The 285,925-nt window shown below is 46.5% G+C and overlaps 2 protein-coding genes across 4 annotated transcripts; both read right to left on the reverse strand.

Annotated features, from left to right (window-relative positions):
• Nucleotides 1-12,886: 12,886 nt before the first annotated feature.
• DOCK11 (dedicator of cytokinesis 11) lies at nucleotides 12,887-182,609 on the reverse strand. 3 transcript variants are annotated; one of them, XM_081846724.1, is made up of 54 exons: nucleotides 182,422-182,609; nucleotides 164,394-164,510; nucleotides 163,249-163,338; nucleotides 161,804-161,886; nucleotides 159,588-159,657; nucleotides 156,693-156,788; nucleotides 153,509-153,643; nucleotides 152,566-152,743; nucleotides 150,433-150,512; nucleotides 149,122-149,205; nucleotides 148,525-148,665; nucleotides 146,342-146,542; nucleotides 145,418-145,540; nucleotides 145,195-145,277; nucleotides 139,007-139,129; nucleotides 136,894-136,970; nucleotides 128,160-128,350; nucleotides 126,425-126,490; nucleotides 126,008-126,100; nucleotides 79,250-79,373; nucleotides 78,290-78,411; nucleotides 76,360-76,443; nucleotides 75,175-75,264; nucleotides 74,548-74,666; nucleotides 74,110-74,179; nucleotides 73,651-73,776; nucleotides 72,971-73,042; nucleotides 71,178-71,324; nucleotides 69,366-69,449; nucleotides 69,149-69,260; nucleotides 65,535-65,713; nucleotides 59,819-59,935; nucleotides 57,461-57,536; nucleotides 56,971-57,083; nucleotides 55,466-55,577; nucleotides 54,049-54,115; nucleotides 51,026-51,073; nucleotides 50,144-50,286; nucleotides 49,507-49,622; nucleotides 47,848-47,985; nucleotides 46,901-47,083; nucleotides 45,750-45,863; nucleotides 42,076-42,291; nucleotides 41,924-41,981; nucleotides 36,096-36,202; nucleotides 35,507-35,629; nucleotides 32,767-32,880; nucleotides 31,804-31,950; nucleotides 30,511-30,721; nucleotides 29,813-30,003; nucleotides 22,171-22,271; nucleotides 19,779-19,917; nucleotides 13,239-13,251; nucleotides 13,019-13,125 (listed from the first exon to the last, which is right to left on the reverse strand). In XM_081846724.1, the coding sequence occupies exons 1-53, from the start codon at nucleotides 182,521-182,523 to the stop codon at nucleotides 13,246-13,248; spliced, it is 6,102 nt and encodes a 2,033-aa protein (XP_081702850.1). In that variant the 5' UTR covers nucleotides 182,524-182,609; the 3' UTR covers nucleotides 13,019-13,125; nucleotides 13,239-13,245. The 3 variants fall into 3 exon arrangements, with proteins under 3 accessions (XP_081702849.1, XP_081702851.1, XP_081702850.1); XM_081846723.1 differs by lacking the exon at nucleotides 13,239-13,251 and having other exon boundaries at nucleotides 12,887-13,125; nucleotides 182,422-182,606; XM_081846725.1 differs by lacking the exons at nucleotides 13,239-13,251; nucleotides 182,422-182,609 and adding an exon at nucleotides 171,892-171,936 and having other exon boundaries at nucleotides 12,887-13,125.
• A 16,544-nt stretch (nucleotides 182,610-199,153) lies between these two features.
• On the reverse strand, nucleotides 199,154-250,440 carry WDR44 (WD repeat domain 44). The gene is made up of 20 exons (XM_081846858.1): nucleotides 250,309-250,440; nucleotides 235,982-236,015; nucleotides 231,575-231,649; nucleotides 229,859-230,513; nucleotides 229,523-229,653; nucleotides 226,963-227,058; nucleotides 224,943-225,079; nucleotides 221,926-222,009; nucleotides 221,544-221,650; nucleotides 217,143-217,294; nucleotides 214,714-214,852; nucleotides 214,547-214,611; nucleotides 213,261-213,374; nucleotides 211,942-212,064; nucleotides 209,803-209,994; nucleotides 209,431-209,532; nucleotides 203,814-203,929; nucleotides 203,123-203,250; nucleotides 201,508-201,639; nucleotides 199,154-200,295 (listed from the first exon to the last, which is right to left on the reverse strand). The coding sequence occupies exons 1-20, from the start codon at nucleotides 250,386-250,388 to the stop codon at nucleotides 200,201-200,203; spliced, it is 2,757 nt and encodes a 918-aa protein (XP_081702984.1). The 5' UTR covers nucleotides 250,389-250,440; the 3' UTR covers nucleotides 199,154-200,200.
• Between the last annotated feature and the right edge of the window lie 35,485 nt (nucleotides 250,441-285,925).

Consider the following 285,925-nt stretch of genomic DNA (forward strand, 5'->3'; position numbering starts at 1 on the left):
CCCACACCAGAGGAGTTTGAGGACCGCCTCCGCACCGTTCTGCACCGTTTCCAGACAGCGGGTCTCAAGGTGAAGCGGGAAAAATGTCTAGTAGGAGTGCCTCAGGTGGACTTTCTGGGATTTATGGTGGACGCAGAAGGGGTCCACCCAACTGGGGACAAGGTACGGGCCATTTGTGATGCCCCAGCACCCAAGAGCAAGACTGAACTTCAGGCCTTCTTGGGACTATTGAACTTTTACCATTCCTTCCTTCCCCACAAAGCGGCGGTAGCGGAGCCCCTACACAGACTCCTGGACAAGCGGGCCCCTTGGGTGTGGGGCCAGCGCCAGGAGGCTGCATTCCAGGCAGTCAAGGACCTGCTTGTCTCAAACTCGGTCTTGGCACACTTCGACGAGAGGCTGCCGGTGGTGCTAGCATGCGACGCCTCGCCCTATGGCATTGGCGCTGTCCTGGGACACCAACTCCCGGATGGGAGAGAGGTACCGGTAGCATACTTTTCCCAGACACTCAACGCAACTGAGCGGAACTACTCGCAAATAGACAAGGAGGGGCTCGCAATCGTGAAGGGAGTAAAAAAAATTCCATGATTTCTTGTACGGGCGGCCCTTCACCGTAGTGACTGACCACAAGCCGTTGCTTGGCTTGTTTGCTCCCGAAAAGCAGACCCCCCAAGTGCTGTCTCCTCGTGTCCTCAGGTGGTCAATTTTCCTTGCCAGCTACCAGTATGCACTGGTTCACCGCCCTGGGAAGGCGATGGGCCATGCAGACGCCCTCAGCAGGCTACCACTACCGGAAACAGGCCCCGACCCAGCACCTGCACAAGAGGTTATGAGCCTGGAGCTGCTTCCTGACCGCCCCATTCAGGCACAAGAAGTTGCACACCATTCCAAGAAAGATAGGGTCATCTCCCGGGTCCTGGACTGGGTGTGGAGGGGATGGCCCAGCAGCAGTCCTGGGCCAGAATTCGCTGGCTACACAACCCGCAAACATGAACTGTCGGCCCACAAGGGGTGCCTGTTATGGGGAAGCAGGGTTGTTGTTCCCCAGCCCCTCCGCAAAAGGGTCCTCACAGCCCTACACGAGACACACCCAGGGGTAGTAAGAATGAAGGCCCTGGCCAGGAGTTATGTGTGGTGGCCAGGGATCGACGGAGAGATAGAGGCCTGGGTCAAACACTGCCAGGCCTGCCAAGAATCCTGCCCAGATCCCCCAAGGGCCCCAGTCCAGTCCTGGGAGTCCGCCCGAGCACCATGGTCACGCCTGCATGTGGACTTCGCTGGCCCCTTTCAGGGGAAAACATTCTTCATAGTGGTGGACTCCTACACCAAATGGCTGGAAGTCGCACTGGTACCGTCCACTTCTACATCCGCAGCCATCCAGGTACTACGCAGGCTCTTTGCAACCCACGGGCTCCCTGACACTCTCGTCTCAGACAACGGGACTGCATTTACATCAGGAGAATTCCAGACCTTCACAGCGCAGAACGCCATCCATCACATCCGCTCGGAGCCATTCCACCCTGCCACCAATGGCCAAGCAGAACGCATGGTGCGGACCACCAAGGACACCCTTCGCCGCATGACGCAAGGGGATTGGGAGTACCGCCTTGCCACATTCCTCCTAGCACAGCACAGCACCCCCAGCTCAACAACTGGCCGGAGCCCCGCTGAACTACTAATGGGTCGGCGCCTTGCAATCAGATTGGACCGCCTTCACCCCGATAGAGCTCAGGATGAGGTAGTGGTGGGGGAAGGCAGGAACCCCCGGACCTTCAAGGCCCAGGACCCAGTGTACGCAAAGAATTTTGGGGCAGGCCCAGCATGGGTACCTGCCACAGTCACCAGGGTCACTGGCCCCGTGTCGTATGAGGTGCTAACGGATGGGGGGCAATGCTGGCGCCGCCACTGCGACCAGATACGGCGACGATTCCCGGGAGAAAACCAGGAGGAGGAAAGGTCAGAGAAGTCCCAAGGGAACAGCAGGGCAGTGAGGCCCATAGAGCAGGAGGGGGCAGCAGGAGAGGCAGAATCAGTAAATACAGAGAGGACCTGCGAGGCCGAAAGGACACCGGAGCCAGAACCATGACTGAGCGAGCCGGTTGCGCCAGACCAAACAGGCCCATCACAGCCAGCATCCTTGGAACACGAGCCAGAACCTGAACCCTGGACCAGGGAACACCCCAGGCCGCAACGCACACGTAGGCTGCCGGCGTACCTCCAGGACTATGAATGCGACCTCCCGGGCAGGACTGGAACTTAGAGGGGAGGGGTGTTATGTACTGAGTTGAATAGGATCCAAACTGCAGCAGTCTGATTAGTCCTAGAACAATAGGATCCAAAAGGCAGCAGTCTGATTGGTCCTAGAACAATAGGATTCAGAATGCAGCAGTCTGATTGGTCCTAGAACAATGCAGCAATATGATTGGTTGGCAGGAACCACCCAATCATGCTCCAGATATAAGTGAATCCACAACCTGATTGGCTTACAGTAGAATTCCAGAATTAGCCAATCATGTGCAGCCCATTGTGTAAATAATGTATATAAAGCAGATACTTTGAGGGGACATTGATTCATCCCTCCTCACCACTATGAGCTGAATAAAGAGCATGAAATCACTTTGCGACTCTGAGTATATTTCAGTTACACTGCATTTTATCACACCAATGCGTAATAAAAGGACTCCATCTCCCAACAAAATAATTACCCACTTGCCTCCTGTCAACCTAGCAGTTTGAAAGCATGCAACTGCAGCGGGAAGGTAAATGGCGTTTCCATGCGCTCTGGCACTTGTCAAGGTCCTCCATGCTCCAGTAGTGGTTTAGTTCTGCTGGCCACATGACCCAGAAAGCTGTCTGCGGACAAACACTGGCTCCCTCAGCCTGAAAGCGAGAGGAGCACCGCAACCCCAGAGTCGCCTTAGACTGGCCTTAACCGTCCAGGGGTCCTTTACCTTTTTACCTTACTCTTATGACCCCTGGGCTCTCACCTGTGGGGTGCCTCAGGGTTCTGTCCTCTCCCCCATGCTTTTCAACATCTACATGCAGCCGCTGGGAGAGATCATCAGGAGGTTTGGGCTGGGTGTTCATCAGTATGCGGATGATACCCAGCTCTACCTCTCTTTCAAATCAGAACCAGTGAAGGCGGTGAAGGTCCTGTATGAGTGTCTGGAGGCAATTCGAGGATGGATGGCGGCTAACAGATTGAGGTTGAATCCTGACAAGACAGAAGTACTGTTTTGGGGGGACAGGAGACGAGCGGGTGTGGAGGACTCCCTGGTCATGAATGGGGTAACTGTGCCCCTGAAGGACCAGGTGCGCAGCCTGGGAGTCATTCTGGACTCCCAGCTGTCCATGGAGGCACAAGTCAATTCTGTGCCCAGGGCAGCTGTTTATCAGCTCTATCTGGTACGCAGGATGAGACCCTTCCTGCCTGCAGACTGTCTTGCCAGAGTGGTGCATGCTCTGGTTATCTCTTGCTTGGACTACTGCAATGCGCTCTATGTGGGACTACCTTTGAAGGTGACCCAGAATCTACAACTAATCCAGAATGCAGCAGCTAGACTGGTGACTGGGAGCGGCTGCTGAGACCATATAACACCGGTCTTGAAAGACCTACACTGGCTCCCAGTACGTTTCTGAGCACAATTCAAAGTGTTGGTACTGACCTTTAAAGCCCTAAAGGGCCTCAGTCCAGTATACCTGAAGGAGCGTCTCCACCTCCATTGTTCTGCACGGACACTGAGGTGCAGCGCCAAGGGCCTTCTGGCGGCCCTCTCGGTAGTGGCACCTGCCCTGTGGAACGCCCTCCCATCAGATGTCAAAGAGAAAAATAACTACCAAACTTTTAAAAGACATCTGAAGGCAGCCCTGTTTAGGGAAGCTTTTAATGTTTAATAGGTTATTGTATTTTAGTGTTTTGTTGGAAGCCGCCCAGAGTGGCTGGGGAAGCCCAGCCAGATGGGCGGGGTATAAATAACATATTATTATTATTATTATTATTATTATTATTATTATTATTATTAGTCAGTTTTAGCATTTGAACATTTCCCCACAAGCTTGTAATCCTGTTGGAGCAACAGCAACAATTTTATTATTTATACCCTGCCCATTTGGCTGGGTTTCCCCAGCCACTCAGAGTGGTTTACAGAATAATAATAACAGAGAGATAATAAAGCTTTATTACTTAAATTGAAACAGTTGTTGCCAACTATATGTGTTATTTTTGTGAGGTTCCTGGTGTCCCCACCACTATTCTACCACTACTACACCACTTACTTACTTCAGTAAATAAAGTTCCCCACCAGAAAGATTGTATTTCTGGAAGGGGCACAAGGAGACCCAAGGCCAGGGAGATGGCCACTCAACTTTATAGTCCTTGTTTTATAGACCAACTAGCAATGGTTGTAAAGTTGTGCTAGCCAGCAGATTCTGTGCATCTTTACTTAGAAACAAATCCCACTGAATTCAAAGTAAGTGTGCATCGTATTCCAGCATTATTTGCTATTTAGGTTTGCAGCTTTCCTTTACACGTATTATAACGACATTGGGGTTGGACTAAATGGGTTTTTGGGGTCCCCCCCCCAAGTCTAGAAAAAGCGACTGCTGAAGAGGTTAAGCATGGTGGGCAAATTTCGCTTGGTAGATTCCTTGTTTTAACAAACCTTTGCATAACTAACTAGATGGCCAAGTACATGTGATGTGTTGTCACAGAAACTAAGTAACTGGAGATCCTGCTAGAAGGGGCATGTCTTTCACCTCATCCACCTAATGATCACAGTTCTCACCAGCTTATGATAGCTGCATTCACAAGTGGCATGAAGCCAAGCCATGGTTTAGCATGAACACATGGGCTCCCAAGGAGATCACAGTTGCTTTGCTTCTCCTTGGTCCTTTTAGCTCAGTGTAATAACTAAGTAAAGGTTTGGCTGAGCATATGCTGTTAACACCCTGGCTCATGGATATCTCTCTCCCTAGTTGGAGCCAAGGCTTGTTCTTGGCTGCAGCTGGCGGTTAAGGAGAAGAGAATCTCCGTTGGGAGAACGACAGATGTGAGATCCTCTCCAGGAGCTGGCATGTTCACACTGTCCCAGAAAGCCTGGCTCACTGTGTTATGCAAACCAAACCCCTATATTTAAAATACAAAAAGAAAAGAAAAAGATAGAAGTTACTACGGTAGGGGGTGAGGTGTATATAGGTTTCTGCTTGTTCATGTGAGTTCATATGCTACTGGATCTCCTGGCATGGGTACAGGCAGGATTTATGTTGTCTGGGGGCAGGACACCCACCTGTCATCATCCTCTGGCTCTAGCAGATTGAGAATGAAATGTCTCAACAACAGTTGTTTTAAATTACTTTCTTTTGACTTTCAGAAAAATCTGTCAAAATCTTCGGTCCTTTGAAAACTAGGAAATAAAGTAGAAATTAACATCATGTGGTTAACGAGTATATTTTGCAAAAATTTCAAAGAACAAGCCTTTTCCATTTTATTATAAAAAAATCTAAACTCAAGTTTTCTTGGATTTGCTGAAAAGCTTTTCAGTGCTTCCTTTTCAAATTCCTCCTCTTTTCCATTGCAGCTCAGTAAGCATAGCTAAAATGGATGGGAATGGGCGAATTCAGTTCGGATGACCATCATATCTACTACTGTGAGCAAGAATCCCGTAAAAGAAATGGAGTGGCCCTCATAGTCAACAAAAGAGTGGCGAAAGCTGTACTGGGATGCAATCTCAAAAATGATAGAATGATCTCGATATGAATCCAAGGCAGACCTCTTAACATCACAGTAATCCAAGTTTATGCACCAACTACTGGTGCTGAAGAAACTGAAATTGACCTATTCTATGAAGAGGCATTTTTCCTGCATTCCCTTGCCATAGATATATTACGGTATATGATATTTTGGTGAGCCTAATAAAGATATGGCCCTAATATGGACTGTGGGAGGGCTTTTTCAGGGGGAACTCACAGGAACTCAGTTCTGGCAGCTCTGGTGGATGTCATTTCCATTCTAAGAGAACGAAGGAGGTGTTCATGATGAGTTCTGGTACCTCTTTTTCTAAAAAAATAGCCGTGAATGTGGGATTAGTCATCCTCAAAGTACAGCCATCCAAATGCGTGGATATGGCTAACTTAGGTCCAAACCACAGATTCTCTATATTTAATGATCATTTATTTTTCAGTGTTAGATGAAAGTGGAGTTTATTTTGTATTTTAGATATTGGGGGGGGGTGGCTTATCATCAGGAATCGCTTCAGGTAATATAGTTAGAAAGAGAGTACAATGATTTTGTTTTTCTTTAAGTCAGTAAATTAGCATTGTTGCAGTACACTTGAAACCAATGAGCCTTCACCGCTGTGTATCAGTGTGCCTAGAACTCTGACTCTAGCCTTACTAACATTCACAAGTGCTATTATTTTAATGGAGCCACTGGACAATGGTAACAAGTTTTCTAATATTCTTTTGTTTTTGTTCCTATCCCCCTCACTCTTAGAGTGTTGCCCTTTTGAGCCCACTTCATTGTTCATGATTAACATCTTTTACAGACTCTGTGGTGTGTTGGTGGTTGTGATAATATCTGGAGAGCCTACTAATTTCCACGTAAATGTGGGTTAGCGGGTAGCTTCTTCGCAGTATCTAATCTCTAGGTGGGTCTCTTTTTAGAACTTAGGTAAGAGTCTAACCACATCAATGGGTTCAGCCAAAAATCCAGATACCCTTAACACCACCAAAATTACCCCATCTTTGCATGCTTTTAAAAGGGTGTTTTGTACGTTTTTTTGTTGCTCTAAAAGCCAACTTTGGGGGGAGAAAAAGGAACTGATTCATTTCTAGCAGGAAGTGCAGTTATTCCCCACCTTTATTTGAATAATCACCATTGGAACAAAAAGAAAGAAAAAAGAGTCACAAGCAACCTTTATACAAAGCTCAGGGCATTTGCATAAAGGCACCTTGCTGACCTTTCTATGAAAAAAGTACCTATTTAATCTACCCTGAGAAAATGATTATAAAGACGGACTAAAAACGAAGCCTGGTGGCCATGCATCCTACTTTACAGAGGACAGGCCTCTGTTTGGAGCGGGTAGTCTGACCTAAATTCAGTTTAAGAATAAGGAAGCCTAAGACCTGAGAGCTGGGGAAGCCTTGGCTGGTGAAATAAAAAAATTAAGGTCTTATATATATAATAAATGTTCATAAATGTACCAGACAAACACGTACATAAATATATAAACCACATGTCTGAAGCAGCACAGGAAAACAGCCCTGAAACCATTTTGTCTCCCAAACTGACCAAATGATTTCTCTGCAAGGTCAAGGAAAATGGAAAAGCCCCCCCCCCCATTGTCTTTTCATTCACAAATCCTGTCTGAAGGGTATGTCTGTGTATGAATAGGGTGAGCCTGTGACCTGGCTCAGGAAATAAGTATTTATCATTGCAAAAGACTGGCCAGGCTCCCCAGGCTCCCCAATCAAGTAAGTATTAACAGGTAACCTGCCAGACAGGAGGTAAACAATGCACTCAGATTTCTGTTGTAGACCGTCCTTTCTGTTATGTAGGTATGATGTGTCTGGGGGGTGGTCTTGAGCTACACCCATTCTGTGATGTATGTATGATGTTTCTGGGAGTGGTCTTCGACTCCAGGGCAGGCAATTTAAAATGTCTATATAAGGGCGGGCACATCTTGGTTCAGAGTCCTCCTCCTTCTCCGGTGTGTGAAGGGGACATCCTGTTGCAACAGTTCAATAAAGATCAGGCTTACTAGCTGCTTTGCTTCTCAATATTCTCTGGTTGGCCTCTCTTATTTTCTTTGACCGATGGAGAACCTGCAAAGGACTCTATAAGGGCTCTTGTGTCCCCCATAAGGGAATAAGGGCAGATTTTCATTTATTACACTGGATTTAGGACTCAGCTAGAACGGTAAAGAAAAAGCAATTTATATGCTTCTAGCGTTTCAGTTTAAAGTGTTGTAAATTTAAACAGGGAAAACAGGTAGAGAAAAATGGGACTGCACGTCGCCAGCTGGTGGCACAATGTTATATCACACATACAACACATACAAATCACTTTTTCTTTACCGGTCTAGCTGAGTCTGGTCCATCAACAGCTGGCACCTGAACAGCAGGTGAACTTAGGGCACAAGTCACCTGTGAATAATCTTCTGTGTCTAGACTGTAGCTCTGTTTAAGTTGGGGATGGCAAACCTGTGACCTCAGGATGATCCCTGGCTATTGGGCATTCTGGCAGGAACTGGTTGGAGCAGGAGTAATATCTTTTTGGGGGGGCGGGAGGTGAAAGGGTGTACCCCATGTGAATGATTTATTATATTGGCCTGAATATAAGTCTCACTTTCCCCCAAAGGTCCGACCATGAAAAGTTAAAGTGTGGCTTATATTCGCCACCTTATGGTTTGTAGCCAGGAGCATGGGGCAAACAGTGGCAGGAGCACAGCAAAGCGATGCCCACCTCCCTCTTCCCCCCCCCCCAGGCCGAGAAGGGAGAGAGTGAGGAAGCGGAAAGGCCACCGGCAACACAGCGCCCCTCCCCCCAGCAGCAAGAAATGGAGCAGCTTATATTTGGGTCTTTTTTCTCCCCCCCTCCAATTTTAAAGGTGCGGCTTATATTCGGGCCAATACAGTAAAATGCTTAAAGCAAAGGTGTGTGTGAGGTTTTGATTTTTTCAGGTAGTCTCTGCATATATAATAAGCTATGTGAAATGTAGCAAATCATTACAAGAATCATCACCATTCTTTCGCATGACTACATCCACTGCTTTTTTTCTGGGGCTATGCAGGAGTACGTATACCCCTAAACATTTTGTGAATCTTTGTACTTTTGTCCATTTACTCTAATTATTTTTCCTGATTTGAACTATAAAATGGTGATTTTCTTGAGTCAAAAAGAGAGTACCCCTAAACATTTTTTTAGAAAAAAAGCACCGACTACATCCCTGTGTTGGGACAGGAGAGGAGGGTTGCCCGAGCCTGCTTCTGCAACATTTAAGAAAGATGGAAACAGAAAGATCAGATGAGTAGTGCTGCCTGCCAGTTTTGCATATTTTCCCATAACATTGCAAAAGCAGCTTGTGCCAGCCTGCTTTGGGAGAGAGCTATGCAAGCTCATTCTTGGGGAACATTCTCTCTCCCTCTCTCTCCTACACACACACACACACACACACACACACTGCTTCCAGTTAACCTGTTTATTAAGCATTCATCCTGATTCGCTCACAAAGTGATCAGGGAGGTTAGGCATTAGCCATCTATTGAGCATTCATTTTGTTTGATCTCTTTGTGGGGAGGTTAGATGATATTGCATCAAGCAAATGTCATCCCCCACCTTCTGTATTGTGAAAAATATGTTCTTCTTTGGAACAGGTTTGTTGAGCAAGAGCACCAAGTCAACTTCAATTGTGCAACCTGAGTTTGCTTGTACTGTATACAATTAAATCCCACCCAAAAATGGAGAGAGTCTGGAACAGGCTAGAATCCTGTCAGATTTCAGAAAGCAGTTTCTATCCCTTCTAGCACCTGATGGTGTCATAATAGGGCTGCTTACCTTCCATGCCCAAACCTCTTACTTCAGTGATGGGTGTCTTCTGGGGTGACTAATTTAGTTGGGCAATGATCTATTGGCACATGGATGATGATGTAAGTAAAGGCATTGGGTGGGGTTGTAACTGTTGCAGGTGGACAAGGATGTGCAATTTATGGCAAAACAATAAAAATAAATTCCTCTGTGGCAATTGTTGGGGTGGGTGAATTGTCAGTTGTAAGCTTTCTGTTTACAAGATTGCAGGTTCAACCCCCAGTATCTCCAGGAAAAACCTATTCCTGAAGCCTTAGAGAATCACCGTCAGTCAGAGCAGACTGGGCAAGATGGCTAGCAATCTGTCTTAAAATACGGCAGCTTCATTTTACTTTTGGTTTAAAATTCCAGTTCATTTGGTAAATTCAGGCCATGTTCACTTGAAGTCAGATTAAGTTTCCATATAGGGTTGTTGTTATGAAAAATTGTGGGCATGGGCAGAGAACCAATTACACCCCCTGAGCAACTTGGTGGAAAGGATATTTATTTATTATTTTCAATACTGCCCTTCACTCGAGGATCACAGTATAAAAACAATAATAGGGTCCTTCACCTTTACCTATCATTTAAACTGATAGCTCAGTTCATAGAGCATGAGACTTAATCTCAGGGTTGTGGGTTCGAGCCCCAGATTAGGCAAAATATTCCTGCGGGTTGGACTAGATTATCATTGTGGCCACTTTCAACTCTACACTTCTATGATTCTATGTACTCTAGTTAAAGGGTCACTCTGCAGCAACAAGACTGACAAGACCTTTATCTGCCTGATGCCTTAGAGAGCAAGTGCCCATGCGACTAGGATGCACTGGGATGTGCTTTGGTGCAAGATAAGGCAACTTCATTTATTCATACAGTGAACTAGAAAGTCATATTTTTGTCCCCTGCCCTCAAGTTTCAAGCTGTTCATAAGCAGGAGTACTGGTATGTCCTCTGCAAAGCATTGCTCATGTAAGGAGAAGGAAGCTTTGCTAAAAGCTGAAGTACAAATGATCTGGCTGTGGTGGGATGTTGGCATTGCTGAAACAATTGACAGCTTTTCTGGAGATCTTATATGTGTCTGCTGTGTCTTAATCCTCACTCAATATAGCTTAAGTAAAACAAAGAACTTGTTCCTTCCTTTCTTTCCATGTTCTCTCCCACTTTCTCCCCCTGAAGATGTGACACCTTATCATGCCTATGTTAAACAGGAACTCCTCCATGCTCACAAGAAGAAATTCTCAGGCCCACATGCCCAGTCAAAGGAGAAAAGGGGCAGGATCCCCTCAGCACTTCCCTCTCTGTCACACTGTTGTGCCTGTCACACTGTTGTGCAAGAATGCGTAAAGCTTGCGTGAGTCAGCTCCCAGTAAACATGACAAAATGACTAAAGCCTTTCCAAAGCCAGGGAAAACTAAAGATACAGGGTTTGACTATAGGGCTTTTCGTTTTTGGCCTGGGTTTAAATAATTCAAAGGGAACAGAGGAGAGAGTAGGCGGCAGCCTATGTTACTTAGGGAGTTCTAAATACAGGTCAACCCCATTCTCCAGCAGTTGCAGGGTAAGTTGAGTCAGTGCACTGGTTATTTCTTTGTCATTCCTCCACAGCCAGCAGAAGTCAAACAGTGCAGAATGAGTAAAAGCAAGCAAATCTGAGAATCTTAAATGAGACTTTTTTACCTTTCTTGAGGGAGTATGAGATGGAGTACCTTAAGGGAGGGGTAGTACCTCTGATGGGGGACATTTCCTTCTGGGGTTGTTTGTCACCTTTGGTCCCCACTCTGAACTCAGCTCTCACCTGTGGCTCCTAAAAGTTGCCAGGATGTGGCCACCCACCATAAATGGCTTCGACTGGCCAGCTAAACTAGGCAAGGGTAGCCAACGGATCTCAAACCCTCTGTGAGTTATGAACTTCCCCTGCATGTGAAGACAGGCTCCGGTGTATTAAATGCACAAGATCAATTGTGGGTCCAATGGTCAAGAAGGTGGCTTCTGCACATGCTGTAGAGGGAAGTGAGGTGCTGATGGAGCTCATCAGCCTGGGAAGTAGCTCATCTAGAAGAAGGAAAATTCTGATCCTAAATCTCTATTGCCTTGTGGGATATCTTCAGGAGAAGAAATGGCTAAGGAGTGAACTCTACAATCCAGAGTGGAGTTCCTTCAGTAGTTGGATGGTGCCTGGCATGCCTCCTTCCAGCAACTCCTGCAGCCAAGTGGGTGCCAAACTAATTACTCTGCTTTGTTTTGGACTACATCCAAAAGATGAGCCCAGGACCTCCATGCACACTGCCTAGGCTTGTACCCCAGGGCACTGGTGGAGGAAGAGGAGTGTGGGGGGAGCACACCACCAGCAGCAGCGTGATCCCGGTGGGGTGCCATCACGGCTGCCTCCCCACTCACACTGGGTGCCACGCCCCTGCAGGCAGCGCACCATGCCCCCAGGACACGCGCCAGCCCCGCCCCCGCCTGCTCTCTGCCACCCCCCCCCCGGTGCCGGAGCATGAAGCTCTGCCACTGCCCCAGGGAGGTCACTTTGGTGCTGCTAGGGCAGCATTTTGATTCCACACCCAGAGGCACACTCCATTGTCTCTCGGCAGAAGAATGCCAACAACCTGAGGTCCAAATGCAGCCCAGGTCATGGAACTCCATGTGGGCCAACCCCATCTTCAGTCACGCCTCATCACTGTCCCTGCTTCATATCTTACTTCACTGTCTTTGCTTGGCTAGATGGCACTTTGAACTCTCATTGCTGACTCTGGCTCACCTGGGTTTTGGATAGAAAAACAGGGGAGAGAATTTATTGTAGAACCTGGCCCGCTGTGCAAAGGAAAAATATACATTAATTAATTTAGTCTCTTTCAACCTCTGGCTCTGCCCCCCCCCCCAAATGGGTGCCCAGAAGGGGATGTGACCCTCAGGCTGAAAAAGGTTCCTCAACCTTGCACTCTCTCTCTCTGTAAAATACCTGTATTTTGGCATAGAGGCCGCAGGGCATTCTTTCTGGCTTCTGCTTTTTATATTGAGCACAAAAGACATGTTCACACAACTACCTTATTTACAAAGCAGTTTTACATTTTATTATATTCCATTGTACAACTTTACATGGTACCGTATTCAAGTTCTTTTCAGTACAAGGTGATTTGATAAATGCCTTTTGGTGTATTCCATAGATTTTAAGAATGCAACGACAACAACAACAACAAAAGATACAAGGAGGAAAGCATATCATAGAGGCACTTTCACAGTCTCTGAATTAAGCAAGTACAGTCTCTGAATTAAGCAAGTACAGTCTCTGAATTAAGCAAGCCAGTTGATTCTGCTTAAACAAAGAAAAATATTGAGACCATTTTGTTCACGTGTCTGGAGGTTAATATCTTTCAGGCAACAGTCCCAAGTATTCCTGAGAAAGATCTGTAGAATGTCAAGAGTCACTCCCAAGTTTCTTTTTAAACGTTGAACGTAGATCTAAGTGAGCCATAGCCATTGCCTGAAGTTCCACTTATTGCACAGAACACATGTAAGGTGTTGTGCATCCATGAGGACTGAATGGTATCTTCTTGGTACATCTAAAAAAACCCCAAAGCTGAGTTAGCAAATTAAGCAAAAACCTTATCTGTTCCTAACAGCAACAAAATTGTTTCAACAACACAAAAGGAAATGTAGAATGGTGTTACCCAACCTGGTCTTCAAAGCTGTTATTGCAAAGGCAGCATTAAAAGAAAACAAAAGAGAATAGGAAAGAGAAGTTATTTAGCAATGATGTCTACTATGCTCTCAAAATAACCCCAGAGCTAGAGGGGGTTCAGAAGATCATCTAATCAAATACTTGTAAGATTAAGACATTATTAATTGTCCTGAAAGCTTCCAACAAAGAAAATCCCATAAGTGCTCTAAATAGCTTGTTCCACTTCTAGTTCTCAAAATTAGAAGGAGTTTCCTAATAATTAGGTTTGGGTTCTTGCTGAATTCTACCTTAGAATTGTACAGGGTCACAACTAAAGGGTCAGTGGAGCATTCCAGAACCAAGAGATTGCTCTGGAAGTGGTAAAAACCACTTTCTTTTATTTAGTAACAAAGGAATTCCCTTCTACTGAGACAGACCATTGATTCATCAGCTCAGAAGTGTCTGCATTGCATGCAAGTGGCTCTCCAAGGTTTCAGACAGGAGTCTCTTCCTGTTTCAGCAGGAGACACCGGAGGCTGAACCAAGAACTTTCTGCTTGCATTGTTTCCAATGAGGTTCTGTGTAGGAAGACACTCCACCACCAAATTGGATAATGCTCAGTGCCTTTATTCTTCACAAGTTTCTATCGCACCCTGTTTCAAAGATTCATGGCAGGCTTGATCATCTCTGGGAGCCATTTTGGAATGCCTTATCCAAGCGTGGCACTTGGACTCCTGGTTAAAAGCATAGAGGTCTGCAGGGCAGATCAAAGCAAACACAAACCCAGTACTGACACCCACACTCAGCCCCCTGAAATATTCCCTTGTCAGACTGCTGAGTTTGGCATCCATGCATGGGCATAGCCACAGGTAGGAATGGCATGGAAACAGAAAATGTCTACTCGTGTCTACAAAGTCACTAATTCCTTTTCTGTCTGTCAGGAGTAGCTATGTATAAGATAGTTCATAGCCCCAGGGGCACATAATCTGTGGCACTCCAGATGTTGCTGAAATAAAACTCCCACCATTTCTGACCATTAGCCATGTGGACTGATGGGAGTTTGGAGTTTAACAACATCTGAAAGACCACATGTTCCCCACCCAGTCTTAACCAAGCACCTCCTGTCTTACTAGTGTTCAAGATGGTATAGGGGAGGTAGAAGGAGCCGACCTCCTCCTGGCCAATTTTTGCTATTGGCCTCCAAAAAAAAAAAAGTCATTTAAGGGGGTCTCTCTGCCCCCCCCCGTAGGGCAAGCACTGTGTGTCCCTACTAACCCTTACAACTAGCAGAGGAAGAGAAGTGAAATTTTGGTCTTTTAGAATAACAGATACATGAAGAACAGAAGTTAGAAGGAACCTTCTAATATTAACAACCTGATGGAAGAGAAGAAAAGGCAAATAAAATATATCGTTTTTTGATTTAAATTATCTTCCCCCTCTGTAGTGGGTGTAACAAATTATTCACATCTTGAATTAACTAATTAAAAACTGGGATACCTTTTTTAAAGTGGGGCATATCCAGCTATTTGCTGTTTTCAGGTGGAAATGAATAATACATGGTGAATTCTAATCACACAGTTATAGTACATTGAGAGGTCTTGCAGACTTTCTGCAATAAGGAAAGTGGGGAGCAGGGGAAATGCACTAGACATAAATGTCATCTAACTTCTCTGCAAACACAGAATGAATGCTCAGTAAATAATCAACGTTGTCTGATCTCCCTTCAAACAAATCAGGACAAATGCTTAATAAACAGGTCAACTGGGATAAGTGGAGCTTACTCTTTAAGTTACCTGGGTGTTAATATTGTGAGCCATTAACTTTCCTGTTCAACACACTTCCATTAATCAAAAATACCAGAAAGATTCTTTAGTGCTCTGGTTCATGTCAAGATTTGCTGTAGTTGAGGAAAAGAACAGTCTGGCATTTCTTTACATAGTACAGAAGCAGTGCAACCAGAGATTAAGGAAGCTAGACTTTCTGGTAGAGAGTTATATTTCCACTGGAGATGCTACCAGTGCTGCTGTTGTTGTGATATTTATCATTTCTTTATGGTTCTCCCTCATCTTTCCTCAAAGGACAGAGCAAAGTACATGGCTCCCCCTCTGCCCAGTTTTGGCCTCACAGCAACCATGCATGGTGGGCTGGGCTGGAAGATTATGACTGGCCCAAGCTCACCCTGTGAGCTTTGTGGCCAAATAAGAGATCTGACCCTGGGTCTCCCTCGTCCTAGTCCAACATGCTCGCCCATCTCTCTCCATCCTGGTGCCTTTCAAATGCTTTGAACTGCAACTCTGATCATCATAATCCCTGACTGTGGGCCATGCTGGCTGGGGCAGATGGGCATTGTAGTCTAAAGCATCAGGAGGACACCAGGTTGGGGAAAGCTGCTCTATCTGCCGCACTCCTGCTGGCTTCTGGTGACAACGTTCCAGATATGCTGAGACGTGTTATACAAAAGAACACTAGTCCAAAGTTCAGAGCAGTAAAAGAGCAACCGGCCCCACACCACACCAGCAGTGGTGAGGGCAAATGGTGGACTCCCTGCTTTTCTTCAGAATGCCACATCTTTCAAGTTGAGACACAGTGTGGTCACCCATCTGCTGGGCTTGATTGCCAAATCAAGGAACCTGTCCAAAACGGTGCAAGACTTGTACCCCAGACCTAGTCATTGTGTTTTTGCCAGTAGGTGACCTCTTGAGGGGTTTTCCCCACCCTACTAATAATTTTTAAAACCAAGTATAGTTTTAAGAAACTTCGGGGTAAGTAACAGCCACCCAACTGACTGAATTTTTAAAGCCCAAAACCTTTATTTCTGGTAAGTCCTTGTGTGGCTTTTTCTATAACCCTGTCTTGGAGTCACAGCCTGCTCCAAGAATGTGCAGCCCCACTTCCTGTTTTGCAAGTGTGGTTCAAGAGTTCTCCTAAATGACAACAGATGCTCAAATCTGGGCTTTGCAGGATTTGGGTTTTTTGTTTTAAATCAAAGTAAGACCTGAGTGGGGTTTGGGAAATGAGTGGGGTTTGAGTGGATGATTTGTATTAAGGGAACAGAACGAGAGAGGCTTATAGGGTATAAATGAGAAGACTGTGGCCTTCAGAGATGGTGGGTCTTTCAACTCTCATGAACCCTACAATATCTGGAGGGACACCAACTCCCCATCAACTCTAGGAGGGTAGGTGATCTTCCATGCTGAATGTTTCACAGTCTGTGAATGCTGGAACCAAGAAAATCCAGCACTTTTGGTTTGGAGCTTGAAGCAGACACTGCTCACACGATTTCCAAACTTTTCAAATCCAGGAGGAGGAATAGAAATATACTTGCTTTTTTAAAGTTCGTTTGGTATCTTGCGTTGGATCTGTACAGGGGATATGTCAGACTAACCTGATCTCGTTTTTTGACAGAATTACAAGCCTGGTAGATGAAGGGAACGCAGTGGATGTAGCCTACCTTGATTTCAGCAAGGCATTTGACAAGGTGCCCCATGATATTCTTGTAAAGAAGCTGGTAAAATGCGGACTTGACTATGCTACCACTCAGTGGATTTGTAACTGGCTGACTGACCGAACCCAAAGGGTGCTCATCAATGGTTCCTCTTCATCCTGGAGAAGAGTGACTAGTGGGGTGCCACAGGGTTCTGTCTTGGGCCCGGTCTTATTCAACATCTTTATCAACGACTTGGATGATGGACTCAAGGGCATCCTGATCAAATTTGCAGATGACACCAAACTGGGAGGGGTGGCTAACACTCCAGAGGACAGGATCACACTTTAAAACGACCTTGACGGATTAGAGAACTGGGCCAAAACAAACAAGATGAATTTTAACAGGGAGAAATGTAAAGTATTGCACTTGGGCAAAAAAAATGAGAGGCACAAATACAAGATGGGTGACACCTGGCTTGAGAGCAGTACATGTGAAAAGGATCTAGGAGTCTTGGTTGACCACGAACTTGACATGAGCCAACAGTGTGACGCGGCAGCTAAAAAAGCCAATGCAATTCTGGGCTGCATCAATAGGAGTATAGCATCTAGATCAAGGGAAGTAATAGTGCCACTGTACTCTGCTCTGGTCAGACCTCACCTGGAGTACTGTGTCCAGTTCTGGGCACCACAGTTCAAGAAGGACATGGACAAACTGGAACGTGTCCAGAGGAGGGCAACCAAAATGGTCAAAGGCCTGGAAACGATGCCTTATGAGGAACGGCTAAGGGAGCTGGGCCTGTTTAGCCTGGAGAAGAGGAGGTTAAGGGGTGATATGATAGCCATGTTCAAATATATAAAAGGATGTCACATAGAGGAGGGAGAAAGGTGGTTTTCTGCTGCTCCAGAGAAGCGGACACGGAGCAATGGATCCAAACTACAAGAAAGAAGATTCCACCTAAACATTAGGAAGAACTTCCTAACAGTAAGAGCTGTTCAGCAGTGGAATTTGCTGCCAAGGAGTGTGGTGGAGTCTCCTTCTTTGGTGGTCTTTAAGCAGAGGCTTGACAACCATATGTCAGGAGTGCTCTGATGGTGTTTCCTGCTTGGCAGGGGGTTGGACTCAATGGCCCTTGTGGACTCTTCCAACTCTATGATTCTATGATACTATATGCCCTGTACAGCACCCACCACATTTTTAAGACTTAAAACTGCAATTGGCTATTTGCCCAAATGCTGTTAGCTTTTTCAGTTTCTCTAATGTTGTTCCTTAGTGTTCAAAAGAACTCTGTGGATCTTTGAAGCTTCTTGAGCATCCTCTTTAAGTATGTAACTAGTAGGATAGGCTGCATCAGATCATCTGCAGTTTCCCCCCCTCCCCCCACCAAACACCCAAGACAGGCAAACTATGGGAAGCTTTTTTGAATAACAATCTGGAGTGCATCAAAAATGACAGCCTGTTCCAAACTGACTCCTAATGACCCCATTACTTGAGAGATCTTTCTTAGAAGTTTGTTTTCCCTATTTGAATATTAACGGAATGCTGAAGCCGTTCTGTCATCCACATGCAAATAAAACAGCAGAAAACTGGGAGGGAATTGTGGGTTCGTTATCACAGTATGTCTCTGGGGATATGTTCAACCTCTAAACACTTTCAGTACTGAGAAGCCAATTTGCATTGTTTTAATTTTGTTTATAATGTGCCCAGGAGGCTATGTACAGAAGGGCAGGGTTATAGATTCCCAGGCAGGCAGGCCGGCCCTCTTCAGTGATTTCAGGGGAGGGGGAAGGGGAAAGTGAAAGCTGACTGTCAGTCAAGCAGGCCAGAAGAAAGGCCAGGGCCCCAAATTGACAGTGGCTGGTGTTCACATGCCAAACATGTGCCCCAGTTCTGCACTCCTGTCCAGCCTCCAGCTATTTACTGAATGTGGCTGCCCGTTTTTCATTTTGTTTTGCTGTTATTCCTATCATATCCAAAGTTGAGCCAAAATTCAGCAAGGAGGTACACTATGTGCGCAGTTGTCCTAAAATCACCCTCTGAGCATACCTTTTTCTCATTGTCATTTTGCATTTCACTTGGCTGGTGATGTCTGTAACCCCCCCCCCCCCAATAAAGGCACTACATGATGATGAGGTGCTGTTCCTAGACCCCCATATTTCATCCCCGCAGCATAATACCTCCTGTGAATGTGGGGAGTGAAACTGGAGAGGCCAAAGGCAGGGGGAGACATTTCAGCCCAGCCCTAACAACTGCCTCAACAGGGCATGTTGGAGGTCACATCATCATAACCTTCAGTCACTGTTTGTGTGCACTGTTTTATTCTAACTGCAGATTCTAGATTACCACATTGCAGAGTATGGAGGGTGATGATGATTGCTGTGCTGCTCTGATCCTGAAAGGATATCCAATTTACACAATCACACCCCATTAAAAAATCAGCCTAGTGTTGGCATCACAACTGCTCAGTGTTGGCATCAGCACCGGCCAGCTGTCAGGAACATCACACTTTGCCAGGGTCCATGGCTTAGGACTCTCCTGTGGTTTCTTTTCTTTTCAAAGGCCTGGTCCTGCACTATGAGCAGTGCCAGGTATCTGGATCAAGCTGTCATTTAAAGTTTCCCACAACGCTGATGTGGCATCAACATTCTAGGGGATTATGGTAATTTAAAATGATGGCTAGAGCCATCGGCTGGACTCCTGCCCACTGACCAGGGCCCACTGACATAAGGAGGGGCAGCAACAGAGATTAGGGTGCCCAGGACTCGCTCAAACCTGGTATTGACTTTTGCTACACAATGACAATCCAAGGAACCTTTGACCCTTTCCCTAGATTACAGCTTTAACCAAGCTTAATAAACTTGTGTAAATTGCATTTTCTCACATTCTCGTTCCTCTTTTTTCTCCCTCTGTTGTTTCCCAACTGTATATTTCATATATTAATTTTGTGGAACAGGGACTTGTTAATGTTGCCAAGGTGCCAAGGAGACTGATAGTATAAGTATAAGGATTCTTGTTAATCATCAGCGTAATAATCATCATAATAATGAAAATCAATAGCCACATATCTTGATGCCTTGGCTGGGAGAGGCTCTGTGTACATTTACTTTCAGAGCAGCCTGCCTGGACTCTACCTGTTCATGGATGATGTCTGAAAGCTCTTTCACCATGTCCCTGAAGTTGGACTTCAGCTCTTCATGGTATTCTGCCTGGTCCTCCTTTATTAGGCGCTCGTTGAGCTCAAGGGCAATTCCACAGGCCTGAATAAACTTCCTGTTGAGAGAAAACAGAATTTATGGGACCCCGGCTGACTCATGTAGGCAGTGAAGCTGCAAAACAAATAGGCGTGTGCATTGACTTTGGCACTTGCGATACTGAGACGACCTAGTGCACTTGGATTCTGGCAGCTAGCAACCTTTTCTAGTACTGTATCTTTGTCTAGGCAAAGGAATATGGGTCATATTCTTAAAACATTTATATCCTGTCTTTTGTAATGCCCCACAAGGAGACATCTAATGCTAAAATAAAATAGCATACATGATAAACCTGGCACCATTGTTGTCAGTCTTTAAGTGGGTAGGATTTGCCCTTATTATTTTATAAAAATATTTATATATTGCTATTTATATAAAAAAGTGGTTTGCCACAATTATAATATAAAACCACACAATAAAAACCATGTAAAAAGTTAAAATCAGTAATCAGCTCTTAATATGGTTTTGGATGAGCATTTTATGTATTTTGTATTGTCCACTGCTTAATTTTTTTCTGTTTTTAAATTGCTACTATTTATTGTATTTTATTTTGTTAGGTGGCTTTGAGACTTTTTCTTTCATTTAGAGCGACTTACAAATGTAACTATTATTATTATTAAATTATAATGATAATAATTCTGAGTTGTGTGACTGAAATGTCTCACCATTTTTAATTCAGGGAGAAAGACTGCTTCCCCACAGCTCTCAGGTAAACTGCCTTGGAGCCAGTTATGTAAATCTAGCCCAGGGGTCGGCAAACTAAGGCCAGCGGGCTGGATGAGGCCCACCAGGCTGGTAAATCTGGCCCGCGGACCCTGCCGCCCACTCAGTCAGTGCCCGGACTGAGCTAAAGCGGCGCAGCGCAGCATTTCCTTGAAAAGAAGCCTCAGATGCCTCACCACCTGGGGACTGACTTCCGTGATGATGGCACGGCTTGGGTTTGGCTGTAGGAAGCTCCTGCAGTCAATCCGAAGCCGCAGACGCCTCTGGGCAGGCGACGACGCTGGCAAGGCTTCCGATTGGCAATCCGAAGCCTCGCTGACTGTGCGAGGACAGAGAGGCATTGTGAGAGGTGCATCGCGGGGCTTCAGCTGGAGCTTGTCGCGCCTGGAGCCCGGCTTGTCGCTGCTGCTGGTGGCGCATGCAGCAGCCACACTGGGGCAGCTGGAGGGTGAGTTGTGCTCCACCTGCCCGGCACTCGGCATGTGCGGCCTGCCTGCCAACCTGGCCTCGGACGACGGGCCACAGTGTGTGGTGCACGCCGCCTGGGAGCTCTGCAGGGATGGGCAGGTGGATTGGCTGCTTCTCGTCAGCAATGCTGGTGAGAGGGCAGTGCTGAGATGCACTCCTGAGCGTGTGCAGAGTGTGTTCCTCCTCCAGGTCCAGAGGCAGCTGTGGGACTGGCTTGCAAGGTATTTATATTTTTCAAAATATAGTCCAGCCCCCCACAAGGTCTGAGGGACAGTGGACCAACCCCCCTGATGAAAATGTTTGCTGACCCCAGATCTAGCCTCTTATATTGTAGCCTGTAATACTGTTCAAAGTCAGCCTCTCCAAACCTGGTGCGCTCTGGATGTTTTTTGGTTTTTTTAAAAATCACCTCCCTTTTTTGTTTTCCTGTGGATGTTGTTGTTTTTTTTACTATGGATGCATTGGCTGGGGCTAATGGGGATTATACTCCAAAACGTATGGAGGGCACCAGGTTGACAAATAAGCAGTGAAATAAGCATTGATATGCAGGGCAGTGTGTCTCAATGGTGCTGACATTTGGACAAATTCCACATTCTGAGAATCTTTGCATTGTTGTTATATTTTACAAAACTAATTACACATTCCATAATGTGTAAAGATTAGCCTCGGATCCTAGGAAGCCCAGGAGGTTAAGGGGAGGTTCCGGGGGGGGGGGGGATTTGGAACACCACTTTCCTCTACACCCTTCTCCACAAAAAAAAATAGAAGAGACAAGTACATGTTCCTGCATTTGATTTGGTTCTGTTTTGTGTGTGCAGAGTACAGAAGGCCCTTGGCATGTTGGGATTATGCCTACTTCCCCGCAGCGTAGTGGGAAGGACTCTGTCCCCTGCAGTTTCATAGAAAGTCTGTTAGGTGGGCACCCAAAGTATCATTTGAAGGCACATGGGACAGTCACCTCACTCTAACTATGTGGGTCTGGACAGTGCTTGGATGGGAGTGTGTTTGAGATCCCTCCTACGCCTTGGGTCCCATCACAGATGAGAAATAAACATAATAGATTAAAATAAAACATAACTACCTGAACATTTCTTTCAGTTCGTTCACCTTCTTGCTGGGATATTTGCTGGAGTGCTTGTCATCTAGGAAAGCCCGTGCATAGGCTAGTGGGCCAGCATTGACCTAAGAAAAGTTAAAACACAGAATTAAATTCCTACAGATTTCAGACAAAAATCAGAAATTTCAGAGAAAAAGCAGAGAAGATTCTAGGAGGACCCCTTCTGCGTAGAAAAGTTCTTCTGGTCCAGCCTTCCTTCCTCCCACAGTGACCAGCAACAGCCATTTCCTCCTTCTGTCACTGTTATTCAGAGGTTCCATTTTGCCATCACCACTAATAAATAAAGCCCCCCTCCTCTTCCTCCATATTTGTCTACTTCCCCTTTTAAAGTAATCTAAGAGAGGTCATCAACACATCTTGTAACACTGCTTTCCATAAATTATTACACATTATTATTATTTTTAGATTTCAGCTCGGCATTTAATACCATTCTACCACAACGTCTGATGTCTAAACTGGAAGATCTGGGCCTTCCGTTATCACTTTGTGGGTGGATATTGGACTTTCTGTCGGACCGCCCCCAGAGGGTTCGGTTGGGCCCTTATACCTCTAATACGCTTAAGACTAACACAGGAACACCACAGGGATGCGTACTCAGTCCGCTCCTTTATATTCTCTACACGTACAATTGTGTTGCTGCTCACCCTAGTAATAGGGTTGTCAAATTTGCAGATGACACAACCGTGATTGGGCTCATCTCTGAAAGGGAGGGTGAAACGGACTATAGAGATGAGGGGGAGCGGCTGACAGAGTGGTGCAGAGCTAACAACTTGCTCACAAATACAAGGAAGACAAAGGAGCTTGTGGTGGACTTCAGGAGACAGAAGAGCAATGTCCAGCCACTTTTGATTGATGGGGTCTGTGTGGAGAGGGTAACAACATTCAGATTTTTGGGTATTGAATTACAAGAGGATCTGTCCTGGAGTGTCAACACAAGGGGGCTTGTGAAGAAGGCGCAGCAGAGACTGTACTTTTTGAGAGTCCTAAGGAAAAACCATCTTCCGCAGAAACTGCTGTTTGCCTTCTATCACTGTGCCATTGAGAGCGTGGTCACTTATGGCTTATGTGTGTGGTACGGAAGCTGTACTACCCAGGACAGGATGGGGTTGTGCAGAGTTGTGAAGGCAGCAGAGAGCATTGTTGGCTGCCCACTTTCCACCTTAGAGCAGATTTATGCCACAAGGTGCCAGAAAAAGGCACTGGAAATAGTAAAAGATCCATCGCATCCTGGTCACTGTCTCTTCGAGCTCCTGCCGTCGGGACGGAGATACAGGACGATGAAGACAAGAACGAGCCGTCTCAAGAACAGCTTCTTCTCCAGAGCGATCTCGGCCCTGAATGGGAAACCTGGACTTTGAAAGTCATCTAATCTTCCTTGCTGTATTATACTGTATTGTTTTAATTAGTGTTTTTATAGTTGTTCTGATTTTGAGTGGAGTGCCCTACCTGGGTGGATGGAGCAGCCAAGTAATTTCGTTGTCCCCGAGAGGGGGCAATGACAATAAAGATAATAATAATAATAATAATAATAATAATAATAATAATAATATGTAAACAAGTACCGTCTTTTATCTATCCTCCTCCATCTGTCAATCAGAATACTTAAGAATTCCAGTGATGATTGTGGGAGGGTATGAGAGAAATGCCCTCCACCCCATGCATGTTAAAAGCATGGAATGCTTCACCAATTGATTCCCAAACTTTCATGGCCTCTTGTTCTGATTCACATATGCCAAGTACAATCACTCATGCATGTATCCTTGGTGCCTGGGCTGATTCCATCCAGAAAAGCATTTGTACTTACTGTAAGGCAATACAAGGGAACATGGAAGTTCTATCCATGCTACTAGATCTGCAACAGGTTATTCACCCACAGAAGGGAACATCATCCCTGGATGCTATTATGTCCAGTTCTGTGCACCACAATTTAAGAAGGATATTGACAAGCTGGAACGTGTGCAGAGGAGGGCGACCAAGATGATCAAGGGTCAGGAAACCAAGACTTATGGAGAACGATTGAGGGAGCTGGGTCTATTTAGCCTGGAAAAGAGAAGACTAAGAGGAGATATGAGAGCCATCTTCAGTGATCTCAAGGGCTGTCCTATGCAAGATGGAGCAAGCTTTTCTCCTGCTCCAGAAAGTGGGACTTAGAATCATAGAATCATAGAATCATAGAATCATAGAGTTGGAAGAGACCACAAGGGCCATCAAGTCCAACCCCCTGCCAAGCAGGAAACACCATCAGAGCACTCCTGACATATGGTTGTCAAGCCTCTGCTTAAAGACCTCCAAAGAAGGAGACTCCACCACACTCCTTGGCAGCAAATTCCACTGTCAAACAGCTCTTACTGTCAGGAAGTTCTTCCTAATGTTTAGGTGGAATCTTCTTTCTTGTAGTTTGGAACCATTGCTCCGTGTCCGCTTCTCTGGAGCAGCAGAAAACAACCTTTCTCCCTCCTCTATGTGACATCCTTTTATATATTTGAACATGGCTATCGTATAACCCCTTAACCTCCTCTTCTCCAGGCTAAACATGCCCAGCTCCCTTAGCCGTTCCTCATAAGGCATCGTTTCCAGGCCTTTGACCATTTTGGTTGCCCTCCTCTGGACACGTTCCAGTTTGTCCGTGTCCTTCTTGAACTGTGGTGCCCAGAACTGGACACAGTACTCCAGGTGAGGTCTGACCAGAGCAGAATACAGTGGCACTATTACTTCCCTTGATCTAGATGCTATACTCCTATTGATGCAGCCCAGAATTGCATTGGCTTTTTTAGCTGCCGCGTCACACTGTTGACTCATGTCAAGTTTGTGGTCAACCAAGACTCTTAGATCCTTTTCACATGTACTGCTCTCAAGCCAGGTGTCACCCATCTCGTATTTGTGCCTCTCATTTTTTTTGCCCAAGTGCAATACTTTACATTTCTCCCTGTTAAAATTCATCTTGTTTGTTTTGGCCCAGTTCTCTAATCTGTCAAGGTCGTTTTGAAGTGTGATCTTGTCCTCTGGGGTGTTAGCCACCCCTCCCAGTTTGGTGTCATCTGCAAATTTGATCAGGATGCCCTTGAGTCCATCATCCAAGTCGTTGATAAAGATGTTGAATAAGACCGGGCCCAAGACAGAACCCTGTGGCACCCCACTTGAACCAATGGCTTCAAGTTACAAGAAAGGAGATTCTGGTTAAACATCAGAAAGAACTTTCTGACAATAAGAACTGCTTGGCAGTGGAACAGACTCCCTTGTGGACTCTCCTTCCTTGGAGGTTTTTCAGCAGAGGTTGGATGGCCACCTGTCATGGATACTTTGGTTGAGATTCTTGCACTGCAGGGGGCTGACCTTGATTATTCTTGGGGGCTGTGCCTGTATCAACCAGCCATTGGTGCCTGGCACCTAGGGATGTTGGAAGGCAGAAAAGGGAGCAGAAATTGCCAATGTTTGCTCATATGCTGCATGTCTGGGACAGAAATTAATCCAGTGAATATGATTAGTATTCACTGCTGTTGTTGCTTTTAGCTTGGAAATGATATGCAATTGATTATATTACCAATGCTCTTTGCCTTGCTTCTCCTTTGCATTCAAATGAACGGGGTAGAGTACACAATTTCCCTGCAGCAGACGGCAAGATTGTAGTTTTGGGTGGAAAATGAATTGCAGTGGAACGGAAAAAGGGCTGCATATGACAAATCCAGGGTGGAATGGAAAACAATGCATCCCAGCTAGCAGCTGAATACATGAACTGGCATCATCAAAAAGTAATTTGGGAACACGCACTTGTGTGAAGGCACCCCCAGCAGAGGAAGACAAGAAATGCAAGAATTCCAAACTACAGAGACTCAAGTCTGGATGGGAGTAAGGAGATCACAGAGCCTAACCCTCTTGCTCTGAGGCATGGACACCCGCTTATTGTCAGCCCCTCTCTTAGATCAAGTGATGAAAACCAGACCAGTTTGACAGATGAAAATAAGAGGTGAGTGCTGTATAATAAATGCAAAATCTACAAGGTACAAAGATTTTTTTGTGGGGTGTATGGGGTATTAAGGGATGGGGTAGTACCTCTGGTGGAGGACATGTCATACTCCTTGGGAAGTTTGCCCAGCTTTGGTCCCCAGCCTGCACTCAGCTCTCACCTGTGGCTCACAGAAGCTGTCAGCATGAGACAGCGACCACACCCTGGGAAATGGCTTTGACTGGCTGGCTAAACCAAGTGAGGGTAGCAAGGGGTCTCAAACCCCCAGTGAATTAGGAATTTCCCATGCATGTGAAGACAGGGAGGTATCCCATCTAGGAGAAGGAAAACTCTGATCCTAAACCTCTATTGCCCTGCAGGATATCTTCAGGAGAATAAATAGCTAAGACGTGAACCCTACACAAACCCAGAGTGGAGTCCCTAAGAGGGTTGGATGGCGCCTTGTAAACCTCCTTCTGGCAACTCCTGCAGCCAAGCTGGTGCCAAACGTATTGCTCTGCTTCCCTTTGGACCATATCAGTGAGGCTGAGAGGGAGGGGTCTTGCCATCTGGGCAGACTAGGACCTTCACATGCACTGCACAGGCTTGCATCCTGGGGAGGTCACTTTGGTGTTGCTAATACAGTGGTTTGACTTCACCCCTGGAGGTGCCCTCCATTGTCTCTTGAGACAGACGGATGCCAACAACAAAGATGTGGAACACAAGATTGTCAGGTCTAGCCAGCTGAGCCTTGGAATTCCACTGTTCAGGTATGGCTTGGAGTCATAGACTCATAGTGGAGGAAGGGACCCTCCCCTTGAAGCTTTGGTTGGAATCAACATAGAATCAACTGAGAACCTATCTTTTCTGCCAGGCTGTTTACAATAATAAGCGACACTTGGACTAAAGAAATTTTATACACTGGATAGAGGCCCATTTTTATTGAGGCTGGGTGGGATCCAACATTGTCTGCTAGTGCAAGGCCTCTTGAGCTAGTGGACGATTGAGTTTTAATATTACACAACTGTTGTGCTAGTGGAATCTTGTTGCTCAGTATTTCTGTCACTCCCATTGCAGTGTCCATCCTTACCATCCCTAAAGAACATACATAACAGCTTCACTCCTTTTGTACCTCTTAAGTTAAATGTCCATGTTTCCAAGCCACTAATGGTAGTCAAACACAAACAGTGCATAAATGCTCACAGCCCCAATCATGCCAAAGTGGCTGGGTGCCTTGTCTATTACCAGGAAAACCATTATTTATGTGGTGCCATTATGGTGCACAGCACCTTATCGAGCAACATTTGCCAGGAAAACTGGTTGTTGTCTCATGCAGTTTAGAAAGAAAATTGCACTAGTGGGAAAGAAGAACCCAGGAAAACAAGGGAAGCGCCATTTATTTATTTAATATGTTTGTTAGCCACTCTTTGTCGCTAGAGTCCAGGGCAACATACAAAGGTGTGAATAATGCTTAATTCGCACCATGATAACTGTAATTTAAAAACAGTAAAAAGGGACCCTTTGGTAAGAAAGCGGGAGAGGGCCTTCTCGGTGGCTGCTCCCAGACTTTGGAAAGTCCTCCCTAGAGAAGTTAGACTGGCTCCCTCCTTGTTGTCCTTCCACTGGCTTTTGGGAACTGTCTGGTTTTAATGAAAGGGTTGGTGCCATGCTGTTTTTATTGCAATTATCTGTATGTTTTTAATAGCTCTTTTATTTTTATATATAGATCTTTTAATAGATCTTTTTATATAGTTTTAATTCTATTAATGTTTAACTGTTTTTTAATGATTCCCCTCCCCAATATGTTTTTAGCTGTTCTTATTTTATCTGTAAGCTGCCTTGAGTCCCTGTCAGGGAAAAAGGCAGGGTATAAATAAATATGCAATAATGATGATAATGATAATGATGATAAATGATTATAATGAGAAAGCAGACAAAACAAATTAAAACTGAAAACAATGGAGCAGCAAACTAGAAAAAGATAAATAATCTTAAAGTCTAAAATGCCTGGGCAGACAAGGTGCTCTTTGTCTGGCAGCAACAAGCTGTCAGTGACAGGTGAGCCTCTTTGGCATCACAGCAGGAAAGGCCTGTTTGTTGTAGGAAAATAGTGCACTAAGGAAACTTCAGAGGCTGCAGCTAGTGCAGAATGTGGCATCTAGGCTGGAGAGAGGACCACATGTCATGAATCTTGAGAGCACGGCACTGGCTGCCAGTGAGCTACTGGGATCAATCCACCACGTTAGTACAAAGCCCTAAGCAGCCTAGCACCCAAATACCCAAAAGATTGCCTCCCACAGTATCAACCTTCTCCGGTTCTACAACTGGCACAGAAGGCCCAGGGCTGCAAACAGATACCTAAGTTGAAACAAACGGAAAAGCAAAAGCATTCTGATTGTGAAACAAGGTTTAGAATACTTTATGGGCCCTAGCTTTAATTATGGAAACCTGGCAGACTTGTCAAGAAGGAATATAAGCATTGTTGGGTTGGAGCTCCCCCGAGATCTGCTTTTTAGCACCAAAGATTATCAAGAAGATCGGCAGAAGGGAAATGAAGAAGAGTTAAGAGCCTCGGATATCAGATCTCCAGGTTGATGGACGCTGGGAGGTTGATGGAACTGACGGCAGGGGCCGGGACCGGGGAGGGGAGACGGAGGAAAGAAATTGGGAATTTAAAGTGTATATAAGGAGACTTTTTAAAAAATATATATTAATGAGAAATGGAAAAATCGTGGAATGAAATTTTTATGACCCTAGGGGAAATGTCTTAAGAGATTAAGTTCAATATATTAGTTTTAATGAGAAAAAGATTAAATAAAGTAAAAATGGATGATTAATTGGTGAAAGAAGAGAATGTTAAATTACAGTATATTAAGATAAATTATTAGGATAAAAACAAAGATGAAGGATTTGCTGAAATATCTAACTGAACCAGAATACAAAGGGGGGAGGTGTGAGGAGGTCAAGGAAATAAGTTAAAGAAGGAAAGTCATGTAAAGGTTTGATTTGTTCTTTTCTTTTTCTTTTCTTGATTCTATGCATCTTTTTTTGTTTGTTTTTTGTCTGTTTTCCATTTTTTATCTTTTTTCTTTGATGTGACTTGTTTTTATGTATTGCTTTTTTGTTTTGTTTAATTGGGTGTTTTTCTGTTGTTATCTTTTTTATTACTTATGTAACCTTTAAAATTTTAATAAAAATCTTTTTTTTTAAAAAAAGCAAAAGCATTCTGAAACAGATCAAGACATTCTTAAAACAATTGCAATTTACAAACCTGTAAATGCCATCACAGTTAAAAACATTCTAAAAACAATTGCAATTCAAAAACCTTCCATCCGATGATCTCGAGGTTGCTGGGAACTGATGTCGTTGACGGTTTCTGAAAAGGCAAACTGGCCTCTAGCCAGCACACTGTTTCTATCAAGGGCATGAGGGTTCCAGTCTCATTTTAAATGAATTTGCTGGGGTTTCTTTTATGTGTGTGTTTAACTATTTTATTATTAAATTTATCAGCCACTCCCCCCTCCCCCCGGCAAAAAGCAATTCAGAATGACTTACAACAGTCATGTGGCAAAGCAACCCCTGATGTGATAGTTGTTTGAAGGTGATGAATAAATTGATGATGATGGTGTGGGGGGGTGATTTATAGTGTGCCCAGCCACCAACCTGCACTGAAACGGAGCCTTGAAGCTTCAGCTGCAGTTGGATCATGTCAGCATCTGCTGAAGTACACAATTGCTGCAGCTCAGCCGTCTTTGCCTTGATTTCATCAGTTGCCACATCGATCGGCTTCAGATTGACTTGGTGCTCATGACTGACGGGAATCCTCTTTTTGACATAGGGGAAGGAGTTGGATGCTAGAAGGGGAGAGTAAACAAAAATGGTGGCATGTGCACAAGAAGTCCTGTGTGGGTAGAGCCACATACCCAAACTTGTGACATTAACTTTAGATAAACACTCCTTGCATGAATGGCCCCACAAGGTTCTAATTAATTAGATTCTTTTCAAAACCTCTTTTATCTATCTAAAACATTTTTTTTTCTGCTCTTGTGCAAAACAAACAAACAAACAAAAAACCCAGGCTCCCAGGGCAACTCACAAATGCACTGGTAAGGCAGTCCCTGCCCTCATGCTTGTGATCTATAAACACATGGCATGAAAGGAAAATGGATTAAGAAGGAGGAGGGAAATAGCAAACTCAGATGGGTGTTATCTTTTGATCCCACATTCCTTCTCATGATGGGGAATTAAAAGCAGCTGACTGCATAAATCACCATCAAAACACGTTTTGTTGACATACATAGCATGGCCCTCTCTCCCTGCTGCCTGTACCCTTTCCCAGCATCTTAGAAGACGAATCTCACTGGTAAGGATCGTCCGCCTCTTGCACTGCTCTTCCACACTCCCATGTTTTTTCCCAGACAAAGTATATGGTGTCTCGAACACAAATCGGTTGATGTTGTGGTTCCTTTCAAAATCTGTCTTCCTCTCTGAGAGCTCTTTCTCATCAAAGTAGGGCTTCAGGTAAGTCACTTGAATGTGCGCATACTTGGAGTCCAGGTCTTTGGCATTCACCTGAAGAAAGCGAGAAAACGAGTAAGGAAAGAGGCCCAGCCTAGCTCTGCACCACAATCAGGGATCGTGGACCAAGAATCTAAGAACCACATGACCTGCTGCTCTCCTGCTGCTTTTCTTCCAGTGGCAGAAAATGAGTACTAAATCCTATATCCCACTATATCCCACTTTGTTCTAGAAGTGACTTATGTCATGTGAAAGCTTAAACATGTGGAACTTAACCATTTGGGAAATGTCATGGAAAGGGAATAAACTCTCATGTGAATGCTGCCTTCAAGTATATTTCTGGAAGTGGCTTTTATGTCATGTGAAATCTGAATTATAATGCTGACAGAAGTCAACTGTTGGGGAAATGTGCAAACAGAATAAATTGTCATATGAATGTACCCAATCTTAGGAGGTTTATTCTTGCATCGCTATTGGATGACATCCCTGGCTAAAATTGGCTTTTCCTAGCCCAGCCTTCCAATCGGCCAAGAACTGTATAGAAATGCTTCCAAGGCAGCCAGCAAGGCAAGAGCTGCCTACCTCAAGCTCTCTGATTAGTTTTCCATGGGCAGACCCTTTCCCTGACAAAAATGGATCACGGTTTGTGATCTCCCTCGATCACAAGTGAGAGGCAGATCTCAGAACAACATCTCTATCCCTTTCTGCAATGCCTGCTCCTACATTGGTAGCGGGTGGCGCTGTGGTCTAAACCACAGAGCCTAGGGCTTGCTGATCGGAAGGTCAGCAGTTTGAATCCCCGCGATGGGGTGAGCTCCCGTTGCTCGGTCCCTGCTCCTGCCCACCTAGCAGTTCGAAAGCACGTCAAAGTGCAAGTAGATAAATAGGTACCGCTCCGGCGGGAAGGTAAACGGCATTTCCGTGCGCTGCTCTGGTTCGCCAGAAGCGGCTTAGCCATGCTGGCCACATGACCCAGAAGCTGTATGCCTGCTCCCTCAGCCAATAAAGCGAGATGAGCGCCGCAATCCCAGAGTCGTCTGCGACTGGACCTAATGGTCAGGGGTACCTTTACTTTTACATTGTCTGAGGGTGGGCGCTGCCAAGAGAGGGGAGGACTGCAAGCATTTCTGTGTCACCTTATTTGAGTCTTGGATGATTTTGACATTCTCTGCTCCAAATTTGTCCCCATAAAGTTTCAGCAGGCGGAAGGAGATCTCTGATAGACCTGTTAGCTTAGGCTCTTTGTAGATGTATTCCTTGCCATCCTCTTCTTCAAAGAAAGCCTTTGTTGATCAGAAATGCACAACAAACAACATGATTGGAAGGAATTTAAAAATGGTTGCAGTGACTACAAATCAAACATCTACCCTATGCTCAGAATTGGATCCCATGGGAGTGCATAGCAAGTGATGAATGTAGTGCTGGGTGCAGAATTTAGCTTTCCTAGATTCTCCTTTCCTAAAATAAGTTCCTAGTCCTCATGGCTGTAAAGATATGCTTGAGAGTGCGTGGCCAATGCCTACTGGAATAACAGATGTTAAAGGAGTAGATTAGTAAGAGTGAGTGGGAAAATAGAGAGGATTTAGCTCCCTTTCCCATCTTATCACTAGACAAAACCAGAATAAATTATGCAAAGCAGCAAGCAAAAGAGTGCAAAAGTGGTCAAATTTCCCCAACCCGCATGATTTATAAAGGTTATATAAAGCAGCTTGTCCAGATGTAAATGTTGCATTCTGAACACAGGTTTTAATTTCCTTTGCCAAGCATAGCTACATCACTCACTTGTGCCTGTGGACAGCAAGGTAATTTCTAAAAATAATTTTTGCGATTTCTAATGCAGAGGGGAAAAAGACTAGTTTGCAAAGGCCACTCAAGATCAAGGCTTTTGGTGCTGATCACGTCAGCTGTCAGTCTGGGGAACATAGGAGGCAGCTGCTTTATACCAGTCAGACCAAGGGTCCATCTCTGCATTGACAGGCAGCAGCAATCCAGCAGCAAGCCCTCTGTGGAGATGTGGGTGGGGACTGGACCTGGGACCTTCTGCACCCAAAGCAGATGCTCTGCCACTGAGCGACTCCCCAAGCGACTGAGACACTTACCTGTCCATAAAAAGCAACTCGGAAATAAGTGCCCAGCAGCCTTTTTTTAGTCTGCATCACTTCCAGGATTTTAGTGTAAGCGCCGTGAAGTGTTCTGTACACTTGCGTAAGTTTCTGGAGATGAAGCAAAAACAGAATTGGCCAAATGGTTCAAGCCCTGCTGAAGCTCAAAGCCTGCTTATCACCATCTGCAAACTTTGTTGTGGGGCTGAGTTGAGGGTGGCTGTGCACCACTGGCTCAGAGTTGGGGCTGTTTCTGCATCATGAGCAGAGCTCGGGATTTGACCTTTCTCCCAGTTGTTTAACAAATGGGGAAGAATGAGTAAGTGTGAACACACACACACACCGCACAAACCCTGAAGCAATTGCTCAGCTGTTTACCCCTGAACACCCTCACCCACTCCTGGTCTTCAGCGTTTGGTCTCCAGCACTGATTTTATCATTCTTGGACACTGGGGACTGCCCGGTTGGCACTGATCCATGACAGGGCCTTTTCTGTGGTGGTTCCACAGTTGTGGAATGCCCTCCCTAGTGAGGTGCACCTGTCACCATCATTAGTAACTTTCAGGAGGATTTTGAATACATCCCTGTTTACTTAGATATGTGGAGGCTGAATAATAACATACATGGCAACCCTAAGATCATTGGATGGAAGAATGTTTTTAACTTCAACAGCTTCTAGGATCTTTTAAGCTTGAATTGGTTTGAGATGTTTTAATTATAATTGTTTTTAGAATGTCTGGATTTGTTTGCTGAATTTGTTTTGTGACAACAGGGAATAGCCCTTTCCCCAGATTTTCATTGCCCTTTATGGACAGGTATTATACTTAAACATTTTGACCTATAAATTAAATTTCATAAATTATCTCTGCGGGCCTTCCATATTGCTGTTTCTACATCTTCTCCATGATTGTTTGGGACTTTCCTTTTTTTGTGCATCCCCAAGCAGCACTGGAATTAAATTTATAGTCGAGTTATGTTATATGTGTCTTGGTTGTTGTTGTTGTTAACCTAAAATATATATCAAGAAAAGTCATTTATTTATTTTTATTTTTTTAAGGAAAAGAACCATCTTTCACTGCTGATTCTTTTCGTGTTGTTGCTATAGCTTCTCATTTTTGTCTCTGAATTGATATTAAAAACACAGAGAGGTTCATTTAAAAAAACCACCCAAATAAAGGTAGCAAGCAGTTGAATATTACTAAGCAGTTGAATATTGCAAAGGAAAGCCTTCACACAGCTGCCACAGGAGGCAGGGATGGCTACCCATTGGGATGGCTATAAAAGAGGACCAGACAGATTCATAGAGGAATAGGCTATCAGCAGCTACTAGCCTTGGTGGCTAAGCTCTCCCTTCACTGTCAGAGGCCTTTGTGCCTCTGAGTATCAGATGCTCTTGCACTCGGGTCCGGCTTGCTGGTTTCCCACAGGGATCTGGCTGGCCACTGTGAGAACAGGATGCTGGACTAGATATGCCATGGTCTGATCCAGAAGGGCTCTTCTCCTGCACTCTTCAATGTAAAGGCAAGCCTAAAAGCTGCCAAAATTTTGAACTTCTTTGTTCCTCCCTCCTTAGCTCAGATTTCACCTCTGCCATGAACTCATCAGGTAGCCTTGGGCATGCTGCCCTTCCTTACACTCAATCTCCCACAACTTTGCTTTGCAATAGAGGGGATACTACCACTTACAGCAGGCTTCCTCAACCTCGGCCCTCCAGATGTTTTTGGCCTACAACTCCCATGATCCCAAGCTAGCAGGACCAGTGGTCAGGGATGATAGGAATTGTAGTTTCAAAACATCTGGAGGGCCGAGGTTGAGGAAGCCTGACACAGGGTTGTTCTGAGGATTACAAGATATTGCATTTGAAGTGCTTTTTGCACTTGGAAGCACAACACAAATGTTAAGTGTTGTTATTACTGAGCCTGAAGATCAGGTCTTGAAGACCTGAAAGCTTGCTCAGTACAAGCTCAGTATAAAAGGTAAGGGACCTTTTTATTTTCAAGCAGAGTGGACGAAATTTAACTCTTTCCTTATTTCTGCTTCTGCTTCAAGTGGAGAGGATGTTTTTGCGTGCCTGTAAGGTTTCTTGCATCTAAACATTTTTCCTAAGAACCACTTTTTATCTTTTTAATGAACTTTTAAATCTTAATTTAAAACCTCGGAGTCTCCTTTAACATACCATGCTATGTCTAGTGCCAAGTTCTGTACTTCCTTGAGAGATGTCAGGAGGCACTAAGGGAATTTTTAGGCTATTTGATGAAAGGCAGCTGGGATAAAATATCTATTTCACCTGGTGACTGCAGCAGGGTCTAAATGTGGGCATGGGGTACACTCTGCTTGGCCAGGAACTCTCCTCCCCACATGGCACAGGTTCCAGGGTGCAGCAGGGATGCTGTCACATGTTAAGCTTCTCAGTCCCCATGAAGTTAGCTATGAGCCTTAAGTCACAGTTTTGGTGGCCATCCCCTGTATGGAGGGCTGCTATAATGAAAGGCTGATTTGGATTCCATGCCTTCCCTCCTGATGCTGTCCAGATGTTCCAAGGGGACAACTCCCTCCAACCCCAGCCAACAGCCTCTGTGGCCAGTGGCCAGAGCAAATGGGAACTGCAGCCCATCAAACATCTGGTGGGCACCTGATTGGTGAAGGCTGTCCGCTGACCTGAGGCAAATTTCTGCTGAACTTAATGGAGCTTACTTCTCAACAGATGTGCATATAGGATTGTGTTGTGAGCCAGTACCTCAAACTCGCGTCGTTTCTCATAGATTGGAATGATCAGCTTGGAAATCTCCGAGATGGTTTCATAACGCTCTGCTTTCCACAAGCCATCAACACACTGCTCCAATAGCTCTACCAGGACCTCCTGAAGGAAGAATTTTATTTTATTTTTTTTTAAAAAAAAGATTAAACAAGGGGAAAGTTGCTGGGATCATCGTGCTTTTTCTGAAGGGACAGAAATCAACACAGCAGAAAATGCAGAACAAGATCAGATGACTGTTTGGAACGGTTCCATCCTAAGAGCACAACCAGATGTTATTCGAATAGTGCGATCACCACCCAGCACATCCAGTTGTTGTTTTTTACTATTAAAAAAATAGCAGGCAGATAATGACAATTTTCACTGAGACCACAGTAAATGTGTGGTGTGTTTGTAAACCTTAACCTTAACCCAATAACAGCCTCCCTCCAATCTTACAATTATCATCGGAGGCGGGGGCGGGACAGGGGGTCTCTCACTAGGACAAATATAAATCTCCCACCCTGCATGCTGGAGTCTTCATGAAAACTGCACACACACTCTGCTGTCAGTGTACAATAGCCTGCCTTACTTCACTATAATGAACGTCCATCATCCCCGCGTCTTCTTTCATCGCCCCCTCTTCATCAATATTGGGTGTAATTTTCTTGAAAGATGAGCATCCAGCTGGAAATAGTTCTACAGTCAGAAGGAGAAAGATCAGTGGGAAGGGAACAAACCACATGGAGATTATGCATCTCACATTTTACCTGCCCCTGGCGTCACTAGCATTGACTGCTGTCTGTGTGTTTGCATTGCAGGGCATGGAATCTAGCTGTCTCGTGCATGATTTGCTCATTGTTTCATTTATTTACTTTGATAAATATGCCCACCGCTTTTCAAGAAAAAATGCCTCTTAAAGCAGCTTACAAGCCAGGAACAATGAAGTACAATTTACAACCATATGAAATCCTGCAAAAATCTCTTTTCTACATTTCAAAATAAACATTTTACAAACTTTAAAATATCCAATGACTTCCCTTCTTCTCCTTCCATGATTCATATTACATATCATACATTCCTGCATATTTTACTACTGTATAGCCATTCAAATCAATTCCCCACTTTTACATCAATCCAATATTGTTTACTCTGTTGAATTTATCTTAATGGTGCCAGAGTTTTCAGCTGTGTACAATAATTTTCCATATATTCAATAAATATTTACCTCTCTCCTTTAAATATAGTTCCAGTTACAGATAGGTAGCCGTGTTGGTCTGCCATGGTCAAAACAAAATAAAAAAATTCCTTCCAGTAGCACCTTAAAGACCAACTGAGTTAGTTCTAGGTATGAGCTTTTGTGTGCATGCACACTTCTTCAGATACACTGAAACAGAAGTCACCGGACCTTTCTATATAGTGAGAAGGTGGGGAGGGGTATTACTCAGAAGGGTGGTGGGAATGGGTGATTGGCAGATAGCTGCGATGAGCCTGTTGACGACTCTTAACGACTGCAATAGGTCTGACAGGAAAAAGCAAGGGGTGAGAAGGTGAAAAATGGCTTTGTCATGTATAATGAGATAAGAATCCAATGTCTTTGTTCAAACCAGGTCTCTCCATAGTTTTAAGTTTGGTGATAAGTTGCAATTCAGCAGCTTCTCTTTCCAGTCTATTTCAGAAATAGACTGGAAAGAGAAGCTGCTGAATTGCAACTTATCACCAAACTTAAAACTATGGAGAGACCTGGTTTGAACAAAGACATTGGATTCTTATCTCATTATACATGACAAAGCCATTTTTCACCTTCTCACCCCTTGCTTTTTCCTGTCAGACCTATTGCAGTCGTTAAGAGTCGTCAACAGGCTCATCGCAGCTATCTGCCAATCACCCATTCCCACCACCCTTCTGAGTAATACCCCTCCCCACCTTCTCACTATATAGAAAGGTCCGGTGACTTCTGTTTCAGTGTATCTGAAGAAGTGTGCATGCACACGAAAGCTCATACCTAGAACTAACTCAGTTGGTCTTTAAGGTGCTACTGGAAGGAATTTTTTTATTTTGCTTTAAATATAGGTTATTCTTGCTCTCTTATTCTGTGTGTTAAGCCTGCAAGTTCTGAATATTCTAACATCTTAAATTGCCAGTCCTCTTGACAAGGGACCTTGCTCACTTTCCATTTTGGGGCTAACAGAACATGGGCTGTTGTTGTTGCATACATAAATAAACTTTTCTGGCACCTGGGGATTTCTCTCTGGGTTATTCCCAACAAAAAGGACTCTTGTTTTTTTTTTGGGGGGGAGGTAAATTTAAACATTTTTCCCCACCAAGGAGTGTCGCAACAACAGCTCCTCCCCTAACACCACCCTCTGTCCCCAACCAGAAAGGAAAGAGCGCAGCCATTGTAAGACTGTGTCCTGAATCCCCATGTCGGCAAGGTGGTGGTCCAAAAGTTCGTGATTGACCATGTTGAAGGCTCCTGACAAGTCTAAAAGGATTAGCAGCCCCGACCCGCCTCACTCCAACTGCCTACGGAGATCATCTGTTAGAGGCTGAGGGACCCTGATAGATTCCATCAGGCCTTGTGGGACCCTGCTCCCCCTGGCGGCTCATTGGGTGAGCTTGTTGAGGGCTGGAATACCAGGCTCTTGGCAGCCATCAATGAGATCGCACCTAGACGCCAGAAACTGGGGCCCCTGGTTCACCAAGGAGCTCCGGAAAATGAAGCAGGACCTCAGACGGCTAGAGTGAGTACGGCAGGGAGCCTGTGACAGAGTGTCAAGAACATCATATAGGACGCTTATGAAAGCCTATGAGATGGCTATGAAAGCTGCTAAGAAATCTTACTTTGCAGCTTCCATTGCATCCGCTAGCTCTTGCCCGGCACAACCTTTTAGTATAATTGGGTCTCTAGTATAATTGGGTATCTGGAAGGCCAGATTTAAATATGAATCTGACACACAGCTGTGAGGCATTTGCGAGCTTTTCACGGAGAAAGTTTTGTTGCTCCTCCGTGACCTCCCTGCCAATTTGGATACAATAACAGAACTGGATGGAGGCCCCTCGACTGTTTCGGAGCCAGTATTGGACCACGTCCACATCGGATACTCCCAGCCAATGTGGACAGACTCCTCCGAGCTGGAAAGCCCACCACCTGTCCTCTTGACCTGTGCCCATCCTGGCTGATTAGAGCGTGTCCAGATGAGGTGCAGGCCCCCCTGGGTGACATCATTAATTTGTCCCTTGGCATGGGGACATTCCCAGGGGAGCTGAAGGAGGCAGTGGTGCGTCCGCTCTTAAAGAAAACATCATTAGATCCTTTAGATCTATCCAATTACCGCCCAGTTTCGAATCTTCCATATCTGGATAAGGTGATTGAGAAAGTGGATGCAGAACAGCTTGGTGGATTTCTGGATGAAAAATCGGCCTTGGATCCATTCCAGTCCGGCTTCCGTGCTGGTCATGGGACCAAGACAGCTTTGGTCGCCCTAACAGATGATCTCTGTTGGCAGTTGGTTTGAGGCGGGTCGGGGCTGCTGATCCTTTTAGACTTGTCAGCAGCCTTTGACATGGTTGATCACGAACTCCTGGACCACCGCCTTGCTGACGTGGGGATTCAGGGCACAGTCTTATAATGGCTGCACTCTTTCCTTTCTGGTCGGGGACAGAGGGTGGTGTTAGGGGAGGAGCTGTTGCTGCACCACTCCTTGGTGTGTGGAGTCCCGCAGGGTGCAATTCTCTCCCTGATGCTTTTTAATATCTTTATGAACCCCCTCGCCCAGCTTGTCCAGAGCTTTGGTCTGGGCTGCCATCAGTATGCTGATGACACCCAACTCTATCTGTTGATGGACGGCCGACCTGACTCGGCCCCAGACACACTGGTCAGATGTCTGGAAGCTGTGGCTAGATGGTTGCATGCGAGCCGGTTGAAGCTAAATCCTTCGAAGACAGAGGTCCTTTGGCTGGGTTGGGACAATATGGGGTTGGGGGGCCAACTCCATCTCTTGCAGGGACACAATTAGTGCCAGCATCTTTTGTCAAGAGTTTGGGTGTAATCCTCGACGCCTCCCTTTCCATGGAGGTGCAGGTTGCAGCCACAACAAAGGCGGCATTTTTCCATCTCCGCCGTGCTAAGCAGTTGGTCCCTTACCTCTTAAACCCTGATCTCACCACTGTGATCCATGTGATGGTCACCTCCAGGCTTGATTACTGTAACTCACTGTATGTGGAGCTGCCTTGAAGCTGACCCAGAAACTCCGGCAGGTGCAGAATGCCACGGCGAGACTCCTTTCGGCGTCTTCGCCGTGGGCTCACATTCATCCAGTGCTATACCAGCTGCCCTGGCTCCCGGTGGAGTACAGGGTCAGGTTTAAGGTGCTGGTTTGACCTTTAAAGCCCTATACGGCCTAGGACCCTCGTACCTATGGGACCGCTTCTCCTGGTATGTCCCATGGAGGACATTACGGTCTACAAATAATAACACCTTGAAGATCCCAGGGCTCAGAGAGATTAGGCTGGCCTCAACCAGGGCCAGGGGCTTTTCGGCCTTGGCCCTGGCCTGGTGGAACGCTCTGCCACAAGAGATCAGGGCCCTGTGGGATTTGACATCTTTCTGCAGGGCCTGCAAGATGGGGTTGTTCCGCCTGGCCTTTGGTCAGGCTCAGCCTGACTCCCCTTTTCTTTTTTTATAAGAACTAATATGAAAGGGGCCTCCCAGCATTCTCACAGGCCCATATAAGACCAGCGTAAACAGTTGGGCCAATGAGCACTTACTGTTCCCAACCCTAACCCTGTGGAAAGCCATCTAATTCGACTTTAATTTGATTTTGACCTGTCATTTAAATATTGTTTGATTTTATACTAATGTTATATATTTGATGTTAACTGCCCTGAGCCTGACTGCGGCCGGGGAGGGCGGGATATAAATAAAAGTTGTTGTTTTTTTAATGATGATGATGATGATGATGATGATGCCTGTACAAGCCCCTTTCTCCCTCCTCACGCCCTGGACTAAAGAGTCAGGTTCGGTTTTGCAGAAACCATTGTTTGCCTTCTATGAAGTACTACAGTCATGAATTTAATTTCTGACATTGTGAGGTGGAATGGTCCCTGGAAAGTCCATTTTAATCCAGTGCAGCAATGAACCGCAAACCACATGCGCTTGTTCCTTATTCTATTCCAAATCCACAACAAGGTTGGCAAGGGTCCCACTTCTCTTTTTAACAATAAATAAATGGCACATACTTATGCATTTCTCCAATACAAGTGTGTGTGAGGACAGAGAACTGTATTCACAAAGTGAAGGCATCAGGTGATAACAGAAATGTCATGTACATTTTCCAAAAAATACTGGGTCTTAGTCAACTCACTTTCCTTCATTGTAGACCCATTGCAATTAATGAACCTAACTTCATTAATTTCAGTGGGTCTATTCTGAGGAAAACCTAACTCAGTACCACCCACTATGTTGCTGAACAACTCCAAGCATGCCTGGAGAATGCGAACCATTTGGATACCTTCCAATCAGGATTCAGGCCTCATCATGGGACTGAAATAATAATAAAAATATAATAATAATAATAATAATAATAATAATAATAATAATAATAATAATTTGTACCCCGCCAATCTGGCTGGGTTTCCCCAGCCCCTCTGGGCGGCTTCCAACAGAACACTAAAATACAATAACCTATTAAACATTAAAAGCTTCCCTAAAGAGGGCTGCCTTCAGATGTCTTCTAAATGTCAGGTAGTTGTTCATCTCTTTGACATCTGATGGGAGGGCATTCCACAGGGCGGGCGCCACTATCGAGAAGGCCCTCTGCCTGGTTCCCTCCCTGTAAGAAGCGAAGTTACAATTTAGCAGTTGCTAAATTGCTGAATTTCTAACTGCTGAGGGGCTGGTGCTGCAGCCCTATAAGGTTAGGGGTGGAGGATAGAAGAATATAATTGTAGAGTTGGAAGGGACACACCTAGTCCAACCCCCTGCCATGCAGGAATCAAACAATCCCTGATGGATGGCTACCCAGGCTATAAGACTATGTAGCTACAGTGTCATAACCTCACCCACCCAAGGTTCAGCTCAGCCTCTGCTGCCACTTTGCTCCCTCCCTCAGGCAGGTCCAGATCCCCCTGGGCTCTAACTTCCTCCATTGTGGGAATGACTCTGGCTCGAAGCCAGCAGAATCCAAAAGCAATCCATTACAAAACAAAGAAAACACGGGATGGTGTGCCAGCTTCAAGATGATGCAAGAACTGCAGAAACGAGCCCACACTCCACAACGCAACTGCAATTGCCCTGCAGCACGAAACAAACCTTCCGAAAACAGAGCCCACACTCCACAACGCAACTGCAATTGCCCTGCAGCACGAAACAAACCTTCCAAAGTTCTGCACACTTGAAACTTCTTCAAAATCACTTACTTTTTCGATGAAGGAACTCTGCCACCAAAGCTGCAATGTGAATGTAACACATGGCTGCCTGTAAAACAAGGGCAGAGTTTAGTGCCATGAGTAACCCCCAGCCCCACATGTCTCATCCAGGGAGCCCAGGGCCAGGCAAAGCAATGAATTACCTCGGAGAAATCTCCGTTCTTGAAGTGGATCTTGGCCATGCTGTCCAGCCAGGTCTTCCTTAGCTCTGGTGTGCTGGCGTAGGACTTGGCCAAACTGTATTGCAGGTCAACCAGCATCTCAGGGTCCTTCTCATGCTCCTTCATCTGAGCTGTGGCCATCAGCACTGTCCGGATCCTCTTGGTGAGGTCTTTCACTTCAGACGGAAAAGACGTCGACTGACATGAAAAAGCCAAGAGTCAGGGTGAAGGCAGATGTGAAGCGGGGGGCTGGGGGTGCCTCTTTACTGTGTTTGTGGGATTCAAGCACATTCTGGAACTTCCTGTTGGCCACTGTGAAAATTAGATGCTGGACTAGATTGGCCAATGGCCAGGCACAGCAGAGGCTCTTATTAACTTTTGTTTGTGCATTTGAAATGGATGAATGGCTCCCGAGCACAACACTCTCACTTAAAAAACCCCAAAACACAGAGACATTTTGCAGTTTGGAAAGTGATGGGGAAATACAAAGAGCAGTCTCCTTTGTGCAGCTGTGGATTCTCCTTCCTTGGAGGTTTCTAAGCAGAGGCTGGATGGCCATCTGTCATGGATGCTTTAGCTGAGATTCCTGCATTGCAGGGGGTTAAACTACAGGACCCTCGGAGTCTTCTCCAACTCTACAATTCTATGATATAAAAGCTTGAGCTAAATTAATTCCTAACAGGAAGATGTGTAAACTCCTCACAAGCAGATCAGGATGAATGCACAATGAATACTTGTGGTCATAATCGCCCCATAAACCATTAAGAATTAGTGCTCAATAAAGTGCATGGTTTAAGAATACAGGAAGCTGCTTCATGCTGAATCAGACCCTGGATCCAGCTAGCTCAGTATCGTCTGCACAGACTGGCAGCATCAGTCCTGGGTTTCAGGCAGAAGTCTCTCACATCCCTACCTGGAGATCATAGAATCATAGAGTTGGAAGAGACCACAAGGGCCATCGAGTCCAACCCCCTGCCAAGCAGGAAACACCATCAGAGCACTCCTGACATATGGTTGTCAAGCCTCTGCTTAAAGACCTCCAAAGAAGGAGACTCCACCACACTCCTTGGCAGCAAATTCCACTGTCAAACAGCTCTTACTGTCAGGAAGTTCTTCCTAATGTTTAGGTGGAATCTTCTTTCTGGTAGTTTGGATCCATTGCTCCGTGTCCGCTTCTCTGGAGCAGCAGAAAACAACCTTTCTCCCTCCTCTATGTGACATCCTTTTATATATTTGAACATGGCTATCATATCACCCCTTAACCTCCTCTTCTCCAGGCTAAACATGCCCAGCTCCCTTAGCCGTTCCTCATAAGGCATCGTTTCCAGGCCTTTGACCATTTTGGCCGCTCTCCTCTGGACACGTTCCAGTTTGTCAGTGTCCTTCTTGAACTGAATTCCAGGATTGAACCTGGAATCTTCTGCATGCAAAGCAGGTGCTCTAACACAGAGGTACGGCACCCCTCCCTAATCAGCTGCTGCATAAGCTTTGCACAAGCGAATCAGGGTAATTGAACTCTAAATAGGTTGTCTGGAGAAGCCTCTAGGGTCAGATAAGAACATAAGAAGAGCCTGCTGGATCAGGCCAATGGCAGGATTCAAGCACAAATGCCTTCTCCCCTTCTGCTGTTTTCAGCGGCTGGTATTTGGAAGTATTGCTGCCCCAAACAAGAGATCTCCCAGCTTCCAGAAGAGTTTATCTCAATGTAAAAGCAGCAGTGCCACACCCCCCCCGCCGCTTCATACCAGATCTGCGTAACAGGAAAATGTTTACCCCTCTTTGCAGTTTCCTCATCTAAACCGCACCCCTCCTCCCAAGCTGGTATTAGTCTACCTACTTGCACCCCCACCCCCCATTATGTGGAACTAACAGCAGAGTTTTTTGCAGGGGAGGGAGAGGTGACCACAGGGCTGAGGAATATTAACCAGTCCCATCAAAATGGGAAGCCCCCGCACCTGTTCTTCAAAAGGTGATGGCTCCCCGGTTGTGAAATGCCACCCTAGTGAGGTGTGCCTGCCTCCACTGTTATCAAACTTCAAAGCACTTCATGGCTGAAGAACACTTTTCCTAGCAACCTCAAAATCACTGGATGGAAGAATGCTTTTAATTGTAATTGCTTTTAGCATGCTTTTAAAGGTAACTGCTTTTGGATGTTTTAAATTATACACGTTTTCAGGGATGAGCCAAAAGCACCCCACCCCCCTGCCAGTTTCACTACCTGTGTGCAGGGTGCAAAGCTAGGAGGCTGTTTTGGCAACCTGGGGAGGCATAAACAGGGGTGAATTGTGGGGTGAACTTACTTGCAGTTGATATGCTGCTGGTGGTTGGTAATTAGTGTCATTCTTGCCCACCACCCCAGACTGAAAACCTTAGCCCTCACTCTGATTTGGCTTCATGACTAAACAGAATTGTCACAAGGCCAACTCAGAGTGAAGGCAGTGCTTTCCACCCCCACTCTAGAGTTTTGTGTGGTGTTGGTGGCAATGAAGAAAATGATGTCTGTCAGCAACTAGGGACACCTCCCCTCCCCAACAAAATAAGATGACTGATGTCATCAATTGGTGTGGGAATGAACAAGGTGAGGTGTGGTTGTAGGTTTCATGAATCTGTCCATACCCCCACCCCTGAGCCACAACTTTCCCAAAAAATTTTTTCAAAAAATTATGGCTCAGTTTTAGATGAGATCCAGATGTGACATTTTGCAGTGCCATTAAAAATAAGTCCAGAGAAAGGAGAACTTGAGAAAGTATCCGCAGGATGTTTGGTTGCAGAGGCAAATGCATGTAAAGCTGTCAGTCAGGGGGTTGAGTTTCCTGTGCCACTGTTACCCCCTCACCTATTACAACCCTGTCCCATCCTTTGCTGGACTTGTACTCCTGGATCTGTTCCTTCACGCCATGGACTTCAGCTGAGGTTCTTTCCAACCATTCAAAAGCAGTATAAATATGCTTCTGCTTTGCATGCCGAAGGTCCCCAATGCATTCCAAGGTGGGGTTGGGAATGTCCCCTGCCTGAAACCCTGGAGAGTGGCTGCCAGTCAGGGTATGGAACTTGATAGGCCACTTGTCTGACTTGGCATATAGATTTTTATGTTCCTATTGGCCTGGCCTCTCTCTTCTTTTTGATTCGTTGAATAATAATAATAATAATAATAAATTTTATTTATATCCCGCCCTCCCCAGCCGAAGCCGGGCTCAGGGCGGCTAACAATAATCAAATAATCAAATAATCACACATTCAAAATATTCATTATAAAAATTAAAATCAAATTAAATTAGTGGCAACCAATTAAGCAATATTCTGTGCAGGTTGCCAGAGGAGGGAGTCAGGCTGCGCCCTGACCAAAGGCCTGGTGGAACAACTCTGTCTTGCAGGCCCTGCGGAAGGATGTCAGGTCCCGCAGGGCCCTAGTCTCTTGTGACAGAGCGTTCCACCAGATTGGAGCCGCAGCCGAAAAGGCCCTGGCTCTAGTTGAGGCCAGCCTAACCTCTCTGAGGCCTGGGACCTTGAGGATGTTATTATTTGCAGACCGTAGGTTTCTCTGTGGGGCATACCAGGAGAGGCGGTCCCGTAGGTACGAGGGTCCTAGGCCGTATAGGGCTTTAAAGGTTAAAACCAGCACCTTAAACCTGATCCTGTACTCCACTCAAACTTACCTTCACTGGCCGGTCACTGTTGGCAAAGTTATTGATAATTGAGAGTGATTCTTGGAACCTCGACCCTCCGCTAAGTGCCACATCAGCTATCAGCTGGCTTACAGCAATAATGATCTATTGAAGAAGCAGAAGGCTTTGTTTTCAGACTTATACAGGCTGGAAAACCCACATCAGTCAACTGGAAATCAAAGGAATGCCAATTTTGCACACACACAAACCAGTTTCCCCCAGGATGGTAGTCCCTAAACTGAACATTGCAAGAAAATGACCACTTAAATGAGAACCTCCCGTGAGCAAACTGGCTGCTCACATAGGGGAGGGTGCCCGCTGCAGCTCTGCACAGGATGATGCTCTGAGACAAGCTCCTTCCAATTTGTGCCTGGTAGGGGCAGATGGTTCCACTGGGTTTCTGTTTCAGGCATGAATAATTCCAGATGGGGGGAGGGGGCACATCTGCTCTTGGAGAAGGCTGCTTGCTATTACCTCTGGATCTATCATCGTTTTAGACTGGCCTCCTTCTGATCAAGGGACATTGCAAAAATGGTGCCTTGTGCAGCTGGGAGCCAGTGTGATTTACTGGCTAGAGTTCTGGATTAGCGGGGAGAAGACCTGGCCTCAAATCCCCACTCAGGCATGAAGGTTGTGGGTGGGCTTGTGCCATCATTCTCTCTCAGCCTTCCTGGCAGTGTTTCTGTGAGCATCAAAGGTGGGAGGGGCCTGTCAAATGATGTACGTTGCTCAGAATTCCTCGGAGGGGATGGAATAATAAATAAATGTGCCCACTCCCAGAACACCCTTCTAGCACATTCACAACTTTTTACTCTGGAGATTTAATTTACAAGAACAGCAGAATGATTCATGTGTTTGAACTGCATTAAAATATTTCACATGAACCTATTCCATACCCTGCCTTTTCGTTTTTTGAAGAACTCACCACACACAGGGGAAATATATATGAAACCTCCATGTGCCTCTGTGGGAGCGAAACAGTTAACATAAAAGTCGCGTAAACAAACCTGGAAGGGAGCTGAGCTCTTTGCATGCAATGCTGGCCCCGTGTGCCAGATCCTGCATTCAGCTCAGCTCGCCTGCCTTCGCCCCCTCAACACCCCCTCCACCCACGCCCTGCCAAGACTTCCCCTTTCACTAACCTGGAGGTGGGTTCTTAGAAAAGTTTTCCGCTTAGTGAACTCAAAGTTATTTCTCATGAGGAGGTAGAGGAGGGCAGAGGCCTCATTACGGGTTGAGCTGAGCTTGGATGTGCAGCACTTGAGGACCTCGTAGCAGAAGGCGGCACACATGTTGACTCTCCCCTTGAAGAAGGCCGAGGGGAACTGGATGGGGTGGAAGGTCAGGCAGAGGTTAAAGGCAGGGCAAACGTGGGGGCAGCAAGAAGAACAACGTTCCCTTCTTAAAAAGCATGACAAGTTTCAGCTAATCATGTGCCCATCATGGTGGAAGTGGTTATAAGATATTGTTAATGAATTAGACTGATCAATCACTTTTTATTTTTAGACAAAAGTAGCTCAAAGCAGCTTAACAACAGTAAATGAACAGCACTAAAACCATCATAAAGAAATACCCCAAACTTGTTCATAGTTTTAAAGGGCAGGACTAAAATATCCCACTCACTGATGGAAGCCACAGGCAGCTAAAAGCCAATAGCCTGGTGGAAAATAAACAGGGTTTTTTGCCTGGCGCCTAAATATATGCAAAGATGTTGCCAGGTAAGCCTCCTTGGGGAGAGCATTCCAGAAATGGGAAGTCCCTGCAGAAAAGGCCCTGTTGCCACCCTCTGAGCCTCTTGTGGAGCAGGCACACAAAGAAGGGCCTCAGATGATGATCACAGGGTCTGGGGAGTTCATATGGGGAGAGGTGGTCCTTGAGGTATTTCAGTCCTGAGCTGTTTAAGGCTTTATAGGTCAAAACTTCTCAATGTGGGAGTAAAATAGGAACCCCTCCACAAAGCTGGTGAATCAGCTGTGGTAAAAGAAGGCTAGTTCACATCTATCTAGTGAATTGCTTCAGGATATCTCTTGGGAAGCAGTCCATAAATAAAATAAATAACAATCATCAAGAATCACTCTCCTTCACCTACCTTGTTGATGAAAGCTCTCAGAGAGGCAAAGACGTGCTTAAGGGCTGCTTCTGACTGCCCGTTTTTGAGGAAGGCAATATGAATATCGAACACCTTTTTCATCAGTGGGTTGTGCCCATCATTGTTTAAGAGCTGGTTCTGGAAAAAATGGGTGAGGGTTCATTTTGGTGGGCTGGCACAGCAAGCACATGTTTCCAGAAAACAGCTTATTGGCACTTGCCCCAGACTGAGCAGGCAATTAACACACCTCTGAATGCCTGCACCAAATTAGTGCTGGACAAGTACACAAGAGTAGGGGCCACAAATGGTAACAGAAAATGTAATCTGGTGTGGTTTTTTTTTGGGGGGGGCAGCATTTTCTGGAACCAAGGTGGTACTGCTACATCACAAAAATGTAACTTAAAATCTGAACAGCAGCATAAGCATACTAGACCAGCCACTTTTAGAAGGCTGGCAAGGGTTTTGTTAGAGGACCCAGAGCAGTGGACTCCATGGGTTTCTAATAGGTCAGAAGAAAGCTGTGAAGATGCCACTTGTAACAATTTGGAAAGAAAGTCGCTGGACCTCAAAAAAGATACTGGAGAACTAGAGAAGGCTGAGAAAATGGGCAACCAAAATGATTAAGGAATGGCTTTGTTGTCTGGAGAAATGGCTAGTAAGACTGGTGAGTGGGGGACATGATCCAGGTGCATAAAATGGGGAAAGTGGATAGAGAGAGGTTTTTTCTCCCCCTCTCGTTACGCAGAACTCATGGACATCCAAATAAGCTGAATGCTGGAAGATTTGGGATAGATGAAAGAAATACCTTCTTTGCATGTATGGAATTCATTCTCACCAAATGTAATGATAGCCACCAACTTGAATGGCTTTAAAAGAGGGTTGCACAAATCCATAGAAGATAAGACTATCAGTAGCTATTAGCCCTGATGGCCATGCTCTGCCTCCATGGTTGGTGGCAGTAGTGCTTATTGAGCAGCAGTTGCCGGAAGCTGCAAGAGGGGAGAGTCCTGCTCTTGCTCTCAGGTCCTGCTTGTGGGCCTTTGTGGCCACTGTGAGAAGAGGAGGCTGGGCTGGACAGAGCCCCTTTGGCGCTCTTGACCTGCCCTGAACAAGGAACACAAGACCCTTGCCACTTGCCCTCCAGTAAGTCATCTCTAGTGCACAAATTAAATCTTCCTCTCTTGTTTTATCCATTTTTATAAGGGCATTAGACTCCTTGGCTAACTGCAAAGGAATGCCAGACAAGCACCGCCTGTTCTTCTCCTCAATAAAAAACACATTAAAAACAAAAACACAAAGGGAAATATTAAACACCCCGGGTGGGAGGGGATGCTCCAGTTGCACAGGGCACCGTTGGCTGGCAAGCCCACTTTCTCTGCTATAGAAGGCAATCAGACACTGTTCTATCACCACAGGAAGCCTCAGTGAGGGCAGGAAGTCTTTCTGACAGCATGGTCCCTGTGCATCATGCTAAAAGATAGTAACACAGGAGGATGGAAGACAAGACATCCCTGTGCTAACAGAGTGATGGCAAGATGTGCCCCTCTTTGGCTGCATCCAAGAGACAGGCTCTTCCTAAAACATCACCAGAAGCCTGCCAAGCAGCAAGAGTAGGGGTGGCCAGCAAAGGAAACTCTTTGCACAGAGCCCAACGCTTACCTTGAAGCAATGGGAGAAGAATGAAATGGTGTCCAGGACAGTGAGAGCAACCTCTGTCGCTGTGTTGCCCTCCAGCAAAGCCTGGTGCACAATGTCCGCCTCTGATGTGCCAGCACCTGCGAAGAAGGAAAAGCAGGATGCTGCAAGTGGCATTGACAGGTGTTGCTCTCCGGCCTTTTTTCATTGTAGAAGACAGCAGAAATGGATTTGCAGGCAGGGTTTAAATCTAGGCTTTCTGGAGAGCTTTAGCAAGGGCTATTGGTGGTTTGAAAGGAGAATGTCTTGTAGCTACTATATGTGGGAACTGGGTTCAAGTCCCAGCACATCCACAGATGAATCAAGGTCCTGACTTGGGCTCCCAACTGTAACATGGAAGTCAGAGGCTGGAGGCGGAGTCTCCTAGGTGCATTTGCCCTGTTGTTGTTTCTCAAACACACAAATAGTCTAAGGCAGTGGTCTTTGTTAAGGGTTTTGGGAACTGTAGCTCAGCTAAGATGCTGCCAAACATGTGGTGGAAATTCAGGGCCCCCTCTTTCCTATGATTCACATAGCAGCCACAGAAGCTCCCAGGATGATGCTGCAGTCCAGCTAGTGGCCACACTGCTTGCCCCTCAGCATCTTCTCAACCAACACCTACTGTGGTTAAGGGTGAAGGAGCTGTCCAGGCTGCTCAAGTGCTGGAGACGGGTTTGCATGGCCCCAGCTCTGCTGCGGAGGGCTGGCATCGTCTGGGATTTCCGGTCAGTGCCCATGTGCTTTGACAGCCAAGCATCGTTGACCCTGAAAAAGGAGAGAGGGATTTTTGCTGCGTCATGTCATGCCTACCTGGTGCCAAACAGAGTCCCCAGAGGACAAACCAGGCATGCCCTTGAGTAGCAGGCAGTGATTGAACCCTGGGAGGCAAGCACATGGGGAGAGACCTGCTGGACAACCCTTGGAGCTGTCAGAGGAGCAGGTGGTGCCACCACCACCCAGTCCTTGAGAATGCCAGTACCAAAAGGTCCTGGCCGAAATGCAATGGAGCAGCATTTGCTTATGGACCCAGAGTCAATATGTAGCTTCTGTGTAAGCAATCAGTGGAGCTCCTTTATGACTAGCATTTGGGGCTAGTCATAGGGGGCGCTCTAAGGGGCTGCAGTATATGAGGTCTCCCTCTTGAGCCTTCCAGTTGCTCAATAGCCACCGGCTCCTTGTTCCTTGCATCTGGTTCTGGTTCCCCCTCCATGCCGTGTTTGTGCCTTGCCTGTGCTTTTGGCCTTGAGCTGTTGCTTGACCCAGCCTCCGGGTCACATTTTGGACCCAGTCCAGTTCCCTGAGGAGGACCTTGGCTTGTTGAGACCATGCCACATCTTGCATCCTGCTCTATGGGGCAAGTCTTTTGCTGAGACAATTCTAGGATTTTAGTATTTTAATGTTGCTTTTCCAGTTTGCTTTATCCATTACAAAGGAAGGAAGGAAGGAAGGAAGGGAGAGAAATGGTTCACTTCCCCAACTCTGCAGATCATCACTCAAATCATACCTTGCAATGTTTCTTTTCCCCACATATCTGAAGTGAAATAAACACACTCTAAAGAGAGGAGAAAAAAAGCCATGTAAATGTCATGTGCAAGAAGCAAACGTAAAGGAAGGATGATCTGCTTGCTCCCCACCCGCTCTGAGTCAGATCATTGATCTATTTGCCTTGGTATCACCTACTGGCAGCAGCACTCCAGGATCTCCCCAGCCCTGTCTGGAGGGAATTGAAACAGGAAAATTGTACATGCAAAGCAGATGGGTCTACCACTGAGCTATACATACATACATATATATATATATATATATATATATATATATATATATATACGAAAGCAAATATATATATATATATATATATATATGAGCTTTTTTTGTAAAGAGGTTAAAGTACTTTATTCTGGTTGATGAGGACACTCTTCTATTTCCTCCATTCGTTCTCTTTTAATTTTCATTTATTAGGATTAGGAATGGACAATTCTGTCAATCTTTGTTTTCTCAGTACCCATTTTTCCCAGTCTTAAGTTCAGTTCCCCATATTTTCACAACAGTTTATGATTTTTTTAAAAAGGCCCGCATAAAAATTCATCATCATTTTAGTGCTGATCACTCTTAACATATGCATTTAGTGCAATTTCCCCTAATATAATGCAATTTAATATATGCAGTTTTATGCACATTTTACCCCAGTAGGTGCATTTTTGTACACATTATTTGGCTGGAGAACTACATTGCAAACATTGGAGAAGTGCAGATTTCAAAAGACAGCTGCATTTCTGTTTGCATGTATTGTTTCAGAAAGCAGAAATTAAGTAAATTTGCTTTTAAATGTGAACTGAATCGAATTTCTCCCACTTCCTTAACCAGGACACTTTCCTTCTTTTCGCACCCATTAGGCACCACTAAAGGATATCCAGGAGGCTACCTGAGCAGTTTCCCAGGTGATGGAAAGCTGAAACCTACCTGCCTATTAATTTATTGTTGTATGTAACATACTTACAACCTGCTTTTTAAGAAAGGTATTTTTACAACACTGCTTATAAAAATGCGTAGCAAAACACAAGGAAATATAGTTTTAAACCATTTAAAATATCAATTCCATACTACTGTTGTTGCTTTTTTAAAAAAGAAACACAGCACAAGAACAGGAGAAGCTAACCACACACAGAGCCAGATTGCAGCACGTTTCCGCAGCCCAATTTACATTGACCTCTGAAGGCCACAGAAAAGGACCAGGTTTAGATGAATGCATCCAGGAATGAAGCTTGCCTAAATGAAGTTGCAAACAATACATAGGCCCTGCATCACTTCCCCTAAGGTCAAGAAAAGAAGAAGCTGGCAGGTGGATTTTGAGCAGGCAAAGAGCAGGGAGAGGTTGTCAGCAGTTCCTTCCTCCCTTCCCCCTTGCTGTGCCTCTGCTAAATTGGTAGCCTCCCACAACTGCTTTACAGTGCTGCTATTTTTAAAAAAGAAAAAGAAAAAAAATATTTAACAAAATTTATAAACCACTTGACTGTAAAAACAACCACCTTGACATGGTTTACAATAGTATAAAATAAAACGTTGAAATTATCAATAAAAAGCTGTTGAAAAACAAGTATGAAAAATATTCAAAAGATTATTAGAATCAATGGTAGCTAAAAAGAAATAAGGCAGGTGTAACTACTAGATGTCTGGACAGCCTTGCTTAAACAAGTGTTTCAAGAGGTGTAGGGCGAAGGCGGCTGCCTGATGTCAACAGTGGGTGCTGCCACTCTGAAAGATTGATTTCTTACCAGAGCAGAACTAGTATTATGTGGCTCCTGTAGTGGTGCCAGTTCTGCAGATTGAAGCAGTCGAGTGGGCACATGTGTGGGTAAAGCAGTCCCACAGGTAAACTAATCCAAAGCCATTAAGGGCTTTACATACTAGTAGTGACATGATGAACTTGGCCTGGTAGCCAATTAGCAGCCCGTGCAGAGCTCTGAGCAGAGGTGTTATGTATTGACAGGTCCTGCTGGCAACCCTGCTGCAGAATTCTGCACGAATTGCCATTTCCGGGTCAAGTGCAAGGGAAGATCCACCCAGTGTCAGAACAAACGGTGGTTAAGCTCTACCACGCTCCTGGTCACTGAGGCTACCAGCGTCTCCAGCACAATACTGAATAAAGGAACACCCCCAATCTGTGTGGCTTTCCCTCAGGAAGAGTGCAATCCTGTCCAGGGCAGGCAACTGACCAACTTCCTGGACACAGAAACCACTCACCCACAGCACCTCTGTACTGCCAGGATTCAAGCTCAGATTACTTTCTTTCATCCATCCCACTACTCAGTCCAGGCCCTGCACAGCCTCTCCTCATTCAAACGTTATGGAGAAATAGAGCTGAGTGTCTCCAACACTTATAACAGCCTCTCCCAGTGGCTTCATGTAGATATTAAATAGCAGTGAGGATAAAATAGCGCCCTGAGGCACCCCACAACAAAACCGTCATGGGGCCAAAAAGTCCTCTCCCAATGCTACTCTGTGGACTTGGTCCTGTAGGAAGGGCTTGAACCACTGTATCACAATTGCACCAGCTTTCATTCAGTGGAGCTCTCCAGGAGGATACAATGGCCAATGGTATCAAAAGCAACAGAAAAGCAGGAGCAAAGTCCCTCTCGCCCTGTAAAGGACATCTATCCAAGGTCAACTCAGTCCTGGGCACAGGCCTAAGCTCAGATGGGAGCAGATCTCAATAGTTTGTGTCATCTAAATATGCCTGCAGCTGCCCCACCACAGCCCTCCCCCTCCTCCTTTCCCAATAAGGTGGTATTAGAGTCTGATCCATCGTTATTCCTGTTATCGGTTGATGCCTCCTCCCATGTGAACTGTTGAACTTAGACCTCTGATTTCCAGACTGGGAATGACACAAGTCATTGATTTCCCAGTGGAATCCCAGAGATTTGTAGTGGAATTCTTCCACTTGGAAATATCAACTTTCTCGTACCCAACAACTTTTCCTTTCCCTTTTTAAGATGAAGACTCTCAAACAATGAATAAATAAAAACTTACTCAAGAAGAACAAGGACGTTCATCAGTTCCTGGGGGGATATTTTGTTCCAGTAAGATAACAAGGTATCTGAAATAGAAAGGAAACACAGCTCAAGGCATCTGGTGCCCTCCCTCAAGCCCAGAGTACCAATTACTGGGAGCCCTCCATGAAACGGAAATTATCATGAGTGGTGGAGGGGTGTGACCACCCCTGCATGAGCCAGAGGAGTAAGGCCTTCAAACATGGAAATACTCATGAGCCCCATGGGGACATCTTAGGGAGGCTAGTTGGATTAGGACGAGGCATGGGAGGAGCTCAAGCCGAATTATCTGGGGGAGGGAATGAGCAGGGTGGGGACAGAATGCGTCTGGTCTGTTGGACCTCTGAGCTTCCTTGAAAGGATGCCACAAGCATTGACTTGGACCCTGGAGAGGAACCCAGCGAGGTGTCTGAAGAGAAGCCTGGTCCAATGTTGCCTCATGTTCCTTTCTTGCCTCTATAACTCCCCTCCCCCCCTGCTGGGTGCTCCTCTCAGTGAGTCTCCATCTGCAGAGGGCAAGTCAGAAGACAAGACAGACTTTGAGCAGGTGCTGTTTCCCTCCCCGCTGTCCAGGATGTGGAGACACCAGTGCAGGCCCAGGCCCAACACACTAGAAGGCGATCTGATCCCAGGCCCAACACACTAGAAGGCGATCTGATCTGCTTGGCTAATGCAAAGGCGCTTCTCACTTGCTTGCTACACCAATGCTGTGCTTGCCCTGCTCCTTTACGACAGGAATTCTGGGGGGAGGTCAACTGTTGGAGGAGCATCTTAGCCTGCTTAGCTTGTTGTGACTTTAACTGCTTTGAGCTTTATTAAATTTTCTGGCCAAAACTGCAATCTGAGTTGAAGTTCTTTGCCTAGCGACAACCAGGAGTCACCTTCAATGTTACTTTCCAGCCAACTCACATATCAGAGCCCTGTAATGACTCTAAACGCTAATGAGCAAATGTATGGATCCCAAGAAAGTAGATCATGGTCACTTTGGTCTTCTTCCTGTCATGCTGCTGGTGCGCTGAGTTAACTCATGGTTTGGCTTAGAGGAGGGGTTCACAAACCGTGATCCATGGACTACCAGTGATCAATGAGATTCATTCATGTAGTCTGCAGTGTCTCTGCATTAAATATTCTTACTGATTTTTAAATTGCATTTTAAGTGCTTTTTAAATTTCACTGTGTTTTATCGCATCATCGCTTGAATTTTATGGAATTCAAGCTGAAATGCAATAAAATACAATGTAATAAATAAAAGAAGCAATTGAATACAATTAAAAACCACCCAGCACAACATATTATATTTGCTGCAATAGGCAGAAAAATCACTAAGTGGCCCACCCGTGTTGCAGTGACGTGGGAAAGGCCACGATACCCTTCTTGGACACAGCAAAGCAACTGACCTTCAGAAACCATTTTAATGATGTAAAGGTAGCAGATCAGGAGGCTCCGGATCTCGTACTGGTCCAGCCGCCCGAACTGGGAGATGCTGCTGCGTGTAGAACTTCTCCGCATCTGTTTTAATCATCACATGCCAAAATTGGAACAAGAAAGACAGAAAGAAAGAAAAGAAAAAAGGTTGTTAGTAATGAAGTCCCAGAAGACTAGCCACACGGATCTGTCACATTGTTTAGATTTTAGGGCTTGAAATGGACTCAAGGGCTGAGGCAGAGTCCTAGTCTAGTGAACTACTTGGGGTGGTGTGCATTCAAGGCTCAAACCCCTTTTTCAGGCACGGAAGGCGGTAAGCATGGCAACATGGGCCCCTGTTATTGTTTGGAGGACAATATGGAGCCAGTGGACTGGCCAGGCCTGGTATAAATACAAGGGGCCTGTCCTTCTACAGAGAGGGCCCTTTGGTGTGCCTAGGCTCCCCTCAGGTTCCCACCTGGGGCCTTTCATCTCTGGCTCAAGCTCCACCAAGTGGCCTCAGAGACACTCCCATGGAGAACATTCCCTCCAGCTCTCAATTCAGGCCCCAGCCAGTCCTGATAAGGGCTGACCCTGACACTGCTCTGGTGATGCCTAGCTGAGCGGGAAAGGAGGGATAAGCCCCTCTCATCCCCTCATGACATGCTTCCCCTTCAAGCTTCAGACTCAGCAGCTGTGTTGCACAAAAGGAAAACAGAAGAATTGCAGCTCAACATGGAGCTCTGCTCCAGAGCAACATCTGGAGGGTAGGAAGCAGTGTTGTTTACAAATCTCAAGAGCCACTGCAGAAGAAGAAGCAGCCACTGTCTGCATTCTCTACAGCTTTGGTGGCTGGTCCCCAATTGGGCCTGGAGGGGTGAAGGGCAGAGCAGAGAACAGTAGGTGGAACCAAGGTTCACAACAGATGTAACCCAGTGACTCAGAGCAGGGGGAGTGTGGCCGGCCCTGTTCTGCAGAACAGCATTCTTCCTGAGATACAACAGACATCCACTACCTGCACTTTATGGGAGCAACTGAAGGTGGTTCTGTTCTGACAGGCTTTCCGAGATGGATAACGGAGTCGTTGCCACGAGTATCCACTTGTTAGGGTTTTAGCCTTGTTTTAAATGTACTTGCTGCTTTTGTGTTTTTATCTGTTTCTAATCATCATGTGTAAATCATCTTGATAATGGTGGTTTAGAAGGTGATTAATTAATAAATAGATGGTGATGAATCATAGAATTATAGAGTTGGAAGTAATAATAATAATAATAATAATAATAATAATAATAATAATGGGAGACAGCTCTAGATGGAGACACTTCTCCCTGCACCCCCACTCCCACATTTTCTACTGGTCCCCCTCCTGCACCTTTAACAGCATGCAGAAATTAAGCAGGTGAAGCTATTCACAGCATAGCTCTATCAATGCTGGGAAAAGCCTGCCGCCTGAGCTCCTGTGTGTTTACTTAAAATAGTTCTGGAATATTGGCATTACATTTTCACTGGTGCTGCATTGCTCCGGAGAGCCAGCTGCCCCTTCACTGCTGAGGGATCCTTTGGAGTCTTCCCTCTTCAGGGCAAGCCCATTCTGGAGAGCCGTGCCATAAACTGTAAAGAGAGGAGAAGGTGGTTGCAAGTCAGTTTGCAGGACAGTGCTTCATCCCAGCTCAGTCCAGAAATGAAACAAGATTCTTTCTGAGTTGGAAAAAGTCCACATTACACATCTGTGAAGTGGCCCATTCTCTGGGCACATGGTCAATCCCCTTGCAAGCACTCAGTATTCTGTGGCCACTGACCAAGCATGGCCGAGTACTTAAGCTGTTCAAGACCATTCACTGGATGTACAGCATAAGTGGGATTTGACATCTGGAAGCCAATGCTCGTATCTATAGCAATGTACACCAGTCCCTTTTCCCAAAGGGCAGACAAAAATGTAATTCTATATCCCCAGGATGACTGCCACAGACCGGTACTCTCTTGCTTACGTGAATCTTTGTCGACGATTAGGCTTGACCTGTTGGAAGGCAATGTGAAATTGCACATAAACTCATCTCTGGATGCCTGGTGGGGAAATGAAAAGATGGAAAGGTTTTGGAGGAGGAGATGTTGGCTCATGTTCAAGTCCAAAGCATGAAGAGAGTCAAAAGAAAACCCGCCACCCCATCAATCTTGGGTTATTAGTCATAACAGAGAAATGGAAACCCCACAGACTGACTGGATTGCTGAGTGATAAGAGCAGAAGAAGGCTTTTGCCTCTGCCTTTAACCTTCCCAAAGGGAACTAGGTCACTGCAGCATGATGGGCCAGATGGCCAGCAAAGCTCTTCTGATGTTCTGCCTCCCTTCCAATTACCGTATTTTTCGCACCATAACACGCACCCGACCATAACACGCACATAGTTTTTAGAGGAGGAAAACAAGAAAAAAAATATTCTAAACGAAACAGTGGATGTATGATTTTTGTGGTTCATGCTGTGGCCACAGACATGTGATCTGACGGTGAATTTGGGGTAGCCCAATGCAAAAATCTTGAGGATCCATGTGGATACGTGCTTTGTAACCACGTTTTTGCACCACTGCGGCCCCAGGCAACAGTGGGTGTGTGATTTTTTTGGTGCAAGCTGTAGCCATGGACATGCTATGTGATCTGATGGTGAATTTGGGGTGACCCAGTGCAAAAATCCTGAGGATCCATGTGGATCCGTGCTTTGTAACCACGTTTTAAGTGGGGAGGGAAGGAAAAGCACTCAAGGGACAAGGTGCACGCGTGGGGTGGGTGGAGAAGGATGCTGTTAATAATGCAGAAGAGGGGTATAAGAGAAGGCTCCTCTCCTCTTCCGCTTTGCTCCTTTAAAGGCTCTGCTTCTCTCCCTCTTCCCCAGCTCGCTGAAAAACTTTGCTGCTATTTAGCCCGCTGAGTGGGGAGGAGAAGGGACAGAGAGCCTGCTTGCGAAAAAATTTGCTGCTATTTAGCGAGCTATTCTCTCCCTCCTCCCCAGCTCGCTGAAAAAAACAGCTCCCTCCTCCCGGCTCGCTGAAAAACTTTGCTACTATTTAGCCAGCTGAGTGGGGAGGAGAAGGGACAGAGAGCCTGCTTGCGAAAAAATTTGCTGCTATTTAGCGAGCTGTTCTCTCCCTCCTCCCTGGCTCACTGAAAAAAACAGCTCCGGACTCGTGTAAGCGGCTCCTCTCCTCTCCCGCTTTGCTCCTTTGCAGAAGCAGGCTCTCTGTCCCTCTCTCCTCCCCACTCAGCGGCTCTTCTCCCGCTTTGCTGTTTCAAAGCGAGCCACGGAGGAGGGAAGGAAGGGGAACCATGGATCCTCTGCTGACTGCAGCAGATCCCCCCGCCATCCGTAGGCATTCGCTCCATAACACGCACAGACATTTCCCATTACTTTCTAGGCGGAAAAAAGTGAGTGTTATGGTGCGAAAAATACGGTAATGTGCACACTTCCCACATTGCTGGTGCTGGAAGATGATAAAGTGAACTCTTCCTATGTTGTTTTGACAACAACTACAACTTTTAACCCAAGAGCTTTTTGGGCTGCTTCTATTTCTCTTGTAAATTGGCAGAGCTGGAGTGCATAGCCCCAGGCAATTCTGAATAACACAGCTGTTGTTAGTGTAATAGCTCCACTCTGAGCCCAGTTTCTTGCTCACGCTGCTCTGGATGACATTTGCTTGGCTCTCAAGCCCTGTTCAGAAGTTGTGCCTGAAGACAGAAGGGCCACATGAGTACAGGGGCAAGAGTCACATGCAACTGCCACTCCTCCACTATCCCCAGGAACGTCGGCTACAACCGCTCCACCCTCTGACCTTCCATGTTGAATAGGAAAGGTCTGAACGGGGTTTCTAGACACCTCCTTGCCAGTGGGAACCCTGATAACACAGCCTAGCACTGAGTCAGACCATTGGTCTACGCTGACTGGCAGTGGCTCTCCTGGGTTTCAGGCAGGGGACAAACACCAGCCCTGCTTGGGAAATGCCAGCCTGGGACCTTCTGCCAGCAAAGCCACTGAACCCTAGCCCTTCTGTAATGAGACCCCCAGATGAGACTCAAAGAGACCCCCAGATGCACTTAGAAATAACTTGCAGAACTTTGCACTCAGCAGGAGCATGAAGGGTGGCTGCAGCCCCGCCAGACCCACGAGCACTCCCACCATGGATGTGCAACCTCTAGAGGGGAAGGTCATTCAAGGAGGTTCTTGCAGGAAAGCATGTTCACCACTTGTCTTCTCATGAACCTTTACAAAGCAACTGTACTCTTTGTAAACAGAGCTAAAAACAGACATTCTCCATTAGCTTGAGGGAAATGCAAGTCATTTTTACTACAAAATTACTCACAGAATTTGACATGGTGCTGCCAGAGTAGAGGGTGTCCCGGCCGGCCAGCCGCTGGATGTTCTCCAGAAGAAGTCCAGCCAAGGGCAAGTACAGCAGAGCTATTTTGGCCTGCTGGTTCTGCAAGAGAGAAACGATAACTAAGGGCCAAGCTAGCTGTGACGTATATTTCCTTGTTTTATTTATTTATAACATTTGTTAGTCACTTTATTGATGGAGCCAAGCCATGAGCAGCTTCACCTGTTTAACTTCTGCATGCCATTGTTGCTGTTAAAGATACAGGAGTGGGACCACAGAATCATAGAATAAGAGAGCTGGAAGGGACTGCAAGGGTCATCTAATCCAATCCTTGCAAATGCAATAATATTTTTGTCCAATATGGGGCATGGATCCAGGACCCTGAGATTAAGAGTCTCATGCTCTACTGACTAAGCTACCCGGCTGCTGGGAGTGGAGGTTTGGGGAGAAGTGTCTCCACCTGTAGTTGTATTCATTTATTTATTTTATCCCTTCACCATCATTAGCTGTGATTCTTGCACTGCAAGGGGGTTGGACTAGATGGCCCTTGGGGGTACTTTCCAGGTCCACATTCCTTTGATTCTATGATCTTGCCCAGCGAAACCCAAAGCGACTTACAACCAGGCAGAAAACACCCCTCCCCACCACAGAGACATTAAAACCAAGGGGTGGGGGAGGAAGAAATACATCATAAACATCACACACACTAAAAGGCCACAGATAGTTGAGAGCCAAAGGGCTGCTTATACAGGACTGTTTTTGCCTGGTGTTTCAATGGGTCTTGTCATCTGACATGCAGGCTTTAAAAAATGTATCAGCAAGGTAGGGTGGAGAATTGAAATGCGGGAGACGTCCAATTCAGCTCACATCCAAAGGCAGATCTACTAAAGCTGCACTTCTCAAAACAATATGCAAATTGAAGTATGGCTGTCCTTCAGAATTTGCACTTATTTGAGGACTTCCGGGTTGGCGCCTCCGGCAATGGCGGAGTTCCTCCGATTGGGAGGAATTTGCTCCGTAGGAATCAGGGTCTGACCGCCATGGCGAAGGCGGAGACCCACTAAAATCACAGGCGGGAGAAGCTTGTGAATGTGGGATTTGGCTGGCACCCTTTGCGCCTCCCCTGCTCGTGGGGAAACCCAGTTTTGGGGATCCGGAGCGACGTGGGGTGAGTGGCGCGGTGCTTCGAATTGATTGCTTTTTTCACGGAGTGAAGCCACATTGCTGTTGCCGGAGAGTGCTGACTTTTTCCTGTGGACAATTTGACTTCAAACAACTACCCGTGAGTAGAACGGAAAATTGGATTTACAAACGTCTTAATTTGGTACTGAAACGGGAAGGTTTCAAACAGGAAGTCCGCCTTCCCCTTTGTAAATAGATTGAAGCAAAGAAGCTGCAAGCTAAGGTCTTGGAAAGCCTTATGTAAAGGATTAAACTTCCATCGATTGAAATCATTAAATCCCCCTTGGAAGCAGGAGAAGAGGGGGGAAATTTTGGATTGTGTAGCCTGCAGGAGAGAGTGATAAAAATTAAATTACCACTGCTCTGAACCTAGAAACGGGCTGTCAGTAGATTGACGTTTTGGGAGAGTTCATTGACAGTGAAGAGAACGTATGTTGACAGTTAGTTAAATAAGAGAAATATATTGTTTCCATTGTCCTCTTCTGCGTTTAAAAAGGAGTAAAAGTAACTGAAAATTGAAACTAACTTTACTTTTTGAACTGTGCTTGAAAGGATTGATACAAGTGGAGACTGTTTCCCTCTAGAGGGAGCTTTTGAAACTGTTACAAGAGTGGAACTGTGAGAATCAGGGATTGACCTTGGACCATTTAAGAATGTTGACAGGAGAAGCCTTAGAGACTGCATTACGTAAGATAAGCTACTCGTTGGAACAACTTCACAAGAAGACGGATGTTTTGACTACTAAAATTGATAACTTGGGACAAAAAGTTATTAATTTGGGACAAAAAGTGAGCACCAATACAGAAATTATTCAGGATTTGGTACAGGAATTTACTTTAGCAGGACAAACTGTGGAAAAGGAGAAGGAGAAAGTTGTTGTTGTTGAACCTAAAGTAATACAAGTGGGAGCCTCAGCCTTACAGAGGCAAATTGAGGACTATAAGTTGAGGCCTTTTATGATTGAAACTAGAAAAAGTCAGATTTTGAGGATCGGAGCCTGACCTGGACTGGAAAAGGAAAGTTGGAAAGATCCCTCCATGCAGGGATTAACTGACTTTTGGGACATGGACTTGGGTCAGGAGGAGATTGGAGTTCTGGGGGCCTTTGGATTTGGAGGAATCTTGAAACATGCCCTGAAATACTTTATGGATCTTAGCTTTAACTATGGAAATTTGGCTGACCTGTCGAGAAGGAATAAAAGCATCGTTAGGTCAGAGTTTCCCCAAGATCTGCTCTTTAGCATCAAAGAATATGAAGAAGACCTGCAGAAGGGACGTGGAAAAGAGTTAAGAGCCTCGGACATAAGATCTCCAGGTTGATGGACTGTATGGAGTTGATGGAAGTGACTAGCAGAGTCCGGGACAGGGGAGAGGAGATGGTGGAAGAAGATTGGAAAATTTAAAGTTTATATATAGAAATATTGTAAAATTAATGAGTGATAGAAAAATGTTGAAATGAAATTTTATGGCCTTAGTGGAAATGTTTTAAGGAGTTAAGCTTAAATAAGTATATTAGTTTTAATGGAAAATAAGATTAAAAATATGTTAAGACATTTATATGACAGAAAATAGAGAAAGAGGGAAAGGAATTGCTGAGACAACTAATAGAAGTGGAATACAAAAAGGGAGGTGAGAGGAGGTCGATGAAACAAGGGAATGAAAGATAGAATATGGAAAAGGTATGATGTATGCTTTTAAATTGTTTTTGTATTGTTTAGTTTAGTTTATTGTGTTAGTTTAATGTGTTAAAGTTGTGTTTTGTATAGTTTATATATTGTATTGTATTGTTTTTCTCTTTTTTGTTTTTTTTGTTGTTTTTTCTTTTCTTTTGTCTTCTTTCTTCTTTTTCTTTTTTGTAAGTTTTAAAAGTAATAAATATTATTTAAAAAGAAAAAAACAGAATTTGCACTTATTTGAATTTCTCAATGTGGTTTCCCAATCAAGCAGAGTTTACAAAAATGCATAATTAGGGGAAATTGTGTATAAAGATGAATATATTAGTGAGAACACTGAATTACCTTTTATTAGGGAAACTGTGTTCTTAAGTGGAAACTCAATACAAAAATGTATGTAAAGAAAGAAAGAAAGAAAGAGAAAGAAAGAAAGAAAGAAAAAACCGCTTTGGGGGTGTTTGCATTTTCCAATACTAACTCTGCAACTGCAAGACCTGGGAATAAGCTTTTTTCTTGAAGGAAAATAAAAGCAGGTTCCCATGAGCCCAACTTCTAAAAGGAAACCAGAAAAAGGTTTCCCACGAGTCCAATTTCTATGCAGGACACTGAATTTGGTACGTGCAGAACTGGAGGAAGCCAGACAGCCCTCAAGGGAAATCATGACAGCAGCGACTGAGGGTTTGATGATGGACAGTCCTGGCAGCCATTGCTTCTGAAGCTGGAACCAGGGAGAAGATAAACATGCTCCAAGTGGTCAAGAAGCAGCTCTAGATACCCCTGGACTCTAGAGTAGGAAGGGGTTAAGCTCCCCAGATACTCAAGGCTGCAAATCTTCTTGCAAAGACCATCTTGGGTAGTTTGCCATGGTCGGCTTTCTCTACAGAACAGACAGCAGCGCCTGAAAGATTTTCAACCCTAACACATTGCTAGCATGGGAAGTGTGATTCCCCACCCCCAAGGTTTCCCCCATTCCCTGGAAATTTCCTACCACTACCATGCCTTCCTGGGACTCAGTGTGGGAAGCCAGTCCTATGCCTGGTCCCACATTTGCCAGCAACATGGGCTACCAGTGGGTGAAGCCCCAGCTGGTGAGGACTGGAAAAGCTGAAAGTGACACTGTCAGCACTTGCAATGAAAGCTGCTGGGTCCTGTCTAGAGAGAAAACATAAGCCCAAGAGCCTTATGAAACAATAAGAAGTTCATATCTGGGAGTGCAATCAAGTGGGCAATTTGAGCACGCTTGACAACTCTAGTCAATTCCACAAGGATTGTAAAGAGGCTTCTCCTGGCTTAGCACCATCAAGCGGGCAGGGGGGCAGCACTGATCACCTCATACTGCATAACATCAGGTGATTCAAACTTCAAAAGAGAAATCTGTTTTTCCTTTGCAGACCTGCCCTGAATTTAAGCTGGGACTGCAAAGGAAGGATTTTTTTTTTTTTTTTGCAGTTGTGGTTGAACTGAAAATTCCTGCCAAAAGTAGGACCCCACTTGGTGCTGAATTTAAATTCAGGGCTGACCACATGCCCCACTTTGTAAAGAAATAAGCAAGGGTTGACTTTGGGCTCTCAAATTTCAGTGGCACTCTGTGTGATGCTAAAATTCAGTGCCCACCAGTCTCTTACACCCCTGTAGGGGGGCACCCAGCCCAACCACACTGGTTGTGCTACCCCAAAACTGCCTGGGAGTTCCTGAGTAGAGCTGATTTTCAGTCAGGGTTGCAGTTGGGGACAAACTTTAATTCAGTGCTGACCCCAAGTCCATTTTCACCAGGGACTGACTGCTCAACTGGGCATCTGAGCCATGGGGGACCATTAACAGTGACTCCCCCAAAAGCCTCAGGCAGGGATATTATGAATCAAGCAGTCCTTGAAGCATCCTGGACCCAGACTGTCAAGGACTTGTAAATTAATAAAAGAACCTTAAGCCTGGCCTGGTAGCTAGTGGTAACTTTTGAGTACAGGAGTTATGCTCTGGTGACAGGCGGCCTCCATCAGACCTTGTTTTTCCCCAGCGATGGAACCTGGGACACCTAGAGCAGGGGTCGGCAACCTAAGGCCCGTTGGCCGGGGGTCATTTAACCGGCCCATGAGCCACCCCTGAACCAAGTTGCCCACTCAGCAAGTCCCCGTGCGCTGTGCTAAACTGGCGAAGTGCGGTGCAGGGACTCACTTCCGCGGCGTCGGAAATCACATCTGCGTGGATGCAGATGTCAGAAATCACGCATGTGCGTGATCTGGCCCACAGAGGGATCTCTGCTGCAATGAACTGGCCCAGACAAGGTAAACCTTGCTGACCCCTGACCTAGAGGCAGGGAAAGTGGATATGATGCCTGATAGTGGAAGCCAGGACAGGTCTCTGCCTCCCAAGAAAACTCCTCCTTTCCTCTTCCCTTCACACAAATGCGACCAAGAACCTGGTTATGCACTAAAATGGGTTCAGAGGCAGCTTCTGCAGCGGACAAAATAGAGCTGGCTTCACCAGGCATGGGGATCCTTTTTTGGCCCTAGGATCACATTCCCTTCCTGGAAACCTTCCAAGGGCCACATGCTAGGAGTGGGCAGAAACCAAAAGCCAAAGTGGGCACAGCCACAGAGGCAAATGTTTCCTTTGTGCCAGTGGCTAGTTTCTAAACACACACGCTCACACACCCCTTCATTCAGGCAAGCAAGAGACATAATCGTAGCCCATGGACACTTCCCAGCCTGGCAAAAACACTCAAGGAGCATGAGAAGCAGCACCAGTGAGGAGTGTAGCCTGGAGAGAGTTTTGAGGGCTGGAGAGAGAAGCCTTGAGGGCCTGAGTTTTCCCACCACTGGAATACACCATCACTCAATATCACTATACCTTATGCTGGTATCTGTTGTCAAAAGCATGTTTTATCAGAAGGCTCTTCAAGATGCTGATGGCCATGGATCTGATGTCGTAGTTGTCATGCAGAGCCATAGACGTCTCCCTCAGGAGCAAGCCCACTAAGTAGTGGTGGCGGCAATATTCATCAGACAAGCTGTATTCAAGGTTTGCATCTGCCGTGGAAATGAAAAACAAGGGCCATGTTTCACTTTTTGTGACTGCAGTGCATTAAGGGCATGGGTGGCAGCGATGGCAATGCAGCCTCTCAAGGCAACGGGCTGAGCTGCCATGTGGGTCACACAGGGGAATAAGGCAAGCAGGAGGGACTCTGGCTGTTGTTGGCTAGTTTGTGCGGATCTCGTTATGACAGGCAGAAAGGCCCAAGGAAAGATGAAGGGGCCTAGGAAGTTAGCAAGTCAAGTGAAGGTGAGTGGGTGATGGAGACAGCATCATGAGTTGGCATGGTAGGAACATGAGAACTTAAAAAATTAAGAAGAGCCTGCTCAATCAGGATAATAACCCATCAAGTCCAGCATCCTATTCTCACAGTGGTCAAATGTTGTAATCCGCCCTGGGAGCTTGAGTTGAAGGGCAGTAGGTAAGTAAGTAAGTAAATAGTAATTAACAACAACCGTGTTCTCATAGTGGCCAACCAGGTGCCCCAGTGGGAAAACCTGCAAAAAGGATTCGAGCACAAGAACAGCTTCTGTGGTTTCCAGCAACTGGTCTTCAGAAGCATCATTGCCTCCCAGTGTGGAGGCAGAGCATAGACATCATGGCTATTAACCATCAATAGCCTTGTCTTCCATGAATTGTCTAATTCCCTTTTAATGACATCCCTGCCTCCTGTGGGAGGTCTTGAAGATCATCTGAGGAGATCCTACTAGTTGTTTCATGACAAGTGGATTTCAGTGAATTATCTGGAAGCCGGCCTTCTTGAAGAGAGCAGCCGGCATCAGGAATGCCCTCCCTTGGGCCATTAGAAAAGCAGCAACATTAATAACCATTAAGAGCCTCTTAAGAACATATGTTTATCCTAGCTTTCCTCTTTTAGTTTTATTTCTCTACTGCTCAGGTTTATTTGTGCCTGGTGGCAATGATTAGGGCTGGACGATATACTGTCCAAAACCAGTTTGAAGTCCATATTACAATATTGGTTTCACAGTACTTGACCTGGCAATATACTGTGAATCATTATGTGCGTGTGCACGTGTGCCAAACTATAGTGGGCCCTGGGGGTCCAAGCACCTGCCAAAACTTTTTTGTAGGTGCTCAGCACCCACACTGCAGGGCCCCCAGTGCAACTTCTGGTGCCTCGCAAGACCTCGGAACCTGACTTCCAGTGCCAGAAACACCACTACTGAGACAATGTCCTTCCCCGTCATGTTGAATCTGCCTTATGCTAAGTGCACCTAGCTCGTTATTTTCTCTCTAGGGTTTGGTGCAGGGTTTCCCTCAAACCTCTGCAAGTTGCTCCCTTTAATGCTGGGGACTGAACCTGGGACCTTCTAGATTAGGGGTAGGCAACCTAAGGCCCGTGGGCCGGATGCGGCCCAATCGCCTTCTCAGTCCGGCCCACGGATGGTCCAGGAATCCACGTGTTTTTACATGAGTGGAATGTGTGTTTTTATTTAAAATGCATCTCTGGGTTATTTGTGGGGCATAGGAATTCATTCATACGCCCGCCCCCCCAAATATAGTGTGGCCCACCACATGGTCTGAGGGACGATGGACCAGCCCACAGCTGGAAAAGGTTGCTGACCCCTGTTCTAGATGCAAAGCACATGCTCTAGTAGTGGGGTACAAACCCTCCCACAACCACCAGCAGCAATTATATTGTCCTTAATGGGTTGAAAAATGTGCACTCTATTTGATGGCTTGGCCTACGTTCAGTCCATTCCTTCTTCCTGAATACTTCTCGGTAGTGGCGCCCGCCCTGTGGAATGCCCTCCCATCATATGTCAAAGAAATAAACAACTATATGACATTTAGAAGTCATCTGAAGGCAGCCCTGTTCAGGGAAGTTTTTAATGACTGATGTTTTAATGTATTTTTAATCTTTTGTTAGAAGCCACCCAGAGTGGGCAGGGTATAAATAATTAATTAAATAATTTATTAATTTATTAAATAAATAATTTACTAAATAAATAATTTACTAAATAAATAAACAAATAAATAAATTATTATTATTATTAATCATTATCTCCTGAGCAAGAGCGAACTGGAGCATACAACCCTGTGTCTAATCCAACCTCTATGGCCAAGGCCTGAGGTCAAGGATAAAAGTTGCATGGTGATCCATGAGCAGTTTGGATGTTTATGGCAACTCTTTTGGAACACAGAAGTTAGTCCACGAAAAGTTAATGTTGCTATCCGTTCTGTGCTTTTGTTAAGAGTCACCCGACAGTGACCTAGATATGCACCCTCATAACCCTGAAATCCTGAAGCTCTACAGGGTGCCGTTTAAAGAGAGGGGAAGCTTGCTGCCCCAGATGGGCCAGCTCAGCATTATCTCGGATTCAGCAAAAGCAGAAAGCAGTTGTCAGAAACTGAGTTAGTTGGCTTAAGAATCAATCCTGCATGCTTTTAACTGAAATGCATTGGGTGCGAAAAACAAGCTGATCAGTTTAAGAAGCATTGGCTGCATGGCAGTGTTTGTCAAAAAATTTACTGGGTACAGAATGTACCAGCTGATTTGAAGTTGCAGTTGATTTGTCATGAAGCTTCCCAGCAGGGATCTCCCAAACCCAGCCCTACCCCAGACGTACCTACTGAAGTGAACCATTCCAGAACCATGGAAAAGAAATCTAATTAATGTGTAAAAGGGAAACAAAAAGGAATCAATAATATATATAGTCAGTTTTCAATTAACACGGTACATATACCGTGCGACACAAACGGACACAGGAGGTTTTTGAAGTAAGCTGAATCCCAAAGGACCTTGAAGAAGCAACCTCAAAATGAGATCTACAGGCCTGTGGATCAGTTCAGGTGCCTCAGAGCTTTCTGGTGAAAAACAGGCAGGCAATGCCTTGTGTTTCTGTAAAGGTAAAGGACCCCTGGATGGTTAAGCCCGTCAAAGGCGACTGTGGGGTTGTGGCACTCATCTCGCTTTTCAGGCCGAGGGACCTGGCATTTCTCCAGACAGCTTTCCGGGTCATGTGGCCAGCATGACTGGACCGCTTCTGATGCACTGAGGACCATGTTTCTGTACATTGCAATGAAGGAAACTTTTGCAAATGAGTTGAGTGTGCAAGTGTCTATACATTCTAAACTCTTTAGGAATGTGAGGTGCGGCAAAGGGTTTTAGTGGGTTTCAAAAGGTTAGTTGGTATTAGGGTTAGTAAGACTGTGTTTTGGAGTTAATTCCATGCTTTGCTTTTGACGAAGAGGACTGTAGCCCACAGATGCTCATGCTGTAATAATTGTGTTAGTCTTTTAAAGAACCACAGTATTATTTTTAGTGTTTGAAGCCTTCCTGTGATGGAAGTGTTAAAATGATGTCTGCCCCCTCCCTGAGTGCTTAGGAGTTGCAGAATGCACAAAAGTTATGATGGATCAATAATAACTAAATATCAGCCTTTTAAGCCACTCAGCTGAGGACTTACCTTGGCCTCTCTGAAGTTTCGGTTTGGCAAAGGTCATTGGCAAATTTAATGGAATGTAGTGCTCGTGGTTACAGATTGTCTGCAGGAATTCAAACTTGTATTCCAGCAACAGCTAGATGTGGAGGAGGAAAAAAACAAAAACCACAAACATAGTATTAATGCACACTAATCTGTGACACTAATCATCTTCTTGCCTCCACAAGTCTGGCCATGTTACCTTTGGGTCTTTGGGGCTGAATCCAGAAATGTAGTCATTGATCAAGTTGAAAATAAATCCCCGGTCCATGAATGTCAAGCATCGCTGCAGAAGATAAAAAGAAAAGAAAAGAAAAGAATGTGCTCTGTCACAGTCTTCAGGAAAATGGCTTCCAACCTATTTCACAGCACACCCTGAAAAAAGCTCCCTGGAGCATCTTGGAACTTCTATCTGCGGGGCTTAAATCTTGGGAGTGAGGATAATGAGCTGCTAGATTCAAACAGGCGAATCTACTAGCTGCCCATAGGCCCTTTACCTGCACCCTTCAAGGACAGAGGAAGCAGGGGCCCTGGCTTTTCCTGCCCTACAGGACCACCTTTGGAAGTGGTTGGGAAGATGGCTATCCTATTGCCTCTCTGTCTTTTCTTCACCAAGCTAAACATCCCCAACTCCCTTAAAAATTCTTCATAAGGCTTGGCTTCCAGACCCTTTATCATATTGTCGTCCTATGCAGCTTCTCAGTATCCTTTGCAAATGTTTTGCAAAGCAACACACAGTTGCTTTCTTCTGCCTGCCCTGACCACCCCCACACTCAACATTAAGTGTTGCTGCATGACTCGAGTTCTAGTATAATGAGAGAGGAAATTTTCACCCTATCTGCAGGTCCAGCAATGTCCATAATCAGAGCCATCGCTAGGCGATCTTGCACCCCTGGCAGAACCGTCCAGACTGCGCCCCCCAGCCACAGACAAATTGGCTCTTCTTTCTGCCTCTCCTCCAACACCCCCCCCCCGCACCCACTCAATTCACCCATTTAAAAACTTTCTTATGAGGCAATAATCAATAATCGATATGGAGATATTTTTAGCCAATTTTGGCCGCCCCCCCCCGCATTGCCTGAACCCCTGGCGGGGGTCCACCTCACCACCCCCTTGCTACAGCCCTGGCCATAATTTAATACACATCTGTCACACATACCCTGGCTATTAAGGAAAGGCTACACTGTGGAACTCTAAACGAGCTATTGCTTCAGCAGTTATTCCATTCAGATATGTGAGATCTAGAGGATCCACCCCTTCCTGGGCCTTCAGCTGGGCTCAGGAGGTTATTACATGTGCTTCCTCTCCTTCCAACTAGACTCATGTGAGGCTAGTTTTGCATGCCCTGAAGACCCTGCTTGGCACACAGTCTCTCTCGAGTCCCTGGAGTGAGTGGGTGGGTGGGTGGGTGGGTGTGGTGCTCAACAGCAAGCCAAGGACCCAGGGAACTGGTGCAGAGACCAGTTGCTGGAATGGGGGTCCTTCTGACGACTACTCAGGGGTTGCTGGTGTTGTGGGCCTCTGTTACGTGGTCCTGCTCCCTCGGCTCCTCCTCTAAAAAGACCCCAGATTCCAAGCCTGGGCAAAGCTGATCCCTGACTCCTTCATGAATTGCTCCCCACAAACTAAAACCCCCAAGGCGTAGAGTTTCTCTCCATAAGGAACCTGTTTGAACCCTTTCATCAGTTTGGGTTGCCCTTTTTCTGCACCTTTTCCAATTCAAAAATTTCTGGTTCGTATCCAACAATAATTACTGCAGACCCATTGAAACTAATGACCATAACTAACTTAGGCTGATTAATTTCAATGAGTCTTCACTTGAGTAGAATTTAGTCTGCTACAACCATTTTCTTTTTTATGAGCAGGGATGCCCAAAAGTTGAACACAGTATTCCAGATTTGATTGCACCTCAGACATGGTCAAATATGTTATTCTTAGTTCTTGTTTTCATAGTGTGTGTGTGTGTGTGTGTATGGATTTGAGGGGGACAGAAAGAGCAAAAGAAACTACCAACCTTCAGGAAGTTGGCCAAGCTGAAATTGACATTTCTGGACTCCTCTGTAATCTCACTGTAGCGAATGTTCACGTGAGGGATGATGGCGAGGAGCAGAGAGTGCAAGGCATGGTTGTAGGACTCTGGGAACCGCTGGACCCTGGGGAGCTGAAGCGGCACAATGTGAATGTGAACAAGGAAAAGATTGGGGAAAGGCTGGGAGCACCATTTTATCATTTGCAGGATAAGATGCATTACCTACTGCATTTATCCCCCCCCCCTTTCCTCCAAAGAGCTCAAGGCAGCATACACAGTTCTCCTCCTCCCCATTTCTTCCTCACAACAGCCCTGTGAGGTAGGTTAGGTTGGGAGCGAGTGATTGGCCCAAGGTCAGCCAATTAACTTAATGTCTGAGTTAGGGATTTGACCCCTGGTCTCCCAGGTCCCAGCCCAATGCTCTAACCAATACACCACTACTGACTCTCACCAATAGTATCCACTTTTTCAAAATTGGTTCTTTTGTGTTTTTGGTTTTCCCAGGCTGCTTTGTTTTTAAGTTTGTTTGTAAAATATATTGAAATTTTAATTAGTACTCCCCTCCTTTTTACCATGGTGTAATATTGGGGCAATCCTGAACAAATATAATAACCATGAGCTGTACCCGTCAATAAAGTGGACCAAATCAATTTTTGTAAGGCAGGGTGAGGAGCCTGTGGCCCTCAGGATATTGCTGGACTGCCGTTCTGATTATCCCTAACCACTGGAGATGCTGGTAGGGGCTAATGGGACTGGAGTCCAGCAACATCTGAAGGGCAACGGGTTGCTCAGCTCTGGCATATAGGTTAAAACAGTAGTCCTGAAGCAGTAAGAATCCTTCCTTCAATGCTGCAGGGATACGTCTTAGCAGCTTTTGCCTTAGAAGGCATTAGAGTAACTGCTTTGCATACAGAGGGTTCCAGGCTCAACCTCCTTCCTCTTCAGGTACGGCTGCCAGTCAGTGTGGGCAATACTGAGCAAGATGGAGCCATGATCTGACTCAGTGTGCATGACACTTCCCACAGAATGACTTCCATTTAAATATACTTGGTTTTATATATATCTGTATTTATATCTATCTATCTATCTATCTATCTATCTATCTATCTATCTATCTATCTGTTGTGTATTGAGTCAAAGGATTTTATATCTGTATTATTACTGTCTGTATTTGCATTAGGGTAAAGTAACTGCCTTTTGGTTCCAGAGGGTACAGCTACTATTGGTTCATTTAAGCTGCTGTATTTGGATCCTCTGTCTTATTGGTTTCCTCCAAAAGGCAGGACTGTGATTGCCTGATATTGTTCCCTCCAAAATGTATCCTTTCTAGCTAGTTCCCTGTCCCTATAAATGTAGCTCTCCCCTCCTCAGGTCTCAGTCTTGTTGCTCTCTAGAAGTGTTACTAGAGAACTGTCTCCAGCATATTATGTCGAGAGCTGAAATCACAAACCCCACGTCACAACACTATCTATCTATCTATCTATCTATCTATCTATCTATCTATCTATCTATCTATCTATCATCTATCTATCTATATCTATCAAGTGGGAGACACCTTTCTAGTTGATCCAAAGCATTAACTGATTAATCTACCTGATTTAAAGATGAGATGCTGCAGCCCTAAAAATAATGAAACTAAAGTCGCACCTCTCCCCAATATTTCTAGTTGTCATTTATGTTGGGAGGAAGATTTGTGATGTGGAGCCAGAGGAAGCATAATTGCACTACGTTTGCTGAGCACCTCCTGCTAGCCCTGAAGCGGCTGCTTTTGTCTTTACCTTAATCTTGTTCTCATCCAGGAGGTACATAGCCATTGACTTGGCCAGAGCTTCAAAGAAAAACCACGAATACTGGAATAAACCAGGAGAAACACAGAGATACATTCACTAAGCAAGAGCAAATCACAGTGATTCTCAGCCTGGAAGAATCTGGATTGGCAATGGCCACACAATGAGTGCTGGGATGCATCTTTCATGATCAAGCCCAGCACCCTTGGCCAGACTGGCCTTAGCTGTTACACGGGCAGGATGTGCCCATTGGAGCTGGCAAGGTGGAAGGCAGGGAGGCCAACAGTAGGTGGCGCCAAAGCCAGTGAAAAGCAGAGCTAACCCATTCTGATTTTGCCATTCTCCTCCTCCACTTCCTCTCTGCACCTTGGCGGCCTTTGAGCTCTCAAATCTCAGCAGAGCCCTGTGCAATGCCAAAATTCAGTGCTCTCCCACCTCTCATGCTCCCTTCTATAGCAATGTTTTGGCACGCCTGCAGTGTGACCACACCAGTTGCGCCACCGTAAAACTGCCTCTGCTCTGCAGAGTTCTACAGTGGCAACACTAAGGGAGAGGGAGCTAACAGCCAGTGCCCCCTCAGGCTGAGGTTAGTGGGGCAATGCCCCATTCACATTAATGAACCAGCTTCCACTGAGTGGGTGCAAATAAAATCCTGCCTTGTCTTGTCTCACCTTCAGCATCTTATTGATGGCCAAGAAATCTGCCGACTGCTTCAAAATTGTTGCCATCGCGACAGCCAAGATTTCGTGTGTAGTCTTTGAGTGAGGCACAACAGGCTTCTCGGGCCGAAAGCAATACTGAAAAAGAGTGTGTGTCACACATCATCAGAGAGGGCTCCCCAGTCACAAAGGAGAGGGTGATGGGGCAGAACACACAGACCTAAGAATGGACTGCATTCCAACCAGTCCAGCATCCTATTCTCACAGTGACCACCCAGATGCCCCAATGGGAAACCCAAAAGCAGAACTTGAGCACAAGAGCCCTCTCTGCTCCTGTGTCTTCCAGAAACTGCCATTCAGAAGCACTACTGCTCCCAACTGTGGAGGCAGAGAGCAGTCATTGATGGTGCTCTCCTCCACAAATTTCTTTAATCCTCTTATAAGAACCTAAGAACCGCAGCCAGCACTTACCTTTATGAAAGCCCTCAAGTAATGGTCAAGGCCTTCCTCATGGCATCTGGACACAATATGGAGGAGAACCCTGAGGAAGAACAGCAAGTTTGAATGTGAGACAGGATCTGCGAAGGAGGGCCGCTTCTGCATGTTCCTTGTGGAAAAGCAGCTCCACCTACTTATTGGGTAAGTACACTCCCAAGTTCTCTCCTGGGGGAGAGGTGAGGCAGCAAGACCACCTCCATCAGCCAAGATGCCTTTTTGGCTCCTCCCACCCCCACCACAAAAATGTCCCCATCAGTTGCCAATCCATGGGGTTGCATTCAAGGGAGACGTGAAAGGCAGCAAGCCCCCCCATTGACTCTGCTGCAGACTCTAACAATGTGGGTTTCTCAAAGCTTGGGATTATGGCTTCACTGATCTATGACAAACAGTATACTATCACCAAAAACTTACATGGTACAGTTGACAGCAATTTCTTCCTCTTGTGTCCGGGTGGTGAGGACTCTAAAGAGTTGTGTAAGGACCACAGGCAGAAACTGTATCATCACTTGGATATCCATGGCATGTAGGCACTGAAACACACACGTTTATTTTAAAAGCATTTGTAAATTGTAAAATTTGTATTTTAAATCCTCTAGGCAGTATACAAAGACACAACATGAAAGCCAGTGTCATACACACAGGTTCACAACATTAATAAACCAGTAAAACTAGTATTATGAAAACAGATAAAAACAGAAATTCAGCAGTGGCAGAGTACAGTAATAAGGGGCCAGGAAAAGCCTGGGCAAATGAATATAATAAAATAGATACTTTATTTTTATTTCACAAAAGTTATGTACCACTTGACAGTGAACAAGCAAGCAAGCAAGCAAACAAACAAACAAACCACAAAGCGGTATATGGAAAAAAAATGAAACTGCCAGGAAAAAAGAACTGGACTATTAAAAAAATTCAAAAATAATTAAAATCAACGATAAGCTAGAACCCAGATTGAAGCGCACATCCACATTCTGCAGGAGGGGGACCCCGTTAGTGTTGGGTGCTCATGGACGGGCCAGAGGAACCGTTCCAGCTCACCTTGAGATATTTAACAAGTTCTCCTGGGACTTCTTTGGCACCTGCTTGAATCATCTGGCAATACTGGAAGAATTTATGGAGGTGGAGATCCTGAAAGGAACAGAGAAGCTCAGTTCACAGCCTTCTCTTGTGCCTTATTCATCCCACTGATTTTCACCCAAGACCAGCAACCTTCAGACATGGCAGATGGTTCTTGACAGAGCCTACGGGGCACACAGTGGCATCCCCCATGCCACCTCAAAGTGGCAATTGCCCAAGGGAAGGGCCGTGGCTCAGTAGTAGAGCATCCGCCTTGCATGCCAAAGGTACCGGGTTCAATCCCCAGTGACATCTCTAGGTAGGGCTGAGAATGTCCCCTGCCTGAAACTCTGAAAAGCCACTGCCAGCCAGTGTGGATGGCACAGATCTAGATGGGCGAATCTTGTGACTCAGTATAAGGGAGCTTCCTGTGTTCCTCTGCAGAGGAAGGGCCATAGTTCAGTGGTAGAGCATGTGCTTTGCCTGTAGAAGGCCTCTGGGTTTAATCACCTGTGGCATCTCCAGGGAGGACTGGGAATGTCCCCTGCCTGAAACTCTAGGAAGCCACTGCCAGTCAGAGTAGACAGCATTGAGCTAGATAGACCAGTGACTCAGCTTCCTATGTTCCTATGCTTTGAAGGAAACATCTCAGAACATCTTGGCCAGCCAAGATGTCTATGGGAAACCCACAAGTACCCTGCCCCCCTGTGATTCCCAGCAACTGGTGCACAGAAGCATGACTGCCTCCAACCGACTACAGTGTACTTGGCATTTTATTGGTCTACAGAAATGGACTAATATGATTAAACCACCCTGAAGGAATGCAGAGAAGGCTTTTCAGATGGAATGCAGTCCAGCCTCACAAAGGTTTGGAGGCTCCTAAGCACACAAGATGGCATACATCTCTCTAGGCAGGCAGGCAAGAGGAACTATTGTTGTCGTTCCTGCCAAGGCTGAGGGAAGGGGAGGAGGCCTATGGAGGAGAGGTGGCTTGTGGAGCTGTGGCCTTCAGAGCACTCCAAGGGCCAAATGTGGAATTTTCCCACCCAAGCCTTATAAGATGGAAAAAATGCGACTTCATTTTCAATAGTTACCCTTAGAATGGTTATGGGTCCTTCATTTTTTTTAAAAAAAGAACCCATCAAGCAAAGGCTGAGTTGCACTTACTTGGGTGTAAATGGTTGACTCCAAATGGAGCTTGATCTTGAAGAGAGCCTTTGCCCCATCAACCCATTTAACATCAATACTTGGCTGCAAGAAAAGTGAGGGCGGGAGAGAGAAGAGGAGAAAGTGTCACGTTTGAATTTGGCTAAAGAGGTTCAGTTCACCTCGCAAGGCAGCTTTGCTCAGCCCGGCATGAAAAAGTATAAAAAAGTCACCTTCATGCATAAAATTCAGAAAGATTGAAAGAAAGTGTTGGTGGCAGGGAGAATTTGACGCAATCCTCAAACTGTAGTTTGGTATCTCAATCTTTTTCAGTAGATTTTGGATCCAAAAATCTGTGGGTAGTCCATGGGGTACAGAACTACTGCCTTCACTCTTCAGGCTGGAGGGCTGGCCTTTTCAGAGATTGCAGTTTCCCACAAAAAGGGTAGGACCTAGGGGAGCTGAGACGAGCCTCCTGTTTGCTTGTATCCACCCATCTCTGCCTGTTAGTGCTAGCAGATGGGCAAGTTTTAATACTATGCAACAGTGGACTTCAATGTAACTGCTGCACTTGTTGCATGACAGATTCTGCTGTCTATTGCACCACGAAGTTATTAGCAACCTGCTCATGCATTCTCTTGCGAAATTATTGTCAGCGGGCACCAGCTGTGCCAGCTAGGGAGGGCTGAAGCACTCCCCCCCCCCCCCGCCACCCGACGTTCCTAGGAGGGCGCCAGGCCCCGTCAATATTGAGCGGCGATGTGGCATACCACATCAGTGTGTTGCACAACATGATGTGTGCTACATCAGTGCGTTCTGTGATGCATGACATCAGATGTCAGCCCCCTCAATAGTGGGGGCAAGCCAGTTCTCCTGGCTGGCGCAAAGCATTTTGCCAGTGGATTGAGTATACTGCTAAGTGAGTACCGTATTTTTCGCCCTATAGGACACACTGTCCCATAAGGCACACCTAGTTTTTTTGGGGGGAAATAAAGGGGAAAAAATTATTTTCCCCCCAGGTGCAGGGCTGGGGAAGCCCGAGCTTCCCCTGACCCCAGCCCCCAGAACAGGCAGCTCTCCGCAAGCCGTGGGAGCCTGGCGCCGGGCTCCCGCAGCTTGCGGAGAGCTGCGCGAAGCCTGGACGCGCTGAGCTCAGCGCGCCGAGGCTTCAGCATGCAGGCAACTCTCCGCAAGCCGTGGGAGCCGGGCTCCCATGGCTTGCGTAGAGGTGTGCGAAGCCTGGAGAGCGAGAGGGGTCGGTGCGTCCCGACCCCTCTCGCTCTCCAGGCTTCAGCAAAAGCCTGCATTCAACCCATAGGATGCACACACATTTCCCCTTCATTTTTGGAGGGGAAAAAGTGCGTCCTATAGGGCGAAAAATACGGTAACTTGGCACTACAATATTATCCATACTACTACTACTACTACTACTACTACTACTACTATAAGTTTAGGGTCCCGGTTGTTGCAATGACTGAACCTCCCAGTGAGCTCCTCCACTGCAGATCCATTCACAAAGGCAGACATCAAATTGTATTAATGATTGAGGTGCCCCTGACTTGGACCATCATGTTATAACGTGCATTTTGAACAACAACAAAAACCCAGCACCCCTAATCCTGCAGTTAAGAAGTCTGAATGATTTCTGGTCAGAATAATTATGCAAATTAAGTTTTTGCCTTGGCTTTACCTAATGCATTCTGCTTGCGCAAATTGTCAGTTGATTGGGGGGGGGGAGTGTCTGAGGGGATGGGATCCTAATGAGCAGGACACAGAGAGTTTGAATCTTGCTTTAAAAAGGAATGGTGATGTCCTCAGATGATGAATTGCACACCGCATCATTTGCAAGCTCATTTGGTGTACCTTCTTAGGTGGCATGGAAGACGCACAGCATATCAGCACAGGTAAAATACAGTCCACGCCCTCAGATTCACTTATTAGGTCTCCCTACCTTTCGAGCCTCAGAATCCCCGACACTCAGGTAGCCTGCTGGCAGATTGGCTGAAACAGGCAAGTGCTGCTCAGAGGTGATGATCCGGCCATCCTTCAGCAAAGGCAGCCAAGTAAACCCAACTGCAGAGACAGCAATGCACACAGCTGTGTAAGCATCCTTTTTAGCATGTAGGTAGAATCATGATCATGAACTTGCTTTGGGAATCACTTATATGTTACTGGAAACAAACCCATTTTTTCCCTTCTTTTAATTTGCTAAAATGGAATTGCATTTGCCCTTTCATCACCCATTCATTTAGATTGGAGAGGGTCCTTTTTGAGCTCCTTGAGATCTCTGTTTGTTTTAACCACCCTCAACAACTGGGTGACATCAGCAAACTTGGTTACCTCACTGTTCACCTCTAACTGGATCATTTATGAATGCTTGGAAAGTATCTGTCTGTGGGGGGACTCCACTTTCTACATGAACTATCCACTAATTCCCCCTCTCTGCTTGCTGTTTCGTGATCGGTTCCTGATACACAGGACGACCTCTCCTCTTATCCCATGACTGCTATGCTTACACAGTTTTTGGTGAGACACTCTGTCAAAAAATGTCATCTTGTAAGGTGAGGGGAGGCAATAATAGGGTAACTAACACATTTTTGCTTGGCAAGACACAGCTATTTCTAAGAATCATTTCACATTTTGCTTTTCCCAACACCTAAAATACATGGCCCAGTTTTAAGCTAACCACCTGCACACTAGAAAGACAGGTGAGGAACAGGAGGGCAGGTATCCAGTCTTGTAGTGTGTGAAACTGAAACAAAGAGACGGGCACTTGACCATGGTGGTGGTGGTCCATGGAATGGATAGGACAACTCCTTTCTGATACAGCTCATGCTTCCTTCTAACAAACAAAGACTGCTTGGGTGGGAGGTGGGGAGAACAAAGGCGCGGGTTCAAGTTGTGAGCCTACCTGTTGTCTCCACGGCATCCTGCTTTTTTGCTGTCCCCTTTGTGTTAATTTCGCAGCTGACATGATAGAAGGTGAAAAGCAGGTGATGCTTTTGATGGAGGTGGATTGGGAGTTCAATTTTAATCTAAAATGACATAATGAGAGCGATGCTGCATTCGTGAGTGCTGAGATGCAGTTTAAACTACTCTTTAAGAAACAAGGAAAAAATGGGGGGAGGGGGAAGGACCAACATGGCATTGAATCCTAGAATCCTAGAATCCTAGAATCATAGAGTTGGAAGAGACCACAAGGGCCATCGAGTCCAACCCCCTGCCAAGCAGGAAACACCATCAGAGCACTCCTGACATATGGTTGTCAAGCCTCTGCTTAAAGACCTCCAAAGAAGGAGACTCCACCACACTCCTTGGCAGCAAATTCCACTGTCAAACAGCTCTCACTGTCAGGAAGTTCTTCCTAATGTTTAGGTGGAATCTTCTTTCTTGTAGTTTGGAGCCATTGCTCCGTGTCCGCTTCTCTGGAGCAGCAGAAAACAACCTTTCTCCCTCCTCTATGTGACATCCTTTTATATATTTGAACACGGCTATCATATCACCCCTTAACCTCCTCTTCTCCAGGCTAAACATGCCCAGCTCCCTTAGCCGTTCCTCATAAGGCATCGTTTCCAGGCCTTTGACCATTTTGGTTGCCCTCGTCTGGACACGTTCCAGTTTGTCAGTGAACTTCTTGAACTGTGGTGCCCAGAACTGGACACAGTACTCCAGGTGAGGTCTGACCAGAGCAGAATACAGTGGCACTATTACTTTCCTTGATCTAGATGCTATACTCCTATTGATGCAGCCCAGAATTGCATTGGCTTTTTAAGCTGCCACGTCACATTGTTGGCTCATGTCAAGTTTGTGGTCATCATCTCTCTTGTTAATCTGGAAATCCCTCCTAAACTGACTTCCTGCCCAAATTTCTTACCCTGCAAAGCCTTCAATGGTCTTCCCATCATTAGAAGTGTCATGCTGGACAAGGTCAAAGGACCGATCTTGTCCAGCATCTTGTTCTCACAGTGACGAACCAGGCTGCCATTGTTGTTGTTAAAATCTGTATACAGCCCTATACCTGCAAGGTCTCAGGGTAGTTACAACACAAACCCAAAATATAAAAACCCAAAATAAAGCAACCCAATAAACCCACCCTCCCCAAACAAATTTTAAAAGGGCATTGGATATCAATCAGCCAAAGATCTGGTTAAAGAGGAACATTTTTGCCCATGCAATCATGATCATTGACTTCCTTCCCCCCACACTTCCGTGGTTCTATATATTTACCCACTATGGCTGCATATTCTGATTATAGGTTTTGTTCTCCTCCCTCCTCATCATATCTTTATATACTTTAAACTGCTGAATTTACTCCAACCCTGCTAATGTTTTAACCTGTTTAACAAGATTCTTCAGCTATATTCAGATATTGTTTAAAGTATCACACCTTTCCTAAAACTCTAAAACCTGTAGCACAGATATCGAAGGCAAAGATGAGAGAAAGTCTCCTAATAGACATGAAGGGGAAACAGACAGATGCAGGGGAGAAGGGAGGAAAGAGACTTAAATAACAGGACAACAGTTTAATTCTTTTAACTCAAAAGCAGCATCCCAGAACCCTTGCTCCCTGCTCCCAAAGACGGATATGGATAAAATGACCGGACTTTGGTAATTTTAACAAGGCCACAGTTTGGCACCCTCAAATGAATATTTTCAATTCTTCTCAATTTTGCTCTACCTCAGCTCAGCACCCTGTGAAGGAAAGCTGTTAACACACTGGCTGTGGGACGGAAGCTTCCTGGCTCTGGAAGGGTCCTAGAGCCCTTCACTCCTTCCCAAAGCTGGACAGTGCCAGGGCTCCGGCGTCATCCCAGACCCCTTGCACCCCCCATTCATTTTCTGTTATGGATCTTCTCAATTTTATGTCACCTCGGGTAATGTCCGGGCAACTGCTATAACTTAGAGGTCTAAATCATATAAATTCTTACTTATCTACAAAATATTGTTAAGAGTTTTATTATATACAGATGATTTTTAAATTAGCATGCTTTCTCTAAAACAAAACCTGTAGAAGTAATTGGTTGAATAGATATCAAAGGTCAGGGAATAAATAGACATGAGGGAGATGCAGTGTAGGCACAGGGTTTGTTTTTATTTTTTAACTCAGAGGTTAAAAAAATAAATCCTAGTATATTTTTTCCACTAGCTGCACTTCCAAGCAAGTTTCAGCTGGGGGCAGCAGGACTTCCTGCTTTTGTGTTGCCAGGAGGGAGGGGAGTAAATAAATAAATGGAGAGCAGAGGAAACCCACTTTCCATTTTTTAATTCCTCCCACCTCCACCCCACACGTGTGCAAACATGCAATTGCATAAGGTTTCTTCTTCTTCTTTGATGATCACTCTTAGTAAAATTGTCTTCCATGAACATGATCTGTCCGTAGGTGACTGTGGAGGCCAATTCTGGATCCACAAGAAGCAATGATTCTTCAACATCAGCTTCGTTGGACTGGTCATGTTGTTCGGATGCCTGATTATTGTCTTCCAAAGCGAATACTATATTCTGAACTTGAACATGGAAAGCGTAATGCTGGTGGTCAACAAAAGAGGTTTAAAGACTTTCTCAAGGCAAATTGAAAAAAAATGTAGTATAAGCATTGTAGCCTTATTGGAGTTCACCGATTGGGTCTGCATTGCTCCGGGACAGGAGGAAGGAAGTCAAATGACACTGAGTTGGTTCAAAGAAAGAGTTTATTCTGCTCTCCGGATAGCAGAAGGCACTTGCGTGATCAAGTCCACAGCAACTCCAAAGAAATGACAAGTTTCATGCAGTATATATATCCTCCAGGCACCTGTCCCCCTTCCCCAGGCATGTCAGCTTGTACACGCAGGTTGACATCACAGATGTTCCTGCTCCGGCACTCTTAACCATGAAAGGGATTTCCTTCCTGCACTCCTGACCATAAAAGGATATTCCTGTTCTTACACTTATATTGGAGGCAGAGGTCACCATTTCCGAGAACACACTCTGGCGTTATTCCCAGATGTGGGTCTGTGCGTCTTTGTGGTCAGCACATAAGATAAGGCACACACACATCATCCCTGCTGTACTGGAACTTGGCAAGGTCACTCTTTGCCGCCACAGACTGATAAGGGAGAGAGCTTTGTTCTTGTTATGGATTTGCTCAAGGCTCAAGTTTATGCATTTTAGCTAAGGAAAAATAGGGATTTTGGTGCAGTTTAAAACTGCTTGCACAGTCAGTTTTTGGGTTTTGGGAAACCCATTCCTTCAGCATAAGGTTTACCTGGTGTAGGGAAGGCGGTGCTAAGGCTCTGACAGCCTCACATAGCGCACCCTCACAAAGCCAGGAGGAGGAAAGGGCTCTAGGACCCTGGGCACAAGGGTTTATGTAGGATGCTCATTGCAGTTCATCCATCTCCATGTCTTTTGAAACAGCAGAACCTCATATATGATAGAATACAGGGCCTGTAGGACATGTTTTTCTTCTAAGGTACATTCCTCCTGAGGTACCTAATGTTGTTCCCAATCCATTTTTCCTATTCTCATTGTAATAGTGCAATGCTATTCACAAATACAAAAATCTGAAGTGCTGCAAAACTGAGATGATCCACATGGGGGCACCAAACATCGAACTAGCACCTGGTGCCATTTTGTGAAAGATTACAAACTGTGTCCATTTTGTGTGGCTTTTGGAGGGCGGGCTCTGGAATTATGCCAGAGCCCAGGCCCCACCTTCCTTAAGCTGGGAGTCTAGCAAGTGCTTGTCCAGTTTTGGGAAGGCGGGAAGGGCTCTAGGACCCTGCCAGAGCCAGGGAGCTTCCTTCCCACAGCCAAAGTGGTGCTGCGCAGTTTTCCTACTCAGGGCACTGGGCACTGCAGTGGCACAAAACTGAGAAGGTCCATGAATGAGAAGATTCATTTGGTGGACGCAAACCAAAGTCTGTCCATTTTGTCTGCTATCCTAAAGCCAGGTTAACCTTATGTCATTACATCTTTGTGCAGGTGTCTGTATTTATGTTTGGGGGGGGGGATAAATAAATGGAGACTTTGTTTCCTTTGCTCTCCATTTATTTATTTACACACACTCCTCCATGGGCGAAGGGAAGCCTCCCCCTCAAGTAAATAAATACAAATACTTAACTAACTGACCAACTGCATCGCAGATAACTCAGTTGCCCCTCCAACATAAAACTTGACCACTATAAAATAAAACCTGGCTACACCCATGTCCTCCTCTGTGTCACATGCCAAGCTGACTATGCTGGAACTTGCTTGAAAGAACAGTTACTGGAAAAATGAAGTGAGGTTATTTGCTTCTGAGTTAAATAATAATAATAATAATAATAATAATAATAATTTAAAAATTGCCCTGCTGTTTAAGCCTCTTTCCTCCCTTCTCCCCTTCTGTCTGCCTGTGTCTTGTTATGAAGGGAGCCATCTCTCACCTTACCTTTGGCATCTATGTTACTAATTACTTCTACAGGCTGAATTCTAGAGAAAACATGCTAATTTTAAAATTATTTGTATATAAAATAACAGCGTAATAATACATTCAGTATATATAATAATGTATATGCTTTCAACCCCTAAGCCGTAGTAGTTGCAGACATATTCCATTTGCCTCTACATTGTTCCATCCTTATTTCAGACATGGTGTTATATCAGTATATTGCAATGTTTAGCTGGAAACATATCACGATGTCGGAAGCCAGACATCGCCCAGCCCTAGTTGCAGCTTGATGAGTTTTGGACCTTTGTTTATGTAGGATGCTCATCTCCATGCCTGTTCAATTAGAAGAACCTCATTATATAATACATGGTCAGAAGGACCTGCATTTATTGTAGGGTGTATTCCTTCTGAGGTACTTAACACTGTTTCCAGTCTATTATTGCAGTTCTCATGGTTATATAGGCAATGCCATTTCACACATCCAAAAATCTGAGGTGTTGCAAAACTAAGAAGGTCCACCTGAGGGCACCAAACATTGCACTAGTACCTGGCGCCATGTTGTGAAATATTACAAATGCCCTACATTTTGTGTGGCTTTTGGAGGGCGGGCTCTAGGATGCTACCAGAGCCCTGGCACCAGAGTCTAGTTTTCCTCCGCAGGGCACCGAGCAAATCCACAATTGAGATTTGTTTAGGAGCCCCAAATATTAATCTTGTTAAGATTACAAACATCAAAGTGCTTCCCCATTTCTCCATTTTTTGGGTGGTTGAAGAGCTCTGGGATGCAGCCGGAGCTGTGGCACACCTGCCCAAAGACAGAAGGCTACAGGACGCTGCGCAGGAGGGCTCAAGGCCCCTGCCAGAGCCCTGTAGCTTCCCTAGAGCCAGGGTATATTAAGATCACCACAGTCTCTTGATTTCATAGGAGGGCAGCATGAGGGCTCTGGGAGCAGGTGCGTTTGTGCATGGGATAAATGAACAGAGGATGGGTTTCCTCTGCTCTCCACTTATTTATTTATTTCACACCTCCAAGCACTGCAAGAGCAGGATATCCATTTCAACTTGCATCCTGAAGACCCCAAACCCTCCTTCTGAAGGGCTGCTGCCTGTTGTGTATATATATATATAAAGAATGATTTTTGATGATACACAATGTCCAAAATCTTTTTGTTAACCCCCCCCAACTTTACTTTCATAAACATGTAATTCAGAAGTTTATCCCTATTAATCTTTAGGGGTCTCACTTCACGGATAACACTTCAGACAGATCACACCGAGGAGTCTCTCTCAGCAGCAGCTAAAAACATCAGTTGAATTGAATCACAGTCACAACAGGATCTGAAATACCTCTCTCATGTGGCTCACAGTCAGCCACCCATATATGTGCTATTGCCAAAGGAAAAACCCCATGCTAAAAATACACAGCCATTCAACATAAACAAACATTCCCATGTCAGATCATCATACCATCATCCTTAACACTGCCCCCAGGTGAGGATTGCTTGGAGGTGCAGCTAGGGGAAATATGAACATGGATCAGTTACTTCTGAGTTAATAAAAATAAATGTTGCCCTGCAGTTTAAGCTTATTTTCTCCCTCTGTGTCTCACTCATGTCTGTAAGAGAACATTATCTCACCTAACCTTTGATGTCTATGCTATTAATTACTTAAACAGGTTTAATTTTAGAAAAAGGGTGCTTTTTCTAAAATTTATTTATTTACTTCCTTTCCCACCTAACACTGCAAGAGCTGGAAGCTCTTTTCGTCTCACCTCCCAAAACTTCCCATGTTGCTGCCCAGCCCATAAAAATTGTGTAAGCCACTTTTCTCCCTTCTCCCCTTTTGTGTGCTCTTTTCATTTCTGACCTGTGTTTATGGAGGATGCTCATTTCAGTCTGTCCCTTTCCACGCCTGTTCAAGTAGCAGAACCTCATACATGATATAATACATGGCCTGTAGTGAAGGAACGGGTTTCTGTGCAGTAAGTTTAAAACTGACTCAAGCCCCCCCTTCCTTCCTTCCTTCCTTCCTTCCTTCCTTCCTTCCTTCCTTCCTTTCTTTCTCCAAGAGAGCACTCTAAAATGCGTAAAACTTGAGCTGTCGTGCAAAGACATAACAAGAACACAGCTGCATAAACAAGGCACTCTCCTTTATCAGCTTGTGAAGATAAGAGTGGCCTTGTCCACTCTAAAGTGGAACAGAGATGACACTCTAGGTCTTATCTTACCACAACCCTGCCGCATGACCTCTCCCCCCCAAGATAAGAGTAGGAAGAGGAAGATCCTTTTATAGTCAGAAGTACAGGAAGGAAGATCCTTTTATGGTTGAGAGTGCCGGAGCAGGAACATATGTGATGTCAACCTGCGCACATAGGCTAACATGGTCGGATTTATATGGGAAGGAGGGAGAGGGTGCCTGGAGGATATATATACTGCATGAAACTTGTCATTTCTTTGGACTTGCTGTGGACTTGATCACGCAAGTGCCTTCTGCTATCCGGAGAGCAGAATAAACTCTTTCTTCTTTGAATCTTTGAATCAACCTCAGTGTCATTTGGCTTCCTTCCTCCTGTCCTGTAGCAACGCAGACCCAATCAGTGAACTCCAATAAGGCTACATTTCTTGGTGTATTGGCTGGGAATCCGCGTTCTCCTGCCCGGAGAACATAGGACCTATGATTCTTGTAGGGTATATTTCTCCTGAGGTACTCAATGCCATTTCCAGTCCATTATTCCTGCTCTCATTGTTACTTAGTGCAATGCTATCAAAAAATCTGAGTTGCTGCAAGATTCAGAAGATCCACCTGAGGGCGCCAAACTTTGCACTAGTACCCAGGCGCCATGTTGTGAAATACTACAAATGCCCTACATTTTGTGTGGCTTTTGGAGGACGGGCTCTAGGATGCTGCCAGAGCCATGACACCAGAGTCTAGTTTTCCTCCGCAAGGCACCGAGCAAATCCACAATTGAGAAGATTCATTTAGGAGCCCTAAATAATAAACATTGCACTAGTACCCCGGCGCCATGTTGTGAAATACTACAAATGCCCTCCATTTTCTGTGGCTTTTGGATGCTTTTGGATCTCTGGGATGCTGCCAGAGCCCAGGCTGAAGCCCGAAGCCACTGGCACTTTTTCTGCATGGGGCCCTGAGCCAATTCGGTAAAAACTTCAGAAGGTCCATAACTAAGAAGATTCTTTTGGGCACCTCAAATATTGGAGTTGTTAAGATTAGCAAAGACCAAGGTCGTCTGTGTTCTCCATTTTTGGGAGGCCAGTGTGAAGGCTCTGGGATGCTACTGGAGCCCTCACAACACCTTCCCTAAGTCAGGTAAACACTATACCAAGAAAGGAAGTCCATTTCCACTTGCATAAAAAAATACCAAATTTCTGCTTAGCCCTTCTATTTGAATGGCTGCTGCCTCCAGGTGGAGTTTGCTTGGAAGTGCAGCTAGTGGAAAAATAAACTGGTTATTTACTTCTGGGTAAGAAAAAAAATAATGAACGTTGTGTAAGCCTCTTTCCTTCCTTGTCCGCTTTGTCTCTCTTGTGTCTATAAGGGAACATCCTTGCCTTTTCTTTGATACCTATGCTGCTAATTATTACTACAGATTTAATTTCAGAGAAAGCATGCTAATTTAAAAATCATCCATATAGAAAACAACACTTGTAACAATAAGTTAAAGATATTTGTCCTGAGGTACTTCCAGTTCATTATTCCAGTTCTGATGGTAACATAGTGCAATACTATTTCAGACATCAAAAATCTGAGGGGGTGCAAAACTGAGAAGATCCGCATGAGGGTGCCAAACACTGGACTTGAACAAGGCGCCATTTTGTGCAAAAGTCCTAAAGACAACATCCATTTTGTGTGGCTTTTGCCGGGCAGAGGGAGGGCTCTGGGATGGAGCCAGAGCCCTGGCACCACCTTCCCAAAGCTGGATTGTAAGCCTCCTTGTTTCCTCTGTGGAGTGTTTGTATGTCCATCTGTGTCTCGCTCCTGTCTATTTGGAAACGTTGCTCTCTGAGAATATTCATTTGGGGGCCCAAAATATTGGCTTGCCAGGGCCCTGGAACTGCTTTCCCACTTTCGAGCAAGTGTAAGGGGGGGGGATGGAGAAAGCCCCCCCCAGTCGCAGGCTCCCCAGCTCTTCCCTTTGAACAGATGCTGCCCCCAGATGCAATTTTAAATTGATGTTATGATATGTTAAAGATATCCAATTTAATATGTTTTAGACCTGCAAGTAGTAACAGTTCTGCAAACATTCTGTTTGTCTCTACGTCGTTTCAAAATTATTTCAGACATTGTATTATATCGGTATATCACAATGTTTAGCTGGTGACTTATCACAATGTTGAAATGGTGGGAAAGTGATCCACTTGGGGGCGCCAAACATTGGACTCACACAGGGCACCATTTTATGAAAGATTAGAAAACGGCGTCCATTTTGTGTGGCTTTTGGAGGGCACCTCCTTCCCTAAAGCCAGAATCCTAGAAAGTGCTTGCTAGCAGTTTTCCTAAACTGGGTGTTGAGCTGAGGTGGCACAAAATTGAGAAGGTACACAATTGACAAAATCTATTTGGGGCCCAAATATAAAAATTCCATCTTAAGCCCATCCCATTTCTCCACCTTTGGGAGGGCAGTGTAAAGGCTCCGGGATGCTGCCAGAGCCCTGGCACCGCCTACCTGAAGCCAGAATCCTAATGTAGCCTTATTGGAGTTCACCAATTGGGTCTGCGTTGCTCCGGGACAGGAGGAAGGAAGTCAAATGACACCGAGTTGGTTCAAAGAAAGAGTTTATTCTGCTCTCCGGATAGCAGAAGGCACTTACGTGATCAAGTCCACAGCAAGTCCAAAGAAATGACAAGTTTCATGCAGTATATATATCCTCCAGGCACCCTCTCCCTCCTTCCCATATAAATCCAACCATGTTAGCCTATGTGCTCAGGTTGACATCACATATGTTCCTGCTCCGGCACTCTCAACCATAAAAGGATCTTCCTTCCTGTACTTCTGACCATAAAAGGATCTTCCTCTTCCTACTCTTATCTGGGAAGAGGTTAGGATTCTCCGGGAACACGCTTTTGGCAGTTTTCCCGGACATTGGTTACCATGCATTTTGTGGTCAGCACATAAGATAAGGCACACACGCATCATCCCTGCTCTACTCGAACTTAGCAAGGTCACTCATTGCTGCCACGGACTGATAAGGGAGAGAGCTTTGAGCACAGCCGTGTTTTTGTTTATGCATTGACTCAGAGCTCAAGTTAATGGATTTTAGCTAAGGAAAAATACGGATTTTGGTGCAGTTTTCAAACTGCCTGCACAGTCAGTTTTGGGTTTTGGAAACCCATTCCTTCACTAGTAAATGCTTGCCCAACTTTGGGAAGGAGGAAAGGGCTCTAGGAACCTGCCCGAGCCCAGGAGCTTCCTCCCCCGCTGTGAGAAAGTGGTGCCAGCACAGGGGACTGAGCAGAAGTGGTGCCAATTGAGAGGGTCCATGATTGAGAAGATTCATTGGCGTGCCCAAAATATTGCCTGCCATAAGATTAGCAAGGATTAACTCTGGGGTGTTTCCAAGTCCCGTTAGGTAAACCTTATGTGATTGCATCTCTGCGTGGGCGTTACCCCATAACAGCAGGGAGTGCTTCTCGACTCACGCCCCTCAGCCCCCCCTGCAAAACTGAGAAGATCCACCTAGGGGCGACAAACATTGGACTCGCACAGGCACCATTTTATAAAAGATTACAACCGGCGTCCATTTTGTGTGGCTTTTGGAGGGTGGTGCAAGGGCTGTAAGATGCTGTCAGAGCCCTGGCACCTTGAAGCCTAAAGCCTTGTAAGTACTTGCCCAATTTTGGAAATGTGGGAAGGGCTCTAGGACCCTACCAGAGCCATATAGGTTCCCTATTGCAGCTAGAGTGCTGTGAACAATTTCGCCACACAGCTAGTAGTTTTATCTATACTACTAATTACTTCTCCAGATTTAATTTTAGAAAAAGCATGTTAATAAAAAAATCTGTATATAAAATAAGAGTTGTAACAATATGTTAAAGGTAAGTAAAGTTTTACATGCTTTTAGACCCATCAGTATTAAAAAATTGTGCAGGCATAATTCAGTTCACCTCTGCATAGTTCCAGTCACCTTTGACTGGACTTAACTGTCCAGGGATCCTATACCTTTTACTGTATTCCTCCTGAGGTACTTAAAGCTCTTACCACCCCATTATTCCTGCTTTCATTATTACACAGTGCAATGCTATTTCACACACCCAAAAAGTTTTACACCTCGGGCATCCCTTTCCATAACAATTATCAGTGTTTTTTTTCTTTAAAAATATTTATGGGTACTCTCATTTTGGCTGTTCCCCCCTCATCCTCTTCCTCCCCCCCAACCCCAACTGCAGAGGCAGTTGGCATGTCGGTTGGTTGGGGCAACACAAAATGTTTAGGAGTATGCGTACCCCTTCGTCCGCCCATAAAAAAGCACCGACAATTACCAAAGTATGTCCATTTTCTCTGGCTTTGCGAGGGTGGTGTAAGGGCTCTGGGGTGCTTCCTTCCCAAAACCGGGTAAACCTCAGTGGATTGCAACTTTGTGCAGGTGAGTGGGGGGATAAATCAATGGAGAGTTGGCTCTGTGTGGATTTATTTACTTCCCCACCCCCTGACACCTCAAGAGCTGGAAGCTATTTCCACCTCACCTCCAAAAGCCCTTCATTTTGAAAGGCTGCTCTACCGAGCTGGGTCTTGCTTGAAAGCGCAGCTAGTGGAAAATAAACTGGGCTTATTGTTACTTTAAAAAATAGAAATGAATGTCCTGTTGTTTAAGCCTCTTTCCTCCCTTGCCACTTTTGTGTGTGCATGTGTGTATGTCTGAGTCTCCCTGCTACTACAGTAAATACTTCTACAGGTTTATTTTTGGAGAAAGCATGCTAGTCTAAAATTTATCTTTACACAAAATTATAGTTGTAACAATATGTTAAAGATAAGTAAAAAATCATATCTTTCAGATGCCTAACTAGTAGAAGTTGTGCAGACATCATTCTGTTTGCCTCTACATAGTTCGATCCTTATTCCAGACATTGTGTTATATTGGTATATCACAATGTTTAGCTGATGACATAAGTTGTTGTCAAAAACCAGACATTGTCAACCCAATTTTGTACCTATGTTTATGGAAGATGCTCATTTTGGTCTGTCCATCTCCATATCTTTTCAAGTAGCAAAACTTCATATATAACAACAACAACAACAACAATAATAATAAAAATACAACAACAATAACAATAATTTATTATTTGTACCCTGCCCATAGAATATATGATCTGTTGAATTTCTTCAAATCCCCATGATGGGGTGAGCTCCCGTGAGCGCCACACCCCTATATAGCCTTTGACTGGACTTAACTGTCCAGGGATCCTATACTTTTACTGTATTCCTCCTGAGGTACTTAAAGCTCTTACCACCCCATTATTCCTGCTTTCATTGTTACACAGTGCAATGCTATTTCACACACCCAAAAAGTTTTACATGCTTTTAGACCCATCAGTATTAAAAAATTGTGCAGACATAATTCAGTTCACCTCTGCATAGTTCCAGTGCTTTTTTTCTTTAAAAAAAAAATGTTTAGGGGTTCCGTTAATTTGGACTCAAGAAAATCACCATTTTATAGTTCAGATTGGGGAAAATAAATACAGTAAATGGACAAAAGTACAAAGAACATGCAAATTGTTTAGGGGTAGGCATACCCCTGCATCCCCCCCCCCAAAAAAGGACTGCAGAGTTCCAACCTTATTTCAGACATGGAGCCACAACAGTATATCACGATGTTGGGCTGGTGACATATCACAATGTTGGAAGCCGGACATCACCCAGCCCTCTTGGTTGCAGCTCTAATCATTTCAGACCTTTGTTTATGTAGGTTGTCCTTTCTGTCTGTCCATCTCCACGCCTTTTCAAGTAGCAGAACCTCACATATGAAAGAACACATGGCCAGTAGAAAGTGTTATTTCTTGTAAGGTAAAAATCTCAGGTGCTGTAAAACGGAGAAGATCCACGTGGGGGCATCTAACACTGACTTGCACAGGCGCCATTTTGTGAAAGATTACAAACGGGCATCCATTTTGTATGGCTTTTGGAGGGCGGGTTTTGGAATGCAGCCAAAGCCCCCCTCAATGTGGAAACGTAGTCAGTGCTTGCTGCTCCATGCAGTTTTCCTGCACTAGCGGCATGAAATTGAGACGATTCATAACTGATAAAACAATTTGGGGACTCAGACATGGCATTATATCAGTATATTGCAATGTTTAGTTGGTGACATAGCACAATGTTGGAAACCAGACATCACCAGCCCTCCTAGTTCCAGCCCTTTTCATTTCTGATCTGTGTTTATGTAGGATGCACGTTTCAGCCTGACCTTCTCCATGTCTGTTCCCTCCTGTTCTCATTGTTACTTAGTGTGAGGCTATTTCACACATCCCAAAATCTGAGGTGGTGCAAAACTGAGAAAAGCCACTTGGGGGGCGCCAAACATTGACTCACACAGGCACCAATTTATGAAGGACTACAAACACCCTCCATCTTGTGTGGCTTTTGGAGGGTGGGCTCTGGGATGCAGGCACAGCCCAGGCACCGCCTTCCTGAAGCCAGAATACCAGTATGCAAATATTTGCCCAAATTTGGGGAGGCGGGAAGGGCTCTAGGACCCTGCCAAAGCCCGGGAGATTCCTTCCCACCGCCAGAGTGGTGCATGCAGTTTTCCAGCACGGCACTGAACAGAGGTGACACAAAATTGAAAAGATGAATTTTTTCAATTATGGAACTTGGGGGTGCAAACCAAAGTCCTTCCATTTTGTCTGGTTTTGGGAGGGCAGCGCAAGGGTTGGGAGATGCTACCAGAACCCTGGCACATTTTTTCCGAAGCCTAGTAAGTGCTTGCCCAGCTTTGAGAAGGTAGGAAGGGCTCTAGGACCCTGGGCACAGGGGCTCTGGGGTGCCGCAATAGCCCTAGCACCTTTGTGCTTGTTGGTGCAGGCACTTTTCCTGCACAGGGTGCAAAATTGAGAACATGATTTTGAAGATTCATTGGGGGCCCAGAATATTGGCCTCTTTAAGATTAGCAAAGGCCAAAAATTGTCCATTTTATCCATTTTTGGGAGGGCAACCTGAGGGCTTTCACATGCTTCCAGAACCCTGGCATCACCATCCCGAAGATGTCACCCATGTGAAACCACAAGAGCAGGAAGCCCCTTTCAACTCCCCCCATGTTGCTGCCCAGCATAGGCATTGAGTGGAGGGGGGACACAGCCCCCCAATATTTCTGATGAATGGACCCCACCCCGGAAAAAGATTAGCACATGTCAGAACACCCCAGGACAAGTGGGGCAAGACGACAGCCCTGCTGTCCATCGCTTGCTTTTGAATGCTTGCTGTCCCCAGCTGGATCTTGCTTGGACAATATAGGGGGATTATTGCTAGTTTTAAAATAAAAATGAACAATGCCCTGTTGTTTAACCCTCTTTCCTCCCTTGTCTCCTCTATGCATCCATTAGGGAACAATCTCTCATGTTACATTTGATTTCTAAGCTAATAATCATCTCTACAGGTTAGATTTTTGGGGAAATGTGCCAATTTAAAATAGATCTGCATTTAAAATAGCAGTTGTAACAATACATTAAAGATAAGAAGACATTAATATGTTTTGGATGCCTAGGTAGTAGTAGTTGCACAGATGTTATTCCGTTCACCTCTACATAGTTCCGTCATTATTTCCAACCTTGTTTCATCTCCGTGTATCGCAATGTTTAGCAGCTGACATATCACGATGTCAGACATCGCCCAGCAAAACTGGACCTGCACAGGCGCCATTTTGTGAAAGATTACAAACAGCATCCATTTTGTGTGGCTTTTGGAAAGCGGGTGCTGGGATGCTGCCAAAACCTGGCACCGCCTTCCCAAAGCCTGAAGCCTGGAAAGCGGTTGCCTTGCCAGCAGTTTTGCTACACGGGGCACTGAGCAGAGAGGTGGTACAAAAATGAGACAAGCCGTCATCTGAAAGATCCATTTGAGAGCCCCAAATATTAAGATTTCCGAACTCAGTTTGTTTTATGCATCATTTGCAGGGCAGCATGAAAGCACCGCCTTCCCCGAAGCTGCAAGCTTAGGGCTCTAGGACCCCGCCAGAGCCTGGGAGCTTGACTTTGTCCAGCTTTGGGAGGGCGGCATGAGAACTCCAGCATGCTGGCAGACTCCTGGCCCTGCTTTCCCACTTTCCTTTATGCAATTGCTTCTTTGAACAGCTGGGCGGGAATATTGCCATGGTGGAGGAGAGTGTGTTTGCTCTCCTTTCATTTATTTGCTCCCCACTTTTTGTCTCCTAAAGCCCCCCTTCCTCATGATGCTGCTCAGCTCTTCCTTTGGAGCAGTTGCTGCCCCCACCTGGGATGTGCTTGGAAGCGCAGTTAGTAGAAAAAGAAAGGGGGTTATTTACTTCTGAATTAAAATCAAAAACAAAATTAACGTTGCTCTGTTGTGTAAGCATCTCTCCTCCCTTGTCTCCTCTGTGCGTGTTTGTGTGTTGGTTTCTCCCTCGCGTCTATACACAAACACTCTCTCACTTTTCGTTTAATATAGATGCTACTGATTACTTCTATGAGTTTAATTTCAGAGGAAGCATGGGAATTTGAACATCATCTGTACAGAAAATTGCACTTGTAACAAAATGTTAAATATATATTGAAAAATTACATATTTTACAGCCCTAAGTAGAACCAGTTGCCAGGACATCACCCTGTTTGCCTCTGCAGAGTTCCATCCTTATTGCAAGGTTCAGCTAGTGACATATAGCCTGATGCTGGAAACCAGACACTGCCCAGTTGTAGATGCAGCCCTTTTCGTTTCTGACCTGTGTATATGCAGGATACTCATTTCGGTCTGTTCATCTCCATTTCTTTGAAGTAGAAAAATATCAAATATGATATTATACAGAGTCAGTAGCACCTGCTTTTCTTGTAGGGAATATTCCTTCTGATAGGTGTTTCTAGACCATTATTCCTGTTCCTGTTGTTACATAGTTCGATGCCATTTCAGAACTCCAAATATCCGGTAAAAGATAAAGGTAAAGGACCCCTGATAGTTAAGTCCAGTCACAGATGACTCTGGGTTTGTGGCATTCATCTTGCTTTACAGGCTGAAGGAGCCTGTGTTTGCCCTCAGTTTTTCCTGGTCATGTGGCCAGCATGACTAATTTACTTCTGGCACAACAGAACACTGAAACCAGAGCAGCACATGAAAACACCGTTTACCTTTCCGCCATAGCAGTACCTATTTATCTACTTGCACTTTGACGTGCTTTCGAACTGCTAGGTTGGCAGGAGCAGGGACCAAGCAACGGGAGCTTACCCCGTCACAGGGATTCAAACCGCCAACCTTCTGATTGGCAAGCCCAAGAGCCTCAGTGGTTTAGAACACAGCAACCAAATATCAGAGCTGGTGCAAAACTGAGAAGATCAACTTGGGGTCACCAAACACTGGACTTGCACGGCGCCATTTTTTAAAAGATTACAAACGCCCTCCAATTTGTGTGGCTTTTGGAGAAAGGGCTCTGGGATGATGCCACACCCCTGTCACCTCCTTCCCAAACCCAGAAGCCAAGTAAATGCCCAACTTTGGGAAGGAGGATGGGCTCTAGGACCTTCACAGAGCCTGTGAGCTTCCTTCGGTAGCCAAAGTGATGCCCAAAGTTTTCCTACACAGGGTGCTGAGCCGAAGAGGCATAAAACCGAGGTCCATGATTTTTAAGATTCATTTGGGGTCCCAAGATAATGGACGTATTAATATTCGCAAAGACCAAATTCTGTCCATTTTATCCATTTTTGGGAAGGCAGCCTGAGAGCTTTGGAATGCTTCCAGAGCTTTGGCATCACTTCCGAAAAATTCACCCTTGTGAAACCACAAGAGCAGGAAGCCCCTTCCAACTCCACTCCAAAGCCCCCCATGATACTGCTCAGCATAGGCATTGAGTGGGGATGGGTACAGCCCTAAACATTTTTGGTTAAAGGCCTCCCCCCTGATTCTGAGGCTGCAAAGAGGGACATGATGGTTCGGCAGGAGAACTCAGCAAGCCTCAGGACCTGAGAGGGTAAGACAGCATTTCTGGTATCCTGCCTTCATTTCACATGGCTGCATGGATGCACAGCTAGTGGAAAAATAAACTGAGGTTAGTCCTACTTTAAACATTTTAAATGAATATCTGGTTTAAGCCTTTAAACCCTTGTCCTTTGTGTTTCTGTGTCTCATTTGTTTCTATTATGTTATACCCTCTCACCTTACCTTTATATCTATGTTCCTAATCACTTCTACACGTTAAATTTTTGGGAAAGCATAATAAACGATCTGTATGTAAAATAACAGTTGTAACAACATGTTAAAGGTAAGTTAAAATTTGCATGTTTCAGACCTGCAAGAAGTAGCAGTTGCCAGGACATTACCTGTTCTCCTCTACCTGGCGTTATGTCAGTATATTCCAATGTTTGGTTGGTGACTTATTACACTGTCAGAAGCCAGACATCACCAGCCCTCCTACTTGCAGCACTTTTTGTTTCTCACCTATATTTATGTAAGATTTCAGTCTGTCCTTCTCCATGCATGTTCAAGTAGCAGAACTTCAAATATAATGCATGGCCTGTAGGACCCGCTTTTCTTGTAGAGTGTATTCCTCCTGAGGTATTTAACGCTGTTTCCAGCCTATTCTTGCTTTTATCGTTACATGGTATGATAGGATTTCACACATCCAAAAATCTGAGGTGCTGTAAAACTGAGAAGATCCACTTGGGAGTGCTAAACAATGAACCGTGATATAAAAAACTGAGAAGATCCACTTGGGGGTGCCAAACACTGAATCGTGATGTAAAACTGAGAAGATCCACTTGGGGGCGCCAAACACTGAACCGTGATGTAAAACTGAGAAGATCCACTTGGGGGCGCAGAACACTGGACCATGATGTAAAACTGAGAAGATCCACTTGGGGGTGCCACTGGCCCGGGCGCCATTTTATGAAAAATTACAAATGGCGTCCATTTTGTGTGGCTTTTGGAGGACGGACACTGGGTTTTTTGTCAAAGCCCTGGGACTGCCTTCCTGAAGCCGGAAGTCTAGCTTTCACCCTAGCATGGCTTTGCCCTCCAAAAGCCACACAAAATGGAGACCGTTTTTAATCTTTCACAAAATGGCGCCCGTGCAAATCAATGTTTGGCGCCCCCAAGTGGATCTTCTCAGTTTTACATTACGTCATCATGACTTGGCAGAATCCCTGAGCAGCCTTTCTTGCTGGGCAAGCCTTTACAATGCTTCCAGCTTTGGGAAGGCGGTGCTAAGGCTCTGGCCCTTCCTCCTTAGCTAAGAGTTGCCCATGACAGCCACCAACATGCGAGGTCTCCCCCCTCGCTGCTCAGTCAAGGTTGCTTTCCTACCCTTTGAGGACTCTTAGGGGCCGCCACTCCCATGAGAAGTGGGGGGGAGGGGAGTACACATGTTTGCCTTATCATTGTGTGTGTGTGTGTGTGTGTGTATGTGAGTGAGTGAGTGAGTGAATGAGAGGCAGTGGGGTTAGGATGTGGTTGCTGCGGCAGTGAAAGCGAGTGAGCGAGAGGGCAGAGGGGGCAGTGGAAGGGGCAGATGATTTTGCGCCCCGCATCTGTGACCCTGGTGGGGGCCTTCCTCACCCCCTCCTAGCTACGGCCCCTAGCTACGGCCACCTTCATTCAGCACCCTGTGCAGGAAAAGTGCCTGCACCAACAAGCACAAAGGTGCTAGGGCTATTGCGGCACCCTAGAGCCCCTGTGCCCAGGGTCCTAGAGCCCTTCCTACCTTCTCAAAGCTGGGCAAGCACTTACTAGGCTTCGGAAAGATGTGCCAGGGTTCTGGTAGCATCTCCCAACCCTTGCGCTGCCCTCCCAAAACCAGACAAAATGGAAGGACTTTGGTTTGCACCCCCAAGTTCCATAATTGAAAAAATTCATCTTTTCAATTTTGTGTCACCTCTGTTCAGTGCCGTGCTGGAAAACTGCATGCACCACTCTGGCGGTGGGAAGGAATCTCCCGGGCTTTGGCAGGGTCCTAGAGCCCTTCCCGCCTCCCCAAATTTGGGCAAATATTTGCATACTGGTATTCTGGCTTCAGGAAGGCGGTGCCTGGGCTGTGCCTGCATCCCAGAGCCCACCCTCCAAAAGCCACACAAGATGGAGGGTGTTTGTAGTCCTTCATAAATTGGTGCCTGTGTGAGTCAATGTTTGGCGCCCCCCAAGTGGCTTTTCTCAGTTTTGCACCACCTCAGATTTTGGGATGTGTGAAATAGCCTCACACTAAGTAACAATGAGAACAGGAGGGAACAGACATGGAGAAGGTCAGGCTGAAACGTGCATCCTACATAAACACAGATCAGAAATGAAAAGGGCTGGAACTAGGAGGGCTGGTGATGTCTGGTTTCCAACATTGTGCTATGTCACCAACTAAACATTGCAATATACTGATATAATGCCATGTCTGAGTCCCCAAATTGTTTTATCAGTTATGAATCGTCTCAATTTCATGCCGCTAGTGCAGGAAAACTGCATGGAGCAGCAAGCACTGACTACGTTTCCACATTGAGGGGGGCTTTGGCTGCATTCCAAAACCCGCCCTCCAAAAGCCATACAAAATGGATGCCCGTTTGTAATCTTTCACAAAATGGCGCCTGTGCAAGTCAATGTTAGATGCCCCCACGTGGATCTTCTCCGTTTTACAGCACCTGAGATTTTTACCTTACAAGAAATAACACTTTCTACTGGCCATGTGTTCTTTCATATGTGAGGTTCTGCTACTTGAAAAGGCGTGGAGATGGACAGACAGAAAGGACAACCTACATAAACAAAGGTCTGAAATGATTAGAGCTGCAACCAAGAGGGCTGGGTGATGTCCGGCTTCCAACATTGTGATATGTCACCAGCCCAACATCGTGATATACTGTTGTGGCTCCATGTCTGAAATAAGGTTGGAACTCTGCAGTCCTTTTTTTTGGGGGGGGGATGCAGGGGTATGCCTACCCCTAAACAATTTGCATGTTCTTTGTACTTTTGTCCATTTACTGTATTTATTTTCCCCAATCTGAACTATAAAATGGTGATTTTCTTGAGTCCAAATTAACGGAACCCCTAAACATTTTTTTTTTTTAAGAAAAAAAGCACTGGAACTATGCAGAGGTGAACTGAATTATGTCTGCACAATTTTTTAATACTGATGGGTCTAAAAGCATGTAAAACTTTTTGGGTGTTTGAAATAGCATTGCACTGTGTAACAATGAAAGCAGGAATAATGGGGTGGTAAGAGCTTTAAGTACCTCAGGAGGAATACAGTAAAAGTATAGGATCCCTGGACAGTTAAGTCCAGTCAAAGGCTATATAGGGGTGTGGCGCTCACGGGAGCTCACCCCATCATGGGGATTTGAAGAAATTCAACAGATCATATATTCTATGGGCAGGGTACAAATAATAAATTATTGTTATTGTTGTTGTATTTTTATTATTATTGTTGTTGTTGTTGTTGTTATATATGAAGTTTTGCTACTTGAAAAGATATGGAGATGGACAGACCAAAATGAGCATCTTCCATAAACATAGGTACAAAATTGGGTTGACAATGTCTGGTTTTTGACAACAACTTATGTCATCAGCTAAACATTGTGATATACCAATATAACACAATGTCTGGAATAAGGATCGAACTATGCAGAGGCAAACAGAATGATGTCTGCACAACTTCTACTAGTTAGGCATCTGAAAGATATGATTTTTTACTTATCTTTAACATATTGTTACAACTATAATTTTGTGTAAAGATAAATTTTAGACTAGCATGCTTTCTCCAAAAATAAACCTGTAGAAGTATTTACTGTAGTAGCAGGGAGACTCAGACATACACACATGCACACACAAAAGTGGCAAGGGAGGAAAGAGGCTTAAACAACAGGACATTCATTTCTATTTTTTAAAGTAACAATAAGCCCAGTTTATTTTCCACTAGCTGCGCTTTCAAGCAAGACCCAGCTCGGTAGAGCAGCCTTTCAAAATGAAGGGCTTTTGGAGGTGAGGTGGAAATAGCTTCCAGCTCTTGAGGTGTCAGGGGGTGGGGAAGTAAATAAATCCACACAGAGCCAACTCTCCATTGATTTATCCCCCCACTCACCTGCACAAAGTTGCAATCCACTGAGGTTTACCCGGTTTTGGGAAGGAAGCACCCCAGAGCCCTTACACCACCCTCGCAAAGCCAGAGAAAATGGACATACTTTGGTAATTGTCGGTGCTTTTTTATGGGCGGACGAAGGGGTACGCATACTCCTAAACATTTTGTGTTGCCCCAACCAACCGACATGCCAACTGCCTCTGCAGTTGGGGTTGGGGGGGAGGAAGAGGATGAGGGGGGAACAGCCAAAATGAGAGTACCCATAAATATTTTTAAAGAAAAAAAACACTGATAATTGTTATGGAAAAGGGATGCCCGAGGTTCCTTTCTTCCACTGTCAAAGTGACAGCAGCTGAGCCTGAGCACTGCGCTCAGCGGTGGTTCTCAGCAAAGGCTTTGCTGCATAGGTAAAAGAAGACAGGTACACCATGCATTGTCCACGTTTTCCCACCATAAGAAATGGCCAGAAGCAGGACTCCAGAGCCATTACAAGGGAAAGAGACTTCAGCCGGCCCCATTCTCTCCTACTAAACAACAGCTGACCAATCAGAGGCTGCTCTTTTTGACAGCTAGCCAATTGCATTCAAGATCTACACTGGAAAACAGCGACCCCTGCTGGAGAAAAATAACATTAGCAGCCTCTGCAACCATTGCATCTAGCAAACCTCAGCTAATTGACTCCCTGCTGAGCTGATAATGGGAGCCTTGTGCCTTTAAAGATTCCATTAACAGTTTCTCCCTGTGTTGCCATCCTGTTAGCCTAGGCCAGCTTCTGTGCTGGGGGTGAGGGAGGAGGAGGAGAGGAGGGGTCGTGCGTACTGTCCAAAGCCTGCGGAACCAGGGCCTGGTGAGCATCAAGGGGTTGAGCAGGCATTGCTTTTGATGTGCCAGGGCCTCCCACCAGTCTCTTTTTCCTACTTGGGAGTAAGCCGCCTTGAGTTCAGCAGGGCTTAACTCCCAGGTCAGTAAGCATATACAGTGGTACCTCTGGTTATGAACTTAATTTGTTCCTAACCTGAAACCATTCTTAACCTGAGGTACCATTTTAGCTAATGGGGTCTCCAGTTGCCGCCACACCGTCAGCGCACAATTTCTGTTCTCATCCTGAGGTAAAGTTCTTAACCCGAGGTACTACTTCTAGGTTAGCGGAGTCTGTAACCCAAAGTGTTTGTAACCCGAGGTGTTTGTAACTCAAGGTACCACTGTAAATACGGCAACCTAAGAAGGGGCTGCTGGGTTTACATGTTCACTGGGCTTTCCTGTGGAAGCCAACAGAGAAATTCATTCCATGGAGGCTGCGATCAAATGGCAGCTGAAGAAACGGCAAATAATAATAATAACAATAATAATAGTAATAATAACAACAACAACAACAACAACAACCACCACCACCCATCTGGCTGGATAGATATATAGATATGCACACAATCATTATTATCTCATATTAAAAATTGGGAGAGAGTGGCTCTTAGTACAGCCCTCTAGTGCACACTAGTGGTGAAAATTGTGGAACTTTCTGGAAAAAAATGTATTTCAGAGGTTTGATGGCTCATAACATCACTTTGTTTTGGTGTAATACCAATGTTTTTTTCCTGTGAGGACACAGGGAGATGCATACCCCTAAACATTTTGTGACTTTAATGGAAGAAGAAATTCACTGTATTTATTTTTCCGATTTGGACTGTATTTTTCCACTGTGATGATTTTCTTGAGTCAAAATGAGAGTATCCCTAAACATTTTTTTAAGAAAAAAAGTACTGAGTTATACCATAAAATTATATATCAATGGAAAGATAATTTAATGAAGAATGTAATGCAATAACTTTTATGATGGATTATTTATTATAACAGTAGTCATAAAGAAGAAATGTGAAACACACAGAAAAAATGAGATATACAGGTTAAATTGCCGTGTTGGCACTTTGCAATAAGTAAGTGGGTTTTGGGTTGCAGTTTGGGCACTTGGTTTCTAAAAGGTTCACCATCACCTCTAGAAGGTTCACCTAGGCAGAAGTTTTCAACCTTTTTGAGTCCACGGCTTCCTTGACGGACTACCTTCTTTCTGCAGCACCCCTGTGGGGCTCAGGAGCTCAGCAATGTCTCCCCTTGCCTGCAGAGCTGGCAGTCCCTCACCCCTTTTTGAACACCCTCCCTTGTGGAGTGTTCCCTCAGCCGCCTCTCCTTTCCACTCTAGCAGCAGCCCCTGGTCACTGAACTGCACCTCCCAGAGGCACCATTTGCCTGAGGAGCTTATAGCCAGGGCTGCTGCAACAAACAGCTGGGCAAGCCTTTGGGAGGCAGAGATGAGAGAGGGCATCAGAGGAGGGAGGGAAGAGAGACAGAGGCCAGGGTTGTCCTGACTCCTGACCATCATTCAAGGCACCCCAGCATGCCAAGGCACCCTGCTTGAAAACCACTGGCCTATGGGAAAACTCAACAAATTGACTAATAATCAGCCGTTTAATCTATTATCTTTGTTCAAAGGGTGTTTTGCTCCTCTTGGAGAAGGGGAGGGGAGGAGAGAGGAACCACAATGCAGGCAACCCTCAGTCTGTCATAATCCTTCAGACCAGTCATTGTGTATTCAAGGTACCCCTCCTAGCTGTCAAACCAGGTGTTACCAGTCCTAACAAAGGGGCCAGGTAGGGTGGAGAAGTTGTTATGAGGATCACAAAACTCCAGAAGGGAAAACCCATTTCCTGAGTGGAATGCAGCCAAACCTGAACAAAGCCATGTTTTCATGACAATGGGATATATACAGTGGTATCTCAGGTTAAGTACTTAATTTGTTCTGGAGGTCCGTACTTAACCTGAAACTGTTCTTAACCTGAAGTACCACTTTAGCTAATGGGGCCTCCTGCTGCTGCTGTGCCGCCGGAACATGATTTCTGTTCTCATCCTGAAGCAAAGTTCTTAACCTGAGGTACAATTTCTGGGTTAGCGGAGTCTGTAACCTGAAGCGTATGTAACCTGAAGCGTATGTAACCCAAGGTACCACTGTACTTCCTTTAGTCTGTGTGAGAGAGGTGGGAAGATAAGATGTGATTGACAAGAGAATGGATCTTAGACTTAAGCCTGACACACCTCCTTTTCTGTGACAAATCTGTGATGTTTTGGATGACACTGTGGGAAACGTATTATGGGGAAATGTGAGAATTTTGTAAACTCAGATAACCTTTGTTCCAAGCTTTTTCTTTGCTTTCTTAGAGGTTGGAACCTTTGTTGCAACAAATAAAGATCAGGTCTGTCAGCTGTTAATTTGCTTCTTCAATGCTAGACTTGAGTCTCTCATTTCCTGACCTATCTGCAGGGCTAGACTTAAGTTGAGAAATGCTTCAAGAAGTGTACCCCAAGTTTTTGTCCTTTTCAGTAATCTTAATATTTGTGGCCCCCAAAGTGGATCTTTTCAATTATGGATCTTCTCAATTTTATGTCAACTCGTCTCAGCACCCAGTGCAGGAAAACTGCAATCACTTACTAGGCTTCCAACTTCAGGAAGGTGGAGGCAGGACTCTGGCAGGATCCCAGAGCCCTCATGCCACCCTCCCCGAGAGAAAATCAAATAGACACAAGGTGGGAGACACAGACAGAGGAGCACAGCACACAGAGAAGGCGAGAATAGAGTAGACTTAAACAGCAGGGCAACATGTATTTTTTTTTTTAACTAAGAAGTAAATAACCCCAGTTTATTTTCCCACCAGCTGAGCTGGTGCCCCCAGTTGGGAGCAGCAGCCATTCAAAAGGGAAGGGGAGTAAATAAATAAATGGAGATCAGAGGAAACCCCATTGATTTATACCCCCCTACATCTACACACACACACACACACACACACACACAAACCTGCACAAAGTTGTAATCCCATAAGGTTTACCTGATTTCGGAAAGGCTTAGCTAGGGCTCTGCCCTTGCGCCCCCTACCAAAGAAGGATTTTCCTGCACCACTCTGGCTGTGGGAGGAAAGCTGCAAGGCTCTGGCGGGTCCTAGAGCCCTTCTCTCCAAAAGCCACACAAAATGGATGCCTTTTGAAATCTTTCACAAAATGGTGCCCGTGTGAGTCCAGTGTTTGGCGCCCCCAAGTGGATCTTCTCAATTTTGCTGGGCGATGTCTGACATCGTGATATGTCACCTGCTGAACATCGCAATCCACCAAGATAAAACAAAGTCTGAAATAATGATGGAACTATGTAGAGGCAAACAGAATAACATCTGCATAACCGCTACTACTTAGGCATCTAAAATATATTAATTTCTACTTATATTTAACATATTGCTATTTTATATACGGATCATTTTTAAATTAGCATGCTTTCTATAAAAATAAGCTTTTAGAACTAATTAGTAGCAAATATACCAAAGGTAATATGAGAGAATATTCCCTAATAAGACATGTTTTTGGAGGCAAGGCGAAAAGGGCTTCTTGCTCTTGTGGTGTCAGGTGGGGGGGTTAAATAAGAAAATGAAGAGCAGAGAACACCCACTCTTCATTTATTTACTTCCCTTTCCCCACCCACCTGCACAAAGATCTCACGCCCAGGGTCCTAGAGCTCTTCGCAAAGTTCGGCAAGCACTTGCAAGGCTTCACAAAGGAGGTGAGGAGAACTGCTGGTACTGGCAAACACCTGCTAGGTTTCTGGCTTCAGGAAGGTGGTACCAGGGCTCTGACATCCCAGAGCCCTGGCACCACCCTTCCAAAAGCCACACAAAATGGACCCCATCTGTAATCTTTCACAAAATGGCGCCGTGTGTAAGTCCCATGTTTGGTGCCCCCAAGTGGATCTTCTGGATCTTAACCCCCTCAGATTTTAGATGTGTGAAATATCATTGCGCTATATAATAATGAGAACAGGTATAATGGAACAGCATTAAGTATCTCAGGAGGAATATACCTTACAAGAAATGCAAGTCCTACAGGCCATGTATTATATCATATATGAGGTTCTGCTACTTCAAAAGGCATGGAGTTGACAGGCTGAAATGTTCAACCTGCATAAACATAGGTCAAAAACGAAAAGGGTTCCAACCAGGGCAGGGTGATGTCTGGCTTCCAACTTATGCCTGTCACCAGCAAAGCTTCACAGTATACAGTGGTACCTCTGCTTATATACTTAATTCATTCCGGAGGTCCGTTCTTAACCTGAAACTGTTCTTAACCTGAAGCACCACTTTAGCAAATGGGGCCTCCTGCTGCTGCTGTGCTGCCGGAGCATGATTTCTGTTCTCATCCTGAAGCAAAGTTCTTAACCCAAGGTAATATTTCTGGGTTAGTGGAGCCTGTAACTTGAAGTGTATGTAACCTGAAGCGTATGTAACCCGAGGTACCACTGTATACCAATATAAGAAAATGCCTGAAATAAGGATGGAACTATTTAGAGGTGAATGGAATAATGTCTGCACAATGGCTACAACTTTGGGATATAAAACGTATAATTTTTTACGTGTCTTTTAAATATTGTTACAACTGGTATATACAGATAATTTTTATATTAGCATGTTTTCAACTAAAATTAAACTTGTAGATGTTGTTAGTAGCATAGTAATTAAAAGTTAGATGAGACAATGTTCCCTTAGACATGAGGGAGAAAGAGAGCACACCAACAAACAAAATGGGAGAAGGGAGGAAAGAGGTTTAAACAGAGCAATTTTTTAAACTCAGAAATTAAAAAAAATCCCAGTATATTTTTTCCACTAGCTGTACTTCCAAGCAAGACCCAGCTGGGGGCAGTAGCGGCTCAAAAGGAAGGGCTGGAGAGCAACTGGGGGGGGGGGAGGCGAGATGGAAAGTGCTTCCTGCTCATTAGGAGGTACAGAGGAAGTAAATAAATGGAGAGCAGAGGAGTCCCCACTCTCCATTTATTTATTGCCCTCTCCCACAGCTGGGCAAATCTGCAATCCCATAAGGTTTGCTAGGCTTTGGAAAGGCAGTGGTTCTAGAACCCTCCCAAAGACGGACTCCTAATATTTGGCACCCCCAAATGAATCTTCTTAACTGTGAATCTTCTCAATTTGGCACCACCACAGCTCAACACCCAGTGCATAAAAACTGCATGAAAACTGTGGCACTAGCAAACACTTATTAGGCTTCCAGCTTTAGGAAGGTAGTGCGAGGACTCTGATGGAATCTCACAGCCCCTGTGCTGCCCTCCCCAAACCAGACAAAATGTGTTGTCTCCCTGAAATGAATCCTTTCAATTATGGATCTTCTAGCTACGGGAAGGAAGCTCCTGGGTCCTAGAGCCCTTCTCTTCTTCCCAAAGCTGGGTAAGCATTTACTAGGATTCTGGCTTCACGGAGCCCACCATCCAAAAGCCACACAAAATGGACACCGTTTTTTAATCTTTCATGAAATGGCACCCTGTGCGAGTCCAATGTCTGCCACCCCAAGTGGTTTTGCACCAACTCAAATTGTTAGATGTCTGAAATAGCATAATGATATGTAAGAATGGGAACAGAAAAACGGACTTGCTCTTGTGGTACTATGAGGTACAGAGGAAGCAGATAAATAAATGGAGAGCAGAGGAAACCCACCCACCCCCATTTATTTATTCCCCTCCATCCTCCACACACCTACACAAAGCTATAGTCCTGTAAGGTTTACCTGGCTTCCAGAAGGCAGTGCCAGGGCTTTAACAATATCCCAGAGCCCTTGCACCCAGGCATAAACACACAAAGGCTGGGAACCTCAATGGTGCTGCTTCGGAAAATTCACCCAGGATAGACTTGGCTAGCCCCCCTTCCCACCCAACTATGGCTCTGCCTTGCACCAGCCTCCCAAAGCTGAATAGGGATAAAACTGAAAGACTGTTGTAAACTTAACCCAACCGATATTTGGCACCCCCAAATGCATGAGCTCAGTGCCCTCAATGTGCAGGAAAACTACAAGCTGGGCTCAGTGCCTCAGCAGCAAAAATTGTCTGCACCAGACTCGCAGGGTCCTAGAGCTCACCCTTCTTCCCAAAGTTGGGCAAGCCTTTACTTGGCTTCCGGCTTCGGGGGAAGGCAGTGCCAGGGCTCTGACGTCCTAGAGCCTGCCCTTCAAAAGCCACACAAAATGAAGGGCTTTTGTAATCTTTCACAATATGGCGCCCTGCGCGAGTCTAATGTTTGGTGCCCTCAAGTGGATCTTCTCTGTTTTGCACCAACTCTGATATTTTGATGTATCGCATTATGTAACAACAGGAACAGGAATAATGGTCTAGAAACATATATAAGTACATCAGAAGGAATGTTCCCTACAAGAAAAGCAGGCCCTGTATTATATCATATTTGATGTTCTGTTACCATGGAGATAGACAGACCGAAAGGAGTATCCTGCATATACATAGATCAGAAACGAAAAGGGCTACAACTACAACTGGGCAGTGTCTGGTTTCCAGCATCAGGCTATATGTCACTAGCTGAACCTTGCAATAAGGATGGAACTCTGCAGAGGCGAACAGGGTGATGTTCTGGCAACTGCTTCTATATATTTAACTTCTATATATATTTAACATTTTGTTACAAGTGCAATTTTCTGTACAGATAATGTTCAAATTCCCATGCTTCCTCTGAAATTAAACTCATAGAAGTAATCAGTAGCATCTATATTAAACGAAAAGTGAGAGAGTGTTTGTGTATAGACGCGAGGGAGAAACCAACACACAAACACGCACAGAGGAGACAAGGGAGGAGAGATGCTTACACAACAGAGCAACGTTAATTTTGTTTTTGATTTCAATTCAGAAGTAAATAACCCCCTTTCTTTTTCTACTAACTGCGCTTCCAAGCACATCCCAGGTGGGGGCAGCAACTGCTCCAAAGGAAGAGCTGAGCAGCATCATGAGGAAGGGGGGCTTTAGGAGACAAAAAGTGGGGAGCAAATAAATGAAAGGAGAGCAAACACACTCTCCTCCACCATGGCAATATTCCCGCCCAGCTGTTCAAAGAAGCAATTGCATAAAGGAAAGTGGGAAAGCAGGGCCAGGAGTCTGCCAGCATGCTGGAGTTCTCATGCCGCCCTCCCAAAGCTGGACAAAGTCAAGCTCCCAGGCTCTGGCGGGGTCCTAGAGCCCTAAGCTTGCAGCTTCGGGGAAGGCGGTGCTTTCATGCTGCCCTGCAAATGATGCATAAAACAAACTGAGTTCGGAAATCTTAATATTTGGGGCTCTCAAATGGATCTTTCAGATGACGGCTTGTCTCATTTTTGTACCACCTCTCTGCTCAGTGCCCCGTGTAGCAAAACTGCTGGCAAGGCAACCGCTTTCCAGGCTTCAGGCTTTGGGAAGGCGGTGCCAGGTTTTGGCAGCATCCCAGCACCCGCTTTCCAAAAGCCACACAAAATGGATGCTGTTTGTAATCTTTCACAAAATGGCGCCTGTGCAGGTCCAGTTTTGCTGGGCGATGTCTGACATCGTGATATGTCAGCTGCTAAACATTGCGATACACGGAGATGAAACAAGGTTGGAAATAATGACGGAACTATGTAGAGGTGAACGGAATAACATCTGTGCAACTACTACTACCTAGGCATCCAAAACATATTAATGTCTTCTTATCTTTAATGTATTGTTACAACTGCTATTTTAAATGCAGATCTATTTTAAATTGGCACATTTCCCCAAAAATCTAACCTGTAGAGATGATTATTAGCTTAGAAATCAAATGTAACATGAGAGATTGTTCCCTAATGGATGCATAGAGGAGACAAGGGAGGAAAGAGGGTTAAACAACAGGGCATTGTTCATTTTTATTTTAAAACTAGCAATAATCCCCCTATATTGTCCAAGCAAGATCCAGCTGGGGACAGCAAGCATTCAAAAGCAAGCGATGGACAGCAGGGCTGTCGTCTTGCCCCACTTGTCCTGGGGTGTTCTGACATGTGCTAATCTTTTTCCGGGGTGGGGTCCATTCATCAGAAATATTGGGGGGCTGTGTCCCCCCTCCACTCAATGCCTATGCTGGGCAGCAACATGGGGGGAGTTGAAAGGGGCTTCCTGCTCTTGTGGTTTCACATGGGTGACATCTTCGGGATGGTGATGCCAGGGTTCTGGAAGCATGTGAAAGCCCTCAGGTTGCCCTCCCAAAAATGGATAAAATGGACAATTTTTGGCCTTTGCTAATCTTAAAGAGGCCAATATTCTGGGCCCCCAATGAATCTTCAAAATCATGTTCTCAATTTTGCACCACTTTGGTTGTGTGCCTATTGCTGGCACCACTTTGGCTGTGGGAAGCCCTCCAAAATCTGCACAGACAAACGCAAAACAGACAGATGCACCAGGTGAATGAAGAAAGGAGGCTTAAAGAATAGGGCAACCTTTATTTTTATTTCATCAACCCAGCAGTAAATACCCTCAGCTGTGAGAAACAGCCATCTGAAAGGGTGGGATGGGCAGAAACATGGGGGGCTTTAGGAGGCTAGACATAAAGGTGTTCTTGCTCCTGGGTGTTAGGACATACATAGGAAGTAAATAAATAAATGGAGAGCAGAGGAAACTCATTTTCCATTTATTTATTTCACCCAGCTACACCTGCACAAAGTTGCAATCCTGTAAGAATAGGAGCCATAGCTGATGTGGTAAAGTTGGGCAAGTGCTTACGAGGCCTCCGGATTTGGGAAGGCGGTGCCTAGGCATCCCAGAGCCCGCCCTCCAAAAGCCACACAAAATGGAGGGCTTTGTAAACTTTCATAAAATTGTGCCTTGCAAGTCCAATGTTTGGTGCCCTCAGGTGGAGCTTCTGAATTTTGCAACAGCTGATATTCTAGGATGTGTGAAATATCATTGCACTAAGTAGCAATGAGAGTAGAAATAATGGATTGTGAATAGCATTAAGTATTGCAGGAGGAATATTCCCTACAAGAAGAGCATGTCCTACAGGTGATGTATTCTATCACATATGAGGTTCTGCTACTCAAACAGGCATGGAGATGAACATTGTGATATATCACTAGCTAAACATCATGATATATCGATAAAACACAATGTCTGAATAAGATATAAGGAAGATATATATTCAATGTCTGAAATAAGGATGGAAGTTTATAGAGGGGAAGTCCAGGCAATTGCTGCTACTTAGGGGTGTGCAACATATACTTTTTAAATGTATCTTTAACATATCTATGATTTCTATGATTTTCTTGATCTTGTTACAACTGTTACTTTATATACAGATCATTTCTAAATCAGCACCCTTTCTCTGAAATCAAGCCTTTGGGGGAGAAACTGACACACACACACACACACACACACACACACACACACTCACAGAACGGAAGAAAGGAGGAAAGGAACTGAAATAAAAAAAATTAAGGTCTTATATGTTTATATAAAAGAAAAATGTTCATAACTGCATATATAAACCACATGTCTGAAACCCCACAGAAAAAGTCCTGAAACCATTTTGTCCCTCCAAAATTGACCTCAAGTATTTCTCTGCAAGGTCGAAGGAAAATGGAAAAGCCTCCCCCGCCATTGTCTTTTCATTCACAAATCCTGTCTGAAGGGTATGTCTGTGTATGAATAGGGTGAGCCTGTGACCTGGCTCAGGAAATAAGTATTTATCATTGCAAAAGACTGACCAGGCTCCCCAGGGTATCCAATCAAGTGACCATTAGCAGGTAACCTGCCAGACAGGAGATAAACAACGCACTCAGATTTCTGTTGTATATCGCCTTTTCTGTGATGTATGTATGATATTTCTGGGAGTGATCTTGGACTGCAGGGCGAGCAATTTAAAATGTCTATATAAGGGCAGGTACACTTTGGTTCTGGGTCCTCCTCCTTTTTTGTGTGTGAGGGGAGCACCCTGTTGCGACAGTTCAGGCTTACGAGCTGCTTTGTTTCTCAATATTCTCTGGTTGACCTGTTATTTTCTCCGACTGATGGAGAACCTACAAAGGACTCTAGAAGGGCTCTTGTGTTCCCCATAAGGGAATAAGGGCAGATTTTTGTTTATTACAGGACTTAAACAACAGGGCAACATTCATTTTAATCTTTTAAACTCATAAGTCAATAGCAGCAAGACCTGGGTGAGAGCAACAACCATTCAAAAGGAAAGGGTTGGGCAGCAATGTGGGGAGGCTGGGTGGAAAAGGGTTTCCTGAGGAAGGAAATCTATTAATGGAGAGCAGAGGAAACTCATTCTCTGTTAGGTGTGCAGAAACTGTGGGCCAGGCCCATGCTGTATGCATGCCCTGAATCTCTGCCTCAGTCATGATTGAACCTCCACACACTTCATTCTCCATTTATTTATTCCCCGCTACCACCCGTGCCAAGATCAATCACATAAGGTTTATTTTTGTTTGGGGAAGGTGGTGCCGGGGCTCTGCAGAACTAGGTAGGGGCTGGTGGTGCAGGATAGGGCAGGAGGAGAAGACCACAGACTCCCTCATCGAATGCACACCCCACAAGTGTCCCTTGTGCCTCTCCTCGCTTTCTGCCTGGAGTTCCTGCAGTAAAACAGCTAAGGCACTGGCTGGACAAATAAAAAGCATGGGAAGAAATGTTTTCTGCTCCTGGGAGGGGAAGTAGGTGGCAGGCAGGAGACGCTGGCGTCCTGCACTGAACGATCTCCCCCCCTGATCCTGCAGGCTCTTCTCAAGGTCTTCTGTTCACACTCCCATTTCCACAGCAGCTTGAATGAATGAATGAGAAGCCATTCACTAACCTAATGAAACTCATGGGACAGTCCTGCCTGTCTTCAGTTGAAATCCATTTCTGAAACAGCAAGCACATTTGCTTTTGCTGTTTGTTTGTTTTAAAGAAACCTAACCGTAGCAAATCCTTAGGGCTGCTATACGCCGGTGCTTTGTTGACATATTGCTACAACTGTTGAATACAGATCGTTTTTTAATTAGCATGCTTTCTCTGAAATCAAACCCGTAGAAGTAATTAGTAGCATAGATATGGTGAGAGAAGGTTCCCTAGTAGACATGAGGGAGCGGCTACACCCTTTCACAAATATACAGTCACTTAAGGCAGACCTGATTTTGGGAAGGTGGTGCCAGGGCTCTGGCTCATCCCAGAGCCCTCATTCTCACTCCCAAAGACAAGCACACACACGTGCACACACACAAACACAAGAGACAAGGAGGAGGGGAATAGAGTAGGGCTGTTGGATTTCAAAGGCGGGGGGGGGGATTTCCGAAAGGCGGCACTTTGTCCTGGATCCTAGGCAAGTCAATCAAAAAATTCTTTTGTAAAAAAAAAAAAAAGGCTCCACACCTTTTGGGTTGGCAACCCTACTTAAGCATAAATCTATGGAAAGAAAGAAAATGTTGCATGGCTAGCAGTCAAAACTTTGCTGCTTTCCTTCCTCATCCCCACCATAGCGCATAGAATGGCATGGTCCAAGGCAGAGGGAAAGGGTGTTAGCCTCTGCATGCCCCTTCCATGCTCAGCCCTCCAAGTCCCTCCCAGTGCCATCAGCTGGCCCTGGGCTACATGGAGTGACTTGCACACACAGTAGGTCCAGACCCTCCAAGTGCCCCCATTTTCCAAGGATGTCCCTGATTTAGAGAAGCCGTTCTTGTTTCTGATTTGATCCCAGAATGTCCTGCTTTTCCTTAGGACGGCCCTGTTTTCATTGGAGAAATGTTGGAGGGTATGGAGTTATCCAACTCCAAAGCTGTCTGAAGGCAATCCTGCATAGGGAAGTTTTCTTAACGTTTTCTTATGTTTTTATTTATGTTGGAAGCCGCCCAGAGTTGCTGGGGCAACCCAGGAAAATGTGTGGGGAATAAATGGTAAAATTATCATTACAGAATGGGATGTCCCTATTTTCATCAGAGAAATGTTGGAGGGTATATAGGTCCCTCCTTGAGCCAAGAAGACTGAGGGAAGGAAAGGTCAGCAGATTGCAGGTACAGGCTATTGTCCCCAAGATTTTGTTTCTGTGGACGAGTGACTTCCTTTCCTGAGTAGATCTTGCCCTGTGTGAGGGCAGGGGATGAGGGGAAAGCCATTTCCGACCCTGGGGAGGAGAGGGGGTTGCGGTCTAGCCCCTCCCCCCCAGGCGCGGGGGCTGTCCTTGGCCCCCCGCGAGAACTGGGGGAATCCCTGGGCGTGCCCGCGACCCTGGCCGCCTATCGGCAGGCCAGGGGGAGGCGTGGCTTTATGTATTTTAAGCCGGGCATGCCCAGGGTCCGCCCTCTTCACTCCCGACCAGCTGAGAGGTTTTGCAGATTATTTAGTAGCGAATTTCCCTTGCAAAGTAGCGAACAGTAGCGAATTTCCCTTGCAAAGCCCGGGTGCACCGGCACAAGCAGCAGAATAACCTTAGCAATGAAGGTACAAAGTAGCAGCCCCCAGTCACAGAAAAACTTCGCCTGCACAGGGGAATTTATTGAGCGTGCGTGCAGCTGCTGAATAGAGGGTTAACAAAGTTGCGAGTTACTAAGCAGTCTGAGTTTTTTGTCGGACTGTGCCAACAAAAGGAGCAGTTTAGCTAGACACCACTTGCACAGCGAAGAGACAGCTTAACATTCAGAGGAAGGTTCTATATTTAAAGCACTTAACCTCACAGAGGGCAAATGCCTCACCTAAGATGGCGGGCACCTCCACAAGCCACGTGGTTAAGACAAAATGGCGGCCGCTAGCTGCGGTAACCTAGGTAACCGGTAAACACTTTCACTCCACAGCTAGAAAAGCCCCGTGATCGCGCGCCCTCAAAGAAGCAGCTGCTTATCCACCCTTTATTTTATTTCTTTGTTTACTTATTTATTTTAGGCAGAAATAAGAGGCGCAGGCTGCAAGAATTATTTATTCTAGGAAGAAATAATGTGCATTTGCAAACGCTACAGCTTGCATAGTATTCAGCGCTGCTCTAAAAAAGTTAATCTAAGGTGCCGGTAGCTTGCAAAATTAATTGAGGCAATTTGCAAACGCTACAGCTTGCATAGTATTCAGCGCTGCTCTTAAAAAGTTAATTGGTTTAATTGGCAGACCCTGCAGCTTGCATATTACTTAATAATAATAATAATAATAATAAAATTATTTGGTGCAACTAGCAAACACTGCAACTTGCATATTATTTAGCGCTGCTCTTAAAATTATTTGGTGCAATTAATAAACGCTGCAGCTTGCATATTATTTAGCGCTGCCTTACACTTAATTGGTGCAATTAGCATAAGCTACAGCTGGCATATTATTTGGCACTGCTTCTATAAATTATTTGGTTCAATTGGCAGACGCTAGTAATAAGATAAATAAATAAATAAATAAATAAAAATAATAATAATAATAATAAAATAAAAATAAATAAATAAATAAATAAATAAATAAATAAATAATTTTTTTAAAAAAATCAAAAAATAAATAAATAACAAATTAGAATTATTAAAAGTCGGATTAAACAGTAAGCAAGCAACACCCCCTTTCACGGGTGGTTGGAACGGCGGCCAGTGTAGAGAGTACTGAACTTGGCCGACTCCCTTGCAGGAGTTTTATAGAGTTGCTCAAGCATTTTAAATTTGCTCAGCAGTCATGGCCTCTGGGGGAAACCAGCAGTCCTCCACTGCCAGCAACCAGCCGGCACCCTCCACAAGTGATGGTAGTGCTCAAACATTGGTCATACCTTGTGATCCTCAAACTTTTGATCAGTTCTTCAGGGTGTTTGAAACTATTTATAGGAAGTGTAGACCTGGGTCTTCGGCGCTGCCTGCGCCAGAGCCATCGCAAGACGTAATTCCGGATACTCCCCCCTCCAATCAAGGGATGTCAGATTCCCCGGCTGCAGCGACTGCTACTGCCCAGTCGGTGGCGTCGGCCGCCGGTGCCCAGGCGTCCACATCGGCAGCTGGTGCCCAATCCAATGCCACAACAGGTGGCCGCCCCAGTAAGCGAGCGCAGTCTGCCCGTCCTAAAAAAGCTATGCAAGCTCCCAGTGAAGGCAAGGCCCCAGCAAAGGGCAAGGGTAAGGGAAAGGCACCCAAAAAGGGGGGCAGCGGTAACACCATATCACAAGCTATAGGTATGCCAAGTCCCTTTCAGGAGCAGCAGACTATCCATAGCTCCACTGACGACAGCGCGAGTTCTGGTTCGGAGGAAGAATCCGGCGAGAACCAGCCACCTCAGCCAGCGGTCGACACCTCTGCCAGCCGGCAGCAAGGGGGTAAGAGGAAGTCCAAGAAGAAGCACACATCGGCCAAGAAGAAGAGGAGCAGGCACTCAGAGACTGAGGAGGAATCAGGTACGTCCTCTTCAGATTCCGATTCTGAGGGGCCAATGGATGGCTATTGGGGTATCGGGGAGTCCAATCATGGGATCCCTCTCTGGGCGCACGAAAGGAGGGCTAATTCCCACCGCAAGACTTTTAATGGGGTGCTAGATTGGAAGGACGGGGCATTGGTAGAGGACGTTAAGGTTACTACCAGTCAGCCCACAGACTTCATCCTGGGAAACCACTTGTCCCACAGGAAGAGGAGTAAGATCCTTAACGGGGAGTACGTGGATATGTTTACTCTACTCCCCCCAACAAAAATAACTGGGAGAGGTGAGAAGAGACGCTCTTATGGTAGGAGGAGGTATAGAACGCCCCGGGCAGAGCGCACCTTTGAGAACTGGTTAGACGGGTACCAGGTTTTCATGGGCGTGGTTTGCGCAGCTTATCCCCGCCGCGCCATGGATTTAGTTGCCTACCAGGCTCATGTGAGGCGTGCTCGAGCTCTGGCAGGCGAAAACGCCGCATTAACGTATGATGAGGACTTCCGAAGGAATGCTTCTCTGCACCCCTCCACCCGATGGGACCTTACAGATCCTAACTTCTGGGGCGAGGATGTAAACCCCTACATCGAGAAGAAGAGTCAGGAGGCATCAAAAGTGGGTAAGATTGAACCAAAGAGACGTCGACAATGCTGGGAGTTTAACAGGGGCGTATGCTCTCGCCCTTCTTGTAAGTATCTTCACGAATGCGAGCGGTGCTGGGGGAATCACCCCGCTTCCGCGTGCTTCAAGAATAAGCCGCAGCCCTTTCGGGGGGGCAGGGGGTACTTCCACAACAATCCCAGAGGTGCTCCCGGCTCATCCTATCAAGGTCCCGGCAATCGCCAGTAACATCGACCTAGGACTAGCATTTTCCCCCATTCGTCTGCAGCCCCTCAAAGACCTGTTGGAACAATACCCGGACAAAAACGCGGCAAAATACCTCTGGGAGGGGTTTTCAACGGGATTTAGGATCCCGGTGGCCACCCCACCCAACTCCAGGGACGCGGATAACCAAAAATCAGTTAGGGAACGGCCAGACATAGCCAGAAAGAAAATTGAGAAAGAGATCAGGGCAGGCAGGGTGGCTGGTCCTTTCCTCGAACCGCCTTTTGAGGGTCTTCACCTCTCCCCGCTGGGCATTGTGCCTAAAAAGGCCCCGGGGGAATTCCGCATGATTCACAACCTCTCTTACCCAAGAGGGGGTTCAGTCAATGATGCAATTCCTCAGGAGCTTTGTACAGTGAAATACGCTTCCTTCGATCAGGCTGTAAAAATGATCCGGAGGTTCGGTCAGGGGGCGTTTCTTGCAAAATGCGACATTGAGTCGGCCTTCCGCCTTCTTCCAGTTCACCCGGACGACTTTAAATGGTTGGGCTTTAAATTTGACGGCGCGTATTTCATTGACAAGGCTATGCCCATGGGCTGCTCTGTTGCATGCGCAGCCTTTGAATCTTTCAGCACATTCCTAGACTGGGCCCTACGCAGCAGAACAGGGTCCTCAGGCGTATCGCACTATCTTGATGATTTTATTTTGGCCGCAGACAGTAAGCCACGCTGCACCACTCTCCTAGAGGCTTTTACATCCCTAGCTGGCGAACTAGGGGTACCCCTAGCCGCCGACAAGACAGAGGGACCAGCCACCTCCTTAGTCTATTTGGGTATCGAGCTGGACACCGTGGCCCAGACTTCCCGCTTACCCGTGGAAAAATTGGGGGCCCTCAAGACAGTCATACAACAACTCTTGCCTCTAAAGAAAATAACATTGAGACAGATCCAATCCCTGCTGGGTCATTTGAATTTCGCTTGCAGGGTTGTTGCCCCAGGTCGGCCGTTTTGCCGCCGTCTGGCTAGATTGGCGGCAGGGCTCAAAGCTCCGCAACATAGGGTGCGCCTCTCAAAAGACGTAAAAGCGGACCTGAGGGTTTGGTTACAATTCCTAGAAAAATACAACGGAATCTCCTTATGGCAGGATACCCTGCAACTTAATGCCGATCTCCAAGTTCAATCAGATGCAGCTGGGTCTGTAGGTTTCGGTGTCTATTTCCGCGGCCAGTGGTGTGCCAAAAAGTGGCCCTTGGAGTGGCAAGGTCAGCCCATTACCCGAGACCTTACCTTCTTGGAGTTCTTCCCTATTGTCGTAGCTGTCCACTTGTGGGCGGATCAATTTCGCAATCACAGGGTTTGTTTCAACACCGACAACCAAGCAGTCGTTGCGGTCCTCACTAGACAGTCTGCACGGTCCAGCAGAGTGGGTAATCTATTGCGTGCTTTTGTCCTTCTGTGTTTAGAACAGAATATTTACTTTTCGGCCAAGTTCGTCCCTGGCATTAATAATGATATCGCGGACGCTCTATCTCGTTTTCAGATGGAGCGCTTCCGCTCGTTAGCGCCAGAGGCGGACCAATCATCGATGCCTTTCCCGGAACATCTCTGGAGGATTGGGAGCGAGATATAATGAAGGGAGTATTTGGTGCAGTGGCCCCGTCCACAATGAGATCGTACAAGAAGGCGTGGGCCAATTTTTTAAGATTTCGCGCACGCTTCCCTGGCTCGGGTTACCACACCATTCCCTCAACCAGAGAGGTCCTCCGTTATTTGGCACACATGAAGGAGTTAGGCAGGGCTCCTAAGACGCTCAATATCCACTCAGCAGGGATCTCGTACTTCTGTAAAACATTCTTCGAAAGGGACCCCTGCGCAGCCTTCATTGTGCGCAAAACTCTGCAGGGATGGCGCAGGCAGCACCCCCCTTGCGTTGACAGGAGACGGCCCGTAACATATGAAATTCTGTTTAGGATTCACAAAGCTCTGCGAAAGATTTGCTGGTCAAAGCACGAAGCGCGCTTATTTTCTGCCGCGTTCTCTATTGCCTTCTTTGGCGCCCTACGCGTAGGTGAGGTAGTATGCGAAGGGGATGCCACCCACTCTCAGAGGGGAATTTTGATGAGCGACCTGACCCTTTCTGAAAACGATCTCATAGTGCGGGTTCGGAACTCAAAGACAGATCAGCAAGGCAAGGGGGCCCTGCTCCAGCTGCCGGCTGCTCACGGGAAGGGCCCTTGTCCGGTCCGGGACACGAGGCGTTTTCTTTACCTTAGGCCTAGCGGCCCTGGTCCGCTTCTGATACACGCGGATGGATCCCGCCTCACTAGACACCAGTTCACGAGGGTTATGCGGTCAGCATTGTCGGCGTGCGGTTTCCCGGCATCTGAATTTGCTGCTCACTCATTCCGCATTGGCGCAGCTACTACTGCAGTACACATGGGGCTCCCCGCCGAGAGAATAAAGGAGTTGGGGAGGTGGAAATCGAACGCGTACAAAGCCTATGTGAGAAGCAATTTGTGACTGTGTGATATACCCCTGACCTGCGTCCACTTGTCTATTTGCTTTCCAGAATCCACGAGACTGCGCATTTGGTTGGTGGGCCACAGTATCATGCACTGGGCCAAGTGTCATGCCTTGAGAACCGGGCTGGGCGGCAACCTGAGTTTACATCCGAGGGTGGAATTGGTTTGGATAGCGCGAAGAGGGATGCGCTGGAGTGAATTCAAACCAGTGGTGATGGCAAGGGCTGCGGCTGAGGGTCCGCCTGATGCCCTAGTGATTCAATTGGGAGAAAATGATCTGGCATACCGCAAGGCGATCGATCTGAGGTGGCACATTTTCGACGATCTGACCGAGCTGATAATTGCATACCCACAAGTTACGATAATTTGGTCCTCGTTGCTTGAGAGGAGGACATGGAGAGATTGCGTGAGCCCAGTGGGAGTTAACAAGGCGAGAAAGGTTTTAGAATGAGCGGTGGAGCGTAGAGTGGCAGCTCTGGGCGGGTTTGTCATCAGACACCCGGGCATCCAGTTCAGCAACGAGGCCCTCTACAGAAGGGATGGCGTGCATCTGTCCGATGCAGGGAACAACTTATGGTTGAGTGATATCATCGCAGGGATTAGGTCCTGGGTTCAGGGGTTTCCATAGTAGGAGCTAGGTGTTGGTTACAGGTTTGAAGGTATTGGCGGCGAGCTTTGCTCGAGTGGCGGTTAGGCATTGGCTGGGGTTCTATTGTTATGCAAATGGATGGGGGGGAAGGAACGCCATCACCTTCCCCCAGGAAATGGGGTAGTCCGGTAGAGGACTCCGAGGGGCGTTGTCTTGTCCGAAACCTAGCTTGGTAAGGGCCCCCGGCACGCCCCAAGCGGTGACACCCGTGGGATCCTAGTTGGCGTACTTCAACAGGCTCTCCCACGGTTCGTGTTAACCCTTCCCGGTCATCATCCCGGGTAGCTGATAGGAGCCAATGCCTAGGGCCAATACCTTCAATCCTCTAATCAATAAAGTTGTGGCCATTTCATGCCCATTAAAACTTAAACATCGTGTCCTGTGTCTTTCTTTCTGGTGGGAGGGGTTTTGACACGCAAAGCCATTTCCGACCCTGGGGAGGAGAGGGGGTTGCGGTCTAGCCCCTCCCCCCCAGGCGCGGGGGCTGTCCTTGGCCCCCCGCGAGAACTGGGGGAATCCCTGGGCGTGCCCGCGACCCTGGCCGCCTATCGGCAGGCCAGGGGGAGGCGTGGCTTTATGTATTTTAAGCCGGGCATGCCCAGGGTCCGCCCTCTTCACTCCCGACCAGCTGAGAGGTTTTTTGCCCATCCCACCCACCCTTAGATACTTAGGCAGCCGTAGGTCGTCATGACCTTGCTATGGACTTCGGTTGGTCGCCGCAAGGGGCCTGGTAGGAATTTTTCCAAGTTGGCAATCTTTCTGCCATTTGGTTTTTTCGCCTACCTCATAGCAAACGTCACAACTTTCCCCGTATTGGCGGTTAGGCATTGGCTGGGGTTCTATTGTTATGCAAATGGATGGGGGGCAAGGAACGCCATCACCTTCCCCCAGGAAATGGGGTAGTCCGGTAGAGGACTCCGAGGGGCGTTGTCTTGTCCGAAACCTAGCTTGGTAAGGGCCCCCGGCACGCCCCAAGCGGTGACACCCGTGGGATCCTAGTTGGCGTACTTCAACAGGCTCTCCCACGGTTCGTGTTAACCCTTCCCGGTCATCATCCCGGGTAGCTGATAGGAGCCAATGCCTAGGGCCAATACCTTCAATCCTCTAATCAATAAAGTTGTGGCCATTTCATGCCCATTAAAACTTAAACATCGTGTCCTGTGTCTTTCTTTCTGGTGGGAGGGGTTTTGACACGCAACAGATGTTTTGGTGGTTGTTGTTAATGTGCAAAACTGCCTTGTACCAAGTCAGGTTATTTCCTCATCTGTCCTAGTATTGTCTGCTCCAGGGTGTAATGCAATGCTCCCCCCCAATTCGGGCCACCCCCCACCCCTCCTAGTTAAACTTATTTGGTATAGTCCGATCTCTAGATAATGAAGGTAGATGTATTAGGATAGGTCTGCCTCCAGCCAGGGCAAAGCAGGAAGGAACTGAAACTCCGATGCAGGAGAGGATCTTCCCCAGTTAATTCACACTGCCTCTTTTTATAATGAAGGCAATACTTTCACCACGTATCTCAATCAGAGATTAAGATTTTTAATAGAGCACAAAACTGCTCCTCCCCAACTGTCTTCACTAAAAATGATTTAGAAAAGAACTGTTGGCCGTGGGCTGCCAATCCTGGCAAATTCCCAATTCCTAGCTATGGGTGGTAGGATTCTCTTTTTGCCTGAGTTCATTGGGACATTCTGTGTAATAAATCATTTAAATATGCACGAAATGTTTTGCACATGTATATATCCACATTGTTATGGATTGGTGTTGAATTTTATTTGCTGAATTTTATTTACGAGGAAATAGGCAAGTGAAATAAATGGGGGGAAGTTTATTTATTGTCTATTTAATTTTTGAGGGACACGGGTGGCGCTGTGGGACTAGCGCCTAGGACTTGCCGATCGCATGGTTGGCGGTTCGAATCCCCACGGCGGGGTGCGCTCCCGTCGTTTGGTCCCAGCGCCTGCCCACCTAGCAGTTCGAAAGCACCTCCGGGTGCAAGTAGATAAATAGGGACCGCTTACCAGCGGGAAGGTAAACGCCGTCCCGTGTGCTACGCTGGCTCGCCAGATGCAGCTCGTCACGCTGGCCACGTGACCCGGAAGTGTCTGTGGACAGCGCTGGCTCCCGGCCTATAGAGTGAGATGAGCGCACAACCCTAGAGTCCGGCAAGACTGGCCCGTACGGGCAGGGGTACCTTTACCTTTATTTAATTCTTTGGGTGTTTCCACTTTCAGCTGGTGACTTTTCTAAAAGTGGAGGTGAAGACTTGGCCAGAATATATTAGGGATATGTGCAGTACATTGACTTATTTATTTATGAATTGTTTTATCCCAGCCTTTAGTTGGGTTGCCATATTTCAAAAAGTGGAAGTCTGGACACAAAAGTTGAGTTTTTTTGGCAAAGTTATTTAACTTTTTTTTTGTTTTGGGCTAAATAAATAAAGTTTTTGAGCTATTTTAAAGGAAATTCGGCAAAATATACACTTCCAGCATGGACGTATGGGAGCCAAAGGGCTTCCAAAACAGTTTTACAGATCAATGAAAAAAAAATCTGAAAGACAGGACATAAAAGGAAAAGGGAATGAGGAGGAAGGAGGAAAGCAATAGGCTCAGGCACTAGTTCTTAAGGTTATAATGACCAGTTGGAGTGAAAAAAGTGCAGGGAGCTTGATGGAACGACTGCTGCTAGGTGACAGATGCGGGAAACCCAAAAGCAGCTCTGAGGAGCAGTGATAGAATAACCCTGCTTCCTTTCTCTCTCTTTCTATTCTGCAGCCTGGGAGAATATTGGCATTTACTCAGTACCAATGGACATCTATTTCCAGCATGGCCTACTTTCAAAATATTTCAATCTAAGCCCTGATGCTTCACCCATTGTGCCATTTTAAGTCACACTGTGTTGTGCACATTCAAACAGCATTCTTATACAAGCACATTTCTCTCATTGTTTATCTGCATTCCGCCTGAAAATGCAAGAGAACCATATTAGGGACACAGCCAACACTTGGCTATGTGTATATTCTGGACAAAATGGCCACCTGGAGTTCCCAGTGTGGCACCATGGCAACCTCATGCAACTCCTAGGTGCATGCCCAGACCATTTGCCCTCCCATTTTTAATGTTTTTGGGGGTTTTTTTAATTGCTGAGTAACTGGAAAGGACATGCAGACACCCAATGAGTTTTCCCATAATGTCTCTGGATAGGGAAGGAAGAGAAGGCAGGCAAGCTAGAGGCCACCAGCAACCCTCTTCCACCCCAAACTTTTGAAAGCAGCTTATTTTAATGCTCCTGTCTGTGCTCCAGGGGGCGGTCTCCAAGAAAAGTTTATGGCCAGATCCCCATAGGCTCTGTTCACCCTCCGTGAGGGCTCCATGAGCGCCCTCCCAGCGTGCGTCTCCACTCCAAGTTCCCCGTCCACAAGGAGGGCACAAACACTTGTTCCACCCCAGTTGCGAGAAACCCATGCTACATCACTGGTTACAACTGTTACTTTAGATACAGATAAATTTAAAATTAGCATGAATTCTCTAAAATTAGACCTGTAGAAGTAATTAGTAGCATAGTTATCAGAGGCAAGGTGAGAGAATGTTCCCTAACAGACACATGGGAGAAACAGACACTGAGAGAAAGAAGGGGAGAAGGGAGGAAAAAGGCTTAAACAACAGGGCATGGTTGTTGTTGTTGTTAACTCAGAAGTAAATAACTGGTTCAGACCGGTGCCTCCCTCAACCACATACCAGCCTGGAGTCTACGCTTAAAACAAGAAGCCCATGGTATCTATTTTGCTGAGGAAAGTTCTTGGATAGGCTGTTTCCTTCAGCTCTAGCTCTTGTGTTTCGCTACCCCCTGCAGAAGTGAGGGAAAGGCTGAGAGTCACAGGGGCGGCAGGAATCACGAGAGAAGTGAGGACCAGCCTCATGGTTTTTCCCACATCTAGACTTTTTACATAGAGCATACATATCATGATTCACGATATATCGCGACATCAAATATGAAACTGTTGCCACGATGTGGACTTCAAACCAGTTTTGGATGAGCAATACATTGCCTGGCCCTAGGTGTCACATTTGTCAACAATAGCTTTAGTCTCCAAAAGCAACAGTGGAGGCACCCGAGGACATGAGAGAGGCAGAAAGTAGGTGGCACCCAGGAGCTGATGGTCTCAGGCACTGAGCAGCAGCCTTGGACACAGTCTTTGGTCCCTGCCCACCTGGGCCAGGTAGAAGTGACCAGCCTACCAGGCAGAGTACAGGTCCGGCAAGACTCATAGCTGATGGTCTTAGGCCACTAAACTTGACAGAACACAGCAAAGCAACCAAACTCCAACTGATGGTCATGTCTCTAGACATCCTTAAAGTCTTTGATTGTCTTGAATGGAAATACTTAATAGAAGTATTAACCAGCTTGAAATTCGGCCATAACTTCCTACAAATCCTTTAACAAATTTACTCTAAGGCTTCAGTGAAAATCAGAATCAACAATCTGGATACCAACAACGTAGAAATTCGAAGAGGCACAAAACAAAGATGTTCATTGTCCCTCTTTTTATTCATATTGACCCTTGAACCCTAAGCAATCCAAATCTGAACAGCCCCTGATATCAAGGGGGTGGAAAAAAAGGCAAAACCTACAAACTCGGGCTCTTTGCAGATGACCTGTTGGTCACAACCCCAGACCCCATAAACACACCAACCACATTAACCAAAGATATTGACACCTCCGCAATGATATCAGGTCTACAGGAGAACTTCACAAAATCTGAGGCTATGCACTTCAACATAGCCTGAAAGAATTTACTAACATCACAAAAATAACACTCTGCCACACCAAATTTAGATACCGTAGGGTACAAATAACTAGAAACTTCAACAAACTATACCCTCAAAGCAATCAATCTCTGAAAGAAAATCAACAAAGGCATGAAGAGATGGAGTAAAACCAACTTTACCCTCCCAGATAAAATAGTCATGATTAAAATGAAAACCCTCCTGAAGCTAAGCTACCTTTTCCAAACCCTTCCAATCTGGATTCCTCCAACCCAAGTCTGTAATTAGCAGAAAAACTACACCCATTTATCTTCTCACACAAGAAGCCATGAACAAACTCCAAATCTCTGCACCTCCCCTCCTCAGAAGGAGGATGGTGAATCCCCAACACAGAATTATACCACATCACTTACCAAGTGCAACATATAATCCCATACTTCCTAGAGGGTAAAACAAAACAATGGGTGCACATGGAGATAGAAACAACAAAAAACGGCCTCCACTGCAGAGTATCCATTCCTGCAAAACAAATGAAGGAAAATTCCCACAACACTAAACAGGTTCACACTGTCTATGTTTGAAGCAGGCAAGGAGAAAGCAGGAAAACTGGCCCCATTCCCACCCCCACTAATTACCCAGGCCCATTGCCTACTCTTGCACCAGGCATCCCAAAGCATCCAAATAAAGACCTGGCAAGCTAGAGGCTTATACTGCCTAACCAATTTTTACAAAAATGACAACCCCATATCAACATGGGGAATACAAGGCAAACTAAGGGATACTTTAATACTCCGGCTGACCCATCACCAACTACACACCTTCTTGAACAACCCAGCAACGGAAGCAGCAGCCACCAGGCAGCTGACTAACTTTGAAAAACTCTTCCTAAGAACAGAAGGTAACAGCAAAAGGGTGGCATCTGCAATATATAAAATACTACTCCAAGACACTACAAACCCCTTCACCACAATAAAAGATCAATGGGAGCATGACATAGGATATGAAATAAACTCCACCCAATGGTCAAAAATGTGGTCTAAACCACCATTTAAATCCATCTCAGGCAAAAGAAGAGAACTCGCTGTACAGATGATACCTAACACCACAGAAGCTGGTGCCAATACACTCGGGAACCTCATCTGAATGCTACAGAGGCTGCACCTCCACACGCTTCATGCTTCCACATGTGGTGGGAATGCCAGAAAATTCAATCCTTTTTTATATCATTGGTGCAGGAAATCTGCAAAATAACAAAACAAGTAATAGAAGCAACTCCAGAATCTTCCCTGTTAAATATATTCCAAGACAACAATGCACATTCACATAACAAGTCACTTACTCTCAGCAGCTAGAAACATCATAACTAGACACTGGACGCTGGTACCAAAACGTATGGGAAACTGCCCTATTAGAAAAGTTGACCAACAAACTTAAACCAGCACAGGGACAAGCAAAGGAGGACACCTTCACCCAGGTGTGTCTCCTTTTTATCATACATACGGCACAATACAGTGATCTATCCCCCCAAACAGCATACAAATCAATATGACTAATCTGACCCAACAATCCATATGCACCCTTCACACAAGTAATTTTGCATTTCCAGACACACCGCTTGGCTGCAGGTGTGCACTGCAAAATTCAGAGCAGTGGGGAGCTAGGACAGTGGCTGCATTTCAGCCCTTGTATTCTCTTGGAAAGTGCAACTTCAGTAAGCCAAATTTCAACAGCTAACTGAATCGAATTTATCTTCTGGAAGAGACCCAATGATCCTAATGCCATTAACCTAGACCCAGTGATTTTAATGGGTCACCTCTGAACACATTTTAGATGCAATCTGCTATTATACTGTCTCTACTGTAACCCAATCTGGGATTTGTTTTTAAACAAAGAGCAGGTTATACATTTATCTAACACATAAAGAATTCACATATAAGCATTTGAAAGTTGACCCAACTTAGAATGCAAACCGTGAATGTCGACTCCCTAGCGAATACCACATTTTGTTATGACTTCCCTGCGCTTCCAGAAAACTCTGCCAAGTCACTCAAGCCCCTTTTCTCATGCTTAAATTCCTCAGAGAAGATGTGTTGGGTTTTTCTCTTACCTCATCATAGAACTCTGGATTCTGGTTATGATGCAACACACAAGTGTAGGTGCTTGATGTCAGGAGGGGCCCCCCAGGCTTGCCATAGAAGCACTGCAAGAGATAATAGAAATATAGGGGTGGTAAGAGGAACACACCTAAAAGGGCATTGTTTGGTCATGCAATGAATTGGCCACAAAGGTAACTTCATACATGTTTAGCAGTGATGTAACGGCATGGCCAAAGTTTGCAATCTAGGTTTGCCAACCTCACTGCCCCTCACATGCTCTGAGCATAAGCATGTAAAAAGAGCCTGGCTGGTGGATCAGGCCAAAGGAGCCCCATCTAGTCCAGCATCCTGTTCTCACAGGGGCCAACCAGGGGCACCAATGGGAAGACCACAAGCAGGACATGAGTGAAGAGCAACTGGAAATTTACCTTTAAAGCTCTGGCGTCCCCTTCATCAGAGTCTTTGAATTCCATGCGGACAGCAATGTTCCTTGCCTACATGTAGTTGGGAGAATGGTTGGATTCTGAGAAAATGTTTTCTTGCACAGATCCATCTTTCCCTACCCTTCCCCCAAACCAAAACTGATTTTATGATTGTGTGCACACACTCAAACACATACATATACATTTCTGCTCCACAAGATTCTAGCTCCACTATTGCAAATTTAACAGGCTGAACCCATTTTTAAATTATTTGTTTAATAATAGATTTTGTAAAATCTGCTAATCCTGTCTCTGCTTCCAAGGGTTTATGACAACCACCCCCAAACCTGGTACCCTCCTGGTGTTGCTGGACTACAGTTCCCATCAACCCTGACCATTGGTCATGCCAGCTGGGGCTGGTGGTTTTTTGAATTTTTTTAATGATTTTTTTTTTGTGCCTTTATGATGTCAATAAGCAGGGAGTTCCAAAGTGTGGGTGCTGCCATTCAAAAATATTGATTTGTGGCACTTGTAACAGTGCCAGTTTTGCAGATTGATTGGCTGAGTGAGCATATTTGGAGTAGGGTGATTATCTTACAGGAGCAAGCCAGAAGGAAACTACACAGAGCAAGCTGGAGTTAACTGTTTCTTAGCAAAAACATGATCTGCAAAGGAGTGTCAGGTCTGAGCCCAGCAACCCATATCTGCTGGTCTTGACCCCATGCAGCAGTTGCTGAGACTGAAGGTCCCCACCTTCCAACAGGTGTCTAAGTCCCTTTCTCTCCAGGGTTTTCCCCATGCAATCTGAGATTGTACCTGCGTGAAGCTAGCTTCTCTTCTGCCCTCTTCATGCCTCTCCTGGTTCTGGGAGACCAGGGAAGAGGGGAGCTTGTTTCAGCAGGAGGGGGAGATACTCATGACTCTTCCCCAGCCAGACTCCTCTCTGCCTCTTGGCCTCCCTCCTCTCCTGCTTCAGCTTCTGCCTCTGATTCTGGACTTCTATCTGCCACAGATTCTCACTGCTCACTAAACCCTGTTACCTCTTCAGCTTCTGACACCTTCTCCTCCCCATCTTCTGCTTCTTCTCCCTGTGACCACTCATTGTTCTCCCACTACCACTCCTCGAGGTTTCTTCCCTTGAGGGTTCCCAACATTCTTCTGCAACCAGTCCGTGACAATATCTCAGGTTGTCAAGGGCCTTATATTCTAACAGATTCACCCTGAACTAGGTTTGGCAGCAAATCAGCAACCAGTGGAGGTCTCCCAGCAAAGGTTTCATATGCTGACAGTCTCACTCCTGTCACTAATTGTGGCACAGCATTCTGCACTAACTGCAGCTTCTGTATCACATGGGACGGATGTCCCACACGGAGCTTTGGAACATAGGAGAAAAGTCTCATCTTCACGTCAGAGGGTTGTCCCTTGAAGAAATCAAGTTTTCCCCGTAAGGGACTTTGCCTGGGAGAGGTAATCTGGCAGCAAAGGCTAGAAATGTTGCTTTGGGCCTCTTTCAAAACAAGTCACTCACTTGGAGCTATCCATGGTGCTGCAAGTCCTGACCTGCCTTGCTGTGGCACCAGAACAGCACGGTCCAATACGACTGCATTTCCCCCATCCATTCCACAAGGCGGTTCCACTCCCTGTTCAATGCTACTGAATTGTTCTTCAGCTACATTTCAAACTTGCAAATATAAATAAATAAATAAACCTGTGGGCCTGGCTCTGTTGTTTTCAAGCTTACCTTGGCAAATGTTTTCTGGCTGTCATACTTCAAATGCAAAGGATAGACGTAGAGCTGGTTTTTGTAGATGGTGAAAGGGAAGCAGTACTTGGCGATCTCAGGGATAAACTCTTCCACTTCGACCGTAATGCTGTCATCCTGGCCCTGCATCTCAAAGGGCTTGATGGGAATGTAAGAGGCCGTGACACAGTCTAGAGGGGAAGCAAAGGCCGCAGGTTGGTATCTTGTTTTCACATAATGCAACAGCAAAAGAAAAAGCTACCTTTAACTTGGGTCATATAGGCCTTGTGAAGATGCAACATTTAACCATGGTTAGCTCCAGGCATGGTTTGTTACCTTAACCCTGATTAAGATTGCAAACCTATGGTGACTCAGCATATCAGCCTCCCCACTTCTTAGGACTTGTATAAGGAGACATTCACAATAACTACTTGGTACCCTGAAAGCAAGGAGGTAGCTCTAACCACAGTTTACTTAGCATGTATATGATGCTTAACCAGAATCAGCAACAAGCATAGTTGCTGCCTTAACCCTAATTATGTTCATAGCCCAAACCAAGAGCAAAACCACAGCTTATGTTGCTGAACTGTGCTCAGCCCTCTGGAGAGCAAAGCACAGGAGGACATCAGGGAGACCATATTTCTGTGGATTTCTTCCCCTGCTAGCTCTGCATCAGACAGCCACAGCAATAAAAGTTATCACAGCTGTCTGGTAGCTTAATTTCCCTTTCATGGCTGAAGTCACCATACTAGCAAACAATGGTTAAAGCAGATTCTCTCTCTGCTTACAGAATAACTTGTGGGGACTAGCTGGTGTGTCTCTATATTATTATTATTATTATTATTAACTGAATATATATATATATATGCCCTCTGGAGGCTCAGAAGAAAAGGAAGGAAAGGTAACCCAAGGCAATCCTATTTGTGCTGGTAGAAACAAAATCAAAGCAGGAGACTCGCTGCTTATTATAAATGTATTTATAATCCAAGGCTGCACAGAACCTGAGACCAGCGGCTGTGATTATTATTGGACTTGCTCCTTGCCTGGCAGGCAGGCCGCTTCTATCTGGCCCAGGAAGACGAGGCCTGGATGAAAAGAGTTATAACCCTATAAGCAAGTATGAGGAATGGATATCAAACTTGCCATTTGGGTGCGGGGGAGGGAGGTATTTAGACAACATTTTAATTCAAATAGCAGCTCTCTGTCAGCAAACATATGTATTAATATGTATTGCAGGGGGTTGGAGTATATTACACTTGGGGTCCCTTCCAACTCTACAATTCTATGACTCTATTATAAAGACTAAAATTTATCCCATGCATCAGGATCCTGATGTTAGTTCAATACTGAAGCTCTGGTCACAACTAGACTGGCATTTCCTAAATCTGGGGAAGCCCCTACAATGGCTGGAATTCCTGCCTGAAATTCAAGTTCTATTTACATTATTTGGCTGGCCAGTTACGAGTGACCAGCCACAGATCATCTGGGCACCTCTTCCTAGAAGAATCATCACTGGAATTTGGACTTTCCCCCTTGTTCCCCTTTCCACCATTCACTGCCTTTTCCCCTTATCTGTGCTGTAGGGAAGGAAATGTGAAGTGCCAATCTGGAGCAAAAGACACTGAAACAAAATAAAATAAAATACAAAATAAAAGACACTTGAACAAAATAGATTAGGTGAAGGGCCAAAATTGTGGGATGTAAAACTGCTGTCAAGTACAACATTCCTACAGTGGACATGCTAGGGGATGTTTTGTCCCACTCAGGAGAAGACTTCCTGTTTCCTCCTGAGCTGGACAGACTTGAAGAGGGTGTGGTCTGTTTTACTAGCATGGAGGAGCACACAGCCTCCATGTCTGATCTGTGTGTGCTCTCCATTGCTGTGTGTTTGGAGAAGTGACTGCTTAGTCACAGTCACTTGGGACTCACTTCTTTATGGAATAGTTCTAGTTGTTATGTAACCCAAGCCTGCCTTCAGGGATAGGTCTGTGAACCTGAATGAATCTGTGAGTAAACTACTTTTATATTAACGTGAATCAGATTCTAGTGTTTCTTCTTTTTAAGAGGGATTAGAAGGGATTTTACCAGGAAGGAATCTTTAATAGTAAGACTCAGATGAGTCAGCAACAAGCTGGTCGCTGCATAATTTTAAAAGGGGGATGTCTGGAACTTTGTTAGAATATGGAACTTGCTAGCGCAAGTTAGGAAGGATATCATTAAATAATATAGGCTCTCATGCCTCCCTAATCATCCCCATAAATATCATTCCCTTGGAAGGTAGTGAGCTAGTGTCTCCCACTAGCTATGGTCTTGGTCCTGAAGGGGTTTGTCTAAGAAAAGAAAACTACTCTTCCAAGTCCATTTCTTTAGCATTCGTATTGCTGTAAAAGCAAGTTTCCGAACTCAAGTTCCAACCTTGATAGCTGCTCCTTAATTGTTTAGTTGCTGAATCCAATAGGGACTTATCAAGCTCAGAACTATTCTAGTCCTGATGTACCTTCAAACCACCACTAGCTTCAGTTTCTTTGCTGGTGGTTCGTATCTGCGGGGCTACAATCAGAATTCCTCTCTCCATTAACTTGACTAGTGTGCTGATTATTGTATTCACAGCCAGAAACTTCCTCTTCCAATGTGTTCATTCTGTGAAAGATTCCCTCCACTGTTTGTTTAGACAAGAGACCTTGGTTGTGTAGAAGTTCCCTTCTCCAGTTGCTGAGTCACAATAGTCCAGCAAATATTTCTGGGCTAAATTTGGCAATGGAGTTCTGGACCATTTATCTGAAGAACTGCAGGTCTATGCCTTGGCCCAGTATACCTGAAGCAGCATCTCCACCCCCATCGTTCAGCCCGGACACCGAGGTCCAGCTCCGAGGGCCTTCTGGCAGTTCCCTCACTGTGAGAAGCAAAGTTACAGGGAACCAGGCAAAGGGCCTTCTCAGTAGTGGCACCCACCCTGTGGAACACCCTCCCACCAGATGTCAAAGAAATAAACAACTATCTGACTTTTAGAAGACATCTGAAGGCAGCCCTGCTTAGTTAAGCTTTTAATATTTGATGAATTATTGTATTTTAATATTTTGCTGGAAGCCACCCAGAGTGGCTGGGGAAACCCAGCCTGAAGGGCAGGGTATTATTATTATTATTAATCATCATTGTTAAGTTGTGGGTTGACATAGCAGACGACACAGCAATTTCTCCAAAGCAGCTCTTTATTTTGTAAGCTGGAATAGAACTGACTAGCAAACAGCTCAGCCGGCCTGCTTTTATAGGCAGCCGGCTGTCAACATTGTAGCAACAACAACCCAGAGTTTCCCGCCTAAAATAACTGACGTGGACCTGAGTGAAAACTATCTACAGACCTGAGTGAAAACTATCAACAGTATCCCCCTGCTGGCCCAGGGTGAGAACTTCACTACATAACACCCCTCCCCACCGAGATAAGGCGTTAGTTACAATCGTAATGGTTTCCTTATATACAGCACTACGCGTAATGGTTCAATTAGGCACAAAAGCAGATCGGTTACATTTCCCATACTTAGACCAACAGTGATACATGTCCAACAACATAGTCCTTTAAATAAGTTGGGCGCTTGGAAACTCTGCCAGACCGCCGGGGACTGGTAGCCAAGTCCGGAGGGCCACACAGTTCTTGCTGAGGCTGTGGTGCGACCCTAGGTGGCATTGAAACCGAATCCCCTGGATCCGCTGCTGTGGGTGGAGCCTCCACAAGTGGAGTGGTCTGAGTCTGTGGTAAGTCTGGCAGACCCTCTGAAGTGGCTTGGTTCGGCTCCATGCTGGCAGTTTGTGAGGGAGGTGTAGGTGGAGCCTCGCCATCTGTAAGTGTCTCTTCTGGAGCCACAGACGCAGTTGGGGGCACCACGGTAGTGTCCAAGTCCCCAACCCTGCGCCTAAGCTGGTCTATGTGCCAGCGCCACAAGCGTCCATCTTCGAGTGCCACCTGGTACGAGCGAGGTCCAGTGACTCCCACTACTGTGGCTGGCACCCAAGGAATGTCCCCCACATAGTTCCGGGCAAAGACCTGGTTTCCTGGGACAAATGACCGTGGCGCGTTGGCACAGCCTGGGGGTTCAGCCACGGCAAAGTCCGGGTGCAGCCGGTCGAGCGGTGACCTGAGGCGGCGGCCCATAAGCAGTTCAGCAGGACTCCGCCCTGTGGCCGCATGAGGGGTGATGTGTTGCACAAACAAGTATTCGGCGACCCGCTCGTGCCAGTCTCCCCGGTCCAGGCGCGCCAGTGCCTCTTTTGCCTAACGCACCATTCTCTCCGCTTGCCCGTTGCTGGATGGATGAAAGGGTGCCGTTAGGGCATGGCGGATGCCCAGTCCCAAAAGATACTGCTCAAACGTGCCTGACGTGAACTGCGGTCCGTTGTCGGAGGCAAGGACATCAGGACACCCATGCGTTGCAAACAGGCCTCGCAGCACCCGGATGACGGCCTCGGTAGTGGTGGAGGGCATCAGGGCCACCTCCAGCCATTTGGAATAGGCGTCCACCACTACCATAAAGGTCCGGCCGTGAAAGGGGCCAGCCAGATCGATGTGCACCCTCGACCAGGGTGTCTTTGGCGTCTCCCAGGTGTGTCCCTTACTTGCCGGTGGTGCAGGCCTCGACTCTTGGCACGCTTGACAGGCGGACACCCAGGCAGTGATGGCATCGTCCATATTAGGCCACCAGACGTAACACCGAGCCAACGCCTTCATTTTGACAATTCCCGGGTGGCCAACATGCAGAGCCTCCAGGACGCGCTGACGGAGTCCCTGGGGAATCACGACGCGGTCTCCCCACAGCAGACAGCCGCGATGAGCCGAGAGTTCATGTGGTCTGGTTGCGAAGGGCTGGAACTCCAATGCAAAAGGCCCTTGTGGCCACCCCCTCCACACCCAGTTGAGCACCCGGCTGATGGTACGATCCTGGGCAGACGCGGAGGCCACAGTGGCAGCCGATACAGGCGCTGCCGGAAGATCCTCAATCAGGAGGAGCGATGAAGCTGGAGCCGGGTCTTCCACAAATGCTGGAAGAGGGCAACGGCTGAGGGCGTCGGCATAGCCCATCGATTTCCTGGGGCGATGGACGAGCCGGTAGTGGTAGGCAGCCAGGAAAACAGTCCATCGCAGCATGCGTGGCGAGAGGACCGGTGGAGTTGGACAATCACCGGCGAGGAGGCCCAGGAGTGGCTTGTGGTCAGTGATGAGGTCAAAAGTCCTGCCATAGAGGTATTCATGGAACCTCTTCACTCCAGCCACAAGTGCCCGTGCCTCCTTGTCGAGCTGGCTGTAATTCCGTTCCATCAGAGATAGCATGCTGGAAAAGTAGGCGAGCGGTTCTTCTCTTCTGTCTGGAAAACGGTGACTAAGGACAGCGCCGATGCCAAAAGGTGAGGCGTCGCAGGCAAGGACCAGCAGCCTGGATTCACTGTAGTGTACCAGCACACTGTCCGATGAAAGGAGAGCCTTGACCGCGTTGAAGGCCGCCATCTCCCGATGACCCCAGGACCAAGGCGTCTTTGTGCTGAGGAGTCGGTGAAGAGGCTCAGCCACTGTGGCTTTGTGGGGCAGGAACATGTTATAAAAGTTCAGCAGCCCCAGGAACGCCTGCAACTCCGTCTTGTTCTTTGGGATGGGGGCCTGCTGGATAGCGCGGATCTTGGATGTGGTCGGGTGGAGGCCGGAGGCGTCGATAAGATAGCCCAGGAACTCTACCTGTGGAACGGCGATCTGGCACTTCTCCCTCTTTACCTTGAGCCCGGCCTCTTGGAACCTGGTCAGCACGGCACGGAGGCGCTCGAACAGCTGCTGGTGTGAGTCTGCGGACACCAAGACGTCATCAAAATATGGTACCACGCCCGGAAGCCCTTGCAGGAGACGCTCCATAAGGCTTTGGAAGATGCCAGGAGCCACACTCACCCCGAACTGCAACCGGCGGCAACGGAATGCCCCTCGGTGGGTGACGATCGTCTGGGCTTCAGCAGTGGCATCATCGACGGGCAGTTGTTGATAGGCTTGGGCAAGGTCCAGCTTAGCGAAGACCTTACCCTCACCCAGGGAATGCAGCAGGTGTTGGACAACAGGAACCGGATAAGCGTGCTGCTGAAGTGCCTTGTTGATCGTGCACTTGTAGTCTAGTCAGCGCAGATTCTCACCGACCCGTCTGGCTTGACAGGCGTGACGATGGGGGTTTCCCACTTGGCGTGGTCAACCAGCTCCAAAACTCCTTGGGCGATCAGTTTGTCCAGTTGTTCGTCCACCTTAGCCTTGAGAGCAAAGGGAACCCGGCGTGGCTTTAGCTTGATGGGGGCGACTTGTGGATCAAGGCTAAAGGAGATGGGCGTACCTGTATATTACCCCAAGGTGCGGTCAAAAACCTCGGCAAAGTCTTTGACCAGACCCTCAGTCTCTGCGTTAGAGATGCAGTTGATGCCGGTGACTTCCAGGCTGAGGGCATCAAACCAGTCTAGCCCTAGGAGGCTTGGCCGCTGACCTTCGACCACCACCAACCGGAGCAGGCCCGAAAAATCCTTGAAGGCGATCCGGAACCGGCCAACGCCTACCACGGGAATGTCATTTCCCTGGTAGTCTCTCAGGTGTACGCGGTGAGAGTCGAGTTGCCTTTTGGACACTCTGGGTACCAGTCTTTTGATGGTGCTCCAAGACACGATGGACAGGGCAGACCCGGTGTCGATCTCCATGTCACATGGAGCTCCTTCAATGAGCACCGTGACGTTCAGCTTGCGTCGCGTAGGCGAGTCGGTTTGGCCAATCCTGGTTCCCGACGGGCAGCAGCAGTTGATGAGAGCGAAACAACTTTCCTTGGCAGACTGGAGTGAAGACTTGGACTTGCGAGTCGGTGAAGGGGGGGTGTCAGACGGAGCCGATCGGCAGACCTTAGCGATGTGGCCCCTTCTGGAACACTTCCTACAGATGGCGTCTCTGAATTGACACTTGGCACGGGAATGGTTGCCTCCGCAGCCGGCACATTCTGGTTGGCCCTTGGACTTCTGTTGGAACTTCCTGCGCTCCCGCTTTGTCTGGTGCACATCATCGTCTTCACTGGAGGATGCCTCATCACTGCTGGCCTCTTCATGATGCACCGGAACTGGCTTCCTATCAAGACGCGGGCTGCTGGACTTGCGGATCTCCTGGGCGGAGCGTTCAGCAGCTTCTGAGGCCACAGCCTCCTCAATGGCTTTCTGTAGCGTGAGGTCTGGCTTGGCGAGGAGACGCCGTTGCAGATGGATGTCCCGGACCCCGCAGACGATTCGATCCATCAGGGCATCGTCTAAGTCTCGGAACTCGCAGTGCATTGCAGCCTGTCGCAGGGCGGTGGTGTAGTTGTTGATTGACTCCCCCTCTGCCTGGTTCCGGTGGTAGAACGCATGGCGGGCAGCAATCTTGGACGGCTTTGGTGCGTAGTGGTTGCAGAGCTTCTCTTGGATCGTGTCCCACGGTGTTGCCTGGACTGCTTCAGGCGCAACCAATGCTCGGGCCGTCTCAAACACCTCAGACCCACAGAGGCTGAGGAATAGGCCCCGCTTCCGCTCCTTTGATACTTCTGTCAGCTCGTTGGCTTGGAGGTAGCAGTCAAACCGAGCGAGGTAGGAGTCCCATGATTCAGAGGCTGGCGCAAATGGCAGTAGAGGCACAAGTGAAGCCATGATTCCGATGCCGGCGTGAAGGGCGATGGATGGAACACAGTGCTCTAGCCAGAACAGTCAGCTCTGAATTGGTTCTGTTCAGTGATTTCGCTCAGTGATTTCGCTCTGTGATTCAGCTCAGTGATTCAGCTCAGTTCAGAGGCTGGCCGCATCTGGCTGTGCTCTGATGTCCATCGATCCCATCCTCGTCGCCAGTGTTAAGTTGTGGGTTGACATAACAGACGACACAGCGATTTCTCCAAAGCAGCTCTTTATTTTGTAAGCTTGAATAGAACTGACTAGCAAACAGCTCAGCCGGCCTGTTTTTATAGGCAGCCGGCTGTCAACATTGTAGCAACAACAACCCAGAGTTTCCCGCCTAAAATAACTGATGTGGACCTGAGTGAAAACTATCTACAGACCTGAGTGAAAAATATCTACAGTATCCCCCTGCTGGCCCAGGGTGAGAACTTCACTACATAACAATCATCATCATCATCATCATTATCATCATCACACCATGATTATTATTATCATTATCATCATCATCAACAACAACAACAACATCAACATCAACAACATCATGTGGTAATTATGCTAAAATTGTTAAAACTGCAGACTACCCTTTGGGCAAGATGAAGTGACCAACCATTCCTTATCAGCTAAATGCTAAGCCAAAACAGCTGATATCTCAGTGCCTGCCCAGTTAAATTGTATGGCTTTTAAGCCCACATAAATGTAAAAGAGATAAAAACAGATATCCTCCTTGCCTGTATATTGCAATTAACACTGCTGAGCCAAATGACTTTAAAATTATTCAGAATAAAAACAAATTAAAACTAGAACAGACCGCAGAGCTCAAAGACAAGCAGACTTACTTGTCGCCATCTTCACCTAGAACCCCTAGTAATATTTGTGATGAAACTGTGAGAATTTTGGGAGAACCTGCAGGAACCTGTACTGTGTCAGAGATTCTGAGACCTGGACTAGCAATATCATGCCTGAGAATGGGACCCAGCCTAGTGGACTGGGACTGTGTGTACTAAGGCCTTAAGGCAATTATTATTAAAAATTAGTTCCTTACTTGCAAATTCCAGTGGAATGCACTCTAGTGTAATATTCAATTGGCCGGGTATCACTTGGAGTTTTGTCTTTTCTGGTCTGCAAGATAAAGAGGCAAGGAAATAAAGACAGAACAAAAAGTCAGGACAGAAACTGCACAAGACAGCTGGAAATAATTCAGGTGATTCTTTAGCCAGAGGACCAAATTAACCGAGTCCCAAAAAAAGAACATTCAAAAACTTTGTCTTACATCGACAAGCCCAGAGTACAGTGATCCCTCTAATCGCACAAGCAGAATCCCAAAAGAGCTGGTTCAGACCCTAATGCTCACCATCTTCCAAATCATGTTTTGGCATTTTATGAATGAGCCTGTGGCTGATGTGCTCCCTCGCCCCTCCCTTTGAGAACTCTGGTTCAATTAGTTACTTCCTATTTTGTGCCTATAATGGCACCAATAGTTTGTTCTCAATTAGAGGTAGCCAATATGCATCCCTCCCATCATTCCTGACCACTGGTTATGTTGGCTCGCGCTGATGGGAGTTGTAGTCCAACAGTTGTAGTGCATCTGGAGGGGAAAATGTTCAAACTGACTTTTCTAAGAGTCCAGCTCTTGGGTCAGGTGGATGAAAACAAAAACAACTGGGGGGGGGGGAATATCCTGGCCTCCTGCCTAATGAATCTGTAGTAAAGAAGACCCATTTCTGGCTGAGGGGGTCAAGCTGTGCCTGGGCTGGATCACTGCAGGCTGAGGATCCTGTGATGAAACTGTCATTGCCTTATTGCAGGAGCTTGTCAGGCTTTATTCACACCTTATCTCCCTGGAACTCTGGCTTTCTATGTGCAGGGATTTTTCTGGTAGGGAGGAGGAGTATCCTGTCACATGAGTACAGTGGTACCTCTGGTTATGTACTTAATTCATTCCGGAGGCCCATTCTTAACCTGAAGCTGTTCTTAACCTGAAGCACCACTTTAGCTAACGGGGCCTCCTGCCACCGCTGCGCCACCGCTGCACGATTTCTGTTCTCATCCTGAAGCAAAGTTCTTAACCCGAGGTACTATTTCTGGGTTAACGGAGTCTGTAACCTGAAGCGTCTGTAACCTGAAGCGTCTGTAACCTGAGGTACCACTGTATCCCAGGGAGGGCTAGGCCAGCATTGGATGTGTGACCTGTGAATGGTGTGGGGATCAGCTTTGGATTTCTGAAGTTGAGCCTGTTGCTGGGTGATGCCCAGTTGGCACTGAGTCCATGGCCAAGTGGGTTCTGCCTGGTGATGGTTCCCCACTTTGCCCTGCCCAGCAAAGTGAACCTGTCCCTCTTTATTAACTTTCAGGAGGAATTTAAAAACGTCCCTGTCTATCCAGGCATTTGGTGGCTGGAAGACACTGCTTCCTAGCAGCCAGGAAATTCACAACATTGAGAGTATGTGAATGTTTTCAGCTGCTTTAAATATGTTGATATTTTATTTTTAACTGTAAACTAAAGGACCCCTGGACAGTGAAGTCTAGTCAAATTTGACTATGGGGTGCAGTGCTCATCTCCGCGTTCAGGCCAAGGGAGCCGGCGTTTGTCCACAGACAGCTTTCCGTGTCATGTGGCCAGCAGGACTAAACCATTTCTGGTGCAACGGGACACTGTGATGAGTGGTAGTGCATGTAAAACACTGTGCCCTATGGCACTCGTTTCCATAAATTTACCTTTCTGCCACAGCAGTACCTATTTATCTACTCACAATGGTATGCTATTGAACTTCCAGGATGGCAGGAGCTGGTACAAAGCAACAGGAGCTCACCCCGTCATGCTTTGAACTGCCAACCTTCTAATCAGCAAGCCCAAGAGGCTCAGTGGTTTCGACCACAGCGCCACCTGTTCCCTTTACCTTTACCCTGTACTGCTTTAATGCTGATATGTTTGCCACCCTGGGTTCCTTTAGAATGGAGGGAGAGATATAAATTTATTTATTAAATAAATAAAGTGTTCCAACCCGATTCTGAAATTCTGCACTCCTCACTCTTCCATTAGATAACACAACCAAATCTGGCAATGCCTAGATTCAAAGATATGAACATCCTCTCCAGACCCATCTCCCCTTTACAAGAGTTTACAGATCCTTGCCCATCTGGCAGCTGACACTTACTTCTTGTACTCTGCCAACAACTTCATGAGATCCTCAGCAGAGAGTTTGCTGCTGTCTTGCTTATAGATGGGGGAGAACTTCCCTTCAAGGTCCAAGGTGCCCTGGGAGTCTTTGAAGACAGGTCTGGAGAATGGCAAAAGGAAAGCAGAAGGCGCGTGAGGCTGTACAATGCATTGACATTTTGCCCTCCCTTAATATTCCCAACAGTGCCTTTCCTGTGAGATCAGAGCAATGCTTTTGAGGCTTCCCGTTTCTGGGAAAATACGGCTTAAAAGAGAACATGCTGGAAGATCAGAGGGAGGAGACAATGGCGCAGGGCCTTTGAAGTGGTGGCTCCCCATCTGTGGATGTTCTCCCTAGCAAGGTCCACCTGGTGCCTTTTTGTGGACATATTTTCAGCACCAGGAAAAGAATTACCTTTTCCTATCAGGCTTTTGGCAGACTGAGATGATGTTGTTTTGTTACTAGTGTGCTGCCAAAGCTTCCTGTGGCTTTTAGAGGGGTTGTTTTAATGACATGATGTGTTTATGTTGATGCTTTAAAACATGCAAGTTGCTTGAAGACTTTTAGGTTGAAAAGTTATTTAAAAGTCTCAATAATAGTAATAATAATAGAACAGACATGGGGAACTTGCAAAAAACCCCTTCAGATGTTGCTGGACTCCAACTCCCATGAGTCACAGACTGCAGAGCCATTGGCAAAGCCCAGAAACATCTAGGGGGGCACAGGTTCCCCATCCTTTTGTGATCATTCGACTGTACTTTTCAGGCAGAGTGTATCTGGCTCTGCCAGAGACCTCCATACACTCAGCCTAGGCTTGAGCCCAGGGAGGTCACTTTGGTGCTGCTAACACAGCAAAAACAACGCAGGGCAGGGGGTGGGGGGGGAGCCGTTATGAGTTACCAATCTCTGCAGCCACTGCTGGTGTTCCAGTTCTCCACTGGTTTAACTTTGCCACTGGAGCTGAACTCCGTTCTTTTTTTGAGACAGATGGATACCAACTAGAGTCCTGTTGCTTTAGGTGAAATTTTCGCTTTCAAGCCACTAGGGGTCAGGCTCTTCCTAAAAATACCCTCGGTTAGGCTACAAAAGTACCCTCTGCCTGGCTCCCTGTAACTTGGCTTCTTGCAGTGAGGGAACCGCCAGAAGGCCCTCGGCGCTGGACCTCAGCGTCCGGGCAGAACGATGGGGGTGGAGACGCTCCTTCAGGTATACTGGGCCTTTGAGGCCGTTTAGGGCTTTAAAGGTCAGCACCAACACTTTGAATTGTGCTCAGAAATGTACTGGGAGCCAATGTAGGTCTTTCGAGACCTAAAGGACTTTGCATACAGGGCTGCACTACCTAAATACCTTGTTCATGCTGTCGCCGGAAATCCCCCCCCCCCCTTCCATTGTCACAAGTAGTACACAAGCACCACACTCACACATACACGCATCTTCCCTCCCCAACCCTAGAGATGTCCCTTTAGAGGGTCACCTCTTAAAAGCCTTCCGTAAATAAGGAAGCGCTAGCCTGACTTCTTTCCGCTATAGCGCTCCGCATCGCCCTATCTTTAACATGAGTAGACCGGGCGACCAAACCCTGGGTCAGTCAACTGCCGCTTCAACCAATCAGCATTAGCAAACAGTGCCCCTGGTGGCGGCTGCGCTGGTACTGCAGCCGGCATTCGCTGGTTCCCTGTTTGACAGCTCACTGATACAACGTTTCCGAATTCAATCAACCATGACTGATCCAATCAAGACCTTGCTACATTGTTTCCTAAACTTGGGGCTGGTTTGAACTTCAAAGTCTTCGCCGTTTTATATTCACCAAAAATCAACCATACGATGGATTTTCATCAGACCGCTTTTATTTTACTGCATATCGCTAGGACTATCAAAGGGGGGTGGCCTGATGCTGGGCAACCATAATCCTTCGACCGAGCGGTCACATACTCGGCGATTCCCCCGGGTTGACGTGACTACCTTGATAGCCATCGTGATGGGTCCAGACAGGAGGCTATCAAGGACACAATAAAGCTGCACCTTTTAGTGTATTCCACACGAACTCTCACAAAGGACACTTGACCGGATTCCCCTCAGGGGGCAGGAAACTTCGCCCTTCTCCTTTGTTCTTAAAGGTGACTCATGTGGGGAGGGGAGAGGAGGCTCTGGCCAGGTGTCAGGACACTCGGATTACCTGTGTAGCCCCTCCTCGACTCCTCCTAATTTTAATGTAATCATGATGTAAAAATGATGTAATTCTGGGGGTGTAGCTTGGGGGATTAGCAACTAATAAAAGTTAGGGTCGTCCTTTGTTCGGGGCTTCCATCTTGCTTCAGCTCGTGGGTGGTGGGAGTCCTGTCGCGACAGTCTTTCTCTTTAATAAAAACCGAGCCTACTGGCTGCTGTTTTGCTCTGATTTGCTCTGGTTGGTGTCTTCATTTGTCCAAGAGAGCCCTCGGATTTTCCGGCAACAATGCTCTGCTGTGTCTTAGCAAATGTGCCCCCAAAGAAACCACTATCATCGGCTGGAAAGCCCTGATAGTTCTTTGTGCTCAAAGAAAGCAAAAATATCCACCTCTGAAGATGCCTAGAGCAATTCTGCTCAGCTGGAGCTGAGCTGGTAGCTGCCAGATGTTATGGACTGCATTTCATGGCAGTCCCAGATAGCCCAGCTGTAGCCCAGTAATACCTGGGCAGCCAGAGGTTCCCCACATCTGGACTTAATCGTCAGGACCACTAAAGGCAGAAGGTGCCAGTCCTCATGATTAAGGGGCACAAACTTAGAAATGGGTTTTTACTAAGGAAATACATAGAGATCGGGAAGAAACACTGAAAATTTAAGCGTATGTTCAAGCCGCTCCTCTAGGGCCGAAGTTCAATAGTGGAGCAACTGCTTTGCATATAGAAGGGCCCAGGTAAAATCCGCAGCATAACCTGAAAATCTGGAGAGCTGCTGTCGGTCAGTGCAGGCAAAACTGAGCTTGATGGGTCAAGGGTCCCACTTAGTGTAAGCTCCCTATGTTCCTGTGTTCATTCACCTTCCCCGCAGCCAACCTGCCTCTCAGCTGGATTACCATTCCATGACCTCCTCACACTTTCATCAACCTGGTGCCCTCTACCTTGAGGGGCTCCATCTTCCCCCATCCAGGACAGCTGATGGGAGCTGGGAGTCCAAAACATGTAGACAAGACCAGGTTGGGGAAAGCTGATGTGTAAGGGCCACCTTGTAAGAGCAGCCCCCAAGATCATTTTCTGAATTTCTACACCTCCAGCACTATAAAGGCAGGAACCTCCCTATTCCCCACTCTGAGTCCTGCAATGAGCTCAAACTCTAGAACAATTAAAACAGTAAAGCCCCATGCAGCTTAGGCCTAGGCTATCTGAAAGACCGTATTCTCCCATGTAAAACTTTCCTTGCTCTGAGATCTTCAGGGGAGGCCCATCTCACGGTTCCACCCCTCTCCTATGAACGCTTGGTAAGGACGTGACGGAGGGCCTTCTTGGTGGCTGCTCCCAGACTTCTCAGCTCCCTTCCTGGAGAAGCTTAGACTGGCTCCCTCCTTCTTGTCCTTCTGCTGACAGGTAAAGCCTATTTCATTCTGTCAGGCTCTTAGGAACTGACTGCATTTGGTGTTTTTTTTGGGGGGGGGGTTTAAGGAAAGGGCTTTTAAGAGTGCTGTACTGTTTTTACTATCAGTTTTTAAATAGATGTTTTTAATACTGTCTTAATTCTATTAGAATTTAATTACTTTTTAATTATTATATTTTATATGCTTTTAGTGTTTTATTAGTGTGTTTTTTTAATTTGTGTAAGCTGCCTTGAGTCCCAGTCTGGGGAAAAGGTAGCAATGACAACACCCTGCCCTCTGGGAAGAGAGGCACCTTGTTTGGCCACAGAAATTTAAATGCCCCATGGAAATCCATGCGTCCAAGTATATTCAGGATGTCAGTTTGTCATTACAGCTCTGAGCCTGGCATTTTTCCAGACTTCACTATTAATTGGTCAGGTGTGCTCCCTGCCTGCCCCCAATTCTTTTCTTTTTTCAGGCCAAAAGATCAAATTGCAATTAAATTATAAGACTTGCAGGCATTCAATATTCAGCATCTTTTACAAACAGCTGCTATGAGAACTGTGGCACAGATGAAGCTGGGCGTGTGGCCGTGAAGAAGAAGAAGAAGAAGTGTCAAGGAAGCACCAGGCAGAGCCTTTCAGGAGGAAGTTCAACTGACTGGGACTTGAGCAGGCAGCATTCTGCTTGGGAGTCTTCTAGAAGACTCTTTTAAAACACTGAACAAATGAGGATATGGAAAGATCTTCCTTTGGCCTTATTCTAGACCCAGCAGGTAATACTGGGTGCTGCCTGAGGAAGCAGACTTCTGGGAGAAAGAACGTTATCAGGAGAATTCTTGGGTAGGGAGAAAAGATGCTCCCAGAACCAAACATCTGGTGCAACACAGTTTGAGGAAGAGGTGGAGAACCATTTTGGCTCCATGAGCCAGATTCTTGTCAGGATCGGCCTCATGGGCCAAATTTGACAGGTGGGTGGAGCCGCCTGCCTGTCAATAACTCGGTGTCACAATAACATCAGGCACAAGGTGCTTCGAAGAAGGTCTGAAGTCAGGGCTTCAAAGCACATTGCAAGATGCTACTGAAACAACGCTTTCTCACGCCCCTTCATTCCAGCAGGGGATTCTGATGCAAACCCCTTCCTGAACAAAAGGATTCTGCTGCTTCAGCTAGGTGTGCCCCTGTTCCCTGAAGGGAAGAGATGCATGTACTGCCAATGCAATAACCAACCCCACCCATCCGATGAAATTGTGCATCCTGTCAGCTGGTGGGCAGGGGAGTGTGGTTCCAGGGAAAAGGCCTCCTGAACCAAGTTGCAGGCCTGCTTGCAGGCCAGAGGTTCCCCACCCCAATCTGAAGTATGGGTGCAATCCCAGCTGCAGTTTCAGCCAACCCTGCCCAAGCCCTTCAAATCCTCTGCAGCAAACCCTCTCTGTGGCACAACATTGCTTGAACCCTACCCTTTCCACTTGCTAGGATATGCACTGGGGCGTGCAACCTTTCATAGCCCACATTCCCCTTGGGGCAACTGTCTGGGTTTGGCAGGGCTAGAGTTTAAAGTGGTCAGAGCAATGGATATGCATTTTACCCTTGCCTAGGTTCTACATTCACTCAAACACCCCTCTTTATTCTTATCCAGACAAGCAGGATGCATTATCAGAGTCCAGTGAGATATTCCAGCCAGCGAGAAGTTCACCTTTGGTGGACATGCCCAAGGATTAAGGCTTTCTGGGAGATGATATATAACGAACTAAAAAAGGTACTTAAGTACACTTTCCCTAAGAAACCAGAGGCCTTTCTCCTGGGCATGGTCGGCCAATTGGTGCCAAAGAAGGACAGAACTTTCTTTCTGTATGCCACAGCAGCAGCAAGAATTTTGGTTGCAAAGCATTGGAAGACACAAGATCTACCCACCCTGGAAGAATGGCAGATACAAGTAATGGATTACATGGAACTGGCAGAAATGACCGGCAGAATACGAGATCAAGGAGAAGAGCAGGTGGAAGAAGATTGGAAGAAGTTTAAAAACTACCTACAAAACATTGCAAAATCTTTGAATGTTGAGGACACTGAAATGAGAAAAAGAGGTTCAAGTGATTAAGATAAATAAAAAAAAATGAAAGAAGGGATAGATATTGGATGAAAATTTGAATAACATAATATTTGAAGGAATTTTTAAAGGATAAAACTAATATAAATGAATTTGCTAAATTAAATTGGAAGTGGAATACAAGAAAGGAGGGCGGGTGGAAGTCAAGAAAATAAGGTTAAGAACGATATGAATTTGAAAAGAGTCTTTCCTTTTTTCTCTTTCTTTTTTTTCTTCTTCTTTTTTATGTTAAGTATTTGTACTTTTGTATTTTTGTATTTTTGTGGTTTTGTATTTCCCTTGTATTTTTTCTTATTTGTTGTTTATAAGTTCTTTATTGTGAAAATTTAATAAAATATTATTATTATTTAAAAAAAAAAAAAAAAATCCAGCCAGCGAGAAGGATGTGAAGTGAGACTATAGAGAGTGTTTGGACAGCCAGACAGGAAGGGCTCAAGGGCTGCATTTGTTCTGCAGGCCTGGGGTTTCCCAACCCTAAAATGCAGAAACCAGAGGCAGCAAAGTCAAGCAAACACACAGACTGACCTGGCAGCCCAAGCAAAGGGCATCCTGTATTGGCCAAGGCGGCTGCACACCAGTTTTGCCACCTTGTGGACCTTCTGAGCAGTCTGTAAGGCAAGGAACAAGGCAGAGGTGTGGATTTAAGTCAAAACAAAAACCAAGTCTTGAAAACCCCAAAGTAATAAAAGATGGAAGCTCTTTCGAGTCCTACAGCATTACGATTTCACCTAGTTGTGGCTCAACGTACCTTTGTGGGATCGGAGGTCTTGATGTAGGGGTCCACAGAGTGTGTGATGCTTCCTTGGAGCACCTTCTCCACCCGAGCAACAAGGAAAATCTCTGGGTGTGGGTTTGTCACAGAGAAGATCCCCTTGACACACAAAAAAGGAGCAGAGTGTGAGGTCCTAGAAGCAACACAGTTCTGTGGACAAAGGCACAAAACAGGCTGCGCAGATCTGCTCCGTTGGGGAGGAGCCACCTGGCAACTCAACAGAGCACAGCTACATATGCTGGGCAGTAGAGTGAGATATTTCAGGGAGGTGCAGCCCAGTGCCCAAAGAGGAAGGAGAAAGGAAGTGGGATGATTAGGCTGGAGTGATTAAGCCCACCAGAAAAAAAGGAGGCTGGTTATATGATTGCCTGAAAAGACACAGCAACACTTCTCTATTTGACCAGGGAATTGTGGCCAATGGTGGTATTCAGTTCTCAGTGGTGGTGCCTGCAATGTGCAAGGCCCTCCGGTCAAACGTCAAGGAAATAATCAACTATCTGACTTTTAGAAGACATCTGAAGGCAGGCAGCCCTCTTTGGGGAAGTTTTTACTATGATTTAATTTGTTGGAAGCCGCCCAGAGTGGCTGGGGCAACCCAGTCAGACAGACAGCATATTAACAACAACAACAACAACAACAACAACAACAACAACAACAACAACAACAATAATTCAGGTTGTGCATTACACCAAACTCTTCTTCCATAAAGTAGCCAGGGATGAACACACATCCACCTTCCTGGAGGCCAGTCTGGTGTCAGGAGGTGCCCACCCCCCTTGCTGAAACCAGCCCAGGCCTAAAAAGTTCAGCATCACCATCCTGAAGCTCCAATGTGCATTTGTTCATAGCCAGATTGTTTTTATCCATCCTCTGACATGCATAAAACAGTGAGTTCCTTACTTGCTTTACATAGCGCAAGCAGGATTCAGGTATTCCATGAAGAAAGTGGCTGCTAGCACTGTTGTTCTTGGAGTCCTGGGCAGAAGCATTGGGCAGCATCTCCCGTACAGGCAAGGGGTTCAGGTCCACATGGAAATCAGCTGAAATCTTGCAACAGCTTTTCAAATCAAACAGGGCAAGGCTGAGAAAGAATGGCTCCACCTGGATATTGGAAAAGAAATGGCCACATTTATTTACGTTATTTATGCATCTACAACTTCTAAAGAACTGCCATCTCCTATACAAAGTTGTTGATTAAATTGAGGGACTGAGGCTATTTTCTGGGTGCCTTTGGAGGTTGGGGGTTAGCAATGGAAGAAAGAGCATAAGAAGGGGAAAAGGCTCATCTTGTCGAACATCCTGCTTCCACTGTGGCGACATAGGATGCCTGTAGGAAACCAGCAAGCAGAAACTAAGTGCCAGAGCACCCACTCCCCTCTCCTGCAATTTTCAGGATTCAGAAGACCCCAAAAGCAGAGCAGAGTCCTCCGTGTAAGAAACCATTCACAGCCTTAGCCTCTGTGAATTTGTCCAGCCCTCTTTTAAAGCCATCCAAGTTGGTGGCCATAGATTCCTATGAAAGTGAGAAAGGAACTTGAGGACAAACAAGCACTTTGACGAAGGGAGAGAAGAAAGCTGAATTGGGGGAGCTCTTCGCTTCCCTCAAGTGAAGAGCTCCCCCAATTCTTGCCTTTGATCACAAGGTGGTGCTAAACTCTGACTGAAACTCCCCTACAGCATCACAATAATTTTTGTTGGCATCTGTCTGTGTTGAGAGACAATGGAGTGCACCTCTGGGGCTGAAGTCAAACCACTGTGTGAGCAGCACCAAAGTGACCTCCCTAGGGTGCAAGCCTGGTAAGTGTGTATAGAGGTCCTGAGTTGCCCAGATGACAAGACCCCCCTCACGGTCTCGCTGATGTGGTCCAAAAGGAAGAAGAGCAATACCTTTGGCTCTGGAGTAGCCGGAAGGAGTTGTACCAGGTACCACCCAACCATTGCTGGGACGCCACTCTGGATTTGTGTAGGGTTCTCTCCTTAGCTTTTTCTTTTCCCAAAGATATCCCACAAGGCAGCAGACATTTATGTTGGACCAGAGTTTCCCGTCTCCTAGATGGGCTCCCTTCCCAGGTGGACGAGCCCCATCTGCCTCTCACTTCCCTCTACAGCACATGTAGAAACCACCTTCTTGACTGTTGGACCCACTTGTCCATTCAATCTGCCAGAGCCTGCCTTCGCATGCAAGGAAGTCCCTAACTCACTGAGGGTTGGAGACCAATAGACTCCCCTCACCTGATTTAGCCAGCTAGCTGAAGTTGTTCCCCGGTTGTGACCATTGTCACATGAAGGGTGGGGACCAAAGATGGCCAAGCTACCCCAGAAGGAAATGGATGCGGCCCCCAGCAGAGGTACTACCCCTCCCCATCACCAATAAATACCAATTCGCTGAAAAGGGGGAATTGGACAAATAATGCAGGTGGGGATAATGGATAGCATTAGTGGTGGCAAGGAAGACATTGTCTCCCCACATCCCTCCCTGCCTGTTTTTAAAAAGTAGAAAAAGACCCCTCTCATATGACCACAAGAAGAGCCTGCTGGATCAGGCCAAGGACCCATTATTCATCCAGCGTCCTTTTTTCTCAGGGGCCAACCAGATGCTCATTATGAGAAGCCCACAATCGGGACCTTCTGGCTTTGAAATGCTTCTTGCTGGGTGCCCAATCGTATCTTTTTGGAGAATGCTGATTATTTTCACACCAGCTTAACAAAATTAATTTGATTGCTGGTTTTAGCTATCTCTTGAATTGTTTAGTAGGTTGTTTCTATTGTTACACACATTCTAGCTATTTTCGCAGCCTGTTCTGTGAGCTGCAACATTGAAGAGCAGGGACTACCTGTCTTAACTGAGTGACCTGGCGGGTGCCCTCCTCATGCTGTTGGACTACAACACCCATCATTCCTGAGTGTCGGCCATGCTGCCTGGGTCTGGAGGGAGATGGAGATGTGTAAGGCCCACAGTTTAACAACCCCTGGTTGAAATTAATATAGCTGACTACATGGAAGACTTCAGCAGATAATTTCTGGAGGTTCTCCGACAATGTATAAAAGCACTTGATCCCTGGAGGATGACAGCCTATGCGTACGTTTGTGGGCGGGCCCTCAGATTGGTCGCTCAGGTGGGCAAGAAGGTTGAAGGTCAGGGCGTGGCAAGTCACCAGGAAACGGCGGCTGCATTTCTCCTCGAAAGGTTTCACGTCCGGTTCAATTCCAGAGAAATCTAACCTCTAAGGAAAGAAGAATATCGTATTTGCATTTTGCTCACAACTTTCTCAAACCATTTAGGAGAAGGTCGATTCCTGAAAGATGGCTGCATTTTGAGAAGTTACCCGTGTCTGTCTCAAAACGAGGAGTGAATTTCTCCAGTATCCCTAATCACGACTATCACGTACAAACTCACTAGGGAGCAAGTTCCTCAGGAAGCAGGCATGACTTCCTTCAAAGTGAATATGCAATGGATTGCACTGTAAATTGATTTAATGAAAACAAATGAAGGCAGCAATTCTGTGAATGTGAGAGCCGGGTGGAAGGTAGCTATCCCTGGGAGTACATTTTAATTCCTCCCACTGGAGAAGAACCAAAGGCTTTTCAAGACACACGACACACAGGAGGTGCAGTTTTCCACTGAGCGAAACACCTCGGGGCCTCCTGCAAGGTGCTGTCACAGCTGCTGAAGGGGTTACCTGAACTTCTGGATCAAAGGAGAAGAGGTTCTGTCTCCCATCATGCCGGCTGAGCTTGTTCAGCTGCTCAGTTTCCCTTCCATACTGAAACAGAAAAGACATGCATCAGCAGAAAGGTCAGAGGAAGGAGAGAAAGTGTCACCATCCAGAGGTGGCTTTTGGTGAACAGTGCAGAGACAGAACAGAGTTGCTTCTCATTTTCTGGGTGGGAAAAACATACAGGTGATTGGAGTTGCCTGGGTCTGAGAAATTCAGAGCAACATATTGTATTTACGGTAATTCCACAATACTTTTTATGAATGATTTGTCTGCTGGCTGTTGAGGCATTTTGCTACCCTTGTTTACCTTTCCTGCCCCAACCTGGCCACAGTGATCCATGCAATGTTCACCTCCAGGCTTGACTACTGTAATTCGCTCTACGCGGGGCTGCCCTTGAAGCTGTCCCAGAAACTCCAGTTTCCGGGGTGCAGAATGCTGCAGCGAGGCTCCTCACGGGGTCTCTGCCATGGGAGCATATTCACCCAGTGCTTTTCCAGCTGCACTGGCTTCCAGTGGAGTACAGGGTCAGATTTAAGGTGCTGCTTTTGACCTTTAAAGCCCTTCACGGCCTAGGACCCTCGTACCTACGGGACCGCCTCTCCCGGTATGCCCCACGGAGAGCCTCAAGGTCCATATATAGCAACACCCTAGTGGTCCCGGGCCCTAAGGAAGTTAGATTGGCTTCAACCAGAGCCAGGGCCTTTTCAACTCTGGCTCCGGCCTGGTGGAACGCTCTGTCTCATGAGACCAGGGCCCTGCAGGATCTGATTTCTTTCCGCAGGGCCTGTAAGACAGAGTTGTTCCACCTGGCCTTTGGCTTGGAATCAATTTGATCCCCTTCCCCTCTTTCCTATTTCCTTTCTCCTTCTGTGATGGAACTCCTATTTGGGGACTTCCCTGGCTTTTTTCTGGCCCATGTAGGACCAGTCTGGATAGTTGGCCTTGATGAGGACTTGACGTTTTCATCCCCAAAAAAGTTTTTTATTTGAGCTTCTACTGAAACGAGGCTGCATTTTAATGTTGTATTTTAATCTTGTTTTTAAGTTGTATTTTAATCAATTGTTTTTATACCTTGTGTTAGCTGCCTTAAGCCCAGTCTTGGCTGGGGGGGGGGTAATAAATAAATTGTGTGTGTGTGTGTGTGTGTGTGTGTGTGTGTAGTGTATTTTCATGTGCTTTTTCCTGCTATGGGCCAGGAGTGCTGCAAAGTTTGCCTGCCCCTGCTTCCTCCCTTCCCCCGTGATTTGCAGATAATGCAGACGCCAAGACTACCTTCATCAGCTCTGGGTGCATGCTCCTCTCCAAGCTCTCCAGGATGTTCTCTGACTTTCCTTGGCTGCTCAACTCATCATCTGTAAAGTCACAAAAAGCAGATGTTGCAAGTGACAGCAAAGGCGCCCGGCCAGCCCACTCATGTGCAGCCATTCCCATGGGGGCTCCGCCACAATTACAATGCTGGGAAATTGGACGGGGGCGATTGGAACCCAGCCAGGGGATTCTGATCCAAGAAAAGAGGTCATGTTCCAGGAAATCTCTCTTGTACGCAAAATGCTCAGGTTATGGAGACACCACCTCCGCTCATCTGTCAGCGGTGCGCATCTCTGCTCAAGGAGTTGTTTTGAGTGCAGAAAAGAGTGCACAGCTGGTTGTGCAATGCAGAAGCAGGCAGGAAGAGGGGAGGGCATGCATTTTACAATCTTTGCACGACACAAGGAGCTTTAAAATTTTGTTTTACAAGGGCAGACTTCTAAGGGCCTTTTGTATGTGTGTGTGTGTGTGTGTCTTTAGATCCAAGGTTCTTTGGCCGAGTCTATAATTACATGGCATACCTATCTTGATTGCTTGTATTATACCTTGGTAATTGACACAATTGATGGAAGCTGGTTTGGCAAGCAGAGGAACACTTGACAAAGGGGAAATGGGAGAGATGGCCCTGATGACATGGGCTGCAGGAGTAGCTCAGAGGCACATCTAGTCTCGCAGAAGGAAGCAGAGCCATATTAAGCATATTTTCTCTAATTAGAAGCTATGGAAACCCCTGCCTTGCCAGGATACAACAAATCGTTCAACACTGGGTGAGCACAGTCATACATCAAAATATTATTTCCTGTGCTCTTGAGATGTTCCCAGCACATTCTCATCACAGGCAGTTGACTTGTCTCCTGGGCTGAAATGAGGGATGGCAGGGGACTTGTTCTGCTCATTTGCAGCAAAAGTTGATTGTGCACAGCCCTTATGGGCTTGTACCTGTGCCATCATGAAGCTGCTTACAATGAAACAGTCACCATTTTAAAATGGGAGTCCTCTACTTCCTCAGCGCGAGGCATGAATGAAGAGTTGATTGCCTTAATGTATATAGGGCACTTGGATTTCTTGTGGGGAAGGAGCAAGGCAGACATGGAAAACTGCCTTATACTCAACCAGACCACTGGGTCTACCTAGCTCAGTCTGCACTGACTGGCAGAAGCTCTTCAGGGTTTCTGACAGGAAGCCTCTCCCAACCATGCCTGGAGATGCTGGGAATTTAACTTTAGACCTTCTGCACGTAGGGCAGATGTTCTCCCCCAAGCTGCATGTAGGGCAGATGTTCTCCCCCAAGATTTGTTGATAAGGATAGCTGCTGCGGAAGGGATGGGTGGGTAGAGAGAAGGCAGTGAGCTCTCTCCAAGAGACGAAAGTGAAAGCAAAGCTTTCTCTTCCTAAAGCATGCCTCCATCTATCTTCAGAAAGTAAAATACCTCCCAATAACCATTGACTTAAAGGCCAAATGGCACTTGGCAGAGGAAACAGCTGCGAGCCTGGCACAGACTAAAGTCACAGCTTTTGCAAACTATAGGAAAATCAGCTATGTATCAGAATCCCATTAAAAAAAAACAAAACTCTGGGAAAATACCTCAAAGAAGGGAAGGAGAGGTTTCTTCAGAATAAGAAGAATAACTAACTTTCCAGGGGGCAACTAGCTGGTGGTGGCCATGGCCAGAAGCAAAGGTGGGCGGGGCAACAAATGTAATTTTTACATTTGCACAGTAGGCTAGTTTCCTGCTTTGCAAAACTAGATGGCCCTTGGGGTTCCTCGCAACTCTACAGTTCTATGATTCTACACACCCCTCTGTCCTGCACCCAGCCAAACAGGAAAGAATCATAGAATTGGAAGGGACCATGACAGCCATCTAATCCAATCCTTGCAAATGCAGGAATATTTTGCCGGACGTGGGGTTCAAACTCATGACCCTGAGGTTACGAGTCTCATGCTCTACAGATGGAGCTACAGGGCCAGTGAAGGGTGCAACCTCTGGGTGGTCACAAGCGTCAGGCAGGGAGGCCCCAAGGGCCACATTTGCCCACCAGGTCCGAGGCTCTCCCCCACACCACTGCGCGTAGGTGCCATCTCTATCACCAACAAACCTGGAATGGATTCCACAGCCTCCTTCTTCTCTTGCACCAGGCTCTCCGCGTTGACTTGGATGATCTTCCTCAAGGTGACCAGCCACTCCTCCATCTCCGGCTCGCTTTCAGCTGCCAAGTAGTGGCTGTACTTGTCCAGCATCTTGAGCTCAAACGCGTGGCGCCGCATTTTGGGGCACTGCCAGAAGATGGGCAGAACTTAGTGTGCTTTTAAGTCAGTAGGAGGTGCTGAACTCCTTTTGCTGTCTATGGGAGCGATAGAGACTGCCTATAGGTAGGTGGCTGTTTAATTAGAAGCACTTTCCAGAGCCCAGATTGGGAGTCGGGTTACAGCTCCTGTCAGTCTTGACTATGGAAGCAGGTAGAAGTTGGATTCAGTTTGCATTTGAAGTCAAATTTATCAAAACTGCACTTTCCGGAACTGTATGGGAACGGAAGCACAGCCTACCTTTGCAGTTCACATTTATCTGAATCTTGCAGTTCTCAAACCAAACAACATTTACAAAAATGCCCATATATTGGTGGGGAAGATGTGTATAAAAAATGAATATAGCAGTGAAAATAGCATACAAAAACACATTGTAGAAACCGCTTGCATAAATGGGTACATTAATCAAAACTGCTGACAAAAATGTGTTGATCTGGAGAAATGCTGAAAAACATTCATGAGGTGCTTCTTTTTAAATGCAAATTGCTACAGAAACCTGGGCAACTTAAGATTGAAAAAAATGAGAAATGGAGAGAACAGCCACTGACAGATCCTTCCATCCCTAGCCCTGACCACTGGCCATGCTGACTGGTGGCTGCAGGGCAGCAGGCTCCCCTTTTCTGGACTGTGGTTTCCACTGAGGTGGTCAACCTTTATTTGGCCTGTACCACTCAAAACTGTGTGTGGGGAGGATTCACAGGTTGGAACACTTCCCCATGCTTTGCAAGCGTTTACCTGCACGACATCAATGCATGAATCCAGAAAGATGCAGCCTTTGGATTCCTTGGAGACCTTTTCATCCTTGTAGGAGTTCAGGATGTAGGAGCCATCAGAAAGTTGTGTCAGGTAGAAGTACCTTCTCTTGAACACCTGCTCACCGTTGCAAAAGAAGGGGGGGAGAGAAGAACTAAGAAATTATATTTCTGCTTCACTGGCACAGTGCAAGATCAATTTCTTTAGCACTATTGTCGCAATCACAACAGATTCTGTAAAGCTGAGCTGTTGTTTCCCTACCAGCACCCCTTGTTTTAATGAACAACACAGACTTGAGAGCTTTGATCTGCTGCTTAGCTTTGGAAGGCAGGGACAGTCCTGACACTTAAACCAGCTCTTGCATTTCCTGCAACTGGGCAACAGCTTTGCACTGGCCTGCAGTCTGCATGCTGAAATTTGTTCTCCAGCACTGACAATCTGCAACTTTCCTGTGGCATCACAGGCCTCAGCACCAGAAGGAGAGTTTGGGTGCCATGTCTCTCTATAGTTGGATGGGACACACCTTAGAGCTGGGGGGGCGGGGTTCCTAATGCAGCCCTAAAACCTATCCAGCCTTGAACTCTCACAATTCCTTCCACTTGCTTGGATGGAGGGCAGAGGCTTGTTGAGTGTGTAGAAACTAGCATAATGTACAGAAGTAAAATATATGTATTACGCATTCTGCTTTTGATTCTGGTCCCAACCACCACTGGCGTGGGGCCACTGGAGTTCCATGCCACCCGTGGAAGCAAGACACCCCCTTCAGGATCAGGCGGGTGTCTCTTTACAAGAGCTGCAAGGTGGGGAGGGGGTGAGCGCCATCCACTTCCTAAATGGAAGAATACTGTGCTGGATGGCTCAGGACTTGGAGAGGAGTGCTAAAACTGGAAGAGGTTGTGCAGTTCTCCTAGTAGGCAATTGCTTGCTAGCCAAACCTGTAGCTTCATTTGCTGATGGCTGGAAGTGACTACATTGGTTTTATTTTATTTTTTTAATTAGCAACCTCAGCAGCTCTGCAGCATAAAGTGCGCTACTAGCTAGGGAGGTTGAATGGAACACCTGCCACTTGACAGGACCATTGTGCCTGCAGTCCAAAGATTCAAGAGCCGAGTCCGATGTTAGTCACAGATCTCCTGCCTTCCAGGCCTGTGTGCACAGTTCGGTTCTTGAGCTCGTACTGTGGGTGCAACACACCGCTCTGCCCCTGCCAGACCAACTCCCCTGCTCCACTGAGATACAGAAAGAGCATGAGCACACTTTTTCAAGCAATTTGGTCAGAGCCAGGAGAATCAATCTGTGCCTCAAAAAACACATAGAGCTGAAAGAGGAAGCAGGAAAGAGCTTCACCCTTCCAACTTTCTCCTTCAGCTATAGGGAGAAAAAGGTATGCCCCCATCACAAGCACCCGTGCTGTTTTTCAGCTGGGGAGCACCAAAGCACAGTTCCAGCACCCCTCAGGTTGGTGCCATTACAGGCAAATGCTCCCTGTACCTGCATCTTGCCTTTGTGTACTTCTGAGAAGCCCAAATGAACATTTCAAGTCAAAACAGAAGCTGGCCAGATCTACGACTCTGCCTTGGTCCTAGCCATAGTTGGTCAAGCTACGGGAACGGGGCCAATTCGTATTCCCCTTTCTCCAATCCATCTCCTGTTTAGCAGTGGCGGGCTTTAAGCTTTCTAACCAGGCCTTCCGTTGCACAGGCATGTTTGAGCAAGGGCCTTTCTGAGCTGCCCTGGCCATCCACCAGGATCTAAGAGAACAAGGGAGATGGGGGTGCATTTACCTGACCTGCACCAGGACTAGGGGTGACCCCCAAACAAGGTGGGGAGGCAGCCTGATGTAGGTTTTAACATCTCTGCGGGCAGTAAATGTGGGTGTTGTCAAAGCGGCATCTGTTGAGGGCTGCCCCGATTAGCCTGGTGACTTAATGCAACAACTTCATGGTGAGTTCTGGCACCTATTTTGGGGGGAGGGAAAGTACTGCCCCTCATCACCTCCTGATCAAAGGGGTGGTGGATGGTAGAGGGTTTCAGGGGTTCATGGGCACCAGAAGAAAACCTCAAGGATGTCATGCTGGTAACCTCTGACGCATACCTATGGAAATACGGTTTCCAGGATGCTGTTCATGACATGCAGAGCAGTGGATGAGAGATGGGGGAGGCCAGCAAATCCCACATGTTCCCCACTGCCTGGCAACCCCACTGATCTTGGTGCCTACGAGTTTCCTCAGAACTGGGAAAAGGAGAGTCTGCTGTGCTCTGTTGCCACCCCTTTTTCTCCATTGTGTGTTTTGTCCTGATGCTACTGTGGATAAGGCATGGAAGGGATTTTTGCTGCAGGTGCTTGACGACAACAATTAATACCACTCAAGGTGAGCACATGGATGCTCTGGGGAGTGTGGGGCTGAAAGGTGTTAAGTTACTCAAGAGTCACAGAGTGAGCATCTGTTGGCACAAAGTGGGGCCCTCTTTATGTGAGAGAGAGAGGGAGGGAGGGAGGGAGGGGCTGGGCTGCCATAAGTCAAGTAGGGGGTGGTGAACTGCTGATAAAATCATTGGTTGTTCAATTTGCTTGAATGTTTTGATTGTTTTTATCCAGGTATTTCATTAAATTGGAAATACTGGTTTTTGTTTCATAATTATGCTTGTGTACCTGCTGACGGAATTGCTGTTTATTGGTCCTCCTGTTTATACAATTTCATAATGTGTGTGTGTGTGTGCGTGCGCATTCCTCTTTCTGCTTTTATTACTTCGTTCAATGAAGAGCGAGATATAAATATTGCAAACAAATAAGTGAAAAACTCCCCCACCAGTGTTCTTCCCATGCCCCTTTTCCAGAGTGACCCTAGGAGCCAGTCCTCAGAGGGTTGATTCACTTCCTCTCACTCTTGACTGGCTCCAAAGGGCAAGAAGACCTTTTCCTTGGGGGTTTAAAAGCTCCACTTTCCTGTTGGTTGGGCAGCTCTAGGGTGCTGGGTGCTGTGGAAGGGGTATCTGCTGCAGAAACAGTAGCAAGTCTTTCACACCCACACACCCCTTGACCCCGTGCCACTAAACCACTGATAGAACCCCCAGACTTGCAGGCCTGGGTCCTTTGAACCTGTTTCCCCAGGAAAATGAAAATCAGACTCTTGTGCAAGGTGCGAGCACATACAACACCTCTCACCTTCATGGTGACCGTAATAGTGCTGTTGACATTGGCCTTGTACAACCAGCCTTGTTTTATCACGCCACCCTTTTGCGAGCATAGTGACGAGGAATCCTGGAAGAGCAAAAACAAAAGAGTTACTGCAATTCAAAGAAGGAGCTGCACTAAATCACACCAGGCACTGCTTTTCCACCCTTGCCTTCCTTGAGCTGGTGCCCTCCAGATGTTTTGGACCATGAGAAAAGGGTCTGGCAAGCAACGCAAGAGGTGCAACGGGAAAGAACTGCCTCTTAGTAGTTCCATCACCCTGAGAAGTTTGGGCGTGTGGGTGGGTGTGGGTGTGGCATACCCCACATTCTCTGTGGCAGCCCCTATGTTGTGGGATTCCCTTCTCACAGGGGTGCACCTGGTTCCTTCACTATAAAGCTCTCAGCAAATGCTGAAGACTTGCTTCTTTACCCTGGTCTGCAACACCTGGGAGTTGTTTTTTTCGGGACCCACCCTATTATGGCAAATGTAAAATGTTTTAACTGCTTTCAATTCTGAATTTTAAATTGCTGTCGTCTGCCCTGTGACCTGCTGGTGAACGGCAGGTAAGAAATTTAATAAACACTGATGGCGGTAAAAATAATAATAGAGGTTGCTCTTGTATTAGGAACTAGTGTTTAAAATCTAGCCACCTCAGATACCTTTGAGTTGCATGTCTCCACACAAACACCCACCCGGTGGTTCATTTCTGTGTGTGTGTGTGTGTGTGTGTCCCTTGTATGACCTTGTTCTGCTGCTCCACCAAGGGAGTGTACAAATTCAAAGTGTACAAATCAGCATTTGGTCACACATGTGAAAGGAGGGATGTGGAATCAAAAGCCTACAAAGGAAGCAGCTCTCTGAATGCCTTCTGAATTTACAGTTACACAAGGAAAAGGAGCCAAACTGAGGTCCTACTCTGAGGGCCTTCTGGTGGTTCCCTCACTGTGAGAAGCAAAATTACAGGGAACCAGGCAAAGGGTCTTCTTGGTGGTGGCGCCTGCCCTGTGGAACACCTTCCTGTCAGATGTCAAGGAAAGAAACTATCTGACTTTTAGAAGATGCCTGAAGGCAGCCCTGCATCAGGAAGTTCTTTATGTATGATGTTTTAGTGTATTTTGTTGGAAGCCATCCAGAGTGGCTGGGAAAAACCCAGCCAGATGGGCAGGGAATAATAATAATAATAATAATAATAATAATAATAATAATAATAATAATAATAATACTTTCAACAACTCCATGGTAAAAAGTGGGGGGGGGGGTGAGTCTGCATTTAAATGGGAATCAGGACTTGCTGGATAAACCCTAATTGGATTTTTCTTAGTGTAACATTCCAGAACAGTTTAAAGAATGTATGGGAATAGGACGTATTCCCCCTTACAGAAAAATTGATTGACCAATTAAGGCTCACCAATTAAAACCAATTAAGATTGGCAAGAGGAACAAGGCGCAAATATACCTTTGTGGGAGAATGGTGGAGCTTAATTTCATTTACAAATTCTCCAGGAAACCAAAAGCCAGTTCCAAAGGTTTATACTAACTTGTGGATCACTTAATAAGGGTGTGTTTTACAGGTGCAAAGTGCCACAAGTTGTGTTGTATGCATGGGAATACAGGTATGCATTTTGGAGGCTCTCTGGGAAAATTTTAATTTAAAAATGAAAATGAAAAGGGGTTGGGAGGGGAATGCCCTGTTTGCACACCTCGGTCTGAGATGAGCAGACGTGGGACAGCATCAAGGCTAATAAAAATAATAACAAATTTTTATTTATATCCCGCCCTCCCCAGCCGGAGATGGGCTCAGAGCGGCTGACAACAATAAAATAATACAGCATTCTAAAATCAATTCATTATAAAATCAGTTCAAATCAAATTCATGGCACCCATTGGGCTAGAATTAGGAGCAGCGGCTACAGGAGGAACTGTTTGGGAATAAGTGTCCCACTGCAAAGGGGGAGATTCCAGATTAGCTTTAGATTAATCTATCCGGGATGCCTGTTACGGCTTCTAAAATAAGGTAACAGAACTATTCTTAGATGTGGCAAGCTGCTTCTCATTCTCTCTCTCTTTCAAACCACCTCTGCAATCTGGCAGGAGTTAGACGTTAATTCGGCAAACAATTGTTTCCCCAAAACAATTTGCTTCTGTGATGTGGAGGCAAGGACGTAGGAAACCCTTCCCAGGAGATAAACCACCAGGCTCAGTCCCTCCTACACCCACAGATGCAGCTTTTCCCCAACTGGGGCTACTTCCAATTGCAGCCAGTGTGGTGCAGAAGTGAGAATGCTGGACTTAAGATGACAGAGACACAGGTTCAGTTCCCCACTTAGGGTGACCTTGGGGGCCAGTCAATCACTGCCTGCCTAACCTGCCTCTCACAGGGCTGACATGAGGATACAGTGGGGGAGAAGGAGAGCCATGTACACCACCTTTAGCAACTTGGAGGCAAAGTGGGGATGTAAATATAATAAAAATAAAGATGTCCAGGTTTAGAGCCTGGCTAGGGAGAGAACTGGTGTTTTCCAGGAAAGAACTGGTAGGTTGATTAGCTAAGCATCCACTCCTGGGCCCTGCATAAAGGATGGTTCCTTTGCTTATTTACTTCTGGGAGTGTATACAGGCGTCTGGTTGGTAACTTGGAAAGCAGGATGCTGAATTGGCCTGAACTGGCTGAAAAGCCCTTCTTAAAATTATGTTCTTTGTTGCTGGACACTGGCTTTGAGCACCTGGAAACACCACACGAATACTGAAAGTTGTCATTGTTGTTCTGTAACAATTGAAACTTTTAGCAAACAAGCTTCCCTTGGTATATGATTAGGAAAGCTTTTGAGTTACACCGAGCACTTCATCGGCTACCAGACAAAGGGCTGACCCTTTTCTCCTCACCTCATCTTTTTCAAAGTCTTCATCAATTTCAAACACGTGGTTTGGAATCTTGTCGGGGCTGAAGGATTTGCTAAGAGAAAACACACACAAACACACATTTATTTTATTTTTAAAAGAAGCATTCATTAATGTTTTGCCCAACATGGCTGAATAACAAATGAATCCATAGATGGAGCTTCCAGAAAGGCATATGGGCAGAGAGGACCCGCTCTCTCGGGGGATGGAGCGACTTCGGAGGAAGGTGAGATAAGCAAAACTTTTTGTTTAGGCAGCTCTACCCAGACAAGTAATTTTCATAGAATCATAGAATCATAGAGTTGGAAGAGACCACAAGGGCCATCGAGTCCAACCCCCTGCCAAGCAGGAAACACCATCAGAGCACTCCTGACATATGGTTGTCAAGCCTCTGCTTAAAGACCTCCAAAGAAGGAGACTCCACCACACTCCTTGGCAGCAAATTCCACTGTCAAACAGCTCTTACTGTCAGGAAGTTCTTCCTAATGTTTAGGTGGAATCTTCTTTCTTGTAGTTTGGATCCATTGCTCCGTGTCCGCTTCTCTGGAGCAGCAGAAAACAACCTTTCTCCCTCCTCTATGTGACATCCTTTTATATATTTGAACATGGCTATCATATCACCCCTTAACCTCCTCTTCTCCAGGCTAAACATGCCCAGCTCCCTTAGCCGTTCCTCATAAGGCATCGTTTCCAGGCCTTTGACCATTTTGGTTGCCCTCCTCTGGACACGTTCCAGTTTGTCTGTGTCCTTCTTGAACTGTGGTGCCCAGAACTGGACACAGTACTCCAGGTGAGGTCTGACCAGAGCAGAGTACAGTGGCACTATTACTTCCCTTGATCTAGATGCTATACTCCTATTGATGCAGCCCAGAATTGCATTGGCTTTTTTAGCTGCTGCGTCACACTGTTGGCTCATGTCAAGTTTGTGGTCAGCCAAGACTCCTAGATCCTTTTCACATGTACTGCTCTCAAGCCAGGTGTCACCCATCTTGTATTTGTGCCTCTGGTATTTGTGTATTTTAGTATGGGTAATTGTTTTTAAACTGCTGCTTTTAGTTGGATTTTGATAAATTGTATGCCAACTTGTTTTTCATGTCTGATCAGTATTTTTAAATGAGTATTTTATACTGTGCAGCAGCCGCATCTGATGTGAGGCAGGCACCTTCACTGCACTCTTCACGGCACCTGCCGGAAACATTTTTGCGTATGCAAGCCGAATCCGGATGCGTACCAAGCTTACATGTGTTTGAATCAGATGTTTAACTGAACAGTGATGTTAATTATTTCTTGTATCTGTTTTTTTTTTTAACTGATAATTTCATTCTTTTATTTCTGTATTCAAGGGATTCTTTTTACAATCAAATCTTATAAATAGTAAATACTGTTTTAGGTTTTAGGCTTAGAGGATTTTGCTGATTAAGAGGTATATAAAACTTGCAATTTTTTAAAATTATTTTTAGTGTTAGCTGAAAGGCAGCAGAGACACCTCTGAAATGAAGTCAATGAAACAGAAATACAGTGGTGCCTCGCAAGACGAAATTAATTCGTTCCGCAAGTTTTTTCTTCTTGCGAGTTTTTCGTCTTGCGAAGCACGGTTTCCCATAGGAATGCATTGAAAATCAATCAATGCGTTCCTATGGAGACCGTCCGGGGACAGAGGGGAAGCGCCGCGCACCTTCCCCTCTGTCCCCGGACCTGTTTAAAGCAAGGGGCGGCGGGGAGAAGATTGCTTCTCCCCGTTGCCTGCCCCGCAATTTCCGGGGACAGAGGGGAAGGCGCGCGCACCTTCCCCTCTGTCCCCAGACCTGTTTTAAAGCAAGGGAAGGGGCAGCGGGGAGAATCGCTTCTCCCCGTTGCCGCCCCTTGCTTCAAAAGAGGTCCGGGGACAGCGGGGAAGACGTGCTGCGCTTCCCCGCTATCCCCGGAGCTTGCGGGGCAAGATTCGTTTTGCGAAGCAAGCCCATAGGGAAATGCGTCTTGCGAAGCGGCTAAGAAAACGAAAAACTCCTTCGTCTAGCGAGTTTTTCGTCTTCCGAGGCGTTCGTCTTGCGGGGCACCACTGTACTACCAAGACCTGGGTTGCCTTTTTGAAGGGGAGGCGGCTAGAAGGATGTTTAAGGAACTTCTGAACATCCGGGTTTCGACATCCTACTGAAAGGAAAGGCTGTGAAGAGGCTGATTTCCCCTGGGGAAACACTTACCATGGCAGCATTCGGAAATCCCCCGAGTAGTCCTCATATTTGTAGTTCACTGTGTGCCAGTCTGAGCTGTAGGTTTTAATGCACTGTGAAGGAAATTGAATGCAAGGCGGTTAAAGTTCATAGCTGCCTTTGCTGCTAAAGACTGCAACAAAAACCAGGATTATAAACTTCAGTATTCCAGGGTTGCTAATTCATATATGAGGAACTACAAAATTAGATACAGGAAAGATTCACGTGGGTGCTTTGCTTCCTGCAGAACTCAACTGCCTCAAACTCATGTTTTGCACAATTTAATCTTCGCCCATTCTTTCAGTTTAGCTCAGTGGAACAGCATGCATCCTTCCCAGGAAGGCCTGGGATACACTTGGCTGAAACTCTGGATAGCAGCTTCAGGGTAGACAATACTGAGGAAGAGGGACTAAAGTCCTGGCCTGGTGTAAAGCAGCTTCTATGTTCCTGTATACAGAGCTACTACATAGACTCACACTTGGTGGCAGAGCTTCTGCCTTGCATGCTCCTTGGTAGGTCCAGGGTGACTCCTTGTCTGAAACCCTGGAGAGTCAGTGTAGATCAGGAATGGGGAATCAGTGGCCCTCAATATAGTGTTGAGCTACAACTCCCACCACCTCTGACCAAAAGCCATGCAGATGCTGGAAGTTAAGGGTTCCCCACCACTTCTACAGACAGTACTGAGCTAAATATTATCAATTGCTTTGCACTTAAAATTGTTCTGCACTTCTGAGATACATCGGCCAGATGTCTGACTCTTGTTTCCCTGTCTTAATTTGCAAAATTATTTTAAAGAAATAATTTAAAGAAAGCCCTTCACAGGAAACATCATGAGTGTCTTTTCCGTTCTATGCTTGTCTGTCCTCAGCAGTTATTGTCATGCTTTCATAATTAAAAAGAGGAAGCAAGTCACACATTTGGTTTTCAAAAAATAAATAAACAAACATCAATTTCCTCAGTTACTTTTTTTTAATGCAGAGTTCAACAAAGAAGAAATACCCTTCATTTTTGAGCAACACAACACAGGAAGCTTAAGTTCCAAATGCACCAACTCTTTCAAAAAGGGCCCAAATCTTCCCAAGCCTGCTGGATTTGCACCTAAACCTGAAGCAGCAGTTTACGGTTCTCCTAATGAAACTACAATTCACCTGGGAGTTGTGGAAAATGTGGTACATAGATAAATTGACTATTGCAAAGTGTGTGTGTGTGTGTGTGTGTGTGTGTGTGTGTGTGTAGCTGCCCCATCCTGCCTCCCAAAACTGGGACTGTGCCCTAGAACTCTCCGGCGTCACTGCAGGCTTTCTATGTGCTTTTGGAGCATGCAGAAAGGACTATTCACCCAGGTCTCTCTCTTTTCCTTTACCTAAAGGGGGAAAGGAGCAAGACCTATTTTGCACGCGCACCCCTTCATGACCTTCAGCCTTCAGGACCCTTACCTCCTGGACAAAGAGACTCTGAGCCTTCTTCAGAGCATCTTCTGGCACTGTAGACTGAACAGTCCTCCTCTGGCGCCCGACAACAGAGACCTGGAAGGGGGAGTAAAAGCAGTCAGAGGCTGCAGAATGACTAGAGTTGTAAGGGGGCTTTGCAGATGGATGGAAGAGGGAGGAGCACTGCTCTTGTGTCCTGGTCCTGCCTCCAGGCTTCCCACTGAGGCCCCTGGTTGGCCCCTGTGAGAACAGGATGCTGGACCAGGCAGACCAATGGCCTGATTCCTAGCGCTTGTAGGTTCTTATGAGCTACAATGCAGATGTGTCTACAGCAGGAATGGGAATTTTTGTTCATCCCAGATGCTGCTCATCCACAACTCCAGCAAGTTTGGCCACAACATGGACATCTGAAGGACCACCCTGCCCTGAGGGGAGGGGAGACAAAGAAGAAACAGTTTTCACCCCCTATACAAACAAGTTGTTTTTCTTATTCTTTTGTAACCTTTTTAAAAAATTTGTGCTTATTGTTGCAATAATCTTATGCAAATCCACACTGCAAGATCTGCCTGCAAAGTGGTATATAAGTACAATCAATCAATCAATATATATCTAGAGGGTCAAAGTTCCAAAGTAACAATTCTGCATGGCAAAAGGGCAGCATATCCGGTGTGAATACAAAAGGAGTTTGCAGGAGCCCAAGAGCCCTCTCCTGTCCTGCAATTCTCAGCAACTGGTATTCAGAAGCATTGCTACTGCCTCAACTAGCAGTCACTGATAGCTTTCTCCTCCAGTTGTTTGGAGCGGTGGAGTGCTGATAGCACTAAGGCTGCAGGTTCAATCCCCGTATGGGACAGCTTCATATTCCTGCACTGCAGGGGGTTGGACTAGATGATCCTCAAGGTCCCTTCCAGCTCTACAATTCTAGGATTCTATTAAGTCTATGAATTTGTCCAACCCTCTTTCAACAATAAAGATGCAGGCAGGTGCATTCATCAATTTCCAAGGCTGTGTTCCTATTGTGTGCTGCTCAGAAGTGGCAATATGAAGAGGTATAAATAAACTATTCAAACAAGCAAAAATGAAATGAGGTGACCAGCTTGCTGCTGAGACCCAAATGCCAAGGAGGAGGAGAAGCAGCAACAACAACTCACAGAGGCGTCTTCCATGGGGAACATAAGCAAGTCCCGGAGAGGGTCGCTGTAGATCTGCGCTTTCTTTTGGGAGACGACATTCTCGTAGTCCAAGGGCTCAATCACCTTCGTCTTTTCCTGGCAGGAGACAAGACAACACACAGTCAGGTACTGCATAACGCCCCATTAACCGTGATTGCCTCACTCCATAGGCATCCACAACAGCACTTTGACTCACAGAACCAGCACTGCTACAAGTGCCATGTAGTACTCGTTCTGCATTTATAAGTATTCAATCTTTTGGTGTGGCAGGGTGTGTTAGGGTACTAACAACAGCAGCAGCAGCAGCAGCAGCAGCAGCAGCAGCAAACTGAGTGATGAGACCATGGCATATCTTCCAACAAACCAAGGTTTACAACTTCCCAGGCCCTGCATTGTTAAACTATGACTGAAAACATTATAACTTCTTTGCACCTTCTAGAGGGAGAACTAAGGTGTTTTTGGGATGGAATTATGCAAGCCAGGCTATGCCATATCCTGGAACAACCCCCTTACTGTACACCTCAGTAACTGGTATGTTTTGCACGCTGGCTTCTTCTCTCCACTCCCAAATGCTTTTGTATTTTGATATTCCAAAAGTTGGTTGTAAAACCACTTTGGGCACAGCTCACTGTGGGAAGCGCCATACAAAGGAACTAAAGTGAGGAAGCAAAAGTGTGGGCAGCGTCAATCAGTATATCCATCCAGTTATACAACTGCCCCAAAATATCTTTGTGCGTTAGATCATTTGAAGAAATCTGCACATTTCTGGGCTGGGAAGTGGCAAGCTCTCCCTGGGGGCTCTGTGTGTGTGTGTGTGTGTGTGTGTGTGTGTGTGTGTGTGTGTAAGAATAAAGCTTAAGCTGTGGGAAAGATGTTCATGAGCAGCCTTATGGGGGTTTGGCCAAAAAAGGGTCCTATGACTTGGTCTCCAGCCAGTGCCCTGTGATGAGCAGAGCTCTTCTGCTGAATGAACAGCAGCTCACCTGCAACTTTGCAACAAAAATGCTTAACAAAACAAGTACACGCACAGAAACTGGCGAGTTCCCCCAGTTTTCAGTTAAGTGTGCAAAAATGAAACACTCTTTCCCATATACACCCTGCCTCTGTTTGTATTTATTTAATTAATTCACACCCTGCTCCTTCCTCCCAGAGGAGCCCAGGGCAGCAAACACTTGAATCCTAGAGCTGGAAGGGACCACGATGATCATCTAGTCCAAATCCCCTGAAATGCAGGAATCCTTTGCCCAAAGTGGGGCTCAAACCCACCGTCCTGAGATTAGAGCAGGTCTGCTGCTCTACCAACTGAGCTATCCCTCGGAGAGAGATGAAACAACTGAAAACATCTACAAGCAATTCTAATACAGATTTGTTTATCGCAATCAAGGCCAGCCTTGCAAAGGGGGAAAGGTTCTCAACAGATGCCACAAGATTGAAGGCCCAATTCCTACATTTGAGGAAGAGAGCTCTTGATAAGATGGCATCTGGGGGATGCTCTCATCTGCAGAGCACAGTGATCACTTGGGCATCATCTTGACTCTTAATACTGGAAGCCACTTGGGGCAGAGACCTCTCCTATGCTTTGTGAAACACCAGCGTACACTGATGACACGACATAAATAGCCACTACGTGCACACACATTAAAAGCAGTGCAAATTGCTTCTGCACTCTGCAAATGTGCTTGGATTCTTTTGCTATAAAATCAAGTTATTAATAACTCTTGTGTGTCCTTTGAGTGGTTCTGACTCTGATATCAGAGGGAGCTTTGATTTAACTGCAGCAGAAACCAAGGCGATACATTTAAACCGTAGCCGCTCTCTCCCTTCCTTGGGCATTCTTAGAATTCTTAGGGGTGGTTAATCTGCAAAAAGGAACAGATTTATGAGTCCAGTTAAAAGCTCTGCCACTATTGCATTTTCAACACCCTCCTGAGCTGAGGCAGCGACTCTGACCCGGTTTTTTTGATCCTTCTACAAAAGGAGAACTACAGAAGGACTGGCTGGGTTCACATCCTGGCCCTTTCCGCTCCTGATTCTCCTTTAGCCAGATGCATTTAAATCTGGGTTAGGGCAGAGAAATGTTAAGCAAGGTTTCTAAAGAGTAAAATGAAATAGCCAAGAAGGATAGTACATTATCACTAAAATGCTGGAGATTTACTCCTGGCAGAGTCTAAACACAGCAAGAGCCTGTTGGATCAGGCCAATGGCCCGTCTAGTCCGGCATCCTGTTCTCAGAGTGGCCAACCAGATGCTTGTGAGACGCCTGCAAGCAGGTTTGGAGCACAATAGCCACTTCCCCTCCTGTGTTTTCCAGCAACTGGTATTCAGCAGCACTGCTGCCGTTGACTGTGGAGGCTGAGCAGAGTCACCCTGGCTGGCAGCCATCAATAGCCCCTCACCTCCTCCGTGAATTTGCCCAATCCTCTTTTAAAGTCACCCAAGGGGGTGGCCATGCCTGCCTCCTGTGGAAGTGAGTTCCACAGGTTAACTATGCACTGCATGAGGAAGGATTTTCTTCTCTCTTGAATCTGCCAACATTCGGCTTCATTGAATGCCCCTGAGTGGTTCCTGCAACAGTTCTAGGGTTAAGACAGAGAGAAACTTCCCTCTATCCACTTTCTCCATGCCAGGCATAATCTGATAAACATGTCACCTCTTACCTGCCTTTCTCTTGAACTAAAAATGCATTTATTTAAAGATGTACATCCACTTTCTAATGCAGTAAAAGTCAATGTGGTGCTTTCCAGATATTTCAGACACCAACTTCTAGCAGCCCCATGTCAGGCCTGGTTGTTGTCCTCTTCAGATCACCACACAAACGCTTCTTGTTCTTTTATAAAACTTTTTATTGTGTATTAACAAAACAATCTTATAAACGGTTCTTAACTATTCTTCCTCAGAGTCACTTCTTTCAGATCCCTTCTGAGCTCTGCTTCTCCGTGACCAGCCACCCTCAAAATGGCGGAGGCGCCCTTCCCTTCGCTTTCCCCCTCTTTTTCCTACCCTCCTGGCTAGAGCTGGCCTGTATCTCCCCTCCTCCCAATCTGAGCTAGAACTGAACCCTTGCCTTTCCTGGGAACAGCCGGTCCCTCCCTGTTGTTCCTCTTGCTCCCTTCTATTAGATTCACTGCTCTCCTTCCCCCCTTGGGGAATGCTTCCTCCCTCTGAGAAACGGGAAACTTCTAACTCTTCCCTGACACCCCACTACCCAATGCAGCCAACGGCCAGAGATGATGGGAGTTGCAGTCCAAAGGTATTATAATTTTAAATGATTTTTCAAGAAAACATTAACACATCAACTTAGGTTTTCTCCTCCTCTCCACTCCTTCTTCCCACTCCCACACAAACTTAACAGAACTTGTCACAATAGGTGCATATATATATTTTTAAATGACACATTTCGATTATACAAAAACATCCTTCCAAACATCCCCATTTGGGTGGCCTGTACCTATGCTCCTTATTTGAGGCATATGAACTGAAGTGGAACCAGCCATGGTAAAAAATAATTGGATTTATTATGTTATCTTCTTTCTCGGATTTTGCTGGTCCATTTCTCCACCAGGATTAAGTCCTGAACATATGCAAACCCAACTTCAAATAGGTCAGCAGTCCAAAGGCATTTGAAGGCCCCCCTCGTTGACCTAGCCTTGTTCTAAGCCATTCCTAAGGCAGCTTAGAAGAAGGCAAATTCCTGCAGCTTCTGCTCATTCGCAGCTGCAGGTGCTCCCCATGCCATCTGGGGGACTGATAGCACATCCTTTGCAGCGGTGTCATCCGGGCACAGCCAATCAAGCTCATTATGGCACCTAAAAAGAAGCTCAAAAAAACCTAACACAAAGGGAGGGAGGGAGGGAGGGAGGGAGGGAGGGAGGGAGGGAGGGAGAGAAGACTACACTGGGGTCAGCAAATTTTTTCAGCAGGGGGCCAGTCCCCTGTCCCTCAGACCTTGTGGGGGGCCGGACTATATTTTTTGGGGGGGGAGGGATAAACGAATTCCTATGCCCCACAAATAACCCAGAGATGCATTTTAAATAAACGGACACATTCTACTCATGTAAAAACACACTGATTTCCGGACCGTTCGCAGGCCGGATTGAGAAGGTGATTGGGCTGGCTGTGGCCCCCGGGCCTTAGTTTGCCTACCCATGGACTACACCAGGGGTGTCTAAACTTTTTTCCAAAGAGGGCCAGATTTGATGAAGTGAACCAAAGGGCTGACCAAAGTTATTGACCTTTGTTTAGGATTGAAGCTGTTGAGCTTTTTTTTTTTTTAGGATTTTTACCCCAAGAAATAAACTGCCGCAGGGGCCGGATTAAACTGACCGGCAGACTGAATTAGGCCCCCAAAACAGACTTTGAACATGCCTAGACTACACCATATGGGTGAAGCAGGAGGTGCAAGCCTCCACATTAACATAGCAAAGAAGAAGTGATGAACCCTGCAATGTTCGGTTTGTGGACGGATTTCAAAACCATGTGCCAAGTATTTCTATACCAGAGCCACTCTGATTCAAGCCTTGGAGAGTGTGCTTAAAAGAACCCAAAAAACTCCACCCAATCTTTTAGCTCTTCACAAAAGCTTTCTAGCGAATTAGATTCCTTATTAGGATGCTAATGGCAGATCAAATATCAGGCTTCGAACATAACTGTGGCTTTCATGGATTGCAAAAAAATCAAGGGGAAGAACATCACCACCCTGAACACGTGGGTGAAACAGAGTTTGTTGCCCCCCCCCCCAAATAAAGGTGATTTTATCTCTCTGTTACTGGAAGGCTCAGACATGGAAACTTATCTCCTTAATCAGTCCACATATAGTTATGAGGATGAGGCAAATGAACGCAAACCAAATAGAACCACCATCAAACATGGCACATCTTAAGTGGAACTTCAGGTATACTGCTGCCCCACAAAAAGCTTTGCTACAGAGGCAGGCAATTAACAGCTTCCCTGTGGATCCTGCCTCCAAAAGACACACAGGTTGCAACCCTCATTGTAAAAGCTGGTCCTTCTCTGGCAAAAGGGTACAGAACCCTGCTCTCAGACAGAGCAGTCATCTCAATTGCATGCTTTTAGTTCTAACTGAAAAGCAATTTATTCCTGGCTCTCAATGCACTAGGAGACAAAATACCAGCCCCCACTCACTCCCCACTCAATGGATTCACTGGAACAGCTGAAAGGCTTCCATCACACAGGCAGCCTGGGAAACGCATCTGCCACCACATCTCCGGGCAACCCCTTTGTGAGCAAAGAATTTGGAGAAAGCTTCAAGTTGTGCACATGGGTGGGCAGCAATAAAGGGGTCAGGCCTGGCATGGCGATGCTCCCAGACCTCCGTCACCAGAGAGAATAGGACACCTGTGGGAACTCGATTCTTGGAGAGTGAGTTTGCAGCACTGGGTAGAAGAGTGGAGAAGTCCAAGAACCAAATTTGTAGCTCTCAGGTAAGGCGCTGTTGGTGGTCACCTTCAGGAAAGAGGCAGGATGGAAGATCAAACGTTCCTGAACTTCTGGTGCTTCTCTCAGGTGCTTCTCCAAAGCCAGATATCCACTGCAGATGACTCCTTACACAGCAACGGGCAGAAGATGTGACAGCACCTCATTCTGCTGCAAAATCTCTTTCTCAGACTCTGAGCTCTCAGCCTGACTCCCATCTCTGGACGCCTTTTGCTGAACTGTCCTGAAGCCATTATGGGCCCATGGACTACTTTGGGTGCTCCAATGGTGAAGGAGGGGCTAAGAGGCCAAGGACCAGCTGCTTAGAGCATGGTGCTGATTAAGGCCAAGGTTGCAGGTTCGACCCCCATATGGGCCAGCTGCACATTCCTGCACTGCAGGGAGAGCTGGACAAGATCCTCAGGATTCCTTCCATCATTCTATGACCAGGCAGCTGAAAGGGCTGCAGGGGTGACAGGCCCTTACTGGTCTCTTAAAGAAGAGCTACTGAACATGGACTAGCCAGTAGCTCAGCGCTAGAGCAGCTGTTTTGCATGCAGAAGGTCCCTGGTTGAATCCCCACCCTCTCCAAGTAGGGCTAGGAATTTTCCTGCCTGAAACCCGAAAACTGTTTCTGTAATACAGTGGTACCTCAGGTTAAGTCCTTAATTCATTCCGGAGGTCCGTTCTTAACCTGAAACTGTTCTTAACCTGAAGCACCACTTTAGTTAATGGGGCCTCCTGCTGCTGCCGCGCCGCCAGAGTACAATTTCTGTTCTCATCCTGAAGCAAAGTTCTTAACCTGAGGTACAATTTCTGGGTTAGCGGAGTCTGTAACCTGAAGCATATGTAACCTGAAGCGTATGTAACCTGAGGTACCACTGTATAATTAAGTAGAGACTGGCACCCCTGCAGGCTGTGCTCATCCACCAGTCTACCCCTTTGCCCTCCCCCAAACCTTATGCCCCCCCTCCCTTTACACCTCACACTACCCGTCACCTATCCCCCCCCCCCACAGCTTGCCCCACTTCTCCCCTACAGTTTGCTCCAAGCCTCGCTTCTTTTAATTTCCCCATCCCCTCTGCGTTAAACAGCTCACTTGAGCCAGCAGGCCTTTCCTCACACTGCAGCGATGGGCAGCCAGGCGAGCAGCATGATAACTACATTTTTATGTATAAGTGAAGATATGATAATACACTTTTGCATATTATTTTAACTATGCCTTTTTAAGTACACTTTCTACCTAATAGATGCATTTTTAACAGAACTTTGCTGCAAAATCCGAAGAATCACAGGTGTTGAAGGATAGGGTCTATAACTACCTGACATTCAGAAAACATCTTAAGGCAGCCCTGTTCAGGGAAGTTTTTAATCTGTGATATTTTAGTGTATTTCTGGTTTTTATGGAAGCCGCCCAGAGTGGCTGGGGAAACCCAGCCAGATGGGCGGGGTACAAATAAATTATTATTATTATTATTATTATTATTATTATTATTATTATTATTATTATTTCAGGATAGGCAACCTAAGGCCCGGGGGCCGGATGCAGCCCAATTGCTTTCTCAATCTGGCCCACAGACGGTCCGGAAATCAGTGTCTTTTTACCTGAGTAGAATGTGTGTTTTTATTTAAAATGCATCTCTGGGTTACTTGTGGGGCATAGGAATTTATTTATTCCCCCCCCCCCGCCAAAGTATAGTCCGGCCCACCACATGGTCTGAGGGATGGTGGACTGGCCCATGTCTGAAAAAGGTTGCTGACCACTGGTCTATTCAGTTTGCATATTCTTTCAGGAAGTGCAAATTAAGGAGAGCCACATTAAAATGCAAACCGAACCAAATTTCTTCCCCTATGCCCACTTATGGCTGAAGACGAATCTTGCCAACATCCAAGGATGGCTAACACTGTTCAGACCCATAGCAAGCAGGGAGAGATGACCCCTTTCTCTTTAGCCCCTTGATTTTGGCCTTCTGGTTAATGTTTTCTGTCTCAGGACTAGCTCCATCGTTTGGAGCAAACACAGCCAATGCCGAAAAAAACCTACCAGACTCTCACTAATGACTAGCAGAAGCATCCCAGCAGGCAGTTTTCCCAGAGCTCATAGCTTTCCATCTAGTGAATGTGGAAAAGAAAAAAAGCACAAAGCTAAGAGGTTGCTTTCTGTGACAAAAGAGAGAACTTTTCCAAGGGCCTCAGCCGACGCTTGCCAGTTCTGGATCTGTAGCGCCTCCTTCAAAACGCCTTGCAGGGATTTGCTCTGTCCAGGAGAGGGCTAGGCCCCAAGAAGCATTCTCTGCCCACAGTGGTGCCACCAGACCCAAGCAAGCTGCCTGAGTTTATAAGATACAACGAAATCCCCAGAGGCAACCTCTCCAAGCACGCGTATGGAACCTGCATGCCTCTAGGTGTCATTGGGACTACAACTCCCATTAGCCCCCTCCAGTATGGTCAGTGGTCAGGGATGATGGGAGCTGTAGTTCAACAACAGCTGGAAGGCCACAAGTTCCCCAGCCTGGACTCAGATAGTTTCCCCTCCTTTTGACAGTTCAGAAGAGCTAGAAAGTTGTTAAAAAATAAATCAAGGTTCAATCAACACCTGAAGCTGTTCAAAATCGTGAATGCACAACTGGATAGCTCAGTCGGTAGAGCATGAGACTCTTAAGCTCACAACCCTCCTCCCCCTGGCAAAAAAAATTGCTACCAAGAGATGGACAAGCATTTTTTTACTCCTTTACATGGAATTCATTGCTTACTCTGTTCTCCAGGCAGAAAAGAAGCCAAATCACCCCAGTTTTTTATTACAAACCCACCACCACATGGCAAGGCTGTCCCTATAAGGAGCTGCCACCAGGTGACTCCCAGGCCACAGCCTGAAAAGGAAACTGAAAGGTCAAGCTGCTGTAAACAAACAGGAGCTGGGAGCCAAAGAGAAGAGGGTTTCCCAGCACTTCTCCAGGGAATCCCAGTGAAAGCATTTTCCCCAAGAGAAAGAAACACACTGGCTGATTAGAACAGCTTCATTGAAAATTAAGCTCTCATGAGGTTTTCCCCTCTAATGCTTGCTCTGCACCTGAACACTATCGCAACTGAAAGGGCCTCAAGGTTAAGACTCTGAAACAAGATTCTGATGTCTTAGCCTCCTGTGCTGTGCAAAGGGCACATCAAACTCAACTTTAAATGTGCTCTGTCCCTGGTTATCTCTATTTTTGCTGGCACCTTACCAGATGGCACCAAGAGATTTAACTGAAAGTGAAGAAGGAATTGGACTAAGGCAATTAAGTTATTAGCCGACAATGGGTTTCACTCCACACACAGCCCAGGGGCATCTAAGCCCTCCAAACAAAGCCTATTGCCACAGGGGAAACCAGGGATGTGCCAATGAAACTGACTGCTGCCATTAATTTCAGGCCAATGCAAGACTCTCAGGACAGAAGCAACCTGTGTCATTCTCAAAACAACCAGCAAAGTCAGCTGCTCAAAGGAGAGCAATGGGGCAGCTGGCCAGCTTAGACAAAGCCCAGCACCCAAGCCCAGGGATGGGGAACCCTTTTCAGTTCAATGGCTGCATTTGCTTCTAGGCAGCTTTTTGTGGCCTGTGTGTCAGTGGTGGGTGAGGCCAGAAGCAACAATGGGCAGGGCAGCAATTGCTATGCACATACTCAACCCTTCCCCCCCCCATCCAACCATCCAACATAAACTCTGGTTTATGGGCACATTCCAGCCAGGTGAAGGTGCTCAGGGAGGATGCAAAGTGGAGTTGGTGAAGGCTGTGGCTCGGGGAGAGCTCCAAGGGCCAGAGAGAAAGGCTTGGAGGGCCACACTTGGCCCCGTGCCTCAATCACCACCTTGATCCAATGACTTCCCAGTGCAGCCAGAAGTCTTCCACCACCCGCCATCTGCAATGCTACCAGGTGTGTTTCCCATCACAAGAACGATGGCTCTTTGGGTCTTCCAGAGCATGAAAGCTGTGTGCTTTGCCATCAAAACTAGCTTTCCCCATGCGTTCATTCTTGCACAGTGCACAATATCTGCTTTTGAATATCACAATAACTAGCAATGGCCACTCTGCATCCCCCTGTTTAGGTGCTGGATCTGAGGTCTTCTTGTTCACTCAGGCAGTTTGTAATTGAGCTGGTGCCTGTGGTGCCCATCTATTACTATTAATTAATTATTAATTACAATTATTAGCATTTATTTATTTATTTTTATATAAATATTTATTAAAGTTTTTGAATACAAATACACAAATAATAAACAATCTTACTTCCAACACAACGTAGTTTCATCAATTCTTTGGACTCCCTCACGTCTCCTGCTCCCATTTACATCGTTAAAAGGTTTTTCCAAGCAAATTATCAACTTGTTTACGGTCTTATATCCACTCATTTAAATATAATCTAGCAATTCTCCCAAAAAATTATGTTTTCTTTAATCTCACTTATCATCGAGTTCAAATCTAGTTTAGTGGTGGCCAATTTTTTATAATCTAGCATCCTTCTTAACATTCAACCAAGTTACAATGTTTTTGTAAATACATCTTAAATTTCTTCCAATCTTCTTCAATCCTCTCTTCTCCCAGGTCTCGGATTCTGCCAGTCATCTCGACCAGTTGCATATAGTCCATCAGCTGCATCTGCCACTCTTCCAGTGTGGGTAGATCTTGAGTTTTCCAGCTTTTAGCAATGAGTATCCTTACTGCCATTGTTGAATACATAAAAAATGTTCGATCCTTCTTTAGCACCTTCTGGCCGACAATACCCAGGAGGAAGGCCTCTGGTTTCTTAGTGAAGGTATACTTAAATACCTTTTTCAGTTCATTATATATCATTTCCCAGAAGGCCTTCACCTTAGGGCATGTCCACCAGAGGTGAAAGAATGTTCCTTCATTTTCTTTACATTTCCAACATTTATTATCAGACGAATGGTATATTTTGGCAAGTTTAACTGGGGTCATGTACCATCTATATATCATTTTCATTACATTTTCCTTCAGAGCATTACATGCGGTGAAGTTCAACCCAGTGGTCCATAACCTTTCCCAGTCCTCAAACATGATGTTGTGCCCAATGTCCTGTGCCCACTTTATCATAGCCGATTTAACCATTTCGTCTTGTGTATTCCATTTTAACAGCAAGTTATACATTCTAGATAGTACCTTAGTCTTTGGTTCTAACAATTCTGTTTCTAATTTCGATTTCTCCACCTGGAACCCTAACTTTTTGTCATTTTTAAAAACTTATTTAATCTGAGCGTAATGTAACCAGTCTCGCACTTTATCCTTCATTTTCTCCAAACTCTGCAATTTCCAATTGTCTCCATCTTTTTCTAATATTTCCCAATATTTTGGCCATTTGGCCTCCATATTGGGTCTTTTTCGGGCCTTAGCTTCCAGAGGCGAAAGCCACCTCGGTACAATTATTAGCATTTATATCCCAACTTTCCTACAAGGAGCGCAAGGCAGCATACATGCTCCCCCCCTCCGCACTTAACCCCAACAACAACCCTGTGAGGTAGGCTAGGCAGGGATACGGCAAATGGCCCAAAGTGACCCAGTGAACTTCACAGCAGAGTGAGGATTTGAACCCTGAGCTTCCAGGTCATTTTTCAAACTTGGGTCCCCCGCTGTTGTTGGACTCCAACTCCCAGCATCCTGGACCACTGGTCTTGCCTACTAGGGATGGTGGGAGTTGTTGGCCAACCACAGCTAGGGACAAAAGGTTGAGAAAGACTGCTCTAACCACTACACCACACTGGGTGGAGAGTTGAGGTTGCCATATTAATATTTTATTGGCTGGGCATTGCAGGGATTTTGTACTGCACATTGTTTTAAATTTTCTGGTTTTGTTTATTTTTATCTATTGTATTACATCCTACAAGCAGATTCCTGCATCAGATAATCAGGATGGCAATGGTGATGACAACACTCCAAGGCAGTTTCACAGCTACCTGATGCGAGGACAGAGGCACCTTTTAACAACCTCTGCACAGCTCCTTCTCCTGCTACTAAAGCTCTGTTGCGAATACAGCATGAACTTCTTCGCCCTGCTCTCTGGAGTGCAACATTCTGGGCTGCAGCCAACAAGCGATGGCTCAGGAGTGGCTCCGGGAAGTCTGTTTACAGAAAACCACGCCAGAACCAGCTGGATCTGAGCCCTTTTGGTATCTGGAAAGGCTCGTGCTAGTCAGTTGTTTTCAGAGGAGGACGGCGAATTAGCCTCAGCTGCCCCACATCAGGAAGAATGCAGCTTTTGCCTCTCTCTGGATTTGAATCCCCAGAGAAATCATTGCAGCTGTCTCCTGTATTGCACCCCAAGGCAGAGAAGCAACCAAGCCGAAGAGAAGGGGGGGAATGTAGGGCAGCCCCCATTAGGAAAACGGCATGGGGGGCACGCAGGGATTTGTGTGGCATTTCAGAGACAAGCATGCAGAACTAGCCAATGTGTTGCATCTCCAGGGACTCCAATTCCCATCAGCCCCTACTGCTCAGGGCTGATGGGAGTTGTAGTCCAGCAAGAGACTGGCTGCATGGCTACAGTGGCTTGCTTTTTCCTCCTCCAGGGATCAAGGCACTTTGAAAGAAGGTGTCAAGGCCTGCAGATATCCCTCTCCTGCTTCTGGTCACACAGGTTGTGCAGGCTTTGAGGTTGCTGTAATAGAAAAAAAAAGCCTGCCACACTTGTTGAATCAGAGATGACAAGGGAAATCAGTGTGGGCAACAGAGGCAACGGTACCTGCACTATAACACTTTCAACGCTGAGCAAAACCCAACTGATCCTCCTCTCCAGCCTCCAGAACAGCCTCTGCTCTCCTGGTGCCCTCCAGATATTTTGGATGGCGACTCTCATCTGCCCCAGCCTTTTGTGGCTAACATTCAGGAGTTGTAGTCCAAAACTTTTATTTTACCTCATTTTTATCCCTGCATTGCATGGGGTTGGACTAGATGACCCTTGGGGACCCTTCCAACTCTACAAATCTAAGATTCTATGATTGCATGTATTCATAGCCCACCTTTTCCTCCAAGGAGCTCAAAGTGGAAAACGTGATTCTTCCCCACTCAGCACAATTTAATCCCCACAACAGCCCTGTGAGGCAGTGACCAGCCCTTTGGCAGTGAGCTTCATGGCTGAGTGCAGATTTGAACCCTGGTCTCCCAGTCCTAGTCTGACACTCTAACCATTACACCACCACTGCCCCTCTCGCTGAAGGGAACCATTTTAAGGGAGGCTGTTCCGGAGCCACAGTGAGTAGGAAGGAAGCCAGAGACAGGGAACCTTGCCGAGTCACTCTAACAAAGATGAACGATAATAAGGCTCATGAAAAGCAAGACGTGGAAGCTTGCTGAGCAGCACTCCAACAGCCAAGCCAGGCATTCCTCCTCCAGCCAACTGCCGCTATTCTGGATTTGTTCTTTCTGACTACAAGAACTGCAAAGCTCATTGACTCTGTTACCGAAGGCTGCTTTGGCTGGTGACTCTGCACCCACCGTTGCCGCCTCTCTGTTTCCAGGCAGCAGCACTGGGCTGAAAAGGAAGCCACACTCTTGTTTTGGTTGCTGCTGAGTGATACAGAGTGCATGACCCTCCCCAAGACGAAACGGGGAATCTGTTCCGGTTGTTCTCATCTGCTTTGCTGGAAACACAAGTTGCACAGCAAGGAGGAAAGAAGCAAGCCAGCCTGAAATCCCTAAATGACCTAGGATCATGCCTCCACCTGCCCACCCAGCTGACAAAACAGCTCAGTTTCTGTGTTGCCTTGACCATGGGATGTTTGTGAGGTCTGACTCAATGGGACAGAGGTGCTGGGGGTGATCTAGACCATCAGGGAATTAGAGCAGAGGAGTCAGCCTGCTGGATCAGGCCTTCGAAGTCAAGCACCCTGTTTGCACCCTGGCCAACCAGGTGCCCCAGTGGGAAGCCTGCAAACCGGGCCTGAGTGCAGCAGCATCTCTTCTCATTTGTGATTCCCTGGTACCCAGAGGCATGCTGTCTCCAGCATAGGAGGCAAATGGCAGTTGGGTGATATTCTGGATTTCTTGCATTAAGCAACAGCAACACACATAATGAAATGATTTACTGAAGGAATCCTTCCTGAACTGTGCTGACTGGGACTGCGGGTAGTGCATGGGGGAGGATGGGAATCACTTTTTAAAAAGCCATTCTATGCAGAAATAAATATACAGAACTCTTTTGAACGTAGAGCTCTAGTACATTACACGGAGGTGTTCCTGGCTAAACCTCATCCCGTATGTGCCTGGGGGGTCAACGTATAAGGAGCCTTCGTTACATGGGGGTTGATTCAACAGTCCAGTCCCCTCCCTCCAAGTGGCAGCCTGGAGTAGTACATCCCCAGAAGACTCTGCTATGTGGTTTTGATGGACAGGCAGATAACTGTTTGGGTTTTGACGGCCTCAGCCAGCTTCCTAGTTCGCACACTGTATCAGCAGCAGCATGTCCCCTTATTTCTAATGCCCTTTGCTGATTAGAGGTCACTTCCTTTGCAAACCGACTGGATTGTTTATGGATAATGAGCAGAGAGATCAGCCAAGAAAGTATAATGTTATAAACAATGGTTGCTCCCAAAATCTAGGCTGAGCATTGCAGTAGCTGATACCCCACCCCGATCGAGTCACCCTACACTACCCAAAGATTTCCAGTATTGGGTGTGCAGGGTTACATTCTGACATGGGTCTCTGCAGTAAGCAGGCCTGGCTTCCATTATATTTGTGTACTTGCCACTTCCAGGTTTGAAGACTGCAGTGCTCTTTACATGGGAACACGCTTGAAGGGTGACAAGGGTTCTGACAAGGAGCTGCCTGATCAAGCTACACCAATACACCATCTGCTTCACTGGTTGCCGGTTTGATTCTGGGCTCAATTTAAGGTTTGACCTCCATCCCACTACATATGCCCATCTGCAGGTCTTGCTGCCAGCCTGTTTATTCGTAGCACCAAGGATTTGTAACCGACTCCTGAAAAATGTACTCTGCTGCACTACACCCAGTGGGCTGTGAAGACCATTTTATCTTGGTCTGCCTACCAAGGAACTTGATTTATCATGGATCTGCTGGTGGTTTTTGGCACACAGGATATATTTTAGGCTGAAGTTTGCTCGAGCTTTGATTTTATGTAAGCAACCTTGTTATACGGCTGCAAAAAAAAGGCAGGAGATAAATAAACAAGCCAAGACACCAGATCAGGGTTTATGGCTCTGTTGTAAACAATTTAATCACTTGATTTCAGCTGTTTTCAGTTACTGGATTTTTGTGTGTGGTTGGTTATGCGTTTAAACAACCCTAACCCCTGGGGTCACTACAAGACCATAGATCTAAAAATACTTCAGCCTGTCTTCTGGGAAATTTCTCCAAATGGGCCTAATTGTTACAACTGTTAATGACATTGCTCCTCTTGGGCAGAGATGGCTTGGCCACTGGACTCTATGCTCTGGTAACTTCCAGGCTGCAAGAGTGCTGGAATGCACTCTTTGTGGGGCTGTGCTTGAAGATGGCTCAGAAACTTCAATCGGATTACATTTTCATTTGCTAAAGAAACTTCAGTTGGGCTCACACTGCAGTGGCTGGGTTCCAGTTAGATATCAAGCGACCCCCATTTTGAAACAGCTGCACTGTTTTGCCATTTTGTTTCCAGGTCCAATTCAAGGTGCTCATGTAAGTGTGGCATGGTGGTTAGAGTGTCAGACCAGGACCTGGGAGATCAGGGTTCAAATCCCCACATAGTCATGAAGCTCACTGGGTGACTTTGCAGTCAGGCACAGCCTCTTCACCTACCTCACAGTCACCATAGGGATTAACTGGGGAGGGGGTGAACCATGGACTCCTTGAATAAAAAAGTGAGTTATATATTAAATAAATAAGCACTTCTGCTTATCTGCTTAAGAAAGCTGGAGGGGCCAGCCAGATGGAGATGTCAGTCATCAACCTGGCATCCAGAGACCTCCATGTGATTACAGTTGGACCCGCGCCAGTTGCAAAACACACCTGGCTAATTTTGAACATGGTGGCAGCTCCTGAGTTTCTCCCCACAGAGATGTGCCTGGCACCTTCATTAGACAGCTCCTGGTGAATTCTGAAGACGCATCTCTTTACCCTTTATTTTTAGGACTCACTTAATTTTTGTGATTGCAAGTGTCACCCCCCCCCCCCCACTTTCAACATTGTGTTCCACCCTGGGACTCTGGGATAAAGGTGGGAAATAAATTATAACAACATAGATATAGTAAAATAGGCCGCTTGAGCTCCTGTTTTTGTGGAGAAAGATTTCTGTAGCTGAAGCCACAGCTAAAGCACCAGCCCTCCCCGTCTCCTGGCATGCCCATAGGAAACCATTTGCCGCCTCTTCAGCTCCTCATATTTCTGCTTTCTGAGAATATTTCTTCCCATAGAGCACAAATCCGTATGGCGAGGGAACAGCATGGAAAATGGAACATGGAAAACATGGAAAATCTCAGTGATACTTTGCACACACTTCAGAAAGCAGACCTCAGAGCATCCAGCTCTACCAAAGACTCACAAGCTGCCCCTGGCTGCTTCTGAAAACGTCCTGCGTCTGCCAGCGGAACAAAACTCAGTTCCATAGCAGAGAGAGAAAGGGTGTTCAGCTTCCACAAAGGCAAAAACCAATCTAACCCTGTGAGGTAGACTCAGCATTAACTAAAAACCTCATAACTCTGAGGCCCTGTGCCACCAAGGCATGTCACAATACACCTTTTATTTACAATGCCATTAAAAAAAATCTCTTCCAGCTAAAGCTTGAGGCTGTAATATGTAAGACCCAATATCTTTGCCACTTTGTTCCTGGCCAAAACTAGCCAGAAACACACTGTCACGGCAATATGTGCAGTATGTGCAGGTCTGGACTTTGCAAAGAGAGCCAATAATTTTCAATAATAATATTATAATAATTTATTATTTCTACCCCGCCCATCTGGCTGGGTTTCCCCAGACACTCCAGGCAGCTTTCAACAGAACATTAAAACAAAATAGAACTTCAAACATTAAAAACTTCCCTAAACAGGTATATAAAGCTTCTAGCCCTTGTGTTTTTTTCTTTTTAAAAAGCGCTCTTTTAAAAGCTGCAGCTTGCTCTTTTAAAAAAGTACTCTTCTAGCCCTCCTGCTTGAAAAGACAGGCTTGAAAATGGGCAGGAAGCATCAGATAGTTAGAAGAACCGGCAGTTGAATGACGTGACTTGGACTGGTGCATCATGGGAGGAGAGGGTGGCAATTTTGACCGTAGTGCATCCACATGGTGAGCACAGGAGACACGGACTGCATAGGCTACACTGATCCTGCCAGCTGTGGCCACTAGACACTGGGGCAGCTCAATCATAACTCTAAGAGGATCTGTTTGGGTGCTTTCCTCAAATCAAAGCAAATCTCCAGACAACGCTGGCTGGCTCCTACTGCACTTCTTAGGCACAGCTCAAACCATCTCTGTTGCTCCTGGATGTTGGCATAAGCCCTCAGGATGGTTGGCATGTGTGTTGTTTTAGGAAGACAACATGGCAAGGGTCTGGTTGCACTATAGGAACACAACCTAAGGATCAGGCCCAGGGGCCCCCATCACTACAGGATCAGGCCCAGGGGGCCCCATCTAGCCCAGCATCCTGTTCTCACCGTGGACAACCAGCTGGCCCAATGACAAGAAGCCCAATGCAGGACCTGAGTGCAAAACCACTCTTCCCACCTGCGCACGCAAGACATCTCCAAAAGAATCCCGGGAACTGTAGCTTGCCCACAGAGCTACAATTCCCAACACCCTTAACACACCAGGATTCTGTTTTTGGTTGGAGCAGAGAAATGTGCTCTAAATGTACAGTGTGTGTGAACGCAGCCCAGACACTCTGCCTGGACAGCGAAGGGGGAATAACATAGAGATAGGGGCTAGTCCTAGTAGCTGCTGAAGGCCTCATCACCCTCAAACCACCACTTCAAACCATCCATCCAAACTCTAGCTTGGCCTCCTTCTCTCTGCCCGACACAGCCTGCAAAGGGAACAAGCTGGCATCTCTCCTATGGGGCGCAACTGGGCTCTGGGTTCCTATGCCGCAAGTATTTGCTCCTTAGGGCTGGACGGGCAACTAACACGCTAAGCCTCCTTCTCTTCCCCGCCCCAGGAAACCTCCTCCCTCTTCTCTTCTGGGTGCTGGGTGGAGCCTTCCTTCCCCTTCTGAGAGCTGTTACGAGAGAGGGGGCCTCTCTCCCAGCCCACCGCGGGAGCCCACCACAGACGCAGCTGCTCCCTGCCGTCCTGCCCAGCTGCGCGCAGACACGCCCCCTCGCTGACACCAGCTCTCCATCCTCGCTTCACCCAAAAGCACCCGGACCCCTTCCCGCCGCGCGCTTCACACCCCGTTCCTCCTTTCCCCACCAGCTACCTCCCGAGGCCCACCACCAGCAGAAGAAGAAGGCCGCCTCTGGGCATGCACAGAGAGCGAGCCGGCGGCTCGCAGGAAAGAGGCGTGAGCGCACGCCGCAGGCTGGAAGCTACCCGGCACCGCCGCCGCCACGCGCCCCCGCGTTGCCCGGCGCGCCCCGGAATTAAAGCCCGGCTCCTTACCAGCCCCGGAGAGGCGCGCACCGCCTCCGAGACGCTCTGCCGCAGCTCTGCTGCCGTGCCCGGCTTGCTCAGCCGCTTCGTGAATTTGCGCACCTCGGCCATCGCTCCCGACAGCCGGAGCAGCAGAAACAGTTGCAAGGATAGCCCTGAGTCCGAGCCCGCCAGAGGGTCCGGCTCGCCTCCCTCCCGCCCAGGCGAAGGAGGAGCGAGGGGCTGGACCAGAGCAGCCCTCCCCGGCTGGAGACAAAGGAAGGAAGGCGGGGGGCGAGGAGGAGAGCGTGGCAGACACGAGCCGGGGCCGGCAGGGAGCAGCACAGAGGGTCTGGCGCAGCCCAGTTCCGGGTCTTCCTCGCATCTTCCACAGGACCGGCTTTTCCTCCTCTTAGACCGGGTCAGCACAGTATCGCAGACCCTGGCTGGCAGTCGTTCTCCGGGGCTTTCAGGCATTCCCAGCATGTCGCTGGGGAACTGAACATCTTCCGCTGAGCTGGGATCCTTTAAGAACACACGGGAGCTGCCTCAGACTTAAGTCAGAACGGGAATGCATCTTGTTCAGTATTATTTATGCCAGCAGGTTTCCCAAACTTGGATCTCCCGCTGTTTTTCGACTACAACCCCCATCATCCCTTGCCACTGATCCTGGTAGCTAAGCATGATGGAAGTTGTAGTCCAAAACAAGTTGGAGACTCAAGTTTGGGAAACCCCACTCTACAATGACCAGCCGCCAAGACTCTCCAGGATTTCAGGCAGGGAGTCTTTAGCGGCCCTGCTGTGGGCAGAAGATGGGGCTTCTGCAGCAAAAGGGATGGACGTGGATGGCGCTGTGGGTTAAACCACAGAGCCTAGGGCTTGCCGATCAGAAGGTTGGCGGTTCGAATCCCCACGACAGGCTGAGCTCCCGTTGCTTGGTCCCTGCTCCTGCCAACCTGGTCCCTGCTCCTTCAAAAGCATGTCAAAGTGCAAGTAGATAAATAGGTACCACTCTGGCGGGAAGGTAAACAGCGTTTCCGTGCGCTGTACTGGTTCGCCAGAAGCGGCTTAGTCATGCTGGCCACATGACCTGGAAAACCAGAAAAACTGTACACCAGCTCCCTTGGCCAATAAAGCAAGATGAGTGCCACAACCCCAGAGTTGGCCACGAGTGGACCTAACAATCAGGAGTCCCTTTACCTTTACCTAAGCCACAGTCCTTCCCTCCAGAAGGGGAGGGTTCAGTTTCCTGCCCCTGCAAGAGACTTGCCCCCAAAATGCACCCCTGGAAGGAAGTGACTTCTGCCTGTCACAGCAAGCCTCTTTCCTATCACAGCACTTTGTAAAAGGGCGGTATAGAAATTTAATTCTTAATAATATGATAATAATGTATCATGTTAATGCCAATACAAGGACCAACCTGATGCTGTTGAGCTGCAACAGAAAGCAGAGGGCTGGATCCAGGTAAGGCTGTACAAGAGGGCCTCCCTCCCTCCAGCAGTCCGAGTGAGAAACTGGCCTCCAGAAGTGTAATACAGTATGGGACTTCCGGGTTGGCGCCTCCAGGCAATGGCGGAGTTCCTCCGATCGGGAGGAATTTGCTCCGTGGAAATTAGGGTCTGACCGCCACAGCGAAGGCAGAGACCCGTTGAAATCACAGGCGGGAGAAGCTTGTGAACTTGGGATTCGGCTGGCACCTTTTGCGCCTCCCCTACTCGCGGGGAAACCCTGATTTGGGGATCCGGAGCGAAGTGGAGTGAGCGGCGCGGTGCTTTGAATCGACTGCTTCTTTCACGGAGTGAAGCCGCATCACTGTTGCTGGAGAGCGCTGACTTTTTCCTGTGGACAATTTGACTTTAAACAACTACCCGTGAGTAGAACGGAAAATTGGATCTTTAAATTCATTAATTTGGCATCGAAGCGGGAAGGTTTTAAACAGGAAGTCCGCCTTCGTTTTTTGTAAATAGATTGAAGCAAAGACGTTGCAAGTTAAAGCCTTGGAAAGTATTTTGTAAAGGATTAAATCTCCATCAGTTAAAACTGTTAAAAACCCCCCTTGGAAGCAAGAGAAGAGGGGGGGGGAATTTGGACTTAGTGAGCCTGCAGGAGAGAGTGAAAAATTAGGTTACCACTGCTCTGAACCTGGAAAAGGGCTGCCAGCAGAATTAACATTTTGGGAGAGTTCATTGACTGTGAACGGATAGCATGTTGACAGATGGCTAAATAAGAGAAATATATTGTTTCCATTGTCCTCTTCTGTGTTCAAAAAGGAGGAAAAGTAATTGAAAATTGAAACTAACTTTATATTTTAAAATGCGCATGAAAGGATCGATACAAGTGGAGACTGTTTCCCTCTAGAGGGAGCTTTTGAAACTGTTACAAGAGTGGGTTTTTTCCAGCTGCAAGATAAGAGCTGTGAGAATCAGAGATTGACCTTGGACTTTAAGAATGTTGACAGAAGGAGCTTTAGTGACTGTTTTATGTAAGATAAGCTGCTCGCTGGAACAGCTTCACAAAAAGACGGATGTTATGAATTCCAAACTTGAGAACTTGGAACAAAAAGTGATAAATTTGGGACAAAAAGTGACCATTAATACAGAAATTGCTCAGGATTTGATACAGGAAACTACTTTGACAGGACAAACTGGGGAGAAGAAGGAGAAAGTTGTGGTTGTTGAACCTAAAGTAATACAAGTGGAAGCCCCAGCCTTTCAGAGGCAAATCGAGGACTATAAGTGGAGGCCTCTTATGAATGAATATAGAAAAAGTCAGAATTTGAATATTGGAGCCCTGCCTGCACTGGAGAGGGAAGGTTGGATAGACTCTTTCATGCAGGGATTTATTGACCTTTGGGTTCTGAATCTGGGTCAGGAGGTGATTGGAGTTGTGGGGGTCTTTGGATCTGGAGGAGTCTTGAAACATGATTTGAGATATTGTATGGACCTTGGTTCTAGCTGTGGAGAGTTGGCTGGCCTGTCGAGAGGGAATGGGGGCATGGCTGGGTTGGGGCCTCCCCGAGACTTGCTCTTCAGCATTTTCAGCATCAAAGAATATGAAGAAGAATTCCAGAAGGGACTTGGAAAAGATTTAAGAGCCTCGGACAGAAGATCTCCAGGTTGATGAACTATATGGAATGGACGGAAATGATTGGCAGAATCCGAGACCAGGGAGAAGAGATGGTGGTAAAAGATTGGGAAAGTCTAAAGTTTGTACATAGAAATATTGTAAAATTAATGAGTGTTTGAAAATTGTTGGAATGAAACTTTATGGCTTTAGCAGAAATGCTATAAGGAGTTAAGTATAAATAAGTATTTTGGTATTAATGGAAAATAAGGTTAAAAATATGTTAAGACATTCATAATGATAAAGATGGAGAAAGATGGAAAGGATTTGCTGAAACAAGTAACAGAAGTGGAATACAAAAAGGGAGGTGAGAGGAAGTTGATGAAATAAGGGAATGAAAGATAGACTAATGAAATGGTATGCTATATGTTTTTTAGATTGTTGTTTTTTTGATTGTTTAATTTAGTGTTAAGGTTGTGTCTTGTATTGTTTATTGTATTGTTTCTTCTTTTGTTTTTTTCTTCTTGTCTGCCCTAAGTTTGAAAAGTAATAAAGATTATTAAAAACAAACAAACAGAAGTATAATACAGTATGTACTTTGTACCAGTGCTTGGGTTATGGAACGCAAGAGGGAAAGAGCTGTAGCTTAATTGCCCCAGGTTCAATTCCTGGCATCTCCCAGTGGGACTGGGCTAGACCCGCCTGAAACTTTAATGAGCCTCTGCCTGCCAGTGTGGATAATGCTGGGCTATATGGACTAATGGTTCGTGTGACTCTTCCTGTGCTCCTCAGGGTGCCTTAAAAAACAAAGCTTCCTCCAAACATTAAGCAAATCATGACTTTCCACCAAACTCTCCTAAAGTTGTAGCTATGGCAGAAGCACTCTGTGATTTGAGCATAAGAGACTGTACATTGTTCCAAAAGCTGTTTCATTTCCCCCAGATTTTGGACCGTGCAGCTTCTCTTCCCCTGCCCACTAAAAAACCACTACCCATCATCAGTGCTTATATGACAAGGAAGTGATGTGGTAGAGACTGAATTTCCTGCTCACATTTACGTACCAGTTCAGATTTCAGTTCACTTCCCTATTTGTCTTCACGCTTTGTTGTTGTTGTTTTCAACAATGCAATTCTGGGCTGCATCAATAGGAGTATAGCATCTAGATCAAGGGAAGTAATAGTGCCACTGTATTCTGCTCTGGTCAGACCTCACCTGGAGTACTGTGTCCAGTTCTGGGCACCACAGTTCAAGAAGGACACTGACAAACTGGAACGTGTCCAGAGGAGGGCATCCAAAATGGTCAAAGGCCTGGAAACGATGCCTTATGAGGAACAGCTAAGGGAGCGGGGCCTGTTTAGCCTGGAGAAGAGGAGGTCAAGGGGTGATATGATAGCCATGTTCAAATATATAAAAGGATGTCACATAGAGGAGGGAGAAAGGTTGTTTTCTGCTGCTCCAGAGAAGCGGACACAGAGCAATGGATCCAAACTACAAGAAAGAAGATTCGACCTAAACATTAGGAAGAACTTCCTGACAGTAAGAGCTGTTTGACAGTGGAATTTGCTGCCAAGGAGTGTGGTGGAGTCTCCTTTGGAGGTCTTTAAGCAGAGGCTTGACAACCATATGTCAGGAGTGCTCTGATGGTGTTTCCTGCTTGGCAGGGGGTTGGACTCGATGGCCCTTGTGGTCTCTTCCAACTCTATGATTCTATGATTCTATGATTCCCCCTCAAATAAATTTTTATTATTTTTTTCCAAATGTCTTAAACACAATACAGTGGTACCTCGGGTTAAGTACTTAATTCGTTCCGGAGGTCTGTACTTAAACTGAAACTGTTCTTAACCCAAAGCACCACTTTAGCTAATGGGGCCTCCTGCTGCCGCCGCGCCACCGGAACACAATTTCTGTTCTCATCCTGAAGCAAAGTTCTTAACTTGAAGCAATAGTTCTGGGTTAGCGGAATCTGTAACCTGAAGCATATGTAACCCGAGGTACCACTGTACAGCTTAACAATATTATTCTCCTTTCAATCTATATCTTATCCAAATTAACTTCCCTCTTCTGGCTTCTCTACATTGCTCTTACTTAAGCATGATTACTATATAAACATTCTATAAATGTCTATAATTCCTTAATAAATTTTAGTATTACACTTTACACATACATTCCTTATTACAGCATTACATCTTGTGGCCTAACCAAATGTTTACAATAAACATTATGAGTTTTATTTCAGTCCTGTGAGTGTCTTTATTTATGTACAGTTTTCTTTAAGTATACCATAAATTTGGACCATTCTCTTTGGAATTTCTCATCATCCTGCTGTCGGATTCTTCCAGTTAGCCTTGCTATTTCCTCATACTTGTTGTTGTTGTTTAGTCGTGGCCAACTCTTTGTGATCCCCTGGACCAGAGCATGCCAGGCACTCCTGTCTTCCACTGCCTCCTGCAGTTTGGTCAAACTCATGCTGGTAGCTTCGAGAACATTGTCCAACCATCTTGTCCTCTGTTGTCCCCTTCTCCTTGTGCCCTCCATCTTTCCCAACATCAGGGTCTTTTCCAGGGAGTCTTCTCTTCTCACGAGGTGGCCCAAAGTCTTCATGGTAGGGAGTGGCAAAAAAGGAAATGTTAGTGGCAGCACCTATCATCCTAATGGAAGCTTGGCTGCCACCTCTCAAGTGCAGGGCTCTCTTTGTGGTAGCCCCAGCACCAAATGTTCTGCCCAGGTCCTTTGCTGTTTCACTCTTTCTTTTGAAGCATCATTTCCCATAGCATGGTGCCATATACCAAGTCACATGATTGGTTCATTACTGATTTGTTTTCCAGGATTTGGACAGGAGACTTTCCCAAGGAAACACCAGTGATTCGACCTGGAACCTTTGCATGCAAAGCAGATGCTCTTTCACTGAACTGCCCTGGAAGATGGTATTCCAATGTCCTAAATATCTAAGAGCTGCTGGATCAGAAGCCAAACCAGGCCAGCATCCAGCCATAGCAGCCAACCTTATATCCACAGGAAGCCCAAAAGCAGAATATGAGCACCGCAGCACTCTGCCAACCTGCAATTCCCAGCAACTGGTACTTAAAAGAGTTTTCCCTGACATTGGGAGCACAGCATAGTCATAGGCAGTCTGTATCTCCTGTGCAAAGGTCTATACCGCTTTTAAAAACCATTCAAGCTGGTGGCCATTAAACAAAGAAATCCATCTCCCCATCACCTGCTTAAAGGGTATGCAAATCAATATGTGTGCGCGCGCACACCTCAGGTGCATATAAACCCTCCCTTTTAGATAGCCCAATTGTTTAAATTGAAATCTCCTGTTTATAGAAATGATTCTTGTCACATCTTTAGCTGCTCCGTAAATGCCTTGTTTCTGGAGTAATTTTTAAGTATTTAATAAACCATAGTCTCTCCTTAGAACATTCTATGTTTTAAAATAAGCCAGAGGTTTTCAACCTTTTTGAGTTTACAATTCCATTGTCCAGAGGAGGGCAACCAAAATGGACAAAGGCCTGGAAACGAAGCCTTATGAGGAACGGCTAAGGGAGCTGGGCATGTTTAGCCTGGAGAAGAGGAGGTTAAGGGGTGATATGATAGCCATGTTCAAATATATAAAAGGATGTCACATAGAAAGGTTGTTTTCTGCTGCTCCAGAGAAGCAGACACGGAGCAATGGTTCCAAACTACAAGAAAGAAGATTCCACCTAAATATTAGGAAGAACTTCCTGACAGTAAGAGCTGTTCGACAGTGGAATTTGCTGCCAAGGAGTGTGGTGGAGTCTCCTTCTTTGGAGGTCTTTAAGCAGAGGCTTGACAACCATATGTCAGGAGTGCTCTGATGGTGTTTCCTGCTTGGCAGGGGGTTGGACTCGATGGCCCTTGTGGTGTATTCCAATTCTATGATTCTAACTATATTATTTCTGCAGCTCCCATGTGGGGCTCAGGAGCCCAGTTATTTCACCCCTTGCCTGCAGAGCTGGCAGCTTCCTCTCCTCTCCCCTCTCCTTGGAAGCCCTCCGGGCAGCTGCCTGCAGCCCCTGGTCTCTGAGCTGCGCCCCCCTGCCCCAAAGAGAGGGGCCTCCCAGAGGCACCATTCGCCTGGGGAGCTTGTAGCCAGGGCTGCTGCAACAAACAACTGTGCAAGCCTTTGGGAGGCAGAGATGTGAGAAGGCATCAGAGGAGGGAGGGAAAGAAAGGGGGACAGAGGCCAGGGTTGCCTGTGGCACCCCGACCATCATTCAAAGCACCCCAGGGGGCCATGGCACACAGGTTGAGAACCACTGAACTAAGCAATGAATTGTGCTGCTTTCTCTGCAAGCTTCACCTCCCTCCCATCTTACTTCCAGTTCAAAAATAAAAAATGAATTTGGACTTCCAGAAAGATGCGTCAGTTCAAAAACCAGGCTTCGGAGCTCCGCAGGACTCTAATTGACTTTAATTGCTGCTCAGGAAAGTGATTTTCCTTTCTCCACTTTTAAACTTATCAATTCACTGATAACTTATCAGCACTTTCTTATCTATGTTATAAGAAACTGGGCAAGCACTGTGAGAAGCATCCTGGGCAGGCCGTTAGCTGCTAACTGTTAATTGCCAGCTCCCCTTGTTTTTTGACTTCCTGGCAGTCATTACACAGAGAAGCTCTTCAAGAGAACAAACTGAGCACTTTTCCCCTTTCCTTTCCTGCTAAGGAATCCTCTCCTTGTTTACTCCTCACCGCATTATTATGCCTGCTTGTAAACACTACAGGGATACAGAAGAGGCAGTCCTTTCACCAGCTCCCAAACAATAAAAAATGGAGGACTTCTTTAACAAATCTGTTTTTACAGTTTCAACAAAAAGCGAGTTTTCCCCTCTTGAAGTTGATTGTGAATGTGAGGAGAATACTTGGAGTGGGGGTGCAGAACTAGATTCAGCAATGGGGCAAGCTGACTCTGAGCTTCAAATAGAGGAAGAAATAACAAGTAGGGAGAGCACCCAATTAACTTTAATTGCAAGAACGGTTGAACACATCTTCCAGCAAATTCGAGGTATCGCCCCCCAAATAACTCAATTATCCAAAGAGGTCCATAGATTATCTGTTAATAATAAGCAGGTACCAATAGACCACCAAAGCGAAATGGCGTCAACAAGAGTAGACCCCTAAGCTCAACACAGAATGTGTAGAGGTACTTAAAATCAATTCATCTACTCTTTCAACCAAAAGATCTGCATGACAATCTGTGGAAGTTCAGATCAAACTCCTAACTCGAAAGGCGCCCAATGTGCCAAACGACATCTATCAGACTTACTTGCAATTGGACTTACAGAGATCGATCTAGTTGGGACTGAATCCCTGAATATCACAAACCAATTCCAAAAAATCATGTTAACTTTTTCCTCTGCCAGACTGCCCTTATTGATCCACAAGTTGAAACCCAGATTGTCAAGCAGAGGAGTTTTTCCAGCCCGGGTATTTCTCAATTCTATTGTTGTGCCCTTATGCAAGATGAGGACTAGGGCTACAGAGCGACCCATAAAACCAAAGCCTGGATCTCCAATGGAAGTAATGACATCGCAAACAAACTTGATAAGCCGGGAAGAAACAGACATGCCCGAGTTGAATCCACAGAATCATGCTCAACATCAGTATTATCCCTTGGAAGATGATTTCCTCAACTCCTTTAGGAACCTCTCTCAGGAAAAGCAATAAATAGTTATCAAGAGGCTTGACCTTATGAGCCAGACATTGAAAGAGAACAAAGAATCAGAGGTAGAGACTGACAACAGACCCAGTGTCCATAACTGCTTGATATCTACGGAACCACCAGAGTTCTGGACAAAGATGAGACATTTAGATGAGGAGTTAGGAACTACACTTAAGGAATCTCCGCTGGTGAGTACAGTGGTACCTCGAGTTAAGTACTTACCATTCATTCAAGAGGTCTGTTCTTAACCTGAAACTGTTCTTAACCTGAAGCTAATGGGGCCTCCTGCTGCTACTGCGCCGCCAGAGCCCGATTTCTGTTCTCATCCTGAAGCAAAGTTCTTAACCTGAAGCACTATTTCTGGGTTAGCGGAGTCTGTAACCTGAAGCGTATGTAACCTGAAGCGTATGTAACCTGAGGTACCACTGTAATTTGCAAAATGAAGGTCCAGTGAACACAAATGTAAGCACTTCATGCCCAACGAATGAAATTATTGAACATCTGGATCACACTACTAGTATGAATGATACCGTTGCTTCAAAAATTGGCAAACTCTAAAAGCACAATGACCAGCAATTTACTAAGAGGAAATCACTATAAAACAAACTTCTATCATGGAATGTAACAGGGTGGCTGAACAAGATTCAAGACAGCAATTTCTGTTCCTATTTACAAACACGATATCATTTTCCTGCAAGAAATCTGGGCAAAAGAAGGTACAACGGTTGAATTGCAGGGTTTTACAAGGGTTTTACCCTTACTTAATGTATTTGTGTGTATATTCCTCCAGTAAAGTCCTGTGGGGAACTGAGTTCATATTGGGAAAGACTTGACCAACTACTCGAAAGTATAGACTCTTTGTCGCCCAACCCTCGGTTTGTCTTGGGGGATGATTTCAATGCCTGGATTGGCCTTGTCTTCCCACAAAATATAATATTATCTGGACTAAACTTGGAGGACGAACCCGAAATCTGCCAGAGGACAGCAATGGACACCACCTCTAACCGCACTGGGAAATAACTGTGAACTTATAATTAAGCACAATCTTTTGTTATGTAATGGGCATGGACAAGGGGATCAGGGGGAGTATTTTGCTTTTATTTCCCCCAGTGGATTTACTAGCACCATAGATTATATACTAACATCTAATAATGTACCAGTTAATTGAGACACCCTTAGGATAATCCCCAGAGCTGAAAGTGACCACTTTCCACTTGAGTTATCTCTTGAGTCATTTGTTTCTCCCGCTTTCACTAAAATATTGGATGAAACGGAATATCTGATACTTGGAGATAGACAGTTAAAATGGAATGCACAAGTCCAGGAAAAAATGATCCAGATCCTGGATTCTCATGAGTTTGCTTTTTTAAAGGGGGAAATGTTGTTAGAAACAGGAAATGTAATCGGACTCTGTGAGAATATAATTAACCGAATGCGCCCACTGATGACCACAACCAGTGTGATCAAAAATAAAAAGTTCAAAAGACAGACATGGTTTGATAAGGAAAGTCATGTGGCCACATGACCCGGAAAACCTGTCTACGGACAGACGTTGGCTCCCTCGGCCAGTAAAGCGAGATGAGCACCGCAATCCCACAGTCGTCCACGACTGGACTTAACTGTCAGGGGTCCTTTACCTCTACCTTTTTATAGTGTTGTGCAGATTAGGTCATGCTTTGACAATACAAATGTTTTAAGTTTTTGTATCAAATTAGTATATTTTTTATTGAATGACACTGTATACATTGCAGCAGCCTTTGGCTATAAGCAATAAACTTGACTGAGTGAAATGAGTTCAGCGAGTGCATTGACCAGAACAGCACCTTCATTACTAGTTTTATTCATTTCCCACTTTGATGACTTCATTTCTGCTCACATGTACAACTTACTGCTTGTAAACCACTTCAGTAAAGAACATAGCATAAGAACCTAAGAAGAGCCTGTTGGATGAGGCCAATGGCCCATCAAGTCCAGCATCCTGTTCTCACAGGGGCCAACCAGGTGCCCATTGTGGGAAACATGGAAGCAGGATCCGAGCACCAGAGCAGCCTCTCCCCTTGTGTGGCTTCCAGCAACTGGGACTGAGGAGCATTGCTGTTTCTGTGAAGGCAGAGCGGAGCCATTGTGGCTGGCAGCCATTGATTGCTTCCTTCTCCATGAATTTGTCCAATCCTCTTTTAAAGCCCTGTAGGTTGCTGGCCTCCCAAGGGAGTGTGTTTCATAGTTTATGCACCACATAGTTTATGCTCCCAACATTCAGCTCCATTGATGTCCAGGAGTTCTGGTGTCACGTGAGAGAAAAACTATTCACTTTCTCCAAATCATGAATAATTTTATAAGTTTCTATCGTATCCCCTCTTACTCATCTTTTCTCTAAACTAAAAATTCCCAAAATTGTGCAGCTTTTCTTCATTAGCCTAAGTAGTTAAGTTTAAGCAAGATGAAGAAAGCAGTATTCAAATATACTTAATGAAACCAGTGGTATATTCAAATTGCTGCACACGGGCACATCTTTACAGCATGTCTATGGTAGAAATATTAAGAAGCTTAAGCTGTTAAAAGGCTTTCTTCAGGGAATTCCCGGGACTTTTAGCTATGTGTTGAGAAGTGTTGTCAAAGTGTTGTCTCTCCCTCCACTGCTGAATATTCCAGGTACGGGGGCTTTGTAAGTAGCACCACCGCATTTAAACAGCTCCAAAAGTGTTTGGATAATTAGTGTTCTATTGAAAGTGAAAAGGATTTCAAGGAAGGGAATCACCCATGAAATCGCCCATATGTCTTCCACACTAGCAAACTCATGATCCAACTGATGGCTCTTGTGAACCATCCACAGAAAGCTTGGGGGGGGGAGTACAAAAATATCTTAAAGGGGGGGTGAAGCCCTCAAAAGCAGGTCCCTAAGGACAAGGAGGGACACGGGTGGTGCTGTGGTCTAAACCACAGAGCCTAGGGCCTGTCGATCAGAAGGTCGGCAGTTTGAATCCCCGCGACGGGGTGAGCTCCCATTGCTCAGTTCCTGGTCCTGCCAACCTAGCAGTTCAAAAGCACAAAAGTGCAAGTAGATAGGACTTCCGGGTTGGCGCCTCTGACAATGGCAGAATTCCTCTGATCGGGAGGAATTTGCTCCGTGGAAATCAGGGTCTGGCCGCCACGGCGAAGGTGGAGACCCACTAAAAATCACAGGCGGGAGAAGCCTGTGAACGTGGGATTCGGCTGGCACCTTTTGCGCCTCCCCTACTCGCGGGGAGACCCGGTTTCGGGGATCCGGAGCGACGTGGGGTGAGCGGCGCGGTGCTTCGAATTGACTGCTTCTTTCACGGAGTGAAGCCGCACTGCTGTTGCCGGAGAGCGCTGACTTTTTCCTGTGGACAATTTGATCCTAAACAACTACCCGTGAGTAGAACGGAAAACTGGATTTTTAAACATCTTAATTTGGCACCAAAATGGGGAGGTTTCAAACAGGAAGTCCGCCTCCCCCTTTTGTAAATAGATTGAAGCAAAGAGCTTGCAAGCTAAAGTCTTGGAAAGTCCTCTGTAAAGGATTAAACTTCCATCGGCTAAAATCATTAAACCCCCCTTGGAAGCAGGAGAAGAGGGGGGAAAATTTGGGATCGCGTAAGCCTGCAGGAGAGAGTGAAGAAAGTTAAATTATCACCGCTCTGAACCTGGAAACGGGCTGCTAGTAAGGCTGACGTTTTGGGAAAGTTCATTGACTGTGAATAAAACGTATCTTGACAGCTAGTTAAATAAGAGAAATACATTGTTTCCATTGTCTCCTTCTGCGTTTAAAAAGGAGTAAAAGTAACTGAAAATTGAAACTAATTTTATTGCTTGAACTGTGCTTAAAAGGATTGATACAAATAGAAATTGTTTCCCTCTAGAGGGAGCCTTTGAAACTGTTACAAGAGTTGAGCTGGTGGAATCTCCAGCTGCAAGATAAAAAACCGTGAGAACCAGGGATTGACCTTGGATAGGTTAAGAATGTCGACAGAAGAAGCCTTAGTGATTGCATTATGTAAGATAAGTGATTCATTGGAACAGCTCCACAAGAAGACGGATTTGATGACTATTAAAATTGATAACTTGGGACAAAAAGTGACTAATTTGGGACAAAGAGTGAACATCTATACAGAAGCCATTTAGGAATCGATGCAGGAATCTACTTTGGCGTGGCAGGCTGTGGAGAAGGCGAGGGAGAAAGTTGTTGTTGTTGAACCTAAAGTAATACGGGTGGAGAGGGAGAGAGCCCCAGCCTTACAGAGGCAATGTGATGACTATAAGTTGTTGCCTTCTATGATTGAATTCAAAGAAGGTCAGATTTTGAGGATTGGAGCCCTGCTTGGACTGGAGATGGAAAGTTGGATAGATCACCTCATGCAGGGATTTACTGACCTTTGGGACCTGGACCTGGGTCAGGAGGAGATTGGAGTTGTGGGGACTTTCAGATTTGGAGGGATTTTGAAACACGTCCTGAAATATCTTTTGGATTTTAGTTTTAATTATGGAGATTTGGCTGACCTGTCGAGAAGGAATAAAAACATTGCTAGGTCGGAGCTTCCCCAAGATCTACTCTTCAGCATCAAAGGAAGGAAATTAAGAACAAGATCAGCAGAAGACAAAGTAAAGTGCATGTATAAATATAAAGAAGACCTGCAGAAGGGACTTGGAAAAGAGTTAAGAGCCTCGGACAGAAGATCACCAGGTTGATGAACTATATGGAATTGACGGAAATGACTGGCAGAATCCGAGACCAGGGAGAAGAGACGGTGGAAGAAGATTGGAAAAAGATAGATCCCTTCATGCAGGGATTTACTGACTTTTGGGATTTGGACTTGGGTCGTGAGGAGATTGGAGCTGTGGGGGCCTTTGGATTTGGAGGAATTTTGAAACATGTCCTGAAATACCTTATGGATTTTAGATTTAACCATGGAGATTTGGTTGACCTGTCGAGTAGGAATAAAAGCATTGCTAGGTTGGAGTTTCCCCGAGATCTGCTCTTCAGTATCAAAGAAAGGAAAATAAGAACAAGATCAGTAGAAGACAAAGTAAAGTACATGTATAAATATGAAGAAGACCTGCAGAAGGGACTTGGAAAAGAGTTAAGAGCCTCGGACAGAAGATCACCAGGTTGATGGACTATTTGGAATGGACGAATGACTGGCAGTATCTGAGACCAGGGAGAAGAGATGGTGGAAGAAGATTGGAAAAAGTTTTAAAGTTTATTTTCAGAAATAGAAATATTGTAAAATTACTGAGTGTTAGAAAAATGTTGGAATGAAATCTTATGGCTTTAGTTGAAATGTTATAAGGAGTTAAGCATAAATAAGCATTATAGTATTAATGGAAAATAAGGGTAAAGATAAGTTAAGATATTTATATGACAGAAAATAGAGAAAGATGGAAAGGAATTGCTGAAACAATTAATAGAAGTGGAATACAAAAAGGGAGGTGAGAGGCGGTCGATGAAACAAGGGTATGAAAGATAGACTACTGAAATGGTATAATGTATGTTTTTAAATTGTTTTTGTTTTGTTTTGTTTAGGTTAATGTTGTGTTTTGTATTGTTTATATATTGTATTGTATTGTTTTTCCCTTGTTTTTTTTCTTTTTGTCTCTTTTCTTCTCTTTCCTTTTTGTAAGTTTTAAAAGTAATAAATATTATTTTTTTAAAAAGGAAAAAGTTTAAAGTTTATTTATAGAAATATTGTAAAATTAATGAGTGTCAGAAAAATGTTGGAATGAAATTATAAATAAGGCTTTAGTAGAAATGTTATAAGGAGTTAAGCATAAATAAATATTATAGTATTAATGGAAAATAAGGTTAAAATAAGATAATTATATGACAGAAAATATAGAAAGATAGAAAGGAATTGCTGAAACAATTAATAGAAGTGGAATACAAAAAGGGAGGTGAGAGGAGGTTGATGAAACAAGGGAATGAAAGATAAGGCATTGAAATGGTATGATGTATGTTTTTAATTTGTTTTTGCTTTGTTTTGTTTAGTCTAATGTGTTAATGTTGTGTTGTGTACTGTTTATATATTGTATCGTATTGTTTTCTTTCTTTCTTTTGCTTCTTCTTTTTTCCTTTCTTTTGCTTCTTTATTGTAAGGTTTAAAAGTAATAAATATTATTTTAAATAAAAAAATAAACAAAAGTGCAAGTAGATAAATAGCGGGAAGGTAAACGGTGTTTCTGTGCGCTGCTTTGGTGTGTTCTCAGTATCCACCCACTGTAATTTGTTTGACCCGTTTTTGATTTCTGAATTTTAAATTGTTGCAACATGGTTGTTGTTTATTGGATTTAATAAACAAGCAAACAAATAACGAAATAGTCCCCATACTATCCTTCCACAAACAGAAATGGCACTCCCCACCCCAGGTTTTATAAATAGTCCAGCAATGCAAATGGTCTTCTAATTGCTTTACAACAGGCTTCCCCCAACTGGCGCCCTCAACAGCTGTGCTGGCTGAGATTGATGGGAAATATAGTGCAAGTATCTGCAGGGCACCAAGTTGGAATACAGTGATACCTCAGGTTAAGAACTTAATTCGTTCCGGAGGTCCGTTCTTAACCTGAAACTGTTCTTAACCTGAAGCACCACTTTAGTTAATGGGGCCTCCTGCTGCCACCGCACCACCGGAGTACGGTTTTTCTTCTCATCCTGAAGCAAAGTTCTTAACCCGAGGTACTATTTCTGGGTTAGCAGAGTCTGTAACCTGAAGTGTCTGTAACCTGAGGTACCACTGTACCTAATTTAGACGAGGGCTGGAGAACCTTTCACCTTCCAGATGTTGCTGGACTCGCCTCCCACCCGCCATGGACGACCAGGTTCCACAGCCCTCCTTCAGACCATTCTGAATTTCAGACCCTTTTTGGTTCCTGTCTGATATTTTCTGTGAACTCAAAGAAGTTTGAACTTAAACCAGCATGGTACAGATTATCTCGTTTGTATTTTACGCCTCTCAGTTCTAGAACCAGCGCCTGTCTCCACTAGATGGCCCTCTGCGTTTAGAGTTTATGAAGAACATAGCACATAGCACTGTAGAGTGGGAAGCATGTGAGATCTGTAACAAAATGTTGCGGCTTAAGAGGGTTCAGGGTTTCAGCCAGCAAGCTGTACTGTCTTTCAGGAAACCCCATCCCTTTCTGCCTTTTTCCCACAACAGACACTGAATCATCTCAAGTATTACAGGCCAAGGTAAAGAGATGTGTCTTCAGTATTCGCCAAAAGTCGTATCGTTAAAGTGTGACACTGATCTCTGAGGAGAGGGAGTTCCACAACTTAGGGGCTGCCACAGAAAATTTTGAGGGCAAAGGGCCACCAAAGAAGGCCCCCTCTGCCAATCCTAACACCTGTGGGGGTCTGTAGGGAAGGAGACAGTCTCTCAGATATTTGCTGTCTAAATTGTTTACCACTTATATCACTAGCGTGATCACCTTGAGTTGGGCCCCAAAATGAACTGGGAACCTATGTAGCTGTTTTTTAGAACAGGAGTTATATGAGTTCTAAAAGCAACTCCAGTCAGTAATTTGACAACTTAAGTTTCCAAGTCACTTTCAAGTGCAGCCTCACATAGAAGGCAGTGTAATAATCCACTTACCAGTCCTGTGGCCAAGTCATCTCTGTCTAAACATGGCTGTGGCTAGAAATAGGCATTCCTCTTAGCCACCTGAGGCTCGAAGTGACAATGCTGAGTCCCGAGTCTGCCCAGGGTACAAACCTACTCTGCAGGCTCCTTCTGGACAGGCTCCTTCTGGACTCAAGAACTTGGAACACAAACCACCTCTGTGCTTTTAGGACTGAGTTTACCTTTTTGGGCCCATAACCAGTCCATCACTACCTGGGAACACCTGTGTAACACCTCAGCTGAATCTCTAGATTCAGATGGAACAGAGGCACAGAGCTAAGTGTCATCTGCATATTGGTGACACTTCACCAGTTGAAATCAGATGCAACCACCATCTCTGAGCCATGCAAAAAATGATGATGCAATAAAAGGACAAAAAGCAACTTCTCTTTCAACATGTGCAGTTTTAATGATACATCTTTTCTTTCTCCTCTGAAACAGGAACCATCAACAACATTTTATGGGTTGCAAGGCCCCAAAATGTTATTTCATTGGTATATCTTATGAATATTTACAAATACCTTTAAATTCAGTTAGCTCTAAACAAACAAAAAATCAACATTTTTTTTAAACTACAATGCTTTAAAAAATATGTAAACAATTTTATTTTACACTGTTGTAAAATACAAGAATTGTTCCTAATGCAGCTTAATTTTTTTGTTTAAGGTGAGCATAGCCCAGTGCCCATGAATAAGGAATGAGAGACTCTTTCATAGAAATATTGTGCTCCAGTGTGCAATGGAAAGAGAAAGGAAAAGGTATATATTAAGAAAGGAATCTAGAGTGCACAACAATTAGAAGACAAGAGAAATCCACTTTAGAAAACATTGATACATGGTTGCTGCTAACCCATCCAGGCCAAGGGATGGAGGAAGGGCAGAAAAGACCTCACAGAACATTACAGGATCCGGCCACAAATTCAGCTTTGTTAACACAGATTTAGAAATAGATCAGCTTTGCTGGAAACAGGAATCTGGAGAGAGAGACTGCATGACATCTTTGCAAATAATAATAATAAAAATAAAAATCCCCACCCCACCCCACCCTGGGAACCAATAAATTAAATTAAATATTCAGTTAAGCTCAGTTTGGTATGTGTCACCCCCCAAAGGGCAAGTGAATATCTCATTGCCCTTTTCATGCAGAATCCTGTGCATGGCGAACAGTTGCTTAGCAAAATAATTTTTCAGAGAAATGCAACACTGAGTTGCTGTTTTGACCACGTCATTTATGGGCCTCTCTTTCTATTCTAAAAGCTGGGGGGAGTTAATAGTTGGGATGCTGCTTCCCCAGGAGGTCTGATGGAGCAGCTTTAAGTGAGAGTTCAAAAGATAAGCTAACCCTCGAACTCTATATTATACTTTGCTTCTCTGATCACATGATTCATACCCAGGTACCATTCATCATGACGCTGTCGAGTTACCAATGATTTCAAGATGTGTTTTTCTTCTTGTTGATGAAGACTTTGATGGCTCCGGTAAAGTCAGCTGACAGAAGCACTTCTGTGTGATCTGTCTTCAAAGCTCCTTAAAAGGGCAGAAGAAGCTGGTTTAGGAAATGGCACCAGGCATGAGATAGCAGACAGCAAACAGGTTAGGGGAGGGAAGCTCAGCTCTGCATGCACAGGGGTCCAACATCCCATCCCTGGCATCTGCAATGGGTGATGGGAAAGACCCTGGAGAGCTACTGCCAGCCAGAGTAGACAGCACTGCACAAGATAGGCCACATTCATCAGAGACTAGGAAAACACTAGTCGTTCACTTAACCCTGCTTTCTGCATATGCCTCAAGGCAGCTGGTTAAATAAAAGCACACAATAAAAGCTATAAAACACACACACACAATAAGAAGAAATCTAAACTCCAATTAAAAGGGGGCAACTGGAAGCAGCCTGGAAGGCCAAATCCAGTTAAGGCTCCAAGAGAACACAATGGACTACTCCTGTGTCTGAAACAGAACAACGAAGGTCATCAGGCTGAGAGTGGGCAATCCAGCGTCTAGATGTCACCACTCCAACAGTCATCTGCCTAAGCCCCAAGGGCAGCCTCCCAAAACTGATGGACAGATTGGAAGACTGTCTTCTCCAGTATTAGGCAGCCCAGCACCTGGCCTTCATCCTCAAGAGGTAATCGCGGAAAAAGCCCAAGCACTGTGTCCTTTCCTTGATGGTTGAAAGCAGAGTTGAAAGCAATTCCCTAGAAATAAGCATGACTTGTGTCATCTGCTCAATAGCACAGAAGCATCATTTACAGCCCTCCACTGACATCTTTTCAAGGGTCTTCTAGTCCTTCACTCAATCATTCACCTTCCCATTGTTTAACAGATGGAGAAGTTACTTGTGCAGTGTGGGAGAGGAGAAATCACTCCGGATAACAGAACAGGGGAGGCAGGGAGAGAGAGAGATGAAGGGCCAGTCCTGAGAGCAGCCCTCTCAGGACTCAAAAGGAGCTGCTTGAAATCCCCAGCAGCAAGAGAAATCCACTAAGTTCAATTCAGAATCCTTCATTTCCCATTGACTCCTGTTCTCCCTTCTCATCTTATTCAGTCCTAGTATTCACACAACACTGAGCTCTCCGAAGTAGCTTATAGGTGAAATCAAACACATTTCAGTTGGGATTACCTACCTAATGGATGCGCTACTTCAAGAGCATTTCCCTGCTCAAGGTTAAGGGTGACCCAGGGCCTGCCACAGAGTGCATTAGTTCTCAAAACCGCACCCCGAGGTGATAGGGCACCTACCAGAAGGAATGGGATCAGTTGATTCAGAATCTTCATTTTTGTTTTCGGGCTCCTGCTTTTCAGGTGTATCCAATGATACCATCAAGCTGGGATTTGGGGCAAAAATGGCAGATGTGACCACTGCGTTATGTGCTACAAAGAGAAGAAAAGCAATCAGGACCCACCCTTTGGGAAAAAAAACGCAGGGAAAAGAAGGAGTTCCTTGGAGTATGGAGGTTAATTGTAGGTAATTGGCAGATGCAATGGTGATTTTTAGGGATGGCTCTGATAGGAAGTATTTAAAGCTCCAATTCACTCACAAGGAATTGGTCAGAACAGGGGGAATACACTACATGAATACCCACACAAAAACCTGGTTTGCTTCTGATCCTCGAACACACTCTTGCGACCTTTTTTGTTACTGACATGGAATGTATTCAGTCGCAATTCACAGGTCTGCCAAGCGCTACTCAATTCACCCAGGCCAGCTAACCATCTGCCCAGCCCAGAGACCACATAAGAGCCAATTCAAAGATGCCAGAAGGGAACATGGTCCATGCCTCATAAGCTCCTGGTCACCCGTAACCTTTTCACCTACTGCCTGGATGCCTTCACAAGCACCACCACCCCATCCTAGGATAGTCTAGTCCTACAGAGGCACGTAGCCTTCCTGATCACGTAGAATATGCTGTAACCAAAATTGGATTCGATAGAAAACAACTGTGCCAAGACTTAAACCCACTCCTTTGAATAGCACAAGAAGCTCTAATCAAGCTAAGTGCTTCACAGGGGAAGAATAAGTGGTGTGGTTTTGTCATCAGCCATTCATATTTGGAGAAGACTTCTTCTAGCCACTTCAGGATCTGTAACACTCCCAGACAGGCAGTGTTTTCTTATAAGGGCGGGGGGGGGGGCACCAGTCGCCCTCGAAATGCTGTTGGACTCCAGCTCCCATCAGCCCCAGTCAGAGGATGCAAGTGGTACCCCAGCAGCATCTGGAGGGCGCAAAGTTCCCCAGCTCAGGTTTATACAAGATTTGTGAAGAGCAGCAGGGAAGGGGACTGCGCTACATTTCTAAACGGGGGGAATTTTGTTTTGTTTTAAAATGCAGAAGGGTGGGCAGCTTCTGAAATGGCGACCTCCATACCTGTTGCAGTCTGCTCTACCACCTTTCTGAGACTTGCGGATCAGATCGCTTTTTACATAAGTACGTTTGTACGGCTGGGCAGCAAGCAAGAGGTTTTTGCAGATGTACTGCAGGGGCACTCCCTTTTGGCTCTGCTCTTCCTGTTCAGCGACTATGTTGCCCCATTTTCATTTATCCCAAACAGCTCCATCCTTAACTGGATTGTTCCAGTGGGCTTTACTGGTTACACTGCTGGAGAGGGAAAGGGAGGAGGCTGGATCTGCACAGAGGCCCAAAGCATTCTGGGAGGCCATCTGACTAGCACTGAGGTCAGAACCCATCAACAAGAGGCTGGCCGTTCTTGGGACACAAGCACTCGGTCACTCACAGAGCGCCAGCTTTTCCCTTGGGATACACAAGTCCCCGCCACATGCATGGCTTAAATTAAAGGTCTTGCAACTGAAAGGCAGCAGCTTCAGCTCAAACACTGAGGTGGCAGTGGGGCTTCACCTTTGACACCCTCCCAGAAGTCGTTGCGGTCCCTCCTGACAGAAGTAAACTTGCTTAAATCATGGTAGGTGCTCCAGATGTAAACGTATTTATCTTCAGAACCACTCACGATGTATGTGAAGTCGTGGCTGAGGAATGAGAGAAGAAAAACAATTCCCAATTACTTTCAGTTCATTTTTTCTTGTTCCCATTGCTTCCTCCCACAAGACAGGAAATTCATGGCTTAAAACAAAGTCAAAGGGTACGCTGTGTGTCAATGTTACTTTGCTTATTACTTTCTTATTCTGCCAAGAGCTCAGGGGGGTACACAGGGTTCTCTCCTCCCATATCCCATAATGACCTTAGCTACCCTTTGGGTTTGATGAGTTGGGAGATGGTGACTGGTTCAAGGTCCATGTCTTGACTAGTGGATATTTCAACCCAGATCTCCCCAGTGCTAGCTTGAGATTTCATCTGCTACACTACAGAAGAGACCACGAAAAGCACACAAAAAACAAAATTTCTGAAACGCTTAATTTCAGAAGCAGGCAACATGGTCTGTTCATGTATGTATCTATCTCTACAAATATGCAAAGAGCAACTTAAATCTCCATGATGAAGTCAAGGTGTGCACTGCGTTCTTCTTCCCAGAAAGGGCTGCAGGGGGGAGGGAGTCTAGGAAGTCCTGGCTATGAGCCATTTCTTTCTTTACCTGAAGCTGGCTTTGATCTGGCTGCTGCTGTTGACATAGCCCTTGTATTTCATAGACAGAGACAAGTCTCTCAGGTCATAGAGTCGAATTCGGGAGTCATTTGACGTCACCAAGATCTGGCAAGAAAAGTTTTTTTAAAAAAATCCATCAGCGGAGTGAGTTGAGAAGTAGAAGCTAGACTGGCCTGCCATTTCTGCACTGAGCTTCAGAAATGACCAGAGCTCAGACCTATCCAGATGTCAAACTCTGTTCCCACAGAAGCATTTTTCCACCAAGTGGAAAATGTGTGGGATCTGCTGGCAGTGAGGGAAGAGCACTCTGTACATGCTTAAATGCTCTCCATTACTGATCTAGCTTGCTGAGCAGAACCAAAGTTGAGACAGTTTCTAAATCTTCTCATTGGAGAATCAAAAGGGCTTCTTCCGTGGGTTGACACCCTGAGCATTAGCCGGCCTCTGAATCTCCTTCCAGCCTTTTGAGTTGAGGCACAAAGAGTGGGGGGTGAGGGTTGCTACATACTACCATCAGCTTTGGCACTACTTTTCAGGGTATTCCGAGTTCATGCTCGCTGACATGTTGACATATGGTAAATTAATTGTTAATTGTTGGTTTATGCATGCTGTATTATATTTTTTATTTAATTTGTTACTGTAATACTGTAACAACATTATCAATGCAAACATTAAAAACACATTTTCAAAAACAAAGATCATAGGACAGACAGCATCATTGTGCGCCATAGACCTGGTTTAATATGTGCACCTTCTGAAAGCTCATCCACAAAAATTCAGAAAAGAAAGTTGCCAGCTATACATCTACACAAATGGGCACACCAATGTGGGAGTTCAGAACTTAACTGGTTAAGTGTTCTGAGCTGTGCGTCACTTTCTGACGTCAGCTGTAGAAGCTGGGAGGAGTCTGGGAGGAGACTGATCTTGTTGTTCTCTCTGTGTGTCTTGAGAGAGACGGACATGTTTTAACATGGCTGCAAGCAGTGATGGACAAATGTTTGAATAAAAGCTGTAAATAGACGAAGCTGTCTGTGTATGCTTGCATGGAGCAAGGGAGAAAAAGACTGTTTTACACCGCTGTAAGCTACTCTGCTGAGCCGTGGCCAAAGAGACAGCAGATTTACGTGCGCAGCTAGAAGGAAGCGTGCCGGACGCTGCAAATGACTGATTGAGATCGTAAAGCTGTCTGAGTACACGGCTCAACGATCAAGCTATCAAGATCGTTATCTCGCACAGGTTATGGGAAGGTCAGTAACGCTCGTAAAACAGTCGGTGTGAGCTCCAGGAACGCTTTGAAGTCGGCACGGAAGCTAGCTGGAGGTTGGAAGCTGCATTCCTTGAGTCTAGCCTAATGCCGGGAAGCAGAGGGAGTTTTTGCCTGCTTCCGAGAGACAGTGAGAGCTTCTGATACAGAAAGCTGGCTGGAGCTAAAAGCTGAGACGCAGCTGCTGTCGTTTCTCCACGGAAGGGTGAGGCAGAGAAGCTGTACCTGATCGTAAGTAAGCTTGGGCCCCCTTGGGAGAACGGGAGAATATGGCAGAGAGCCAGGATATGCCGGTGGAAAAGCTCACTTTAAAAAGTTGGGCAACCTGGAGCAGAAGAATAAGGGGCTGGTTCTTGGTCACTGGGCTTTGGGAAGGAAGCCAGTCAGAGCCAGCTGAAGCAGGCTGTGAATCTGCGGTGCCTGGAGATGGCAAGCAGAGAATGCAACAAGAGCTGAATATGCTCAGAGCATGCGTTGATGCTTCACTGAGACCCCATTTGGAAGGTGTACAGACACCAGGGGCTGCCTGGAAGGTGCTGCGAAGTTTGTGTGAAACTGCAGCAGGAGGCCAGGGCCCTGGAGAAGAAATGGAGAGCCCCAAGATGGCTGCGGCCCCAGTTCCCGGTACTTCAGTCTCAAGGAGCACTGTTGAGCAGATCGGGGGGGCGAAGAGTTCCAAAGGCAAGTTTAAGAAACTTTCCACTGTTGCTGAAGCGGAGAGCAGCTTCAGGGCGGGCCAGGCTGGTGGGAGGTGCCGTTCCAGGAGAAGGAAGGCCAGGCCAGCTGGGAGGAGCCCCGGGCAGTGTTTTTCCACTGGAGTACAACGTCTGCATGGCAGTTGCCCCCACCGGAGCACAGAGCCAAGACAGGATGTTTGCAAGGACACTTCTCATGGGAACCAGGCGAGTTTCCATGGCAACAAGACTGGCCAGGCAGGAAGACGTGCAGGTGGTCGTGGTGAACAACAGGAAGAGACTTATCAAGTCTCTGCGAGTATGGCATTGTTCGAAGACGGCAGGATGGAAAGTTTTGAAATGGCCTTTGTTCTTGACTCAGCAGCTAACCGCAACATGGTTCCAGAGACATCTGCAGTCAAGATGGGGAATTGCACGGCAATTCCGGCCGGACAAACTGTTATGTTCGCAAATGGACAGAGAACCCAGATTAAAACTGTCACTAACGTTTTCCTTTCTGTTTTGCAGGAGACGCTGCAGTTTTGTGTTATCCCAGAGGGGGATCATTGTGTGTTATCTGTGCCTTATTTGTTGAAAAAAGGGTTTCAGGTTTGTTTTGAAAATGATGTCTGCACAATCTCCAGAGGAGGGAGGTTACTTGCCACGGTTAAGAAGGGGCAGAATGATCTTTTCATTCTTAAGACGTCTCTTGGGGGTGAGGGGAAGGTTGAGAGAGCACAGGCGCAGCGTGCTACAGTTCCCGACCAGCGTGCTACAGGTCCCGCTCATGTGTCATGTGCTTGTGTTTGGCATGGGAGAACCATTCATGGTTCTGTAGAAGACTTGCAGGTTCTACCCGAGGTTTCCACAGGTTGCAAGATTCGAGATTGCAGAAGTGCCATTAACTGTGACACTTGCAAGCAAGCAAAGGTGAAAGGGTGCAGTTACCCAAAGGTGGAACGGGTAACCACTAAACCTTTTGAGCTGGTTCACATAGATTTGGCAGGTCCTGGCAAGGAACCAAGTCTGGGAGGGGCCAGGTTTCTGCTAACTTTCTTGGATGATTTTTCGCAGACCACCTGGACCCACGGTCTCAAATCCAGGGAGGATGCAGCACAGCTGATCAAGAGCTGGGTTGAGGGGGTGGAACTGAGATTCTCCACCAGGGTTCAAGCGATCGTCAGTGACAGAAATGATAGGTACACTGGTTCTGCTTTGCAGCAGTTCTTTCACAGAAGAGGGATACGTCACACAGTTACTTCACCCAGTAAGAGGGGGGTGGCAGAGCTGAGAAGTGAAGCTCTGGTTAAGGCTGGACAGGTGATGCTGAAAGAAGCCAGGTTACCTCCAAAGTTTTGGCTGGAGGGAATCCGTTGTGTGTCGTTCACCTGGAATCGTGTCTACAACTCACTGGTAGGTGACACACCGTACTCGTTGTTAAATGGCCGCAAACCCCAGGTTCACTTTCTGCGCAAGTTTGGATCTCCTGCGGTTGTCCCTGTGCCTAAGGCTTTGCAAGGGCCAGATGGAGCCAAAGTCCAGAAAATGATCTTCTGTGGGTATGAGCCAGATGCTCGTGCATGGAGATTTGCATATCCGTCAGGTGATCAGAGTAAGGTGCTGATCAGTAAACACGCTGATTTCTGTCAGGAGGATGTAAAGTCAAAGACTCCTGTCAGGCGTGATGTTCTTTCAGAATGTCTCTCTGACCCAGAAGACAGTTCTGATGAGGCAGAGGAAGAAGAGGCTGAGTCTGCTGATGACGACCAGGTCACTGACCAGGGTCAGGAGCAGGGTGGGGTGTCTCCACAAGTTGTTAGGAGAGGACAGCCCAAGAGTGAGCCTAGTTCTCCTGTAAGTGTAATGGAGAGGATTCGAAGACGTTTTAAGTCAGAGGGGGAAACCCGTGATGCAGAGGACACACCTGCTGGTGACAGTGAGCCAGAGGAAACACCAGAGTTTGTGCCTAGGCGATCCAGTCGCACAACCAAGGGTATTCCACCTGAGAGGTACCAGGCCACAGGTACGTGGGTAAGTTTCGCACAGTGCGATTCTGAGAGTTGTGAGGTGATTCCACAGATGCCCAACAGGTGCGCCAAGGTAGGGCGCAAGGCATTGGGGAAGGGATTGATCTCACAAGGTGTTGCTGAAGATGTTACACAGGTTTTGTCAGAAAGCAACGCAAGGGGGTGTGTGGGAGTTCAGAACTTAACTGGTTAAGTGTTCTGAGCTGTGCGTCACTTTCTGACGTCAGCTGTAGAAGCTGGGAGGAGTCTGGGAGGAGACTGATCTTGTTGTTCTCTCTGTGTGTCTTGAGAGAGACGGACATGTTTTAACATGGCTGCAAGCAGTGATGGACAAATGTTTGAATAAAAGCTGTAAATAGACGAAGCTGTCTGTGTATGCTTGCATGGAGCAAGGGAGAAAAAGACTGTTTTACACCGCTGTAAGCTACTCTGCTGAGCCTGAAGCTGGCTTTGATCTGGCTGCTGCTGTTGACATAGCCCTTGTATTTCATAGACAGAGACAAGTCTCTCAGGTCATAGAGTCGAATTCGGGAGTCATTTGACGTCACCAAGATCTGGCAAGAAAAGTTTTTTTAAAAAAATCCATCAGCGGAGTGAGTTGAGAAGTAGAAGCTAGACTGGCCTGCCATTTCTGCACTGAGCTTCAGAAATGACCAGAGCTCAGACCTATCCAGATGTCAAACTCTGTTCCCACAGAAGCATTTTTCCACCAAGTGGAAAATGTGTGGGATCTGCTGGCAGTGAGGGAAGAGCACTCTGTACATGCTTAAATGCTCTCCATTACTGATCTAGCTTGCTGAGCAGAACCAAAGTTGAGACAGTTTCTAAATCTTCTCATTGGAGAATCAAAAGGGCTTCTTCCGTGGGTTGACACCCTGAGCATTAGCCGGCCTCTGAATCTCCTTCCAGCCTTTTGAGTTGAGGCACAAAGAGTGGGGGGTGAGGGTTGCTACATACTACCATCAGCTTTGGCACTACTTTTCAGGGTATTCCGAGTTCATGCTCGCTGACATGTTGACATATGGTAAATTAATTGTTAATTGTTGGTTTATGCATGCTGTATTATATTTTTTATTTAATTTGTTACTGTAATACTGTAACAACATTATCAATGCAAACATTAAAAACACATTTTCAAAAACAAAGATCATAGGACAGACAGCATCATTGTGCGCCATAGACCTGGTTTAATATGTGCACCTTCTGAAAGCTCATCCACAAAAATTCAGAAAAGAAAGTTGCCAGCTATACATCTACACAAATGGGCACACCAACTGAGCAGGCACTTCCATGTGCCACTGCACACACTGCTTGGCAGTAGGATCACAAAGGAGGGCCAGCCCAGCAGATCTCAAGGCATGGGAACTGGCAGTCATTCAGGGCTTTCTAAGTTTGCAACAAAACCATGCATTGGGCCCAGAAGCATATCAGCAGTCAGTATTGTTTGTGCAGGGCTGTGTTACACGGGTTCAAACAGAAGCACCAGGTGCAACTCTGGAGGCTGCACTCGGGACTAGCTGTGGCTTCCACACCATCACTCCAGGTTTGTGAAACTATGCAATGTAGGTAACATTAAATGGACTTGTGGAATTGGACACAATGACCAAAGAGTGCGAGTGTCTTCAAAGTAAGAGGAGCTACCTTGTTTTCTCCTGGCAGTGGCTCAATTCCAGTGATTTTCCTCCCAACTCGATTCCGCCCTCTAGTTGACCGCACGTGGATCTGTGTATGATACTTTAAGTGCTAAAGAGAAATAAAACAAGAAGAAATTCACTGGAATATACACACAGGTTCACCGAGCTCTGCTCTGCATCCTGAAGTGGCCAAAACTGGATTGGAACCCGGAAGCAGCTCAAGGGAAAACAGTTGGTGTTGGCAGTGGGTACTTGAGACACTATTAGTTCCATAAAATGGGGCTTCTTTCTGAATGTTCTGAACCACAGCAACAATCCTACTTACTGGTTGTCTCCCTTGAATGAACCAGGTGGCATCAATTGTGGTAGCAGGGCTTACCTCTGTGTCGTAGAAGATACACCGGCCATCATAGGTGCCAATAACAGCGTATTTGCCATTCTGGCAAAAGTTGGCTGCTGTGATCAGCTTGGTCTGCCCATCCACTTCATTCCAGAGGGCCACTTTTTTGTCAGGAATGTTCCAAAGTCGCAGCTTTCCATCCAGCGAGCCACTTAAGAAGTATCTGTCATCCTAAAAGAGGATAGATGCCACAAGAAATGTGTTATTGGTGGCAACTTCTTTGAGGCCTTCTAATATGTTGTCTTCACCCCCCTGGAAATGGACACACAGGTACAGGGCCAACTTTGCTCTATTAGAATCTCACCATTCCTGACATTCAGGTCAACTTTGGTGTCTGCATGAGTGCAAATTCATGGGCTTGTTGTACATCACACATTCTCAAACATGCAAACTGAGGTTGGTAGGTCCCACAGGCACCATCTTAAGATAGATACAATGTGTATCTTGATAACTCTTTCATGTACCCTTACTCATAGAAGCACAGAATTGTAGAGTTGGAAGGAATGCCAAGGGTCATCCAGTCCAACCCCCTGCAATTCAGGAATGACAGATAAATGATCTCTGACAGATGCCCATCCAACCTCTGCTTACAAACCTCCAATGAAGGAGAGCCCACCGCCTTGTGAGGTAGTCCGTTCCACTGTTGAATACATCTTACCATCAGAAAGTTCCTCCTGATGTTCCAGCAGGAATCTCCTTCCTTGGCATTTGAATCTATTGGTTTGGGTCCTGCCCTCTGGAGCAGCAGAAAACAAGCTTGCTCCATCTTCCATGAGACAGCCCTTCAGATAACTGAAGATGGCTATCTTATCACCTCTCTGTGTTCTCTTCTCCAGGCTAAACAAAGAGCAGGAAGCATGGAGAAGAGGATAGCTTCCAGGTTGTCCATTGAAAGTGCAGTAAGAGAGGGAAGGAGAACACCGTTCCAATGAAGAAAGGGCGAGCTAGGAGTGACAAGAGGCAGACCGAGGAGGATGCCTCTTGCCAGAAACTGCAGCACAGCGCAGGGCCTAAATACTGCGTTATTTCCTGCACATCTGCAGCTCACCCAAGAAGTCCGGACAAGGGTGGTCCAGAAGCCCCAGCTGGTGCTGCAGTTGGTGTGTAGGTTTGCCCTTGAGGAGGAAAGTGGAGCTGAAGGGGGAGTGGGATGCTCCAGGAGCACCCTGCAGCTGGTAAGTTGGGGGGGGGGTCACTAAGAGGAGGAGGAATGCAGAGAAGCAGCAACAGCGGCTGCAACCAGAACAAGTTATGGGTCAAGAGGAGCGGCAGAAGAAATGGGAAGCAGAGGCGTCAGTGCTCGGGTCCAGGTAGCACAGAAGGAGCAACAATGCTGCCAGACCTCAAGGCAAAAGGTGGCCAACCAGAGGTGGCAGGGGGGACAGACCCTGGTTGAAATTCTGAGGCTGCCTTGGTGTGGGGCGACTGGGCGCCGCTTGGTTCCAGTGGGTTTTAGATTTCCATGGAGCCTGGGGGAAAGAGGGGAGCTGATGACCCCCAGCCTCTGATCTGTTTCTTTCTTCTTTCATTTCCTCGGACACTTGCACATGGGAGAGGTTGAGCTGGCAATCAGGAGGTGCTGCTTCACAGGAAAGAGGAGGTGGTGGAGACGACTAGGGAGACGCTGGAGGTTTTGTGCAAGCCCACAGAGGAGGGAGAGGACGCAACAGCAGCACCAGTGTCCACCATGGACTTTGGGGGGTGGGGTGGAGATGGGCCTGGTTTTAGTGCATGGTTTTAGTGGACTGACCTGCAGGGACACAGCATGATAGGCTCCACAGGGGTGGGTGGGGAGAGGGAGGGCCCATCCTTGAGACAGTTATGGTAAGGCTGTGGAGAGGGGGTAGGATTGTACAGAGCAGGTGGCATGGAGAGAGAGGGTGGGGTGTGCAGGGATGTCCGTGTTTATCCTGGTGGCACAGTGTGGTTTGGAATGTATTTTTGAAGTGTGTTTTATTGTCTATGGTGCTAGTTTTAGTGCTTAATAAAGCCTATTGTAAACACCTTATCATCCTGGCCCCCTCTCCTCTCCACAACTTCCAGCTTGACACACAAACTCAATCCTCTATTCATATTTAAAATTCAAAACTGGGTTAGAAACGAGGCCATCTCCCTTACCCGTGGATGGAAGGCTATAGCCGTGACGAAGTCAATGTGCTGGAAACAGCAGAGGCACTCTCGCCTGGATATGTGCCAGAGCCTGACTGTCTTATCCATAGAAGAAGAGAGTAGAAAGTAATTCTGGGGGGGATCAAAATGGCATGCATTATTTCTGAGGCGTATAAAATATAAAGAGAGTGCAGAGCCCTGATGCAATCTACTGTTAAGTTTCATCTATTCGGCATGGAAGAGATCTCTCTCATTGCTTGCAGTTCAGCAAAAAGGGATTGGGGAAAAGAATAAGCCTTCATGCGTGCTAATGATGCGAGTTCACTTCAACTAGTAAGTGCAGCAGCGGCAAACAAACTCTGGTTACAGGACCAGAGAGGTTCTTCCAGGAGATCAGGAATGGTGGAAAGAGTTTGTCTGCCTTTCCTGATATTTCATCACGGCCAACAGCTGCGGAGTGGGTGTGTTACTGGCCTATGGAGAGAACAGCAAAGTACCCCTATCTGGGCAGATAAACTATATGATGATAATGATGATGATGATGATGATGATTTATTTCTTGTACCCCACCCATTTGAGTGGGTTGCCCCAGCCACTCTGGGCATCTTCCAACGAAATATAAAGGGACACAACAAAAATCAAACATTAAAAGCTTGCCGAAACAGGGCTGCCTTCAGATGTCTATGAAAAATTAAGAAAAAAACAAGGACATGAAAAACTGATTTCACTGTTTCTCACGATGTGGATGGGAAATTGTTATCACTACAATAAGCTTGCAACTTATGTTCTGTGGATCGCAACTGAAGCCAAAATAGCATATCATCAAAAGCCAGTGCCAATGTCATTTTCCCCAGAACCCCTCTTTTTTTGCCACGTGCGTAAGTTGTGGGCTTACAGTACAATAAAGTGATGGGCTGGTATTTCTTCTCCTTAAGGCTGCTTCCCCCAACCTGGAGCCCTCCAGGCATTCTGAACTACAACCCCCATCAGATTTGATTATTGGCCACACTGGTTGGGGGGCTAAGGGAGCTGCAGGCCAAAGCATCTGGAGAGCACCAGGTTGGGGAAGGCCGATGTAAGGTCTGCTTCTCTGGCTGCACCCTCCTCTCCTATAAAGTTAGGTGCCTTATTGTGGAATGATCCCAGGTGGGCCACAGCTCAGTGGCAGAACACGTGATTTGAATTAAGAAGGTGCCAGGTTCAACCTCCAGCATTTCCAGGTAGCCCTGGAAATGGCTCCTCTTTGAAACCCCGGAAAAACCTAAACACAACTTGAAAACAAGCAATATATTGCTGCTCCTATTTATGAGAAGTCCAATATGTCTTACTTTAGACCAGGACAAGTCCAGGAGATCTGCCGTGTGACCTTTGTATTTGCAGAATGGCCGCTGGCGAAATGGTGTGTTTTTATCATCAGGGTCCTCATCGGCCCCACTGCAAACCTAACAAACAGATATACAAGAACTGTGAGACGCAGGAGGAACAGAGAGTCCCAAGTGCATTGAGAATCCGCAATTAGGGATCCTGTCAATAGCAGGAGTTACATTCCCACTGAAAGGAAAGGTGCTCTGGAGCTCCATTAGCACACTACAGCTCCTGTTCCTGAATTGGGGAAGTGAATGCCAGCATGTTTTTAAAACCTCTATCCCTGCAAACAGTGAGGACTAGGAACTTGCTTTAAATAAAAGGCAGGTGGAGTGATGATTTTGGACTAGTCACTGTCCTCTGCCACAACATGAAAAATGCTTGGGAAAACTCTGACAACACTGGAGACAAGTTGCCCAGATGTAGATATGTACTTATCAAGAAAGCAAGCCCAGTGACTCTGCATGCAGAATGGAGCTCTCTCTACACTCTTGCTGCAAGCTTTTGCATCCCTGCTTCTCCTCCTTGCCTGCTGTATCTCTTCAGTAAGATAATGTGCACTATCAGCCTCACCTTTAAATAAGCTTGTGGAAGGTAATTGTTAGGTTAGGAAACTCAGACAGCAAGTGGAGCACTTAATTACCTCCAGCAATCAAATCCAAAGTCATGCTAAGAAAGCAGCATTAATTACGCAGATGTCAGGAGAAAGATGTGATGTCCTTAATAACCTACTATCAAGTTAGCTTTGGGTATTCTACAACCCCTCCCTCCCATGTTGAATGGTTTCTACCTCTGGTGATTTGTGCCTGAATGAGATTTAAACCAGGAGACCTGTGCCCCTTACAGTCAAGGCCTCCAAAGAGCAAACCACAGGGTGATGGAGTGGAAGGGGAAGGGTCCGTAAGTCATGGGAAACTACTGGATTATTGTGTCACACCCCCCCCCCCCCGAGGACATATTTCAGTATACTTGTCTTATAGAAGATAACATGGACCACAGCTCATATTGCCAATCTTCTTTATTACTTTAGAACTTCCAAAATAGAAACTTGCCCTGAACATAAGAGTGATCATGCATTCTAGAGAATAACTGTATTCTCTTTTGAGATGATGAGCTGTTTAACATGTCTGTTTGCATTATTTGTGTGTGGCAGGAAAATGTTTTTCCCGTCGTTTTTCTTGGTTCTTCCCCTTAAATAAAAAATTATTTAATGCTAAAAAACAAACAAAAAAACCAAGGTCCAACTTACTCCCATATCGTTATCTGACTTTGAAGAATTCAAACTCTCTTGAGATGGGGAGGGAGACACGCGACCTGAAACACAACCGGGGGGGGGGGGGAGAGAATTACAGCTTCCTTTCAAATAAGCAATTGTTTACTTGGTTTTCTACCTTCCAAGGAAGGAGCAGGCTGTACCTTCTGTGTTGTACTTCATCCGCATGTTATTGAAGTAATCGAAAGCATTCTTCAGCACCCAGATCCTCACCACATTGTCCTGACCCGCTGACGCAAGCAAACGGCCACAGTGTGAGAACTTCATTGTCCAAACGGCGCCCTGTTGAGAAAAGCAACACCTGTCAGGCTAGGAACACTGGCACTTCTACCATCAGGTCCATGCTTCAAACCAGAGACTGGTCACATACAAACAGTGTTAAAATGCCCATTATTTAATTGTTAACCTGCCTTTCATCCAAAAGCTCCACTGTGATGCATATAGGTTCTCCGCCCCACCCCCCCAACAGCCCTATGAAGTATGCTGGGCTGAGTGTGCATCTGTGTGACCAGCTAACATCATCTAACAAGCTGCATGGCTCAGTGAGGATATCTACCAGGGCTTTCTCAATCCTGGCCTGACACACGGAGAGGTGCAGAGATTAGCATACAACACAGACCCCACTCCCACAGGTGTACAAACAGGACATTAGGGAGTAAAATAAGTGAGAGGAGTGTCTCTTGTGAATGAATTTTAGTGGCTGCTCAAAAAAACACAACACAGTTCAATTTTTTATTTTTATATAACTTATAATAAGAAGCTTTGAATGGTATAGTGGTACCTCAGGTTACAGACGCTTCAGGTTACAGACTCCACTAACCCAGAAATAGTACCTTGGGTTAAGAACTTTGCTTCAGGATGAGAACAGAAATCGTGAGGTGGCAGAGGGAGGCCCCATTAGCTAAAGTGGTACCTCAGGTTAAGAACAGTTTCAGGTTAAGAAAGGACCTCCAGAACGAATTAAGTTCTTAACCTGAGGTACCACTGTATTTCGAAAAGTGGAATATTAATAATAAGCCTGCCCTGACTAGGACAATCTTATTTGTTTATCTAAAATATTTATATATCACCCTTCCTCAAATTCCAAGGTGGTCTGCAAAAATATTAACAACAGATATATAATTAAACAATAACAATTAATTAGTTTAGTCCGGCACAGCCGACCTAACTCTACTGCCCAGCTCAAAAGAGCCACACTCTCCATCCTTGACCCTGCCCTGCAAGCCCCGCACTCCACTAGCGGACTTAACCTTCCCACATCAGAGGAACTGCTGCAGGCAACAGAAGCTGTTCTATGGTTCATATTATTTTTAAAGAAGTCTTTGGTGCACCTAAACCACTTCATACTACACGTTCTCCTAATGAGTTCCTGGGTCATGTGTCCTGCGGTATCTTCCCTGCCTTTCAATTCATTTTAAAAATCACTTTTTAGGGTACCACAGGAATCTAATTTACCCTTGTCAAAATGAATGTGAAAGTCAAAATAACCAATGCCTAAGCTAACTGCAGCCCATTATAACCCAGCAATTTCTTAATGTTGCTTTGAAGGAAGTTTTAAGTTAGCACAGGCTTCCTCAACCTCAGCCCTCCAGTTGTTTTGAGACTACAATACCCATCAACCCTGACCACTGGGTCCTGCTAGCTAGAGATCATGGGAGTTGCAGGCCAAAAACGTACGAAGGGCTGAGGTTGAGGAAGCCCGAGTTAGCAGTTTTTGGTACCTGTAACCCAGTGCTCTTGAGGTGGTATTCCCCCCCTTGTGGCCCCCCTTCCCCAGCCATCCACTAGTACAAAAATGCCCATTACAAGAGCAAGGGCCTGCTAGACCTCCTCAAGAGTAAATTTTGTCCTAGGTGTTCATTCTGCTCCATGTTGGTCTTACCTTGATACAGGAGTTAACGCTCTTCTACTGCAAGATTGTAGTACTTATTGCTTACCATATTTTTTGCCCTATAGGATGCACTTTTCCCCCTCCAAAAATGACGGGGAAATGTGTGTGCGTCCTATGGGACGAATGCAGGCTTTCGCTGAAGCCTGGAGAGCGAGAGGGGTCGGTGCGCACCGACCCCTCTCGCTCTCCAGGCTTCAGGAAGCTATCTGCAAGCCTCGCGTGCCCGGCGGGAGGTTCCGCCGGGCATGCAAGGCTTGGGGCGGCAGCCTGCACAAGGCTTGCAGGCAGCAGCCTGTTCTGGGGGCTGGGGTCGGGGGAAGCTTGGGCTTCCCCCGTGCCAGCGGGGGAAATAATTCCCCCCCTTTATTTTCCCCCTCCCCCCCAAAAAATCTAGGTGCATCCTATGGGGCGGTGAGTCCTATGGGGCGAAAAATACGGTATTTATAATGTTCTTCGGGGGGAGGGGTGCCTACTATATTCCCGGTATTTTGCCTAGGCATATTCCAACCTGTTTCTTTCCTTCTGGTACGTGTCATTCACTGTTTCTCTGCCATTTTCTCTTCCAGAGATTCCTGAAAGCCTAATGAGGAATTTAATGGCTTCTGTGGGATCCCAATGGCAGATTGATACCGCCAGGTGGAGCAGAATGGTTTGTGAGTGGAAGCAAAAACCGCAACCTACCATATGCTCTCCACTGAGATCCTGGACAACTTTAATTTGCTCAAAATCAAACGGCCCCTTGAAGCCATGCGCCGCCTTGAATTTCACTGGCCTGGTATACGGCATGCCTTCATCATCGCTTGAGGATGGGTCATCTTGATCAGTGTGGAATACTAGGAAGAAAACGAGTGCCTGGAATCAAAGCCTATTACCTTCTGCAAAACTCCAACTGGCTGAAAGCAAAGGCCCGGATGGCTTTACGGCAAAATATTATAAGATATTAAATGAACAATTAGTGAACCCATTGAAAGATGTCATGAATGAAATACTGAACACAGGCAAAATCCCAGAAACATGGAAACAGGCCTATATAACAGTAATTCCAAAACAAGATGCAGATTTGCTGCAAATTAAAAACTATAGGCCTATTTCCTTGTTAAATAATGATTACAAATTATTTGCAAATATCCTAGCTAACAGATTAAAAAAAATATATACATCAAGATCAAGCCGGGTTCCTACCAGGAAGACAAACGAAGGAGAATATAAGGAATATTTTGAATATGATAGAATATTTGGAGGCTAAAAATGAAAAGAAAATGAAAAGAAAGTGGCAATGATGTTTATAGACGCTGAAAAAGCCTTCGATAATGTTTCTTGGAAGTTCATGATAAAGTTGTTAGAACAAATCAGAAGTGGTCCCAAGTTTTTAAAAGCAATAGCAGCAATCTATTCAGAACAAAAAGCTAAACTAATTATAAATCAGGTGATAACGGATGATTGTAAGATCCAAAAAGGAACAAGACAAGGATGGCCATTATCACCATTATTGTTTATTCTGGTCTTGGAAGTACTTGCCAAAAACATAAAAGCAAATAAAGAGATTACAGGTGTAAAAATTGGGGAAAGCGAATTCAAGTTAAAAGTGTATGCAGATGACCTAGTGATAACAGTGGAAGAACCTAAAACTTCACTCCCTAAAGAAATAGAAAAAATTCAGAATGTTGGGAAAGTGGCAGGATTTAAGCTAAATAGGTATAAAACTAAATTATTAGTTAAAAACATGAAGGAAGAAGAAAGAACCGAATTAGAACAAAACATTGAGATTGAAGTCCATAAAAAGGTTAAATATTTAGGGATTTGGTTAACATCAAGAAATATAAACCTATTTAAAAATAACTATGAAAAAAATTGGCTTGAGGTAAAAAGAAATTTAGAAATATGGAGCAGAATGAATCTCTCAATGTTAGGAAAAATATCAGCAATTAAAATGAATGTGTTGCCAAAAATGCTATTTCTTTTTCAATCAATACCAGTCATCCTGAAAGATGAATGCTTTAAAAAATGGCAGAAAGAGATTTTAAGATTTAAGATTTATCTGGGGCCTAGGATAAAACATAAAAGGCAAGAGGCCTAGGATAAAACATAAAATACTTACAGATGTAAAAGATAGAGGTGGGTTTGCCCTCCCAGACCTTAAATTGTATTACGAATCTGCTTGTTTGGTATGGATCAGGGACTGGATGAGATTGGACAAGCAAGAGGCATTAGAACTAGAAGGACATGACAACAGATTTGGTTGGCATGCATACTTATAGTACGGGAAAGGGAAGATTCATAGAAGCTTTTACAACCATATAATCAGGAAATCATTAATGAGAGTATGGGAGAGATATAAAGACTTATTGGAACAAAAGACTCCGTGGTGGCTTTCACCACATGAAGCATTACTGCTCAAACCACTTGGAAAGAAAGGAAAATGGCTCACATATGCTGATTTATTAAAGGAACATGATGGAAAATGGAAATTAAGAGATTATGATGAGATCAAAGACCACTTTCAGAGTTGGCTGCATTATTGACAACTACATGAAACATAAAGAAGACTGTAAGAAAGGATTTAGTTATACTAGATCTAGGTTTCAAACAGAAGTGTTTGAAGGGAAAGTGAAACTACTGAAGGCCGCATATAGGATACTATTAGAATGGGAGACGAAAGATGAAGAGGTAAAATCAGTTATGATTAAATGGGCACAAGATGTAGGTCACAACATTATGATGGAGGATTGGGTTAAATTATGGAAAACTGACTTAAAATTTACAGATTGTTCCCTATTGAAGGAGAATTACATGAAGATGATGTACAGATGGTACACAACACCAGTGCAGTTAGGGAAAATGTACAAAACTAGTTCAAATAGATGTTGGAAGTGTAAGGAAAAGGAGGGAACATTTTATCATATGTGGTGGGATTGTAAAGTAATTTTAAAAAATTGGGAAATGATATACAATGAATTGAAGAAAATGTTCCATTTAACATTTGTTAAAAAACCCGAGGCATTTTTGTTGGGGATTGTAGGGAAAGACCTGCCAAAAAAGTTGAAAAACATCTTCATGTATGCGACAACGGCTGCGAGAGTTCTGGTAGCACAAGGATGGAAGACTGAAGAAATCCCAACTAAAGAATCATGGCAAGGAAAATTGATGGACTATGCAGAACTGGCAAAACTGACACATAAACTACGAAATAAGGATAACTGTGACTTTAAGGATGAATGGGAACCTTTCACAAAGTATCTGAAGATGCAACAAAGCGAACTGGACTCCTTGGCAGGTTTTGAATAAACATTCACAATTTTTTTACTGATAATAATAAGCTAAACAGTTGGAGGATCTATACAACTCTGTAACATGCAGAAAATAGCATTATTGGAGAAACCAAAGACTGGAACTGAGGGAAGTCTGGGGGTGGGGTGGGGGGATGGGTTTTATGGGGGGAGGAAAAATGGGGGGGAAATAAGGGTATGTTTTTGGAAAATATGTTTTGTTATAATTTTGAATAAAATTAAAAAAAAAAAAGCAAATGAGGCAACAGCAGTGGATATAGACAGAGAGACAGATAGATAGTGCGTTTGGAACATAGGAAACTCCACTATATGGAATCAGGTCATTATTGGTCTATCTAGCTTAGTCTTGTCTACACTTCCTGGCAGCAGCTCTCCCGAATCTTAAGACAGGAGTCTCTCCCAGCCCTACCTGGAGAACCTTGAACCCTGTGCATGTGTTGTATGTATTTAAATGTAGAACTATGTCAAATGGACGTAGAAATTTACATATGGACAGACAAAGCTGACTTATGCCAAGTCAGGCCAGTGGTCCTTCTTGCCTAGTACTGTCTGCATTGACCAGCAGCAGCTCTCTGGGGCTTCAGGCAGGAGTCCTTTTCCCAGCTCCACTAAATGAGATTGCAGATATACAGACAGCTGCCCCATGCAGAGTCAGGTGACTGACTCATTTAGCTCAGGGCTGTTTCCTCTGATGGGCTGGCCTCCTTCCCATCAGCTGAAACTTGATCCTTAAAAAAACTAAAAACAAAAATGGAGATGCCACTGGGAACTGAACCTGGAGCCTTCTGCATGTGAAGCAGGTGTTCCATCTCTAAGCAACAGCACCTGCCCTGCATTTAGTGTCTGCTTTATATTGCAGTGGAGGGGAGAGACTGATGCTGGGAACCAGCAACCTGGGCCACAGTCACACCAAACATTTAAAGCACCATGATACCACTTTAAACAATCATTACTTCCCCCAGAGAATCCTGGGAAGAATGGTTTGTTAAGGATGCTGTGAGACCTCTATTCCCTCTCCCAGTGCCACAATTCTCACAAGTTCCCTGGGAAGAGGGATAGATTGTTTGACTACTTTGAGAATCAGAGCTCTGTGAAAGGAATGGGGTGTCAGGGAAGAGTTAGAAGTTTCCAGTTTCTCAGAGGGAGAAAGCATTCCCCCAGGGGGGAAGGAGAGCAGTGAATCTAATAGAAGGGAGCAAGAGGAACAACAGGGAGGGACCGGCTGTTCCCAGGAAAGGCCAGGGTTCAGTTCTAGCTCAGATTGGGAGGAGGGGAGATACAGGCCAGCTCTAGCCAGGAGGGAAGGAAAAAGAGGGGGAAAGCGAAGGGAAGGGCGCCTTCGCCATTTTGAGGGTGGCTGGTCACGGAGAAGCAGAGCTCAGAAGGGATCTGAAAGAAGTGACTCTGAGGAATAATAGTTAAGAACCGTTTATAAGATTGTTTTGTTAATACACAATAAAAAGTTTTATAAAAGAACAAGAAGTGTTTGTGTGGTGATCTGAAGAGGACAACAACCAGGCCTGACATGGGGGGGGGGTCTCCTAAAAGGTCCCACTGTGCTTAACGAACTACAGCTCCCAGGATTCTTTGGAGGAATCCATGACTGTTTTAAGTGATATCAAACTGCTTTAAATGTATGATGTGAACCTAGTCTTGGTCAGAAAGTGGAAGGCAAGATCTGAATCACAAACCCCAATCACAATAAGGGTAATGAATGAAATGCCCCCCCCCCTTCTTTCTGGGTATATTGCCCATTTGATGCTTCCCAACCCCAAAAGATCCGTCTTTCTCCAACCTTCATCTCGAACACTCTTGACTTTGTTGACGGCCCGCTCTCCATATTCTTCAGCCAGGTGCCTTGCCCGCTTGACTGACTTGCCCAAGAACTTCTTCAGCTGAGTCCTGGGGGCGGAGGGAGAGAGAGAAAAGAAAGTTGCCATGAACGAACATTTCGGATAGCAAATCCATTTAGGAGATGGCACACACGATTTGTAATAGGGCCACGATTTGAAATACAAACATCCATCTGCTTTTTTGCTACTTTTAGTTTAATATTTAGACCCTGCTGCTCCATAAAAACAAATAAAAGTAAAGTAGGAAAATGCAATGGGACTGTATAATAAAAACAAAAATTTTAAATCCCACCCAACCCCATAAGAAGTTAGTTGTGGCCTTACGTCTTCTGCTTCAAGCGTCCTCCATCCGTGTCACTTTGCTGTGGCTGCATTTTGTCTTCATCGTCTGACTGTGCCCCATCATTACTGTGGAAAAGCAAAATGGCTTTAAACCTTACGTGCCAAGTATCCACATTTCTCAATGGAATCAAACCCCAAAATGAAGTAACTGCAGCTTTATCCTATGTGCTAAGCTACTTAAAATAAAATAAAAGGTTTGTTAATGCCCAATGATGCTTCCAAGCAGTTTATGTATAAAAACCAGTGACGTGATCCTTAAGATTCAAAGAGCAATAATTGAAACACACCATTAAACAACCCCATTAAGAGTGGCTGGGGAAACCCAGCCAGATGGGTGGGGTATACATAAATAATAATAATAATAATAATAATAATAATAATAATAATAATAATTAAAAGAACACATCAATTAAAGTGGAAGACAGGTGGCGACAGCAAAGGAATGTGTGAGCAAAGAGGTGTCTTCACAAGCTAGAAGAATACCAAAACAAATGGGGCCTCCTCCTTGAGACTCCCCATTTAAAATGCTTTCCGCTGGTGCCCATCTGCTAGGCCTCTCCAGAAACTGCTAGACGTTTACATCATTCCTGCTACCAATGATGCTTGCTGGGGATGATGCGAGTTGGGAGTCCCTGAATATCTGAAGGGCACCAGCTTCCCCACCCCACCCCACCTATAGGCCACCCAATTTGGCACCTTCTGTAATGATAAAGAGCTGTGGGAGAGCGAGATACTTTCTGCTGTCCATCAGGCAATGGACCACACTCCAACCCTAGGAGCCTTTCCCAGACCATGACTTTGATGAGCAACTAGGAAGATAGGAGTTTGGGGATATTAAAAAAAAAAATTAAAAAAAAATTTAAAAAGTTGTATGTCTTTGTTTCTCATTTTGACCCTTTTACATGGTTATGCATGTTATGTGGTATTTTATGCATTGTGACTTGCCATTATTTTTATCAATTATAGTTTAGAAATTCTTTATTTGTTAAGTGTAAACTTCAATTATTATTTGCTGATATTTCATTGTACTGTTTACTATTACATTCTAATGGATTATTTAATATTGCTTTATTTGATATAAGCTGTTTATTTGAAAGCTATTGTGACATTTATGTATTGGATCGGATTGTTACTCCCTGTGTGACCTTTGCTGTCTATTTTGCTGCTTCTTCAGCTTGTAAACTGCCTTGGGTATAGTAATATAGAAAGGCGGTATACAAATTAAAAGTGAAATAAAAAAAGAAGAAAATGAAATGACAAAAGGAGGGAGGAGTTTCATGGCTAAGGGACCATCCCTGAACTAGGACTGATTCCTGGCAGCTACCCCCTACCCTCTCAGAAAGTGGGGCAAGCCAGTTTTGATCCTCCAGTGCCAAAGTTATGTATTTTTCGCTCTATTAGACACACCGGACCATAACATGCGCCTAGTTTTTAGGGGAGGAAAACAAGAAATAAGAAAGCAACGCAAAGCATTCTGAGCTAAGAGGGAGCGCGCCTCCGTCTTCGCTCAGGAGGCTTTGCGGGGCTATCCCTGAAGCCAGGAGAGCAAGCAGGATCGGTGTGCACCGATCCCTCTTGCCCTCCTGACTTCAGCAAAAGCAAGCCTAGTGGCTTCCCCCCACCTCCTGCAAGAGCCGTGCACTCTTTAAAGGGAGAGCAGCTCTTGGGGGCTTTTCTGGGAGGTGGGGGAAGGGACAGAGCTGTGCACTCTGTCCCTTCCCCCACCTCCCGCAAAAGCCAGGGATAGCCGCGCGTAGCCTCCGCAGGGCAGCGGGATAAAGGCTCCCCGCTGCCCTGCGGAGGCTTTGCGCGGCTAAGCCAGAAGCTAGAACAGCCAGCTGGATCGCAGCGCAGCGATTCTGCTGGCTGTCCTGGCTTCTTGCTTGGCCATGCGCAGCCTCTCCCGAGCAAGGGGAGCCTTCACCCCCTGCCCGGGAGAGGCTGCGTGCAGTTAAGGCTCCCCCAAGAGCCGCACTCCCTTTAAAGAGGGCGTGGAGTCTGTGTGGGCTTTTCCCCAAGGAGGGAGAAGGGCAGCCCTTCTCCATCCTCGGGGAAAAGCCTCAAAGAGCCGCACACACACTCCACGCGGCTCTTTAAAGGGAACACTAAGCAGAGCTCCCGCCTGCATTCGCTCCATAAGACACACATTTCCCCTTACTTTTTAGGAAGGGAAAAGTGTGTCTTATAGAGCAAAAAATGTGGTAACTAGGCAGGATCACATGGGAGCTAGTAGTTCTTCAGAAACAAAGGGGTTCCAGACCACTTAATGCATTAAGGTACATTTAGTAGTCCACTGTGTGAATTGGGCCTAGAAACAAACCAGTGAAGCTCTTGAGAAGGACTAATAAAATACAAGACCTATCAGTTAGATCAAAAGTAATAGAGGAATCAAACAAGAAAATTCAAAAAGAAATGAAGGAACATAAAAGGGAGACAGAAAAAATGAAGGAGGAAATAAGAGATTTGAACAAATCACAAGAACAGATTGAGGATAGCTTAGATATGACAGAAATGCGTCAGAAACAACTCAATTTAAAATTCAGAGGAGTAGAAGGAAAAATCAATGAGAATATAAAAGAAAAAAATGATAAGAGAATTAGCAAAATGGTTGGAAATAAAAGAGGAAGAAGTAGCCTTTACTGTAGAAAGCGCATTTAGAATAAGGGTGAAATCCCAGCAGCTCAAACTAAAAAAAAACTCCTGGTGATTGTTTGATGATACATTTATATCTGTGTGTGACAGTTAATCGTTTTGAAGCTGAGTTCTGGACCAGCTAAAGTTTCTGGACTGGTTTTCCCCCAAAGGCAAACCCAACAGAAATCATGAGAGAGAACCTCTGGGGCCCTGCAGATGTTGCTGGACTACAACTCCTATCACCCTTGACTGCTAGTGATACTGGCTCCAACAACACTTGTGCCCATACGTAGAAGAGACATTGATAAAGAAATGCAGGCAGGCAGAACAGGCACCACCATCCAGGTGCCACCCTCAATTCCTACCTGACATATTCCTTGGTCCGCCTCATGATGTGCAGCGTCAGGGGGTTGATGCCCGTGGGCAGCTTCTCCTCAGCCAAACTCAAGGGTATCTCCTCTCCTGTGTCAAGATTCTTGATCATGACGCTTGCCAGGATTTCCTGCAAAGGAAGACAGGACAGAAGGAAGGGTCAATGGACAAGGCTCGTGCACGTGATGAGAGGAACCACAGAAGGTAGCAGCAAAAACAGTTGACTGAACCCAGTGCTGGCGTTGTACTCAAGACAAATAAGACAACTACAAAAAAACAAAACACCTGGGGTTGATTGCTATATATGGTCTGCTATCAATGCACCCAAGCAGCACTTGAAATCCAGACACCTGAGCATTAGGATTGTCCTCCAGCTTTGGCCTTGAGCACCCACCATCCCTAACGAGATGTCTCTTCCCCAGTGCAAAACAGGGAGGCTCGGGAGAAGAGAGCAGATGGCTGGGTTAGGCTAAGGGACTGGCCTATACAGAAGTCTCCCAAGAAGAAGGCCACACAAGGGTGGTTTTGTGTTGTTGTTGTTGTTTTTGGTTTTTTAACAAAAAGAAAACTAGTTAAAATGTACAAGCAGCCAGAAAAGTTTTGGGACCAGAGACCAATTGCCCCCAGTAACTGGAGTGAATCTGGCTGAAGTGGAGGGCTTAGGGAACGTGGCCTGAGGTAAAATCCCTTTATGAGGTTGGCGTCAGCAGCAGACTCTGGAGTTATTAGAAATTGCTGTTAAGCACGTTGGACCCCAATGTAACACACATGAACACCCCTTCAATGAAGGATCTTAGTTGATAGCTGGATACCAGCACTGGAGATGAAACAACCTCATGCCTATGCCTATCATTTTATCATCATCAATTAAATGTGTGTGCTGCCCTTCATCCAAAGGTCTTGGGGCAGTTCACAGCATAAAAAAAACACAAAACAGGCACACAGAATACTTATACCAAGCTACCAGGATGTTTTGGTAGCATTCTGATGGTGCTGCATGCGCCTGAAGGCTTCTTCCACATCACTTCCTCCCCTCTCTGCCATCCCTCCTCAGGCGAAGTAAGAAGAATCAAGATTCAGCTCCCCACATGCCCTACTGACAGTCTAGGCCTGTAGACCTAGAGGGAAGACCCAGTGAAGACTGAGACAGCAGAGGGATGTGGAGAGCGGAATGGGAGGGAAGAGATCCTGGAAGCATTTTTTTTTTTTTTTAAGTATAAAGGGCTCCTTCCACTATGTCAGGGACTGGCAGAGACTGAGGAGCTGTGGGGGGGGGGGGCTAAGGGGCCAGAGGCTGAGCCAGGGAAAGTAGGTGCTGATTTATGTGCCTCCCACAAGGCAGCGGAAGAGCCTGAGGAGGAAGAACCCGGGCTGGATGTGCCAGGAGCAGAGGGGGCCAGAAGAATCCCCTCTGCCCCCTCCTCCACTGTCCCCCAGGACCAGGCATGAAGAAACAGGCACAGAGGCAATCTCTCTGTGGCAGAAGTCACAGATTGCCTGCATGTGCAATGTCAGACAAAGGTACTTAAATTTGGGTGGAGGCGAGGTCACGCTGTTGCTCCAACTGTGCATGGAGCACTAGCCTGGGGAGGGGATGCTAGCTACTCAGTCACCAGAAGTGAGTACGTGCTCTGCTCCTTAGGAGCCAACATTAAGTATGTGCTTTGCCAATAGAAAATTGAACTGCAAGCCATTTGGGGGCACTTTCCTTCCTTCCTTCCTTCCTTCCTTCCTTCCTTCCTTCCTCTCTTCTCCCAGGTGCTCTGTAGCTCCGTATTTTCCCTCCTAGGGTGTCTTGAGTACTCCCTGTCCAAGATGGGAGTCCAAAACATCTGGAGAGCACCAGGCAACACCAAACTAGTTGCCGCAATGGACTTGGTAGACAGCATCTTCTCATGGCTTTTTGGCCTCTTGGATCTGTGCACGTATGTATTTATTTTAACACACAGTTCCTGAAAGTCGTTTAAATAGGCAGACAGTAACAGTTTTGACACCAGACCCCCTCCTGGATACCTCATCTGTGAGCTCCCTGCCGGAATTAGATCTGGGTCTCTGAGGCCCAATCACTTCACTCGAGATCGTTTGTCCATCCGCCGACTTTCCATTTTCCTGCAATTACACAAGGGCATTTGCTTACATGCAAAAAACAAAAGAACACATACTGTTTCATGAGCATTTCAGGGCAGGAAAATGGGTCAAAGCACATCCCAGACTATAACAGGCTTTCCGCAGAGCAACATCGTAAGCAAGATCAGTAAAACATGTAGCCTGCTTTTAAGAGTAGGAGTATAGCATCTAGATCAAGGGAAGTAATAGTGCCACTGTATTCTGCTCTGGTCAGACCTCACCTGGAGTACTGTGTCCAGTTCTGGGCACCACAGTTCAAGAAGGACACAGACAAACTGGAACGTGTCCAGAGGAGGGCAACCAAAATGGTCAAAGGCCTGGAAACGATGCCTTATGAGGAACAGCTAAGGGAGCGGGGCATGTTTAGCCTGGAGAAGAGGAGGTTAAGGGGTGATATGATAGCCATGTTCAAATATATAAAAGGACGTCACATAGAGGAGGGAGAAAGGTTGTTTTCTGCTGCTCCAGAGAAGCGGACACGGAGCAATGGTTCCAAACTACAAGAAAAAAGATTCCGCCTAAACATTAGGAAGAACTTCCTGACAGTAAGAGCTGTTTGACAGTGGAATTTGCTGCCAAGGAGTGTGGTGGAGTCTCCTTCTTTGGAGGTCTTTAAGCAGAGGCTTGACAACCATATGTCAGGAGTGCTCTGATGGTGTTTCCTGCTTGGCAGGGGGTTGGACTCGATGGCCCTTGTGGTCTCTTCCAACTCTATGATTCTATGATTCTAAGAACTGCAGCCTATCTATATTGCAGATGCTGTGATTCTAAACTCACACACTAGGGAGGATGCACCACTGAACACAATGAAATTTACTTCTGAGTAAACACACAATGCATTGTAAGGTGGCAAATCTTTTTCTAAACTTTACCACTAGTTGCTAGTGACACGTGTGCACGCGCGCACACACACAAATGAGCCTGGCAAATGGACTGCTGCAGAGGGCAGGAAGCAGGTGCACTTTCTTTCCACATATACAAATGGGGGTGGGGAGAACTGGTCACCTCTTTAGTTCCTAACTGCAATCATTCATTAGAAGTAAAGGTCCCCAAGCCGTAAGGTGGGCTTCAACTCTAGACTCGGCACAGCCTGCAAAGAACAAACCCTGGTGGTGCCAATGGTAGCTCCCTGGTATTTGTTACACAATGTTGCTCAACCTTAGGTCCCCAGATGTTGTTGAGTTCCCACCATCCTTGACCACTGGCTAAACTGGCTGGGGATAAAGGCTGAAGAACACTGTTCTACAGAGAATATTTGACTCAGTTTGCACGTAACGCTAAGCTAAAAAATGGCTAAGTGTGAATGAGCAAGCATGCAAATACTCTCTGCAAAATCGGCAGTTGCTTCACTTCTCTGCTGGTCCTGCTGCTGCCATAGTGCTGCCGAGAGCTAAGCCATGATTTGTCTTCCTGTTACATCTGAACCCGAGGCTCATGGTTTGCTTCAGTCCAGACAAGCCACCAGCCACAGGTTTTTCTTGGCTCATAACTCACAGCTTGTCCAGCAGAAACAAACCATGAGCCTAGGTTTGCACATGGCACTGTCAACCCTGGGCTTAGCATTCGCAGACACAGGACCAGAGGAGGAGCAAAGTGTGATTCTTGCTGTGAATACCCACAGACTCCCTCTCTCCTGCCATTATGTGAACTGGGGTCACATCTGTACCATTCATTTAAAGCATTGGTCTTCAACTGGTGGGCCAGGACCAATTCATAGGTTGTGGCCTGATCCAAGGTGGGTCATAACCATCATTCAAATGTATGGAAAAGATTAAGAAATTGGTCCCCAAATGCATGCTTGGGTTAAAAGTGGGTCCTGGGTCTAAAAATGTTGAAGACAACTTATTTACAGCACATGGCTTCCCTTGGAGAATCCAGAGAACTGTGGTTTGCTAATAGTGCTGGGAATTGTAGGTTTATAAGGGGAAAACTAGAGTTCCCAGGATTCTTTGGAGAAGCCCTGTGGTTTAAATGTATGGTGAGGGTGAGAACTAGTTTGAAAGATCAGCAGCTGGCTAAAAAGCTCACAAAAAAACCATCTCGTGTCTCACATAGATGGATATTTAAGGACCCATTCAGAAACAGCACCCAGCACCACATCCAAATGCAGATGGGGAATCATGCCTCGGAATGCTCCCTCATACCATGCTCAGTGAAAAGTAGATTATTAGACAGGAAAAAAATCAAGCCTAGACCCCACCCCCCACAACACGCTGGGTTTTTGCATACTGGAATTTTTTAGTTTGCAGGGAGCATTCCCAGAAACAACCCAGCACCCACATTCAGAAATGCCACAGTCCCCCAAACAGATACACTCCACTATCCTCTTCCGGAGCATGTGGATCAATCATGCATCCATGCTTTGGGGTCCTTTTCCCCCCCACGTTGCCCTGGGCATCAATCATTACTTCCAGTGGGAAACTGGACATTTCAAGTGCCATTTTACCTGTGCAGTGACGATTTTGTCCCCGCTTGTTGCGCTGGCCAGATCCAAGGAAGGCTGAGAATCTTTGGCTATGGACTCCATCAACACATTGGGAGGTAAGAGGCCACCAGATGAAAAGGTCTCCCTGGGAACTACAGCAAGACATTAAAGAGGTGAGGAGTTTCTACCAATTAAATCAGATTTACTCCTCCATCATGTGACTCCAGTTCTCACCCATCCCGAAAGCCAGGATGGCAAATACTCAGAGTTGGAGAGAGCTGGAATCCAGCAATGTCTAGGGAAACAAGTAGCCCACCCTTAGTCTGGTACAAGGATGCAACAAAACTTAAAACTTACCTTCCAGACCAGGTGTTTTGTGTGTCTCGATTTCCAAGTCGCTCTTCTTCTTCCTTGGCGGTGGGGCAGGCCGAGCAGGGGGTGGGGGCCTTGGGGGAGGGAGGCCTGCTGGCGGGGGAGGCCGGGCAGGGCCAGACTTCTTTGTGCTGGCCACAATGTCTGGCTCTATGTTGAGCTGCCGTGGTGGTTTCACAGGAGGCATCTCATCAGCCACGGATGAATCTCGGGCAGGAAGGAAATCCACAGGTGCCTCCAAGACATCCGCCAGCCTCGAGTCAGCTGCCTCCTCACTTTTCAATTCCTTGTCGCCTTCTCCTGCTTGCCACAATGGGATCTCGCTTGCCGTTTCCACTGATCGAGCATCACCTTCCCCCTGCCGATGCTCCGATGCCCCCTCATGGGTCTGCAAAGCCTGCCTGGGCTCCATTCCATTTGCCACAGCCTGGGGGCCCTGGCAGGGGGGCTCTTCATCGTGGCCTTGTAGCAACCCTGCTTCCGCAAACAAGAGTTCGGGAATGTGCTGGAGAACATCAGCTCCAGAAATCCAAGTGTTCGCATGTGACGGGGAATCAGACAGCTCCTTTTCTGACGAGCCCAATGGATCATAGTCAAGTTGATGTACCTTCTGGCTTTCTTCAATTATATTGTCAATTATCTAAACAAACAAAAGTGTCACATGCAGGAGCTGGCAGGCAGTTGTCACTGTTAACCTATAGAGACTGTGGCCTGGTTGTGGCAGTGGCATGTCTTGCAATGCTGCGAAAGGAACTGAGCTAGCTAAGCCACCGCACTGAATGCACTCACTCCTGTGTGTCCACAGAAGGGGGGGGGGTTTCTGGGCAACAGAATCATATAATTGTGCCCCTGCTCTCAATCCCTGTGAATATATAGACAGTGAGATCATCCCTTGTGTGGGCAAACAAAGATTCCCCACTCAGCCTACTGACAGAACCATATTCTAAACCCACCCAGGGTCCAGAATGCCCACCCTGTTTTCAGAGGGGAACACAGCAGGGATGTTGTGTCTATGCCCTCCATATGTTGTTGGACTACAACTCCCTTCATCCCTGTCCACTGGCCGCATTAGGTGGGGCTGATGGGAGATGGAGTCTAGCACCTGGAATGCCACAGGCTCCCTATCCCTGATTCACAGCATCCTTATTTTAATTGGGGGAGGGGATCCCGGAATCCCAAGTATCAAAATTTTGGGAGACACTGGTCTTTGCAGAGAATGATGATTCAAAACAACTTTTTAAAAAAAGAAGGAAGGAAGAACTTGGCATACACAGACAGTTGCGGAGGCAGGATAATTGTCTTTCAAGCTTCAAACGACAATATGCAATCCAAATGACAATAAATAACATTTATCTACAACATCTATTAGACAAATCACAGTGAACTGGTGACTTTACTTTTAATCTTTTATTAAAAATCTGCACATATTGAATACATAACAGTTAACTGCTTAACGATTTCATCTTTACTACCAAATTAAGACACCCCAAACTAAGAAGTAATTTAGTTTTTACAAACTCTGCAGCTTTGGAATACTTGCTGCCTCTAACTTTTCCCACGAATTCCCACAGCTGAGAACTGTGAAGATTAATAGGCTCCCAAAATTAAATTAAATGGCCTTTCAGAGCACTGCTCAAAAGATTTGTTACGTGACTCTTTAAAAATCTGTACTTCAGGATTTCCATCAACAACCTAACACACCTCTTTAGGGTCCTCTTGCTTGACTTCCAAAGCTCCTTCTTCACATTCTGCTTTCTGTTGACCACTGGTCAGCTCCTGAAAAATAAAGCGTAAGAAAGAACTTGTTATAAAAAGGGTCAAATCCCAAATAATCCAGAAGGCAGCAAGAAACTGCACATCATGGTGATGCAGAAACAGACTGCCACAGAATGTACAGGGCAAAGGGATGCTTCGTATTAGCTCAGGATACACTGACATGAGCAAACAATGATTATTTTATGCAAGCTAAGAGCAGCACTGCGGGAGCAGAGGAGGAGTTTGTGTGTTATGTTTGTAATTATGCATTTTTTACATAACACCCTGAGCATGGCTTGAAATATGGAAAGGCAGCATCCAAATAAAATTATGTATGTACGTACGTATGTACCATACTTTTCCGTCTATAAGATGCCCCCTTGTATAAGGGAACCCCCCCCCCAATTCTGGGGGACTAAATTTTAAGAAAATGAAGGGAGATGCCCAAAAGTTGTTGAGCCTTTCCCCCCACGCAGCTGCGGGCAGGAAACACTCCCTGGATCGTTTCCCATGCGCAGCGGCAGCGGGTGAATTTGCGCTCCCTCCAGCCATCCAGTTTGCAGGAATGCAACCTCCCCCGATGCCACCGCACACGGGAAATGATCCAGGGAGTGCTTCCCATGCGCAGCGGCATCGGGTGAATTTGCATTCCAAAGAGCTGGCTGGTGGCGTGCAGCTTCTCCCCACCACTCAGCTGCGGGCAGGAAACACCCCCCAGATTGCCCCCTGCGGCATTGGGGGAAGTCACACTCCCGCCAATCAAATGGCTGGCACCGCGCCACTCCCCCCCCCCCCCCGCCATGCCAACATCTGTGTATTGGATGACCCCCGTTTTTTGACATGATTTTTGAGTCAAAAAACCTCGTCCAATACACGAAAAAACATGGTATGTATGTATGTAATCTGCCAGCCTTTTCCCATGTGCGACTGGCCACCGAGTCTACAAGCAGGATATGAAAACAACAACTCTGTCATAGCTTGTTCCCAGAGGCCGACATTCCCAGGTAGACTACTTCTGCCAATGGAGGCTCTAGTTAACAATCAAGTGTGGATATACCTGTTTCGTAAATTTGTCTAACCTTGTTTTTTCCCTGTGCAAATACTGATGAAAGAGTTGTATTGCATCCACTTTCCATTTCAAAAAACAGGTGGCTGTAACAGCTTTGTGGAGACAGTAGTCAGCATCCTCAGCAGCCAGGCGCTATCCCCGCAAGACCCACCAGCCCTGCCATGGGGCGCACCAATATGCCCAGTCCCTTGGCTACGGGGGTTTCTGTTGCAAGTAGCCGTTAAGCTGCCCACTATTTTTATGTTCCCACAATGCCTTAGACTGCCAAACAGTGTCGTTCCAGAGCTGGGTAGAAAGATTGGAGCAGCTGGCAGTTTCGCAGGACCATATGCTGCCATAGCCAAGGAAGCAAGCAGCGAGGCAAGCTAAGGGGTGGAACACACCACAGGGCACTTTGCAAATGGGCGCCCTATAATCCGAAGGCAGTCCCACGGCAAACAGAGCACGAATAAACCCTGATAAGGGCATAATTAACCTGGTCACTCTTCACAGAGGACCAATGACATGGCCTCTATCTTTAGGGGAGCTGCTCTGTCCTTGTCTCCTTTCAGGGCCAGTTTAAAATGCCTTTTGTTTTTCCAGCTCGGCCATTTTATGGTACTTCAAGGCTCCCGTCTTTTACTATCCAGGTTTCAAGGGGTAGGGAGGTCGTCTGCAACACTCTGGCATCAATGGAAGTTATTTCAGGAAGTACTTTATGCTTCAATATTTATTTTACAAGCAGCACCTGAGGGGTGAGTGTAAAACACCCCAGTATGCAGCAAGATGTACCTTCCATTGCTGGCCCTGCACAGCAGCAGCATAAGGCTAGTTTGGGACAACACTGTCCTTATTCCCCAGAAAATTGCACAGCATCACCTTCAGCCCATCTAACCAGAGACACTTTAGGATTTTCTCTCTTCTTTCCTTTTCTCTTCTCCCCCCTCCCCACTCCAAATGTGTACTAACTCCTGGCCTACTGTGAGAGCCAGTGTGGTGTAGTGGTTAGGAGTGGCAGACTTGTAATCTGGTGAACTGGGTTCGCTTCCCCGCTCCTCCACCTGCAGCTGCTGGGTGACCTTGGGCTAGTCTGAAGTTTGTTGAAGAGTGTTTGTTGTGGGGAAGGAAGGGAAAGGAGATTGTTAGCCGCTTTGAGACTCCTTAGGGTAGTGATAAAGCGGGATATCAAATCCAAACTCTTCTTCTTCTTCTTCTTCTTCTTCTTCTACTACTACTACTACTACTTAATAAATGCCAGAGATTCAGCTGTGCTGTCACTGTACTTGGAGGCAGCATACTAATTACCTGTGTGGGAAGCAGTGGTGCTGCCTCCATGCGCTAAGTTTAGAGTTCTGCTTTCACATAATCTCAGGCTTTTCAAACCGGAACACTCAACTCCCTTCTGTCACCACACTGGCAGTTGGGGACCAGAAAGGGAGATGAGGAACAGAGAGAAGGAACCCAGCTAACGAGGCTGCAGAAGCTTAGTTAAGCCTCTGGCTTCTGGTTACCTTGGGAAGCAAAGCACAGCAAAGTTCCAGTTTTCTAGCACATATTTCTAAGCTCCATGTTTATAACAGGCACAGACTGAATAGCAGCCACCAACGGGGTGTGTGTGTGTGTGTGTGTGTGTGTGTGTGTTCCTTTGCAGGCAAGGTTAACAAAGGAAGGAAGAAAAGCATCAAGAGAGCACTTAAGAATTAGTTCCTGATTCTTTCCTTCCAAGTTGAATCTCCCGACACCCTGCCCATCAATCCAAGTGGCCTCTGGGGACTGGAACCCTTGGTGGTGCCAGCGCTTGCTGATCAGAGCCCAACATCTGGAGGCCCAAAGGATCCCGAGCCATGGTTGAACATTATGCAAGAACTGGGCCCATTCATCAGTGGGCTCTCACCACTCTTAGTGTGCACTTGGTTTGTTGTCATCTGCTTCAGTTGTGAGGGGTGCAGAATTTTAATTACAACCACACTATAATGGATGCACCAAGCCCAACCTTTATGTGGTGTATTCTCAAACTGAAGGAGAACAAGGCTGCTAACCACAGTGGCTTATGTTCCACCTCCACTGCCGAAGACAGAATGCCTCTGCATGCCAGTTGCTTGGAATCACAAGAGGGGAGAGCTGCTGTTGGTTGTGGGCTTCCCAGAGGCATCTAGCTAGCAACTAAGAAAAGAGAATACTGGACTAGACGGGCCATTGGGTTTGATCCAGGCTTTTCTTGCATTCTTTTTGCTGAAAGAGAATTCCTGAACTCCACTCATACATTCTAAAATATGCAACACAAGGGACCTCTTAAAAACCTGGGACCTCTTAAAAACTAAAGTGCATTTAGGTCAACTTCCCCCAACCTTGGTGCCCGCCAAACGTTGTTGAGCTACAGCTCCCATTATCCCTGACCACTTGCCATGCTGTTCGGGGGCTCGCAACAGTGGTAGTTCTGAACACCTGGAGCAATGTAGCTAGTGAAAGCTGATGCTGTCTGTGTTAAGTACTCGTGTGTCTGCTCTGCACTCTTACTTAACAACATAAAAAGTTCCTTGACAGGTGAGACAAGGGTCTACCTGGTCTAGCCTTCTGTCCAAAATTTATAGTCACTAGCAGGGGCTAAGTGGCTCTTGGGAAACTAGCCAGTAGTGGATTGCAGCCTACTGTCCCAGCTGTATTTTAAAAACTTCTCTCTCTTTCTCTTTTAAATCCTGGGTGTTCTTTGGCTATGTTGCCGAAGGACCAAAATTGGGCAGCGCAGCGGGGCTAAAACCTGCCCCCTAGCCTGTTGTCCACACTTTGATAACCTAAGTACCAGCAGTGGTGTCTCTGGAGTAGGGTGGGTGGGTTGCAAGTGCCACCCACCAATTCAGATCCTCATTCAGAAAGCCACCTGTGCCTCTGGGACACATTGTGCAGAATGAGATTCCAGTCACCACCCCAAAAATCAAACCCATAAACTCACTGTTTATATCCTTCTTGTTTAACAAAGAAACTGAAAAGCATCATGGGGCTGTGCCTATTTAGAAAAACACCATGCTTCCCTGGCTCTTGGAAGAGAATGCAGAGAGCGACCCAGAACGATTTGCTGTGCTTTTTTCACTTTGAGATCCAATCTCCCCGGAGCAAAAGCTTTTGAGCAAAGTCCTGCAGGTGAAGAAAAACTCTGGAGGGGGAAAAATGGTCCCCCACCTCCATTTTCCATAGTCTACCTAGGCACTGCAGGTCTGACGTCTTTAGAATGAGATGACCCTGGCTGCTCTCTACTAAGATCAGGGACGCTGCTCACATCTGACAAACATTTACACAAAGAGACGCACCTTCCGTACCGGCTGCACGACTTTGGTTGGCGACCTGTCAGGGAGAAGAAAAGAAACACACCCAGAGACAAGCTTAGATAAGATTGGGGCGGGGGAGAGAATTTAAACACCTTTTAACAGAGTTTAAAAATTAACTAGCAAGTTTCTCCCCATTCTCCAGGGTGATATTTTTATAAGTTTCTCCTTCAAAGAAAGCTATCACCCTGATAGCGGGAACCTCAGGTTTGGCGGTAGAAAACCCTCCGTTTCACCCACGGGACCCTCCCCCAGGTCCACCCTTCACCACCACAGCTTCACACCCTCCTTGAATGTCTCCCCGCCGATTGAAACATATTCTTGAACTTTTGACAAGGCTTGCCTGCAAAGAAAGGCAAGAGGGAGGGGTAGGGCGTGCTTAGAAACCAGACTACTGGACATAGGCTACACTTTGGGGGACCACAGATTTCAGTAGCTTAAGAAAATGGGAGCAAAAGGAGGCCCACAGAGGAAGAGGGGTGCATGGAGGAGACAGGGGGCCCCAGGGAGGATGAGGTGGCCATTGTGCTCATGCCCTGGCATCCAGCCCTCCTGTGTCTCCCACAACACAAACTATTTCAGGTTTTCCTTTGTGGCAGCAAGAGTGAAAAAATGCTATTTTTAGTGAGCCACAGCAGCTATTCTCAGAGGCCTGCTCAAACTGAATGGTTCTATGCTCCATGCTGAGGGCATGGTCAGAGAAGCAGGTGTCCAGAGCCCCTGCTCAGAAATGGGCCATGAAAATCTAATATGTAGACTTTAGCCAGCACACACGGGCTCAAGTTGCATAGTGTTGTTGCATTCAGGCTGGCAGGGCTTCTCTTGAGGAATCATATAAAGCTATACCTCCTGGGATAATGCACAGGTTGTAACAGTTATGGTCTGGATTTTGCACTCCTCCAAATGTCTGCAAAAATGTTTTCAGTATGAGGTGAAGTGAGAGGTGCCCAATGTTTTCCAGTCTTTCTCTGCACCAAAGGTAACAGTCCAAGCAGCTAGAGCCCTGCTGCTGCCACCAATCACCACAGATTCTCAAAACTGGGCCACAAATTCCTTGGGGGGGGGGGTGTGATGAGAAATGCCTGTCTGCTGCCCCTTCCAGGAATGCAGTATTGGGGAGGGAAAGGATGGCTGCCCCCTTGGTCCCATCTTTCCCTCTTCTTGTACCACAGGAAGGGATGTGATGTCATCATGTTGCATCACCAGTAGGGGCACACCTGTGTGAACCCACACCTGTGTAGCAGGAGGTTTCTAGCCACTTGGAACAATTATTCCCTTTGGGCGAGGGATGCAAGAGACTGGGAAACTTCAAAGGCAGCCCTTGGAATGCCTTGCAACCACGGTATGCTGCATACATACATTTCTCCATTTTGGTGTGGGGTTGTTGTTTTTGATCTCAAATAGAAACAGAAGTGGGACGAGACAGAGTGATGAATGAACATGTGCATGAGTGACTTGGATGGGAAAGAAGACTCATCTCCTCCTCTCTCATTTCAGACAAAGCCTCACGCATCACCCTTTCCTTTTCTTAAGCTGCAGGCGATGCAAAGGGTCGGATCTGGGGACTTATGCATGCAAAGCCTGGGCTCTACCACAGAGCTAAGGCCCTTCCCTGGACAAACATCGAGGGCAGCAGTCACCGCCCATGCCAGATATGCCAAATCCCTTGCAGCTGCTTCATTTTCTGCAGCCAGCCATACTTTCCTCCCTCCCTCAGTTCTGGGGGGACTTGGGGAGTAGTGGGAACACACAATTTGACAATTCATGGTAAGTTCACAGTCCTGAAGCTGCAGCAAGGCACTCAAACCTTGCACAGGGTCAGTGGTTGGCTGTCAAAGGCCACTTCTGCAATTAGTGGCCTCCACCAGACTCACACCTGAAACTCTGGAACCATGTCTTCCCTTAGGAATCTGTGGTTTGGGTGAAGGGGATGGGCAGGGGAACCTGTTTGATAAGAAAGGTTATGTTCTCATGTTCTAAGTTTTGAAAGACCAACTCCCTTCTCTCTCTGTGTGTGCGTGTGTAAATGCACACACGTGTCACTTCTGACGTGACATGTCCCTATGCTGTGTATGTTTGGAAAACATGAGGCAGGAAGCTCACTGGAAAACAGCTAAGAGAACCTTTAGAACCCACTCCCCATCTCTCCTGCTCCAAGCTCCTTTTCAACAGGAATCCAACAGCAGAAGATCCAGCCTTCGCTGATCTAGCACCCTCCAGACTACAACTGCCACTGCTGGGAGGGGCTGATGGGCGCTGCAGTCCAAAACCTCTGGAGGGCACCAGGTTGGTGAAGGATGCTCTAAAGCATTTGGAGATGGGCAATAACCGAAATAGAATACTAGGCAAGGTGGATGATGCAGAGTGACTGTTCTTCAGAATGATCCCCTAAGAAAGTTTCAATTTCTTGTCTTCCCCATGGTTGTGCTGAGTGAGACTGATGGGGAGTTGAAGGCTCCAAACATCTGGAGGGCACTAGGCTGAGGAAGGCTGCATCAGGGTCATTTCTTAAAAGCGTTCCCCCCATCCACCTCTACGTTGCTGCTTCTCTGTCTAAATACAGGAAGCAGACTCTCTGCCTAATTTATAGCAGTATCACTGAAGTATGTTGGAAGTGCAGTTAGGAGACAGGCAGCTTTATTCCCAGCTGGTGGACTTACATTAGAAGGCTGGAGGGAGGGGGGAAAGTCCTGGTTATAGATCTTGTGCACAATTAAGAAATACACTGAAACTTAGAGAGGCTTTTCCAACATATTTGCAATCTAAGGACAGGCCAGTAACATATTTGGAGGCAACAAGCTTCAAAGGAAAGAGGCGTAGTTATTGTGTAGCAGCAAAAATGTTAATTTGCAAAAAGATATTGGAAATATTTATATTAAAAAAAACAGTTTATCAAATTTATGGGACCTGGCTATCATGAATAGAATCACGTGTGCATGTGAAGACGGGCAAGCAATACATTTGGAGAGGAACAGAAAATATATCATACCATTTTCTTCAAGGAGGAGGTGGTGTACATGCCTCTCCTGCTTTCTTATTTAATCCCCACAACAAGCTTGTGAGGTGGGCTAGTAACTGAGAGGCAGTGACTGGTCCAAGGCCACCCAGTGTGTTTTGTGGCAGAGTGGGGATTTGAACTTTGGTCTCCCAGCTCCTAGCCAGACACTCTAACCACGACACCGATAATGTATTAAGGGCAACCCTGACATTTTGCAAGAAATTATCTTTGTCAAAGTGCTTTGTCAAAGGTGTTTAAAATCTTACATAATGTATCTCTGTCTAAAACACAGATTTAAGACAACAAAACACACACTCGGCACCCTCAATGGGACTGCTATGGGGCAGGTGTTCCTGAGCAGTCCTAGGAACTGGCAGGTTGACTTGAACAGCAGATGGCTGCATTTGAGGGCCTAGGCGGTTTTATTGAGTTCCCTCTGATGGCCAGAAAACTGGTTCTGAAATAGCACAGTTCAGAGAGCTCAATGATCTCCCCAGAGAGCCAGTGCGGTGTAGTGGTTAAGAGCAGTAGTCTGTAATCTGGGGAACCGGGTTCGAGTCTCCGCTCCTCCACATGCAGCTGCTGGGTGACCTTGGGCCAGTCACACTTCTTTGAAGTCTCTCAGCCCCACTCACCTCACAGAGTGTTTGTTGTGGGGGAGGAAGGGAAAGGAGAATGTTAGCCGCTTTGAGACTCCTGAAGGGGAGTGAAAGGCGGGATATCAAATCCAAACTCTTCTTCTTCTGAAGGAACTGCTCACTCATCACAAAAACCTTGTAATAAGAGGGTTCGACTATGCAGCACCACAAAGCCAGCAGTTGAAGGGAAGAAGAAATGGGGGGGGGGGTCCCTAAAGAGCTTTGGGGCAGCAATTTTGTTTACCGCACTCCAATACTGCAGCTAAAATTAGCAGAGATTCCAGTTCTGAACAGCAAGGTGGATGTGAAAGATGAGAATCTTTTAAGAAGCTGATGGTTTCCTGCAGATCTTGCTGGACTGCAGTCTCTCCCATCATCCTTGACCACTTGACCATGCTGGCTGGGGCTGAGGGCAGCTGGAGTCCAACAACATCTGGAGGGAATCAAGTTCAAGTCATTTTCAAATATCTCAAGGGCTGTCACACGGAGGATGGAGCAAGCTTCTTTTCTCCTGCTCCAAAGGGCTGGACTCGAACCAAGTTAGAAGGAAGGAGATTCTGGCTGAATATCAGGAAGACCTTTCCGACAGCAAGAGTTGTTCAACAACGGAAAGGTGATGGACTCTTAGTGGACTCTCCTAGCCTCTAAGCAGAGGCTGGGTAGCCATTTGTCATGTCTGATCTAGTTGAGATTCCTGCATTGCCTTCCAACTCTGCAATTCTATGATTCTATGTTAATTGAGAAGGTAAAACAACCATCACACAGAACTGAAACGGAAAACTGGCTTTGGACAGGGGCTGTCACAAAGCTGAGCAGACCAGGGAGCTCCTGCCGCCACCTCCTGAAGAATATTATGCACCATTTATTCTAATATTCATCTATTTATTATTATATTTTAAATGGTGGTAATTGGCTGAATAATAATATTTTTTATTTATACCCCACCCTCCCCAGGCTCAGGGCAGCTAACACCAATAAAATTACCATAAAACATAATGAGGGGGTCAATTTATTAAAATATGGGTTAAAATACAATTTAAAATGCAGCCTCATTTTAATAATAGCCCATAGATCAAAACATAAGGAAGGGAGGGAAACATAAGGGTCAGACTGAGTCCAAACCAAAGGCCAGGCGGAACAGCTCTGTCTTGCAGGCCCTGTGGAAAGATGTCAAGTGCCGCAGGGTCCTGGTCTCTTGTGACAGAGTGTTCCACCAAGTTGGGGCCAGTACTGAAAAGGCCCTGGCCCGAGTTGAGACCAATCTAATCACCTTGTGGCTTGGGACCTCCAAAGTGTTGTTATTTGTGGGCCTTAAGGTCCTCCGTGGGGCAGACCAGGAGAGGCGGTCCCGTAGGTACAAGGGTCCTAGGTAGAAGAGGTAGCTAATGTGTTGCCCTCCAGATGTTGGACTCCCATTCCCATAGGGAGTTCAGTGGTAGAGCACCTGCTTGGCAGGCATGCTGTAGTTCAGCAACCTCTTGAAAGCCAAAGATCCCAGTGGTTGTTTGCAAGTCAGCAAGGTGGTCATATAGGATTCAGGAAGGAACAGCTCTGAAGCGATCTGGCAAGCAGAAGCAGAGAGAATGCTTGCACGAGGGAAAAACAGAACACAGGGAGGATGTGGAGACACCCCTCTCCCTTGCCACAAAGGCCTGAACATTCTACATAGAAGTAGGGCTCCTTTCACCCATCTTTAACTTATTTTTAAATTTTATAAATCATGCTTTAAGCAATGACCACATGCAACAGCCCAGCGAACACTAAATAGTGTTCTTAGCAGCACAGCACATGGGTAAATGTTCAAGCAACTGATTTGTCTGGCAGACAGATTTTGCAACCCCCCCCCCCCAAATGCTCAGAAGAAAGCACTCAGCTCATCCAAAGAACAATATTTTTTATTACGCAAGTGAATTGCAAAGGCTTATCATCCATAGCTACCTTGCTCTCTGACCATTTTCCCCTTTACTTCATCTAATTTTATCTGGAGCACAAGTTGAGAACATTTAAAAAGAGTACTTTGAAAAAAAATGTGTGGAATGGAACACAGTATTATATGGGACAGGAGACGGGCAGGTGTGGGGGATTCCCTGGTCCTGAATGGGGTAACTGTGCCCCTGAAGGACCAGGTGTACAGCCTGGGAGTCATTTTGGACTCCCAGCTGTCCATAGAGGCGCAGGTCAATTCTGTGTCCAGGGCAGCTGTCTACCAGCTCCATCTGGTACGCAGGCTGAGACCCTATCTGCCCGTAGACTGTCTTGCCAGAGTGCTCTAGTTATCTCTTGCTTGGACTACAGCAATGCACTCTATGTGGGGCTACCTTTGAAGGTGACCCGGAAACTGCAAATAATCCAGAATGCGGCAGCTAGACTGGTGACTGGGAGTGGCCGCCGGGACCACATAACACCAGTCCTGAGAGATTTGCATTGGCTCCCAGTACGTTTCCAAGCACAATTCAAAGTGTTGGTGCTGACCTTTAAAACCCTAAACAGCCTCGGTCCTGTATACCTGAAGGAGAGTCTCCAACTCCATCATTCAGCCCGGACACTGAGGTCCAGCGTCGAGGGCCTTCTGGTGGTTCCCTCACTGCGAGAAGCCAAGTTACAGGGAACCAGGCAGAGGGCCTTCTCGGTAGTGGCGCCTGCCCTGTGGAACGCCCTCCCTTCAGATGTGAAGGAAATAAGCAGCTATCCTATCTTTAAAAGACATCTGAAGGCAGCCCTGTTTAGGGAAGTTTTTAATATTTAATGCTATATTGTTTTTTAACACTTGGACGAGTGAAACCGACCACCTGTCTCCTTAATCCTTGCGCATCCTGGCTGATAAAAGTGAGCCGGGAAGGGCTGGGTGATGGGTTCTGTGGGGTAGTGAATGCTTCCCTCTGTGAGGGAGCCTTCCCAGACCAACTGAAAGAGGCGGTTATTGAACCGCTTCTTAAAAAAAACATCTTAGACCCGGCCAATGTGGCCAACTATCGCCCCGTCTCAAATCTACCATTCTTGGGCAAGGTGATTGAGCGGGTGGTTGCTGAACAACTCCAAGCACGCCTGGAGGATGCGGACCATTTATATCCCTTCCAATAGGGATTCAGGCCTCATCATGGGACTGAAACTGCCTTGGTCTTACTGGTCGATGATCTCCAGCGGGCTAGGGACAAAGGTGAGAGCTGTTTCCTAGTTCTGCTGGATCTCTCAATGGCCTTTGACACCACTGACCATAACATCCTTCTGGACCGTCTAGGGGGCTGGGAGCTGGGGGCACTGTTATACAGTGGTTCCGCTCCTTTCTCCTGGGCTGTGTCCAGAAAGTGGTGGTGGGGAATGAGTGTTCAGACCCCTGGGCTCTCACTTGTGGGGTGCCTCAGGGTTCCGTCCTCTCTCCCATGCTTTTTAATACCTATATGAAGCTGCTGGGAGAGATCATCAGGAGTTTGGGCTGAGTGTTCATCAGTATGCAGTTGACACCCAGCTCTACCTCTCTTTTAAATCAGAACCAGTGAAGGCGGTGAAGGTCCTATGTGAGTGCCTGGAGGAGGTTGGAGGATGGATGGCGGCTAACAGATTGAGGTTGAATCCTGACAAGACAGAAGTACTGTTTTGGGGGGACAGGGGGCGGGCAGGTGTGGAGGACTCCCAGGTTCTGAATGGGGTAACTGTGCCCCTGAAGGACCAGGTGCGCAGCCTGGGGTCATTTTGGACTCACAGCTGTCCATGGAGGTGCAGGTCAATTCTGTGTCCAGGGCGGCTGTCTACCAGCTCCACCTGGTACGCAGGCTGAGACCCTACCTGCCTGCAGACTGTCTTGCCAGAGTGGTACATGCTCTAGTTATCTCCCGCTTGGACTACTGCAACGTGCTCTACGTGGGGCTACCTTTGAAGGTGACTCTGAAACTGCAATTAATCCAGAATGCGGCAGCTAGACTGGTGACTGGGAGTGGCCGCCAGGACCATATAACACTGGTCCTGAGAGATCTGCATTGGCTCCCAGTACGTTTCCGAGCACAATTCAAAGTGTTGGTGCTGACCTTTAAAGCCCTAAATGACCTCGGTCCAGTATACCTGAAGGAGCGTCTCCACCCCCATCATCCAGCCCGGACACTGAGGTCCAGCTCCAAGGGCCTTCTGGCGGTTCCCTCACTGCGAGAAGTGAGGTTACAGGGAACCAGGCAGAGGGCCTTCTCGGTAGTGGTGCCTGCCCTGTGGAATGCCCTCCCTTCAGATGTGAAGGAAATAAGCAGCTATCCTATCTTTAAAAGACATCTGAAGGCAGCCCTGTTTAGGGAAGTTTTTAATATTTAATGCTGTACTGTTTTTAACACTCGATTGGGAGCTGCCCAGAGTAGCTGGGGAAACTCAGCCAGATGGGCGGGGTATAAATAAATTATTACTGTTATTATTATTATTATTATTGGCATGTTATTACAGTGCAACGTACGCCCCCCCATCTTAATTTCAAGGTAAATTGACAAATAAAGATTTTGCAATACCGCATAGGTAAACTACTTAGAGATTATTGTTAGGGTGAGCAACATTATAAAATACGTAACAATTTAATCAGACAATGCCTCTCTAGCCAGTACATGGCAGCCCCGGGGCCTTGCTAGAGACAGTGACCACCTTTCAGCAACTGAGGCTGACACACCACATACACAGAGGCACTCTCCAGACTTAGATACAAAGCTAGACAGCAAACTTTTGATCAGAAGCCTCGTTTGATGTCTGGAATGTTACACATAATAGCCAAATTAAAACTGCCTCTGACGTTTGTAGTGCACAGCAAACCTCAACAGGGGGTGGAATAGGAGTTGCTTAAATAGCTGGTTCTTTGCAGAGTGCTTTTTGGAACTAAAAGAATTAAGGGAAAGGGGACTCATCCTTGGAAGGCTGGGAAAAGAGAGAGACAAAATGCAAGTCCCCCAAAGTGGACAGCTTGCTTTGCTAAAGACCCCGCACTCGGTGGTGCACTGCTATTGAGGTCTGAAGAGCCAAACTTGCTCCTAAGAGTGTAAGAGGAGCCCTGATGGATGCCCCATCTAGTCCAGCCTCCTGTTCTCACAGTGGCTGACCATGACAGCAAGTCTCCCTTCCTGTGGTTTCCAGCAGCTGCTAATCAGAAGCATTGTTGCTTCCAACAGTGGAGGCAGGGCATGCTCACTGATCCAGCCTCATGCTCCATGAATTTGTCCAATCCTCTTTTAAAGCCATCCAGGTTGGTGGCCATCACTGCCTTCTGTGAGAGTGAGTTTCATGGCTGAACTATGTGCTGCATGAATAAGTCATTAAAAAAAAAATCTGTCCTGAATCTTCCAACTTTCTGCCTCACTGGATGTCCACGAATTCCAGTGCTATGGGAGAGGGAGGAAAAAAATTCTTTATCCATTCTCTCCATGCCATGCATAATTCTGTAAGCTTCTATCATGTCACCTCCTACTCACCTTCTCTCTAAACTAAAAACTCCTTAAATGCTGCAACCTTTCCTCTGCAGCAGAGACTTCCTGGTTCACGGCCCTCAATGCTGCAGCAGCCCATAGGCTGCTGGCTAGAAATATATATCCTGGGCCTTTGGGGAGGCTTGCCATGAGTACTTTGTTCTGTTCTGCTGATCTAAACCACAGGTGCCTCTAGCCTAGTATAAGACTACTCTGACTGGCAGCAGCTCTTCCACAGAGGCCCATCCCAGCCACCAAGATGTTTTTGACTGGAGATGAAAAGCATTGAAACTTGGGGCCTTTGGGGAACCTGCAGCAGAGCAGGTGCTCCTACAAACCATCTTACTGCCACTCTATTTGTAGGCCAACGCGTTTCCAAGCTACTGCTTCATTTGTTAGCCACCTTGAGTACTGTTCACAATAGAAAAGCAACCTGCAAATAAATGGAACCATTAATCCAAGGAAGCTAATGCTGAAACAGTCCCCCGGCCACACTGAGTAGGGACATGAACTTCTTGCACCTCTTATGCTAGTAAGCCCAGTGGGCTCTACCTTTCCATCTTCCTCCACCCTCTGCTCCTGTCACATATTATTAAGGGGAGCAAATAGTGGGGGAGCTCCCTCCTTTCTTAAAACCAGCAAATCTCATGCACAATGCAAAACCTCAAGGCCTTCTCAAAATGCTATTCAGGATCCACAGTAACTACCGTATTTTTCGCTCTATAAGACACACTTTTCCCCTCCTAAAAAGTAAGGGGAAATGTGTGTGCGTCTTATGGAGCAAATGCAGGTGGGAGGCTCTGCTCAGTGCTCCCTTTAAAGAGCCGCACACGCGCTCCGCACGCTCTTTAAAGGGAGTGCGGCTCTTGCGGGAGCCTTCCTCCCGCTGCCCAGGAGAGGCTGCACGTGGCTATCCCACAAGCCAGGACAGCAAGCGGGATCGCTGCGCCCCACTTGCTGTCCTGGCTTGTGGGATAGCCACGCGCAGCCTTTTCCGGGCAGGGGGAGCCTTCATCCCACTGCCTGGGGGAGGCTTCGGCGGCTATACCATAAGCCAAAACAGCAAGAGGCTATCCCAGAAGCCAGATCCCTCTTGCTGTTCTGGCTTCTGTGATTCAGAATATTTTTTTTCTTGTTTTCCTCCTCCAAAAACTAGGTGCGTCTTATGGTCTGGTGTGTCTTATAGAGCGAAAAATGTGGTATTTGATGTATCTGTTTGATGTTATGCAATCAAGAACAGGAATGGTAAATTAATCATTATTCATAATCAACATGAAAGGGGGGGGGAGAGACCTGAAGCAGCCTCTCTCGCCCTGCCCTGAACTTATTAACAGCTTGCCAGGGTTTTGTTTTGTTTTAAATCTGAAATAAAGAGTTGGAGACCTGAGCCTTCCAAAAAGACTGCAGCGACAGCAGTTTTTAATCAGCAATACAAACAAACCTTAATGCACTTTGCTAAACACACAGCATGAAATGTGAAATTTAAGAGCAAAACAGCCCCTCCACCCTCTCTCTTTTTCTAGGCAACTGGCTGACTTAAAAAATATCAACTGATGAAGGAGGGTAATTAAGCCTGCAGCCTTCCTCTTGTAACCAAATGGACTATTTCTGCGTGACTACTCCAGCACTCCAAACAGGTCCATAAATCACTTTTATCCCAGAAAAAGCCCTGTTATTTGAATAATTGTCAATGTGTACCTACTTTAGATTATTTGTGCCGCACTGACAACCTGAAAGCAGAACATCCAACTTTCTTCTGCTTAGAAACACACACCAGACAAACCCAAAATCTTTTTACATGATCACCCAGAGTCCATGGCTTTTTACAAGCACAGTCTACTCCAAACAAAGACAACCAGAAAGAAGACTGTTTCTGTGGACTGGGATTTTCGCCTTGAGCCATTCTCCACCTCCTGGAACTTGTACAATGCCATCAACCGCTAGAAGACTCTGTGGATCACTCACAAGATCTACTCATCTGGGTTGGCATACTGGTCACCAACCAATCACTAAAGTCCATCAACAGTTCCTTCTGCCTCTGGAGGAATAGCTTGGAACTCGCCCATGAGGAAGAGGCCCCAAATCAGTGGTACAGCAGCAGTGTTCATTTCACAGCCTCTCTAGAAAACTACATCCAGTTAGCAAACACAATATTGAGCTAGATGTATTAATGACCTGACTCAGTACAAGGCAGATCCACGGGTCCATGGAAAGGCTGATTCCATGGCTGGTATCTTTTTCATCAACCAGCTCCTGCAGCAACTTATGCTCCTCTGGATCAGACTTCCCAGCCTGGTGCTTTCCAGTAATTTTGGAAATTCCATCAGCCCCAGCCAACACAGCTGATAGGATCTGTAGTTCAAAACATATGGGCCAGGGAAAGCTGATCAAGAGAGAAGTGTCTGAGAATTGTACCATAACACCAGCTACCAGGAAGCAGAAGAGGCTTCTGTAAACATCTTCACTTATACTTTGTGTTCTGCACACGTTTAAATTGTCAGCAGCTTTGAGCGCCAGTCTTGGCTGAAAAGTGAGGCAGAAATATAATGTGAAGAAAGGTTAAGGTCTGCAGCTGGTGAAAAACAGAAAGATAGAATACTACAAGCAGCCACAGAATAGCTGCTATGCTATGTTACTGGGGGGCTGCTCCTCAAAACCCAGAATTATAATCTCCACCAGAGCATGAAAGCATCCAACTGTTTTATCAGAAAACAGACAGTTTATCTATGAAGTTTGATTCTGCATTCGTTTTAGACACACACTCACACGCTGCAGTAAAACAGGCTGATGTTATTGTGGGGAGGGAACTGGTCACTTCCAAATCCTTGAACCCGCCAAGAAACTGCCCACTTTAAAGTTTGCTCCCTCCTTTAATCTTAAGCAGCAATGGAAATTCTAAGTCCACCTGTTACTTCCTGCACTGATGCTTCTAAGACCTAAGCAGAGCCTTCAGCAACCTGGAGCCCTCTAGATGTTTTGAACTCCAGATGGGAAGAGCTGAAGATAGACCTATACAGTGGTACCTCGGGTTACATACACTTCAGGTTACATAGGCTTCAGGTTACAGACTCTGTGAGCCACAGAACTGCACCTCTGCAGGACAGAGGAGACAACATGTTGCAGAGCACCTACAGCTCACAGAGCTGAATCTTGGTGGTTGTTACTAGCCTGGAATGGAGGAGGGGTAGAGGAAGAGAGCTCATAGTCAGAGTAACTGTTGCAGGAAAAGTAGGCTTGTAAAGAATGAAGGAGGGGTGTGTTCTGCACTGAAAAATGCAATTCGTTGTTGTGTTTTTATTTTTTAAAGAACAACTCCTTCATTGGCAAACAAATCTGCTGACTTCAGGATTTTCCCCAGAAGGGAGATCTGATTCATGGAAGTGAACACTCCCTCCTCAGAAATGGAACCCGAAGGGAGAGCATGACAGTGACAACAGCAGTCCCAAGTTATGTGTGGTGTTTACACTGCCTGGAACATTTCAAACTTTGCCAACACGACAGTCCCGGTGTGCGTGACCTGCATCTGTGTCAACACCCATGCCGCAACTAGAGACCAAACTCACCCACCCCAATCTGCACCATCTGCAGGCGGAGAAGCTGCTGGCAAACAGCAGCACCACCAGGCCCACAAAACAATCCACCTGCCAGACTGCTGAGCACCCAGCTCTAACATGTTGCCTACCAAAGTATCACACCCCCTTTCAGGAACAGGGGATTTTTGACCCAACCCTTCTCTTACAATTGGCTTGCTGCTAAGAAAACGGAAGAGGAAGAATGACAGCGATTTGTGTGTTTTGTTTTTCCTGACAGCTGGGTGCCAGAAGGGCAACATGCAGCAAGGATAGCAACCTTCTTGCTTGGACCAGCTCACAGCCATCCCCTTGATAGGAAAACTGGGAACTCAAATCAGCAAAGGGGGCAGCAGAACACCACACACAGAGAGGGAAGCTTGAAAAAGGAGGGAGGCAGCTTCATAAGAAGGACAAGGCAGAAAAAAGGAGCACCAGCTCTGGGGCATGAGCTAGACTGCCATGTCCACAAAGGCACGAATCAGGAAAAAGCAGCCCAGAAGGGAGGGAGATAGGGTTGCCATGGACCCAGGATGCCTGGGACAGAATATGATGCTAAGAGAACATGGATCCACCTGGCCAAGGGGGTGACATGAGGTTGTAATGAGCAAGGACAGGAAGGCAGTACAATGAATTGGGGGACAGGTAAGGAAGAGGTTTGAAGAAGCCAAGAGACAGTGGTGGGAGACCAGTGTTTAAACGTCGCGTTGGGCCATGAAGCTCACTGGGTGGCCTTGTTGCTGTCACTGCCTCTCCGCCTAACCTACCTAGCAGGGCTGTTGTGAGGATCAAATGAGGAGGACAACAACCATGTACACTACATTGAGTTCCTGGGAGGAAAAGGCGGGATATAAATGCAGTAAATAAATAAAAAGGAGGAGAGCCAGGAGGAAGAGCTGGCTGAACCAGCTGCTGGGAGTTTTGTGGGAAGGGGTTATTGGTCTGAAGTTTTTACATGCCTAAATCAACTCTGCAGTTCACTTCTATTTACATTTGGGTTTTCAGGTGCTGGTGGGCTGCAGTTGCAGGGACAGGTGCAAACAGGAGAACCAGGGGAGAGAGGTGGCAGGAACGGTGCTGGAAGGATGCAAAAGGAAAAGGGAGAGCAACGCAGCAAATACCTAATGGCGGGGAGCGAGAGGGAGGAGAGCTGGCTGCTCAATGGCAGCAGTTTAGTGCAATCTGCACTGAAGTTTAAATCCGAATTAGGCTTGTCGGGTTCACGCCTTGGTCTCCCTTTGAGAGCCAGGCTATAAAGAAGGGGATGGTGATAGAAGAGAGGAGAGCAGGCTGGCCACGGGCAGCAGCTCGGTGCAATCCGAATTAAGGCTTCGATTCGGATTAGGCTTGCTTCGGGGCGCGCAGTACCACCCCCCCTTTCCCTGCTGCAAGGGGGGAGGAAAGGGGAGGTGGGCGGAAGAGGCAGGAACAGTAGAATGGGAGAGCTGCCTGGACGAAGAGGCAGCGCTTCGCCGTAATCCGAATTAAAGGTGCGCCCTCCTGCTCCGCTACCCACCCGCCACGCAACCCCATTAAGCAGGGACAGAAAGGAGCTGGGGGTCTCTGGCGGGGCAGGCAGCTTCTTCAGCGTGCTTCATCTTAATCGAGGCTCTGATCCGGAGTCGATCCGGATCGTGCGTACTCCCGAGGCGGCGCCTCCCTCCCTCCCTCCCTAACTCACGCCGAGGGGCTCCCTCCGTGCTGGGCGACATCCTCGGGCGCGTCGTAGAAGAGCTCCTCGGTGTCGGAGTCGGACGCCATGCGGACGCGAAGCGGCGGACGGACCCACAAGGGAAACCGGAGCAGAAGTGGCGGCGGCGGCGGCGGCAGCAACCGGGCCGGGCCTCGCGCGCGAAGTCTCGCGAGAGAGGGCTGGGGGGGGGAGAGGGAGAAGGGGAGGGAAGCTGCAGAGCTACGAAGAGGGAAGCGAAGAGTTGGAGGGGTAGCCGCAGAGACACTTCTGGGTTCCACTCCGCCAGGGTTTCCCCCAGCAATCTGAGACTGTGCCTGCACGAAGCTCCAACTTCTCTTCATGCCTCTTCTGGCTCTGGGAGACAAGGCAGGAGGGGATTGCTCATTTGTATGTACAAGTATTAACATTAACTGTTAATCCATCCCCTACATATTGCTGTCAGCTCCCCAAGGCAAAGTGTAAGCAGTGATTTATTTTTTTCCTGAGGGTACTGAAGGTTATGCAGCACCTATCTTTTCTAGAAAGAAAAGCACTGGTTAAAAATGTGGCACTAACTCTAACAACTTCATAGTGAGTTCCGGCATCTTTTTTTTTCTAGAACAAAAGCACAGAGTTTTATTTTAAATAACTGCAGTAAACAGAATAGTCGTCAGCAGGAAGAAGGCATAACTATCAGATCATGGAATCACTCTGAAAGATGCCAAAGTATGCAGTACTGTGTGGAACAAGCCCCACACCATGAATAGGAGAGGAACATGTTGCCCCATCATCTGAGAATTTCACATCACTCCCTAGAAGTTAATATGCGCTTCTCAGCTGCATCTTAATAAACAAAGGTGCTTGTGCCATCCAATCAAAAATTAGGAGCAAGAGAGCAGGGAGAGAATATCTGAAGGAACATGGAGGGGGGCATATTATGCTTTGGGGGTGTTTTTCTGCTAAGGGGACAGGACACCTTCACCGCATCGAAGGGATAATGGACAGGACCATGTATCGTCAAATCTTGGGTGAGCACCTCCTTCCCTCAGCCAGGGCATTGAAAATGGGTCGATGATGGGTATTCCAGCATGACAATGACACAAAACACACGGCCAAGGCAACAAAGGAGTGGCTCAAGAAGAAGCACATTAAGGTCCTGGAGTGGCCTAGCCAGTCTCCAAACCTTAATCCCATTGAAAATCTGTGGAGGGAGCTGAAGGTTCGAGTAGCTACACATCAGCCTCAAAATCTTGCTGACTTGGAGAGGATCTGCAAAGAGGAGTGGGGCAAAATACCTCCTGATATGTGTGCAAACCTGGTGGCCACCTACAAGAAAAGTCTAACCTCTGTAATTGCCAACAGGGGTTTTGCCACCAAGTACTAAGTCATCTTTTGCAAAGGGATCAAATGCTTATTTCACTCATTATAATGCACATCAATCTCTGACTTTTGTCTTCTGGGGGTTTTCCTGTTGTTATTCTGTCTCTCACAGCTACAGTAAACCTACCAGGACTCTGTCGAAGATGGCACCTGAAGCAAGTCTCCTGTGAGCCTCAGCAGAGTGAGTAGGAGCTTTTAAAAAAATAATAAGGAAAAAAGACACACTCCCTGAAAACAAGCTTATATCGCAGCCAGATAAGGACTCTGGGAGTTGCCGGACAGCATTTTAAACATCCTCCCTTCCTTTGAGGCTCTTTGAAATCCCGCTGAAGCCATCCAAAACTCCTTGAGGTTATCTAAAACTATTTGAGGCTAATTACAACGCTCCGAGTTTCCTTCAAACAAAGCCCTCAAATATACGGACGGGAAAAAGTAACCCAAATCTAGTCCGGGGATGGTACTCAGGCGGTAAACGGGCAAATTTAGCAGGGGATCAAATACTTTCCCCCCTCACTGTACACAGAGCCCTTCCTCTGGTTTCCTTACACCTCACGAGGGGCCTGGCCCCACACCCAACAGAGTGGCAGCTTGAACCATGGATCACCACTTCAAAGGGGACCCAATGTTGTTGCATAGCCTTTAGATTCCCTTTCTCCAGAGAAACAAACTCCAGCAACTGCTCAGAAGGATCTTCTAGTTCGAATCCTATCAGGGTGTAGGGCAACCGGGAGGTGTGGGGGCTGGGTATGATGTCCATTGAGGAAGAATGTGCTTTGATTGGCTGTGTAGTTCTGAAGACCATTCATCCCTAGGTTTGACTGACTTTCTCCCTGCTATGTACAAGGCCTGAAGTAAGGAAGACAAAGCTTCTCTGCTCCTTGCTCCTCAAATTGCTTTGCAAACATGTGCATATTAGGTACTAGGAGGAATGCTGACTAAAATACTGATGAATTTTCACAAGGCCTTTATCATATTTTTAACAAAATGCAAACTGTTCTATACGTTTTCACATGGAAAGAGGTGAGTGAGCAGAAAGTACCCCCTAGTGGGACAGTGAGCCAGTGGCACAACCGAGGCCATCACTTGTGAAGTCCTGAGGCTGCCTGGTCTTCAGTGCTTGGAGTGATGTTCTCCTGCACCAGCTGATGCCCTCCAGATGCTTAGGACTACAGTCCCCACCAGAGCCCCTCATTCATTTAGGTGTTCATGCTATGTAATCATGTACACGCTGAATAACAACAATAAAATGGATGCCAGGGCCATTATCAGCAATAATGTTTTCTTAGAATCATAGAATCATAGAGTTGGAAGAGACCACAAGGGCCATCGAGTCCAACCCCCTGCCAAGCAGGAAACACCATCAGAGCACTCCTGACATGTGGTTGTCAAGCCTCTGCTTAAAGACCTCCAAAGAAGGAGACTCCACCACACTCCTTGGCAGCAAATTCCACTGTCGAACAGCTCTTACTGTCAGGAAGTTCTTCCTAATGTTTAGGTGGAATCTTCTTTCTTGTAGTTTGGATCCATTGCTCCGTGTCCGCTTCTCTGGAGCAGCAGAAAACAACCTTTCTCCCTCCTCTATGTGACATCCTTTTATATATTTGAACATGGCTATCATATCACCCCTTAACCTCCTCTTCTCCAGGCTAAACATGCCCAGCTCCCTTAGCCGTTCCTCATAAGGCATCGTTTCCAGGCCTTTGACCATTTTGGTTGCCCTCCTCTGGACACGTTCCAGTTTGTCAGTGTCCTTCTTGAACTGTGGTGCCCAGAACTGGACACAGTACTCCAGGTGAGGTCTGACCAGAGCAGAATACAGTGGCACTATTACTTCCCTTGATCTAGATGCAATACTCCTATTGATGCAGCCCAGAAGTGCATTGGCTTTTTTAGCTGCCGCGTCACACTGTTGGCTCATGTCAAGTTTGTGGTCACCCAAGACTCCTAGATCCTTTTCACATGTACTGCTCTCAAGCCAGGTGTCACCCATCTTGTATTTGTGCCTCTCATTTTTTTTTTGCCCAAGTGCAATACTTTACATTTCTCCCTGTTAAAATTCATCTTGTTTGTTTTGGCCCAGTTCTCTAATCTGTCAAGGTCGTTTTGAAGTGTGATCCTGTCCTCTGGGGTGTTAGCCACCCCTCCCAGTTTGGTGTCATCTGCAAATTTGATCAGGATGCCCTTGAGTCCATCATCCAGTCCATCATCTTATTTGCAGATAACACAAAGCACTTTGGAGCAAAAAGTGACCGAGGAAGGGTAACATCAATATCAGTGAGCTACCGTTGCTCGGTTCCTGCTCCTGCCAACCTAGCAGTTCGAAAGCACGTCAAAAAGTGCAAGTAGATAAATAGGTACCGCTCCGGGGGGAAGGTAAATGGCATTTCCGTGCGTTGCTCTGGTGTCAGTGTTCCGTTGCGCCAGAAGCGGCTTACTCATGCTGGCCACATGACCTGGGAAAACCATTTGCAGAACAGACAAACTCCGTCTCCCTCAGCCTGTAAAGTGAGATGAGCACCACAACCCCAGAGTCGTTCGCGACTGGACTTAACTGTCAGGATCCCTTTACCTTTATGAAGATTAAGGCACACCTCAAAAATCAAAATGATTTTACAGTCATCCTTTACAGACTGTCCTCGGGTCTGGTATTGGACCACTTCAATCGGATACTCCCTGCCGAAACAGACAGATCCTCCGAGCTGGAAGGCCCACCACTTGCCCCCTTGACCCGTGCCCGTCCTGGCTGATTAGAGCGTGTACAGATGAGGTGTGCCCCCCCCCCCGGTGAGATCATCAATCAGTCCCTTGGCACAGGGACTTTCCCAGGGGAGTTGAAGGAAGCAGTGGTGCATCTGCTCTTAAAGAAAACATCTCTAGATCCTTTAAATCTATCCAATTACCGTCCGGTTTCGAATCTTCCATACCCAGGTAAGGTAATTGAGAGAGCAGTTGCTGAACAGCTTGGTAGGTTTCTGGATGACCCATTTCAGTCTGGCTTTTGCCCTGGTTACGGGACTGAGACGGTTTTGGTCGTCCTAACAGATGATCTCCGTAGATAGCTGGATCGAGGCGGGTCGGGACTGCTGATTCTCTTAGATCTGTCAGCAGCCTTCGACATAGTTGATCACGAACTTTTGGACCACTGCCTTGCCGACGTAGGGATTCAGGGTACAGTTCAACAATGGCTGCGCCCCTTTATCTCAAGTCAGGGACAGAGGGTGGCGCTAGGGAGGGAGTTGTCGCCGTGGCACTCCTTGATGTGTAGAGTCTCGCAGGGTGCAATCCTTTCCCCGATACTTTTAAATATCTTTATGCATCCCCTTGACCAGATTCTCTAGAGCTTTGGGCTGGGTTGTCATCAATATGCTGACTCGGCCCCGGACACACTGACCAGATGCTTGGAAGCTCTGGCTGGATGGCTGCGTGGGAGCCACTTGAAGTTAAATCCTTCGAAGACAGAGATCCTCTGGCTGGGTCCGGACGACATGGGGTTGGGGGGCCAACTCCCATCTTTTGCGGGGGGCTCAATTAGTGCCAGCGCCTTCTGTCAAGAGCTTGGGTGTAACCTTCGATGCCTCCCTTTCCATGGAGGCGCAGGTTGCACCCACAGCAAAAGTGGCATTTTTCCATCTCCACCATATTAAGCAGTTGATCCCTTACCATTCTCGCCCTGATTTGGCCACAGTGATCCATGCGACGGTCACCTCCAGGCTGACTCGCTCTACGCGGGGCTGCCCTTGAAGCTGACCCAGAAACTCCAGCGGGTGTAGAATGCTGCAGCGAGGCTCCTTATGGGGTCCTTGCCATGGGATCACATTCATCCAGTGCTTTACCAACAGTAATCCTCTAGCCTCTCCTGCAGAGGCTCAGGGCAGAGAGGCAGAGGGAACTAAGTTCTCGCAGGAGGAGTGCTCTCCTTCAGGCCAGGTGAGGCGAGTCACCTGTGGACCGGGGCCACCCTATGCCTCAGAGGAGATAAAGGCCAGCCCACCCAGTCCCAGGTTGCGGGAGCAACATCGTTGGTTACCTGTTCCTGCAGGCACCCTGTCCTGCTTTCTGCCAGAGTTCCTGACCACGCTCAACTCCGTGCCTTGGACTTCAGCCTCGGACCGGACACAGACCACGCCTCATGGTACCCCCCCCCGGGAACAGCACAGGTACATTTGTAGTCTGCGCAGATGTGGACCGAACCATTAGGGTTGACAGGTGTGACGATCGGGGTTTCCCAGGGGGCATTAGGCACAGGCTCCAGCACTCCTTGCTCCATAAGCTGGTCCAGTTCCTCGCCTATACGGGGTTTCAGGGTGGATGGGAGCTGGCGGGCCTTGATCCTGACAGGTAGTACTGCAGGGTCAAGCTGTAGGGCAATGGGGGGCATATACTGTCCCAATTTCCCATCAACCCCCCCCGGAAATTCCTTGCATGTAGCATCCACGTCCACTTGTAAGTTAGTGCGGTTCACCCCGGTGACGGCTAGCTCCAGTGGTCCAAACCATGCCAATCCCAGTAGGCCCTAGACCACAAGCAAGTCCATTTGCCACGTCCACCCTCGATATTGCACCCTGAAGGTCCCCACCCCCATTGTGGGGACCTTACGTTTATGGAATTCCCGAATAGTAAATGAGGCCGGCCTGAGTTTGGGACCCCCAGTAGGACACAGTTTCCTTAAGGTCCTTGCTGAGATTATGGATAGAGTTGAACCCGTGTCAAGCTCCATGTGGCACGGGGCCCCCTCTGTACCTCTACATAATTTTCCTCTACGTTGGGGTGGGGCAGCTGGTATACCTGGCGCTCCGTGCTCTCCGTCGATTTGCCTTGGTGCGATGGGCCCCGGGACCTGGGGTTCTTGGATCGGTCATCCGATGCCTAGTGTCCGGTGGGCCGAGCCCGACACACTCGGGCGATGTGTCCCGATTTTCTTCACTGCCTGCACTCTGCATTGCAGAAATGGCAGGTCCTCCTCTCGTGACTCTCCCCGCAGCTTGCGCAGTTCCCTCCTTCTCGTTGAGGCAGCTGTGGCCTGTGCACTGCTTGAGTGCACCGTTGTACTCGGTGCACCTCCTCCCTGTCAGATCCTGAGTCGTCGGCGAGGTCTTCATGGTGGACCCTCGGTTGGGACAGCGGGCTCGGCTGTGCCTCTTGCATCGACCTCTCAGCAGATTCCATTGCCAGGGCCTCCTCCAGAGCGACCTGGAATGTTAGGTCCTTCTTGGCGTAGAGGCGTCGTTGCAGCTTCTCATCCTTCAGGCCACAGACGAGGCAGTCACAAAGTATGTTCTCCAGCTCTGAGAAGTTGCAGAACTGGGCAGCTTGGTGGAGAGAGGTCACAAACCCAGTTATGGTTTCCCTAGGGGCTTGCTGCTTTGCTTAGAAGGCATTTCAACAAGCCACCACCGAGGGCTGCAGCGAGAAGTGCCCCTTCCATTATTATTTTGTAAGGAACAGTAGCAACGTCTTCAGCGCAAGGAGAGGCCGGGCGATTTCAAACGTCTCCTCTCCGTAGACACTGAAGAATATTGCCCTCTTCCCCTTTGGCTTCTAGGAGGAAGGTGAAACGGGAGGCGTATGCTTCCCAGTCTCCTGATTCTGGGTTGAACTGTGAGAAGCTGCTGTCGGTTGCCATTCTGAGTTCCTTGGGTCCTGGAGCTGAAGCCTGGATACACGGTGCGAGGCAGCGGTGCGGCAGGTGGTGGTGCTGTGCTGCTGTGTGTGGCGGTCAGCTCAGCGGGATCCCACCTTCGTCGCCAGTGAAATATACTCGGAGTTGAGTGTGGATTTCTTGCTCTTTATTCAGCTTATAGTAGCGAGGAATGGAAGTTTCCCCAAACTGTCTGCTTTATATACATTATTTACACAATGGGTCGCACATGATTGGCTAATTCCGGGATTCTCCTGTAGGCCAATCAGGTTGCAGATTCACTTCCACCTGGAGCTGGATTGGGTGGCTCCTGCGAACCAATCAGACTGCTGCATTCTGAATCCTATTGTTCTAGGACCAATCAGACTGCTGCATTTTGGATCCTATTCAGTACATAACACGCCTGTTAAGCCGGACAAGTCAGTGAGAATATGCGCAGACTACAAGTGCACAACCAACAAGGCGCTTCAGCAGCACGCTTATCCAGTTCCTGTCGTCCACCACCTGCAGCATTCTCTGGGTGATGGCAAGGTCTTCGCTAAACTGGACCTTGCCCAAGCCTATCAACAACTGCCTGTCGACGACAATCGTCACCCACCAAGGGGCGTTCCAGTGCCGCTGGCTACAGTTCGGGATGAGCGTGGTTCCTCGCATCTTTCAAAGCCTCATGGAGCATCTCCTGCAGGGGCTACCAGGCATGGTGCCGTATTTCGATGATGTGTTGGTATCCGCAGACTCACACCAGCAGCTGTTTGAGCGCATCCGTGCCGTGCTGACCAGGTTCCAGGTAGGTGGCTGGGCTCAAGGTGAAAAAAGAAAAGTGCCATATCGCTGTTCCGCAGGTGGAGTTCCTGGGTTACCTTATTGACGCCTCTGGTCTTCACCCAACTGCATCCAAGATCCGGGCCATTCAGCAGGCCCCGATTCCAAAAAGCAAGACGGAGTTGCAGGCGTTCCTGGGGCTGCCACAACATGTTCCCGCCAAACAAAGCAATGCTAGCCGAGCCTCTACACTGCCTCCTCAGCACGAAGGTACTGTGGTCCTGGGGTCATCGGGAAACAGAGGCCTTCAATGCAGCCAAAGCCCTCCTCTCATCAGACAGTGTGCTGGTACAGTATAGTGAAGCCAGGCTGCTGGTCTTCACCTGCGACATCTCGCCCTTTGGCATCGGGGCTGTCCTCAGTCACCGGTTTCCAGATGGTAGGGAAGCACCACTCGCCTTCTTCTCCTGGACGCTGTCTCTGGCCGAACAGAATTACAGCCAGCTTGACAAGGAGGCACTGGCACTTGTGGCTGGACTAAAGAGGTACCACGAATACTTCTATGGGAGAACCTTCGACCTCATCACTGACCACAAGCCGCTACTGGGCCTCCTTGCTGGTGATCGACCAACACCACCGGTCCTCTCGCCACTCATGCTGTAATGGACTGTCTTTCTGGCAGCTTACAGCTAGCAGCTCGTCCATCGCCCTGGAAAATTGATGGGCCACGCCAACACTCTCAGTCATTGCCCTCTTCCAGCACTTGTGGAAGACCCGGCTCCTGCTTCATTGCTCCTCCTACTTGAGGACCTCCCAGCAGCGCCAGTATCGGCCACCGATGTAGCCTCCGCATATGCCCAGGACCGCACCATCAACTGTGTACTCAACTGGTGTGGAGGGGGTGGCCGGAAGGGTCTTTTGCACCAGAGTTCCAGCCGCTTGCCACCAGACAGCACGAGCGCTCAGCTCATTGTGGCTGCCTACTGTGGGGAGACTGAGTCGTGGTTCCCAAAAGACTCCACCAATGCGTCCTTGAGGCTCTGCACATCGGCCACCCAGGGATCGTCAAAATGAAGGCGTTGGCTTGGTGCTACATCTGGTGGCCTAACATGGACGATGCCATCACTTCGTGGGTTACCTCCTGTCAAGCATGTCAAGAGTCGAGACCTGCACCATTGGCAGCTAAGGGCAACACCTGGGAGATGCCCAAGGCACCTTGGTCAAGGGTGCACATTGATCTTGGTGGCCCCTTTATGGTAGTGGTGGACGCCTATTCCAAATGGTTGGAGGTGGCCCTGATGCTCTCCACCACTACTGAAGCTGTCATCTGGGTGCTGTGGGACCTGTTTGCAACTCATGGGTGTCCTGATGTCCTTGTCTTGGACAATGGGCCTCAGTTCACATCAGGCACCTTTGAAAGGTACCTCCTGGGGCTGGGCATCTGCCATGCCCTAACAGCACCATTTCACCCGGCCAGCAATGGGCAGGCCGAGAGAATGGTGCGTACAGCAAAAGAGGCACTGGCGCGCCTGGAACAGAAGGACTGGCACGAGCAGGTCACTGAATACTTGCATGTGCAGCACATCACCCCTCATGTAGCCACAGGGCAGAGCCCGGCTGAACTGCTTATGGGCCGCCACCTCCAGTCTCTGCTTGACCGGCTGCACCTGGACTTTGGTGTGGCTGAGCCCCCGGGCTGTACTAACGTGCCACGGTCCTTTATTCCAGGGGATCAGGTTTTTGCCCAGAACTTTGTGGGGGACATTCCTTGGGTGCCGGCCACGGTAGTGGGAGTCACGGGGCCCCATTCGTACCAGGTGGCACTTGAGAATGGACACTTGTGGTGCCGGCACATAGACCAGCTAAGGCGCAGGGTTGGGGATTTGAACACTACTGCTGTGCCCCCAACTGTGGCCCCAGCTCTGGAGCGGTTGCTAATGGGAGGTGAGGCTTCACCTACATCTTCCTCACAAACTGCGGGCATGGAGCCGAGCCAAGCCTTTTCGGTGGATCTGCCTGGCTCTCCAGAGACTTGGACCACCACCATGCCTGACCGTCTGCTGAGTCCACTCGCGGCGGTTCCTTTGACAGCAGTGGAGCCAGGGAACTTGGGCTGAACGCTACATTTGGTCGCAGCCAGAATCAGGCGGCCACCTGGACTCTGGTACTGGCCCTTGGCGGTCCGGCAGGGTTTCCAAGTGCCCAGCTTATTTAACAGACTATGTTCACCGGACAAACTGCACATGTAAAGCTGTATGGTGAATAGGGTCAATTAATGTGCTTATGTGCCTTGCTGAAACCAGTAAGGGTATTGCTGTATGTAATGGAACCACTATGATTGTAACTAATGCCTTATCTCGGTGGGGAGGGGTGTTATGTATTGAAGTTCTCTCCCCCCCCCCCATTTTTTAAATTAATTTTCACATTAATCACATACAAAAGAAACAAGAAAAAATGAAAAATGAAAAACATTACAATACACAAAAATAAAGAAAAACACATAAAAGAAAATTTTAACTTCCAAATCCTGATTTCATTTTAACTTCCAAATCTAACTGAATTTCATTTTAACACCTAATTAGCAGTTCTCCAAATTTCTGATAATATTAACTTCTTTCATTTACTAACTTCTTCTCCATTTTTAATATTCCAATCCTTAATATTTATTAACAACCTAATTTTATTCTATCCCTAAGCCTAATTTTTACTTCCAAGAAATTTCTCTTTATCTTATATTACAGTATTTAGCCAAATATTCTTTAAAGTTCTTCCAGTCCTTTTGTGTCTCTTCTTCTTTCTGGTTGCGGATTCTTCCAGTCAGGTCAGCCAGCTCCAAAAAATCCACCCTCTTCATCTGCCATTCTTCTATTGTTGGTATCTCTTGTGATTTCCAATTTTTGGCTAATAAAATTCTTGCTGCTATAGTGGCATACAAAAACAATCTAACATCTTTTTTTGGCAATTCCAATCCTTATGTATTAAAGTTCTCACCCTGGCCACCAGGGGTATTGTGTATATAGTTTTCACTCAGGTCCACATAAGTTAATTTCGGTGGGAAACCCTGGGGTGTTGCTGTTACAATGTTGACAGCGAACTATAAAAGCAGGCCGACTGAGCTGTTCAGTTCAGTTCAGTTCCAGCTTACTATAAAGAACCATTTGGAGAAACCTCTGTGTCGACTGCTATGTCCGCCCACAACTTAATAAAACTCCTTTCCACATACAACAGCAATAGTGTGCATTAGCAGAAACCTTTTGCAAAGTTTGGCATTTTTTGACCTTTGCACAAGATCTTTGGGGTGGGGGAGGGGGAGGGAGAAGATGGATTCATCTGGGGGGAAATTCTTTTTTCTCTGGATTGTTGATTTTGTCAACCTTTTCATGGCAAGGCGGGCTGTAGGATGGAGGCAGGACTGCTGATGTAACATAACTTCCAAGGGTCCAGAAATTGTGGGATGTGCCTATTTCTTTTAGGTATCACAATTTCTAATGGTGCCACGGAAAATTCCACTTTCAGAAACAAGCTGGACGCTTCTCCTTGCTCTCTGCCTGGAGCAGCCACAGAGATTCCATTCTTAGAGCAGAAAGGAAGGCTGGGGAGAGAGAAGCTGCTTGGAAAGAACAGTTTCATTTCAGGCTGATTACTCTGGGATGTCTACTGTATTTTTCGCCCTATAGGACGCACTTTTCCCCCTCCAAAAATGAAGGGGAAATGTGTGTGCATCCTATGGGGCGAATGCAGGCTTCAGGAAGCTATCCGCAAGCCTTGGGAGCTCTGTGGGAGTTCCTGTCGGGTTCCCAAGGCTTGCGGACAGCAGCCTGCAGCCCGAAACCTGGGGAGCGCAGCGGAGCACACCCCGGGCTTTGGGCAGCTCTCCGCAAGCCTTGGGAGCCTGACGCGACTTCCCGCCGGGCTCCCAAGGCTTGTGGATAGCAGCCTGTTCTGGGGGCTGGGGTCGGGGGGAACTCGGGCTTCCACTGCCCCAGCCCTGCGCCTGGGGGGGATAATTTTTTTCTATATTCCCCCCCAAACTAGGTGCGCCCTATGGGCCAGTGCGCCCTATAGGGCGAAAAATACGGTATTTTCTCCCTTTCCCACTTGCTCTCGATTATGGTGGAAAGGGAACTTTGCAACCACTTTGTCTTGACATTTGCTAAATGTCCCACTTGGGGGTACTGTCTGCTTACTTATCCATGTTGAAACAGTTTGCATTTAAAAAAAGTTCTTGTGAAAATTCATCAATAATTTAGTCGGCATTCCTCCTAGTACCTAATATGCACATGTTTGTAAAACAATTTGAGGATAAACTGTTGAGCAGAGAAGCTTTGTCTTCCTTGCTTCAGGCCTTTATTTATTTGTTTTATTGAATTTAAACACTGCTCCATACCCGCAGGTCTCAGTAGTGGGTCTCCTCCCCTGCTCGGCTGGCTGAAAAGCTTTGCTGCTACTTAGCAGCTCAGTGGGGAGGAGAGAGGGACATAGAGCATGGGGTTGTTTTAAAGCAGCCAACCAGACAGGAGCTGCTTACACTCGTGTAAGCAGCTCCTCTCCTCTTCCGCTTTGCTTCTCTCCCTCCTCCCCGGCTCCGCTCGCTGACAGGAGCCGCTTACACCTGCTTTGCTGTTTCAAAGCAAGCCACGGACTGCTCACGACTGCAGCAGATTCCCCCGCCATCTGTAGGCATTTGCTCCATAACACACACAGACATTTCCCCTTACTTTCTAGGAGGAAAAAACTGCGTGTTATGGAGCGAAAATTACGGTAATCATCACAACTCCCTTTCAACAAGCTTCAAGAATCTCCTTCCCAATCAAACCCAATAGTTTTTTGAAAACACAATCACCCTCTTAATGCATGTAGTAATTCTGGTAAGATCAAGATTAGCATATCTATTTCACATGTTGAGCAAGACGGGAGTCTGAGTTTTGTTCACTGGTATTGTCTACCATCATGATGGTGGGTTTATAACGATAACCATTGTTCTTTTCTCCACTGTAATTTGCATGTGATATTCAGAGATCAGGAAGTGAGAAGATGCGAGACAGAGACTGGTCAAAGAGTGGCCAGGAGATGACATAAAATGAAATGGGAAAAAAAAAGTTTAGAAATATTTTTATAAAAAGACCAGAAAGCTTTCTCTTAGGTATTTTAGGACTAGCTGTCCCCTGGATCAAAGGATTTTATTCCTTTATGCAATTACAGAAGCCCAGATGTTATATGCCGAGAAACAGAAAGAGAACAATACTAACAAAGGAGGAATGGCAGATTAAATTGATGGAATAGGTAGAGTTAGCAAATTTATCTAATATAATAATAGAACAAGAAGGAGGAGATATTAAGGAAGAGTGGAAAATGTTTGTAAAATATTTGAAGAATCATGGTAAATTAACTAAACTGTTAACAGGAGTAAATACAGCAGTTTATATGAAGAAATAATGAGAAGGTGGGGGGATCTGAATTAAATAAAATATGCCTTAGTATTGGCAGCGGGGAAGGGAAGTCATTGATTATTGTTTGGTTGTATTGACTAGAATGTAAAAATATGTATTGGAAAATTATTAATAAAATTTATATATATAAAAAAACAAAAACAGAGAGGTCAAACTACCCCCACCCCGACCATCCTTCCTCTCTTTCATCTAGGCTGGCGGAGCAAATTTTATTTGTATAACCCTTAATTCTGAAACAACTTTATTGGTTCTGTTGCATGTTCATTTAAGAATGTTGAAGGTAGACTCATTGAAAATGAAAAAGGATCAGGGGAGCCGCTAGGGGCGCCTTGGAAGATGGTGGTGTTGGTAAACCTTGGACAGGTAATTCTACCTACCCTCAACTCCTGGATGAATTGTCCCTCAAAGAGGTTGAGGTGAGGAATAATGAGGAGCGTTTAATTATACAAACTCTTTGGATTGCAGCTCCTGCCAACATAGCAGTTCGAAAGCACACCAGTACAGGTAGATAAATAGGTACCACTGTGGCAGGAAGGTAAATGGCGTTTCTGTGTGCTTTGGTTTCCATCATGGTGTCCTGTTGTGCCAGAAGCGGTTTAGTCCTGCTGCCCACATGATCTGGTAAGCTGTCTGTGGACAAACGCCGGCTCCCTCAGCCTGAAGCAAGATGAGAGTCAGTGTGGTGTAGTGGTTAAGAGCGGTAGACTCGTAATCTGGTGAACCGGGTTCGCTTCCCCGCTCCTCCACATGCAGCTGCTGGGTGACCTTGGGCCAGTCACACTTCTCTGAAGTCGCTCAGCCCCACTCACCTCACAGAGTGTTGTGGGGAAGGAAGGGAAAGGAGAATGTTAGCCGCTTTGAGACTCCTTCGGTTAGTGATAAAGTGGGATATCAAATCCAAACTCTTCTTCTTCTGAGTGCCGCAACCCTAGTCCCCTTTGACTGGACTTAAATGTCCAGGGGTCCTTTACCTTGTCATAGTATTACTATGTTTGTGTGCATCTTCTCTGCAGTGCAGGGGAAAAAAATCCATATCCCTCTCTTTGGGGTGAATGATAATCAGTTGCAATGTAGGGTTTACAAGCTCTAAGCGTGCTTAGCTGAACGAATTACAGTCAAAATAAAAGACATGTTATTTGACTTGAGTCCCAGTTGAGGTCAATAACTCTTACATTGATATGGCAAGTAGTTGTTGCCTGGTGTTAATTGCCTCTGTATTCTGTGGGAGAGGAAAGGCTCGGAAAGGTAAGGCAATGTCTCTTGCTTTTTTATAACAGACCCTCCAAGTGTCCCTGTTTTCCAGGGACAGTCCTGGATTTGCAGAAGACATCCCAGTTTCTGATTTGATCCTGGAATGTCCCACTTTTCCTTAAGACATCCCAATGTTGGACCATTTCGATCGGATACTCCCTGCTGATGTGGATAGATTCCTCCAAGTTGGTAGGCCCACCACCTGCCTCCTCAATCCGTGCCCGTCTTGGCTGATTAGGGAGTGTCCAGATGTCGCGCGGACCCCCCTGGTTGAAATTATCAATTTGTCCCTTGACACGGGGACATTCCCAGCGGAACTGAAGGAAGCAGTGGTGTGTCCACTCTTAAAGAAAACTTCATCAGATGCCTTAGACCTATCCAATTACTGCCCAGTTTCAAATCTTCCATATCTGGGTAACGTAATTGAGAGAGCGGTTGCTGAACAGCTTGGTAGGTTTCTGGAGGAAACATCGGCTTTAGATCCATTTCAGTCCGGGTTCCGTCCTAGTTTCGGGACCGAGACAGCTCTGGTTGCCCTAACAGATGATCTCCGTAGACAACTGGATCGAGGCAGGTCAGGACTACTGATTCTTTTAGATTTGTCAGCAGCCTTTGACATGGTCGATCATGATCTTCTGGACCACAGCCTCGCAGACGTGGGGATACAGGGCATAGCCCGTAACTGGCTGTGCTCTTTTATCTCTGGTCGGGGACAGAGGGTGGCACTAGGGAGGGAAATGTTGTCGCGCCACTCCTTGGTGTGTGGAGTGCCGCAGGGCACAATTCTCTCCCCGATGCTTTTTAACATCTTTATGCGCCCCCTTGCCCAGATTATCCGGAGCTTTGGGCTGGGCTGTCACCAATGACACTCAGCTCTATATGCTGATGGATGGCCACACCGACTCGGCCCCAAACACATTGACCAGATGCTTGGAAGCTGTGGCTGGATGGTTTTGTGGGAGCTGATTGAAACTAAATTGTGCTGATCCTGGGGGGAAGGTTACCGTTGGCGTAGTCAAAGTCCGGTCCTGGGTCACTAGCCTGGAATCAGTCCACAAGGAGCGGGGCGAGGTCCGAAGCAGGAAGCCGGGCGGGGACAGGAGCACTGGAGAGTCAGGTCTGGGTCTGGGCAGGAACAGGTACTCAACAATGACGTTGCTCCCACAACCTGGAACCGGGCCGACTGGCCTTTATCTGTTCTGAGGCCAGGGGCGGTCCCGGCCCCTAGGAGACCCGCCTCTCTTGGCCTTAAGGCGAGCACTCCTCCTGGGAGAAACCAGTTCCCTTCGCCTCTCTGCCCTGAGCCTCTGCAGTTCCAGGGGGAGACTCACCTGCAGGCACTGAGTCCTCAACCACCTCTGGAGCCAGAGTGGGATCACCTGGTGCCTGCTCCTGAGGATCTGGCACAGGTGCAGGCGCTTCAGAATCAAGGGCCTGCCCCAGTTCAGCTGGCCCTGGAGGCGGGGACTCCTGTGCAGGCTGGGATTCCTGTGATGGCCTGGGGTTCCGATTCAGAGGATGAACCAGAGGAATCCCAGCCTGCACAGGAGTCCCCGCCTCCAGGGCCGGCTGAACTGGGGCAAGGCCTAGATGCTGAAGAGCCTGCACCTGTGGCAGAGCACCAGGAGCTGGCCCCAGGTGAAACCCTTCAGGCCCCAGAGGGGCTTGAGGACTCAGTGGCTACAGGTGAGCCTCCTCCAGGGCCCAGTAACCCTTCGGCCTCTCCTGATCTGCAGAGGCTTAGGGCAGAGAGGCGAAGGGAACTGGTTGCTCCCAGGAGGAGTGCTCGCCTTAAGGCCAGAGGAGGCGGGGCTCCTGGGGGCCGGGACCGCCCCTGGCCTTAGAAGAGGATAAAAGCCCAGTCAGCCCGGTCCCAGGTTGCGGGAGCAACGTCGTTGTTGGCTTTGGACCTTCCTGTGTTCCTGATCCCTGCTTGGCCTCCTGTTCCTGACCATCCGGTGCTCCTGTTCCCTGCTCGGCCTCCTGTTCCTGACCATCCGGTGTTCCTGTTCCCTGCTCGGCCTCCTGTTCCAGCGTTCCTGTTCCCCGCCCGGCTCTCCGCCTCGGACCTCGCCCCTCTTCGTGTGGACTCAGACTACGCTCACGGTACCTTTCCCCCGGGTCCAGCACAGTTTGCTCCCGCCACACCCGCACTCCCCCTTCGTTGGGGTGCGTTCGGGAAGAGCCAGAGGCCATGGCTGACCAGGGGGCTGCGCTGGTGGCTTTGGCCCAGAAGAACCAGGCCTTGACTCACACCGTGCAGCAGCTCAGCAACGCGGTTACGGCACTTCAGCAGCGCTTGGAAGCCCTACCGGCTCCTGGGGCCGACGCCCCGGCTCCTGGCAAGTACCCAGTGGCTTTGCCCGAGAAATTTGATGGAGCCCCGGCCAGCTTTCCCATGTTCCTCGCCCAAGCCAAGCTGTATATTCAGGGGCGAGCCCGGAACTTCCCTGACGACCGCACCAAGGTGCACTTTTTGATTAGTTTGTTAAAGGACCAGGCGGCCAAGTGGGCGTTGCCGCTACTCAGGCAAGACTCCCCCTTGCTGGCAGACTATACGGGGTTTTGCAATCTTTTGGAGGCCGCGTTCGGCAACCCCCAGAAAGGGAGTCAAGCCAACCGGGCGATTCGGCAGTTGAAACAGGGCGAGTCCACGGTGGCCGCATATACCACGGAGTTTCGGCTGTTGGCACAGGACTTGACCTGGAACGACTCGGCATTGCGGGACCAGTATCTCGAAGGGCTTTCGGACGAGATACTGGACCAGCTGGCCACAATGGAACGCCCCACCACGCTAGACACTCTCATTCAGCGGAGTCTACAGATAGACGACCGGCTGGAGGATCGTCGCCAGGCCCGGGGCCGACGACACCTCCAGTTCTCGGCACCAGTTTCTTCCGGCAGCCCCACGGTCACAACTGAGTTATCGGAGGAGCCTATGCAGCTCGGGGCAGTGCGGCCACGCCTTTCCCCCGCAGAGAAGGTGCGGCGTCGGGAGGGGAATCTATGTCTCTACTGTGGCGGAAGTGGACACTACGCTCGGTCCTGCCCTGAGAAACGCCAGCCGCAGGGAAACCGCCAACCCCCAGTAGCTGATGGCCCTAGCTACCGGGGGTCCCAAACAGCGCAGAATGGGCCCGCACCAATGGACTTGCAACATCTTATGGTTCCGGTACGTTTATACCCTCCAGGTGGGCCCTGGATTCTTACCCATGCTTTGGTAGATTCAGGAGCAACCCGTTCTTATATGGACGCTGCTTTTGCTGCCCATCATCAGGTGCCACTTCGGAACAAGCCAGAACCGGTCCAGGTGGAAGCAATTGACGGACGGCTTCTATGTTCAGGAGCCGTTACTCAGGAGACCCAGCCCCTGGTCCTGTGTCTCCAGCAGCACCGGGAGTTGCGAACTTTGGACATTGCCTCTATGCCCCGGTTCCCCCTCGTGCTCGGGATGGACTGGCTGGAAGCTCACAACGTTCAGATTGACTGGGTCAAACGGACTGTGCACTTCCCAGACCCATGTTCCCATGCTCAATCCGAGACGCTGGCGGCCGCGCCCACGGAGGAGGCAGCACCCACGCTCCCAGCCGTGTACCAGGACTACCAGGACGTGTTCGAGGAACGGGGGGCAGACCAGCTGCCGCCGCATCGGCCTTTTGACTGCGGCATAGACCTCCAGCCCGGAGCGCCCTTACCAGTGAGTCACTTATATTCTCTAACAGAGCCAGAGCGCGAGGCTTTGCAGGACTTCTTGCGCAAGAACCTGGAGCGTGGGTTCATTAGGCCTTCCACCTCGCCTACCGCGGCACCAGTGCTCTTTGTTAAGAAGAAATGTGGGGAACTTCGCCCTTGCCATGATTACCGAGCCCTGAACAAAATTACCATCCCAGACCGGTACCCCTTGCCCCTTATCTCGGAGTTGCTGGAGCGGGTGCAAGGGGCACAGGTGTTCACCAAGCTGGACCTCCGGGGGGCCTACAACTTGATTCGGATCCGAGCCGGGGATGAGTGGAAGACAGCATTTGGGACCCGGTACGGGCAGTTCGAATACTTGGTTATGCCTTTCGGTTTGTGCAACGCGCCTGCTGTGTTCCAACGCTACATCAACCACGTGTTCCAGGACTTGTTAGACAAGTACGTGGTGGTGTACTTGGATGACATACTGGTTTACTCCCGTGACCCAGCTCGCCATGAGGGACATGTCCGGACTGTGCTGCAGCGCTTGCGTGAGCACCGTTTGTACGCAAAGCTCAGCAAGTGCGAGTTCCATCAGCGGACTGTGGACTTCCTTGGACACCGGCTCTCTCCAGATGGGGTGCAGATGGACCCTGGGAAGGTGGCAGCGGTTCGAGAATGGGCGGCACCCCGGAACCGCAAGGACCTACAGCGTTTCCTGGGGTTCGCCAACTACTACCGGACCTTCATCGCAGATTATGCTCATCGCACCACCCCGTTGACCCGGCTACTGCGCCCAAAGACGCCGTTTTCCTGGGACAAGGAGGCAGAGGAGGCGTTTCAGGGGTTGAAGGCCTGTTTCCAGAGGGCGCCAATCTTAAAACATCCTGACCCCTCTCGACCCTTTGTGGTGGAGACCGACGCCTCCAGTACGGCTCTCGGTGCCGTCTTGTCTCAACAGAATGGACCTGAAGCGCCACTCTTACCCTGTGCCTTCTATTCCCGCCAGCTCCTACCAGCGGAGCGTAACTATACTGTGTGGGAGCGGGAACTACTGGCCATCAAGGTGGCCTTTGAGGTCTGGCGCCACCATCTTGAGGGGGCACGACATCCGGTGGAGGTGAGAACCGACCACCGGAACCTGGAGTACCTCCAGACCACCCGCAAGCTGAACCAAAGACAGATCCGGTGGGCGTTGTTCTTTTCCCGGTTCCAGTTCCGGATCCGCTACATCCCTAGCTCTCAGAACCAGAAGGCGGATGCCCTGTCCCGGAAACCTGAAGACAACTCAGACACGGTACAGCAAGCAGAACCCACCACGATCCTACCTCCAGCTGCATTCCTGGCCACCCAGGAGGCGGAGCCACTGCAGGCTCGGGTGCGGAAACAGCAGCGGGTCGACGCTTGGGCCCAGGAACGACTCCAGGAGCTGGCTGAAGGGTCCAGCCCACAGTATCCGGGGCTGGTCCTGCATCAGGGCCTTCTGCTGCACCACGGTCGTCTGTACATCCCGCCAGGGCCACTGCGGCTGGAGGTTCTCCGGATGGCCCATGATGCCCCAGCAGCGGGGCACTTTGGACGGTATCGGACCACCCATCCGGTCAGTCGTGAGTTTTGGTGGCCCCGCCTGAAGGCTGATGTGGCTCGATACGTTGCTGGTTGTGATGTCTGCCGGCGCGCCAAGGGCCCTACCGGGCGACCCCCCGGCCTACTTCAGCCATTGCCAGTTCCACCGCGCCCTTGGCACACGGTTTCGTTGGACTTTGTAGTGGACTTACCCCCGTCTCGTGGTTGTACCTGCCTCCTAGTTTTCTCCGACCATTTCACCAAGATGGTGCACTGCGCCCCCTGCCCATCTGTACCCACAGCCAAGGAAACCGCTCAGCTGTACCTTCAGCATGTCTTCCGCCTGCATGGCCTACCTGAGCGCGTGGTGTCCGACCGGGGCGTTCAGTTCACATCCCGGTTCTGGCGAGCATTACACCAGACCCTCGGGACAGAGGTCTGCCTCTCGTCAGCCTACCACCCACAGACCGATGGCCAGACGGAACGGGCGAACGCGGTGCTGGAGCAGTACCTCCGGTGTTACTGCAGCTACCAGCAGGATGACTGGGTCGACCACCTGGCATTGGCGGAGTTCGCCTACAACAACGCGGTGAATGCGTCCACCCAGCAGACCCCGTTCCAGGCCAGTTACGGTTATCATCCACGGCTGTTTCCAGATGTGCTGCCGGCATCCGCGGTCCCGGCGGTGACGGAGTGGCTTCAAGAGCTCCAGTCCCAGCAACAGCTTTTGGTGGAGCAACTGCACCAGGCCAAGGAAGCGTACAAAGCCCAGGCCGACCGCCACCGCCAGGTGGGGCCGGAACTTCGCGTCGGTGACCTGGTTTGGCTCTCCACTTGCCACCTCCACCCCTCTCGACCTTCGCGGAAGTTGGACGCCCGATTCACCGGCCCGTTCCCTATCGTGGACCAAGTCTCTCCTGTGGCATTCCGTCTCCGGTTACCCGCAACCCTGAAGGTTCACCCGGTCTTCCACAGGTCCCTTCTGAGTCCAGTGGCCCCACCCGACGAGTTCCACCCGAACCGTCCCCGACCGCAGCCAGTGTTGGTTCAGGGAGAGCCTGAGTACGAGGTGGAACGCATCCTGGACTCCCGATACCGCAGGGGAAAGCTGCAGTATCTCATTGACTGGAAGGGGTACGGACCGGAGGACCGTTCCTGGGAACCAGCGGCCAACGTCCACGCACCTGCCTGCCTCCGAGAGTTCCATGCGACGTACCCCGGCAAGCCGGGTCCGGACCCTCGGTTGAGGGGGGGCCTGGGAGGGGGGATGGTGTGATGGCCTGGGGTTCCGATTCAGAGGATGAACCAGAGGAATCCCAGCCTGCACAGGAGTCCCCGCCTCCAGGGCCGGCTGAACTGGGGCAAGGCCTAGATGCTGAAGAGCCTGCACCTGTGGCAGAGCACCAGGAGCTGGCCCCAGGTGAAACCCTTCAGGCCCCAGAGGGGCTTGAGGACTCAGTGGCTACAGGTGAGCCTCCTCCAGGGCCCAGTAACCCTTCGGCCTCTCCTGATCTGCAGAGGCTTAGGGCAGAGAGGCGAAGGGAACTGGTTGCTCCCAGGAGGAGTGCTCGCCTTAAGGCCAGAGGAGGCGGGGCTCCTGGGGGCCGGGACCGCCCCTGGCCTTAGAAGAGGATAAAAGCCCAGTCAGCCCGGTCCCAGGTTGCGGGAGCAACGTCGTTGTTGGCTTTGGACCTTCCTGTGTTCCTGATCCCTGCTTGGCCTCCTGTTCCTGACCATCCGGTGCTCCTGTTCCCTGCTCGGCCTCCTGTTCCTGACCATCCGGTGTTCCTGTTCCCTGCTTGGCCTCCTGTTCCAGCGTTCCTGTTCCCCGCCCGGCTCTCCGCCTCGGACCTCGCCCCTCTTCGTGTGGACTCAGACTACGCTCACGGTACCTTTCCCCCAGGTCCAGCACAATTCCTCTGGTTCAGCCTCTGAATCGGAATCCCAGGCCATCACATAAATACTTTGGACTTCCGGGTTGGTGCCTTCAGCAATGGCGGAATTCCTCTGACCGGGAGGAATTTGCCTCGTGGAAATCCATGTCTGGCCGCCACGGCGAAGGCAGAGACCCATCAAAAATCACAGGCAGGTGAAGCCTGTGAACATGGGATTCGTCGGGCACCTTTTGCGCCTCCCCTACTCGCGGGGAAACCCAGTTTCGGGGATCTGGAGCGACGTGGGGTGAGCGGCGCAGTGCTTTGAATCGACTGCTTTTTCCACGGAGCGAAGCTGCATAGCTGTTGCCGGAGAGCGCTGACTTTTTCCTGTGGACAATTTGATCTTAAAGCAACTACCCGTGAGTAGAGTGAAGAATTGGATTTTTAAACGTCTTAATTTGGCATCAAAACGGGGAGGTTCAAAACAGGAAGTCCGCCTTCCCCTTTTGTAAATAGACTGAAGCAAAGAGGCTGCAAGCTAGAGTCTTGGAAAGCCTATTGTAAAGGACTAAATTTCCATCAGTAAAAAATATTAAACCCCCCTTGGAAGCAGGAGAAGAGGGGGGAAGTTTTGGATTGTATATGCCTGCAGGAGAGAGTGAAGGAAGTTAAAATACCACCCCTCCAGGACTTCCGGGTTAGCGCGATCGGTTAATGGCGGATTCCCTCCGAGCTCCGGAGGGAATCGGCTCTGCTGAAGACGGGTCTTACCGCGCCGGCGACGCGGGGACCCTTAGAAACCGCAGGCGCGGAAGCCTGCGGACTTGGTGACTCGGCGGGCACCTTTAAGCGCCTTCCCCGACCCACGAAGAGCCTTTTTAAAGGCTACGGAGAGGGTACGGAGAGCGGCGTGGTGCTGTGAGTAGACCGCTACTTCAGTGGAGCGAAGCCGCGAGCCATGGCCGGAGAGCGCTGACTTTTTTCCCAAAATTTGGACTGGAAAACAAACAACCTGTGAGTAGAATGGAATTTGGACTTTAAAATTTTTACCTTTGAATTCGGCACGACCGGGGGATGTGCTAAAGGGAAGTCCGCACCCCCCCTACCTACAAACGATCTAAAGCAAGGATTGGAGAACTAAGGTGGAGAGATTACTGTCTTTTTGGTGCTAGATAAAAGATATTTCCATGAATTTGACAGAAGAAGTCTTTGTGCTGGAGAGAAAGGGAGGAATTTTGGAAGTTTTTGTGTAACCCCCCCCCCCCCGAACCCGGGAGCGTCCTGTGTGTGTGCTGGAGGAAAAAGAATAAGGAGTTTGACAGCTGTCAAAGGAGCTGTCAAACGGGCGGTTAAAGTCAAGAACTTTGCTATTTAATAACTCTCTGAACTAAAGGTGTTACATTTGAATTGAGGTGGTTGGAAACAAAGTAGTAATAAACAACAAAGTAACGGATTGTTGGAAAAGGACTATTAAGCAATTGGAATCCCCCTAGGGGGAACTAGAGACATTACAATGGCTGCAGAGGGAAAATTACTGGCAGAGATAGAAAAAATGTTTTTTCTCGTGGGAATCTTGCAAGAGCAGAGTACGGCTATGAACAAAGAACTTATGACCTTGAATTCTAAAACAAACAACTCTGCTGAATGCATAAAGGATTCGACTGATAAAAAATCTGCAGCTGAACCAGAAGAGACATCTTTGGAATTGGCGGAGAGGAAAGAAGGAGTGGAGAAAGTACAGGTGGAAAATACCAACCAGAAGCCTATATCGTCAGAAAATAAAGAAGAAGATCTTTGGATTACAAATCTGAGAAAGATGAGGAAGGAAGTCCCTGGAGTACTTGGAATATTGGAATTTAAAAGAATAAAGAAACATGATCGGGACTTCCTCTTTGAGTATGGGAGAGCAGCTGACCTTTTGCAGCAATTGCTTTTAAACATTTTGGATGGAAGAAAATTTGATGTGACTGTGACAGAACTCCTTCGAGACCTGAGGACCAACAAAAAGGATTACCAACAAAATCGACAGAGAGAGACTGACAGAGAATTGAAGGCCTCGGATGTGAGGAATCCGGGCTAGGAACTGTTTTTGTGGACATTTGCTTGGGAAGGGATGGAAACCGGGATAGGGAGGGAGGGGAGAATAGAATTTCAAAATTTTATGATTTTTGTATTTGGCCATTGTGACCTATAATTAATATAATAAAGACTTCCGGAGGCGGCGCGAAGGGTAATGGCTGCCCTTTCCTAACCGGGAAGGGAGCTCCGCTCAAAAACGGGTCGTCCGCTACGGCGAAGCGGAGACCCACAACGGAAAACCGCAGGCGGCAGAAGCCTGCGGTCCTGGGACCCGGCGGGCGCCAGGAGCGGCCCCCAAAACGTTGAAGGAACCCCGTAAGGGGCTCCGGATTGTGGAGGAGGCTGCGGCGCTGAGGGTCGTTCCGCAATCGGCGGAGTGAAGCCGCGTAGCTGTTGCCGGTGAGCGCTGACCTTTCTTCCTGGATTTGGCACTTTGGAAAGCAGCAACCCGTGAGTAATAAGGACTTTTAAACAATTTAAAGATCAAAAGCTGCAGAATTTGGCTGAAAGCGGAGGACGAAAAAAAAGGAAGTCCGTCTTCCGCTGTCACTAAACTTCAAAGCAAAGAGCAGGAGGAGTGGAGGCAGTGAATGAACTTTTAACAAATTGGATCTGAGCATTCATTGAATCTTTTTTAATGCAGAAAAGGATTGTAAGCATTGGATTTATGTTTTGATTTGGATGGTGGAATCTTCCTCTGTTGAACTTACAATTTAAAGAAGAAACCCAGGTGCTGGAACTGCCTGGCAACAGTAGCAGTCAGTCTGCAGACTTAAATACTTTGAAACATAAATTGGGAAAAAATCTGAGGGGTTTGGACTTTGTTACTTTGAAACACCATTAGAAGTACCAGCAAGCACTGTTTGAGACATTGTGTTTTTGTAACACCAACTCTGCTGAAAATCTAACATTTGAAGGTTTTTGGACATTAACTTTATTTGCTCTGTGAATTGCATTAACTGATTCCTTCCTGAAAGACATTTTAAGCTCCCCCTAGAGGCTTTTGGACTTTACAGCAGTGACATTGTTTTACTTTCCATTTCCCGGCCTCCTGGCTGACTGTTACCATCTGGGCCGTCTCTTTCTCATGGGAACAACTCAGCCTGACCTTGAGTTTTAGATAAATTTGGAATGAGTGGCGCAAAGAAAAAGGAGTCTAAAGAAAAAGAACAAAGACCAAGAACTAGACAAACAACCTTAGCCTCAACTTTACAGCAACGCAGATCGTCTGTGCCTATTTTGCTTTCTGAGGAAGAAACCGCTTCACTGCCACGTGCAGGGGAAGGAGAAACAGAGGAATTACAACTGGAAGATATGGCCTCAGGAACAGCTGCTTCTATCTTAGAAAAAATCTATGAAAAATTGGAATCTTTGGACAAGAAAGTGGAATCTTTGGATAAAAAGGCTGATGAACAAACATTTAAAATAGATCAAAACACAGAAAGTTTAAATAGACTAACTGGACAAGTGGCACAGAACGCCCAAACAATTGCAGAATTGAAGGAGGCTACAGGGGAGAACAGGAAATTGGCTGAAGACACTAGCCAAAGACTTGGAAAGCTAGAAAAAGAGGTGAGACCACTCAACAAACAAGTAGGTGAACATCAGACCTACCTTTCGATGATTGAATTGAAAAATAGGGAGACTAATTTAAGGATAAGGCTGGTACCGGAAGTGGAAGAAGATAACTTGGCTGAGTTTCTGACCAAAATATTTTCCAAGCATTGGAATTTAGAGGAGAAAGACTTCAAGATTACATCAGCTTTCAGACTCGGAAGATTGACAAAAAAAGACAAACCCAGAGACTGCCTGATAACACTGAGATCAAAGGAGGAGAGGGACAAGATTTTGGGCTTACACTACGGGAAGTCACTGGACATTTTGGACAAAAGGATTGAAATTTACAAGGATATTCCTAAACAGCTTTTGGATCTGAGATCTGAATATTTGGAACTAGCAAGACTGCTGAGGAGCAACTCCATCATTTTTAGGTGGGACTTTCCGCAAGGACTATCTTTTACTTTTAGATGGAGGAAGAATAAAATTAGAACACTGGAAGACAGAGATAAGTTTCTGAACCAGCACGGAGAAGACCTTCATAAAGGACTTGGATTACCTTCGGGGCCTGGAGCACCAGAGGCACCTGCACCCTTGGATCCTGAAGATCCAGCGAATAAGGTACCACCCCCAGAAAAATAACCAGATTTATTCAGGATGTCTCTGCAACTTTTGAGCTGGAATATAAATGGCTGTAACATTCCGGAAAAAAGGAGGAAACTTTTTCATATATTAAAAAAGGAACAATTGGACATTATCTGTCTGCAAGAAACACATGTGACTAGGCTCCACAGAAAAGTGTTGATAAACAAAAGACTTGGCCAGGAATTTATATCTTCAGACATAGTGAAGAAGAGAGGGGTGGTGATATATGCAAAAGAGAGCCTTTCACCTAAATTTCTATTCAAAGATGAACATGGCAGAATTTTGGCAATTGAAATACAACATCAAGGAGAAAAAATTTTGTTATTAGGAATTTATGCACCAAATGATGGGAAATTGGAATTCTATAAGAAGTTGCATGAGAGCATGCTGGAATATCTGGACTACGATAACATCATTATGATGGGAGATATGAATGGGATTGTATCACCTAACATGGATAAGTCACAAAGCCAAAAAGTTACTAAAGATGGCAGACTACCAAAGACTTTTTTCGAAATGACAGACAATATGGACTGGATTGGGAAAAGAAGGAACATTCTTCTCTGAAGCCCAGCTGACTTGGACAAGAATCGACCAAATATGGATTTCTAGAGGTCTGGCACCTAAGGTCAGGAAAGTGGAAATCTGCCCAAAGACCTGCTCCGACCATAACGCTTTGAAAATGGATATGACACTATTACCAACTGGCTCCTTTAGATGGAAGATGAATGACAACTTGTTCAGAGATCAGGAGATCATTAAGAAGGCCCAAAAAGTTTTAAAGGACTATTTTGAGATAAATCTGAACACTTCGGTGGAAAAGAGAATAATTTGGGACGCAAGCAAAGCCGTGATGAGAGGGTTCTTGATACAACAGAATGCTATAAAGAAAAGAACACAAAATGAAAAGAAAGAAAAGATTTTGGAGAAAATTAAAGAATTAGAGAAGAAGTTAAGAATAAATCCGAAATCACAGCTGATTTTGAGAGAAATTAAACTCCATCAGGCACAATATTCTAAACTGATAAACCAGGAAATAGAATGGAAGATTAAATCAATGAAACAAAAAACGTTTGAATCAGCAAATAAATGTGGGAAACTGCTGGCCTGGCAGTTGAAGAAGAAACAAAAGTTTAATATAGTAACAAATTTGGAAATTGAAGGAAGAAATATTCAGAACCCTGTGGAGATTAGAAAGTGTTTCCAGAAATATTTTAAAAAACTATATACTCAAGGGCCGCAAAATGAGGCTGAGATTGTACAATTTTTGGAAAAAAATGGACTTAAAAAACTGTCACAAGAAAACAGACTACTCCTGAACAGCAAAATAACACGACAAGAGATCGAACGTGCCATTCAGAACATGAAATTGGGCAAATCTCCAGGGCCAGATGGCTTGACCTCCAAGTACTATAAGATATTAAGTGACTATTTGATTCAACCATTGTTGGAGGTTAGCAATGAAATTATGGAGGGAAAGAAGGCGCCGGAATCGTGGAAGAAAGCTTTTATCACATTGATACCCAAATCAGAAACTGAAAAGACACAACTCAAGAACTATCGCCCCATCTCCCTTTTAAATGTGGATTATAAAATATTTGCTGATGTTTTGGCAGGCAGACTAAAAAGAGTTTTAAATGAAGTAATACATAAAGATCAGGCTGGCTTTCCCCCAGGTAGACACATGTTTGCTCATACAAGGAACATTATTGACATTTTGGAACTTTTGCAAACAGATATAAACACTAAAGCAGTGCTAATCTTTATAGACGCGGAGAAGGCCTTTGACAACATCTCCTGGAAATTCATGAAGGGAAATTTAAAAGAAATGGGAGTGGGGCGGGGTTTTGAAAATGGGATTGATGCGATATATTCAGAACAAAAGGCAAAATTGATAGTTAACAATGTGGTAACAGAAGAGTTTAGAATTGAAAAAGGAACACGACAAGGCTGCCCGATCTCTCCTCTGTTATTTATCTCAGTTTTGGAGGTGCTCTTGAATTTGATTAGAGGGGACCGGTTGGTGCAAGGGATTCAGGTCAGAGCGAAACAATATAAACTTAAAGCCTTTGCAGATGACCTAGTTTTGACATTGCAGGAGCCAGAATCTAGTACGAAAAGAGTATTACAATTGATTCATGATTTTGGTCAGGTGGCGGGATTTAAGCTAAATAAACAGAAAACAAAGGTGTTGGGAAAAAATTTGACAGATACAGAGTCAGAACGGTTTCAGAGAGAAACAGAATTATCATTGGTCAAAAAGGTAAAGTACCTAGGGGTAAATATAACAGCAAAAAATCTGAGTCTATTTAAGGATAATTATGAAAAATGCTGGTCTGAAATCAAGAGAGACTTGGACAGTTGGACAAAATTGAAGCTTTCTTTGTTAGGCCGAATTGCAGCTATTAAGATGAATGTATTGCCAAAGATGCTATTTTTGTTCCAAACGTTGCAAATTGTGGACAAAACGGAGTGCTTCCGGAAGTGGCAGAGAGATATTTCCAAATTTGTCTGGCAGGGCAAAAAGCCCAGAATTAAGTTTAAGATATTAACCGATGCGAAAGAAAGAGGGGGCTTTGCCCTGCCAGACTTAAGGTTGTACTATGAAGCCGCAGCCTTCTGCTGGCTAAAAGACTGGCTACTTCTCGAAGACACTGACGTGCTGGATTTGGAAGGTTTTAACAATGCTTTTGGTTGGCATGCATACTTATGGTATGACAAAGTTAAGATCAATAAGGCCTTTAAGAACCATATTGTCAGGAAAGCAGTATTTAATGTCTGGACAAAATACAAAGACTTATTGGAAAATAAAACTCCAAGGTGGCTTTCACCTCTGGAAGCTAAGGCCCGAAAAAGACCCAATATGGAAGCCGACTGGCCAAAATATTGGGAAATATTAGAAAAAGATGGAAATAATTGGAAATTGCAGAGTTTGGAGAAAATGAAGGATAAAGTGCGAGACTGGTTACATTACGCTCAGATTAAAGAAGTGTTTAAAAATGACAAAAAGTTAGGGTTCCAGGTGGAGAAATCGAAGTTGGAAACAGAGCTGTTAGAACCTAAGGCTAAGGTACTTTCAAGAATGTATAACTTGCTGTTGAAATGGAATACACAAGACGAAATGGTTAAATTGGCTATGATAAAATGGGCACAGGATATTGGGCATAACATTATGTTTGAGGACTGGGAAAGGTTGTGGACCACTGGGCTGAACTTTACTGCATGTAATGCTTTAAAGGAAAATGTAATGAAAATGATATACAGATGGTACATGACCCCAGTTAAACTTGCCAAAATATACCATTTGTCTGATAATAAATGTTGGAAATGTAAAGAAAATGAAGGAACATTCTTTCACCTCTGGTGGACCTGCCCTAAAGTGAAGGTCTTCTGGGAAATGATATATAATGAGCTGAAAAAGGTATTTAAGTATACCTTCACTAAGAAACCAGAGGCCTTCCTTCTGGGTATTGTCGGCCAGAAGGTGTTAAAGAAGGATAGAACATTCTTTATGTATGCAACAACGGCAGCAAGGATACTCATCGCTAAGAACTGGAAAACTCAAGATCTACCCACACTGGAAGAATGGCAGATGCAGCTGATGGACTATATGCAACTGGCGGAGATGACTGGCAGAATTCGAGACCTGGGAGAAGAAAGGATTGAAGAAGATTGGAAGAAATTTAAGATTTATCTACAAAAATATTGTGATTTAGAGGAATGTTAATAAGGATGCTTGGTTATAAATAATTGGCCATCACCAAATTGGATCGGAAATTGACGATAAATGAGATTAAGAGAAACAAAAATTTGTTGGAGAATTGTTACACTATATTGAATTGAGTGGTTATAAATTTGCAAATAAGATGATAATTTGCTTGAAAAAATTTATTAACGATGTAAGTGGGAGCGGGAGACGTGAGGAAGTCCAAAGAAGTTATGAAATTTTGTTAAAACAAAGCAATGCTGTTTATTATCTTTGTATTTCTTTTATAAAAAACCCTAATAAATATTTTATTTTTAAAATATATATATATATAATTAATATAATAAAGGGAGAAATTCGTGGAAGGGAAGTTAGGTCGACCTTAGAAAAAGGATTTAATGTTTATAAGAGAATTGGATAAATTAAATGTGGACAAGTAAAAAGAGCTAAGTTTTAAAAATAATAATAATATGTTTAAGATTATAGATAAGAACTTGCTGAACTAATTATCGGAATTGGGATGTATGAAGAGGGGGTGGGGGGAAGTCAGGGAAAGAGGGTAAAGAAAGTAAGGGTATGAAATTGTATATGTGTTGTCTTTGTCTTTTTGTGTGTGTGTCTTTATAAAATGTAAAAACCCAATAAAAATTTTATAAAAAAAATTAAAAAAATACCACCCCTCCAAACCTGGAAACGGGCTGCTAGTAAGATTGACGTGCTTTGGATTGTTTATTGACTGCGAATAGAACGTTCGCTGACAGCTAGCTAAATAAGAGAGATACATTGTTTCAATTGTCTCCGTCTGACCTTAAAGGAAGAATGGCAGATGAAGTTGATGGACTATATGGAACTGGCGGAAATGACTGGCAGAATCCGAGACCAGGGAGAAGAGTCGGTGGAAGAAGACTGGAAAAAGTTTAAAGATTATTTACAGAAATATTGTAAAAATTAATGAATGTTAGAAAAATGATGGAATGAAGTTATATGGCTTTAGCAGAAATGTTATAAGGAATTAGGTACAGACAGATTGTAAATGTATTAAAGGGAAAAAATAAGGTTAGAATATGTTAAGATAAATTACAGGACAGAAAACAGAGGAAGATGGAAAGGAATTGCTGAAACAGCTAATTGAAGTGGAATACAAAAAGGGAGGTGTAAGGAGGTCGCTGAAACAAGTGAGTGAAAGTGATGATATCAAAATTATTGGATGTGTTTTTAATTGTTTTTGTTTTGTTTGGTTGATTCAATGTTTTAGGGTTTGGGTTGTGTGGTTTTTGTTTTGTTTTTGTATTGTATTGTATTGTCTTGTTTAATTCTTTTTCTTTTCTTTTGTAATCTTTAAACGGCTAATAAATATTATTATTTTTTTAAAAAAGAAACTAAATCCTTCAAAGACAGAGGTCCTATGGCTGGGTCGGGATGGCATGGGGATGAGGGACCAACTCCCTTCTCTTGCGGGGGCCCAATTAGTGCCATTGCCTTCCGTTAAGAGTTTGGGTGTAATCCTTGACGCCTCTCTTTCCATGGAGGCGCAGGTTACAGCAACAGCCAAGGCGACATTTTTCCACCTTCGCCGCATCAAGCAGTTGGTCCCTTACCTTTCCCGCCCTGACTTGGCCACAGTGATTCATGCGACGGTCACCTCCAGGCTTGACTACTGTAATTCGCTCTACGCGGGGCTGCCCTTGAAGTTGTCCCAGAAACTCCAGCGGGTGCAGAATGCTGCAGCGAGGCTCCTCACGGGGTCTCTGCCATGGGAGCATATTCACCCAGTGCTTTTCAAGCTGCACTGGCTCCCGGTGGAGTACAGGGTCAGAGTTAAGGTGCTGCTTTTGACCTTTAAAGCCCTTCACGGCCTAGGACCCTCGTACCTACGGGACCGCCTCTCCCGGTATGCCCCACGGAGAGCCTCAAGGTCCATAAATAGCAACACCCTAGTGGTCCCGGGCCCTAAGGAAGTTAGATTGGCTTCAACCAGAGCCAGGGCCTTTTCAACTCTGGCTCCGGCCTGGTGGAACGCTCTGCCTCAGGAGACCAGGGCCCTGCAGGATCTGATTTCTTTCCACAGGGCCTGTAAGACAGAGTTGTTCCGCCTGGCCTTTGGCTTGGAGCCAATTTGATTCCTTCCCTCTCTTTCTTTTTTCTTTTCCTTCTCCTCCTGCGATGAGGCTACAATTTAATATTTTAATGTTTCAATATTTTAATGTTGTATTTTAATTTTGTTTTTAAGTTGTAATCATTCAACTTGTTTTTATTATTGCTTGTAAGCCGCTCTGAGCCCAGCCTTGGCTGGGGAGGGCGGGGTATAAAAAAAATATTATTATTATTATTATTATTATTATTATTATTATTATTATTATTATTTTCACCAGAGAAATGCTGGAGGGTATGGAGTTATGTGACCCCCATTCCAAGGATTTGTTGTTGTTTAGTCGATTAGTCATGTCCGACTCTTCGTGACCCCATGGACCAGAGCATGCCAGGCACTCCTGTCTTCCACTGCCTCCCGCAGTTTGGTCAGACTCATGTTTGTAGCTTCGAGAACACTGTCCCGCCATCTCGTCCTCTGTCGTCCCCTTCTCCTTGTGCCCTCCCTTTCCCAAAATCAGGGTCTTTTCCAGGGAGTCTTCTCTTCTCATGAGGTGGCCAAAGTATTGGAGCCTCAGCTTCATGATCTGTCTTTCCAGTGAGCACTCAGGGCTGATTTCCTTCAGAATGGATACGTTTGATCTTCTTGCAGTCCATGGGACTCTCAAGAGTCTCCTCTAGCACCATCAAAAGCATCAATTCTTCCGCAATCAGCCTTCTTTATGGTCCAGCTCTCACTTCCATACATCACTACTGGGAAAACCATAGCTTGAACTATAAGGATCTTTGTCGACAAGGCAATGTCTCTACTTTTTGAGATGCTGTCTAGGTTTATCATCGCTTTTCTCCCAAGAAGCAGGCATATTTTAATTTTGTGACTGCTGTCAACCATCTTCCATGATCATGGAGCCCAAAAGGTAAAATCTGTTACTGCCTCCATTTCTTCATGCAACCTAAAGTCAGACCTGCATAGGGAAGGTTTTTATTGATTCATATTTTATTATGTTTTTATATCTGTTGGAAGCCCCCCAGAGTGGCTGGGGCAATCCAGTCAGATTGGTGGGGTATAAATAATAACAATAAAATCATGGAATAGGGCGTCCCTATTTTCATCAGAGAAATGTTGGAGAGATTTTTTATAGGCGGTTTTATTGAATTCCCTCTGATGGCCAGAAAACTGGTTCTGAAATAGCACAGTTCAGAGAGCTCAATGATCTCCCCAGAGAGCCAGTGTGGTATAGTGGTTAAGAACGGTAGTCACGTAATCTGGTGAACCGGGTTCGCGTCTCCTCTCCTCCACATGCAGCTGCTGGGTGACCTTGGGCCAGTCACACTTCTCTGAAGTCTCTCAGCCCCACTCACCTCACAGAGTGTTTGTTGGGGGGGAGGAAGGGAAAGGAGAATGTTAGCCGCTTTGAGACTCCTTAAGGGGAGTGAAAGGCGGGATATCAAATCCAAACTCTTCTTCTTCTTCTTCTTCCCCCCACCCACCCACTTGAAGAGCCATAGGTTACTCCTTAAGTAAGAACTAAAAGCCTTTCATAACAACCTGGAGTTGTACTTAAAGACAACATGTGGATGTTCTGCATTTCTAGGTTTGCCAGTTCTGGTCCCTAGGGAATCACTGTTGCTCAGGCATGTGGACTTGAAAAGGAGCGCACAGAAGCTGTCTTTAAAGGTGCCAGGGGGCCCATAGGTAAGCGATGGGCAGAACCTGAGGCAAGTGGGCAGAGCAGTGGGTATAAATTTTGCCTTTGTATGGTGGGCTACCTTCTCCACCAGTGGGCCTCAGAGGGCGTGGCAGGAGGAGGATACAAGGGCAATTCAAGAATCATGTAAACATTTCAGTGTTCATCAAAATAATAATATTTTTTTAATATACAACTAGAAACAGTGTCTATGTATCTCTTCAAGAGCTTTGTCATTCTCCATGACTTACTATTGTGAACAGGGATTTCCAACTCTCACAAATATTTATTTATTTTAATTTAATTTATATACTGCCCTATATACCTGGAGGTCTCAGGGCAGTTCACAGAACAAAATCAAAATATAAAACCACAAAATAGATAATCAAATCAAAATAAATACAACAACCCAATACTCCCCCAAAACCCACATTTCAAAAGGGCATAGGATGTCAAAAAAGTCAGCCAAAGGCCTGCTTTAAAAGGAACGTTTTTGCCTGGTACCTAAAAGTGTCTTCTTCCTGTTCTGTGGCGATCCCTCGTAGCCGTGTCAGATTGTCTTCCATAAACATGGTCATAACAGTGAGTCCATAAGTGACTGTGAAAGCCAATTCTGGAACCACACGTCCTTCCACAGTGGGGACATTGGTTTCGGGGTGGGAGTTGATCATGGTGAAGGTTTGCAAAGCGTGTCTTCCTCTTAGCATGTTTCACCTTTTCATATTGAGTTCGACTGTCTTCAAAGCCCATGACACCTTTGTTAAAGGCTGTTCTCCAATTGGATCGCTTGCAGACCAGTGTTTTCCGGTTGTGGGTGTTTATACTACGTTTTTAAAGATTTGGCTTGAGAGTCTTTCAACATATTTTCTGACCACCAGCATTATGCTTTCCATTTTTAAGTTCAGAATAGAGTAGTTGCTTTGGAAGACAATAATCAGGCATCCGCACAACATGACCAGTCCAAAGAAGTTGATGTTGAAGAATCATTGTTTAAAGGTGTCTAATGAAGGCGCCCGGCAAACTTCCCTGGGGAGAGCATTCCACAGACAGGGAGCCACTGCAGAGAAGGCCCGTTCCCCTGTCGCCACCCTCCGGACCTCTTGACGAGGCACAAAAAGAAGGGCCTCGGAAGATGATCTCAGGGTCTGGGTAGGTTCACATGGAAAGAGGCGGTCCTTGAGGTATTGTGGTCCTGAGCCATTTAAGGCTTTATAGGTCAAAACCAGCACTTTGAATTGGGCCTGGAAACTAATTGGTAGCCAGTGCAGTTGGACCAGGATCGGTGTAATAATGCTCAAACTGTCTTGCCCCGGTGAGCAACCTGGCTGCTGAATTCCGCATCAGCTGAAGTTTCTGACCCTTCTTCAGAGGCAGCCCTACGTATAACACATTGCAGTAATCTAACCTTGAGGTTACCAGAGCATAGACAACAGTAGTTAGGCTATCCCTGTCCAGATAGGGGTGTAGCTGGACCACCAGCTGAAGCTGATGGAAGGCACTCCGGGCCACTGAGGCCACCTGAGCCTCAAGCAACAGCAAAGGATCCAGGAGGACCCCCAAGCTACAAACCTGCTCCTCCAGAGAAGTGTAACCCCATCAAGAGCAGGTGACCTCCCAGCCATCTGGTCCAGGGAAACACCCACTAACAGTGCCTCACTCTTATCCCAGTATGTTTCTGAGTACAATTTGAAGTGTTGGTGCTGACATTCAAAGCCCTCAACTGCCTCAGCCCAGTATACCTGAAGGAGCGTCTTCACCTCCATCCTGGACACTGAGGTCCATCTCCGAGGGCCTTCTAGCAGTTCCCTCCCTGCGATAAGGGAGGTTACAGGGAACCAGGCAGAGGACCTTCTCGGTGGTGGTGCCATCCCTGTGGAACGCCCTCCCATCAGATGTCAAAGAAATAAACAACTATCTGACTTTTAGAAGACATCTGAAGGCAGCCCTGTTTGGGCAAGTTTTTAATGTTTGGTGTTTTATCATGTTTTTAATAACCTGTTAGGAGCTGCCCAGAGTGGCTGGGGAAACCCAGCCAGATGGGGCAGAGCATTAATAATAATAATAATAATAATAATAATAATTAGCTTCAGTCTGTTGGCTCTCATCCAGACACATTGGTCCAGCACTTCCACTGCCTCACCTGCAGATGTAAAGGAGAAATAGAGCTGAGTGTCATCAGCATAAAACAAATTCCTTCCAGTAGCACCTTAAAGACCAACTAAGTCAGTTCTTGGTATGAGCTTTCGTGTGCATGCACACTTCTT

Source organism: Podarcis erhardii (genome assembly GCF_964252035.2).
Source record: "Podarcis erhardii genome assembly, chromosome: Z".
In the NCBI taxonomy this organism is placed as follows: Eukaryota; Metazoa; Chordata; class Lepidosauria; order Squamata; family Lacertidae; genus Podarcis; species Podarcis erhardii.

What these genes read in the sequence shown, in the direction of transcription:
- DOCK11 (XM_081846723.1), bottom strand. Translation starts at nt 182,523, where the DNA reads ATGGCCGAGGTGCGCAAATTCACGAAGCGGCTGAGCAAGCCGGGCACG. An exon ending in GCAGCACCATGTCAAATTCT is followed by an intron (nt 57,537 to 59,818) that starts GTGAGTAATTTT and finishes TTTCCCCACCAG; the next exon opens with GCATCCAGAGATGAGTTTAT. An exon ending in ACAGTGACCGGCCAGTGAAG is followed by an intron (nt 42,292 to 45,749) that starts GTAAGTTTGAGT and finishes TTTTCATGTCAG; the next exon opens with TCGACGTCTTTTCCGTCTGA.
- WDR44 (XM_081846858.1), bottom strand. Translation starts at nt 250,388, where the DNA reads ATGGCGTCCGACTCCGACACCGAGGAGCTCTTCTACGACGCGCCCGAG. An exon ending in AGCAAGAGGACCCTAAAGAG is followed by an intron (nt 230,514 to 231,574) that starts GTGTGTTAGGTT and finishes TTGTTTGTTTAG; the next exon opens with ATAATTGACAATATAATTGA. An exon ending in ATCTCAGTGGAGAGCATATG is followed by an intron (nt 214,853 to 217,142) that starts GTAGGTTGCGGT and finishes TTTTCTCAACAG; the next exon opens with GGCGCCGTTTGGACAATGAA.